Raw genomic sequence first — 242,534 nt, 5'->3', positions numbered from 1 at the left:
CCTTGTGAAAATAAAAATTTGGGGGCAAAAAGATCATTTTTGTAAAAAAAATGCGATTTTTTATTTTCCCGGCTCTACGTTATAAACTTCTGTGAAGCACTTGGGGGTTCAAAGTGCTCACCGCACATCTAGATAAGTTCTTTAAGGGGTCTAGTTTCCAAAATGGTGTCACTTGTGGGGAGTTTCCACTGTTTAGGCACATCAGGGGCTCTCTAAACGTGACATGGCGTCCGATGTAAATTCCAGCCAATTCTGCATTGAAAAAGTAAAACGGCGCTCCTTCACTTCCAAGTTCTGCGGTGCGCCCAAAAAGTGGTTTACCCCCACATATGGGGTATTGGCGTATTCAGGAGAAATTGCATAACAAAATTTATGGTTACATTTCTGTTTTTACACTTGTGAAAATAAAAAAAATGGTTCTGAATTAAAATGTTTGCAAAAAAAGTTAAATGTTCATTTTTTCCTTCCACATTGTTTCAGTTCCTGTGAAGCACGTAAAGGGTTAATAAACTTCTTGAATGTGGTTTTGAGAACCTTGAGGGGTGTAGTTTTTAGAATGGTGTCACACTTCGTTATTTTCTATCATATAGACCCCTCAAAATGACTTTAATTGTGATGTGATCCCTGAAAAAAAAGGTGTTGTAAAAATGAGAAATTGCTGGTCAACTTTTAACCCTTATAACTTCCTAACAAAAAAAATGTTGTTTCCAAAATTGTGCTGATGTAAAGTAGACATGTGAGAAATGTTATTTATTAACTATTTTTCGTGACATATCTCTCTGATTTAAGAGCATAAAAATACAAAGTTTGAAAATTGCAAAATTTTAAAAATTTGCCATATTTCTGTTTTTTTCATAAATAATCGCAAGTAATATCGAAGAAATGTTACCATTAACATGAAGTACAATATGTTACGAAAAAACAATCTCAGAATCAGCGGGAGCCGTTGTAGCGTTCCAGAGTTATAACCTCATAAAGTGACAGTGGTCAGAATTATAAAAATTGGCTCGGTCATTAAGTACCAAACTGGTTCTGTCACTAAGGGGTTAAAGGGGATGTCCAGGTTTGTAATGAGTCTGCAGTCATTCATTTGTGACTGCAGACTTCTGACTTCTCACAATGCGCACTGCACGCTGTCAGGAATCTGTCATGCTGGCGATTTACATACATGCGGTCACGTGCTGACTAGACATGTGTGGCCTCACTCAATGAAAATGAACTGAGTGAGGCCGGGCACGTCTAGTCGGAATGTGGTCAAAAGTATACAAATCGCATGCTTGCGCTGACATGACTGTACACCAGCAAGGGAGAATCCTAAAAGTGTGCAGTGCATTAGTTGTGAGAATTCAGAAGCTGCGATGTCAGAATTCAGCTCTGCAGGTTCCAGTAGTCGTCACATGGACACTTCACTCATATGCGACTTTCATACTTATGGTCCTGTGACAATGAGCTTCTCTTCTGCTTCTCTCAGTTTTTCACTGAATATTGAGAGCATTAGGGAGAGCGGCTCGTGGGTACATGACTAAGTGTGCAAATCGCATATGTCCTGGGGGGGGGGGGGGGCGCCAAAATGAATTCTTGCCCCGGGTGCCAGAAACCGTAGATACGCCTCTGTTACACCACATGAAGAAAAAAGAAGCAACATAGTGTCCCTCTGCACAGTAACAGGACCGCCCCCACATTTAAAACAGTGTCCGCAAAAAATAAAATAAATACATTACTGCAGTAATAATATCCTTTAATTAACCCCTATGGTAATAATATTCCCCATCTTGGCCCCTGTGTGTCTCGTTCCTGGCTCCAGCCATATTTTCTCCCATCCTGCCCCATATGATCTCCCCATCCTGCCCCATCTGTCTCCATCGTATCCATCCTGCCCCATGATCCTGCACCATCTGCCTCCAATACTGCCCCATATCTTTCATTCTGCCCCGTGTCTCCAATCATGCCCTGTATCTACATTCTGCCTATGTCTCCAGTCCTGCCCCCAGTGTGTGCAGCATCTCTGCCCCCAGTGTGTCCAGCAAATCTGCCCCCAGTGTGTCCAGCATATTGCCCCCAGTGTGTCTAGCATATTGCCCCAGTGTGTCCAGCAATCTGCCCCCAGTGTGTCCAGCAATCTGCCCCAGTGTCTCCAGCAATCTGCCCCAGTGTGTCCAGCATATTGCCCCCAGTATGTCCAGCATTCTGCCCCCAGTGTGTCCAGCATTCTGCCCCCAGTGTGTCCAACATATTGCCCCCAGTGTCTCCAGCATATTGCCCCCAGTGTCTCCTGTATATTGCCCCCAGTGTCTCCAGAATATTGCCCCCAGTTTGTTCAGCATATTGCCCCAGTGTGTCCAGCATATTGCCCCCAGTGTGTCCAGCATATTGCCCCCAGTGTGTCCAGCATATTGCCCCAGTGTCTCCAGCATCCTGCCCCCAGTGTCTCCAGCATATTGCCCCCAGTGTCTCCAGAATATTGCCCCCAGTTTGTTCAGCATATTGCCCCAGTGTGTCCAGCATATTGCCCACAGTGTCTCCAGCATATTGTCCTCAGTGTCTCCAGCAATCTTCCCCAGTGTCTCCAGCATATTGCCCCAGTGTGTCCAGCAATCTGCCCCCAGTGTGTCCAGCATCCTGCCCACAGTGTCTCCAGCATTCTGCCCCAGTGTGTCCAGCATATTGCCCACAGTGTGTTCAGCAATCTGCCCCTGTGTGTCCAGCATTTCTGCCTCAGTGTGTCCAGCATATTGCCCCCAGTGCGTCCAGCATTTCTGCCCACCGTGTGTCCAGCAATCTGCCCCAGTCCAGCATATTGCCCACAGTGTGTCCAGCAATCTGCCCCAGTGTGTCCAGCATATTGCCCACAGTGTGTCCAGCAATCTGCCCGTGTGTCCAGCATTTCTGCCCCAGTGTGTCCAGCATATTGCCCCCCAGTGTGTCCAGCATATTGCCCCCAGTGTCTCCAGCATATTGCCCCCAGCTTGTCCAGCATTTCTGCCCCCAGCGTGTCCAGCATTTTGCCCCAGTGTGTCCAGCATATTGCCCCCAGTGTGTCCAGCATATTGCCCCCAGTGTGTCCAGCATATTGCCCCAGTGTCTCCAGCATCCTGCCCCCAGTGTCTCCAGCATATTGCCCCCAGTGTCTCCAGAATATTGCCCCCAGTTTGTTCAGCATATTGCCCCAGTGTGTCCAGCATATTGCCCACAGTGTCTCCAGCATATTGTCCTCAGTGTCTCCAGCAATCTTCCCCAGTGTCTCCAGCATATTGCCCCAGTGTGTCCAGCAATCTGCCCCCAGTGTGTCCAGCATCCTGCCCACAGTGTCTCCAGCATTCTGCCCCAGTGTGTCCAGCATATTGCCCACAGTGTGTTCAGCAATCTGCCCCTGTGTGTCCAGCATTTCTGCCTCAGTGTGTCCAGCATATTGCCCCCAGTGCGTCCAGCATTTCTGCCCACCGTGTGTCCAGCAATCTGCCCCAGTCCAGCATATTGCCCACAGTGTGTCCAGCAATCTGCCCCAGTGTGTCCAGCATATTGCCCACAGTGTGTCCAGCAATCTGCCCCTGTGTGTCCAGCATTTCTGCCCCAGTGTGTCCAGCATATTGCCCCCCAGTGTGTCCAGCATATTGCCCCCAGTGTCTCCAGCATATTGCCCCAGCGTGTCCAGCATATTGCCCCCAGCGTGTCCAGCATTTTGCCCCAGTGTGTCCAGCATATTGCCCCCAGTGTGTCCAGCATATTGCCCCCAGTGTGTCCAGCATATTGCCCCAGTGTCTCCAGCATCCTGCCCACAGTGTCTCCAGCATCCTGCCCCAGTGTGTCCAGCATTTCTGCCCCCAGTGTCTCCAGCATTTTGAGCCGGGATCGCCGCTCTCAAAAACAAACAAAAAAACCCACGAGTTCTTCACTCAGGCGAAGCGCACACTCGCCGGCGGCTGACAATGACGTCAGATGCCGGTGACATGCGCGCTGCGGCAAACATCAGCTGCTAGCCTCCGATTGGCTGGCGGCTGTTAACTAATGACGTGCGGGCCCGCACCCGCATGTCAATAGCCTTACTGCCGCAGCACCTGTAGGGGGGCCCGGTGAGCAGAAGAGACGGGCCCGATGCGGGACCCCTCAGCCCACCGGGCCCATACGCCAGTCAGGGCAGTAATGCCCTGACGGCGTCCGAGGTCAATCTGAGCAGTAGCCCAGGGCCCCCTCACACCACTGGGCCCTGGGTTACCGCCCAGATTGACCTCATTATAATCCGTCACTGATATTACATCTTGCCACATGTATGCAATCCTTGATCAGCCGGTCGAGGGTGCATACTGCTATGCAAGATGTGACAAAACTACAAAAGAATAGGTGCAAAAGATGTCCAAATTTAACAAAATCTTTACTAAATATATACATAACAAAACAGGGAATACAGAAACAGTGGGTTAAAAATAGCAGATGTCATGTACAAAAATGGATGGAGCATGACCACAAACCCACACGAATCAGCAGACTGGCAAAAGTTCAGTAAAAGTACCGGATACTCCCTAGTTTTTACATGCTCCATATAAGACATCGCGGAGCTCCCTAATAATTACATGCTCCATGTTAAAGATCTCGGAGCATGCTACATATATCACATAACTCACACAGGAGCCCGTACCAGCAGATGGCAACAAAAAGGGGTATGCCAATAAACAGAATTAAGCCAAATACAAAGGGTATCTTACCAGCTGCTGATGGGGGAGAGTGTCTGCTCCAAACCCACCCCTATGCAAGATGTGAGCACATTGTGCATTTGGAAACCCAGATTCTGAATCTAAATGGGCAGCTAGCAACACTGAGATCCATTGACAATATGGAAAGGAGTCTTCTGCTAACTGAGCAGATGCTCAATGGGATAGATGAGGGGGGATGGTAGGATGGAGCTGCAGGACAGTGAGGCAGTTAGCTGGGTGACAGTTAGGAAGCGGGGTAGAGGGAAGAGTGCCAGGGAGGATAGTCCTGATCTAGCACACCCTAATAAGTTTGCTAAGTTGGCAGATGAGGGGGGTGCCAGTACAGGGGTAGCACTGCTGCAGCCAGGCATGTCGTCTGAAAGTCGGAGGAGTGACTGCTACAGTAAGCAGGGAAATAGGAGGGCAGGGCAGGCCAGACAAGTGCTGGCAGTGGGGGACTCAATAATTAGGGGAACAGATAGGGTAATCTGTCACAAAGACAGGGATCGTCGAACAGTGTGCTGCCTACCTGACGCTCGAGTCCGACACATCGCTGATTGGGTGGACAGATTACTGGAAGGGGCTGGTGAGGACCCAGCGGTCATGGTGCACATTGGCACAAATGACAAAGTTAGAGGTAAGTGGAAGGTCCTTAAAAACGATTTCAGGGAATTAGGCTGCAAGCTGAAAACAAGGACCTGCAACGTGGTATTTTCCGAAATACTGCCTGTACCACATGCCACGCCAGAGAGGCAACGGGAGATTAGGGAAGTTAATAAGTGGCTCAAGAATTGGTGTAGGAAGGAGGGGTTTGGGTTCCTGCAGAACTGGGCCGACTTCTAAATTGGCTACAGGTTCTACACTAGGGACGGGCTGCACCTCAATGGGGAGGGTGCAGCTGTGCTGGGGGAGAAAATGGCTAGAAGGTTGGAGGAGTGTTTAAACTAGGGAATGCGGGGAGGGTATTCATTTTATAGGAGGGGAAGATAGTGCAGAAAGAGACCTGGGCACAAATAAGGAAGTTGGGGGTGGCGGAGGCATGGGGGCTGGGGTTAGAACAATTAATAATTTAAGAAAGAATAGAGGTGCAGAGAGATACATAAAGTGTATGTATACTAATGCCAGAAGCCTCGCCAACAAAATGGACGAATTAGAATTAATGTTGTTGGAGCATAATTATGACTTGGTGGGGATATCTGAGACATGGCTGGATGAGAGCCATGACTGAGCTGTTAACTTGCAGGGCTATGTTCAGAAATGACCGAACAGATAAGGGAGGGGGAGGGGTGCGTCTATATGTGAAATCATCCTTAAAACCCATCCTGAGTGATAATATAGGTGAATCTAATGAAAATGTAGAGTCCCTGTGGGTGGAGATAAGGGGAGGGGGAAAAAGTAATAAATTGCTGATAGGGGTTTTTTATAAGTCTCCAAAAATAATGGAAGCAATGGAGAATATCCTCGTAAAGCAAATAGATGAAGCTGCGACTCAAGGAGAAGTCATTATTATGGGGAACTTCAACTACCCTGAAATAGATTGGAGAACAGAAACCTGAAGTTCCAGCAAAGGTAATTGGTTTTTGACAACTATGAGAGATAACTACCTTTCACAACTGGTTCAGGACCCAACAAGAAGGGGGGCACTGCTAGACCTAATATTAATCAACAGGCCAGACCACATATCAAATATAAGGGTTGGGGGTCACTTAGGGAATAGTGATCACAAAATAATAAGTTTTCATGTATCCTTTAATAAGATGTGTAGTAGAGGGGTTACAAGGACACTAAACTTCAGGAAGGCAAATTTCCAACGGATGAGAGACGATCTTGGTGCAATTAACTGGGACGATATCCTGAGACATAAAAATACACAAAGAAAATGGGAGACGTATATTAGCATCCTGGATAGGACCTGTGTACAGTATATACCGTATAGGAATAAACATACTAGAAATAGGAGGAAACCAATATGGCTAAATAGAGCTGTAAGGGGCGCAATATGTGACAAAAAGAAAGCATTTAGAGAATTAAAGGAAGTCGGTAGTAATGAGGCATTAAATAAATACAGAAAATTAAATAAATTCTGTAAAAAGCAAATCAAGGCAGCTAAGATTGAGACAGAGAGACTCATTGCCAGAGAGAGTAAAAATAATCCCAAAATATTCTTTAACTACATAAATAGTAAGAAACTAAAAAATTATAGTGTTGGCCCCTTTAAAAAAAAGTCTGGGTGAAATGGTGGATGAGGATGAGGAAAAAGCCAATATGCTAAATGACTTTTTTTTTCATCAGTATTTACACAAGAAAATCCCATGGCAGACAATATGATCAGTGATAACAAAAATTCCCCATTAAATGTCACCTGCTTAACCCAGCAGGAAGTGCGGCGGCGTCTAAAAATAACTAAAATTGACAAATCTCTGGGCCTGGATGGGATACACCCCCGAGTACTGCAGGAATTAAGTACAGTCATTGACAGACCATTATTTTTACTCTTTAAAGACTCCATAATAACAGGGCCTGTACCACAGGACTGGCGTATAGCAAATGTGATGCCAATATTCAAAAAAGGGACAAAAACTGAACTCGGAAATTATAGGCCAGTAAGCTCAACCTCTACTGTGGGTAAAATCCTGGAGGGCATTCTAAGGGATGGTATGCTGGAGTATCTGAAGAGGAATAACCTCATGACCCAATACCAACATGGGTTTACTAGGGACCTTTCCTGTCAGACTAATCTGAACAATTTCTATGAAGGGGTAAGTTCCGGACTGGACCAAGGGAACCCAGTGGACGTAGTGTATATGGACTTTTTAAAAGCTTTTGATACGATGCCACACAAAAGGTTGATACTAGTGTTGAGCGATACCGTCCGATACTTGAAATTATCGGTATCGGATAGTATCGGCCGATACCCGAAAAATATCGCCGATACCGATATCCGATACCAATACAAGTCAATGGGACATCAAGTATCGGAAGGTATTCTCATGGTTCCCAGGGTCTGAAGGAGAGGAAACTCTCCTTCAGGCCCTGGGATCCATAGGGATGTGTAAAATAAAGAATTAAAATAAAAAATATTGATATGCTCACCTCTCCGGCGGCCCCTGGACATCACGCTGCTAACCGGGAGGCTTCTTTGTTTAAAATGCGCGCCTTTAGGACCTGCGAATGACGTCCCGGCTTCTGATTGGTCGCGTGCCGCCCATGTGACCGGCACGCGACCAATCAGAAGCCGTGACGTCATTCGCAGGTCCTCAATTCCTAGAATTAGGAGTTTTTGTGAATGAGAATGACGTCGCGGCTTCTGATTGGTCGCGTGCCGGTCACATGGGCGGCACGCGACCAATCAGAAGCCGGGACGTCATTCGCAGGTCCTAAAGGCGCGCATTTTAAACAAAGAAGCCTCCCGGTTAGCAGCGTGATGTCCAGGGGCCGCCGGAGAGGTGAGCATATCAATATTTTTTATTTTAATTCTTTATTTTACACATCCCTATTGATCTGATACCGATACCCGATATCACAAAAGTATCGGATCTCGGTATCGGAATTCCGATACCGCAAGTATCGGCCGATACCCGATACTTGCGGTATCGGAATGCTCAACACTAGTTGATACATAAAATGAGAATAATGGGGATAGGGGAAAATATGTGTAAGTGGGTTAAGAGCTGGCTCAGGGATAGGAAACAAAGGGTGGTTATTAATGGAGCACACTCGGACTGGGTTGCGGTTAGCAGTGGGGTACCACAGGGGTCATTATTGGGCCCTCTTCTTTTCAACATATTTATTAGTGATCTTGTAGGGGGCATAAAGAGTAGAATTTCAATATTTGCAGAGACACTAAACTCTGCAGGGTAATCAATACAGAGGAGGACAATTTTATATTACAGGATGATTTATGTAAACTAGAAGCTTGGGCTGATAAATGGCAAATGAGCTTTAATGGGGATAAATGTAAGGTCATGCACTTGGGTAGAAGTAATAAGACGTATTACTATGTGCTTAATTCTAACACTCTGGGCAAAACCGTCAAAGAAAAAGACCTGGGAGTATGGGTGGATGACACACTCACATTTAGTGGCCAGTGTCAGGCAGCTGCTACAAAGGCAAACAAAATAATGGGATTAAAAGAGGTATAGATGCTCATGAGGAGAACATAATTTTACCTCTATACAAGTCACTAGTTCGACCACACTTTGTTGAATATGCTTATTTTGCACATTTATTTAATCAAGACTTTAACAGGTACGTTACTCTTTTTTTTTTTTATCAGATAGATTTTTATTATCCGCAAAGAATAAACAATCAGAATATTTCTCATGACAATGTTTCATTAAACATTTACAGATAACTTTTTCCCCCCGACCCAGAGCCCACCCACCCCGCCCCACCCCAGAGACCTCAGCCAGGGCCACTTCCCATCATCATACAAACATTTGAATAAACATCCGTTATATTTCCATTGAATACTAGGTTCCCTATATTCTCATTTATCATCCTAATTCAAGTCCATCCACGGTTGCCACAGCTTGTGGAAGATGTCCAGCTTATTCCTTTTGGTGTAGATACTTTTCTCCAAAGTATATGCTCCGCTTGCTTAAGAAAGTCTCTTCTTGTTGGAGGTTCCTCTCTAATCCAAAATTTGGCGATCAATTTCCTAGCAATGAATAACAATCGTGCAATAGCTATTTTAAACATGTTGTCCGTAACAATTTCCTCCACATATCCCAATATGCAAGTCAGTGGAACCCTAGGGACAGAACATCCATACACCAGTTCAATACGATTTAAAACAACTATCCAGAAGGAGGACAGTCGAGGGCACTGCCACATCATATGCAATATCCCCGCCTGGGATTGTGAGCACCGAGGGCATTCCGAGTTCTGCCTAAGCCCAGCCTTGAACAACCTGTCAGGAGTTCTATAGGCCCTATGGATTACGAATAACTGTGATAGCCTGCCAGGTTCACTCATTGATATCTTGGGCACATATTCTAGGACTGACTCCCATCTATCATTGTCAATTATTCCCAATTCAGCTTCCCATTTCCCTTTGGCTCGGATGGGATATTTTTCCAGGAAAGAAAAAAGTAGAAACCCATATATTTCTGAAATCGCCCCCTTCGTGCAGCTATTCTTAAGGATATAGTCGATCATGAGATCAATCTGTACCACTATGGCTCCCCTTTTATTCTGTGCCTGATAAGCATGAGAGATACGATTATACTGGAACAATTCAGACTGTGGCAACTGAAATTCTTCCTGCAACTCCTCAAATGTTTTAAGTCTGCTCTGACTTATCAGCTGCCCCAGCCGTTTAATACCTGCTGCAGACCAAAAGTGAAAACCCTCCCTCTGCCTAAATTCCGGTAGATAAACGTTGTCCCAAATAGGCGAGAATCTGGTGAACCCACTCACTTCCCTAATGAGTTTGACTTTTTCCCATACTCTGTGAATTAATTTGATAGTGCACCCCTGTGAACCCATTTTTTTGAATTGTCCTCCCTCCAAACTGTCACTCAAAACGTCTGCCTGTAGTAAGAACCTCAAGCTATTAGGTATTTGCACACTCCCTGCCTCCTCCCCCCATCCTTTGAGATGTTGACACTGTGCTGCTAAGAAGTATAGCCATGGATTAGGAAGTGCAAGACCCCCCTCTGTTTTGGCCCTCTGAAGTATCTCCTGTTTAAACCTAGGACTCTTTCCTCCCCATATTAATTCCCCAAACAAAGACCTAATCTTACGGAATCTGCATTGTGTAATCCAAATGGGAGAGTTATGTAGCACGTACAACAACTGTGGCATTACAATCATCTTTAAGAGGTTCACCCTACCAACCACCGATAAATGTAATTCGTTCCATGCCGCAATCTTAGTACGAATTTTCTGCATTAATGGACTTAAATTCAGTTCCTCAAAGGTAGTTAGAGGAAGAGCAATCTGAATACCCAAATATTTGAATTTTTGAACAATCTTTAATTTTGTGGTTATCGTCCTCTCTCCACTGCCAATACTGTCCCCCTCAATCAACAACATACAAGAGTTATCCCAGTTTATTGTGAGACCCGAAAACCGACCAAACTCCTCAATCAAAGCAACCGCATTGCACAGAGACCTTTCAGAATCCTCCAGGAACAACAAAATATCGTCAGCATATAATGCAATTTTGTCTTCCCTCCTACCATAGATGAAACCTCTAACCTCCTGAGCACCTCTTATTTTAGCCGCTAACGGCTCCACGGCCAGAGCGAAGAGCAACGGGGACAGCGGACATCCCTGTCTGGTACCCCTAAACAGCGGGAAACTCTCTGACAAATTATTATTAACTCTAATTTTTGCCGTTGGAGGTACGTTACTCTTAAAGAAAAAATTTCATGATATTTTCATAAAAAATGTAGTGGTTTATTAAATTGTCCACAGAAAAACCACATTGCAGCAAAACATAAAAATAGATGAAATAGTTACAAACAGATTGTCCATTTGTAAATATCAGCGCTTGCTAATCATCTTTCCCAAAGTTCTGAATAGTAAAAGCCTTCTGTCTGTATGAAGTCATCATGGCTACCAGCTGTTCCTTCCTTGTGTGACTTGTCTGACGTCCATGGAGAATGATGGTGAAGGCAGGAGGTGACAGCTCCCATGTGACAAGCCCCCGTCTACCTCCTAAGAGACGTTATTTATATGTCCCACAGATCACGTGTTCCCTTTATATGGTGTTGACTTATACTCTGAGCTACATACACAGAAATAGCTTTTTGTAATGTCAGCAAGAAGCAATGTGCTCAGTACAGAATTGAGAATAAGAATAATTCAATTAATAATTAATATTTAACACACTTAGAATACTGTGTACAGTTCTGGTCTCCGGTGTATAAGAAAGACATAGCTGAACTAGAGTGGGTACAGAGAAGAGCGACCAAGGTTAATAGAGGACTGGGGGGGGTCTGCAATACCAAGATAGATTATTACACTTGGGGCTATTTAGTTTGGAAAAGCGAAGGCTAGGGTGATCTTATTTTAATGTATAAATATATGAGGGGACAGTACAAAGACCTTTCTGATGATCTTTTTAATCATAGACCTGAGACAGAGACAAGGGGGCATCCTCTACGTCTGGAGGAAAGAAGGTTTAAGCATAATAACAAACGCGGATTCTTTACTGTAAGAGCAGTGAGACTATGGAACTCTCTGCCATATGATGTTGTAATGAGTGATTCATTACTTACATTTAAGAGGGGACTGGATGTTATACATACTAGATTCCTTGATAGGGTGTTGATCCAGGGAACTAGTCTGATTGCCGCATGTGGAGTCGGGAAGGAATTTTTTCCCCCAATGTTGAGCTTACTCTTTGCCACATGGTTTTTTTTGCCTTCCTCTGGATCAACATGTTAGGGCATGTTAGGTTAGTCTATGGGTTGAACTAGATGGACTTAAAGTCTTCCTTCAACCTTAATAACTATGTTACTATGTTGCTATATGCTGCTCCATAAAGGTTGGAGGCCCTATAAGATTCTCCATAGCATAATATGCCCCATATGCTGCTCCATAAAGGTTGATGGCCCCATAAGATGCTCCCTAGCATAATATGCCTCATATGCTGCTCCATAAAGGTTGATGGTCCCATAAGATGCTCCATAGCATAATATGGCCCACATCCTGCTCCATAAAGGTTGATGGTCCCCATAAGATGCTCCAGAGAATAATATGCCCCGTATGCTGCTGCTACAATTAAAAAAAAAATGACATACTCACCTCTCATCGCTGGGCGCTGAGTACCAGGGTCCTGAGCAGGCGGGGACACCATCGTGCTATCGGGGCCAGGTGCGGGAGTTGCTGCTGGCTCAGGCTCCCGGCACTTGCGATATTCACCTGTTCCCGTTCCACTGCCATGCGCCACGGTCTTCCAGCTCTCTGCAGTGACTGTTCACGCAGAGGGCGTGCACTAACCACGTCATCGCACCCTCTGACCTGAACGTCACAGCCAGAGGACACGGAAGACAGCCCGGCGGTGGAACAGGGACAGGTGAATATCGTATGGCTCACCCTCCCCGTCATACTCACCCCTTCCTGGCATGATCTCTCTGCAAGTCCCTACTTCTCAGATGGTCTCTGGCACGAGACGGCAGCTTGTTCATGATGCTCCACACCTATGGGAGTGGAGTCGCATCCATATTCATTACTTTAATGAGCGGTACCACGTGACCAATGAACACAGGAAGAGCTGCCAGCGCCAGAGACAATCTGAGAAGCAGGGACTTGCAGAGACCACGCCGGGAGGATGAGTATGATGTGACAGCTGCCGCTCCTCCGCCGAGCCACTTGGACAATGACTTGAGTATAAGCCAAGAGGGGCACTTTCAACCTAAAAAAATGGGCTGAAAGTCTCGGCTTATACTCGAGTATATACGGTATAAATTGGCAATTATAAAGTTAAAAAGGTTATAGATATTCTGAGATAGTTTAATGTTTTATTACATTTTTTGTCAATAAATTTATGTACGATTCAGGTATGATCCATATAAATAGTGGAATAGTGGTTATGTGCTCTTGTTTAGGCAAACATTACCCCTATAATTCAAAGAATCAGCTGAGTATATTTGGCTTTTTGTATTCTGGTCTGTAATGAGTTAAACTGTATTCATACATGATTGGAGGATGTTAAATGTTCCCATGAATCTTTGTCTTTAGACTATGCCTAAGGGCACTTTATATGCAGCTCTGACAAAAATCAAGAGACCACCGCAAAATTTTCAGTTTGTCTCATTTTTTCTCTTTATAGGTATATTTTTGAGTAAAATGTAAATTGTTCTTTTATTCTATAAACTATTAACAACATGTCTCCGAAGTTTCAAGCAATACATTTTGTAGTTATTTTCTGAAAATGAGAAATGGTCAAAATAACAAATAAAATGCATTGCTCGCAGACCTCAAATAATGCAAAACAAGTTCATAATCATTTAGAAACAACAATACTAATGTTTTAACTCAGGAAGAATTCAAAAATCATTATTTTGTGGAATAACTATGATTTTTAGTCACAGCTTTCATGCGTCTTCGCATGCTTTCCACCAGCCTTTCACACTGCATTTGGGTGACCTTATGCCATTCCTGGTACAAAAATTTAAGCAGTTCTTCTTTGATGGCTTGTGACTATCCATCGTCCTCTTGACTACATTCCAAAGGTTTTCAATTGGCTTCAGGTGGAGATTGCGCTGGCCATAACAGTGATTTGATGTGGTGGTCCTTCATCCACATCTTGACTGACCTAGCTGTGTGGCATGGCGCATTGTCCTGCAGGATAAACAGTCCTCAGAGTTGGGGAACATTGCTTGAGCAGAAGGAATTAACTGTTTATCTAGGATAACCTTGTATGAGGCTTGATTCATATGTCTTTCGCAAAGAACAACCTGTCCAATTCCAGCCTTGCTGAAGCATCCCCAGATCATCACCGATCCTCCCCCAAATTTCACAGTGGGTGCAAGACACTGTGGCTTGTATGCCTCTCCAGGTCTCCATCTAACCATTAGATGACAAGATGTTGGGCAAAGCTGAAAATTAGACCCATCAGAGAAGATTACCTTACTCCAGTCCTCTATGCTCCAATTCCTATGGTCTTAGGCAAACTTCAGCCTGGCTCTCCTTTGCTCCTCATTAATGAAAGGCTTTCTCTAGCTTCAGATGACTTGAGTCCTGCCTCTAGGAGCCTGTTATGAGCTGTTTTTGCCATGCACTTCACGCCAGCTGCCATTTGCCATTCCTGTTGTAGGTCGCTTGATGTCATCCTACAGTTGCTGAGCGACATTCAATTAAGATGACAGTCATCACGGTGGAAAGTTGTTTTCCCCATTGTCTGCTGCTTGACCTTGTTGTAATGGACTGCCATCTTAGAAATTTTAAGGATGGAGGCAACATGGTGCTCACTGTGTCCCTCTGCTTGTAAAGCCAGAATTGAGCACTTCTTTTCCTCACTCAAGACCTTTCTTTTCGACTCCATTGGCATGGTTAAAAGTTATTTTTTCATTCCTATTACTTTTGGGTCATTACTAGCACTTGTTTGGCCACCCAGTTTGTCCTATTGCAAGAGGATTGTGAACAGCACAGCAGTGTTTTCTTTCTACTTTCCTTCATTAAATAAGATTTGGTTCAGGTGATCACCTAATCAGATGCTGATTAAGTAGAGTGAGGTGTACTCTGATTGGAATTCAACTGACACTGGAATGGCTGTCAGACATGTAGAGAAGCTGATTTTTATAAAACTGTGCAGTGGTCTTTTACTTTTTGCCAAAGCTGTATGTTATGTATATAATAATAAAATACTTAACAAACCGGCTGGGTATTGGTTGGCAACTGTCCTGATAATGAAAACACAAAAAAGCACAGTAAAACCAAAAACACACTGTTGCAAAAAAATCACAGTGGACAGCAAGTGCTAGTAAAAAGATGGAAAAAACAGGGTATTTGGTTGATACGTTTTTTGCAAAAAATGTACATTAAGCCGCTCTCCCAAACGTCAAGGTATACCCATATCAGAGCAGTCCTAACTAATGTATGTAATCCCTATCTGATGTATTTAAAACCTGGTCATATGTACAATACCTGTATGAGCAGGATTCAGAAAAGGAATGTCCATGTGGACACGCTGGACAGAACGGCTCCTGTGCGCACAGCTCAAAAAAAGAGGGGTGGAGGCCTCCCCAGTCTTGTGGACACAAGAAAACAATTATATGAAACCAGAACAAATGAGCTGCGCGCACAGTGAACAAGCCCGTAGAGACATGTTCACACCACCAAGAGACTTGAAAACATAAAAAAGCACAGTAAAACCAAAAACACACTGTTGCAAAAAAATCACAGTGGACAGCAAGTGCTAGTAAAAAGATGGAAAAAACAGGGTATTTGGTTGATACGTTTTTTGCAAAAAATGTACATTAAGCCGCTCCTGATAATGAATAGCAGCAACTCTCCATTGATGATGTCACATCAAACAGGAGAGAGCGGCATCGTTTATGTAAATATTAAATATTATATATATACAGTACAGACCAAAAGTTTGGACACACCTTCTCATTTAAAGATTTTTCTGTATTTTCATGACTATGAAAATTGTAAATTCACTCTGAAGGCATCAAAACTATGAACTAACACATGTGGAATTATATACTTAACAAAAAAGTGTGAAACAACTGAAAATATGTCTTATATTCTAGGTTCTTCAAAGTAGCCACCTTTTGCTTTGATGTCTGCTTTGCACACTCTTGGCATTCTCTTGATGAGCTTCAAGAGGTAGTCACCGGAAATGGTCTTCCAACAATCTTGAAGGATTTCTCAGAGATGCTTAGCACTTGTTGACCCTTTTGCCTTAACTCTGCGGTCCAGTTTTGATGCCTTCAGTGTGAATTTCCAATTTTCATAGTCATGAAAATACAGAAAAATCTTTAAATGAGAAGGTATGTCCAAACTTTTGGTCTGTACTGTATATATAGTTTATACATAGATGTATTTTATGGATACTAATTGCTTTTCTGTAACAATTAATCATTGGTAATTGTATACATTTTCTAATCTAATGCTCCAAATAGTTTTCCCTGTTTTTTGTAAGTGTGACTTTACTATAACTTGCTTTCTTCTCTTACACCTTTAAAAAAAATCATAAATGGAAAAGTTGCTACTTCCCTGTGTGTGTTTTTTGATGTCTAACACGATTTGCTTTCAATGTAAAACATTTTCCACATTCTGAACATGAAAATGGCTTCGCCCCTGTGTGCATTTTCTGATGTACAACAAGTTCTGATTTTGTTTTAAAACATTTACTACATTCAGAACATAAATAAGGCTTTTCCCCTGTGTGAATTCTCTGATGTACAACAAGATATGATCTTGTTTTAAAACATTTCCCACATTCCGAACATGAATATGGCTTTTCCCCTGTGTGAACTCTCTGATGTGTTACAAGATGTGATTTCTCTACGAAACATTTTCCACATTCTGAACATAAAAATGGCTTCTCCCCTGTATGTATTCTCTGATGTGCAATGAGATGTGATAGCTCATTAAAACATTTCCCACATTCTGAACATGAATATGGCTTCTCCTCTGTGTGAGTTCTCTGATGTACAATAAGCTGTGATTTCTGTGTAAAACACTTGTCACATTCTAAACATGAAAAGAACTTCTCCCCGGTGTGAATTTTCCGATGCCTAACAAGATCTGATTTCCCATTGAAACATTTCCCACATTCTGAGCAAGAAAACGGTTTCCCCTCTTTAAGAGCTAGTTCACGTTCATTAGTCCTTCTATGACTTTTGTTTTGCACATTGGTCACTGACGAAGCAGAAGAAACAACAGGTTGAAAATGATCAGATGAAAGATTTTTTCGGAGAAGGGCTTGAGGTGTATCTGAGATAATGGCATGTTGTTCATATGTATCTGGTGTAATACCATAATCACCTGCTGCAAAATCTGAAAATATCAGATTTCCCTCTGAACTTCTGGTACAGTTATCTGCAAAGAATAAAAGTAATTAATATGTTTCAATAACACTGCCCTGAAATCATATCAATATCATAAAATGTATACATTTTCATGCAAATTGTAATACAAATCATTTACACAGATATGCAAAATTCGGGTTGCTAAAATCCTTTTCAAATCCAATGGCCAATTCACATGTTTTCTAATGTCCAGATTTAAAATAAACAGTTCCATTTTACCATCATGTATGGATTATGCACAAATTGCAAGAGAAATTATGTACAAGCAAGATAAACAAGAAAAATCTTTTTTTGTAGCCAAAAATGTACACAATATTATATATAAAAATATATTGGAACAATCACTCTGTAACTTTATTGGAAATTAATTCTTGCACCTTTTCTTTTGCCTTCAAAGCTTCTTCTGATAACTTCTCTTATAGAAGGCCTGCTCAGGAGTACTTGTTAATCTTCTGCACTTTAGCCCACTTGCGGTCTTGCACTGTCAGCACTTTATCTTCACACAGACTTAATATACAAACAGCCATGTGCTGTTACTTTTACATCATACTAGAGCATTGCCTTATACTGTTTGCATGGGAGTAACTTTAGCCCACTTGCGGTCTTGCACAGTCAGCATTTTATCTTCACACAGGCATATACAATTAGTCATGTGCTGCTACTTTTGCCTCATAGGGGAGCATTGCCTTATACTTTGTGAATTGGAGTAATCCATTTGGCTTTAAATAGCCTTTCTTCTGGTTGTACATATTTAAAACCCTGCTGTTGTCTTCGGTCAAAAACCAAACCGACCTTGAACTTCAATATTCTTTAAAATATTCAAGATGCGGCTCTCAAACCCGTGGCCGACCGACCCATCCTCATTTAAGTCAATCAACCACAATTTTCAGAACCGCATCTTGAACACCCCAAAAAATACCAAAGTTCAAAATAGGTCTCCCCAGACCAAAGACAACAGCAGGGTTAATTAATTTGACTTATTGAATTCGTAATTATTGCATACATATAAATGAGGTAGTTGTACCATACCTCCCAACTTTTGAAGATGTGAGAGATCGATAAAGCCTGCGGCGCGCAACGCTGCAAATTTTAAGCCACGCCCCTGACCACACCCATTCATAATTAGTGACACCCATATCCACGTCCCAACCACACCCATTTAGCACTGCTGATCAGTTTCATATACAATAATTATAAACAAAAAAATATGGCCACACAGTGCTCCATACTGTATAATGGCCACACATGATACTCCATACTGTATGATGACCACACATGATTCTCCATACTGTATAATGACCGCACATGATGCTCCATACTGTATAATAACCGCACATGATGCTCAATACTGTATAATGACCACATGATGCTCCATACTGTATAATGACCCCACATGATGCTCCATACTGTATAACGACCCCACATGATGCTCAATACTGTATAATGACCCCACATGATGCTCAATACTGTATAATGACCGCACATGATGCTCCATACTGTATGACGACAACACATGATGCTCCATACTGTATAATGGTCGCACATGATGCTCCATACTGTTATGACCGCATATGATTCCATACTGTATAATGACCCCAGATGATGCTCAATACTGTATAATGACCGCACATGATGCTCCATACTGTGTAATGACCGCACATGATGCTCCATACTGTATATTGGCCGCACATGATGCTCCATACTGTATATTGGCCGCACATGATGCTCCATACTGTATGACGACAACACATGATGCTCCATACTGTATAATGGCCGCACATGATGCTCCATACTGTATAATGACCGCACATGATGCTCCATACTGTATAATGACGCCACATGATGCTCCATACTGTATAATGACCCCACATGATGCTCAATACTGTCTAATGACCGCACATGATGCTCCATACTGTATAATGGCCCCACATGATTCTCCATACTGTATAATGACCACACATGATGCTCCATACTGTATAATGACCCCACATGATGCTCCATACTGTAATGACCACATATGATTCCATACTGTATAATGGCCCCACATGATGCTCAATACTGTATAATGACCGCACATGATGCTCCATACTGTATAATGACCGCAAATGATGCTCCATACTGTATAATGACCGCACATGATGCTCCATACTGTATATTAGCCGCACATGATGCTCAATACTGTATAATGGCTCCACATGATGCTCCATTCTGTATAATGGCCCCACATGATACTCCATTCTGTATAATGGCCGCACATGATGCTCCATACTGTATATTGTCCGCACATGATGCTCAATACGGTATAATGGCTCCACATGATGCTCCATACTGTATAATGACCGCACATGATGCTCCATACTGTATAATGACCGCACATGATGCTCCATACTGTATAATGACCGCGCACATGATGCTCCATACTGTATATTAGCCGCACATGATGCTCCATACTGTATAATATTCGCACATGATGCTCCATACTGTATAATGGCCCCACATGATTCTCCATACTGTATAATGACCACACATGATTCTCCATACTGTATAATGAACACACATGATGCTCCATATAATGGCGACACATAGTACCTCGCACACACATGGCTCCGCTCCGTACACCTCGCACACACACGGCTCCGCTCCGTACACCTCGCACACACACGGCTCCGCTCCGTACACCTCGCACACACACGGCTCCGTTCCGTACACCTCGCACACACACGGCTCCGCTCCGTACACCTCGCACACACACGGCTCCGCTCCGTACACCTCGCACACACACGGCTCCGCTCCATACACCTCGCACACACACGGCTCCGCTCCGTACACCTCACACACACACGGCTCCGCTCCGTACACCTCACACACACACGGCTCCGCTCCGTACACCTCACACACACACGGCTCCGCTCCGTACACCTCACACACACACGGCTCCGCTCCGTACACCTCACACACACACGGCTCCGCTCCGTACACCTCGCACACACACGGCTCCGCTCCGTACACCTCGCACACACATGGCTCCGCTCCATACACCTCGCACACGCACGGCTCTGCTACATCCACACTGTACACCTCCTGACCCCACACAAGGCAGCATACTTACCTCATCCTGCGGCTGCAGCACCATGTGGCAGCAAGCTGGCAACCAGCACAGGCAGCCGAGTCCTGCAATCCACAGAGGTCCCGTACATGTGACCGCTGACTCCTCCCCTCCTGTGACCTCATCACAGGTCCTGTGCATGGAAAGCAGGCAGCCATACGGAAGGGTAAGGGCCCGGGGCATGGCTTAACACAAGGGGGCGTGTCGGTCCTGCTGTCTGCGCTCTGCCGGATCAGAGCATCCCGTGCTGGACAGCAAGGCAAAGTGTTGTGAATTCTGTTGTCGGGCTCCCTCCTGTGGTCATGAATGGTACTTCGGCTGGTTCTGTCCATGGACTTCCTCTGGTGGGTGTTTCTGAGTTTCCTTCCACAGGTGACGAGGTTAATTCGTTAGCTGGCTGCTCTATTTAGCTCCACTTGGATCTTTGCTCCATGCCACCTGTCAATGTTCCAGTATTGGTCTAGTTCACTCCTGGATCGTTCTTGTGACCTGTCTTCCCAGCAGAAGTTAAGTTCCTGCTTGTTTTTCTTTGATTTGCTATTTTTCTGTCCAGCTTGCTATTTTTATTGTTGTCTTGCTTGCTGGAAGCTCTGGGACGCAGAGGGAGCGCCTCCGAACCGTGAGTCGGTGCAGAGGGTATTTTTGCGCCCTCTGCGTGGTCTTTTTGTAGGTTTTTGTGCTGACCGCAAAGCAACCTTTCCTATTCTCAGTCTGTTCAGTAAGTCGGGCCTCACTTTGCTAAATCTATTTCATCTCTGTGTTTGTATTTTCATCTTACTCACAGTCATTATATGTGGGGGGCTGCCTTTTCCTTTGGGGAATTTCTCTGAGGCAAGGTAGGCTTTATTTTTCTATCTTCAGGGCTAGCTAGTTCCTTAGGCTGTGAAGAGTTGCATAGGGAGCGTTAGGAGCAATCCACGGCTATTTCTAGTGTGTGTGATAGGATTAGGGATTGAGGTCAGCAGAGTTCCCACGTCCCAGAGCTCGTCCTTATTATCAGTAACTATCAGGTCATTCCGTGTGCTCTTAACCACCAGGTCCATTATTGTCCTGACCACCAGGTCATAACAGTACAGGTGGCCCAAAGTACTAATGCATCTCAATAGAGGGATAAGAGAAGTTCTGAGACCATTTTTTTTTCTTTGCAGTGTGTTTTGTCTCTCTTTTCCCCTTTACTTCTGGGTGGTTCAAGACACAGGTGTAAACATGGACATTCAAGGTTTGTCCTCTTGGATGGATAATCTCACTACAAGGGTACAAAACATTCAAGATTTTGTGGTTCAGAATCCGATGTCAGAGCCTAGGATTCCAATTCCTGATTTGTTTTTTGGTGATAGATCTAAGTTCTTGAATTTCAAAAATAATTGTAAATTGTTTCTTGCCTTGAAACCTCGCTCCCCAGGTGACCCTGTTCAACAAGTAAAGATCATTATTTCTCTGTTACGTGGTGACCCTCAAGACTGGGCATTTTCCCTTGCGCCAGGAGATCCGGTATTGCGTGATGTTGATGCGTTTTTCCTGGCGCTTGGATTGCCTTATGACGAACCTAATTCAGTGGATCAGGCAGAGAAAATCTTGCTGGCTCTGTGTCAGGGTCAGGATGAAGCGGAGATATATTGTCAGAAGTTTAGAAAGTGGTCTGTGCTCACTCAGTGGAATGAATGTGCCCTGGCAGCAATCTTCAGAAAGGGTCTCTCTGAAGCCCTTAAGGATGTCATGGTGGGATTTCCCATACCTGCTGGTCTGAATGAGTCTATGTCTTTGGCCATTCAGATCGATCGACGCTTGCGTGAGCGTAAAGCTGTGCACCATTTGGCGGTACTATCTGAGCATGGGCCTGAGCCTATGCAATGTGATAGCACTTTGACCAGAGCTGAACGGCAAGAACACAGACGTCGGAATGGGCTATGTTTTTACTGTGGTGATTCCACTCATGCTATCTCCGATTGTCCTAAGCGCACTAAGCGGTTCGCTAGGTCTGCCACCATTGGTATGGTACAGTCTAAATTTCTATTGTCCGTTACTCTGATTTGCTCTTTGTCATCCTATTCTGTTATGGCATTTGTGGATTCAGGCGCTGCCCTGAATTTGATGGACTTGGAGTATGCTAGGCGCTGTGGTTTTTTCTTGGAGCCCTTGCAGTATCCTATTCCATTGAGAGGAATTGATGCTACGCCTTTGGCCAAGAATAAGCCTCAATTGACCCAATTGACCATGTGCATGGCTCCTGCACATCAGGAGGATATCCGCTTTCTGGTGTTGCATAATCTGCATGATGTGGTCGTTTTGGCGTTGCCATGGCTACAGGTTCATAATCCAGTATTGGACTGGAAATCTTTGTCTGTGTCCAGCTGGGGTTGCCAGGGGGTACATGGTGATGTTCCATTTTTGTCTATTTCATCTTCCACTCCTTCTGAAGTTCCAGAGTTTTTGTCGGATTACCGGGATGTATTTGATGAGCCCAAAGCCAGTGCCCTACCTCCTCATAGGGATTGCGATTGTGCAATTAATTTGATTCCTGGTAGTAAGTTTCCTAAGGGCCGATTGTTCAATTTATCTGTGCCAGAACACGCCGCTATGCGGAGTTATATAAAGGAATCCTTGGAGAAAGGCCATATTCGCCCGTCGTCATCACCGTTAGGAGCAGGGTTTTTTTTTGTGGCCAAGAAGGATGGTTCTTTGAGACCTTGTATTGATTACCGCCTTCTTAATAAAATTACAGTCAAATTTCAGTATCCTTTGCCGTTGCTGTCTGATTTGTTTGCTCGTATTAAAGTTGGTTCACCAAGATAGATCTTCGAGGGGCGTATAATCTTGTGCGTATTAAACAAGGCGATGAATGGAAAACAGCATTTAATAGGCCCGAGGGTCATTTTGAGTACCTGGTTATGCCATTCGGGCTTTCCAATGCTCCATCAGTATTTCAGTCCTTTATGCATGACATCTTCCGAGAGTACCTGGATAAATTCCTGATTGTGTATTTGGATGATATTTTGGTCTTTTCGGATGATTGGGAGTCTCATGTGAAGCAGGTCAGAATGGTGTTCCAGGTCCTTCGTGCGAATTCCTTGTTTGTGAAGGGGTCAAAGTGTCTCTTTGGAGTTCAGAAGGTTTCCTTTTTGGGGTTCATTTTTTCCCCTTCTACTATCGAGATGGACCCTGTTAAAGTCCAGGCCATTTACGATTGGACTCAGCCGACATCTGTAAAGAGCCTGCAAAAGTTCCTGGGCTTTGCTTATTTTTATCGGCGCTTCATCGCTAATTTTTCTAGTGTTGCTAAACCGTTGACTGATTTGACCAAGAAGGGTGCTGATGTGGTCAATTGGTCTTCTGCAGCTGTAGAGGCTTTTCAGGAGTTGAAGTGTCGTTTTTCTTCTGCCCCTGTGTTGTGCCAGCCAGATGTTTCGCTCCCGTTTCAGGTTGAGGTTGATGCTTCTGAGATTGGAGCAGGGGCTGTTTTGTCGCAAAGAAGTTCTGATGGCTCGGTGATGAAGCCACGTGCTTTCTTTTCTAGAAAGTTTTTGCCTGCTGAGCGTAATTATGATGTTGGTAATCGAGAGTTGTTGACCATGAAGTGGGCATTCGAGGAGTGGCGTCATTGGCTTGAAGGAGCCAAGCATCGCGTGGTGGTCTGGACAGATCACAAGAATTTGACTTATCTTGAGTCTGCCAAACGGTTGAATCCGAGACAGGCTCGATGGTCGTTATTTTTCTCCCGTTTTGATTTTGTGGTTTCGTACCTTTCGGGCTCTAAGAATGTGAAGGCTGATGCCCTGTCAAGGAGTTTTGTGCCTGACTCTCCGGGTGTTCCTGAGCCGGCGGGTATTCTCAAAGAGGGGGTAATTTTGTCTGCCATCTCCCCTGATTTGCGGCGGGTGCTGCAAAAATTTCAGGCTGATAGACCTGACCGTTGCCCAGCGGAGAAACTGTTTGTCCCTGATAGATGGACTAGTAGAGTTATCTCTGAGATTCATTGTTCAGTGTTGGCTGGGCATCCTGGAATCTTTGGTACCAGAGATTTGGTGGCTAGATCCTTTTGGTGGCCGTCTTTGTCACGGGATGTGCGTTCTTTTGTGCAGTCCTGTGGGACTTGTGCTCGGGCTAAGCCCTCCTGTTCTCGTGCCAGTGGGTTGCTTTTGCCCTTGCCGGTCCCGAAGAGGCCCTGGACGCAGGTCCTGACCACCAGGTCATAACAGCAAAGGCTCAAAACCGTGACAATCCCGCTCAATGAGGGACGGTTGGGAGCTATGGTTGTACTATAACCTTTTCTGTTTACTACTGGTTGTTAAAAAGTTTACCTTGGATCCCCTTATTCCTGCTTTGGCAGTATTATTCTGTTTATTATTTATTGTATTTTGCTGAAGTAAAAATGATTTACTTGGTTTAATACTCTGTCCCCCTTTTTTATTGCTTAATTAGCTTGTAGGGGTTGTTGTTTGTCATATTAGTGCCGGCAGTAACAAATCACGGAGGATAATATGCGGCACTAAAAAAAAAATTATTATTATAATATTAGTGAACTGATGCATACACGATTACTGCAGGCACGAACTTAGTTTATCGAGAAATTAATCTTTCATATGAGATAGTTGTAGCTCCTTTTTGTTTAGTTTGGAATTCATATTTATTGTGGGTGTGTCTCTAGTATTAGATCTATTACTATTTGGCGCTGGTAATTTGTTGGTTTTAATACATCACATAGTATACACTGAGACTGCAGCATATACATCACACAGGAAACACCGGGGCTGAAGTATATGCAATAGGAGACACTGAGTGTGCGTTCAAGAAGGAATGGATTTGGAGCCTGTGTGGGGTTTTGTATTTTTTATGAAAATAAGCAGTAAATTCAAGAATGGAGAACAGGTCCATTATATTCTTTTATAAAGAGATTTATGAAAAAAAAGAAGCCATCATACAGTTATGAGGATGGGGAAAAAAAAAACCTATGGATCTTGAAACGGGACAAGTAAATGAAAAAGAACAAATTGTCCTAAAAACCCAAAATGCGCACCTCCCTGAGGGGTTGATGGACACGTCAGGGTAATGTGTTTTCCTGTATGAAGATATAACCCCCATACAGAGTGTGAATATAGACTTTGGCCTAAATCAGACTACATTTGCTTCAGTTTATAAATTTAAAAAAATTAGATTTCAATATGTTGCATCCATTTTTTGTCCCTTTGTCCATTTTTGCAATCTGTGTGGCATTTGACAAAGCCTCTAATATCAACTGCTCAGTGAAGAATGAACAACACTCAGATGATAAACATGGATGACAGCTGAGTGTTACCAGTTTTCTCACAGACACAATCTTTTGAACGGGAAATTTTTCTCTACAAATCAAATGAGAAACAGACTTCTCCATTCTTTGGATGACAGCCTCAGGCCGTGTTCACACTTTTGTTTGGGAGTTTTCTTTTTTCTGTTCCATTTTATTATTATTATTATTTATTTCTATAGCACCATTGATTCCATGGTGCTGTACATGAGAAGGGGTTGCATACAAATTACAGATATCACTTACAGTAAGCAAACTAACAATTACAGACTGATACAGAGGGGCGAGGACCTTGCCCTTGTGAGCTTACATTCTACAGGATTGTGGGGAAGGAGACAGTAGGTCGAGGGTTGCAGTGGGGAAGGAGACAGTAGGTTGAGGTGTTGGTGAGGCGGTAGCTTCGGTAGTGGTGAGGAGGCAGCAGGGTCAGTGCAGGCTGTAGGCTTTCCTGAAGAGGTGGGTTTTCAGGTTCTGTCTGAAGGATTCAAATGTGGTTGATAGTCGGATGTGTTGGGGTAAAGAATTCAAGAGGATGGGGGATATTCTGGAGAAGTCTTGGAGGAGGTTGGGTGAGGAGCGGATAAGTGTGGAGGAGAGAAGGAGGTCTTGGGAGGACCGGAGATTACGTGAAGGAAGATATCGGGAGATTAGTTCAGAGATATATGGAGGAGACAGGTTGTGGATGGCTTTGTAGGTCAGTATTAGTAGTTTGAACTGGATACGCTGAGGGAATGGGAGCCAGTGAAGAGATTTGCAGAGGGGGGGGAAGTGGAAGAGTAGCGAGGAGAGAGATGAATTAGTCGGGCAGCAGAGTTAAGGATGGACTGGAGAGGTGCAAGGGTGTTAGCAGGGAGGCCGCAGAGGAGGGTGTTGCAGTAGTCAAGGCGGAAGATGATGAAGACGCGCACAAGCATTTAGTAGACAGGAGGTGGAAAGAGCTTGGATGTGCGGTTTGAAGGACAGGGCAGAGTCAAGGGTTACTTCGAGGCAGCGGACTTCCGGTGCTGGGAAAGCTTGATGTCATTAATTGCGATAGATATGTCAGGTATGGAAGATCTATGAGATGGGGGAAAGATGATGAGTTCAGATTTGTCCACATTGAGTTTGAGGAAGCGAGAGGAGAAGAAGGAGGATATGGCTGATAGACACTAGATTCTGGACAACAGAGAGGTGACGTCTGGGCCGGAAAGGTAGATCTGAGTGTCATCAGCATAAAGGTGGTACTGGAATCCATGGGACCTTATGAGTTGTGCCAGGCCAAGTGTATAGATTGAGAAGAGTAGGGGTCCTAGAGCAGAGCCTTGGGGGACTCCAACAGAGAGACAGTGGGATGAGGAGGTAGTATGGGAGTGGGAGACGCTGAATATGCGGTTGGAAAGGTATGAGGAAATCCAGGATAGGGTTCTTTGATGCCAAAGGAGGAGAGGATCTGTAGTAGGAGGCAGTGGTCAACTGTGTCAAAAGCAGAGGACAGGTCTAGAAGGAGGAGTACAGAGTATTGTCCAGTAGCTTTGGCTGTAAGTAGGTCATTAATGATTTTGGTCAGGGCTGTCTCAGTTGAGTGATCGGGGCGGAAACCAGATTGTAGATTGTCAAAGAGCAAATTAGCTGACAGGTGGGAGGAAGGTTCAGAGTGGACGTGCTGCTCCAGGAGTTTGGAAGCGAATGGGAGCAGCGATATTGGGCGATAGCTGGACATAGCAGTTGGATCGAGGGTTGGCTTTTTAAGGATAGGCGTGATTGTGGCATGTTTGAAAGCAGAAGGGAAGGTGCCAGAAGTTAGTGATAGGTTGAAGAGGCGGGTTAGGGATGGGATAAGAGTGGTAGTGAGGTTGGGGAGGAGGTGGGATGGAATCGAGTGCACAGGCGGTGAGGTGCGATTTAGAGAGGAGACAATTAAGCCCCCCTTCAGTGATGTTGGATAGGGAGGTTATTGGGTTTGGGCATTGGTCTGGTATACAAAGGGGTTGTGGTGGTTGAATAATGAAGACTTGCCTTGTTTGGTCAATCTTAGTTTTAAAGTGTGTGGCAAAATCCTCAGCAGAGATGAGGGAGGTTGGAGGGGGCGGTGGGAGGCTCAGGAGGGAGTTAAATAACTGTTTGGGGTTCGAAGATAGGGAGGATACGAGGGTTGTGAAGTAGGCCTGTTTAGCAGAGGTGAGAGCCGAATTAAAAGCTAGTGTTGCCTGTTTGAATGCAGTGAAGTCATCTTGCAAATGTGTTTTCTTTCAATGCTGCTCTGCAACCCTGGACACTTGCCGGAGCTTTTTAGTGGTGTTATTGTGCCAGGGTTGTCTACTGATACGTCGCACTCTGCCATGAACGAGAGGGGCAACCGTGTCAATAGCTGATGCGAGAGTGGCATTGTAGAAAGCAGTGGCACTGTCTGTGTCATGGAGTGAGGATATTTTAGGAATATAATAGGATTCATGTCCAAAATGGATATGATGTTCAACCAATGCAAACAGAAGCAGAGTGGTCCCATGTATTATGATTTCTTATATGTGTCCTTTTTAAGAATTCTAAAAACAATTGCACCATTTACATATTGGAATATTATGCTTGTAAAGAAGGATGCTACTAAAGTTTTCAGGGTGACAAATGTATTTTGTACATAACAGTGCAGCCTGTGGCTCACTAGTAAAGTTTCTGCCCTCCATATCAGGGGTTCTGAGTTGAGTTGAGCGAATTTGGTCAGCTGTGTGACAGTCACTACACATTCATGGAGAGCCTGTTTGTTGGGCTCACCATGCATGTGCTGTGACTGTGACAAATCCACGGCACATGCAGCTGCAGCACCAATCAGCTAATCAGCTGGAGTGATCCAGGAAGCCGGGTTCCCTCTGCAGCTTTTTCGGTAAGCGCTATAGCTTTCTGAACACGAGGGAACCAGAGCAAATTCGCTCAACTCTAGTCCTGAGTTCAAATCCCCAACAAGTTTAAAAAGTAAGACAGGATTGTGAATACAGAATAGTGTGAAAAGGTGTGTGTGTTTTTTTTTTGTTTAAGCGATTAAATCTATAGGTGTAAAATCTAAAGAAACAATCTGTGTGAACAAACCCTAAACATTTCAACACATAATTATATCATCCAGTGACTGAGTAGAACCTGTGACTTCTCTGCATTTAGTGGTCACTACTCACCTGGGTAGTCATCTGTAGGAATCTCCTCTTTACACCACTCATCATCCCTCACATATGTCTCTCTAGTATTAATATGGGGCAGATCTGTATCCTGAAACAAATACTACAAGTCAGACGGATGGAGAACTCGTATGAAATTATTTAACAAAACAAACAACAGTAAATCAACATGGCAACTTTGAGAGAGCATGGACTAAACAAAAGAAGGGGGCACAGTAGTCAGGATTACAATATTTTCTTAAATAATCGAAAAAAAATTATTCATAAAACAGATAAATTAAAGGGCTTAAAATGCATAAAAAGCTCTGACAAGTGTAGGTACTCTCTAACGTGCATATACACTAGATGATAGTCGACAAATAAATATTGTTCTATTCAGACAGGCAGTCAATCACCAGATGCACAAGCAAAACTTTCAGGCACCGTCAACTGACCAGCACGGCTAGAGATGTGGGGACCAATTTCAGTATTCCCCGCTGTCTGATCACTGTGAACGCGCAGTCAATCTCACTAACAGATCACAGCATATGATTGACGGAAGAAGCCGAAACAGCACTTCCCACGCACAATCATCACTGGCAGCTCGGCTAAGTTGACAGACAAGCTACTTCGGAACAGCCAAGGCAGGTGCCTACACCAACACTGGTTGATTGATGCCACAAATCGATAGCAATCATGGCATTAAAAAGGTTGTGAAGTGCCATGGTATTAAATTTTATGAAACACCCATTATGCCAATATGATCACTGCACCCCTAGATGAATTCATCGTAAAATGGGGTCACTTATGAAGGGGGATTGTCCTGCTGTCCTGACTCCTCAGGGACTCTGTAACTGAAATGTGGCATCCACAAACCATTCCAAGCAAGTCGAAAGCAAGACAAGAGCTAAATTTTTGTAGACAAAAATTGAAATCAAATGTTTAGTTTTCACATCCCAATGATACACAATTCTGTGAAATACCTATGGGTTTAAAATGTTCACAAAAGTCGAATGGTGCTCCTTCCCTTCTCAACACTATTAGTTTGTCACCACATATGGGGTATCGGTGTACTTAAAAAGAAATTGCACAGCAAATTGTACAGTCTGTTTTCTCCTATTACCCTTGTGAAAATGAAAAGTTTGGGGCTAACAACAAATAAAAAATTTTCGTTATTTTTTCCCACATAGTTTTAATTTCTCTGATAGACCAGAAGGGTTAACAAACTAATTGAATGTGGTTTTGAGCACCTTGAGGGGTTGAGTTTTTAAAATTAAGTCACTTTTGGGTATTTTTTGTCATATAGGGACCTCAAAGTCACTTCAAATGTGAGGTGGCCCCTGAAAAAAAAAAACAAGTTTTGTAAATTTTCTTGGAAAAATGAAAAATTGCTGATCAACTTTTCCCCCTTCTAACTTTGTGACAAAGAAAAATTATGTTTAAAAATCATGGTGATGTACAGTAGGCATGTGGTAAATGTTATTTATTAACTACTGTATATACTCGAGTATAAGCCGGGAATTTCAGCCCATTTTTTTAGGCTGAAATTACCCCTCTCGGCTTATACTCGAGTCATTCCCAGGGGCCGGCAGCTGTCTAATCATACTTACCTGCTCCTGGCGCGGCCCCTGCACGACCCTGGTTCTCCGGGAGCCGGCAGCTTCTTCCTGTATTGAGCGGTCACATGGTACCGCTCATTACAGTAATGAATATGGACCCGACTTTACTCCCATAAGGGTGGAGCCGCATATTCATTACTGTAATGAGCGGTACCATGTGACCGCTCAACACTGGAAGAAGCTGCCGGCGCCCGGAGAACCAGGGACCGCGCCAGGAGCAGGTGAGTATAACAAGGGCATTGCGCTACATTCACCTGTCCGCGTTCCACCGCCGGCACCGCTGTGTGTCCTCTGCAGTGACGCTCAGGTCAGAGGGTGCGATGACATGATTAGTGTGACCGCCGCCCTCTGCCTGAACTTCACTGTAGAGGACGCGGAAGACACAGTGGTGCTGGCGGTGGAACGCGGAAAGGTGACTATTGCAACTGCCGGGGGCCTGAGCGACGAGAGGCGAATATGTGATTTTTTTTTTTTATCGCAGCTACAGCATATGGGGCATAATAGTCTATGAAGCATCTTATGGGGCCATGTTCAGCATTTGTGCAGCATTATATGGGGCAAATGTGTCTATGGAGCATCTTATGCGGTCATAATCAACATTTGTGCAGCGTTATATGGGGCATATTTTAATATGGAGCATCTTATGGGGCCATAATCCGCCTTTGTGCAGCATTATATGGGGCATATTTTAATATGGAGCATCTTATGGGGCCCATCATAAACTGTATGGAGCATTATATGGGGCTCCTGATTCAATATGGATATTCAAAAACACTTAACCTACTGATGTCTCAATTAATTTTACTTTTATTGGTATCTATTTTTATTTTTGACACTTACCGGTAGCTGCTGCATTTTCCACCCTAGGCTTATACTCGAGTCATTAAGTTTTCCCAGTTTTTGTGGCAAAATTAGGGGTCTTGGCTTATACTCGGGTCGGCTTATACGGTATTTTGTGTAATATAACTTTGTGATTTAAGGACATAAAAATTCAAAGTATGAAAATTGCGTAATTTAAATTTTCTACTAAAATTTTCAAAATTTTCATAAATGCAAATCATATTGATCAACATTTACCACTAATATGAAGTACCATGTATCCCAAAAAATTCTCAGAATCACTGGGATATGTTGAAGCATCCTAGAGTTATTACCACATAAAGTGACACAAGTCAGATTTTAAAAATGAAGCTTGTTTATTAACGCACAAAGTGACTCGATACTTAAGGGGTTAAGCTTGCTTAAATATCATTGTTTTGAAGAAACGTGCTATTCTATGCACATAGAACGCTCATGTTAACAGTTGTTCACACACACAGGTTATTACTAGACGACTGCTGATCGTCTTCATATAGCAGGTCAGTGGCTTTAATGGCTGTGATTCTCCATTGTAAACACACCCTATCACCCAGGCACCTTATAGGTGACATCTACTCTGATTGGAGTGGTTCTCATTTCTTTCTTAGTCACCTGGTCCTGATGCCATTATGACTTTTCACATCCACAGTTCGTCTCTACACACTTTCCTTTTCCCTGCTCCAGCCAGGAAAAGACAAGAGTCTCTAACAAATTGTCCATTCAGTATAAATTTCAGTATTCTTCATTTGTGTTTATTTACCAAAACCAGGAAAGGAACTTACAGAGAAAAACTATAATTGAAAGATTGATAACTGTTCTGTATTTTGGAGAAACCCCTGGTTTTGGCATACAAATACTGATGAAATACTGAACAAAAATATTGATGTGTGAATAAAGCAAGACTGAGCACAAGACCTTCACAGCCGTCTACACATCATAGAGGAGATATCATGACACCTTCTCTCCATCTACCTGATGATCCTGAGGAACGTCGGGATCTTCTTGTTTACAGTCCTGTGGAAGAAGAGGACGGGGACATCTCTCTGGTGTTGTCCTCTTACTGGATAGAACTGGAGGAAACACATACAGGAACTGAATTCATTCTTTACATACAGATAATTATAGGCCGTGTGTATTTAGTCCTATTACCTGGTGATGTGAGGGGCTGGGGAACCTCCATCATGACGTCCTTGTACAGATCTTTGTGTTCTTCTAAATACTCCCACTCCTCCATGGAGAAATAGATGGTGACATCCTGACACCTTATAGGAACCTGACACATACAATGATACCGTCATCCCCCGATCCCTCCATAGCGTTACTGTATAATGTCCCAGCATTCCCAGCAGTGTCACCTCTCCAGTCAGCAGCTCAATCATCTTGTAGGTGAGTTCTAGAATCTTCTGGTCATTGATGTCCTCATGTATCAGGGGGTGAGGTGGAGACCCTGTGATTGGGCTCAGGGGTCTTCCCCATCCCTCAGACACAGGGTCCTGACAGCGCTCACTAGAGGTCTTCTTCACTACTGTGTAATCCTGGTTATGGAGAGACACATTAATAAACCTCACTACAGACATTTCCAGAGTCTTCACCTCTCCAGTTCTGTCCATCTGTTATTCCCATAGATAAGAATGATGTAATGTGACCTCATCAGAATCTCTCACCTCTCCAGTAAGCCGGAAGATGATCTCTAGGGTGAGGTGTAATATCCTCTCCGCCATCTTGTCCCTGTCCCTATCCATCCTTGTAGGGTCACTCAGGAGAATTCTCTTATATAGAAGATCTCCACTGAGAGGATCCGATATTGTAGGGACCTGAATGGGGAGAAGATGATGATGTAACATCATAAAGATCCCATGTAAGAAATCTCCGGAGCTGTTACCGGCGTCACATGATCACTACATCCAGTCCTGGCCCCGTACTGCCCCCGGTATAACACACAGTCCCATTATAGTCACATACAGAGATTTATCACAGGCTCAGCACTGAGGGGGTTAATGTCCCCTGCCCCCAGTAATGGGGAATCTCCAGCACCTACCTCCACCTGCAGAGCCGCACACCACATATATGGCTGTTCTGTGGGCACAGGACCTGTGATGAGGTCACAGGAGGGGAGGAGTCAGGGGTCACATGATCAGGGGCCTCAGTGTCTGCAGGACTCTGCTGTGCTGGTTGTCATGGTGCTGGATGAGGGGAAGTTTCTGTGTAGGGTCAGGAGGGGTTTACAGGGAGAATGTAGCAGAGCCGTGTGTGTACGAGGTGTACGGAGCCGTGTGTGTACGAGGTGTACAGAGCGGAGCCGTGTGTGTACGAGGTGTATGGAGCGGAGCCGTGTGTGTGTAAGGAGGTGGTGGAGACCCTCATGTACCTTCTGTCTCCTTAACGCTGTTCACCTGTATCATATGCAGCACCCTGGTGTTTCATTATTGTGTGCACTGTAATGTAAATGTATTTGTCCTGTGTTTGGCATTGGCTTAAGGATAGATTAGGAAGTAGTGCAGGACCATAGGGGGGTTAGAATAGAGGGGGCACATTAGAGATAGAGAATAGGATAGATAAGAGTGTTAGGTTAGGCACAGGCAGAAAGGGGTTATTCAGTGGGGAGGAATTAGAACAGAGCAGCACATAGCAAGAAGGGGGGTATAGTACAGATACTTCCTGGTTCTGTCATACACCTGGGCAGCCTGCCCAAGGGCAGGAGATGTGAGTAGAGAGAACAAAGGGCTAAAGCTGTGGGGTTAAGCTGCCGTCACACTATCAGTATTTGGTCAGTATTTTACATTAGTATTTGTAAGCCAAAACCAGGAGTGGGTGATAAATCCAGAAGTGGTGCATATGTTTCTGTTATACTTTTCCTCTAATTGTTCCAATCCTGGTTTTGGCTTACATATACTGATGTAAAATACTGACCAAATACTGCTAGTGTGACGGCAGCCATACTCTGCAGATTTCAGTAAAGGGTCCCAAGCTGGAGAACGGAGAAAGGTGTAAATGGGCATCAGCACAACAGGATCATCCCCAGGAAGGATTCGGGTTCTAAGACTGGGGCGGGAGCAGCTGAGATGGCGTTACCAGAAACTTTCCCTAATGGAAGCGGACAAGGGGCTGACAGGGAGCTGGTGACATGGAAAGTACAGATGAGACATGGATTGTCCAAAGAGGCTGCCCGGATGGCAGATAAAAGTAAGGCACAGATGGGACACGGTTTGTCCAATGATACAGCCGGGATTGCCAGGCAGTGGGAGCTGCTGGAAGGAACAGGATCTGTCTGGATGACAGGGAAAGTGCGCAATGTGAGACTCTGTGAGATTTGTGCTGCCAGAGTGCTGTGTGCTTATGTTATTAGTAAAGTTGAACTGTTGGAAAAGCACTGTGACTCTGTGGTATTTCCTGGTACCTGGAAGTCAGAAGTTGGAGTGACAGATAACCAAAAGGTATAGCAGTACCAGGACTTTATCTTTTCATGTACAAGGTGCCCAGGTGATCACTGACTGTTGCTTAGTGAACTCACCCATGACTACCACCCCTTGCCACCTTGTTACACTTGGCGTAGTCGGCAGGATCGAATTCAGAAGCCCTGCAGCTACAGGGCTAGTGGGGAAGACCCCTGGGACTTGTGGACTGGTGACTGAGTTGCGGTCCAAGATGGCGCCGAACCCTGACAAGAAGATGGCGGTCAGTGACGTGAAAACAGAGAGGTGCCGCCCATCATGGGCATCCTGAGTAGCGGAGCCATGTGTGTACGGGTGTACATAGTGGAGCCGTGTGTGTTTGAGGTGTATGGAGAGGAGCCGTGGGTGTTCAAGGTGTATGGAGCGGAGCCATGGGTGTACGAAGTGTACGGAGAGGAGACGTGTGTGTATGAGGTGTACGTAGCAGAGCCGTGTGTGTACGGGGTGTACGTAGTGGAGCCCTGTGTGTACGACGTGTACGTAGCAGAGCCATGTATGTACGAGGTGTACGGAGCAGAGCCGTGTGTGTCCAAGGTGTATGGAGCGGAGCCGTGTGTGTACAATGGGTACAGAGTGGAGCCGTGTGTGTACGAGGTGTACGGAGTGGAGCCGTGTGTGTACAAGGGGTACGGAGTGGAGCCGTGTGTGTGTGAGGTGTATGGAGCGGAGCCGTGTATGTGCGAGGTGTATGGAACGGAGCTGTGTTTGTGCGAGGTGTATGGAGCGGAGCCATGTGTGTACAAGGGGTAAGGAGTGGAGTCATGTGTGTGCGAGGTGTATGGAGCGGAGCCGTGTTTGTACAAGGTGTACAGAGTGGAGCCATGTGTGTATGAGGTGAATGGAGCGGAGCTGTGTGTGTGTATGAGGTGTACAGAATGGAGCCATGTGTGTGTGAGGTGTATGGAGCAGAGCCGTGTGTGTACAACGCGTACAGAGCAGAGCTGTGTGTGTACGAGGTGTATGGAGCGGAGCCATGTGTGTACGAGGTGTATGGAGCGGAGCCGTGTGTGTGTAAGGAGGTGGTGGAGACCCTCATGTACCTTCTGTCTCCTTAACTCTGTTCACCTGTATCATATGCAGCACCCTGGTGTTTCATTATTGTGTGCACTGTAATGTAAATGTATTTGTCCTGTGTTTGGCATTGGCTTAAGGATAGATTAGGAAGTAGTGCAGGACCATAGGGGGATTAGAATAGAGGGGGCACATTAGAGATAGAGAATAGGATAGATAAGAGTGTTAGATTAGGCACAGGCAGAAAGGGGTTATTCAGTGGGGAGGAATTAGAACAGAGCAGCACATAGCAAAAAGGGGGGTATAGTACAGATACTTCCTGGTTCTGTCATACACCTGGGCAGCCTGCCCAAGGGCAGGAGATGTGAGTAGAGAGAACAAAGGGCTAAAGCTGTGGGGATAAGTCTGCAGATTTCAGTTATGGGTCCCAAGCTGGAGAACGGAGAAAGATGTAAATGGGCATCAGCACAACAGGATCATCCCCAGGAAGGATTCGGGTTCTAAGACTGGGGCGGGAGCAGCTGAGATGGCGTTACCAGAAACTTTCCCTAATGGAAGCGGACAAGGGGCTGACAGGGAGCTGGTGACATGGAAAGTACAGATGAGACATGGATTGTCCAAAGAGGCTGCCCGGATGGCAGATAAAAGTAAGGCACAGATGGGACACGGTTTGTCCAATGATACGGCCGGGATTGCCAGGCAGTGGGAGCTGCTAGAAGGAACAGGATCTGTCTGGATGACAGGGAAAGGGCGGGATGTGAGACTCTGTGAGATTTGTGCTGCCAGAGTGCTGTGTGCTTATGTTATTAGTAAAGTTGAACTGTTGGAAAAGCACTGTGACTCTGTGGTATTTCCTGTTACCTGGAAGTCAGATGTTGGAGTGACAGAGATAACCAAAAGGTATAGCAGTACCAGGACTTTATCTTTTCATGTACAAGGTGCCCAGGTGATCACTGACTGTTGCTTAGTGAACTCACCCATGACTACCACCCCTTGCCACCTTGTTACACTTGGCGTAGTCGGCAGGATCGAATTCAGAAGCCCTGCAGCTACAGGGCTAGTGGGGAAGACCCCTGGGACTTGTGGACTGGTGACTGAGTTGCGGTCCAAGATGGCGCCGAACCCTGACAAGAAGATGGCGGTCAGTGACGTGAAAACAGAGAGGTGCCGCCCATCGTGGGCATCCTGAGTAGCAGAGCCATGTGTGTACGGGTGTACATAGTGGAGCCGTGTGTGTTTGAGGTGTATGGAGAGGAGCCGTGGGTGTTCAAGGTGTATGGAGCAGAGCCATGGGTGTACGAAGTGTACGGAGAGGAGACGTGTGTGTATGAGGTGTACATAGCAGAGCCGTGTGTGTACGGGGTGTACGTAGTGGAGCCCTGTGTGTACGACGTGTACGTAGCAGAGCCATGTATGTACGAGGTGTACGGAGCAGAGCCGTGTGTGTCCAAGGTGTATGGAGCGGAGCCGTGTGTGTACAAGGGGTACGGAGTGAAGCCGTGTGTGTACGAGGGGTATGGAGCGGAGCCGTGTGTGTGTGAGGTGTATGGAGCGGAGCCGTGTGTGTACAAGGGGTAAGGAGTGGAGCCGTGTGTGTGCGAGGTGTATGGAGCGGAGCCGTGTTTGTACAAGGTGTACAGAGTGGAGCCATGTGTGTATGAGGTGAATGGAGCGGAGCTGTGTGTATGTATGAGGTGTACAGAATGGAGCCATGTGTGTGTGAGGTGTATGGAGCAGAGCCGTGTGTGTACAACGTGTACAGAGCAGAGCTGTGTGTGTACGAGGTGTATGGAGCGGAGCAATGTGTGTACGAGGTGTATGGATCGGAGCCGTGTGTGTGTACAACGTGTACAGAGCAGAGCTGTGTGTGTACGAGGTGAACATTTTAGGGACATATCAAGGAATAAATGATGTACCCTGCGCAGCCTACCGTAGCAATTTTGACAACCCCCATTTGCCATTTCTTTCTGCCCCAACAGGAGAGGGCTTTGACTAGCCAGGGCTGGAGTGACGTCATCTGTATGTAATCAAAATAATGCTCAGAGAAGGGTTATACAACCAAACCAAAATTAGAAAAAGGGTACACCAGATATATTAGAAAATAGCAAAAAATTGGGAACTTAAAACATAACATTTAATAGGACTATTAAAATGACATGACACACAATATAAAAACAAACATGTATATTAACCAACAGTTGGTCAGACAGTAAGCCGATTATAAGCCTAGAGACCAAAAGGTAATAGCAGATTGGTTCACTGCACTCCTGAAACGGTCATTAAACTGGTAAATCAGGCACAGCAGAGAAGACTAAATACATAAATCCACAAAAATGATAGTGCCGCTGTCAATGCAATATGTCAACATTGCCAATTTTAAGCACGTAAGGAATATCAGTACCACTGACGATTACGCAAAATATACTGACAAAAAACAGGCAAGGGTGTATAAATAAATAGAACCATCTTACCAAACAATGAGGATGCCTCATGGAAGATGAACCCTCCTATTAAGTTAAACAGGAATCCAAAGGATCAGTGCAGGATTATACAAGCCATTCCTATGTAGGACCACCTCCCTGATGATTCCCCTCTGGGATGAAATGCGTAGGGAGGTGGTCCTACACAGGAATGATCTGTATAATGATGCCCCCTGAGGAAAGAATCTTTCTGAAAACGCGCGTCGGGGTGGGCTGAGGACGGCGCGAGGCTTGGAATTTGTGCTTATGGTATGTTCACTACAAGTTTTCCCTACTACTGACTATTCTATAGTGCTGAGTTGGCGCATGTTGCATATGGTAGCCCCCTTTTGATAGCTGTTATATGTTCTGACTCAGCTTGGCCTACATATGTGACTATTGGTGGGGTTGTTTAGATTATCATTCCCAACATTCATTCCTCGTGCTGTTAATTGGCCCTGGTCTATGTGCTGCTTTGTTGTGTGACTGATTCTCGCTGTTCCATTTTATCTGTTTGATATTCAATAAAGATACATTTTTAATTCATTCACTTGGACTATAAAAACAGTTTTTTTCTTGCTGAATTATGCAGTTAGTCCTGCACAGGTCCATGTATGCGCTGGGGATATTATTTATGTATACAATTTGTCTATTTTTCTCTGTGATTTGTTATTTTCCCAGCCTGCATATTATGTTCTTCCTTCATTGTGTTCAGCTTCTATGTGGAGCCTGAAAAAAGCAAAAGGGAAAAAGGAAACACTTGCATTTTTAAAGTGCAGAATCAAAGCTTTTCTGTAGCATTAAAAAATAATACAAAATGTGGCTTCACATCTGCACAAAAAGGCATCAAATATGGGGCAAAACGTATAAAGAAACACAGCAAACACACAATAATCAGAAAAGATTGTTATTGCGTCCTGTGATGCAGACACCTGCAGAAAAGCATTTACGCTACATGTGAACAAAGCCGCAGCGTTACATCTTTACTATTTTTTATAGATTTAATGGAGAAAAAATATCAATGCCGCCCTTTTTTACACCATTTACTAATGCTCCATCAATAATGTAATCGCTGTGCTGTGCATTTCATTACGATTATAGGGACTCCAAATTTGTCCATGTTATTTATGATATTTATTATTTTTTTAAAAAAGCACATTAAAAATGACATTACTGTAATAGGTATTCATTAGAAATATACTGCTATCAGGGCTGCCACTAGGAATTTGGAGGCCCCATACTGGCAAAATTTTCGGGCCCCCTTGTGACTCCATCTAGGCTCCACCCCTCGAACTGTCCACAGTAAAAAGATTTTTTAAGCCGCCACCACGACAAGGTAGACTTTTTTGGCCGGGCCCTACTCTACTCTATCCTATTAATCATTTGTTAAAATATCCGATACAATTTAGGTATATTTGTATTTTTTAATTTTTAAAATTACCAATAATATCACATATAGGGGACCAAACACCATATTACCACCACATAGTGACCTATAATACCACAAGGAACAAATACCGCCACATCATGTTCAGACCACATATTACCACCACAGTGGCCGAATAATATCACATACAAGGGACAAATACCACCGCACCATGTCCAGACCACATATTACCTCCACATGGTGACCAACAATACCACATACAAGGAGCAAATACCACCACACCATGACCAGATCACATATTACCACCACATAGTGACCAAATAATAGCACATACAAGGAACAAATACCGCCACACCATGGCTGGACAACATATTACCACCACATAGTGACTGAATACTAAAATACTGATCAGTAATAGAAAAAAAAACACAATGCTAATATCAACGTAAGTGCCATTATACACATGAGATCTGTACTTAGTATGCAGTGTCTGTGTACAGGTAATACAGTGATCACTGGTGACATGTACACAGGACCACTGTATATAGTATACAGTGTATAGTGTCAGTGTACAGGTAGCATACTGACTCACCAGTGATGTCTCTAGATGAAGTCCTTTAACTTTGCTTTTCATCTTCATCCAGCACAGACCGCCGTCACTTCTTCCAGCTATGGCTAGACTCTGCAGGAAATAACAGTTATCTAGAGCTCTGCTTGCAAAACACATTACTTCTTTTTTTCCCAAATTTTAAACTACATCAGATGAAGAAAAAAAGGCGACAGTGTTGCTCTGCACAGAATCAGGACCGCCTCCCCCATTTAAAACAGTATTCTCAAAAAATAAAGTAAATACCTCACTGCAGTAATAATATCCCCCATCCTGGCCCCCATGTGTCTCATTCCTGGCTCAGCCATATGTTCTCCCATCCTGCCTCCATGTTGTGTCCCATCCTGCCCCATTTGTCCCATGATCCTGCCCCATCTGCCCCATGATCCTGTCTCCATCGTATCCATCCTGCCCATGATTCTTCACCATGTGTCTCCATCCTGCCCCATAAACCTGCCTCATCTGTCTTCATCCTGCCCCATGATCCTGCCCCATCTGTCTCCATCCTGCCCCATGATCCTGCCCCAGCTGTCTCCATCCTGCCCCATGATCCTGCACCATCTATCTCCATCCTGCCCCATATTCCTGAACCATGTGTCTCCTTCCTGCCCCATGATCCTGCCCCATCTGTCTCCATCCTGCCCCATATTCCAGCCCCATCTGTCTTCATCCTGCACCATGTCTCCATCCTGCCCCCTGTGTCTCCAATCCTGCCCCGTTTCCATTCTGCCCCTTGTCTCCCATTCTGCCCCGTCTCCAATCCTGCCTCTTGTCTCTATTCTTCCTCGTTTCTCCCATCCTGCTCCAGTGTCCCAAATCCTGCCCCGTGTCTCCAATCCTGCCCCATGTCTCTATTCTGCCCCCGTGTCTCCCATCCTGCCCCATTGTCTCCATTCTGCCCTTCCTGCCGTTTTCAATAAAAAAACTTTCTTCTTACCTTGCCGCTCTCCTGCGGCGATAATGATCCGGGATCCAGACTTCTCAAGCGCACACTCTTCAGCGAATGACAACGACGTCATACGCCGGTGACATGCGCGCAGGCGTCAGCTGCCAGCCTCCGATTGGCTGGCGGCTTTAACTATTGCCGCTACGGGCCCGGTTCACTTACTGCACGGTGCAGAAGCCTGCCTCTGGGGCCTGATTAGCAGAGGGGGCCCGCATTGGTACACCAGTCAGGGCAGTAATGCCCTGATGGCAGCCCTGACTGCTATGTACATATGTATCTCTGTGTACCTGTATAATCTGCTTCTGGTTTCACTGCCTGCAGTACAGCTCAATATTACCAAATTATCCTATGTTTATCATTGTGGGCTGTGGCTCATAGCTATACATGCTACCTGTGAACACGAGATTGTTTATTTAAGTTATGTCAGAGTAGAGATATGCGGACCCACCTTCGAGGAGGAGGATCCATGTGGTATATCTCGATTTTTCCAAAGCGTTTGATACCGTGCCGCACAAGAGGTTGGTACACAAAATGAGAATGCTTGGTCTGGGGGGAAATGTGTGTAAATGGGTTAGTAACTGGCTTAGTGATAGAAAGCAGAGGGTGGTTATAAATGGTATAGTCTCTAACTGGGTCGCTGTGACCAGTGGGGTACCGCAGGGGTCAGTATTGGGACCTGTTCTCTTCAACATATTCATTAATGATCTGGTAGAAGGTTTATACAGTAAAATATCGATATTTGCAGATGATACAAAACTATGTAAAGCAGTTAATTCAAGAGAAGATAGTATTCTGCTACAGATGGATCTGGATAAGTTGGAAACTTGGGCTGAAAGGTGGCAGATGAAGTTTAACAATGATAAATGTAAGGTTATACACATGGGAAGAAGGAATCAATATCACCATTACACACTGAACGGGAAACCACTGGGTAAATCTGACAGGGAGAAGGACTTGGGGATCCTAGTTAATGATAAACTTACCTGGAGCAGCCAGTGCCAGGCAGCAGCTGCCAAGGCCATGGGGTGCATTAAATGAGGTCTGGATACACATGATGAGAGCATTATACTGCCCCTGTACAAATCCCTAGTTAGACCGCACATGGAGTACTGTGACCAGTTTTGGGCACCGGTGCTCAGGAAGGATATAATGGAACTAGAGAGAGTACAAAGGAGGGCAACAAAATTAATAAAGGGGATGGGAGAACTACAATACCTAGATAGATTAGCGAAATTAGGATTATTTAGTCTAGAAAAAAGACGACTGAGGGGCGATCTAATAACCATGTATAAGTATATAAGGGGACAATACAAATATCTCGCTGAGGATCTGTTTATACCAAGGAAGGTGACGGGCACAAGGGGGCATTCTTTGCGTCTGGAGGAGAGAAGGTTTTTCCACCAACATAGAAGAGGATTCTTTACTGTTAGGGCAGTGAGAATCTGGAATTGCTTGCCTGAGGAGGTGGTGATGGCGAACTTAGTCGAGGGGTTCAAGAGAGGCCTGGATGTCTTCCTGGAGCAGAACAATATTGTATCATACAATTATTAGGTTCTGTAGAAGGACGTAGATCTGGGGATTTATTATGATGGAATATAGGCTGAACTGGATGGACAAATGTCTTTTTTCGGCCTTACTAACTATTTTACTATGTTAATATGTAACTCAACCTAGATATCACTGAATGGAATATTTCAGTTGCAAATCTTTATTCATTACATAGTGGAAAGTATTGAGAATAATAAAACATAAAAATGATCAATGTAAATGAAGATTAATATCCCATCAAGGACTAGATTTGGAATGATGCTCAAAATAAAAGTGGAAAATCAAATTACAGTCTGATCCAACTTCAGTGAAAATGCCTGTAGACAAGTAAATGATGCCCAGTGATGTATGTGGCCTTCTCGTGCCTATATGACCTCCCTACAACGCATGGGGATAGGGCGCATGGGCGGATGTTCTCCTGAGGGATCTCCACCCAGACCGGGATTAAAGCATCAGTCAACTCCTGGACAGTCTGTGGTGCAACGTGGGATTGGTGAATGGAATAAGACATGATGTCCCAGACATGCTCCATTGGATTCAGGTCTGGGAATGGGCAGGCCAGTACACAGCATCAATGCTTTCATCATGCAGGAACTGCTGACACCCTTCAGCCACATGAGGCCTAGCATTGTCATGCATCAGAAGGAACCCAGGGCCCAGTTCACCCCCATATGGTCTCACAATGGGTCCGAAGATCTCATCCTGATGCCTAATGGCAGTCAGGGTACCTCTGGCTAGCACATGGAGGGCTGTGCTGCCCTCCAAAGATATGTCTCCTAACACCATTACTGACCCACTGGTAAACCGGTAATGCTGGAAGATGTTGCAGGCAGCTGAACGTTCGACACGGCGTCTCCAGACTGTTACATCTGTCACATGTCCTCAGTGTGAACCTCCTCTTATAAGTGAAGAGCACACGGTGGCAATGTCAAATCTGCCAGTTTTGGTGTTCTCTGGCAAATGCAAATCACACTGCACGGTGTTGGGCTGTAAGCATAAAATCCACTTATGGACGTCGGTCCCTCATACCACCCCCTCATGCATTCTGTTTCTGACAGTTTGAGCAGACCCATGAATGTTAGTGGCCTGCTGGATGTCATTTTGTAGGACTCTGGAATTGCTCCTCCTGTTCCTCCTTGAACAAAGTAGAACATAGCAGTCCTGCTACTGGGTTGTTGAGCTCCTATGGCCCCCTCCACGTCTCCTGGTGTACTGGCCTGCCTTCTGGTATTTGTTTCATGCTCTGGTCACAATGCTGGCAGACACAGCTACCCTTCTTGCCATAGCTCTCATTGATGTGGTAACCTGGATGAGCTGCACTACCTGAGCAACTTCTGTGGGTTGTACTGTAGACACCGCCTCATGGTACTGTACCTCTAGGGGTGAGAGCAATGACAAAATGCAAAAGTGACCAAAACAACAGCCAAACGGGTTTGTCTTGATAATTGCCTATCATTTCTACCTACTGACTGTTCCATATGCACAACAGCAGGAGAAATTGATTTGATTCACAATCAGTGTTACTTCATAACTGGACAGGATGATTTCACAAAAATGTGACTGACTTGGAGTTACATTGTGTTGTTTAAGGGTAAGATCACTGTTGTGAATTCTGTTGTCAGGCTCCCTCCTGTGGTCATGAATGGTACTTCGGCTGGTTCTGTCCATGGACTTTCTCTGGTGCCTGTGGGTGTTTCTGAGTTTCCTTCCACAGGTGACGAGGCTAATTCGTTAGTGGGCTGCTCTATTTAACTCCACTTAGATCTTTGCCCCATGCCAGCTGTCAATGTTGTACTATGGCTCTAGTTCGCTCCTGGATCATTCTGAGTTCCTGTTGCTCCAGCAGAAGCTAAGTTCCTCTGTGCTATTTTGCTTGTTTGCTATTTTTTCTGACCAGCTTGCTTTTGTCAATATTGCCTTGCTTGCTGGAAGCTCTGGGACGCAGAGGGGCGCCTCCCGCACCGTGAGTCGGTGCGGAAGGTATTTTTCCCTGCACTCTCTGCGTGGTCTTTTGTAGGTTTTTGTGCTGACCGCAAAGTAACCTTTTCTATCCTCGGTCTGTTCAGTAAGTCGGGCCTCACTTTGCTAAATCTATTTCATCTCTGTGTTGTATTTTCGTCTTTACTCACAGTCATTATATGTGGGGGGCTGCCTTTTCCTTTGGGGAATTTCTCTGAGGCAAGGTAGGCTTTATTTTTCTATCTTCAGGGCTAGCTAGTTTCTTAGGCTGTGCCGAGTTGCATAGGGAGCGTTAGGCGCAAACCACGGCTATTTCTAGTTTGTTTTGATAGGTTTAGGGATTGCGGTCAGCAGAGTTCCCACGTCCCAGAGCTCGTCCTTATTATCAGTAACTATCAGGTCCATTATTTGTCCAAACCACCAGGTCATAACAGTACAGCTGGCCAAAAGTATTGATGCATCTCAATAGAGGGATAAGTGAAGCTCTGAGATCATTTTTCTTTGCAGCGTGTTCTGTCTCACTTTTCCCCTTTACCTCTGGGTGGTTCAGAACACAGGTGTAGACATGGACATTCAAGGTCTGTCCTCTTGGATGGATAATCTCACTATAAGGGTACAAAATATTCAAGATTTTGTGGTTCAGAATCCGATGTCAGAGCCTAGGATTCCAATTCCTGATTTATTTTTTGGTGATAGATCTAAGTTCTTGAATTTCAAAAATAATTGTAAATTGTTTCTAGCTTTGAAACCTCGCTCCTCAGGTGATCCTGTTCAACAGGTAAGGATCATTATTTCCTTATTACGTGGCGACCCTCAAGACTGGGCATTTTCCCTTGCGCCAGGAGACCCGGCATTGCGTGATGTAGATGCGTTTTTCCTGGCGCTCGGATTGCTTTATGACGAACCTAATTCAGTGGATCAGGCAGAGAAAATCTTGCTGGCTCTATGTCAGGGTCAGGATGAAGCAGAGATATATTGTCAGAAGTTTAGAAAGTGGTCTGTGCTCACTCAGTGGAATGAATGTGCCCTGGCAGCAATCTTCAGAAAGGGTCTCTCTGAAGCCCTTAAAGATGTCATGGTGGGATTTCTCATGCCTGCTGGTCTGAATGAGTCTATGTCTTTGGCTATTCAGATCGGTCGGCGCTTGCGTGAGCGTAAAACTGTGCACCATTTGGCGGTACTATCTGAGCATGGGCCTGAGCCTATGCAGTGTGATAGGACTTTGACCAGAGCTGAACGGCAGAAACACAGACGTCAGAATGGGCTGTGTTTTTACTGTGGTGACTCCACTCATGCTATCTCCGATTGTCCTAAGCGCACTAAGCGGTTCGCTAAGTCTGCCACCATTGGTACGGTACAGTCTAAATTTCTTTTGTCCATTACTCTAATTTGCTCTTTGTCGTCCTATTCTGTTATGGCATTTGTGGATTCAGGCGCTGCCCTGAATTTGATGGACTTGGTGTATGCTAGGCTCTGTGGTTTTTTCTTGGAGCCCTTGCAGCATCCTATTCCATTGAGAGGAATTGATGCTACGCCTTTGGCCAAGAATAAGCCTCAGTACTGGACCCAATTGACCATGTGCATGGCTCCTGCACATCAGGAGGATATCCGTTTTTTGGTGTTGCATAATCTGCATGATGTGGTCGTTTTGGGGTTACCATGGCTACAGGTCCATAATCCAGTATTGGACTGGAAATCTATGTCTGTGTCCAGCTGGGGTTGCCAGGGGGTACATGGTGATGTTCCATTTTTGTCAATTTCGTCTTCTACTCCTTATGAAGTTCCGGAGTTTTTGTCGGATTATCAGGATGTATTTGATGAGCCCAAAGCCAGTGCCCTACCTCCTCATAGGGATTGCGATTGTGCAATTAATTTGATTCCTGGTAGTAAGTTTCCTAAGGGCCGATTGTTCAATTTATCTGTGCCAGAGCACGCCGCTATGCGGAGTTATATAAAGGAATCCTTGGAGAAAGGCCATATTCGCTCATCGTCATCACCGTTGGCAGCAGGGTTCTTTTTTGTGGCCAAGAAGGATGGTTCTTTGAGACCTTGTATTGATTACCGCCTTCTTAATAAAATTACAGTCAAATTTCAGTATCCTTTGCCGTTGCTGTCCGACTTGTTTGCTCGTATTAAAGGGGCTTGTTGGTTTACCAAGATAGACCTTCGAGGGGCGTATAATCTTGTGCGTATTAAACGGGGCGATGAATGGAAAACCGCATTTAATACGTCCGAGGGTCATTTTGAGTACCTGGTGATGCCATTCGGGCTTTCCAATGCTCCATCAGTATTTCAGTCTTTTATGCATGACATCTTCCGAGAGTACCTGGATAAATTTCTGATTGTGTATTTGGATGATATTTTGGTCTTTTCGGATGATTGGGAGTCTCATGTGAAGCAGGTCAGAATGGTGTTCCAGGTCCTTCGTGCTAATTCCTTGTTTGTGAAGGGGTCAAAGTGTCTCTTTGGAGTTCAAAAGGTTTCATTTTTGGGGTTCATTTTTTCCCCTTCTACTGTCGAGATGGACCCTGTTAAAGTCCAGGCCATTCATGATTGGACTCAGCCGACATCTGTGAAGAGCCTGCAAAAGTTCCTGGGCTTTGCTAATTTTTATTGTCGCTTCATCGCTAATTTTTCTAGTGTTGCTAAACCGTTGACTGATTTGACCAAGAAGGGTGCTGATGTGGTCAATTGGTCTTCTGCGGCCGTGGATGCTTTTCAGGAATTGAAGCGTCGTTTTTCTTCTGCCCCTGTGTTGTGCCAGCCAGATGTTTCGCTCCCGTTTCAGGTTGAGGTTGATGCCTCTGAGATTGGGGCAGGGGCTGTTTTGTCGCAAAAAAGTTCTGATGGCTCGGGAATGAAGCCATGTGCTTTCTTTTCTAGAAAGTTTTCGCCTGCTGAGCGCAATTATGATGTTGGTAATCGAGAATTGTTGGCCATGAAGTGGGCATTCGAGGAGTGGCGTCATTGGTAGGGTTGAGCGAAACGGGTCGTTCATTTTCAAAAGTCACCGACTTTTGGCAAAGTCGGGTTTCATGAAACCCGATCCGACCCCTGTGCGGGGTCGGCCATGCGGTACGCGACTTTCGCGCCAAAGTCGCGTTTCAATGACGCGAAAAGCGCCATTTCTCAGCCAATGAAGGTAAACGCAGAGTGTGGGCAGCGTGATGACATAGGTCCTGGTCCCCACCATCTTAGAGAAGGGCATTGCAGTGATTGGCTTGCTGTCTGCGGCGTCACAGGGGCTATAAAGGGGCGTTCCCGCCGACCGCCATGTTACTGCTGCTGATCTGAGCTTAGGGAGAGGTTGCTGCCGCTTCGTCAGAAGCAGGGATAGCGTTAGGCAGGGTCCATTAACCACCAAACCGCTTGTGCTGTAGCGATTTCCACTGCCCAACACCACCTTCGGTGTGCAGGGACAGTGGAAGCTACATTTTTATTTTTTTTTTCCCCTCAGCGCTGTAGCTCATTGGGCTGCCCTAGAAGGCTCCCTGATAGCTGCATTGCTGTGTGTACGCCGCTGTGCAAACCAACTGCTTTTTTCAAAGCACAAATCCTCTTGTTCCTTCCTTTCTGCACAGCTATCTTTTTTGTTTGTCCACACTTTTTATTTAATTTGTGCATCAGTCCACTCCTTATTGCTGCCTGCCATACCTGGCTGAGATTACTGCAGGGAGATAGTAATTGTTGGACACTCGCTGTTTTTTTTTTTTTTTTTTTTGTGGGAGATTAAGATTGACATTTCTGCTAGAGTGCCATCCCTGTGTGTGCCATCTCTCACTCAGTGGGCCATAGAAAGCCTATTTATTTTTTTGCTTGATTTGGGTTATAAAATCTACCTGAAAAAATCACTACATCAATCAGTGGGAGAAAAATATTGGCCTCAGGGCTTGTGTGCCACTCTTGACTCCTGTGTGTGCCATCTCTCAGTCAGTGGGCCATAGAAAGCCTATTTATTTTTTTGCTTGATTTGGGTTCTAAAATCTACCTGAAAAAATCACTACATCAATCAGTGGGAGAAAAATATTGGCCTCAGGGCTTGTGTGCCACTCCTGACTCCTGTGTGCATCATCACTCACTCAGTGGGCCATAGAAAGCCCATTTTATTTTATTTTTTGCTTTATTTGGGTTCTAAATTCTACCTGAAAAAATCAATAAATCAATCAGTGGGAGATTAATATTGGCCTTTGGGCTTGTGTGCCAGTCCTAAGCGTGCCATCTCTCTCTCTCAGATAGTGGGCCATAGAAAGCCTATTTATTATTTTTTTTATTGGGTTTATAAATTTTCCCTGGAACAAAAAAAAAAAAAAGTGGGAGATTAATATTGGCCTCTGGGCTTGTGTGCCAGTCCTGAGCGTGCCATCTCTCTCACAAATAGTGGGCCATAGAAAGCCTATTTTTTTTTTTTTTTTTGTTTTATAAATTCTCCCTGAAAAAAAAAGGGAGATTAATATTGGCCTTTGGGCTTGTGTGCCAGTCCTAAGTGTGCCATCTCTCTCTCTCAGATAGTGGGCCATAGAAAGCCTATTTATTATTTTTTTTTATTGGGTTTATAAATTTTCCCTGGAACAAAAAAAAAAAGTGGGAGATTAATATTGGCCTCTGGGCTTGTGTGCCAGTCCTGAGCGTGCCATCTCTCTCACAAATAGTGGGCCATAGAAAGCCTATTTATTTTTATTTTTTTGGTTTTATAAATTCTCCCTGAAAAAAAAAAGGGAGATTAATATTGGCCTTTGGGCTTGTGTGCCAGTCCTAAGCGTGCCATCTCTCTCTCAGATAGTGGGCCATAGAAAGCCTATTTATTTATTTTTTATTGGGTTTATAAATTTTCCCTGAAAAAAAAAAAAAAGTGGGAGATTAATATTGGCCTCTGGGCTTGTGTGCCAGTCCTGAGCGTGCCATCTCTCTCACAAATAGTGGGCCATAGAAGGCCTATTTATGTTTTTGGTTGATTTGGGTTCTAAATTCTACCTGAAAAAATCAATAAATCAATCAGTGGGAGATAAATATTGGCCTCTGGGCTTGTGTGCCACTCCTGACTCCTGTGTGCATCATCTCTCACTCAGTGGGCCATAGAAAGCCTTTTTTTGTTTTATTTGTTTTCTAAATTCTCCCTGAAAAAATCATTTTATTTTATTTGGTTTCTAAATTCTTCCTGAAAAAATCATTTTATTCTATTATTTTTTTTTCCTAAAGTCTCCCTGAAAAAAAAAAAAAAAAATCAGTGGGAGATTAATATTTACATTTGTGCTTCAGTGACAGTCCAGCGTGTGTGGCATCTCTCTCATTTGTTGCCACCAACAACAGAGTGTGTAACATTGTGCCTGATTTTCGTTGTGGTCTCACTCACCTGTAAAGGGGTAGCTAAATCATACTGAAGTTATAGCTCACCGTGTAAGTTGTGTGACAGCAACAAATACCGTTAGTTTGTTTACGTTTTTAAAACAATGAGGAAGTCTGGTGGAAGAGGTCGTGGCCGGGGGCATTCATTGTCAGCTGGTAATGAGGGTAGTGGTAGTGGTGGAGCATCAGCTGGTCGTGGGAAAAAAAATATTGCACCTAAGTCTGGAGCTGTGGAGCCAGGTTCGTCGTCTGGCTACACAAGGCCTCGAACGCTCCCTTTTCTGGGAGTAGGAAAACCGCTTTTAAAGCCGGAGCAGCAAGAGCAAGTTTTGGCTTATCTTGCTGACTCAGCCTCTAGCTCTTTTGCCTCCTCTCGTGAAACTGGTAAATGTCAAAGCAGCGCGTCGTTAGTGGATGTTCACGGTCAGGGACAAGTCGCTTCCTTGTCCTCTTCAGCAAAAACAACAACAGAGAAGAATGCAGCAGGCGACACAACGGGTTACTCCATGGAGCTCTTTACACATACCGTCCCTGGCTTAGAAAGTGAAGCAGTTAACAGTCCATGCCCATTACAAGTTGAATCTGACATGGAGTGCACTGATGCACAGCCACAGCCAGACTACTATGCTGGTCCTTTGACTCAGACCACAACATTGCCCTCGCAGGGTAATGATCAAGAATCAGACCCTGATGAGACTATGTTGCCCCATCACGAACGCTATACCACCGACCGACACGGTGACACAGACGAAGTTGCACACGAGCTACAAGAAGAGGTAATAGATGACCCAGTTCTTGACCCCGATTGGCAGCCATTGGGGGAACAGGGTGCAGGCGGCAGCAGTTCTGAAGCGGAGGAGGAGGGGCCGCAGCAGGCATCAACATCGCAACAGGTTCCATCTGCCGGGCCCGTATCTTGCCCAAAACGCGTGGCAAAGCCAAAACCTGTTGGAGGACAGCGTGGCCATCCGGTTAAAGCTCAGTCTGCAATGCCTGAAAAGGTATCCGATGCTAGAAAGAGTGCAGTCTGGCATTTTTTTAAACAACATCCAATTGATCAGCGCAAAGTCATCTGTCAAAAATGTTCAACTACCTTAAGCAGAGGACAGAATCTGAAAAGTCTCAATACAAGTTGCATGCATAGACATTTAACCACCATGCATTTGCAAGCCCGGACTAACTACCAAACGTCCCTTAAGGTTGTAGCACCCTCGGCCAATGAAGCTAGTCAGCAACGCAACATCCCTTCCGGCAGTGTAGGGCCACCATTTTCCGCACCACCTGCAGTATCTGTGCAGGTTTCTTTGCCAGGCCAAAGCAGTCAGGGTCAGGGAATCACCAGTTTCGTAGTAGGAAACACTGCATCTAGGGCACCGGCGGCAACAATACCATCTCCCACCGTCTCTCAGTCTGCCATGTCCACCGGCACCCCCGCTAGTTCCACAATCTCCAGCTCTCCAGTCCAGCTCACCCTACATGAGACTATGGTTAGAAAAAGGAAGTACTTAGCCTCGCATCCGCATACACAGGGTTTGAACGCCCACATAGCTAGACTAATCTCGTTAGAGATGATGCCCTACCGGTTAGTTGAAAGTGAAGCTTTCAAAGCCCTGATGGACTACGCTGTACCACGCTACGAGCTACCCAGTCGACACTTTTTTTCCAGAAAAGCCATCCCAGCCCTCCACCAGCATGTTAAAGAGCGCATCGTCCATGCACTCAGGCAATCTGTGAGCACAAAGGTGCACCTCACAACAGATGCATGGACCAGTAGGCATGGCCAGGGACGTTACGTGTCCATCACGGCACACTGGGTGAATGTTGTGGATGCAGGGTCCACAGGGGACAGCAAGTTTGGGACAGTTCTGCCTAGCCCACGGTCTAGGAAACAGTTGGCTGTAGCCGTTCGCACCCCCTCCTCCTCCTCTTCGTCCTCCTGCAGAAGCGAGAGCTCGTCCACAGACCGCAGTCGCACAACCACTCCATCCGCAGCAGCCACTGTTGCACACCAGGTCTCCCATTATGGGGAAGCTACTGGCAAACGTCAGCAGGCTGTATTGGCTATGAAGTGTTTGGGCGACAACAGACACACCGCGGAAGTTCTGTCCGAGTTCTTGCAGAAAGAAACGCAGTCGTGGCTGGGCACTGTAGATCTTGAGGCAGGCAAGGTAGTGAGTGATAACGGAAGGAATTTCATGGCTGCCATCTCCCTTTCCCAACTGAAACACATTCCTTGCCTGGCTCACACCTTAAACCTGGTGGTGCAGTGCTTCCTGAAAAGTTATCCGGGGTTATCCGACCTGCTCCTCAAAGTGCGTGGACTTTGCTCACATATCCGCCGTTCGCCCGTACACTCCAGCCGTATGCAGACCTATCAGCGTTCTTTGAACCTTCCCCAGCATCGCCTAATCATAGACGTTGCAACAAGGTGGAACTCAACACTGCACATGCTTCAGAGACTGTGCGAACAGAGGCGGGCTGTTATGTTTTTGTGGGAGGATACACATACACGGGCAGGCAGTAGGATGGCAGACATGGAGTTGTCAGGTGTGCAGTGGTCGAAGATTCAAGACATGTGTCAAGTCCTTCAGTGTTTTGAGGAATGCACACGGCTGGTTAGTGCAGACAACGCCATAATAAGCATGAGCATCCCCCTAATGCGTCTGCTGATGCAAAGTTTGACGCACATAAAGGATCAGGCGTCTGCAGCTGAGGAAGAGGAAAGCCTTGATGACAGTCAGCCATTGTCTGGCCAGGGCAGTGTACAGGACGAGTTAGCGGGCGAAGAGGAGGAGGAGGACGAGGAGGATGATGGGGATGATTATATTTTTAATGAGGAAGCTTTTCCGGGGCCACTGGAAATTGGTGGCGCGGCAAGGCCGGGTTCTGGTTTTTGGAGGGACACAAGTGACGTGGATTTGCCTGAAACTGCCCCTCAACCAAGCACAACCGCAGATTTGAGAACTGGAACTTTGGCCCACATGGCGGATTATGCCTTACGTATCCTCAAAAGGGACACACGCATAACTAAAATGATGAACGATGACGATTACTGGTTGGCATGCCTCCTTGATCCTCGCTATAAAGGCAAATTGCAAAATATAATGCCACATGAGAACTTGGAACTAATATTAGCAACCAAACAATCAACTCTTGTTGACCGTTTGCTTCTGGCATTCCCTGCACACAGCGCCCGTGATCGTTCTCACACGAGCTGCAGGGGCCATCAGACCAGAGGAGTTAGAGGGGCAGAAATCAAAAGTGGCGTTAGCCAGAGGGGTTTTCTGACCAGGTTGTGGAGTGATTTTGCTATGACCGCAGACAGGACAGGTACTGCAGCATCAATTCAAAGTGACAGGAGACAACATTTGTCCAGTATGGTTACAAACTATTTTTCATCCCTTATCGATGTTCTCCCTCAACCGTCATTCCCATTTGATTACTGGGCATCCAAATTAGACACCTGGCCAGAATTGGCAGAATATGCATTGCAGGAGCTTGCTTGCCCGGCAGCTAGTGTCCTATCAGAAAGAGTATTCAGTGCTGCAGGTTCAATACTAACAGAAAAAAGGACTCGTCTGGCTACCCAAAATGTAGATGATCTAACCTTCATTAAAATGAACCACAACTGGATTTCGAAATCTTTTGCCCCACCTTGCCCGGCTGACACCTAGCTTTCCTATGAAAAGGTCTTGCCTGTGGACTATTCTGAATGCCTTTTCCAATCTCGTAATTTTCTGCACCTGATTGTCCAGCATACGACATGTTTACACCTCACTAAATGGCCAAACTCCCCACACGGGGCCGTGGTATCGACACTTGGCGACAGCACCCGTGAGAGTGCTGTTTGTCTGAAGAGGTGGGTGTGCCCGCTTTTGGTTGACGGCACTGCCACTGGGTCCCTCCTAGTACAATAAAGTGTCTCTGGCGGTGGTGGTGCGCACCCAACGTCAGACACACCGTTGTAATATGAGGGGCCCTGGGCCTGTACCGCCGGCCACAAGACAGTTCCCCCCCCCCCCAGCTCAAACAGTGCTCTACCACTTGCAAAATTATCTCACAGCTCCACCAATGTTTAGTCTATGCGCTGACATCCTTCAATGCCTGCCACTGACAATACCATTGTATTGACATTTTTGCTATGTTAGGCCTTCGAAGCCTGTCTGCGGTCACTCCTTCCACTATGCCTCCACTGACCACACCACTGCTGCCCGTATACCCCTGGAACCAATTTAACCCCTTAATGACCGCCAATACGCCTTTTAACTGACCTGACATATAAGAGAATGGCCTCCCCATACAGGTGACAATCCAGCATCTGTTGGTTGTACACTATAGCTGACAACTTGCTGTATCAGCCACGATCCGTGTTTGCACCATCCAACTCTGTTTAACCCCTTAGATGCTGCTGTTAATAGTGACTACATCATTATAAATGGTTAACAGAGTGTGGGGGCTTCTTCTTTATCCCAATTGGTGCCCTCAGATCATGATTTTGTTGTCCTGATGTTTGCGATGGCAATTCATGACCAAAGAGCGGCCTTAGAGTCTGACGGCTGTAGTAATCTGTTTAGAAGTTAGCAACATTTAGGTGGTAAAAATACACATTTTCATTTCTGTCATGTCACTTTGCATTAATTCCTGTAAAGCACCTGAAGGGTTAATTAACTACCTGACAGCAGTTTTCAATATGTCAGGGGGTGCTGTTTTTAAAATGGTATCACGTTTGGGGGTTTCCCAATATATGGGACCCCTAAAGTCACTTCAAACATGGATAAGTCCCTAAAAAAATAAATGTGGTAAATTTCATTGAAAAAATGAAATATTGCTGCTACATTTTTAAACCTCCTAAAATGCTAACAAAATAAAATAACATTTTACAAATGGTGCTGATGTAAAGCCGACATGTGGGAAATGTTATTTATTAATGGTTTGCTGTTGTATGACTATCTGGATTAAAGGGATAATCATTCAAATTTAGAAAATTGCTAATTTTTTAACATTTTTCTCAAATTTTTTATATTTTTTATAAATAAACACAAAAAATGTTGAACTAAATTTACCATTATCATAAAGTATAATGTGTCACGAAAAAACAATCTCAAAATCACTGGGATTTGTTGAAGCGTTGCAGAGTTATTACCACATAAAGTGACACTGGTCAGATTTCAAAAATTTGGCTCGGTCACTAAGGGGTTAAAATTGCCTACAGCCAGCCCAATTTTTTTATTTTAGGCCTTCGATGCCTGTCTGCGGTCCGTTCTTTCTACTACTACTACACTGACCAGGCCACTGCTGCCCGTGTTCCCCTGGAACCAATTTAAAATTGCCAACAGCAATGTGTTATTATTGTTAGGCCTTCGATGCCTGTCTGCGGTCACCCCTTCCACTAGGCCTCCACTGACCACACCACTGCTGCCCGTATACCCCTGGAACCAATTTAAAATTGCCTACAGCCAGCCCAATTTTTTTATTTTAGGCCTTCGATGCCTGTCTGCGGTCCGTTCTTTCTACTACTACTACACTGACCAGGCCACTGCTGCCCGTGTTCCCCTGGAACCAATTTAAAATTGCCAACAGCAATGTGTTATTATGTTAGGCCTTCGATGCCTGTTTGCGGTCACTCCTTCCAATAGTTCTCCACTGACCAGACCAATGCTGGCCGTGTACCCCTGGAACCCAGCTGAAAGTGCATGTAGCCTCCTTTTTTTCTTTGTTTTATATTTAGAAAGCCCAGATTAACTACGCTGTGCAACGGTTCAAGATACCCAGTCTACATTTCTTTTGCGAGAAAAGCCATCCCAGCCCTCCACCGGCATGACAAAAGTCTGCATTGTCATAGCACTCAGGCAATCAAACAGTAGAAAGGTGCACCTGACAAGAGACGCATGGACCAGTAGGCATGTCCACAAAAAGTTACGTGTCCATTACGGCGCACTGGGTTAATGTGTTGGATGCATGGTCCACAGGGGACAGCCTACAAAGTCTGTCTGCAGTCCCTAATTCCAATTTTCCTCCGCTGACCACACCACTGCTGCCCGTGTACCCCTGGAACCAATTTTACAGTGTCTACAGCCTAATTTTGTTATGTTAGGCCTACTACGCCTGTCTGCGGTCCCTCCTTCCAATACTCGTCCACTGACCACACCACTGCAGCCCGTGGACCCCTGGAACCTATTTTTAATTGCATAGAGCATCCTTTTTTTAATAGTAGGCGTACAAAGTCTGTCTGCGGTCCACTATTGAAATTGTCCTCCACTGCCCAGAGCACTGCTGCTTGTGTACCCCTGTAACTTTTTTAAGCTGCAGTGAGCCACATTTTTGGGTTAAGTCCTACTACCTGTGTCTGTCTGCGCCACTCAATTCAGCTGTGTTCCTTTGAAAAAAGCTGAGCGTCAATAGTCTTGTTTTCAGCCTCTAGGAATTTTAAAACTGCATTGGGGGTACAACTTTGGTAGGGCCTACTAACGGTGTCTGCCTCCCCAAGGTGTGCCCCAGGTTTCCTCGCCATTGCTTCGATCTTAATGCTCTCGTTTAGTAGTTGTTGGAAACTACACTGCATTAGGCCTCCAAATTGGGTATGGGGTGTAGAGAGATGGTGTGTTCCACTCCAAGGTGTTCTCCAGGTTGCCTTTCCTGAGCTTCGATCTTCCGGCTCTCGTTTAGTAGTTGTTGGAAACTACGCTGCATTAGGCCTACAAATTGGGTATGGGGTGTAGAGAGATGGTGTGTTCCACTCCAAGGTGTTCTCCAGGTTGCCTTTCCTGAGCTTCGATCTTCCGGCTCTCGTTTAGTAGTTGTTGGAAACTACACTGCATTAGGCCTACAAATTGGGTATGGGGTGTAGAGAGATGGTGTGTTCCACTACAAGGTGTTCTCCAGGTTGCCTTTCCTGAGCTTCGATCTTCCGGCTCTCGTTTAGTAGTTCTTGGAAACTACACTGCATTAGGCCTACAAATTGGGTATGTGGTGTAGAGAGATGGTGTGTTCCACTCCAAGGTGTTCTCCAGGTTGCCTTTCCTGAGCTTCGATCTTCCGGCTCTCGTTTAGTAGTTGTTGGAAACTACACTGCATTAGGCCTACAAATTGGGTATGGGGTGTAGAGAGATGGTGTGTTCCACTCCAAGGTGTTCTCCAGGTTGCCTTTCCTGAGCTTCGATCTTCCGGCTCTCGTTTAGTAGTTGTTGGAAACTACACTGTATTAGGCCTACAAATTGGGTATGGGGTGTAGAGAGATGGTGTGTTCCACTCCAAGGTGTTCTCCAGGTTGCCTTTCCTGAGCTTCGATCTTCCGGCTCTCGTTTAGTAGTTGTTGGAAACTACGCTGCATTAGGCCTACAAATTGGGTATGGGGTGTAGAGAGATGGTGTGTTCCACTCCAAGGTGTTCCCCAGGTTTCCTCGCCAATGCTTCGATCTTCATGCTCTCGTTTAGTAGTTGTTGGAAACTACACTGCATTAGGCCTACAAATTGGGTATGGGGTGTAGAGAGATGGTGTGTTCCACTCCAATGTGTTCTCCAGGTTGCCTTTCCTGAGCTTCGATCTTCCGGCTCTCGTTTAGTAGTTGTTGGAAACTACGCTGCATTAGGCCTACAAATTGGGTATGGGGTGTAGAGAGATGGTGTGTTCCACTACAAGGTGTTCTCCAGGTTGACTTTCCTGAGCTTCGATCTTCCGGCTCTCGTTTAGTAGTTGTTGGAAACTACACTGCATTAGGCCTACAAATTGGGTATGGGGTGTAGAGAGATGGTGTGTTCCACTCCAATGTGTTCTCCAGGTTGCCTTTCCTGAGCTTCGATCTTCCGGCTCTCGTTTAGTAGTTGTTGGAAACTACGCTGCATTAGGCCTACAAATTGGGTATGGGGTGTAGAGAGATGGTGTGTTCCACTCCAAGGTGTTCCCCAGGTTTCCTCGCCAATGCTTCGATCTTCATGCTCTCGTTTAGTAGTTGTTGGAAACTACACTGCATTAGGCCTACAAATTGGGTATGGGGTGTAGAGAGATGGTGTGTTCCACTCCAAGGTGTTCTCCAGGTTGCCTTTCCTGAGCTTCGATCTTCCGGCTCTCGTTTAGTAGTTGTTGGAAACTACACTGCATTAGGCCTACAAATTGGGTATGGGGTGTAGAGAGATGGTGTGTTCCACTCCAATGTGTTCTCCAGGTTGCCTTTCCTGAGCTTCGATCTTCCGGCTCTCGTTTAGTAGTTGTTGGAAACTACGCTGCATTAGGCCTACAAATTGGGTATGGGGTGTAGAGAGATGGTGTGTTCCACTACAAGGTGTTCTCCAGGTTGCCTTTCCTGAGCTTCGATCTTCCGGCTCTCGTTTAGTAGTTGTTGGAAACTACGCTGCATTAGGCCTACAAATTGGGTATGGGGTGTAGAGAGATGGTGTGTTCCACTCCAAGGTGTTCCCCAGGTTTCCTCGCCAATGCTTCGATCTTCATGCTCTCGTTTAGTAGTTGTTGGAAACTACACTGCATTAGGCCTACAAATTGGGTATGGGGTGTAGAGAGATGGTGTGTTCCACTCCAAGGTGTTCTCCAGGTTGCCTTTCCTGAGCTTCGATCTTCCGGCTCTCGTTTAGTAGTTGTTGGAAACTACACTGCATTAGGCCTACAAATTGGGTATGGGGTGTAGAGAGATGGTGTGTTCCACTCCAAGGTGTTCTCCAGGTTGCCTTTCCTGAGCTTCAATCTTCCGGCTCTCGTTTAGTAGTTGTTGGAAACTGCGCTGCATTACGCCTGCAAATTGGGTATGGGGTGTAGAGAGATGGTGTGTTCCACTCCAAGGTGTTCCCCAGGTTTCCTCGCCAATGCTTCGATCTTCATGCTCTCGTTTAGTAGTTGTTGGAAACTACACTGCATTAGGCCTACAAATTGGGTATGGGGTGTAGAGAGATGGTGTGTTCCACTCCAAGGTGTTCTCCAGGTTGCCTTTCCTGAGCTTCGATCTTCCGGCTCTCGTTTAGTAGTTGTTGGAAACTACACTGCATTAGGCCTACAAATTGGGTATGGGGTGTAGAGAGATGGTGTGTTCCACTCCAAGGTGTTCTCCAGGTTGCCTTTCCTGAGCTTCGATCTTCCGGCTCTCGTTTAGTAGTTGTTGGAAACTACACTGCATTAGGCCTACAAATTGGGTATGGGGTGTAGAGAGATGGTGTGTTCCACTCCAAGGTGTTCTCCAGGTTGCCTTTCCTGAGCTTCGATCTTCCGGCTCTCGTTTAGTAGTTCTTGGAAACTACACTGCATTAGGCCTACAAATTGGGTATGGGGTGTAGAGAGATGGTGTGTTCCACTCCAAGGTGTTCTCCAGGTTGCCTTTCCTGAGCTTCGATCTTCCGGGTCTCGTTTAGTAGTTGTTGGAAACTACGCTGCATTAGGCCTACAAATTGGGTATGGGGTGTAGAGAGATGGTGTGTTCCACTCCAAGGTGTTCCCCAGGTTTCCTCGCCAATGCTTCGATCTTCATGCTCTCGTTTAGTAGTTCTTGGAAACTACACTGCATTAGGCCTACAAATTGGGTATGGGGTGTAGAGAGATGGTGTGTTCCACTCCAAGGTGTTCTCCAGGTTGCCTTTCCTGAGCTTCGATCTTCCGGCTCTCGTTTAGTAGTTGTTGGAAACTACACTGCATTAGGCCTACAAATTGGGTATGGGGTGTAGAGAGATGGTGTGTTCCACTCCAAGGTGTTCTCCAGGTTGCCTTTCCTGAGCTTCGATCTTCCGGCTCTCGTTTAGTAGTTCTTGGAAACTACACTGCATTAGGCCTACAAATTGGGTATGGGGTGTAGAGAGATGGTGTGTTCCACTCCAAGGTGTTCTCCAGGTTGCCTTTCCTGAGCTTCGATCTTCCGGCTCTCGTTTAGTAGTTGTTGGAAACTACACTGCATTAGGCCTTCAAATTGGGTATGGGGTGTAGAGAGATGGTGTGTTCCACTCCAAGGTGTTCTCCAGGTTGCCTTTCCTGAGCTTCGATCTTCCGGCTCTTGTTTAGTAGTTGTTGGAAACTACGCTGCATTAGGCCTACAAATTGGGTATGGGGTGTAGAGAGATGGTGTGTTCCACTCCAAGGTGTTCCCCAGGTTTCCTTGCCAATGCTTCGATCTTCATGCTCTCGTTTAGTAGTTCTTGGAAACTACACTGCATTAGGCCTACAAATTGGGTATGGGGTGTAGAGAGATGGTGTGTTCCACTCCAAGGTGTTCTCCAGGTTGCCTTTCCTGAGCTTCGATCTTCCGGCTCTCGTTTAGTAGTTGTTGGAAACTACACTGCATTAGGCCTTCAAATTGGGTATGGGGTGTAGAGAGATGGTGTGTTCCACTCCAAGGTGTTCTCCAGGTTGCCTTTCCTGAGCTTCGATCTTCATGCTCTCGTTTAGTAGTTGTTGGAAACTACACTGCATTAGGCCTACAAATTGGGTATGGGGTGTAGAGAGATGGTGTGTTCCACTCCAAGGTGTTCTCCAGGTTGCCTTTCCTGAGCTTCGATCTTCCGGCTCTCGTTTAGTAGTTGTTGGAAACTACGCTGCATTAGGCCTACAAATTGGGTATGGGGTGTAGAGAGATGGTGTGTTCCACTCCAAGGTGTTCTCCAGGTTGCCTTTCCAGAACTTCTATCTTCAGGCTCTCATTAAATTGTGGTTAAACGGAACAACTGCATTTGGCGTACTAGTTGGTTTGGGGCCTACTATCGGTGTCTGCCACTCCTTGCTGTTCTCCTCCACTGAACAAAGCTGTGCCGCCTGTTTACTACGGTTGCCAATTTTGAACTGCATTTCGACTACTTACTGATTTGGGCCTACTCTCTGTGTCAGCCTCTCATTCCAGTTGTCCTCCACTGCAATGCCCCCTGGTTAGTCCTGTGTTACCAATTTTGAACTGCATTTAGCCAACTTTATTCTTTGGGCCTATATCTGTGTTTCCTCCTCATCCTGCCCATTGCCCAGCCAGTGATAGATGAGTCTGCTGGTACATTGACCCATAACGCAAAATTCCCCGTGCACGCTACACAGCAAGATTGTGACCCTGCTGAAAGTCAGGTTCCTCTTCCCGCATACCATACCACCTTACACGGGGACAAAGAGGAAGGTGCAGATGAAAGTGCAGGTTCCTTCATCAGGTGGGGGGAGGAATACTAGTTGGCGACGTCACTGGCACAGGGCCTCTCATAGTACGCAAAAGTGTTGCTGCCGGTGGGAGGCGCCCCCGCCATGCAAACACACCGCTGTACTTTGAGGGGCCCTGTGCCAGTGCCAATGCCAACGAGTGGGCCCCCCCTGCTTGCTCAGGATCACAGCACTTGCAAAGTTGAAATACTTACCTCTCCCTGCTCCACTGCCGTGACGTGGTCCAGATTTACTGGGCCCACTAATTACTTGAACCAGCCATACCCCCCACAACTTTAGCCAAATGACCCCCAATTTCAAATGCCTTCCAATTATTATAAGGTAAATTACGATTGACAAGCTTCTTTAACAAGAATGGATGTTTTTGCCATTAAAATGGGCAGTGTAGGTGTTTTCCTGGCCTCCACTCACTGCCGACTATGCTCCCCCATTGACTTGCATTGGGTTTCGTGTTTCGGGCGATACCCGACTTTTCGCGATAATCGTCCGATTCCACTCGACTCGACTTCTAAGATAGTCGGGTTTCGCGAAACACGGCTCGACTCTAAAAAGGTCAAGGTCGCTCAACCCTAGTCATTGGCTTGAAGGAGCCAAGCATCGCGTGGTGGTCTTGACAGATCACAAAAATTTGACTTATCTTGAGTCTGCCAAACGGTTGAATCCGAGACAGGCTCGATGGGCGTTGTTTTTCTCCCGTTTTGATTTTGTGGTTTCGTACCTTCCGGGCTCTAAGAATGTGAAGGCTGATGCCCTGTCAAGGAGTTTTGGGCCTGACTCTCCGGGTGTTTCTGAGCCGGCAGGTATTCTCAAAAAGGGGATAATTTTGTCTGCCATCTCCCCTGATTTGCGGCGGGTGCTGCAAAAATTTCAGGCTGATAGACCTGACCGTTGCCCAGCAGAGAAACTGTTTGTCCCTGATAAATGGACTAGTAGAGTTATCTCTGAGCTTCATTGTTCGGTGTTGGCTGGGCATCCTGGAATCTTTGGTACCAGAGATTTGGTGGCTGGATCCTTTTGGTGGCCGTCTTTGTCACGGGATGTGCGTTCTTTTGTGCAGTCCTGTGGGACTTGTGCTCGGGCTAAGCCCTGCTGTTCTCGTGCTAGTGGGTTGCTTTTGCCCTTGCCGGTCCCGAAGAGGCCCTGGACGCATATTTCTATGGATTTTATTTCGGATCTCCCCGTCTCTCAAAAGATGTCAGTCATTTGGGTGGTTTGTGATCGCTTTTCTAAGATGGTCCATTTGGTACCCTTGTTTAAATTGCCTTCCTCCTCTGATTTGGTGCCATTGTTTTTCCAGCATGTGGTTCGTTTAAATGGCATCCCGGAGAACATCGTTTCGGACAGAGGTTCCCAGTTTGTTTCGAGGTTTTGGCGATCCTTTTGTGCTAGGATGGGCATTGATTTGTCTTTTTCCTCGGCTTTCCATCCTCAGACAAATGGCCAAACCGAACGAACTAATCAGACGTTGGAAACATATCTGAGATGCTTTGTTTCTGCTGATCAGGATGATTGGGTGTCCTTTTTGCCGTTGGCTGAGTTTGCCCTTAATAATCGGGCCAGCTCGGTTACTTTGGTTTCGCCGTTTTTCTGCAATTCTGGTTTCCATCCTCGTTTCTCTTCAGGGCAGGTTGAGTCTTCAGACTGTCCTGGTGTAGAAACCGCGGTGGATAGGTTGCAGCAGATTTGGACTCATGTGGTGGACAATTTAACATTGTCCCAGGAGAAGGCTCAACGTTTCGCTAACCACCGGCGCTGTGTGGGTCCCCGACTTCGTGTTGGGGATTTAGTTTGGTTGTCGTCTCGTTATGTTCCTATGAAGGTTTCCTCTCCTAAGTTTAAACCTTGTTTCATTGGTCCGTATAAAATTTCTGAGGTTATCAATCCTGTGTCATTTCGTTTGGCCCTTCCAGATTCTTTTGCCATCCATAATGTGTTCCATAGGTCGTTATTGCGGAGATACGTGGCGCCTGTGGTTCCATCCGTTGACCCTCCTGCTCCGGTGTTGGTTGAGGGGGAGTTGGAGTATGTCGTGGAGAAGATTTTGGATTCTCGTATTTCGAGACGGAAACTCCAGTACTTGGTCAAGTGGAAGGGTTATGGTCACGAGGATAATTCCTGGGTTTTTGCCTCTGATGTTCATGCGGCCGATCTGGTTCGTGCCTTTCATTTGGCTCATCCTGGTCGGCCTGGGGGCTCTCGTGAGGGTTCGGTGACCCCTCCTCAAGGGGGGGTACTGTTGTGAATTCTGTTGTCAGGCTCCCTCCTGTGGTCATGACTGGTACTTCGGCTGGTTCTGTCCATGGACTTTCTCTGGTGCCTGTGGGTGTTTCTGAGTTTCCTTCCACAGGTGACGAGGCTAATTCGTTAGTGGGCTGCTCTATTTAACTCCACTTAGATCTTTGCCCCATGCCAGCTGTCAATGTTGTACTATGGCTCTAGTTCGCTCCTGGATCATTCTGAGTTCCTGCTGCTCCAGCAGAAGCTAAGTTCCTCTGTGCTATTTTGCTTGTTTGCTATTTTTTCTGACCAGCTTGCTTTTGTCAATATTGCCTTGCTTGCTGGAAGCTCTGGGACGCAGAGGGGCGCCTCCCGCACCGTGAGTCGGTGCGGAAGGTATTTTTCCCTGCACTCTCTGCGTGGTCTTTTGTAGGTTTTTGTGCTGACCGCAAAGTAACCTTTTCTATCCTCGGTCTGTTCAGTAAGTCGGGCCTCACTTTGCTAAATCTATTTCATCTCTGTGTTTGTATTTTCGTCTTTACTCACAGTCATTATATGTGGGGGGCTGCCTTTTCCTTTGGGGAATTTCTCTGAGGCAAGGTAGGCTTTATTTTTCTATCTTCAGGGCTAGCTAGTTTCTTAGGCTGTGCCGAGTTGCATAGGGAGCGTTAGGCGCAAACCACGGCTATTTCTAGTTTGTTTTGATAGGTTTAGGGATTGCGATCAGCAGAGTTCCCACGTCCCAGAGCTCGTCCTTATTATCAGTAACTATCAGGTCCATTATTTGTCCAAACCACCAGGTCATAACAGATCACACTGGGCTTTTTTGCTGCGTTTTTTTCCTGCAGCAAATTCTGATTTCTTGGCAAGGAAAGAAGCTGCGTGTTTTATTTTGCGGTTTCGGTGCACTTTTTCATGTGTTTTTCGAAGTAAGTTGTGTCTCTTTGTGCATGCTAATAAAGTTGAGTGCCCCAAGAAAAAAAAACTTCCTGTAGAACCTTACATCTAGATCCTTTGAAAAGCCGGCAATTCAGCAGCCGCGTACAGTAAAATCACAGCATATACACATAGAATAAATAGATGCATAGATGTCAGTGACACACGCACACACACACACACACACACACATATATATATATATATATATATCTATATATATACACACCTTTCAAAAAAATTAAAAAGAACACTAAAATCCCACATCCTAGATATCACTGAATGAAATATTCCAGTTGTAAATTTTTATTCATCACATAGTGGAAAGTGTTGAGAACAATAAAACTTAAAAATGATCAACGTAAATCACAACTAATATCCCACGGAGGTCTGGAGTTGGAATGATGCTCAAAATCAACGTGGAAAATGAAGTTACAGGCTGATCCAAATTCAGTGGAAGTGCCTCAAGACAAGGAAATGATGCTCAGTAGTGTGTGTGGTCTCCACGTGCCTGTATGATCTCCCTACAACGCCTGGGCTTGCTTCTGATGAGGCAGTGGATGGTCTCCTGAGGGATCTCCTCCCTGACCTGGACTAAAGCATCCTCCAACTCCTGGACAGTCTGTGGTGCAATGTGACGTTGATGGATGGTGCGAGACATGATGTCCCAGATGTGTTCAATCGGATTCAGGTCTGGGGAACAGGCGGTCCAGTCCATAGCTTGAATGCCTTCATCTTGCAGGAACTGCTGACACACTCCAGCCACATGAGGTCTGGCATTGTCCTGCATTAGGAGGAAACCAGGACCAACCGCACCAGCATATGGTCTCACAAGCCTCACAAGCCTGGGTCTGAGGATCTCATCTCGGTACCTATTGGCAGTCAGGCTACCTCTGGCAAGCACATGGAAGGCTTTGCCTCCCCACACCATTACTGATCCACTGCCAAACTGGTCATTCTGAAGGATGTTGCAGGTGGCAGATCGCTCTCTACGGCATCTCCAGACTCTGTCCCGTCTGTCACATGTGCTCAGTGTGAACCTGCTTTCATCTGTGAAGAGCACAGGGTGCCAGTGGCGAATTTGCCAATCCTGATGTTCTGTGGCAAATGCCAAGCGTCCTGCAGTGTTGGGCTGTGAGCACAACCCCCATCTGTGAACGTTGGGCACTCAGACCATCCTCATGGAGTCGGGTTCTATCCGTTTGTGCAGATACATTCACATTTGTGGCCTGCTGGAGGTCATTTTGCAGGGCTCTGGTAGTGCTCTTCCTGTTCCTCCTTGCACAAAGGCTGAGGTAGCAGTCCTGCTACTGGGTTGTTGCGCTCCTACGGCCCCCTCCATGTCTCCTGGTGTACTGGCCTGTCTCCTGGTAGCGGCTCCAGCCTCTGGACACTATACTGACAGACACAGCAAACCTTCTTGCCACAGCTCGCATTGATATGCAATCCTGGGTGAGCTGCACTACCTGAGCCACTTGTGTGGGTTGAAGAGTCCGTCTCATGCTACCATGAGTGTGAAAGCACATCCAGTATTCAAAAGTGACTAAAACATCAGCTAGAAAGCATTAGTACTGAGATGTGTCTGTGTCTGTGGGCTCCACCTGCAGAACCACTCCTTTATTGAGTATGTCTTGATAATTGCCAATAATTTCCATCTGTTGTCTATTCCATTTGCACAACAGCATGTGAAATTGATTGTCAAACAGTGTTGCTTCCTAAGTGGAGAGTATGATTTCACAGAAGTTTGATTTACTTGGAGTTATATTATGTTGTTTAAGTGTTCCCTTTATTTTTTTGAGCAGTGTGTGTGGCATGGGCTCCTGCGTAATTTTCGTAAGAAGCAGAGGGAAAGCTGGGGCAGATGTTTATAGCCTGGGAAAGGGGTAATACCCATGGAGCTTCCCACGCTATTAATATCAGCTCACAGCTGTATACTCAACCATTACTGGTTATTAAAAGGAATAGCCATGGATACTGATCCCCCCCCCCCCAGCTATCAGCCACCCCAGGTAAGGCGCATCTCTAAGAACTTTATACCTCCGATCACAGCTGCTGGCTCATACTGTGTTTTGACAGTGTGGGAACCGCGGCTGTCTGACCGGCGGGGACGATTTTACCACCGATCAGAAGCGGTGTTTGCCATACTGTCATGCACATGACAGCATGGCAAACACTGTATGTTCAGAGCCCCCCATACAAGTGAATGCGGTTCAGGTCCGCTGCTCAGTGTCTCTGCTGGATGACAAGCTGTATGGTATGGTCGCATCATGCAACCATGCAGCCTGCCAACTAGATGAAGCAGAGCAGAGTATGAGGTCACATCCTGCTGTCCTTGACTTTTCTGCAGCAAATACGCTGCAAAAAAATCAACCTGCATTTTGCAGCGTGTTTTCACCATCCATTCAAGTCAAAGGATGAAAAACACTGAAAAAAACGCTAAAAGAACTGACATGCTCGATGTAAAAAATAGTAGTAAAGCACAAAATCCTGATGACAAAAAAAAACAATGTGGATGCATGAGATTTCTGAAGTCTTATAGGCTTTGCTGGTACTGTAAAAAGCAGCTGAAAATTAGCTTAAAGAAACGCAGCAAAATCGCCCAGTGTGAACATAGTCTAAGTGTTCTCTTTATTTTTTTGAGCAGTGTGTTTACTGTATATACATATGTATATATTGGTTAGTTTTGATTCGGGTATCATCCATCTAAATAGTGGAATATTGGTAATTTTCTGTTGTTTAGTCAAAAGCTACCCTAGTCAGTTATTAGTCAGCTGAGTGTATTTGTGTTTTGTAAGGCATTAACCCCTTAGTGGCTGAGCCAATTTTTACAATTCTGACCACTGTCAGTTTATGAGGTTATACAGTAGGGAAAAAAAGTGTTTAGTCAGCCCCCAATTGTACAAGTTCTCCCACTTAAAAAGTGTCATGGTCTAAGTTTCTTGGATTAGGTGGTTTTAGGGTTAATATAGATGGCCTCACTCTGGGAGGCTTCTTATAGCCTCATTGTGGGGCCATTCCCTGTCATTTATACTCTGACCCTTGGCTGAATGTGTCTGACCCTGTTGCGCCTGTGCCAGTGCTACGTTTCCCCTGTCTGGTTCTGATTTGGCTGTGTCCCTGTTACCAGTTTTGCCTGCCCCTTTTTGTACTGCGCTGCCCTCTCTGTGTGTGATCCCTTGGCTATGTTCTGACTATCCGTCCTGTCTTTGCCCCTTTATAACTTTGTCCCGTAGTTATCCTTCTAGGAGATTTCCTTCACCTCCTAGCTCTCATGCATTAGGCCACGCCCCCAGAAGTCACGTGCTTCAGGTCCTGTTTGTCTGAAGCACGCATCTTCATCGCTACTGCCCTGCTCCACAGGTATCTTTGGGCACAGTTTGGTTACTCAGAACACGCGCACTGGCTCAGTTAGCACGGTCTCTTTCCAATTTGAAGGATTCTGTGGTGGTGTTACTTACTTAACCCCTTAGTGACAGAGCCAATTTGGTACTTAATGACCGAGCCAATTTTTACAATTCTGACCACTGTCACTTTATGAGGTTATAACTCTGGAACACTTTAACGGATCCCGCTGATTCTGAGATTGTTTTTTCGTGACATATTGTACTTCATGGTAGTGGTAACATTTCTTCGATATTACTTGCGATTATTTATGAAAAAACGGAAATATGGCGAAAATTTTTAAAATTTTGCAATTTTCAAACTTTGTATTTTTATGCCCTTAAATCAGAGAGATATGTCACGAAAAATAGTTAATAAGTAACATTTCCACATGTCTACTTTACATCAGCACAATTTTGGAAACAAATTTTTTTTTTCTTAGGGAGTTGTAAGGGTTAAAAGTTGACCAGCAATTTCTCATTTTCACAACACCATTTTTTTTTAGGGACCACATCACATTTGAAGTCATTTTGAGGGGTCTATATGATAGAAAATAACCCTAATCCCAATACCATTCTAAAAACAGCACCCCTCAAGGTTCTCAAAACCACATTCAAGAAGTTTATTAACCCTTTACGTGCTTCACAGGAACTGAAACAATGTGGAAGGAAAAAATGAACATTTAACTTTTTTTTTAAAACATTTTATTTCAGAACCATTTTTTTTTATTTTCACAAGTGTAAAAACAGAAATGTAACCATAAATTTTGTTGTGCAATTTCTCCTGAATACGCCGATACCACATATGTGGGAGTAAACCACTGTTTCGGCGCACCGCAGAGCTTGGAAGTGAAGGAGCGCCGTTTGACTTTTTCAATGCAGAATTGGCTGGAATTGAGATCGGATGCCATGTCACGTTTAGAGAGCCCCAGATGTGCCTAAACAGAGGAAACCCCCCACAAGTGACACCATTTTTGAAACTAGACCCCTTAAGGAACTTATCTAGATGTGTGGTGAGCACTTTAAACCCCCAGGTGCTTCACAGAAGTTTATAACGTAGAGCCATGAAAATAAAAAAAATCGCATTTTTTTCTACAAAAATGATCTTTTTGCCCCCAAATTTTTATTTTCACAAGGGTAACAGGAGAAATTAGACAACAATAGTTGTTTTGCAATTTCTCCTGAGTACGTCAATACCCCATATGTGGGGGTAAACCACTGTTTGGGTGCACCGCAGAGCTTGGAAGAGGAGTGCCGTTTTACTTTTTCAATGTAGAATTGGCTGGAATTGAGATCGGACGCCATGTCGCGTTTGGAGAGCCCCTGATGTACCTAAACGCTGATGCCCCATATGTGGGAGTAAACCACTGTTTGGGCACACGGCAGAGCTCGGAAGGGAAGGAGCGCCGTTTTGGAATGCAGACTTTGATAGAATGGTCTGTGGGCGTTATGTTGCGTTTGCAGAGCCCCTGATGTACCTAAACAATAGAAACCCCCCACAAGTGACCCCATTTTGGAAACTAGACCCCCCAAGGAACTTATTTAGATGTGTGGTGAGAACTTTGAATGCCCAAGTGCTTCACAGAAGTTTATAATGCAGAGTCGTGAAAATAAAAAATATTTTTTTTTCCACAAAAAAGATATTGTAGCCCCCAAGTTTTTATTTTCACAAGGGTAACAGGAGAAATTGGACCACAAAAGTTGTTGTCCAATTTATCCTGAGTACGCTGATGCCCCATATGTGGGGTAAACCACTGTTTGGGCGCACGGCAGAGCTCGGAAGGGAAGGAGCGCCGTTTTGGAATGCAGACTTTGATAGAATGGTCTGTGGGCGTTATGTTGCGATTGCAGAGCCCCTGATGTACCTAAACAGTAGTAACCCCCCACAAGTGACCCCATTTTGGAAACTAAACCCCCCAAGGAACTTATCTAGATATGTGGTGAGAACTTTGAATGCCCAAGTGCTTCACAGAAGTTTAGAATGCAGAGTCATGAAAATAAAAAATATTTTTTTTTCCACAAAAAAGATTTTGTAGCCCCCAAGTTTTTATTTTCACAAGGGTAACAGGAGAAATTAGACCCCAATAGTTGTTGTCCAATTTATCCCGAGTACGCTAATGCCCCATATGTGGGGGTAACCCACTGTTTGGGCGCACGGCAGAGCTCAGAAGGGAGGGAGCACCATTTGACTTTTTGAGCGCAAAATTGGCTGTCGTGTTTGGAGACCCCCTGATGTACCTAAAGAGTGGAAACCCCCCAATTCTAACTCCAACCCTAACCCCAACACACCCCTAACCCTAATCCCAACCCGATCCATAATCCTAATCACAACCCTAATGATAATCACAACCCTAACCCCAAAACAACCCTAATGTCAACCCTAACCATAACCCTAATCAAAACCCTAAATCCAACACACCCCTAATCCTAATCTCAACCCTAACCTCAAACCTAACCCTAATCCCAATACACCCCTAATCCCAACCCTAACCCTAATCCCAAACCTAACCCTAATCCCAAGCGTAACCCTAATGCCAACCCTAACCCTAATACCAACCCTAATCCAAACCCTAATCACAACTCTAACCCTAACTTTAGCCGCAACCCTAGCCCTAACTTTAGCCGCAACACTAGCCCTAACCCTAACCCTAAATTTAGCCTCAACCCTAACCCTAACTTTAGCTCCAACCCTAACCCTAGCCCTAACTTTAACCCTAACCCTAGCCCTAAGGCTACTTTCACACTTGCGTCCTTTGGCATCCGTCGCAATCCATCGTTTTGGACAAAAAACGGATCCTGCAAATGTGCCCGCAGGATGCGTTTTTTTGCCCATAGACTTGTATTGCCGACGGATCGTGACGGATGGCCACACGTCGCGTCCGTCATGCACTGGATCAGTTGTGTTTTGGCGGACCGTCGGCACAACAAAACGTTCAATGTAACGGTTTTTTGTACGTCGCGTCCGCCATTTCCGACCGCGCATGCGTGGCCATAACTCCGCCCCCTCCTCCCCAGGACATAGACTGGGCAGCGGATGCGTTGAAAAACTGCATCCGCTGCCCACGTTGTGCACAATTTTCACAACGTGCGTCGGTATGTCGGGCCGACGCATTGCGACGGCCCCGTACCGACGCAAGTGTGAAAGCCTAACCCTAAATTTAGCCCCAACCCTATATTTAGCCCCAACCCTAACCCTAAATTTAGCCCCAACCCTAACCCTAAATTTAGCCCCAACCCTAACCCTAAATTTAGCCCCAACCCTAACCCTAATTTTAGCCCCAACTGCTTTCTCCTGCCGGCCGGCAGATGGCGGGCGCACTGCGCCCGCCATTTTGTTTCCCAAAGGAGACGCCGGCGGGCAGGAGAGGACGCAGGAGGACCCAGGGACACCGGTAAGTATAATAGGGTCCCCGAATCCCCCTATTTCTCTGTCCTCTGATGTGCGATCACATCAGAGGACAGAGAATTACACATCACTTTTTTTTTTTGCGACCGCCGGTAAACAGTTAATTACCGGCGATCGCAAAACAGGGGTCGGTAAAACCGACCCCGATCATGTTCTTTGGGGTCTCGGCTACCCCCGGCAGCCGAGACCCCAAAGATCCTTCCGGTGCCGGGCAGCCGGCGGGCGCACTGCGCATGCGCCTGCCATTTTTTTGCCGGAAAAAGATGGCGGCGCCCATCGGGAGCCACGAGGAGCACCGTGGGAGACAGGTAAGTATCGGGGGGGCGATCTGGGACCCCATTTCTCTGTCCTCCGATGTGCAATCACATCGGAGGACAAAGAAATTAAAAGGGAAATCGCGTTTTTTGTTTTTTTTTGCGATCGCCGGTAAATGGTTAATTACCGGCGATCGCAACTCGGGGGTCGGTAAAAACCCCCCCGAATCATGTTCTCTGGGGTCTCGGCTACCCCCGGCAACCGAGACCCCAGAGAAAATCCGACTCTGGGTGGCGCTATTCACTTTTTCCACAGCGCCGTTAATTAACGGCGCTGTGGTTTAAGTACCCTTAACTGCCACCGTTAAAAGGCGTATCGGCGATCATTAAGGGGTTAAATATATAGAGAGAGAGATATAGAGGCATGGTGTTTTTCCTTTATACCAGCTAGTAGTGACCGGATGATATTTTACTATGTGGCAAATGGCCAATTATGGCATATGAGCTGCAGCTGGTAGCAGTCTATTAAAGGGACTATCCCACGTCTATATCACGTAGTTAAGCTGTTGTTCCAGGCGATGGCGTCGCTTACTATGTATTACACTAAGTGAATGTGTCGCTCTATTTCACCTTCTTCCCCAATTTGGTGCTATGTAATTTTAATATTTTGTTAATCAAATTTATATGGATCTTTTTGAAATCGGACCTTTGATCATCTTTTTTTCGTTTTGGTTTTGTATCACATGTGATGATAGGTCTGGTAATCCGGCGGACACATGAAATGGGTTAATATGTGGCGAATAATTACGATCATGTGTCATTTTTGCTTTATATGGCTCAGTTAGCAAGTATAGTGTGGTGTTCCTGACAAAAAATGCCTGTAATTGACATCATAGGTAGACCCCAACTATGAGAGTCAAAATGAGAAAACAAATCCAGAAAATCACCTTGTCTGATTTGGCAAGATTTATTTTTCAAATTATGGTGGAAAATAAGCATTTGGTCACCTAAAAACATACAAGATTTCTGGCTCTCACAGGCCTGTAACTTCTTCTTTAAGAGACTCCTCTGTCCTCCACTCATTACCTGTAGTAATGGCACCTGTTTGAACTAGTTATCAGTATAAAAGACACCTGTCCACAACCACAAACAGTCACACTCCAAACTCCACTATGGTGAAGACCAAAGAGCTGTCGAAGGACACCAGAAACAAAATTGTAGCCCCGAACCAGTCTGGGAAGACTGAATATACAATATGCAAGCAGCTTGGTGTGAAATCAACTGTGGGAGCAATAATAAGAAAATGGAAGACATATAAGACCACTGATAATCTCCCTCAATCTGGGAGCAAAAATCCCAGAACCAAACGGGGGGAGACCTATTGAATGACCTGCATAGAGCTGGGACCACCGTAACAAAGGCTACTATCAGTAACACACTACACTGCCAGGGACTCAGATTCTGCAGTACCAGACGAGCCCCTCTGCTTAAGCCAGTACATGTCCAGGCCTGTCTGAAGTTTGCTAGAGAGTATTTGGATTATCCAGAAGAGTATTGAGAAAATGTCATGTGGTCTGATGAAACCAAAGTAGAACTGTTTGGTAGAAACAAAACTTGTCGCGTTTGGAGTTCAGAATGCTGAGTTGCATCCAAAGAACACCATACCTACTCTGACGCATGGGGGTGGCAACATCATGCTTTGAGACTGTTTCTCTGCAAAGGTACAAGGACGACTGATCCGTATTGTTATGAAAGGTAATTCAGTACCACAATGGACATAGAGGTCAGCGCACATACAGTGACCTGGCAATAACCCAAAAAACAAGAACGAGCTCTGAGACGTGGGAACTCTGTTGACCGCAATCCCTAATCCTCTCCAACCACACTAAAGGCAGCCGTGGATTGCGCCTAACGCTGCCTATGCAACTCGGCACGGCCTGAGAAACTAGCTAGCCTGAAGATAGAAAATAAGCCTACCTTGCCTCAGAGAAATACCCCAAAGGAAAAGGCAGCCCCCACATATAATGACTGTGGGTTAAGATGAAAAGACAAACGTAGAGATGAAATAGATTTAGCAAAGTGAGGCCCAACTTTCTGAACAGAGCGAGGATAGGAAAGGTAACTTTGCGGTCAACACAAAACCCTACAAAAACCACGCAAAGGGGGCAAAAAGACCCTCTGTACCGAACTAACGGCACGGAGGTACACCCTCTGCGTCCCAGAGCTTCCAGCAAGCAGAAAAAAACAAATTGACAAGCTGGACAGAAAAAAACAGCAAACAAATAGCAAAGAGGAACTTAGCTATGCAGAGCAGCAGGCCACAGGAACGATCCAGGAGGAAACAGGTCCAATACTAGAACATTGACTGGAAGCCAGGATCAAAGCACTAGGCGGAGTTTAATAGAGAAGCACCTAACGACTTCACCACATCACCTGAGGAAGAAAACTCAGAAGCCGCAGTACCACTTTCCTCCACCAACGGAAGCTCACAGAGAGAACCAGCCGAAGTACCACTTGTGACCACAGGAGGGAGCTCTGCCACAGAATTCACAACACCGTATACATGAATGAATGGGGCCATGTATTGTGAGATTTTAAGTGCAAACCTTCTTCCATCAGCAAGGGCATTGAAGATGAAACGTGGATGGGTCTTTCAGCATAATGATCCCAAGCACACAGCCCAGTTAACGAAGGAGTGGCTTCGTAAGAAGCATATGAAGGTCCTAGAATGGCCTAGCCAGTCTCCAGATCTCATCCCCATAGAAAACCTTTGGATGGAGTTGCGACAGGCCCAAAACATCACTGCTCTAGAGGAGATCTGCATAAAGGAACAACATACCACCAACAGTGTGTGCCAACTTGTGAAGACTTACAGAAAACGTTTGACCTCTGTCTTTGCCAGCAAAGAATATATAACAAAATATTGAGATGAACTTTTGTTAATGACTAAATACTTATTTTCCACCATAATTTGCAAAATAAATCTTGTTAAATCAGACAAACTGATTTTCTGGATTTGGTTTCTCATTTTGACTCTCATAGTTGTGGTCTACCTGTGATGTCAATTACAGGCCTCTCTCATAATTTTAAGTAGGAGAACTTGCACAATTGGTGCATGACTACATACTTTTTTTCCCCACTGTAGCTCTGGAACGCTTCAATGGATCCCACTGATTCTGAGAGTTTTTTTTTTTCGTGACATATTGTACTTCATGTTAGTGGTAAAATTTATTCAATGTGACTTGCGTTTATTTACTTTGAGTTTTTAATTCTTGTGCCCTTAAATCAGAGAGTCATATCACACAAAATAGTTAATAAATAACATTTCTCACATGTCTACTTTACATCAGCACAATTTTGGAAACATCATTTTTTTTTCTAGGAAGTTATAAGGGTTAAAAGTTGCAATTTCTAATTTTTCCAGCAAAATCTACAAAACTACGTTTTTAGGGACCACCTCACATTTGAAGTGAGCTTGGGGGGGTCAATGTGACAGAAAATACCCCCAAGTGACACCATTATAAAAACTGCACCCCTCAAGGTGCTCAAAACCACATTCAAGAAGTTTATTAACCCTTCAGGTGCTTCACGAGAACTAAAGCAATGTGGAAGGAAAAAAATGAACATTTTCATTTTTTCACAAAAAATTTGCTTTGGAACCAAACTTTTTTATTTTCACAAAGGACAAAGGTATCAGGAGAAAACGGACCACAAAATTTGTTGTGCAATTTCTCCTGAGAATGCCAATAACCCTTATGTGGAGGAAAGCCACTGTTTGGGCGCATGGGAGCGCTCAGGACGGAGGGAGCACCGTTGACTTTTTGAATGCAAAATTGGTTGGAATCAAAGGCAGGTGCCATGTCGCATTTGGAGACCCCTGATGTACCTAAACAATGGAAACCCCCCAATTCTAACTCCAACCCTAACATAGCCCTACCCCTGACCCTAATCCCAACCCTAACAACAACTCCAACACCACCCTAACCTCAACACCCCAACACAACCGTATCCCCAACACAACCCTAACCCCAACACAAACCTAACTCCAACCCTAACCCCAACACCACAACCATAACCCCAACACAACCCTAATCCTAGCTCTAACGCTAGTCACAACCCTAACCCTAGCCCAACCATAACCGTAGCTCTAACCCCAATCTTAACCCTAATGGAAAAATGGCAAAAAAAATTTACTTTTATTATTTTTACCTAACTAAGGGGATGATAAGGGGGAGTGTGATTTACTATTTATTTTATTTTGATTACTGTGATGCTAGATCATATCAGAGGAGAGAGAAATAAATGGAAAATCATTCTGTTTTTTGGTGGTTGCCATTATTCGATGAATAACGGCAACACAACCCTGGGGACGGTAAAAACTGACCCAAATCATGTTCTACGGGGGCGCTAAATCCTTATTTCTCAGTGCCGATAAAAAGGGGCGCTGACCTGAGGAATAAGTACCCTTAACTGCCGCTGTTAAAAGGCGTATCAGTGGTCGTTAAGGGGTTAAATTGTAATCACATCTGACTGGACAATGTTGTTCTTAAATATGTTCCCATAATTCAGTGTGTTTAGACTATGACTAAGGACACTTTGTCTGCCAGAAAAACACCAGTCTGTTACTCATGGTGAATATCTGTTACATCTTTTTAATAGAATTCTAATAAAGAAAATTTGATATTTTAAACAATGTGGATGTGCCGTTCTCCCTAACTAAATCTACATTGAGTGTTGATGATCTACGACTGGACTGGCACCTACAGATCTTGCACTGCATCTCAATGATTTTAACAGACATGGTAAGCCCTATTACAGACTTTGTTATTATATACACAATATTTATATTTAAAAGACCAGCTAGTTGTTGAATGACAGCTGTTCTTATTATGTATAGCAACATCGCTCCATTGCCGATATCACATCAAGAGAGAGGCATCAGACAACCTGTGTATGTAAATGTTAAATATTTTATGTGTATGGTTCATTACACAGGTGTATTATATGGATACTAATTTGCTTCTCAATAACAAATAATCATTGGTAATTGTATACATTTTCTAATAATCATCTAATGCTCTAAATGATTTCCCCTTTTTCGTTTAGATGTGTGACTTTACTATAACTTGTATTTTTTTCTTACACTTTTTCAATAAAATGCTAATAAAAAAGAAAATCACTACTTCCCTTTGTGTATCCTTTGATGTCTAACAAGATTTGTTTTCTCTGTAAAAGATTTCCCACATTCTGAACATGAATATGGCTTCTCCCCCGTATGAATTCTCTTATGTTTCACAAGATGTGATTTCTGAAAAAAACATTTCCCACAATCTGTACATGGATATGGTTTCTCCTGTGTGTGAATTCTCTGATGTACAACTAGATTTGATTTCTTTCTAAAACATTTACCGCATTCTGAACATAAAAATGGCTTCTCACCTGTGTGAATTTTCTGATGTCTATCAAAATCTGACTTCCCATTAAAACATTTCCCACATTCTGAACATAAAAATGGCTTCTCCCCCGTGTGAATTTTCTGATGTCTAACAAAATCTGATTTTCCATTAAAACATTTCAAACATTCCGAACATGAATATGGTTTCTCCTGTGTGTGAGTTTTCTGATGTACAACAAGCTGTGACTTCTGTATAAAACATTTACCACATTCAGAACATAAAAATGGCTTTTCTCCTGTGTGAATTCTCTGATGTATAACAAGTTTAGATTTCTCATTATAGCTTTTTCCACATTCTGAACATGAATATGGCTTCTCCCCTGTGTGAATTCTCTGATGTGTATCGAGATGTGATTTCTTATTAAAACATTTCCCACATTCTGAACATGAATATGGCTTCTCCTGTGTGTGATTTATCTGATGTACAACAAGCTGTGATTGCTGTATAAAACATTTCCCACATTCTGAGCATAAAAATGGTTTCTCCTCTATAAGATCTATTTCATGTTCAACAGTCCATTTATGACTTTTGTTTTGCATATCGGTCATTGAAGCAGAAGAAAGGACCAGTTGAAACTGATCAGATGAAAGATTTGTTCTGAGAAGGGCTTGAGGTATATCTGAGATAATGGCATCTTCTTCATATGTATCTGTTGTAATACCATGATCATCTGCTGCAAGATCTGAAAATATCAGATGTCCCTCTGAGCTCCTGGTACAGTCACCTGCCAAGAATAAAAGTGATTTTATTATTTTCCAATAACTATGCAATCAAATCATAGTAATATCATATATTTTCATACAAATTGTAATACAAATCAATTGACAAAGAAAGTAGAGCAAAAAGTAGGGACTATAAGATGATGATGTTGGGCCACCTGGTTGTGCCGTTTCAATTTTTCACTTCTCTGTTGGATTCAAATTTTCTATAGGTTCATGTTTCACTCTGCCTGTCACCAATCGTTACCAGTTATATCAGGGGTGGGAACCTTTTTTCTGCCAAGACCCATGTGGATATTTATGCCATCATTCGGGGGCCATACAAAACTATCAACTTTAAATTTATCTTGCTATATTTGGTCAAACATTTAATTAACTCACCCCTAATGTAATATCTAGAACTGCTTCTATTTGGTGAAGCTTGTGATATTAGATTGTATTGATGATGTTGCTACTCACAACTGCTTTTCCAGGTTTGAGTCAGTCTGAAGCAAAATCAACTCTTTCTGGTGATAAGTTTTATAAAGAACTCACAGCAGAAAGTTGTACTGAACACAGATGTATATTACACTTCATGTCTCCCAGCAGTGGGAAATTCATCACTGTGCATGTTACATTTATAGAATTCAAGCAGTGGGTTGTCTGCTGTATACATCACATAGGAGATACTGAGATTGCCATATACATCACATGGGAGATGCCAAAACAGATGTATGCATCACAGAGGAGACACTGAGGCTGCTGTATATACATCATGCAAAATACCCCAAGACTGCTGAGTATACATCACATAGAAGATACTGGGGCTGCAGCAAATACATCACATTGGAGACACTGGGGCTCGAGCATTTACATTGCATAGTAAACAGTAGGGCTGCAGCATATACATCACACAGGAGACCCTAAGTAGTGAATACAGGAAAGGAGAACAAGTCCTTTATATGCTTTTATACATGATGGCAGCCAATGGAAACATTGGCTTCCATCATGAATATGTAAATGTGGGAGCACTGGGGGATATGAAAATAAATTTGCAGCAGTGTCCTCTGTAAGCCATTGTTGCCAGTCCCTGGTTCTTTCATTGTTCACCCATCTTAAAGGCTATGAGCACCTTTGAGGGCAAAAACAATCAGTAACTACACGTTATTAAGTTTCTGTAGTTAATCAAGTTGCTCTTATCGGTTTTTAGCATTGAACTTTCCTTTTATCAGAAACACTCATAACTATTTTTTTCTTTGATGTTTCTCTTTGATGTTTCTACATTTTCCCTCTGGGGTCGTTTCCCCAGCGCTGGTTACATGGTATGTTTTGATTTCACATGAACTAGCACAGCACAAGCTAAGCTCCTCCTTCTCAACTTTCTAAGGTTGTTTACCATAACCTCACCCACACACTGTCTGTCATCCTCTCCCTTCTCTCACAACCTGTTGTCAGCTGTTCATATATATTAACACGATGGAGTTCTGTGCCATTGAAAAAAAATGGTGCTTGATGGCTCACGAGGAATAACTTGCATAGAATAGAAGGCAAACAGAATTTATTTCCAAAACCAATCTGTTGCACAAGCAATGCAATTAACTTGTGCTTTAAAATGATACTGTATTAATGCTCCATGGTGAATGTCATAAGAATAAGAAATACAGAAAACAACAGAATTGCAAGATTTTGCTAATATAGTCTTAAAAAAAAATAAATCAAAAGTTACCAAAAAGTTGTCTGTACCCAGTAATGATGAGCGAGTATACTCGTTGCTCGGGTTTTCCCGAGCACGCTCGGGTGGTTTCCGAGTATTTGTTAGGATTTAGTTTTCATCTCGGCAGCTGAACGATCTACAGCTACTAGCCAGCCTGAGTACATGTGGGGGTTGCCTGGTTGCTAGGGAATCCCCACATGTAATCAAGCTGGCTAATAGCTGTAAATCATTCAGCTGCCGCGATGAAAGCTAAATCTCCGAACACTAACAAATACTTGGAGACCACCCGAGCGTGCTCAGGAAAACCCGAGCAACGAGTATACTCGCTCATCACTAGTACCCAGAAATGGCACCAGTGAAAACTACAGCTTGTCCTGCTAAAGTAACAATTTCAGAATTGCTGTTTCTTTTGAACAATCCATTTCCCCCCAAAATGTCATATAACATGATGAAAATGTGATATATACCAGAAAATTACACCAGTGAAACTTCAGCTTCTCACACAAAGCTGTCATTCATTTATGTTGATGGAAAATTATAAACTGTCTAGCTTTCAGATTATGACGACACAAAAATAAATAATTATTTTTTGCACATTATTTATTGTACAAAATTAGTATAACACAAATAAAACTATATAAATTTGCTATTGCCATAATTTCGCGGACCTACAGAATAAAGGTAATGCCAGAGATGTATCTAGCCTTTCCTGCACCCAGGGCAAAGGATCAGTTTGGCGCCCCCCTCCCAAACCTCCCCCATTTGAATCTTAACTCTATTGAAACTATATGACCAAGCCAAGGTACATTCCTGAATCCCCATAATGTTAAAATAGATACCAATAAAAGTAAAATTAATTGAGACATCAGTAGGTTAAGCATTTTTGAATATCCATATTGAGTCAGGAGCCCCATATAATCCTGCATAAAGGTTAATAATGGCCCCATAAGATGCTCCATAGACACATTTGCCCAATATAGTGCTGCAGAAACGTTGATTATGGCCTCATAAGATGCTCCATAAAGATATTTGCGCCATACAGTGCTGCAGAAACGTTGATTATGGCCCCATAAGATGCTCCATACAGACACTTCCCCCATATAGTGCTGCACAAACATTGATTATGGCTCCATACAGACACTTGCCCCATACAGTGCTGCACAAACATTATGGCCCCATAAGATGCTCCATACAGACACTTGCCCCATATACTGCTGCACAAACATTGATTATGGCTCCATACAGACACTTGCCCCATACAGTGCTGCACAAACGTTATGGCCCCATAAGATGCTCCATACAGACACTTGCCCCATTTGCTGCTGCGATAAAAAAAAATTACATACTCACCTCTCCGTCGCTCAGGCCTCCAGCACTTTCAATATTCACCGCTCCTCATTCCAGCCGCCGCTCCATCTTCAGCGTCTTCTGCACTGATGTTCAGACAGACACTAACCACGTCACTGAGCCCTCTGACCTCAGCGTCACTGCAGAAGATGCTGAAGACGGAGCGGCACCGGAACGAGGAGCAGGTGAATATCGCGCTGTGCTCCCCCTCCCCGTTATAAACACCTGCTCCTAGCGCGGTCCCTGCTTCCCCAGCGCCTTCCTGTATTGAGCCATCACAGTTACCGCTCACTACAGTAATGAATATACGGCTCCACCCCTATGGGAGGTGGAGCCGCATATTCATTACTGTAATGAGCGGTACCATGTGCCGCTCACTACAGAAAGAAGCTGCCGGCTCTGGGGAAGCAGGGACCTGCAGGGACCGCGCCAGGAGTAGGTGAGTATAATTAGACAGCCCCCGCTCCCCCTCCCCTGCCGACCCCCGGTTATGACTCGACAAGGAGCCTCCTTGGACCACCGCATCATCAGGTGGCCCACTGGCGCCCCCCTGTCAGCTGTGCCCGGCTGCCCCCCCTTCCTGGATACGCCACTGGGTAATGCCTTAAATGTGCAGCATGTGAATAGTGAAATACTGAAAACAAAAAAAACAACAGAATTGCTGTTGTTTTCCTATTTCTTCATATAAAGAGTTAATAATTTAGTTAAGTTACATGTACCCCAAATCCTGCCACTGAAAAATACAACTCATCCTGAAAAAAAAGAAGCCCTCATGCAGCTATGATGACATTAAAATAAAAATACCACTGCTCTTGAAACAGTACAAATAAATAAATAACTAAAAAAAAAAAAATTGACACACAGACCCAACATAGGCACCCCCTTAACACTAGAAGTCCCAGAAATTTCGAGCTCCAAAGGTTCCAAAGGTTAAATGACCCCTCTCTGGGACTTCTAGTGTTAAAGGCAAAGTCATTTTCCGAATTCACAGAAAAAGACCCCAACGAAATCACTATATTAAAAGATAATTTTAGATTGAATAATAAAAGTTAACAACCAGTGCAAATCAAACCAATACCATCACCAAATAACAAATACTAAAAAGGCACTAGATAGGAACGGCCGAAGGGGGTGCCTGACCCTAATCTATAACTGAAATCGCCCTACCGATCAGCGGAGGATGGCACCCTATTCCTGTGCAGATGGCGCCCCCACTCACCGTTGACTATCCCTTCTACCCCTTGAAGGCCCAATACAGATGGGGTGAAAAACTGTTAGTAAGAATAAAGTGTCTCCAACAATGTAGCTACACTAAAAAATTGATACCCATTGTAACCTATGGTGCTATGCACATGTCTGTGCTTTTTCATGAGCAGCGTGTCTGTGCTACACACACGGACACAGGTCTGTTTTTTCCAGCACCACGAATGACAAGGGCCAATGCAATTTCTATGAAAAATACATACAGCACACAGATGTCATCCGCATTTAGCATAAGTATAGGAGAAGCTTTTGTAATTTATTTCTTTATATGTATTGGAAAAACACCGATAACACTCTGATGGTAAGAACAGACACGCGGATGACACACTGATGGAAAACAATGATGACCCCGATGCCGTTTTTTCATGTACGTGTTTTATATAGTAAAAAAAGGAAGGAGGCCACAGGCCGTGTTCACACTTTTGGTTGGGAGTTTTCTTTTTTCTGATCTATTTTAGGATTAAGAAAACAGGATTCATGTTCAAAACAGAAGCAGAGCGGTCCCATTTATTATGGGGTCTCGCTGTGTTTTGATAGTTCTGCATGATGAGCTTTTTACCATTTTAAATACAATTTTGCCATTTATATACTGGAATATTATGCTTGTAAAGAAGAAAGTTACTGAGGCGTGTACATGACAGTGCATCGAGTGGCTCACTGGTAATGTTTCTGCCTTCACACTGACAAGTTTCAAAAGTGAATTTAGAGACATCCACTGAGCACAGTGTCCGGTGTTACACAAGACTCTGAACACAGAAGAGAGAACCATACAAAATAGTGTGAAACAGTGTTTTTTTTTTAAGCGATTAAATCTTTTCGTGTAAAATTCAGATAAACACACTCTGTGCAACAGACTCTAAAAAAATTCTACACATAATTATATCATCCAAAGACTAAAAAGAATATGTGCCTTCTCAGCATTTAGTGGTCACTACTCACCTGGGTAGTCAAATGTGGAAATCTCCTCTTTACACCGCTCATCACCCCTCACATATGTCTCTATAGTATTAATATGGGGCAGATCTTCACCCTGAAACAAAGATTATAAAAGTCACAGACAGATGGAGAAGTTGTATGAAATTATTTAAATACACAAACAATAGTAAATGAACCTGGCGATTGTGAGAAAACATTCCATATCATCTTAGTATATCAATCTTTTCTCATAAATCTTGGTTCAAACAAAACAACACTGCTGGGAGGATCAATTTCACATTTCTATTCACCCCTGGGCTTGAACTGGCCCACAGAACTGGAAAATCCTCCAGTGGGCCCCTGTGCTAGAGTGGGCCACCACCCTCTTAGTTGAGCAGTACTTGGTACTGTATACTTCAATCACTATGTACAGACAAAGCCCTAACCTTAAGCCCTATAGAATTCCTGAAGGACGCCGTGAGGTAATATCAAATGAGGTGAAGAGAATGCCAGACCTCGGCAGATGAGTCACAAAGTGGATGGTCAAGTCCCATCGTCCTCGTGTTGAAGCCCGATGGTGAGTGGCGGTTTTGTGACGACTAATGCAGGCTGAATAAGGTGTCCCGTTTTTACATGTATCCGATGTTCTGTGTTGACAAACTCATTGAGAGACTCGGACCTGCTAGGTACATTACAACACTTGACCTTACAAAGAGCTACTGGAGGATCCCCATGTCCCAGCGATCCAAGGAAAAGATGGCTTTCTCTACACCTTATGGTTATTTTCAATACAGCAGAATGCCTTTTAGACTGCAGGGGGCCCCAGCTACCTCCCAGAGGTCTATGGATCGGATCCTAGCTCCGCATAAAAAGTATGCAGTAGCCTACCTTGATGATATTGTGGTATTCAGCGAGGGTTACCATACGAAAAAAATGTGCCATAGGAAAGGAAGTGGCCAAGAACTTAGGCTATGTTGTCAGGAGAGGCAAAATCGAGCCACAGATAAACAAGGTCGAGGCAATTTAGAAGTGTCCGAAACCGCTTTCCAAGAAGCAGGTGAGGGCGTTTCTTGGAATTGTGGGATATTACCCACAGTTTATCTCAAATTTCTCCATAATTGCGGCACCACTGCCGGATCTCCTTAAAGGCACCAAATCAATGATGGCCAAATGGACTGCTGAGACGCGGGTTCTGTGTAAACAATCAGTCCTGGTCGCACCGGACTTTAACATAGAATTCGTGGTCCAGATGGATGCTTCAGAAGTCAGGTTGGGAGCAATACTTTCTCAAGAAACAAATGGGGAAGAACATTCCATCCTGTATCTGAGCTGGAAGCTCTCTTCCTGTGAGAAAAACTAGGCCATTGTCAAGAAAGAGTGTTTAGCTATAAAATGGGCAGTGGATATGCTGAAGTATTACCTACTAGGTCATAGGTTTAAACTAGTGTCAGATCATGTGCCTCTGAGATGGTTATGGGAAATGATGGGTAAGGGTTTTTAGGCCTCCAGGGCTTTAGTTTCCACGTAGAGTATAGACCTGGGAAGTTACACGGTAATACGGATGCTCTCTCCCGATTTCCCCGTTTGATGTTTAAAGTTGCCAAAACTCCCGACTTTGGCCAGTGGGGGGTGATATGTGACTGGGTCACTGGCGTTGTATGTGAGGGGAGATATGTGTCATGAAGGTTGCTACTGTATGTTCCATGACGTAAAATACAGAAGTTTCTCTCCAACATTTTATGTACTGAGGTGTTAATCAACCATGACAGGGTTGTTGTTTTTTTTGTGAGTGGTTGTAAGAGATGGGTGGGATAGCCACTCACCATATCTCCTCCCCAGTGGTGTGGTTGGTGAAGTTAAATGTCTAGCTACTTTGTTTTTTTCTGTTATGTGTTTGGAGACAGGAATGCCTCCAGTCGGTAGCTCCAGTGGGAGCTGAAGTTTACAGAAACCTGAGTGGGTGAATCCTGTAGGCATATAGACTGTGCTATAAGTTCTCTTTTGTTTTGCTGTTATGCTAGAAAGGCAGTGTTTATTTTGTTAAATCCTGCAATGGTTTATGCCGTATTTAATGCTGTGTCTACCTCTGAGAGCTGAGCAAGTCATCCTATCACTATATATATACAGTGGGGCAAAAAAGTATTTAGTCAGTCAGCAATAGTGCAAGTTCCACCACTTAAAAAGATGAGAGGCGTCTGTAATTAACATCATAGGTAGACCTCAACTATGGGAGACAAACTGAGAAAAAAAAATCCAGAAAATCACATTGTCTGTTTTTTTAACATTTTATTTGCATATTATGGTGGAAAATAAGTATTTGGTCAGAAACAAAATTTCATCTCAATACTTTGTAATATATCCTTTGTTGGCAATGACAGAGGTCAAACGTTTTCTGTAAGTCTTCACAAGGTTGCCACACACTGTTGTTGGTATGTTGGCCCATTCCTCCATGCAGATCTCCTCTAGAGCAGTGATGTTTTTGGCTTTTCGCTTGGCAACACGGCTTTCAACTCCCTCCAAAGGTTTTCTATAGGGTTGAGATCTGGAGACTGGCTAGGCCACTCCAGGACCTTGAAATGCTTCTTACGAAGCCACTCCTTCGTTGCCCTGGCGGTGTGCTTTGGATCATTGTCATGTTGAAAGACCCAGCCACGTTTCATCTTCAATGCCCCTGCTGATGGAAGGAGGTTTGCACTCAAAATCTCACGATACATGGCCCCATTCATTCTTTCATGTACCCGGATCAGTCGTCCTGGCCCCTTTGCAGAGAAACAGGCCCAAAGCATGATGTTTCCACCACCATGCTTTACAGTAGGTATGGTGTTTGATGGATGCAACTCAGTATTCTTTTTCCTCCAAACACGACAAGTTGTGTTTCTACCAAACAGTTCCAGTTTGGTTTCATCAGACCATAGGACATTCTCCCAAAACTTCTCTGGATCATCCAAATGCTCTCTAGCAAACTTCAGACGGGCACGGACATGTACTAGCTTAAGCAGTGGGACACGTTTGGCACTGCAGGATCTGAGTCCATGGTGGCGTAGTGTGTTACTTATGGTAGGCTTTGTTACATTGGTCCCAGCTCTCTGCAGTTCATTCACTAGGTCCCCCCGCGTGGTTCTGGGATTTTTGCTCACCGTTCTTGTGATCATTCTGACCCCACGGGGTGGGATTTTGCGTGGAGCCCCAGATCGAGGGAGATTATCAGTGGTCTTGTATGTCTTCCATTTTCTAATTATTGCTCCCACTGTTGATTTCTTCACTCCAAGCTGGATGGCTATTGCAGATTCAGTCTTCCCAGCCTGGTGCAGGGCTACAATTTTGTTTCTGGTGTCCTTTGACAGCTCTTTGGTCTTCACCATAGTGGAGTTTGTAATCAGACTGTTTGAGGGTGTGCACAGGTGTCTTTTTATACTGATAACAAGTTTAAACAGGTGCCATTACTACAGGTAATGAGTGGAGGAAAGAGGAGACTCTTAAAGAAGAAGTTACAGGTCTGTGAGAGCCAGAAATCTTGATTGCTTGTTTCTGACCAAATACTTATTTTCCACCATAATATGCAAATAAAATGTTAAAAAAACAGACAATGTGATTTTCTGGATTTTTTTTTCTCAGTTTGTCTCCCATAGTTGAGGTCTACCTATGATTTAAATTACAGACGCCTCTCATCTTTTTAAGTGGTGGAACTTGCACTATTGCTGACTGACTAAATACTTTTTTGCCCCACTGTATATATATATATATATATATATATATATATATATATATATATATATATGTATACACACATACAGCTCTGCCAAAAATTAAAGGGAACCTGTCACCCCCCTCGGGCATTTGTAACTAACAGAGCCACCTTGTGCAGCACTAATGCTGCATTCTGACAAGGTAGCTCTTTTAGTTATGATGCCTGCACACGCTGAAATAAATGTTTATAAAATGTGCCCCCTCATACCCTGAAGCCGTCCCGGGGGCGGGACTTTCCTTCCTAATCATACGCAGCACAGCCATCACTCCGGGCCTGTGCGCGCTGGGCACCGCCTCCTCTTGCAGCATTATCGTCCCCGGGGCCTGCGCATTAAGTTTTTTGGGGGGGCATGCGCAGTTGCGCTGCCCTTTGTACTTACAGCGCATGCACTGGGGACGATAATGCAATGAGAGGAGGTGGCGCCCGGCGCGCACAGGCCCGGAGTGACGGCTGTGCTGCGTCTGATTAGGAAGGAAAGTCCCGCCCCCGGGACGGTTTCAGGGTATGAGGGGGGCACATTTTATAAACGTTTATTTCAGCGTGTGCAGGCATCATAAATAAAAGAGCCACCTTGTCAGAATGCAGCATTAGTGCTGCACAAGGTGGCTCTTTTAGTTACAAACGCCTGAGGGGGGTGACAGGTTCCCTTTAAGAAAAAAAAACAGTCCTCAGAGTTGGGGAACATTGCCTGAGCAGAAGGAATCAACTGTTTTTCCAGGATAACCTTGTATGCCGCTTGATTCATACGTCCTTCGCAAAGAACAACCTGCCCAATTCCACCCTTGCTGAAGCATCTCCATATCATCACCGATCCTACGCCAAATTTCACAGTGGGTGCAAGACACTGTGGCTTGTATGCCTCTCCAGGTCTCCGTCTAACCATTGGATGACCAGGTGTTGATCTGGGGATACTTTAGCAAGGCTGGAATTGGGCAGGTTAATCTTTGTAAAGGACGTATGAATCAAGCCACATACAAGGTTATCCTGGAAAAAGAGTTGATTCCTTCTGCTCAGGCAATGTTCCCCAACTCTGAGGACTGGTTTTTCCAGCAGGACAATGCGCAATGCTACACAGCTAGGTCAATCAAGGTGTGGTTGTAGGACCACCACATCAAATTCCTGTCATGACCAGCCCAGTCTCCAGACCTGAACCCCATTAAAACCTCTGGAATGTAATCAAGAGGAAGATGGATAGTCACAAGCCATCAAACAAAGAAGAACTGTTTACATTTTTGTATCAGGAGTGGCAGAAGGTCACCCAAAAGCAGTGTGAAAGACTGGTGGAAAGCATGCCAAGACGCATGAAAGCTGTGATTAAAAATCATGGTTATTCCACAAAATATTGATTTCTGAACTCTTCCTGAGTTAAAACATTAATATTGTTGTTTCTAAATGATTATGAACTTGTTTATTTTTTGCATTATTTGTGGTCTGCAAGCAATGCATTTTTTTGTTATTTTGACCATTTCTCACTTTCAGAAAATAAATACAAAAGTTTATTGCTTGGAACTTCGGAGACATGTTGTCAGTAGTTTACAGAATAAAAGAACAATTTACATTTTACTCAAAAATATACCTATAAAGAGAAAAATCAGACAAACTGAAAATTTTGCAGTGGTCTCTTAACCCCTTAACGACCGCCAATACGCCTTTTAACAGCGGTAGTTAAGGGCACTTAAATTAACGGCGCTGTGGAAAAAGTGTATAGCGCCCCCAGAGTCGGATTTTCTCTGGGGTCTCGGCTGCCGGCGGCAGCCGCAAAAAGTCTGATGTGCAATTTAATTTCTCTCTCCTGTGATGTGATCGCACATCAGAGGAGAGAGAGAAATAGGGTTCCCGATCCCCCCGGTACCTCCTGGTGCTCCTCGGCCCTCCTGCTTCCTCCAGTGGGCTCCGCCATCTTTATCCGGGGAAAAAATAGCGGGCACATGCGCAGTGCACCTGCTGAGATCTCCTGGCCGGCACCCGGCAACAATAGGAAGATTTTTCCTGTTCATTTTGGTCACTGTGATAGGGTTTATCACAGTGATCAAAATAAAAAAAAAATGTAAATAACCCCCCCTTTATCACCCCCTTAGTTAAGGAAGAATAATAAAATAAAGAAAATGTATTTATTTCCATTTTCCCATTAGGGTTAGGGTTAGGGTTGGGGCTAAAATTAGGGTTAGGATTAGAAGTCATGGCCCCCATTGTAATTCAATGGGGCCACAAAAACAACGGAAGGTTGTTTTTGCGGTGCACTGTGACTTCCGGTTTTGCAGACCGCCGTTTTTTCCCCCAATACTTTTCCATAGTATTGCAAACCTCAAAAACGGCGATCCGCAAGTTTTTTCGGTCCGTTATTGCGGCAGACCGTGGAAATTGCGGCAATACAGCCTGCAAAAAAGGCCCTAAATAACGGACCGCAAAAACCCCGGTAAGTGTAAAAGAAGCTTTAGGTTTGGGATTAGGGTTAGGCTTGGGATTAGGGTTAGGTTTGGGATTAGATTTATGGGTGTGTTGGGATTATGGTTAGGTTTGTGGTTAGGGTTATGCTTAGGGTTAGGGGTGTGTTGGGGTTAGGATTGTGATAAGGATTATGGTTAGGGTTGGGATTAGGGATATGTTGGGGTTAGGGTTGGCGTTAGTATTGGGGGTTTCTACTGTTTAGATACATCAAGGGGTTTCCAAACGCGACATGGCTCCACCATTGATTCCAGCCAATTTTGCATTGAAAAAGTCAAATGGTGCTCCTTCACTTCCGAGGTCTGCCGTGCACCCAAACAGTGGTTTACCCCCATATATGGGGCTTCAGCGTACTCAGGATAAATTGGACAACTTTTAGAGTCCGGTTTCTCCTGCTACTCTTGGGAAAAAATAAAAAAAATTGGGGGCTAAAACGTAATTATTGTGAAAAAAAAATACTTTATTTTCACGGCTCTGCGTTATAAACTTCTGTGAAGCACTTGAGTGTTCCAAGTGCTCACCACACATCTAGATAAGCTTCTTGGGGGATCTAGTTTCCAAAATGGGGTCACTTTTGGGAAATTTCTTCTGTTTAGGCACATCAAGGGCTTTGCAAACACCACATGACACTCGCAGACCATTCCATCAAAGTCTGCATTCCAAAACATCACTACTTCGCTTCCGAGCTCTGCCATGCGCCCAAACAGTGGTCCCCCCGCATATGGGGTATCAACATACTCTGGACAAATTGCACATCAACTTTCATGGTCCAATTTCTCCTGTTACCCTTGTGAAAGTAAAACTTTGGGGGTGAAAATATAATTGTTGTGGAAAAAATATGATTTTTTAATTTCTCGGCTCTACGTTATAAACTTCTGTGAAGCACTTGGGGGTTCATAGTGCTCACCACAAATCTAGATAAGTTCCTTGGGGGCCTAGTTTCCAAAATGGGGTCACTTGTGGGGGTTTCTACTGTTTAAGCACATCAGGGGCTCTGCAAATGCAACATGACGCCTGCAGACCATTCTATCAAAGTCAGCATTCCAAAATGGCACTCCTTCCCTTCCGAGCTCTGCCATGCGCCCAAACAGTGGTCCCCATGAACATATGAGGGATCAACTTACTCAGAACAAATTGCACAACGACTTTCATGGTCCAATTTCTCCTGTTACCCTTGTTAAAGTAAAAAATTGCGGGCTAAAAAAATCATGTTTGAGGAAAAAAAAGATTTTTTATTTTTATGGCTCTACGTTATAAACTTCTGTGAAGCACTTGGGGGTTCAAAGTGCACACCACACATCTAGATAAGTTCCTTAAGGGGTCTAGTTTCCAAAATGGTGTCACTTGTGGGGGGTTTCCACTGGTTAGGCACATCAGGGGCTCTCTAAACACAACATGGCATCTGATTTCAATTCCAGCCAATTCTGCATTGAAAAAGTCGAACGGCACGCCTTCTCTTCCAAGCTCTGCCCTGCGCCCAAACAGTGGTTTACCCCCACATATGGAGTATCGGCAAATTCAGAATAAATTGCACAACAAATTTTGTGGTTCATTTTCTCTTTCTACACTTGTGAAAATAAAAACATTTGGTTCTGAAGTAAAATGTTTGTAAAAAAAAGTTAAATGTTAAATTTTTTCCGTCCACATTGCTTCACTTCCTGTGAAGCACGTAAAGGGTTAATAAAATTCTTGAATGTGGTTTTGAGCACCTTGATGGGTGTAGTTTTTAGAATGGTGTCACTTTTGTGTATTTTTTGTCATGAACACCCCTCGAAGTGACTTTAAATGTGAGATGGTGCTAGGGCTAGCGGAACGCACCAAATAATTAGAAAGATAGTGTAAGGTGCGTTCGCAGCCCGGGGTCCACCGTACAGAGATGGAACCTGCTGCTCAGTAATGACGGACTATATGGCGGTATAATATGGATTCACACACGGGTTAACTTCAACCAGTATGAAGAAATCAAACCTTGTTGCGTCACAGGGCCGCGGTACTGCACAAAGAGCATAAGCAAGGAGTCACAGAACTCTACCCCAAGACTCGGGATAGAGTACAACTAGACCTCTTGCGCTTGACACCTCAACTTGGGTGTCAGAGTAACAGAAATAATAATTAAGATGCACGAGAGTGCATGCGGTGCCGCACTGGAGGACGCCACTAACCACCCAGACTTGGGTTAAAAAAGCACTGTGATAGTGCACGGCGCCGCACTGGCGGTCACAGCACATAGACGCTGTTTCGTGTATTCTAGTGCTGATAGAAAGTCGGCCGCTAGATAGCAGTCATCCACCTTTCGCGAGCAGTCAAACACAAGGGAAGGGATAATTAAAAAGCGACTTTCTCTCAACAACACACACACGTTCACAAGTGTACACTAGCGCATGGCCAAGCGGCCATGCGAACCTTTTATAGCGGCAGTGCTACAAGACCTTCCAAATAGACCAACAGGAGCCGCAACAGGACCTGAGCATGTGACCCCCGATCTCCAATGGGAGGTCGTCCCATGGGCATGTCAGTATGTGAAAAACAGGACTTAGTCCCAGAAAGACCTGCTCGCTGCTGAACATTGCTGGTTACAAGGACAGAGCCTGTAAGGGTAGTAGTAACCAGTTGTCCAGTATCAGCCTGAGCTAGACGCTGGGACTGACGTCTCTGCTGAGCAGACTCCACTGTGGCTGGAGAAGAATGGGAGACAGCAGCGGAGATGGCTCGAGATTCCCCTTGTGCAGAGGCGGGAATACGACTCCTAACAGATGGTCCCTAAAAAAAATGGTTTTGTAAATTTTGTTGCAAAAATTAGAAATTGCTGGTCAACTTTTAACCCTTATAACTTCTTAACAAAAAAAAAATTGTTCCCAAAATTTTTATTTTTTAACTATTTTGTGTGACATGTCTCTCTGATTTAAGGGCATAAAAATTCAAAGTTTAAAAATTGCAAAATTTAAATTTTTTTTGCCATATTTCCATTTTTTCATAAATAAAAGCAAACAATATCGAAGAAATTTTACCACTAACATAAAGAACAATATGTCACAAAAAAACTATCTCAGAATAAGCAGGATCCATTCCAGAGTTATAGCCTCATAAAGTGATAGTGGTCAGAATTGTAAAAATTGGCTTGGTCATTAAGTACCAAATTGGCTCTTTCACTAAGGGGTTAATTTTTGACAGAGCTGTATATATTAGTTACGTCACTGCTTATACTGGTGTATAAAACAAGACTGAACACAAGACCTTCACAGCCATCTACACATAATACAGGAAATTTCATGACACCTTCTCTCCATCTACCTGATGGTTCTGAGGGAAATTGGGATCTTCTTTCTTACAGTCCTGTGGAAGAAGAGGACGGGGACATCTCTCTGGTGTTGTCCTCTCACTGGATAGAACTGGAGGAAACACATAAAGGACTGAATTCATTTGTTACATACAGATAATTATAGTCCGTGTGTATTTAGTCCTGTCTATTACCTGGTGATGTGAGGGGCTGGGGAACCTCCATCATGACGTCCTTGTACAGATCTTTGTGTCCTTCTAAATACTCCCACTCCTCCATGGAGAAATAGACGGTGACATCCTGACACCTTATAGGAACCTGACACATACAATGATACCGTCATCCCCCCGATCCCTCCATAGCGTTACTGTATAATGTCCCAGCATTCCCAGCAGTGTCACCTCTCCAGTCAGCAGCTCAATCATCTTGTAGGTGAGTTCTAGGATCTTCTGGTCATTGATGTCCTCATGTATCAGGGGGTGAGGTGGAGGCTCTATGATTGGGCTCAGGGGTCTTCCCCGTCCCTCAGACACAGGGGCCTGACAGCGCTCACTAGAGGTCTTCTTCACTACTGTGTAATCCTGGTTATGGAGAGACACATTAATAAACCTCACTACAGACATTTCCAGAGTCCTCACCTCTCCAGTTCTGTCCATCTGTTATTCCCATAGATAAGAATGATGTAATGTGACGTCATCAGAATCTCTCACCTCTCCAGTAAGCCGGAAGAGGATCTCTAGGGTGAGGTGTAATATCCTCTCCGCCATCTTGTCCCTGTCCCTATCCATCCTTGTAGGGTCACTCAGGAGAATTCTCTTATATAGAAGATCTCCACTGAGAGGATCCGATATTGTAGGGACCTGAATGGGGAGAAGATGACGATGTAACATCATAAAGATCCCATGTAAGAAATCTCCGGAGCTGTTACCGGCGTCACATGATCACTACATCCAGTCATGGCCCCGTCCTGCCCCCGGTATAACACACAGTCCGATTATAGGACATGCAGAAATTTATCACAGGCTCAGCACTGAGGGGGTTAATGTCCCCTGCACCCAGTAATGGGGAATCTCCAGCACCTACCTCCACCTGCAGAGCTGCACACTAGATATATGGATGTTCTGTGCGCACAGGACCTGTGATGAGGTCACAGTCATGTGATAAGTCACATGGAGGGGAGGAGTCAGTAGTCACATGATCATGTCCCTCAGTGTATTTGTATCCTCACAGGTCCTGTGGTGATTTTTTTTTTAGGGTTTCTTCGTACAGAGTGTCACATCTCCACCAGGACCTGCTCCTGTGTCTTCTGCTTCTGTCTCCAGGTGCCACTGTATTCACTCTGCAGGTGGCACTGGTTAGAGACGAGATGTCAGAATCAAAAGCTCTGGACGGTGGGCTCTATTCAGCCGCTAAGGTTACAGTGGCTGGAACCTGTAGTGCCATCAGTCCGGCAGCGTGGGTATGTGTGCTGCCCAGCTCATATTACCAATAGTTTTTTTATATATGGCTTTTACTGACAGAAAGATTTAGCACTTAAGCAAAAAAGTAACTTATTAGTGCATTTTAACTACTTGATTTATACACTTCATAATTTGCTTAAGCCTCTAATATGTTCTTGGCCTCTCTTTTCTTTAAAGTCCTTGTAGTGCAAGCGATACTGACAAAAATTGTGTTTTTTTTAAATTAATTTACATCTCCGAGTGCCACAGGGGTGTGAGCCACTAAATCTTTACCAGGGCGCTTTGTTTTCCTGGAATTGCTCAGACTTGGAAGATGGAGATACCTAGCCTGGCACGTTTCGCTCATTCTTCATCAGGAGACATCATAGGAATAACATATTTCTATGATTAAGGGCATAGTTTTATCCTCATGATAAGTCCTCCTGTTTTTAAATGAATTTCTAATGAAAAGATTCATTATATGTATAGATGCGCCAGAAAATCCTTTTTTCTTCTTCGGTTCTATAATAGCTGGGCATCACCAGGAGGAATTGTCACACATTCATCAGCTTTCCTGTGTATCCCAATCAATATTGGTGTGGTGAGCTTCTTTTTTTTTGTTTTTTACAAAACCAGAGGAATGGAGGCTCTTCATTGATTCGTCCAAAACAAGCCTAAAAGCCATCTTGCAGCTTAATGGCAATGCATTACCTTTAATTCCAGTTGGTTATGCAGTCCACATGAAAGAAACCTATGACAACATGAAACAGCTGTTGAGGTGCCTGAACTGTGACAAACATTGGTGGGCCCACCTCTTGACTTGAAGGTGGTTTCCCTCTTACTTAGTCTCCAGGGTGGACATGCAAAGTACAGCTGCTTTCTGTATGAGTGAGATAGTCACGCGACAGTAATCACTGCAATAAAAGAGACTGGCCTCTCCGACATTCAATTCATCCAGGGAGATAAAATATCCTGCATCCAGCACTTGTTGACCCACATAAGATTTTGCTACCACCATTGCATATCAAGTTGGGCCTAATAAAGAACTTTGTAAAGGCAATGGATAAAAATGCAAAAGCATTCAAGAATCTTATTGATAAATTTCCAAAGTTGAATGAAGCAAAGTCAAAGGAAGGAGTGTTTACTGGGCCTCAGATTAATAAGCTTCTTCAAGATGAGGAATTTCTCCATTTGTTGCAGGGCAAGGAATAGTCTGTATCTATAGCATTTGCATTAGAGGTAACTATTTAAAAAAAATAAAGAGCAGATAACTATGAAGTTGGTGGAAAATGTCCTCAAAACATATAGGGATCTTGGCTGCAACATATCCTAAAACGATTCATTTCTTACATTCGCATCTGAACTTTTTTTCCACCAAACTGCAGAGAAATCAGCGACGAGCATGGTGAGAGACTTCAGTAAGATATTGCAGCTATGGAGAAAATATGTATATATACAGTACAGACCAAAAGTTTGGACACACCTTCTCATTTAAAGATTTTTCATGACTATGAAAATTGTAAATTCACACTGAAGGCATCAAAACTATGAATTAACACATGTTGAATTATATACTTAACAAAAAAGTGTGAAACAACTGAAAATATGTCTTATATTCTATGTTCTTCAGAGTAACCATATTTTGCTTTGATGACTGCTTTGCACTCTTGGCATTATCTTGATGAGCTTCAAGAGGTAGTCACCAGAAATGGTCTTCCAACAATCTTGAAGAAGTTCCCAGAGATGGTGGTCCAACTAAAAGCAAACCGGATGGAATAGCATGCCGCTGCAAGATGCTGTGGTAGCCACGCTGGTTCAGTATGCCTTCAATTTTGAATAAATCCCCAACAGTGTCACCAGCAAAGCACCCCCACACCATCACACCTCCTCCTCCATGCTTCACGGTGGGAACCAGGCATGTAGAGTCCATCTGTTCACCTTTTCTGCGTCGCACAAAGACACGGTGGTTGGAACAAAAGATCTCAAATTTGGACTCATCAGACCAAAGCACATATTTCCACTGGTCTAATGTCCATTCCTTGTGTTCTTTAGCCCAAACAAGTCTCTTCTGCTTGTTGCTTGTCCTTAGCAGTGGTTTCCTAGCAGCTATATTACCATGAAGGCCTGCTGCACAAAGTCTCCTCTTAATAGTTGTTGTAGAGGTGTGTCTGCTGCTAGAACTCTGTGTGGCATTGACCTGGTCTCTAATCTGAGCTGCTGTTAACCTGCGATTTCTGAGGCTGGTGACTCAGATAAACTTATCCTCAGAAGCAGAGGTGACTCTTGGTCTTCCTTTCCTGGAGCGGTCCTCATGTGAGCCACTTTCTTTGTAGTGCTTGATGGTTTTTGCAACTGCACTTGGGGACACTTTCAAAGTTTTCCCAATTTTTCAGACTGACTGACCTTCATTTCTTAAAGTAATGATGGCCACTCGTTTTTCTTTACTTAGAATTTGTATTATGGCAAGAAAAAAGCAGCTAACAGTCTATTCAGTAGGACTATTAGCTGTGTATTCACCAGACTTCTGCTCCACACAACTGATGGTCCCAACCCCTTTTATAAGGCAAGAAATCCCACTTATTAAACCTGACAGGGCACACCTGTGAAGTGAAAACCATTTCCGGTGACTACCTCTTGAAGCTCATCAAGAGAATGCCAAGAGTGTGCAAAGCAGTAATCAAAGCAAAAGGTGGCTACTTTGAAGAACCTAGAATATAAGACATATTTTCAGTTGTTTTACACTTTTTTATTAAGTATATAATTCCACATGTGCTTATTCATAGTTTTGATGCCTTCAGTGTGAATTTACAATTTTCATAGTCATGAAAATACAAAAAAATCTTTAAATGAGGTGTGTCCAAACTTTTGGTCTGTACTGTATATGGAAATGGAAACCATCAATGCTTGCATATTACTGTTGAACAATTGTAAGAGATGATCAGATGCAGGAGTAGAAGAGACAAGCAAAAAATTGTTGTCAGTGAATGAGGAACAAATTGTTGGCAGATATGCAACAGATACAGACTTATTTGTGTGCAGGGGGAGTTTACACTTTTCTGACAGTAGATGGTGATGTTATTACTGTTATATGCTTAGTTGAATGTAATCAGGGGCGGATTATCAGCGGGTCAATATGGGCGGTAGCCCAGGGCCCAGTGGTGTGGGGGGGCCCTGGGCTACCGCTCAGATTGACCCTCTGATAATCCGCCCCTGAGTGTGACTGTGAATGCCTGCCGGCATTTATGTGCCCCCGGACCCGGGGGCCCGTCTCATCTGCTCACCGGGCCCCTTCCGGCGTTGCGGCGGTTTCTGTTATGTTTGCTAATGACAGGTGTTATGAAGGCAATCCAGAAACACAGTGTGCGTAGCGATCAGAGCGCACACAGTGATCTGACAAATACCCAAAAATACAAGAACGAGCTCTGAGACGTGGAAACTCTGTAGACTGCACACCTGATCCTATCCTAAACACAACTAAAAGCGGCTGTGGATTGCGCCTAACAACTACCTAGGCAACTCGGCACAGCCTAAGAAACTAGCTAGCCTGAAGATAGAAAAATAGGCCTGACTTGCCCCAGAGAAATTCCCCAAAGGAAAAGGCAGCCCCCCACATATAATGACTGTGAGTAAGATGAAAAGACAAAACGTAGGGATGAAATAGATTCAGCAAAGTGGGGCCCGATATTCTAGGACAGAGCGAGGACAGTAAAGCGAACTTTGCAGTCTACAAAAAACCCTAAAGCAAAACCACGCAAAGGGGGCAAAAAAAAACCACCGTGCCGAACTAACGGCACGGCGGTACGCCCTTTGCGTCTCAGAGCTTCCAGCAAAACAAAAGACAAGCTGGACAGAAAAAAAGCAACAAAAAAGCAAAAAGCACTTAGCTATACAGAGCAGCAGGTCACAGGAACAATCAGGAGAAGCTCAGATCCAACACTGAAACATTGACAAGGAGCAAGGATAGCAGCATCAGGCGGAGTTAAGTAATGAAGCAGTTAACGAGCTCACCAGAACACCTGAGGGAGGAAGCTCAGAAGCTGCAGTACCACTTGTGACCACAGGAGTGAATTCAGCCACAGAATTCACAACAGTACCCCCCCCTTGAGGAGGGGTCACCGAACCCTCACCAGAGCCCCCAGGCCGACCAGGATGAGCCGCATGAAAGGCACGAACAAGATCGGAAGCATGAACATCAGAGGCAAAAACCCAGGAATTATCTTCCTGAGCATAACCCTTCCATTTAACCAGATACTGGAGTTTCCGTCTAGAAACACGAGAATCCAAAATCTTCTCCACAATATACTCCAATTCCCCCTCCACCAAAACCGGGGCAGGAGGCTTAACAGATGGAACCATAGGTGCCACGTATCTCCGCAACAACGACCTATAGAATACATTATGTATGGAAAAGGAGTCTGGGAGGGTCAAACGAAAAGACACAGGATTGAGAACCTCAGAAATCCTATACGGACCAATAAAACGAGGTTTAAATTTAGGAGAGGAAACCTTCATAGGAATATGACGAGAAGATAACCAAACCAGATCCCCAACACGAAGTCGGGGACCCACACGGCGTCTGCGATTAGCGAAAAGTTGAGCTTTCTCCTGGGACAAGATCAAATTGTCCACTACCTGAGTCCAGATCTGCTGCAACCTATCCACCACAGAATCCACACCAGGACAGTCCGAAGACTCAACCTGTCCTGAAGAGAAACGAGGATGGAACCCAGAATTGCAAAAAAATGGAGAAACCAAGGTAGCCGAGCTGGCCCGATTATTAAGGGCGAACTCAGCCAACGGCAAAAAGGACACCCAATCATCCTGGTCTGCAGAAACAAAACATCTCAGATATGTTTCCAAGGTCTGATTGGTTCGTTCGGTCTGGCCATTAGTCTGAGGATGGAAAGCCGAGGAAAAGGATAGGTCAATGCCCATCCTACCACAAAAGGCTCGCCAAAACCTTGAAACAAACTGGGAACCTCTGTCAGAAACAATATTCTCAGGAATGCCATGCAACCGAACCACATGCTGAAAGAACAAAGGTACCAAATCAGAGGAGGAAGGCAATTTAGCCAAGGGCACCAGATGGACCATTTTAGAAAAGCGATCACAGACCACCCAAATGACTGACATCTTTTGAGAAACGGGAAGGTCAGAAATGAAATCCATCGAAATATGTGTCCAAGGCCTCTTTGGGACCGGCAAGGGCAAAAGCAACCCACTGGCACGAGAACAGCAGGGCTTAGCCCTAGCACTAATCCCACAGGACTGCACAAAAGTACGTACATCCCGTGACAGAGATGGCCACCAGAAGGATCTAGCCACTAACTCTCTGGTACCAAAGATTCCAGGATGACCAGCCAACACCGAACAATGAAGTTCAGAGATAAGTTTATTAGTCCACCTATCAGGGACGAACAGTTTCTCTGCTGGACAACGATCAGGTTTATTCGCCTGAAATTTTTGCAGCACCCGCCGCAAATCAGGGGAGATGGCAGACACAATGACTCCTTCCTTGAGGATACCCGCTGGCTCAGATAAACCCGGAGAGTCGGGCACAAAACTCCTAGACAGAGCATCCGCCTTCACATTTTTAGAGCCCGGAAGGTACGAAATCACAAAGTCGAAGCGGGCAAAAAATAACGACCAACGGGCCTGTCTAGGATTCAAGCGCTTGGCAGACTCGAGATAAGTCAAGTTCTTATGATTAGTCAATACCACCACGCGATGCTTAGCTCCTTCAAGCCAATGACGCCACTCCTCGAATGCCCACTTCATGGCCAGCAACTCTCGATTGCCCACATCATAATTATGCTCAGCGGGCGAAAACTTCCTGGAAAAGAAAGCACATGGTTTCATCACTGAGCAATCAGAACCTCTCTGTGACAAAACCGCCCCTGCTCCAATCTCAGAAGCATCAACCTCGACCTGGAACGGAAGAGAAACATCTGGCTGACACAACACAGGGGCAGAACAAAAACGACGCTTCAACTCCTGAAAAGCTTCCACAGCAGCAGAAGACCAATTAACCAAATCAGCACCCTTCTTGGTCAAATCGGTCAATGGTTTGGCAATGTTAGAAAAATTACAGATGAAGCGACGATAAAAATTAGCAAAGCCCAGGAACTTTTGCAGACTTTTCAGAGATGTCGGCTGAATCCAATCCTGGATGGCTTGGACCTTAACTGGATCCATCTCGATAGTAGAAGGGGTAAAGATGAACCCCAAAAATGAAACTTTCTGCACACCGAAGAGACACTTTGATCCCTTCACAAACAAAGAGTTAGCACGCAGGACCTGAAAAACCATTCTGACCTGCTTCACATGAGACTCCCAATCATCTGAGAAGATCAAAATGTCATCCAAGTAAACAATCAGGAATTTATCCAGATACTCACGGAAGATGTCATGCATAAAAGACTGAAACACAGATGGAGCATTGGCAAGTCCGAACGGCATCACTAGATACTCAAAATGACCCTCGGGCGTATTGAATGCAGTTTTCCATTCATCTCCTTGCCTGATTCTCACCAGATTATACGCACCACGAAGATCTATCTTAGTGAACCAACTAGCCCCCTTAATCCGAGCAAACAAGTCAGATAACAATGGCAAGGGATACTGAAATTTAACAGTGATCTTATTAAGAAGGCGGTAATCAATACACGGTCTCAGCGAACCATCCTTCTTGGCTACAAAGAAGAACCCTGCTCCCAGTGGTGATGACGATGGGCGAATATGTCCCTTCTCCAGGGATTCCTTCACATAACTGCGCATAGCGGCGTGTTCGGGCACGGATAAATTAAATAATCGACCTTTAGGGAATTTACTACCAGGAATCAAATTGATAGCACAATCACAATCCCTATGCGGAGGTAGAGCATCGGACTTGGGCTCTTCAAATACATCCTGATAATCAGACAAGAACTCTGGGACCTCAGAAGGGGTGGATGACGAAATCGACAAAAATGGAACATCACCATGTACCCCCTGACAACCCCAGCTGGATACCGACATGGAATTCCAATCCAATACTGGATTATGGGTTTGTAGCCATGGCAACCCCAACACGACCACATCATGCAGATTATGCAACACCAGAAAGCGAATAACTTCCTGATGTGCAGGAGCCATGCACATGGTCAGCTGGGCCCAGTATTGAGGTTTATTCTTGGCCAAAGGTGTAGCATCAATTCCTCTCAATGGAATAGGACACCGCAAAGGCTCCAAGAAAAACCCACAACGTTTAGCATAATCCAAATCCATCAGATTCAGGGCAGCGCCCGAATCCACAAACGCCATGACAGAAAACGACGACAAAGAGCATATCAAGGTAATGGACAGAAGGAATTTGGACTGTACAGTACCAATGACGGCAGACCTAGCGGACCGCTTAGTGCGCTTAGGACAATCAGAAATAGCATGAGTGGAATCACCACAGTAGAAACACAGACCATTCAGACGTCTGTATTCCTGCCGTTCAACTCTAGTCATAGTCCTATCACACTGCATAGGCTCAGGTTTAACCTCAGGCAGTACCGCCAAATGGTGCACAGATTTACGCTCGCGCAAGCGTCGACCGATCTGAATGGCCAAAGACAAAGATTCATTCAAACCAGCAGGCATAGGAAATCCCACCATGACATCCTTAAGAGCCTCAGAGAGACCCTTTCTGAACAAAGCTGCCAGCGCAGATTCATTCCACTGAGTGAGTACTGACCATTTCCTAAATTTCTGACAATATACTTCTATATCATCCTGACCCTGGCACAAAGCCAGCAAATTTTTCTCAGCCTGATCCACTGAATTAGGCTCATCGTACAGCAATCCGAGCGCCAGGAAAAACGCATCGACACTACTCAATGCAGGGTCTCCTGGCGCAAGAGAAAATGCCCAGTCTTGAGGGTCGCCGCGCAAAAAAGAAATAATAATCAAAACCTGTTGAATAGGATTACCAGAAGAATGAGGTTTCAAGGCCAGAAATAGCTTACAATTATTTTTGAAACTTAGAAACTTAGTTCTATCTCCAAAAAACAAATCAGGAATAGGAATTCTTGGTTCTAACATAGATTTCTGATCAATAGTATCTTGAATTTTTTGTACATTTATAACGAGATTATCCATTGAAGAGCACAGACCCTGAATATCCATGTCCACACCTGTGTCCAGAATCACCCAAATGTCTAGGGGAAAAAAAAGTGAACACAGAGCAGAAAAAAAAAAAAAATGATGTCAGAACTTTTTCTTTCCCTCTATTGAGAATCATTAGTTTGGGCTCCTTGTACTGTTATGTTTGCTAATGACAGGTGTTATGAAGGCAATCCAGAAACACAGTGTGCTTAGCGATCAGAGCGCACACAGTGATCTGACAAATACCCAAAAATACAAGAACGAGCTCTGAGACGTGGAAACTCTGTAGACTGCACACCTGATCCTATCCTAAACACAACTAAAAGCGGCTGTGGATTGCGCCTAACAACTACCTAGGCAACTCGGCACAGCCTAAGAAACTAGCTAGCCTGAAGATAGAAAAATAGGCCTGACTTGCCCCAGAGAAATTCCCCAAAGGAAAAGGCAGCCCCCCACATATAATGACTGTGAGTAAGATGAAAAGACAAAACGTAGGGATGAAATAGATTCAGCAAAGTGGGGCCCGATATTCTAGGACAGAGCGAGGACAGTAAAGCGAACTTTGCAGTCTACAAAAAACCCTAAAGCAAAACCACGCAAAGGGGGCAAAAAAAAACCACCGTGCCGAACTAACGGCACGGCGGTACGCCCTTTGCGTCTCAGAGCTTCCAGCAAAACAAAAGACAAGCTGGACAGAAAAAAAGCAACAAAAAAGCAAAAAGCACTTAGCTATACAGAGCAGCAGGTCACAGGAACAATCAGGAGAAGCTCAGATCCAACACTGAAACATTGACAAGGAGCAAGGATAGCAGCATCAGGCGGAGTTAAGTAATGAAGCAGTTAACGAGCTCACCAGAACACCTGAGGGAGGAAGCTCAGAAGCTGCAGTACCACTTGTGACCACAGGAGTGAATTCAGCCACAGAATTCACAACAGGTTTCCTATTGACGTGCGGACGCGCGCCCGCACGTCAATAGTTAACAACAGCCGCCAGCCAATTGGAGGCTGGCAGCTGAAGTCGGCCGCAGCGCACACGTCGCCGGCGTCTGACGTCATTGTCAGTCGCCGGCGAGTGTGCGCTGCTGGAGGGAGCTCGCCGCCTGGAGCGCTGGTCAGGTGAGGAGAACTCGGTTTGTTTTTTTTTGTTTCGTTTTTTGATAACCACTGAGGCAATGCTGGAGACATTGGGGCAGATTGCTGGACACACTGGGGCAGTGCTGGAGGACACACTGGGGCAGATTTCTGGACACACTGGGGCAGATGATTGCTGGAGACACTGGGGCAATGCTGGAGACACTGGGGCAATGCTGGACACACTGGGGCAGATTGCTGGACACACTGTGGGCAATGCTGGACAATTGGACATACTGGGGCAGATTGCTGGACACACTGGGGGCAATGCTGGACATACTGGGGCAGATTGCTGGACACACTGGTGGTAATATGCTGGACACACTGGGGCAGATTGCTGGACACACTGTCTGGGGGCAATGCTGGACACACTGGGGCAATATGCTGGACATACTGGGGCAGATTGCTGGACACACTGGGGGTAATATGCTGGACACACTGGGGCAGATTGCTGGACACACGGGCAGATTGCTGGACACACTGGGGGCTGTCTGGGGGAAATGCTGGACACACTGGGGCAGATTGCTGGACACACTGGGGGCAATATGCTGGAGTCAGACACTGGGGCAGATTGCTGGAGACACTGTCCGGGGGCAATGCTGGACACACTGGGGCAGATTGCTGGACACTGGGGCAATATGCTGGACATACTGGGGCAGATTGCTGGACACACTGGGGGTAATATGCTGGACACACTGGGACAGATTGCTGTACACACTGGGGGCAGGACTGGAGGCAGGGGCAGAATGTAGACACGGGGCATGATTGGAGACACGGGGCAGAATGAAAGACATGGGGAAGATTGGATCATGGGGCAGGATGGATACGATGGAGACAGATGGGGCAGGATGGGGAGATCATATGGGGTAGAATGGATACTCATGAGTGCAGGATGCGAGAACATATGGCTTGAGCCAGGAATGAGATAAACGGGGCCAGGGTGGGGAATATTATTACCATAGGGGCTAATTAAGGGATATTATTACTGCAGTGATGTATTTATTTTATTTTTTGAGTATACTGTTTTAAATGTGGGGGGCGGTACTGTTACTGTGCAGAGTGACACTATATCGCCTTTTTTTCTTCATGTGGTATAATGTAGAAGTTGTGAAAAATTAAGCATTGTGTTCTGCAAGCGGAGCTCGAGATAACTGTGTTATTTCCTGCTGAAACGAGTTCTGGCTGGAAGAAATGATGGCGGCCTGTGCTGGATGAAAGATGAAGGACTTCACCTAGAGACGTCACTGGTGAGTCAGTGTTACCTATACACTGACACTATACACTGTATACTATATACAGAGGTCATGTGTACAATGTCACCAGTGATCTCTGTATTACCTATACATTATATACAGAGCTCCTGTGTATAATACCACCAGTGATCTCTGTATTACCTCTACACAGACACTGCATACTAAGTACAGATCTCCTGTGAATACTGGCACTTATGGTGATAGTATTGTGTTTTTGTTTTGTTTTTTATTACTGATCAGTATTGTTGTATTCTGTCACTATGTGGTGGTAATATGTGGTCTGGAAATGGTGTTGTGGTATTTGTCCCTTGTATGTGCTATTTGGTCACCAAGTGGTAATATGTGGTCTTGACATGGTGCAGTGGTATTTGTTCCTTGTATGTGATATTATTCGATCACTGTGGTTGTAATTTGTGGTCTGCTCATGGAGCGGTGATATTTGTTCCTTGTATGTGATATTATTGGTCAAAATATACCTAAATTGTATTTCAGATTTTAATAAATATTTAATAGGTTACAGTAGAGTAGGGCCCGGCCATTTTTCTGGAATAATCTGGTTCCGGTATATCATGACCCCCATCACATGATCCCCGTCACATGACCCCCATCACATGACCCCGCGTCACATGACCCCCGTCACATGACCCCCGTCACATGACCCCCGTCACATGACCGAGGGGGCCCACAGTGTCTGAACAGCCCGGGGCCCTGGCTACCCTTAATCCACCCCTGAATGTAATGCATATACTTGTACTTTGGTTTCACTTTCTCTCTGGTAAATGGTCCTTTAGACTTCCTAATAATAGAACTATTAGCTATGGAAGTTCAAAGTGGAGATGTTATTGTCTAAAGATGATTTATGGGAGGTAATCACTACAGACAAACCCAATAATAATAATCAGACATGGGATAAGAAAAACAGACAAGCAAGAGCTACTATCAGCTTATTAGTGGAGGATGATCAGTTAATTCACATAAGGAATGAGAATACATCAAAGGGAATGTGGGAAGCATTGAGAAAGCTACATGAAAGATCCAGATTAAATCACAATCTATTCCTGCTAAGAAAACTTTACAAGATGACGTTAAGTGCAAGGAAAGACATGCAGGATCACATAAACTCCATGATGGAGGTGGTAACACAGCTGAGAACAGTTGATGAAGACATTAAAGAAAGCCATATAGCAGCAATATTATTGTGCAGTTTACCAGATTCATACACTGCTCTGATAAATACACTAGAGACCTGAAGCAGACATTACACTAGAGTTTGTAAAGACCAGACTTATAGATGAATAGCACAGAAGGAAAGAGCAAACAAACGATTCCACTGAAAGGGATAGTAAAAATGCTCTTAAAGCGACAGACAAGAAGCCCCATAATACAGAGACAAGAGAATGTTTCAGATGTAAGAAAAATGGACATTTAAAGAAAGACTGTACTATATGGAAAGCAGAACAACAGAAATTACACCAAAAGGAGAATAAACAGAAAGTAAAAAGCACAATTTCTAACCCACGTGCAGATCACTGGAATGGTACATTTAAAGTAGCTGATAAAGAGTCATCATCAGGCTGGTTTATTGACTCAGGAGCAACAAGTCACATGACTGGTGATGAAAGCTTCTATACTGAACTTGATGAAAATAAGAAGGAAGCAATTTATCTTGCAGATGAGAGTAAAGTAACTGCAGAAGGTATTGGACAAGGAATGTTAATCTGTCCTGATAGATTTGGGCATAATTCAAAATTACTAGTAAAGGATGTGTTATGTGTTCCAGGACTAGAAGGAGGATTGTTATCCGTAAAGCGTCTGACAACCAAAGGACTTACAGTAAAATTCTGAGATGATAATTGTACAATCCTAGTGGGAGATAAGGTAATAATTAATGTCAAAGCAGGTGAACAATTATATCATCTAGACACATTAAATGAACAGATGAAGTTATGTACACATGATCACAAGAATTGTATTCACTTGTGGCATAGACGTCTAGGACACAGACATCCTGAGAGTATAATGGCATTACAGTAGAAGAATTTTACAAAAGACCTATTGATATCTGATTGCTCAATTACCGTAAAATGTGAACGTTGTATGAAATATAAAGCTACAAGAGTATCTATACCTAAACAGAGTGAGGGTATGTGCACACGTCAGGATTTCTTGCAGAAATTTCCTGAAGAAAACTGGAAATTTTCTGCAAGAAATCCGCATTTTTTTTTTGCGTTTTTTTCGCGTTTTTTTTAGCATTTTGCAAGCGGAATTAGCTTGCAGAATGCTAAAGCTTTCCAAGCGATCTGTATCATCGCTTGGAAAACTGACTGCCAGGTTGGTCACACTTGTCAAACATAGTGTTTGACAAGTGTGACCAACTTTTTACTATAGATGCAGCCTATGCCGCATCTATAGTAAAAGATAGAATGTTTAAAAATAATTAAAAAAAAATTAAAAAAATGGTTATACTCACCCTGCAGACAGCCGATCTCCTCAGCGGCGTCCATTCCTATAGATGGTGTGTGTGTGCAGGGCCTTCGATGACGTCGCGGTCACGTGAGCGGTCATGTGACCAATCACAGGACCGTGACGTCATCGCAGGTCCTTCACACAGACCATCTATAGGAACAGAAGCGGCAGCATGCACCGCTGACAGGCGGGAAGACATCGGGGCCATCAGAGGGTAAGTATATGACTATTTTTTATTTTAATTCTTTTTTTTTTTACTAATTATATGGTGCCCAGTCCGTGGAGGAGAGTCTCCTCTCCTCCACCCTGGGTACCAACCGCACATAATCTGCTTACTTCCCGCATGGTGTGCACAGCCCCATGCGGAAAGTAAGCAGATCAATGCACTCCTAGGTGTGCGGAATCCCCGCAATTCCGCATTTTTAATGAACATGTTGCTTTTTTTCCCGCAATGCGATTTTTTCGCGGAAAAAAAAGCAACATTTGCACTAGAAATGCGGAATAAACTGTAATTAATAGGAGGCATATGTAAGCGTTTTTTTCGCTTTTTCATCACGTTTTTATAGCGAAAAAACGCAAAAAAACCGCAAAAAATACTGAACGTGTGCACATGGCCTGAGACAAAAAACACAAGACCACTTGACTTGGTACACACTGATGTATGTGGACCCATGAAAGTGACCACATCAGGAGGTAACAGACATATGGTGACCTTCTTAGATGACTACTCAAGATACACAGTCACGTACTTGATAAAGAACAAAAGTGAAGTTTTTGAAAAATTCGAAGACTGTGACAAAGTCAAATAAGTTTCAGAGGAAGCCAATCATCATCAGAAGTGATAATGGAGGTGAATTTACAGGACACCAAATAGAAAGCTACTTAAGACAGAATGGAATAGAGCATCAAAAGACTGTTCCATACACACCTGAACAGAACTGGGTAGCAGAAAGGAAAAACAGAACTCTGACCAGAGAAATACTGGGGTGATTGAGCAATGACAGCTACTTATCTGCAAAAAAATACTTTTTTTTCAAGAAAACTGAAAATAAAAAACCATAAGAACTGTGGAAAGGTAAGAAACCAAGTGTGAATCATTTAAGAGTTTTGGGTTGCAAAGTTTTTGTGTTTATTCCAGAAGAAAAATGCTCCAAACTTCAAAACAGAGCCATTAAAGGAATATTTGTCGGACACAGTGACAATTGCAAAAGATACAGAATCCTAGACTGCAAGACAGACAGAATCACAGTGAATAACATTCATTAAAGATCTAAATGATGACATTATGACATCACTGGAAACGAAAAATGAGAGAAATGACAGTGATATAACTGCAGAAACATCTGATGAGAAAGAAGTGAAAATCAATGAAAATAAAAAAACAAAGTCAAGAGATACATCTCCATACAGACACAGAACCAAGACGCTCAATAAGAGAAAACAAGGGAAGACCACCTCAACGTCTTTCATGCAAGGCAAGTACAAATTAAATTTATGAACCTACATCTTGGGAAGACATATTTCAACTTTCAGAAGAAGAGGCCAACAAATTAATAAAGGCTGCAGAAACAGAAATAAAATCCATGCATGATTCAAATACATGGACACTGACAGAACTACCACAAAAAAAAGGCTATAGGATGTAAATGGGTTTTTAAAGTAAAATACCAAGTAGACGGCACAGCTGATCGATACTGAGCAAGAATGGTAGCTAAAGGCTATTCTCAGAAATATGGAGAAGAGTATGATGAGACATTTTCTCCAGTTGTCAAACACACCACAATCAGAACTTTGTTTGCAGTTGCAGCAATGAAACAAATGCAGTTGAAATATCTGGATGCAAAGGCACCATTTCTGAATGGAGACGTAATAGAAGACATTTACATTGAACAACCCCCAGGATTCAAGGATAAAAGGAAACTAAACATGGTTTTATAAACTACAGAAAAGTATATATGGTTTAAAACAAGCCACTAAAGCATGGAATGATAAAATCACAGAAGTACTCATAAATTAACATTTTCAAAGAAGCAAAGTGGATCCATATCTATATACAAAGAGACAGACAGATGGATCTATGTGCTGATATATGTGGACGATATTTTAGTTTGTTTTGAAAAAGAAAGGGATGAAGCAGAGATAGTGAAAACTTCGGATCAACACTTCGAGATCAAAGATCTGGTAAATGTGAAACAGTACCTAGGAATACAGATAGAAAGAGAAGACTGTAGTTTCCTTCTTAATCAAAATCACATGATTCAAGACATAATCGAAGCATTTAGATTGAAAGATGCAAAACCAGTAAAGTCTCCAATGGAACTATCTGAAGGAAATAAATAGTGACCAGAATCTGTTACCGAATAATGAACAATACAGAAAGGCAATGGGAAAATTATATCATGCGACTGTTACAAGGCCAGACATTGCAGCAGCAGTAGGAATTTTGAGCAGGAAGGTGTCAAAGTCAAACCAAATGGATTGGAATGCAGTGAAGAGAGTAATCCTTTATTTGAAAGGGACTAGCAGTGTTAAACTGAAACTACCTGCAAGTGAGAAATGCATTTTAACGGGATACATTGATGCAGACTAGGCTGGAGATCCAATTGACTGGAAATCTACCAGTGGCTATCTTTTCTTGCTCTCAGGTAGACCAATTAGTTGGACTAGTAAGAAACAATCTACAGTAACACTGTCGTTGACAGAAGCAGAATATGTTGCCGCAGCACATGCCAGTCAAGAAGTTCTATGGTTAAGACAACTGCCAACAGGCTTAGGACAACAACAATTGGGACCAACAAAGATGTATGAGGACAATCAAGGGTGTCTAGTTCTTGCTCAGATGGAAATAGTTAATTCAATAACTAAACACATTGATGTAAAGTTTCACTTTTTGAGAGATCACCAGGAACAAGGAATCTTAAATTTAGAGTACTGCCCAACTGAAGATACGACAGCAGATATTTTCATAATGGCATTGAATGCTGAAAAACATCAGAGACTGATGAAGAAATTAGGCTTAACTGAATAAGTCCTTACTGTTGAGAAAGGGTGTTGGCAGATATACAACAGATACAGACTTATTTACGTGCAGGAGGAGTTTACACTTTTATGACAGTAGATGGCGATGTAGTTACTGTTACATGCTTAGTTGAATGTAATGCATATACTTGTTGTACTTTGGTTTCACTTTCTCTCTGGTAAAAGGTCCTTTAGACTTCCTGTTATGCTGTATTAAGAAGCTGATGCATGTACCTGTTTCCTCGTGCAGTATAAATTATTAGTAGTGATGAGCGAGTGTACTCATTGCTCGGGTTTTCCCAAGCACACTCAGGTGACCTCCGAGTATTTATGACTGCTCGGAGATTTAGTTTTCATCTCGGCATCTGAATGATTTACGGCTACTAGCCAGCCTGAGTACATGTAGGGGTTGCCTGGTTGCTAGGGAATCCCACATGTAATCAAGCATAGTAACATAGTTATTAAGGTTGAAGGAAGACTTTAAGTCCATCTAGTTCAACCCATAGCAGGCTAGTAGCTGTAAATCATTCAGCTGCCGCGATGAAAACTAAATCTCCAAGCAGTCATACTCGGAGGTCACCCGAGCATGCTCTGGAACACCCGAGCAACGAATATACTTGCTCATCACTAATTATTAGGCAACTTTACTTCATCAGATTTAATTTGGGTTTTTATGTTTGGCTGCTGTCACACACAGATACTTTTTACTGCAAAAACTAGTTTTTTGCATCACCATATTTTAAGAGCTATAACTTTTCCATATTTTGGCCCACAGAGTCATGTGAGGGCTTGTTTTTGCGAGACGAGTTGATGGTTTTTATACCTTTTTCAGACACATGGAATTTTTTGATTGCTTTCTATTCTGATTCTTGGGAGGCAATTCAGGATTTTTTGGGGGGTGGGGTTTTTATATCATTCCACGTGTGGTAAATTGATAAGGCAGTTTTATTCTTCGGGTCAGTACTATTACAGCAATACCTCATTTATCTTTTTTTATGTTTTGGCACTTTTACACAATAAAGACTATCTTATAGAGAAAAACATTTTTTTTACATCGCTTTATTCTGAGAGCTATCTGTTTTGCGGGACAAGATGACGATTTCAGTGGTACCATGTTTATGTATATCCTTTTTTTATCACATTTTATTCCACTTTATTCCAAAAGAATTGTTTTTTATCTTGTTTTTTTCTGGTGTTCACTAAAGGGATTAACTACTGGGACAGTTTTACAGGTCAGGGCGCTCTGGATGAGGCGATAACAAATATGTGTACTTTTTTTACTCATACAAATATTTATTTATGGGTACAATATCTTTTGATTTTTATATTATTATCTTTTATTTATTTTTTTAAATATATGTTTTCAATTTTTTTAAAAATATATATATATTTTTTTTATTTTGCTCCACTATGGAACTATCATTTTTTGCTGGCTGATCGTTTGTATAGCATGGGGATGCAGCAGCATCCTTATGCTAGGCAAACTGTCAGCTCTTCACTGACAGATAAAGTTACTGGTCATGTTCTGAGCATGATCTAGCAACGTTACTAGCTCTGGTGACCCGGATGTCATCATGATGACATTGGGCCACCATGGCAATGATCGGGACCCAGCGTCATGCCATGGGGTCTATGATCCAAGGACAGAGGGATTGTCATCCCACTGCCTGCTCCAGGAATGCTGCAATCGATCGATCGATCGCAGCATTTAGGGGGTTAAAGTGCTGGGAGCTGTGCGGGACCACTTCTGGCACTGAGTGCTGGGTGTCAGTTGTCAGAATCAGCTGTCACCTAGTGGCAATCGCATGCGCACAGCCTGTGTGTGTGCACAATTGCGATGCTGTAATAACACTTCCCTGGCCATTAAGGCCCAGGGCGCATTGACGTATTATTACTGCAAGTGTCGGGCAGGGGTTAAGTGGGCCAGTTTTATGACATAGCAGCTAAAATATCACCTTATTCAGCGTCTGCACTGCATTCCCTAAATCCTTACATAACCCCCGACTCCCCCCTTTATACCCCCGAAATACCTTTCTAATGTCTCCCGCGCTGTATGGTAAAGTTCTCGGTCCGGTCTGATGGGTCTCCATCCCTACCACTGACTACTGTTTGCCATCCTCCTTTTTTAATTAATGTGGAAGAAGCCTCGAGTCATCCACACTGCCGGGAAAAATTGCAAAGAAATCGCGGTTCTGCCTGCACAGTATGCTTCTCCCTACTGTGGGCGCTGTACACTTATGTTGAGTGCGGTATTTCTGCAGAGACTCAAGATTTTGCACAATGATGACCAGGGCATCCTCCACATCAATTAAAGAAGGAGGACGTCGAGCAGAAACAGGGGAGGGATGGAGAGGTCGGAAGAAACGCTCATTGGACCGGACTGAGAACATTACCATACAGCGCGGGAGACATTAAAATGTTTTTTGAGGATATACAGGAGTGTCAGGGGGTTATATAAGGATTTAAGGAATGCAGTGCAGACACTGAATAAGGTGATATTTTAAGTTGCTATGACACAAACCTTTTGACAGGTTCCCTTTAATTCAGACAATTGTCTGAGGAAGAGTGACAAACAATTATCCTTTCACCCTTTGGAGAAACTGGCTATTTCTTGGAAGTCAGTATGCAGCAAGTTTGGCTATTTTATGCTTAGAAAACTTTTTTGCTTATAAAACTAAAACATACTTACTTTTAAGTGTCAATATACACTTCTGAAAAACTGTATCGTGAAGATAAGACTGATAGATCCCTGTTTTTTAAAGAGTAACTAAACTTTTAAGACATTTTTCATATTTGACAGGCACTTTAGCTATTGAAAAGTGAGGAGAAAGCTCAGGAGAAACAAGTGCATAAATCCTCTCTAAGGATCCTCACATTAGCGTTTCTGTGCACAGCGTAGGCCTGTGTACTTCTTTCCTTAAGATCCGCATGCATCTTGCGTACCTATATTGAACATTGTGTACGCAGGGACATGCGTTGTATGCGGATGTGTCCCTGTGCATCGCTTTGACGTGTGTTGGCCGGGCATGTCAAAACGACGCACGGGGACGCATACGCATACAACGCATGTCCCTCCGTACACAATCTTAAATATAGTACGCAAGATGCTTGCAGATCTATGCACAGGCCTACTCTGCACACAGAAATAATAATGTGAGGCCGACTTAAGCGCACAAAGAGCAGAGTACAGATTCATTAGAAACATAGGCTTTCTATTGAATCCGTACTGTGCTCTGTGTATGCTTTGAGACAGGAGCTGTGTGCTCCTCTCTTCTAGACTCCAAAAGGAGTCTATTTAACAATCAACAGTGGTCTCAGGACCCAAACCCACCAATGTGCATGCTATTAAAGTGTAGGCCAATTCAGAAAAGTTGGATGTGTTTGATTAATTTGTTTTATTTGGTTCTCTTTATCTACTTTTAGGACTTGTGTGAAAATCTGATTTTTGTTTAACATCACATTAATGCAGAAATATGGAAAAAAATGTATATTTCTGTATACTTGTATTTGAATTTTATTTGATTTTCAATAACAAATGTTTATTGGTAATTGCACACACTTCCAAATAATCATTTAGTGCACTAAATCCTTTCTACTTTCTCATGCAGACGTGAGACTTTACTTCATAACTGATCAATTTATCCATAAATAAGTTTCAAAAAATGGTTACTTCCCTGAGTGATTTCTTTAAAGTCTAAGAGGTGACTTTCATTCTGAACATGATTATTTCTTCTTAGTCCTGTGTCCTGTTGTGTATAAATATATGACTCTTCAGATTTTCTATTATTCAATGCCTGATGAAGAGACCTGAGTAGTCTTGAAAGCTTGCAATTTATTACCATCTTTTCAGTTAGCCATTAAAAGATATCAACCAATGAGGACTCTCAAATCTTAATATTTTTCTGGACTCTCAAATCTTAATATTTTTCTATCTACTGTCTAACACAGTAGAAAGATATACATTCTTCCAAGTGGTAATTCTTTGATGTACAATAAAAGTTAATTTCTAGTTTTTAAAAATAAATCCCACATTAGGGGCATGAAATTGTCTTCTCCCCTGTGTGACCTCTCTGATGTTTAATAAGTTGTGATTTCTGTGTAAAACATTTCCCACATTCTGAACATGAAAATGGTTTCACTCCTGTGTGAGTTCTCTGATGTGTAACAAGTTGTGATTTCTGATTAAAACATTTCCCACATTCTGAACATGAGAATGGCTTCTCTCCTGTGTGAATTTTCCGATGTCCATAAAGAGTTGATTTATCTGTAAAACATTTTCCACATTCTGAACATGAAAATAATTTTTCCCCTGTGTGAATTCTTAAATGTTTAAAAAGATGTGATGTTTGATTAAAACGTTTCCCACATTCTGAACATGAGAAAGGCTTTTCCCCAGTATGAATTCTCTGATGTGTAACAAGATATGATTTCGTACAATAACATTTCCCACACTCTGAACATGAAAATAGCTTTGGCCCTGCGTGACTTCTCTGATGTCTACCAAGATATGATTTACTGAAAAAACATTTCCCACATTCTGAACATGAAAATAGCTTCTCCCCTGTGTGTATTTTCTGATGTCTATAAAGGTATGATTTCTGAGTAAAACATTTCCCACATTCTGAACATGAGTATGGCTTCTTTCTTTTGTGACCTCTTTTATGTTGAACATCGCTACTGCTACTTTTCTTTGACTTAACAGTCTGCAAAGAACAGAGAGATTCATTTTCATCCGGTGGGACACCCTGATCATCTACGAAGAAAAACTGAAATCATTATTTTTTTCAATAACAATTCTATGAAACAATAATAAATTATTCATACTATCTTAATATATTTTATAATATTTCTATGCAAATTGTAGTAAACTCAAATATCAAATAAGTGGAAGAAACAATACACCTTAAAGCAAAGACCAGTAGAGTATGACGTACAGCCGTCAGGTTGCGCTATCAGTTTTTCATTTCTCTATTGAAGAACACCTAGATGAAAAACTTTACAAAAGAGGGCCGAGGTATAAATGATTAAAAAGTATAAAGTTTATTCAGATACTTTTAAAAAAACAATATATAAAACAATAATAAAAAACAGTTAAGGTTAGGACACCGCAGGTATACAGGTAAAAGGTGGGTACACCCAGGTAATAAATGGAAAGTACTCAGCTAAATATTATGTTAGTATGGGACCCCCCTGCATGTGAGTTTCAAAAAGAATGGTAAAAGCCACATGGTACAAACAGTTTATCGTAATAATTATATAGTGTATACAGAACTAGCGACTGCACATCGAAATTTTAGTGCAATAAAAAAAAGGAAAGTTGCCATGTAAAAATCCTGTAAGCCCAAAGCAGAGTTGCCAGTTATATGAAATAAAGGGGGAAAATATACAAACGGGAACAGGCAATTTTTTAGATAATAGTAGAGTAGATAATATCTGGTATTTTACCTTGAATAATGACAGCTGGGGACTCACCACGCCCGACGCGCGTTTCACAATGAAATACTTCGTCCAGGGGTGTCCTACCTTAACTGTTTTTTATTATTGTTTTATATATTGTTTTTTAAATGTATCTGAATGAACTTTATACTTTTTAATCATTCATGCCTCGGCCCTCTTTTGTAAAGTTTTTCATCTAGGTGTTCTCATGATTTGTGCTTTACGGCCACAATATTGGATAAATAAATGGTTTATTTCTCTATTGGAGCTAACGACTTCATAGGTTCACTTTTTTGTGCCCATGAACAATCCTTTATTGTAAATCTTTCAGTGGACACTAATAAAAGGGGACTAAAGGTACCGTCACACTTAGCGACGCTGCAGCGATACCGACAACGATCCGGATCGCTGCAGCGTCGCTGTTTGGTCGCTGGAGAGCTGTCACACAGACCGCTCTCCAGCGACCAACGATGCCGGTAACCAGGGTAAACATCGGGTAACTAAGCGCAGGGCCGCGCTTAGTAACCCGATGTTTACCCTGGTTACCATCCTAAAAGTAAAAAAACAAACGCTACATACTTACCTACAGCTGTCTGTCCTCCAGCGCTGTGCTCTGCACTCCTCCTGTACTGTCTGTGTGAGCACAGCGGCCGGAAAGCAGAGCGGTGACGTCACCGCTCTGCTTTCCGGCTGACCGACGCTCACAGCCAGTACAGGAGGAGAGCAGAGCACAGCGCTGGAGGACAGACAGCGTTAGGTAAGTATGTACTGTTTGTTTTTTTTACTTTTAGGATGGTAACCAGGGTAAACATCGGGTTACTAAGCGCGGCCCTGCGCTTAGTTACCCGATGTTTACCCTGGTTACCAGTGAAGACATCGCTGAATCGGTGTCACACACGCCGATTCAGCGATGTCTGCGGGGAGTCCAGCAACCAAATAAAGTTCTGGACTTTCTTCCCCGACCAGCGACAGCACAGCAGGGGCCTGATCGCTGCTGCGTGTCACACTGGACGATATCGCTAGCGAGGACGCTGCAACGTCACGGATCGCTAGCGATATCGTCTAGTGTGACGGTACCTTAAGTCAGTGCTATTAGGTGTCTGACTCACCCACTCCTTGACCACTACATGCACCCCACCACAGAGCATGGCACATGGAAAGAGAAGAGCAGTGGGGTCACGTACAAGTAAGTCATGAGTTTGGGGCAAGTGTAGAATTTAGGTTGCAAATACATTTTTTCCTTATTTAAGCAGAAGTTGAATGTGTGAAGATAATTTTTTTATTTGAAAAAACCTGATGGAAACATTGACTTCCATCGCAACTATAGGAACACTGTGGGATTGAAAAAACTTTAATGAAGCAACCAATGCAAGCCATATCCATCATCTGACAAAGATCATAAAGACCATAAGAAGTAGCACTCAATCACAATGCCTAAATCTCTGGAACTGTGTTGGCAGATTTAAAGAAACAACCAAACACCAGTGAATAAGAACAATCAGTGCCTGCTCAGCATTTAGTGGTCACAACTCACCTGAATCACTCTCTGTAGGAATCTCCACTTTAATCCACTCCTCCTCCATCTCATATGTCCCAGTAGTATTAATAAAGGTCAGATCTTCAGTCTTAAACAAATATTATAAGAGTCACAGACAAATGGAGAAGTCATATGAAAAGACGTAGAAAAAAAGATCAGAAATTAACATGACGACCAAAAATGACAGCCGTAGTTATCACATTGATGTAGGTCTCCTATATAAATCCAACATGTCGGCTCCTAATTCTAACCATCAGTCTCCATAACCAAAAAACTGTGTGAAGATCCAGACAACATCTAATGTCTATGATCAGCTTTATCCTGTTGTCTTCACCAAGTATAAAACATATACTGAATGGCCACATTACTAGAGACACTCATCTTGTACCATGTTGGGTCTCCTTTGACCTTTAGCATCTCAGAAAATCATCATATCATAGATTCCACTAGGTGCTGAATTTGTTCTGCAGTTTTGAGGAGTTCAGATAACTATTTTGCAAATTTATACAGCCCTCAGCTTGATACCTTTAATGATAGTGTTTTATCTTTCTTAATCAAGTTAATCCCATAAAATGAACAGAAGATTAGAGGGAACAATTCTTACTAAACCAATATTTTTGTTAAAAAGGTTATTAATTCCATAAGATCTTTGAAATTACCGTACATAAATCTCCTGGCCCCACTGTTTTTTTTCAGGTGAATTCTACAACCAACACCTCCTTACGCTTTTTAAAGGGGTATTCTCAAGTTGTCTCTTGAGCAGCTGAGAGCAGTGCGGTTTCCTCACTTCCAGGTTTGTGGTAGGGTAGGCTCTCTTCTTTGAGTTATAGTTCTGATAATAGTAAAGCTGTAGTATTAGTGTAACTATAGAGCTCAGCACAACTTCTGCTGTTAAGGTACTGTCACACTAAGCGACGCTGCAGCGATTCCGACAACGATCCGGATCGCTGCAGCGTCGCTGTTTGGTCGCTGGAGAGCTGTCACACAGACCGCTCTCCAGCGACCAACGATGCCGGTAACCAGGGTAAACATCGGGTTACTAAGCGCAGGGCCGCGCTTAGTAACCCGATGTTTACCCTGGTTACCATCCTAAAAGTAAAAAAAACAAACGCTTCATACTTACCTTCCGCTGTCTGTCCTCGGTGCTCTGCTTCTCTTTACTGGCTGTGAGCACAGCGGCCGGAAAGCAGAGCGGTGACGTCACCGCTCTGCTTTCCGGCCGCTGTGCTCACAGTGAGTGCAGAAAAGCACAGCGCCGGAGGACAGACAGCGGAAGGTAAGTATGAAGCGTTTGTTTTTTTTACTTTTAGGATGGTAACCAGGGTAAACATTGGGTTACTAAGCGCGGCCCTGCGCTTAGTAACCCGATGTTTACCCTGGGTACCAGCGAAGACATCGCTGAATCGGCGTCACACACGCCGATTCAGCGATGTCAGCAGGAAGTCCAGCGACGAAATAAAGTGCTGGACTTTCTGCAGCGACCAACGAAATCACAGCAGGATTCTGATCGCTGCTGTGTGTCAAACTGAACGATATCGCTAGCCAGGACGCTGCAGCGTCACGGATCGCTAGCGATATTGTTTAGTGTGACGGTACCTTAACACATTCAGTTATCAGAGGTTTGTTCTTAATCTAAACGGCTGTCATTAAGTTTACACATAAAGATAACAAGGCAGTTGAAAAAGCAATGGACAGCAAGAGCAGAGCCATGATTAGACCTGCTCTGAAAGCTGCTGACTGGTGATGTTGCAAGAGAGCAGACATTGCTGTAAAGAAATCAATGGTCTCTGGGGAGAGGTGGCTGGTATGTTAAGAGTTTACTTCTCTCCTGGAATGTAGCTCCTGCACACTCTCAGCCAGGTTTTAGAGGCGGAGCTCCATGCAAAAGAGTTCTGCGCTATAAAAGATAAAATCTATCATTACAGGAGAATCACAGTAGGTAGATAAAGCAAGTCAATTGCAAACTTGCTTATTTTCATGCTGTATAATGAATTAAAGCAATTTATGAACTTCAGAACATGGAACCATGTTAGATTTCTACGACAAATCTCCCTATCTATATTTCATTATATTCATTATTTCCTTTACTCCTTGGGTCATAAAAACCACTCCCTCTTCTTAATATTGATTTTAAGAATTTCAAAATTATAGGACTTCAACCTATTGTTCCCAGAATTTCCACATTCTCATAGATAGGTTTTGTTCTTGGTCATTCGATTGCACATAAGTTAGGTCAACAATTGGTGGTATCATACAAATCTTTAAGAAAAATTAATGGATCACATTGTTATTAGTCTTGACGCACATAAGACATTTGATAGAATTTCCTGGCCACATCTAATCTGAGCATTGAAATATTGTCTTTTTGGCATTGCTTTCTTAACATTTTTTCGTACCATCTATTCTAGCTCTGTCTATTCTAGTGGATTAATGGTAAACAATCAGATCCATTTAGTTTTTATCAAAGAACAAGACACCGATTACTGCTCTCTCCCCTTTAATTCAATCTAGCTTTAGACCTTTTCTTTTAAAGGCATATCAATAGAAAGAACCTTTTTGCAGACTTTAGCTTTTGCAGATGATATCCACCTTTTCGTAGCCAATCCTAGAGATGCAATGCCAGACATTGTGTCAGTATTTGATAAATTTGGCCCCATATGGGGCTTCAAACTTCATTATTCAAAATCTCAAGCCTTCGTAATTATTAGGCAAATCGCAACAGATTAGGGAGGGTTTGGGGAAGATATCCTTTTAACTGGAAATAGAGGCAATTACATACTAGGGAGTCAGTAGAGAAATGTAGGAGACAAAAAAGGGCAAACAGGGTCTTATCCCCAGGATTGTTTCCAATCAATTGTAAGAGAACTGCTCACCTGGTGGTGCAGAGTAAAAGCGTGTATATGTCAGCTGCTGCAGATGCACAGGTCGACGCTGCGACCTCTCAGAACCGTTATAATAGGAAATTACCACAGAAAGATAGCCCCATTTTCCCCCAAAACTAACCTATATAAATTAATAAATTGGACAAGCTGAGACTCTATAAATCTTTCATAACACTCATTTGGAAGAGCAACAAAAGTAGCTGTATTTATTTAAAACTATAGCTGTCCAAAATTTTAGCTGGCCTTAATATTGCAGCTACTATTATTAGAGATGCTAGAGATTGGATAGGCAACAGGTCTTTAACTACTAAGAAACAAGTAGATATTGGGTTTTGTGATCACATTTATCTTCAAGCATTATTAAATATTAAAATGTCTAGTATCCTCGCAGGCATCAAAGATAACCCCTTTATCTGGAGCACCATACTAGCTTCTAGAAAACTTTGTAAACTATGAAACTATCCTGACCCCATTCAAAGGAAACACAGATGTTTGGAAGACCCCCCCCCCCCCACCTAGAGTTTTACATGATGTGACCATGAGTGGGTGTGAAGGTGAGTTTGATATGTTAACCAATTGTTACACCACCTAATCATTTTGTGAAGTAGTTGTTAAATTCCCTATTTTAGAGGGAAGTTAATTTGTGTACCTTCAAATTAGTAATTTTACAGAAGCGTTAATGGCCTCTGAAACTGATAAGGTGAGAGGCCACTCATTATACAATATCTCGGTAAAAAACTAACAACATGTCACGGTTGTACTATCCATGAAAGTCCGACAGCTGTTAATGCAGCTTCAATAGTGTTATGTACGTGGTTGTGGAACCATTGTGCCACGGTCCAGGGAGAGCCTGGAGGGACGTAACTAGGCGAACATCTGACTTTTCTCTGGGTCCCTTGCTGACAGGGTTAGACTTGGCTACAGTAGCATGCCAGGTAGTACTCTAGAACGGACCCACGTAGCCATGGCAGCTGACCCCCAAGGGGGACAGGGAAGCAGGACTGGCAAGGAACTGGTTAGCAGAATTGTACAGCTGCAAGAACGGTGTTGGATCAGGCACAAGCAGGACTGGTGAGGAACACGGGATTGCCACAGGCACGGGATCACAGATGCAGGTTCAGAGTGGGCAGGTGAAGTTAGCTATCCACCCTGTCTGCACTTGTTCCTGACAGTCCAACTGCACCCATACCCGAATCTGCACTGCCTGTGTCTAGTCCAGATCCTGATCCTTCTGACCCTTCAGCAAAGAAACTATGAAAACTACAATGTGGATTCACAAACTGATAGACAGAAAATTAATCACTTAATGTTATGCTGAACTGCGGGGTCAGTCGTCTAATTTTCATACAGATGTCTATAATAAATTGGCCATTCAGTGTATAATACTAGTGGATAAAACAAGACTAAATACGAGACCTTAACAGCCTTCTACACATCATAGGAGAGTTTTCATGACAACTACCTGATGATCCTGAGGAATATTGGGGTCTTCTTCTGGGCAGTTCTGTGGAAGAAGAGGATGGGGACATCTCTCTGGTGTTGACGCCTTGCTGGATAGACCTGGAGGAAACACATACAGGGACTGAATTCATTCCTTACATACAGATAATTATAGGCCGTGTGTATTTAGTCCTGTCTATTACCTGGAGATGTGAGGGGCTGGGGATCCTCCATCATGACGTCCTTGTACAGATCTTTGTGTCCTTCTAAATACTCCCACTCCTCCATGGAGAAATAGACGGCGACATCCTGACACCTTATAGGAACCTGACACATACAATGATACCGTCATCCCCCCGATCCCTCCATAGCGTTACTGTATAATGTCCCAGCATTCCCAGCAGTGTCACCTCTCCAGTCAGCAGCTCAATCATCTTGTAGGTGAGTTCTAGGATCTTCCGGTCATTGATGTCCTCATGTATCAGGAGGCGAGGCGGAGATCCCGTGATTGGGCTCAGGGGTCTTCCCCATCCCTCAGATACAGGGGCCTGACAGCGCTCACTAGAGGTCTTCTTCACTACTGTGTAATCCTGGTTATGGAGAGACACATTAATAAACCTCACTACAGACATTTCCAGAGTCCTCACCTCTCCAGTTCTGTCCATCTGTTATTCCCATAGATAAGAATGATGTAATGTGACGTCATCAGAATCTCTCACCTCTCCAGTAAGCCGGAAGAGGATCTCTAGGGTGAGGTGTAATATCCTCTCCGCCATCTTGTCCCTGTCCCTCTCCATCCTTGTAGGGTCACTCAGGAAAATTCTCTTATATAGGAGATCTCCACTGAGAGGATCCGATATTGTAGGGACCTGAATGGGGAGATGTAACATCATAAAGATCCCATGCAAGAAATCTCCGGAGCTGTTACCGATGTCACATGATCACTACATCCAGTCATGCCCCCGTCCTGCCCCCGGGATAACACACAGTCCATTATAGTCACAGAGATTTATCACAGGCTCAGCACTGAGGGGGTTAATGTCCCCTGCGCCCAGTAATGGGGAATCTCCAGCACCTACCTCCACCTGCAGAGCCGCACACCACATATATGGCTGTTCTGTGCGCACAGGACCTGTGATGAGGTCACAGGAGGGGAGGAGTCAGGTGTCACATGATCAGGGGCCTCAGTGTATGCAGGACTCTGCTGTGCTGGTCTGGTTGTCATGGTGCTGGATGAGGAGAAGTTTATGTCTGGGGTCAGAACAGGGGCAGACACAGACAGCTTGGGGCCCCTGTGCAGGAAATGTGTCTGTTCCCACCTCCTTTTAAGGCGACAAAGCTACACATATATATACATATACAGATGGTCCAAAAGTAGGTGGACAGTTTGTGTAATAGGGTTATAATGAATGCATTGGCCGAAGAGGCCCACTTGATTGGCTGGCGCGTTCACCAGACTTGACCGCAATGGATTTTTTCTTTTGGGGAGTACTCAGGGACAAGTTTATAGTCGAAAATCAAAAAGTGTCAGTGATTTGAAAAATTACATAAGAGATGCATTTCAAGAAATTAATACCCAAAGAGACTTGCGCAAAAATGTTTGTCGAAGCGTAAGAGGCAGAGAGGCAGACTTCAAAGCTGTACAACGTGGGATGGAAAACAGTTTGAGCATCTGCGTTGATAACATTTAAGGGCTTTTGTATTACTGTTCAGAATAAAAAGTAATTGTCAGTGTTATGCTTGTGTTAGTAAATATCATTTTATATATAAATCAAAATAAATTTTATTATTTTCTGTCCACCTACTTTTGGACCACCCTGTATATATTATGACTTGAGGTTAACAGAACCTCCCACTCCCGTCTCCAAGACTTTTCACGTGCTGCGCCAATTGTTTGGAATGCACTACCCAGGTTAATACGATTAATCCCCAATTCCCACCATTTTAAGCGTGCCCTAAAAACGCATTTGTTCAGACTGGCCTACCGCCTCAATGCATTAACTTAACTATCCCTGGGTGGCCCATTCAAAAAACTTTAACCATGATCAGGTTCTTCGCATCATGTTCTCACACGCTTTATGCATTTAATAGCCCTCTGTGTCTGTACTGCTACATACTTAGCCTGTTAACCGGTTAATACAGCTTTCCTCATACATGCCTCCATTCTCCTGTACTGTTTCCTCATATATGCCCATTATTTTCCTCTACCCCACCCCATCATTGCTCTCTTCACCACCTCCATCTTTGCCTTCTTCACCACCACTATCATTGCTTTCTCCCCCACCACCCCATAATTTCCCATTCCACAACCTCCATCATTTCTTCCTTCCCCAGCACTACCATCATTGCCCATTCCTCCACCTCTTAATATCCTTTGTATCATCCAGTAGGAGAGCTGGTGTTTTGTTGTCCTAAAACCCACCCTAAAGAAATCTGAGACTCAAAATATTTGAGTATAAAGCAAATCCCGCGATCATAGGCCACATATGACCAACGAATACATTACTATGCTACACAGATCTTGGATTGGACATAGCTTGAATTCTGTATACTCGAGCTATTCAAGAAAGGTTAGTCTTTTAGTACATAAAAATATTCCCTTTAAATACATTGACTCCTTTAAAGACGATGAGGGAAAGTTTGTTTGAGTGTGTTGTATGGTATCTCACTTTGAATGTATTATTTTAGTAATTTATATTCCTCTGCTGTATTCTTACATTACTTTCAAAAGAATTCTGGGTAAAGTTGCTAAATGGCCAGACATATGTTTATTAGTAATGGACAACATTATTAATACTTATAAACCTGGTAAGGATAGGTTCCTTGGGGGCGCTGACACTTTGTTTCCCTTTAGCCGGGCTTATTAGTGAATTGCGCACGATAAATATATGGAGGGAAAAGTTCCCATTGTCAAAGATCTACTCGCATTCTTTGTAACAAGATGATAATAAGCGTATGTTTCTGATGCAACAGAATTATGAGGAAGAATACACTACAATTCCCCCAAATATTGTAGATTCTGCACATATTATTTTCTAGGCTATACTTCTCCAGAGTTCATTATACTCAGGAAGATCTCTTTGAATATTTGGTAGGGATTGGCCTCTAGGCTAAAGATAGGGATTATCTAGATTTGCTGATTTTACTGGAAGAAATTCAACAAGCATTGGGGTCAATCCCTAATGATAAGACCCCTGGATCAGATGGCTTTCCAATAGAAAACTACTAACTGCTTGAGGGGGAACTACTACAGCAATATTTGGAAATTATTAATAATGCATTTCAGTCTGGGGGGTCGCCCAAGATCTTTATATGATGTGTTGATTGTGGTTCTACTTTAAGAGGGTAAAGAATTACTGAATTCATATAAAAATTGAATTCATATAGGCATATCTCATTGCTGACATCAGATGTCAAGATCTTGGCAAAAAATACTTGCAACAAGACTAAATGTCATAACCTCTGTAATACATTCTGATCGGGCTGGCTTTATGCCCTCTAAGTTTAACCAATTAACCTCTGCAGGTTATTCCTAAAAACACAAGTATCTCAGGAGGACCAAAGATATAAAGATCCTTTTCTTAGATGCCACTAATGCCTTTGATATTGTGGAGTGGGAATATCTATGGATTGTGTTCAGGCCAAAGCTCATCTCTTCAATCTTCATTTAATGGGTTAAGTTACTTTATAGTGCTCCTTCGGATGGAATAAGGTAAACCCGTGACAAGAACGTTCTGCTGCCTGCAACATTCTCCAACATGACCGGTTTGACAATGGGTCAGTAATGCTCAGGAGTACATCTGCCGCCTCATCAGGATCATGCCCAGGCGTCGTAGGGAGGTCATACAGGCAAGTGGAGGCCACACACACTACTGAGCATAATTTATTTGTCTTGAGGTATTTCCACTGAAGTTAGTTATATCTGTAATTTGATTTTGCACTTTCATTTTGAGTATCATTCCAAATCCACACCTCCATGGGATATTAACCCCTTTACCCCCAAGGGTGGTTTGCACGTTAATGACCGGGCCAATTTTTACAATTCTGACCACTGTCCCTTTATGAGGTTATAACTCTGGAACGCTTCAATGGATCCTGGTGATTCTGACATTGTTTTCTCGTGACATATTGTACTTCATGACAATGGTAAAAATTATTTGATAGTACCTGCGTTTATTTGTGAAAAAAACGGAAATTTGGCGAAAATTATGAAAATTTCGCAATTTTCCAACTTTGAATTTTTATGCAATTAAATCACAGAGATATGTCACACAAAATACTTAATAAGTAACATTTCCCACATGTCTACTTTACATCAGCACAATTTTGGAACCAAAATTTTTTTTTGTTAGGGAGTTATAAGGGTTAAAAGTTGACCAGCAATTTCTCATTTCTACAACACCATTTTATTTTAGGGACCACATCTCATTTGAAGTCATTTTGAGGGGTCTATATGATAGAAAATACCCAAGTGTGACACCATTCTAAAAACTACACCCCTCAAGGTGCTCAAAACCATATTCAAGAAGTTTATTAACCCTTCTGGTGCTTCACAGGAATTTTTTGAATGTTTAAATAAAAATGAACATTTAACTTTTTTTCACAAAAAATGTAGTTCAGCTCCAATTTGTTTTATTTTACCAAGGGTAACAGGAGAAAATGGACCCCAAACATTGTTGTACAATTTGTCCTGAGTATGCCAATACCCCACATGTGGGGGTAAACCACTGTTTGGGCGCATGGCAGAGCTCGGAAGCGAAGGAGTGCCATTTGACTTTTCAATGCAAAATTGACTGGAATTGAGATGGGACGCCATGTTTCGTTTGGAGAGCCCCTGATGTGGCTAAACATTGAAACCCCCCACAAGTGACACCATTTTGGAAAGTAGACCCCCTAAGGAACTTATCTAGAGGTGTGGTGAGCACTTTGACCCAACAAGTGCTTCACAGAAGTTTATAATGTAGAACCGTAAAAATAAAAAAACATATTTTTTCACAAAAATTATCTTTTCGCCCCCAATTTTTTATTTTCCCAAGGGTAAGAGAAGAAATTGGACCCCAAAAGTTGTTGTACAATTTGTCCTGAGTACGCTGATAGCCCATATGTGGGGGTAAACCACTGTTTGGGCGGATGGGAGAGCTCGGAAGGGAAGGAGCGCCGTTTGACTTTTCAATGCAAAATTGACAGGAATTGAGATGGGACGTCATGTTGCGTTTGAAGAGCCACTGATGTGCCTAAACATTGAAACCCCCCACAAGTGACACCATTTTGGAAAGTAGACCCCCTAAGGAACTTATCTAGAGGTGTGGTGAGCACTTTGACCCACCAAGTGCTTCACAGAAGTTTATAATGTAGAACCGTAAAAATAAAAAATCATATTTTTTCACAAAAATTATCTTTTTGCCCCCAATTTTTTATTTTCCCAAGGGTAAGAGAAGAAATTGGACCCCAAAAGTTGTTGTACAATTTGTCCTGAGTACGCGGATACCCCATATGTGGGGGTAAACCACTGTTTGGGTGGATGGGAGAGCTCGGAAGGGAAGGAGCGCCGTTTGACTTTTCAAAGCAAAATTGACAGGAATTGAGATGGGACGCCATGTTGCGTTTGAAGAGCCACTGATGTGCCTAAACATTGAAACCCCCCACAAATGACACCATTTTGGAAAGTAGACCCCCTAAGGAACTTATCTAGAGGTGTGGTGAGCACTTTGACCCACCAAGTGCTTCACAGAAGTTTATAATGCAGAGCCGTAAAAATAAAACAAAATTTTTTTCCCACAAAAATTATTTTTTTAGCCCCCAGTTTTGTATTTTCCTGAGGGTAACAGGAGAAATTGGACCCCAAAATTTGTTGCCCAATTTGTCCTGAGTGCGATGATACACCATATGTGGGGGGAACCACTGTTTGGGCACATGGGAGGGCTCAGAAGGGAAGGAGTGCCATTTGAATGCAGACTTAGATGGAATGGTCTGCAGGTGTCACATTGCGTTTGCAGAGCCCCTAATGTACCTAAACAGTAGAAACCCCCCACAAGTGACACCATTTTGGAAAGTAGACCCCCTTAGGAACTTATCTAGATGTGTGCTGAGCGCTTTGACCCACCAAGGGCTTCACAGAAGTTTATAATGGAGAGCCGTAAAAATAAAACAAAAATTTTTTCCCACAAAAATTATTTTTTAGCCCCCAGTTTTGTATTTTTCCGAGGGTAAAAGGAGAAATTCGACCCCACAATTTGTTGTCCAATTTGTCCTGAGTGCGCTGATACCCCATATGTGGGGGGGAACCACTGTTTGGGCGCATGGGAGGGCTCGGAAGGGAAGGAGCTCCATTTGGAATGAGGACTTAGATGGAATGGTCTGCAGGTGTCACATTGCATTTGCAGAGCCCCTAATGTACCTAAACAGTAGAAACCTCCCACAAGTGACACCATTTTGGAAACTAGACCTCCTAAGGAACTCATCTAGATGTGTTGTGATAGCTTTGAACCCCCAAGTGTTTCACTACAGTTTGTAACGCAGAGCCGTGAAAATTAAAAAAAAAAATCTTTCCCCCCAAAATTATTTTTTAGCCCCCAGTTTTGTATTTTCCCGAGGGTAAGAGGAGAAATTCGACCCCAAAAGTTGTTGTCCAATTTGTCCTGAGTACGCTGATACCCCGTATGTTGGGGGAAACCAACGTTTGAGCGCATGGCAGAGCTCGGAAGGGAAGGAGCGCCATTTGGAATGCAGACTTAGATGGAATGGTCTGCAGACGTCACATTGCGTTTGCAGAACCCCTAATGTACCTAAACAGTAGAAACCCCCCACAAGTGACCCCATATTGGAAACTAGACCCCCCAGGGAACTAATCTAGATGTGTTGTGAGAACTTTGAACCCCCAAGTGTTTCACTACAGTTTATAACGCAGAGCCGTGAAAATAAAAAATCTTTTTTTTTCCCACAAAAAATATGTTTTAGCCCCGAGTTTTGTATTTTCCCAAGGGTAGCAGGAGAAATTGGACCCCAAAAGTTGTTATCCTATTTGTCCTGAGTACGCTGATACCCCATATGTTGGGGTAAACCCCTGCTTGGGCACACGGGAGAGCTCGGAAGGGAAGAAGCACTGTTTTACTTTTTCAACGCAGAATTGGCTGGAATTGAGATCGGACGCCATGTCGCGTTTGGAGAGCCCCTGATGTGCCTAAACAGTGGAAACCCCCCAATTATAACTGAAACCCTAATCCAAACACATCCCTAACCCTAATCCCAACAGTAACCCTAACCACACCTCTAACCCTGACACACCCCTAACCCTAATCCCAACCCTATTCCCAACCGTAAATGTAATCTAAACCCTAACTGTAACTTTAGCCCCAACCCAAACTGTAGCCCTAGCCCTAACCCTAGCCCTAACCCTAGCCCTAACCCTAGCCCTAACCCTAGCCCTAACCCTAACCCTAGCCCTAACCCTAGCCCTAACCCTAACCCTAGCCCTAACCCTAGCCCTAACCTTAGCCCTAACCCTAGCCCTAACCCTAGCCCTAACCCTAACCCTAGCCCTAACCCTAGCCCTAACCCTAGCCCTAACCCTAGCCCTAGCCCTAACCCTAGCCCTAACCCTAGCCCTAACCCTAGCCCTAACCCTAGCCCTAACTCTAACCCTAGCCCTAATGGGAAAATGGAAATAAATACATTTTTTTAATTTTTCCCTAACTAAGGGGGTGATGAAGGGGGGTTTGATTTACTTTTATAGCGGGTTTTTTAGCGGATTTTTATGATTGGCAGCCGTCACACACTGAAAGACGCTTTTTATTGCAAAAAATATTTTTTGCGTTACCACATTTTGAGAGCTATAATTTTTCTATATTCTGGTCCACAGAGTCATGTGAGGTCTTGGTTTTTGCGGGACGAGTTGATGTTTTTATTGGTAACATTTTCGGGCACGTGACATTTTTTGATCGCTTTTTATTCCGATTTTTGTGAGGCAGAATGACCAAAAACCAGCTATTCATGAATTTCTTTTGGGGGAGGCGTTTATACCGTTCCGCGTTTGGTAAAATTGATGAAGCAGTTTTATTCTTCGGGTCAGTACGATTACAGCGACACCTCATTTATATCATTTTTTTATGTTTTGGCGCTTTTATACGATAAAAACTATTTTATAGAAAAAATAATTATTTTTGCATCGCTTTATTCTCAGGACTATAACTTTTTTATTTTTTTGCTGATGATGCTGTATGGCTGCTCGTTTTTTGCGGGACAAGATGACGTTTTCAGCGGTACCATGGTTAGTTATATCTGTCTTTTTGATCGCGTGTTATTCCACTTTTTGTTCGGCGGTATGATTATCAAGCGTTGTTTTTTGCCTCGTTTTTTTTTTTTTTTTCTTACGGTGTTTACTGAAGGGGTTAACTAGTGGGCCAGTTTTATAGGTCGGGCCGTTACGGACGCGGCGATACTAAATATGTGTACTTTTATTGTTTTGTTTTTTTTATTTAGATAAAGAAATGTATTTATGGGAATAATATTTTTATTTTTTTTTTCATTATTTTGGAATATTTTTTTTTATTTTTTTTTACACATTTGAAATTTTTTTTTTTACTTTTTTACTTTGTCCCAGGGGGGGACATCACAGATCAGTGATCTGACAGTTTGCACAGCACTCTGTCAGATCACTGATCTGATAGGAGTGCAGGCTGCTTCACAGTGCCTGCTCTGAGCAGGCTCTGTGAAGCCACCTCCCTCCCTGCAGGACCCGGATCCGCGGCCATCTTGGATCCGGGGCTGGAGGGAGCAGGGAGGGAGGTGAGACCCTCGCAGCAACGCGATCACATCGCGTTGCTGCGGGGGTCTCAGGGAAGCCCGCAGGGAGCCCCCTCCCTGCGCGGTGCTTCCCTGTACCGCCGGCACATCGCGATCATCTTTGATCGCGGTGTGCCGGGGGTTAATGTGCCGGGGGCGGTCCGTGACCGCTCCTGGCACATAGTGCCGGATGTCAGCTGCGATAAACAGCTGACACCCGGCGGCGCTCCCCCCGTGAGCGCTGCCGATCGCATATGACGTACTATTGCGTCCTTGGGAAGTAAAGCCCACCCCACATGGACGCAATAGTACGTCTAATGGCAGAAAGGGGTTAATTATGATTTACATTGATCATTGTTATGTATTATTGTTCTCAATACTTTCCACTATGTAATGAATCTAGGATGTGGTATTTTAGTGTTCCCTTTATTTTGTTGAGCAGTGTATAAGGACTCCACAGCCAGAACATAAAGCTAAGAATTATTCTAATATGAAGATGGGGCAGGAGACAAGCAAGAAGGGATCGCCAAAACCAGGGAGTGAGAGGATCTTGGAAGATAAAGATGCTATTAAGACACCCAAAATAGATTCTCATTTTCCTTTTCGTTTGTACAGGATAATGAATATTAGGCCCTTGTTTACCAGAACTGCTTGTAGGGATTCAATCTCTCAGGTAGCCATTAGGTCGCATTCACATGGTCTAAACAGGTGCAGTTTTATTGCTTTCATAAAATTCCAAAGGGTTCAAAACATAACAAAAAAACAACCTCTTCAGGGCACAAAGGTAGCACAGCAAATAAACAGTTAATTTAGCAAGGAACATATATCTCAGTGCGGGCTCTCCCAGCCAGATTACAGTCCTTTCTCCCAGAGCAAACTTCATACATAGAAGAGGCACAATCCCAATAGGTCTCTGTATCACCTTCAGCCTGAGCTTCCAGTGCAAAACAGAAGTGTTCAACTCTGTACATAGTCCACATTGACCAGACTGCAGCTTCCACACATTTCTCTGCAGCTCGCACAGACGGTTCAGCTTTCCCAACTGACCCGTGCAGTCTCCATTCAGAGAGATAGCCGGCACATCTCTCTAAACTACAGCATCTCTTTCTATATGCCAAATATCAAATGATATCAATAAAAACATGAGCACTGCCATAAAAATAAAGAGTTACAGTGTCAGGAAATAGAAAAACAAGCTAAATTTTATTTAAAAAATGTAACATTTGATTTTCACCACGTTGATAAAAAAAAATGAACTATGCATATTTAGCATCAATGTAATCATACTGATCTAGAAAGTCATGAACACAGTAAAAACAAAATAAAAAAAGAACAATGGCCGAAATGCATTCGTTTTGTTTTTTTCACTATTTTAGTGCACCTAAGAATTTTTTTTTTTCAGTTTTCCAGTACATGTAGTAAAAAGAATGTCAATCAAAACTAATACGCATTATGCAAAAGCATGCCCCTATAAGACTGCGTCAACAGAAAAAATTGTGGAAGAAGGGGAGGAGAGAACGAAAGTACAAAAATGAAAACTAACCATAGCGAAATCAGTTAAAAGACTGTATGCAGCTTTGGTAAGGTTACAGATCGGATCAGCTGTGTGCTGACACACATAGCAAGTAAATGTTAGCAAAGATATGCTAATTCAACTGCACTACCTACACTGCTAAAAATCTCTTTTAACATTAAAGAGAATCTGTCAGAAGGCTCAACCCTCCTAAGTCGTCTATATGGGAATGTAGGTCAAAGGAAGCTGAATAAAATGATACCTTGATATATGTGATTGAAGGTCTTATTCCAGATAAATCCATGTTTTTCTTAATATGTAAATGAGCGGTTAAAATCTATGGGCTGGACATAGATCTCCCTGAGAATCTGCCTCCAGTGTTTATTTTATATAAAAGGGGGCATTACTACTGTGAGGCAAGTAGATCAGGAAAGTAGACATATTACATATGCTTTTCCACCTTATAACTTTGTGAGATGGCCTTTTTATGTTTCGGCAGGACTGTCCCACAGTGCCTACAGCATGGACGATAAAGTCATGGTTGACCGAGTCTGGTGTGGAATAATTTAGTTGGTCTTCCTTGACCTCAACCATATTGAACATCTTTAGGATTAACTTGAAAGAAGATTGCTAGGAGGTGTCCTAATATTTCTTCTTATTTAATGTATATGCTATTGCCTCTACAGTACAGAATTTAGATCTGAAGTACTTTAACCATTTGTAAACTACAAAAATTGAGAGTTCTGGTTTTCGTTTATTGGTTGCACAAGATCATATTATTGACTAATTACAAATGTTCCTAGAGTCACCCATATCTTCCTCTAGTATACTAGTATTAAACCTAAAATAATTACCTTTTTTTATGAAAAGATGATTAGTTAAGATAGAAGATCACCCTGCAGCACAATGTGCCAAATATTAGAGATTATGCTGGAAATTTCACAGCTGATAAATGGAGTACCAGCATAAACATTACAAAGGAGAATGAAAATATTTTTTAAATCCATTATAAACCCTTAATTGGATGATCAACAAGAACTCAGTTATGCTTTAAACATTTCCCACATCCTAAACTAAAAAATTGCTATTCTACTGTGTGAATTTTCTCATGTCTTAAAAGATTAGGTTTCTTTGTAAAACCTTTCCCACATTCTAAACATGAAAATCGCTTTTCCCCTGTGTGACTTATCTGATGTTCAGCAAGATCAGATTTGTTAGAAAAACATTTCCCACATTCTGAACATGAAAATGACTTATTCCCTGTGTGAGTTTTCTGATGTCGAACAAGATTTGCTTTCTCATTGAAACATTTCTCACACTCTGAACATGAAAATGGCTTCATTCCTGTGTGAATTCTCAGATGTGTAACAAGATTTGATTTCTGATTAAAGCATTTCACACATTCTGAACATGAAAATGGCTTCTCTCCTGTGTGAGTTCTCTGATGTCTAACAAGATCTGTCATTCGAATAAAACATTTCCCACATTCAAAACATGAAAACAGCTTCTTCCCTGAATGTGTTCTTTGATGTCTAGCAAGATCAGATTTTTGAGAACAGCATTTCCCACATTCTGAACATGAAAATGGCTTCTCCCCTGTATGAGTTCTCTGATGTATAACAAGATACGATTTGTGATTAAAACATTTCCCACATTCTAAACAGGAATATGGCTTCTCCCCTGTGTGAATTCTCTGATGAGTAACAAGATTTGATCTCTGATTAAAACATTTACCACATTCTAAACACGAATATGGCTTCTTTCTTGTGTGATCTCCTTGATATTCACCATTCCTTCTGTGATTTTTATTTTGCGTAATAATCTGTGATGAATCATTAGATAGAACCTGATGAAAAGGATCAGATGATAGATCTTTTCTATGATTAGCTGGAGGTGTATCTGGAATAGTGGCATTCTTTCCATGTGTATCTGGTGTGATAACATAATCGTCTGAAAATCTCATATGTCCCTCTGAGCTCCTGGTACAGCTATCTGCCAAAAATGAAACCATTATTATTATACAACAGTGCCATGGAAGTATATTCATTCTAATATGTTGTTATATATCTCATAACACTTCTGAATTAAAATAGCTATACAATTTGAAGTAAAACTACATTTTCAATAGATTATGACAATGGCAGCAACAGAAGACCTTGTAATACAGCTTGATTCTGACCTTCATCGTACCTCATCCCCTGCTTAGTTGTCCATCTGCCTGACTTCAGCGTTTGACCCAACTCAATCTTTTGATCATGTTGTTCTAATGATCTGTAAATTTAGCCTTCAAATGCCAACAACTTTATTAGTATTGGCCTTGGAGAAAATCCGATTTAAGAGGGCATAAAAGGTACACAAATTTCTTTTTCAATCCTAAATGCTGGGGAGAACTTATTCTCAGCCAGGTTTTGTTTGAGCCACTTATTACTGAAGCCCTTCTATTTTCTTTGGGAAACCCAGAACTCTCAATTTTTACTCTGAGTGCAATCCTCCATTTTCTTGTGATGCTGCTTTGTCTCTTCACTTGAGTATTCTTCTTCCTCAATTCCATTTTTGGTGGTATTATAATTGCCTTGAAACATAGATATTTTTAATGCCATCTCAGTTATTATATCTCATCTCTTGCCAAAATCATGCTGATGATCACTTTTTCTTCTAGCCTCCCAATTGCCCTGAAATTTCCTTTAATGTTGAATTACATTGCTCAAAAAAATAAAGGGAGCACTGAAAGCCCAAATCCAAGATATCACTGAATGAAATATTAGTTGTAAATCTTTATTCATTACATAGTGGAATGTGTTGAGAACAATAAAACATAACAATGATCAATGTAAATCACAACTAATATCCCACGGAGGTCTGGAGTTGGAATGATGCTCAAAATCAAAGTGGAAAATAAAGTTACAGGCTCATCCAACTTCAGTGAAAATGCCTCAAGACAAGGAAATGATGCTCAGTAGTGTGTGTGGCCTCCACGTGCCTGTATGATCTCCCTACAATGCCTGGGCATGCTCCTGATGAGGCGGCGGATAGTCTCCTGAGGGATCTCCTCCCAGACCTGGACTAAAGCGTCCGCCAACTCCTGGACAGTCTGTGGTCCGATGTGACGGTGGATGGTGCGAGACATGTTGTCCCAGATGTGTTCAATCGGATTCAGGTCTGGGGAATGGGTAGGTCAGTCCATAGCTTCAATGCCTTCATCTTGCAGGAACTGCTGACACACTCCAGCCACATGAGGTCTGGCACTGTCCTGCATTAGGAGGAACCAAGGGCTAACCGCACCAGCATATGGTCTCACAAGGGGTCTGAGGATCTCATCTCGCTACCTAATGGCAGTCAGGCTACCTCTGGAGAGCACATGGAGGCCTGTGCGGTCCTCCAAAGAAATGCCACCCCATACCACTACTGTCCCACTGCTAAACTGGTCATGCTGAAGGATGTTGCAGGCAGCAGATCACTCTCCACAGCGTCTCCAGACTCTGTCACGTCTGTCTTTTGTGCTCAGTGTGAACCTGCTTTCATCTGTGAAGCGCACAGGGCGCCAGTGGTGAATTTGCCAATCCTGGTGTTCTGTGGCAAATGCCAGGCTTTCTGCACTGTGTTGGGCTGTGAGCACAACCCCCATCTGTGGATGTCGGGCACTCGGACCATCCTCATGGAGTCGGTTTCTAACCGTTTGTGTGGACACATGCACATTTGTGGCCTGCTGGAGGTCATTTTGTAGGGCTCTGGCAGTGCTCCTAATGATGCTCCTTGCACAAAGGCTGAAGTAGCGATCATGCTGCTGGGTTGTTGCCCTCCTACGGCCCCCTCCACGTCTCCTGGTGTACTGGCCTGTCTCCTGGTAGTGCCTCCAGCCTCTGGACACTACGCTGACAGACAAAGTAAACCTTCTTGTCACTGCTCGCATTGATGTGCCATCCTGGATGAGCTGCACTACCTGTGCCACTTTTGTGTTGGTTGTAGAGTCCGTCTCATGCTACCACGAGTGTGAAAGCACATCCAGCGTTCAAAAGTAACCAAAACTGTTGTGAATTCTGCTTTTGGGCTCCCTCCGGTGGTTGTAGGTGGTAATGCAGTTGTCTCTGGGCTGCAGTCCTGGACAGGTGTATCTGCTGATTGCAGTTCTGACTGGAGTATTTAGGTTTGCAGGACTCATTAGTCCTTGCCAGTTGTCAATGTTTCTTGGGAAGTATTGGTTCTCTGTCTGGCTTCTCCTGCTTAGCTGCCAATTCAGCAAAGATAAGTGTCTGTTTCTTTTTCTATGGCACACAAGCTGTGTGCTTGTTTTTGATTGTATTCCTGCTCTGAGTTTAGTAGTCTCTGGAGTTGCAGATATACGTTCCACGTCTTTAGTTAGATGGAGGAATTTTTGTATAATCTACTATGGATATTTTTTGAAGGGTTTTAATACTGACCGCACAGAACTCTGTCCTATCCTATCCTATTTTAGCTAGAGCGGCCTCTTGTGCTAAATCCTGTTTTCTGACTGTGTGTGTCTTTCCTCTCCTACTCACAGCCAATATTTGTGGGGGGTTGCCTATCCTTTGGGGTTCAAGTTTGAGGCAAGATAGTATTCCTATTTCCATCTTTAGGGGTATTTAGTCCTCCGGCTCTGACGAGGTGTCTAGGGCTTGTTAGGTACACCCCACGGCTACTTCTAGTTGCGGTGTTAAGATCAGGATTTGCGGTCAGTATAGTTACCACCTACTCCAGTGAAAGTTTTCATGCCGCTCCAAGGTCACCGGATCATAACTGTACAACTGGTCAATAATAGTAACATAGTAACATAGTAACATAGTTAGTAAGGCCGAAAAAAGACATTTGTCCATCCAGTTTAGCCTATATTCCATCATAATAAATCCCCAGATCTACGTCCTTCTACAGAACCTAATAATTGTATGATACAATATTGTTCTGCTCCAGGAAGACATCCAGGCCTCTCTTGAACCCCTCGACTGAGTTCGCCATCACCACCTCCTCAGGCAAGCAATTCCAGATTCTCACTGCCCTAACAGTAAAGAATCCTCTTCTATGTTGGTGGAAAAACCTTCTCTCCTCCAGACGCAAAGAATGCCCCCTTGTGCCCGTCACCTTCCTTGGTATAAACAGATCCTCAGCGAGATATTTGTATTGTCCCCTTATATACTTATACATGGTTATTAGATCGCCCCTCAGTCGTCTTTTTTCTAGACTAAATAATCCTAATTTCGCTAATCTATCTGGGTATTGTAGTTCTCCCATCCCCTTTATTAATTTTGTTGCCCTCCTTTGGAGCACCGATGCCCAAAACTGGACACAGTACTCCATGTGCGGTCTAACTAGGGATTTGTACAGAGGCAGTATAATGCTCTCATCATGTGTATCCAGACCTCTTTTAATGCACCCCATGATCCTGTTTGCCTTGGCAGCTGCTGCCTGGCACTGGCTGCTCCAGGTAAGTTTATCATTAACTAGGATCCCCAAGTCCTTCTCCCTGTCAGATTTACCCAGTGGTTTCCCATTCAGTGTGTAATGGTGATATTGATTCCTTCTTCCCATGTGTATAACCTTACATTTATCATTGTTAAACCTCATCTGCCACCTTTCAGCCCAAGTTTCCAACTTATCCAGATCCATCTGTAGCAGAATACTATCTTCTCTTGTATTAACTGCTTTACATAGTTTTGTATCATCTGCAAATATCGATATTTTACTGTGTATACCTTCTACCAGATCATTAATGAATATGTTGAAGAGAATAGTTCCCAATACTGACCCCTGCGGTACCCCACTGGTCACAGTGACCCAGTTAGAGACTATACCATTTATAACCACCCTCTGCTTTCTATCACTAAGCCAGTTACTAACCCATTTACACACATTTTCCCCCAGACCAAGCATTCTCATTTTGTGTACCAACCTCTTGTGCGGCACGGTATCAAACGCTTTGGAAAAATCGAGATATACCACGTCCAATGACTCACCGTGGTCCAGCCTATAGCTTACCTCTTCATAAAAACTGATTAGATTGGTTTGACAGGAGCGATTTCTCATAAACCCATGCTGATATGGAGTTAAACAGTTATTTACTCAATAATGAGTTAAATGCATCTCAGAAGAAGGGAAGAAAGGTGTTGAGCCAATTTTTTTTCTTCAGTCTGCTTTATCTTCTCTTCCCTCTTTATCTCTGGGTGGCTGAGGAGCCTTGTGCAAGCATGGATGTTCAGGAATTAGTTTCTCGTGTAGACCAGCTTGCTGCTAGGGTACAGGGTATTTCTGATTATATTGTTCAAACTCCTGTTTTAGAGCCGAAGATTCCTACTCCTGATTTGTTTTTTGGAGACAGGCCCAAATTTTTGAATTTTAAAAACAACTGTAAACTATTTTTTGCTCTGAGACCTCAATCCTCTGGTGATTCCATTCAGCAGGTTAAAATCGTCATCTCCCTGCTGCGTGGCGACCCGCAGGATTGGGCGTTTTCCCTGGAATCTGGGAATCCGGCTTTGCTTAATGTAGACTCCTTTTTTCAGGCTTTAGGATTATTATATGATGAACCTAATTCTGTGGATCAAGCTGAGAAGACCTTGTTGGCCCTGTCTCAGGGTCAAGAGGCGGCAGAATTGTATTGTCAGAAATTCAGAAAATGGTCTGTGTTGACTAAATGGAATAATGATGCTTTGGCGGCAATTTTCAGAGAGGGTCTTTCTGAATCCGTTAAAGATGTTATGGTGGGGTTTCCCACGCCTTCCGGTCTGAGTGATTCTATGTCTCTTGCCATTCAGATTGACTGGCGCTTACGGGAGCGCAGAACTGTGCGCGCTGTGGCGTTGTTCTCAGAGCAGACTCCTGAGCCAATGCAGTGTGATAAGATTCTGTCTAAAACGGAATGACAAGGATTCAGATGTCAGAATAGGTTGTGTTATTATTGTGGCGACGCTTCTCATGTCATTTCAGTCTGCCCTAAGCGGACAAAGAGGATCGCTAGTTCATTTACCATCAGTACTGTACAATCTAAAGTTCTGTTATCTGTGTCCTTGATCTGCTCATTGTCATCATTTTCTGTCATGGCGTTTGTGGATTCAGGCGCCGCCTTGAACTTAATGGACTTTGAGTTTGCCAGGCGTTGTGGTTTTCCCTTGCAGCCTTTACAGAACCTTATTCCTTTAAGGGGCATTGATGCTACACCCTTGGCTAAAAATAAGCCCCAAAAATAAGCCCCAGTTTTGGACACAGGTGACCATGCGCATGGCGCCAGCCCATCAGGAAGATTGTCGATTTCTGGTGTTGCATAATTTGCATGATGCTATCGTGCTGGGTTTTCCGTGACTGCAGGTACATAATCCTGTGTTGGATTGGAAGTCCATGTCTGTGACTAGTTGGGGTTGTCAGGGGGTTCATAATGATGTTCCTTTGATGTCAATCTCCTCTTCTTCCTCTTCTGAAATTCCAGAGTTTTTGTCTGATTTTCAGGATGTATTCGATGAGCCCAAGTCCAGTTTCCTTCCACCGCACAGGGACTGCGATTGTGCTATTGACTTGATTCCAGGCTGTAAGTTTCCTAAGGGTCGACTTTTCAACCTGTCTGTGCCTGAACATACCGCCATGCGGAGCTATATTAAGGAGTCTTTGGAGAAAGGGCATATTCGGCCATCTTCTTCACCGTTGGGAGCGGGGTTCTTTTTTGTTGCTAAAAAAGATGGTTCCTTGAGACCCTGTATTGATTATTGCCTCTTGAATAAAATCACGGTCAAGTTTCAATACCCTTTACCTTTGCTTACCGATTTGTTTGCTAGGATTAAGGGAGCTAGGTGGTTTACGAAGATTGACCTTCGGGGGGCATATATTCTTGTTCGTATTAAGCAGGGTGATGAATGGAAAACTGCGTTTAACACGCCCGAAGGCCATTTTGAATACCTTGTGATGCCATTCGGGCTCACTAATGCTCCATCTGTTTTTCAGTCCTTCATGCATGATATTTTCCGAACTTATATTGATAAGTTCTTGATTGTATATTTGGACGATATTTTGATTTTTTCCGATGATTGGGAGTCTCATGTGGAACAGGTCAGGATGGTATTTCAGATCCTTCGTGACAATGCCCTGTTTGTGAAAGGGTCTAAGTGTCTCTTTGGGGTGCAGAAGGTCTCTTTTTTGGGCTTTATTTTTTCTCCCTCGTCTATAGAGATGGATCCGGTTAAGGTTCAGGCCATTCATGATTGGATTCAGCCCACATCCATGAAGAGCCTTCAGAAATTTTTGGGTTTTGCTAATTTTTATCGTCGTTTCATTGCTAATTTTTCCAGCGTGGTTAAACCCTTGACCGATTTGACGAAGAAAGGCACTGATGTGGCGAATTGGTCCTCTGCGGCTGTCTCTGCCTTTCAGGAGCTTAAACGTCGATTTACTTCTGCTCCGGTGTTGCGCCAACCGGATGTTTCTCTTCCGTTTCAGGTTGAGGTTGACGCTTCTGAGATTGGGGCAGGGGCTGTTTTGTCTCAGAGGGATCCTGTTGGTTCCTTAATGAAACCGTGTGCCTTCTTTTCCCGTAAGTTTTCGCCTGCTGAACGCAATTATGATGTCGGCAATCGGGAGTTGTTGGCTATGAAGTGGGCGTTTGAGGAGTGGCAACATTGGCTTGAGGGAGCTAAGCACCGCATTGTGGTCTTGACCGATGATAAGAATTTGATTTACCTCGAGTCTGCCAAACGGCTGAATCCTAGACAGGCTCGATGGTCCTTGTTTTTTTCCCGTTTTGATTTTGTGGTCTCGTACCTTCCGGGTTCTAAGAACATTAAGGCTGATGCCCTCTCTAGGAGTTTTTCGTCTGATTCTCCTGAGGTCTTAGAACCAGTTGGTATTCTGAAAGAAGGGGTGGTCCTTTCTGCCATTTCCCCTGATTTACGACGGGTTCTTCAGGAATTTCAGGCTGACAAACCTGACCGCTGTCCTGTGGGGAAACTGTTTGTTCCTGACAGATGGACTATTAGAGTGATTTCTGAGGTTCACTGTTCCATGTTGGCTGGTCATCCTGGCATTTTTGGTACCAGAGACTTGGTTGATAGGTCCTTTTGGTGGCCTTCTTTGTCGCGTGATGTGCGTTCTTTTGTGCAGTCCTGTGGGACTTGTGCGCGGGCCAAGCCTTGTTGTTCCCGTGCTAGTGGGTTGCTTTTGCCATTGCCGGTCCCTGAGAGGCCCTGGATGCATATTTCTATGGATTTTATTTCCGATCTTCCGGTTTCCCAGAGGATGTCGGTTATCTGGGTTGTTTGTGACCGGTTCTCTAAGATGGTTCATTTGGTGCCTTTGCCTAAATTGCCTTCCTCTTCGGATTTGGTTCCGTTGTTTTTTTCAGCATGTGGTCCGTTTGCATGGTATTCCGGAGAATATTGTGTCCGACAGAGGTTCCCAGTTTGTTTCTAGATTTTGGCGGGCCTTTTGTGCTAGGCTGAGCATTGATTTGTCTTTTTCTTCTGCGTTTCATCCTCAAATGGTCAGACCGAGCGAACTAATCAGACTTTGGAGACTTATTTGAGATGCTTTGTGTCTGCTGATCAGGATGATTGGGTGGCTTTCTTGCCATTGGCCGAGTTTGCCCTTAATAATCGGGCTAGTTCGGCTACTTTGGTTTCGCCTTTCTTTTGTAATTTTGGTTTTCATCCTTGTTTTTCTTCTGGGCAGGTTGTGCCTTCTGACTATCCTGGTGTGGATTCTGTGGTTGACAGGTTGCAGCATATTTGGGCTCATGTGGTGGACAATTTGGTGTTGTCTCAGGAGGAGGCTCAACGTTTTGCTAACCGTCGTCGGTGTGTTGGTTCCCGGCTTCGGGTTGGGGATCTGGTCTGGTTGTCTTCCCGTCATGTTCCTATGAAGGTTTCTTCCCCTAAGTTTAAGCCTCGGTTTATTGGTCTTTATAGGATTTCTGAGATTATTAATCCGGTGTCTTTTCGACTGGCGCTTCCGGCCTCTTTTGCTATCCATAATGTCTTCCATAGATCTTTATTGCGGAAATATGTGGAGCCCGTTGTTCCCTCTGTTGATCCTCCAGCCCCTGTGTTGGTTGATGGGGAGTTGGAATATGGTGTTGAGAAGATTTTGGATTCCCGTTTTTCGAGGCGGAAGCTTCAGTACCTTGTCAAATGGAAGGGCTATGGCCAGGAGGATAATCCTTGGGTTTTTGCCTCTGATGTCCATGCCGCTAATTTGGTTTGTGCCTTTCATCTGGCTCATCCTGATCGGCCTGGGGGCTCTGGTGAGGGTTCGGTGACCCCTCCTCAAGGGGGGGGGTACTGTTGTGAATTCTGCTTTTGGGCTCCCTCCGGTGGTTGTAGGTGGTAATGCAGTTGTCTCTGGGCTGCAGTCATGGACAGGTGTATCTGCTGATTGCAGTTCTGACTGGAGTATTTAGGTTTGCAGGACTCATTAGTCCTTGCCAGTTGTCAATGTTTCTTGGGAAGTATTGGTTCTCTGTCTGGCTTCTCCTGCTTAGCTGCAAATTCAGCAAAGATAAGTGTCTGTATCTTTTTCTATGGCACACAAGCTGTGTGCTTGTTTTTGATTGTATTCCTGCTCTGAGTTTAGTAGTCTCTGGAGTTGCAGATATACGTTCCACGTCTTTAGTTAGATGGAGGAATTTTTGTATAATCTGCTGTGGATATTTTTGGAAGGGTTTTAATACTGACCGCACAGAACTCTGTCCTATCCTTTCCTATTTTAGCTAGAGCAGCCTCTTGTGCTAAATCCTGTTTTCTGACTGTGTGTGTCTTTCCTCTCCTACTCACAGCCACTATTTGTGGGGGGCTGCCTATCCTTTGGGGTTCTGCTCTGAGGCAAGATAGTATTCCTATTTCCATCTTTAGGGGTATTTAGTCCTCCGGCTGTGACGAGGTGTCTAGGGCTTGTTAGGTACACCCCACGGCTACTTCTAGTTGCGGTGTTAAGATAAGGATTTGCGGTCAGTATAGTTACCACCTACTCCAGTGAAAGTTTTCATGCTGCTCCAAGGTCACCGGATCATAACACAAAACATCAGCCAGAAAGCATTGGTACTGAAATCTGGTCTGTGGTCCCCACCTGCAGAACCACTCCTTTACTGAGTGTGTCTTGATAATTGCCAATAATTTCCATCTGTTGTCTAATTCATTTCCACAACAGCATGTGAAATTGATAGTTAAACAGTGTTGCTTCCTAAGTGGACAGTTTGATTTCACTGAAGTTTGTTTTACTTGGAGTTATATTCTGTTGTTTAAGTGTTCCCTTTATTTTTTTCAGCAGTGAATATTTGTTGATAGCTCTTAAAATGTTTTGGCCTACATCTTTGCAAATTCTTCCGTTTTTCCACAACTGGTTAATTTTTCTTGGTATTGTACCCTTCAGCTTTGTTTGTTTATAGACTTAAAGAGTAACTAAACTATTTTTTTAATTTTTTTTTTTAATTGAAAGTGTGACTGTCACAAACTCCCTTTTCACAAGTCAAATTTCACATCAGTAAAGGCCACATAAAAACAAAAAACCTGCTGCAGGTGCTGGGTTTTTGGATGTGTGTGTTGTAATAATTCTCTGAGCTTGTTCATCACAATACCTCTAATTTGGCCTTGCACATCAAGTCTGGTGGGCCTGTTGTGCCCACAGTAAATTTGGTGCCCGAAAAGGGACAGGACAACAACTGTTATGTAGGCAATCCAGTGACACAGTGTGCCAGCAATCAGAGCACATACAGTGATCTGACAATAACCCAAAAACAATAGAACGAGCTCTGAGACGTGGAATCTCTGTAGACCGCAATACCTGAACCTAACCTAAACACAACTAAAGGCAGCTGTGGATTGCGCCTGACACTACCTATGCAACTCGGCACAGCCTGAGGAGCTGACTAGCCTGAAGATAGAAAAACAAGCCTGACTTGCCTCAGAGAAATACCCCAAAGGAAAAGGCAGCCCCCCACATATAATGACTGTTAGCAAGATGAAAAGACAAACGTAGGGATGAAATAGATTCAGCAAAGTGAGGCCCGATATTCTAGATAGAGCGAGGATAGCAAAGAGAACTTTGCAGTCTACAAAAAACCCTAAAGCAAAAAACCACGCAAAGGGGGCAAAAAGACCCACCGTGCCGAACTAACGGCACGGCGGTACACCCTTTGCGTCTCAGAGCTTCCAGCAAAACGAAACGACAAGCTGGACAGAAAAAGTAGCAACAAAAGCAAAGAAGCACTTATCTAAGCAGAGCAGCAGGCCACAGGAAAGATCCAGAAGCTCAGATCCAACACTGGAACATTGACAAGGAGCAAGGAAGACAGAATCAGGTGGAGTTAAATAACAAAGCAGCCAACAAGCTCACCAGAACACCTGTGGGAGGAAGCTCAGAAGCTGCAGTACCACTTGTGACCACAGGAGTGAATTCAGCCACAGAATTCACAACAGTACCCCCCCCTTGAGGAGGGGTCACCGAACCCTCACCAGAGCCCCCAGGCCGACCAGGATGAGCCACATGAAAGGCACGAACAAGATCTGGAGCATGGACATCAGAGGCAAAAACCCAGGAATTATCTTCCTGAGCATAACCCTTCCATTTAACCAGATACTGGAGTTTCCGTCTAGAAACACGAGAATCCAAAATTTTCTCCACAATATACTCCAATTCCCCCTCCACCAAAACCGGGGCAGGAGGCTCAACAGATGGAACCATAGGTGCCACGTATCTCCGCAACAACGACCTATGGAATACATTATGTATGGAAAAGGAGTCTGGGAGGGTCAGACGAAAAGACACAGGATTGAGAATCTCAGAAATCCTATACGGACCAATAAAACGAGGTTTAAATTTAGGAGAGGAAACCTTCATAGGAATATGACGAGAAGATAACCAAACCAGATCCCCAACACGAAGTCGGGGACCCACACGGCGTCTGCGATTAGCAAAAAGTTGAGCCTTCTCCTGGGACAAGGTCAAATTGTCCACTACCTGAGTCCAGATCTGCTGCAACCTGTCCACCACAGAATCCACACCAGGACAGTCCGAAGACTCAACCTGTCCTGAAGAGAAACGAGGATGGAACCCAGAATTGCAGAAAAATGGAGAGACCAAGGTAGCCGAGCTGGCCCGATTATTAAGGGCGAACTCAGCCAACGGCAAAAAGGACACCCAATCATCCTGGTCTGCAGAAACAAAACATCTCAGATATGCTTCCAAGGTCTGATTGGTTCGTTCGGTCTGGCCATTAGTCTGAGGATGGAAAGCCGAGGAAAAAGATAGGTCAATGCCCATCCTACCACAAAAGGCTCGCCAAAACCTTGAAACAAACTGGGAACCTCTGTCAGAAACAATATTCTCAGGAATGCCATGCAAACTAACCACATGCTGGAAGAACAAAGGCACCAAATCAGAGGAGGAAGGCAATTTAACCAAGGGCACCAGATGGACCATTTTAGAAAAGCGATCACAGACCACCCAAATGACTGACATCTTTTGAGAAACGGGAAGGTCAGAAATGAAATCCATCGAAATATGTGTCCAAGGCCTCTTTGGGACCGGCAAGGGCAAAAGCAACCCACTGGCACGTGAACAGCAGGGCTTAGCCCTAGCACAAATCCCACAGGACTGCACAAAAGTACGTACATCCCGTGACAGAGATGGCCACCAGAAGGATCTAGCCACTAACTCTCTGGTACCAAAGATTCCAGGATGACCAGCCAACACCGAACAATGAAGTTCAGAGATAACTTTACTAGTCCACCTATCAGGGACGAACAGTTTCTCCGCCGGACAACGATCAGGTTTATTCGCCTGAAATTTTTGCAACACTCGCCGCAAATCAGGGGAGATGGCAGACACAATGACTCCTTCCTTGAGGATACTCGCCGGCTCAGATGAACCCGGAGAGTCGGGCACAAAACTCCTAGACAGAGCATCCGCCTTCACATTTTTAGAGCCCGGAAGGTACGAAATCACAAAATCGAAGCGGGCAAAAAATAACGACCAACGGGCCTGTCTAGGATTCAAGCGCTTGGCAGACTCGAGATAAGTAAGGTTCTTATGATCAGTCAATACCACCACGCGATGCTTAGCTCCTTCAAGCCAATGACGCCATTCCTCGAATGCCCACTTCATGGCCAGCAACTCTCGGTTGCCCACATCATAATTACGCTCAGCAGCCGAAAACTTCCTGGAATAGAAAGCACATGGTTTCAACACTGAGCAACCAGAACCTCTCTGTGACAAAACCGCCCCTGCTCCAATCTCAGAAGCATCAACCTCGACCTGGAACGGAAGAGAAACATCTGGTTGACACAACACAGGGGCAGAACAAAAACGATGCTTCAACTCCTGAAAAGCTTCCACAGCAGCAGAAGACCAATTAACCAAATCAGCACCCTTCTTGGTCAAATCGGTCAATGGTTTGGCAATGCTAGAAAAATTACAGATGAAGCGACGATAAAAATTAGCAAAGCCCAGGAATTTTTGCAGACTTTTCAGAGATGTCGGCTGAGTCCAATCCTGGATGGCTTGGACCTTAACCGGATCCATCTCGATAGTAGAAGGAGAAAAGATGAACCCCAAAAATGAAACTTTCTGCACACCGAAGAGACACTTTGATCCCTTCACAAACAAAGAATTAGCACGCAGGACCTGGAAAACCATTCTGACCTGCTTCACATGAGAGTCCCAATCATTTGAGAAGATCAAAATGTCATCCAAGTAAACAATCAGGAATTTATCCAGATACTCACGGAAGATGTCATGCATAAAAGACTGAAACACAGATGGAGCATTGGCAAGTCCGAACGGCATCACTAGATACTCAAAATGACCCTCGGGCGTATTAAATGCAGTTTTCCATTCATCTCCTTGCCTGATTCTCACCAGATTATACGCACCACGAAGATCTATCTTAGTGAACCAACTAGCCCCCTTAATCCGAGCAAACAAGTCAGATAACAATGGCAAGGGATACTGAAATTTAACAGTGATCTTATTAAGAAGGCGGTAATCAATACACGGTCTCAGCGAACCATCCTTCTTGGCTACAAAAAAGAACCCTGCTCCCAGTGGTGATGACGATGGGCGAATATGTCCCTTCTCCAGGGATTCCTTCACATAACTGCGCATAGCGGCGTGTTCAGGCACGGATAAATTAAATAATCGACCTTTAGGGAATTTACTACCAGGAATCAAATTGATAGCACAATCACAATCCCTATGCGGAGTTAGAGCATCGGACTTGGGCTCTTCAAATACATCCTGATAATCAGACAAGAACTCTGGGACCTCAGAAGGAGTGGATGACGAAATAGACAAAAATGGAACATCACCATGTACCCCCTGACAACCCCAGCTGGATACCGACATAGAGTTCCAATCCAATACTGGATTATGGGTTTGCAGCCATGGCAACCCCAACACGACCACATCATGCAGATTATGTAGCACCAGAAAGCGAATAACTTCCTGATGTGCAGGAGCCATGCACATGGTCAGCTGGGTCCAGTACTGAGGTTTATTCTTGGCCAAAGGTGTAGCATCAATTCCTCTCAACGGAATAGGACACCGCAAAGGCTCCAAGAAAAACCCACAACGTTTAGCATAATCCAAATCCATCAGATTCAGGGCAGCGCCTGAATCCACAAACGCCATGACAGAATACGATGACAAAGAGCATATCAAGGTAATGGACAGAAGGAATTTGGATTGTACAGTACCAATGACGGCAGACCTATCGAACCGCTTAGTGCGCTTAGGACAATCAGAAATAGCATGAGTGGAATCACCACAGTAGAAACACAGACCATTCAGACGTCTGTGTTCTTGCCGTTCAACTCTGGTCATAGTCCTATCGCACTGCATAGGCTCAGGTTTAATCTTAGACAATACCGCCAAATGGTGCACAGATTTACGCTCGCGCAAGCGTCGACCGATCTGAATGGCCAAAGACATAGACTCATTCAAACCAGCAGGCATAGGAAAACCCACCATGACATCCTTAAGAGCCTCAGAGAGACCCTTTCTGAACAAAGCTGCCAGCGCAGATTCATTCCACAGAGTGAGTACTGACCACTTCCTAAATTTCTGACAATATACTTCTATATCATCCTGACCCTGGCACAAAGCCAGCAAATTTTTCTCAGCCTGATCCACTGAATTAGGCTCATCGTAAAGTAATCCGAGCGCCAGGAAAAACGTATTGACATTACTCAATGCAGGGTCTCCTGGCGCAAGAGAAAATGCCCAGTCCTGAGGGTCGCCGCGCAAAAAAGAAATAATAATCAAAACCTGTTGAATAGGATTACCAGAAGAATGAGGTTTCAAGGCCAGAAATAGCTTACAATTATTTTTGAAATTAAGAAACTTAGTTCTATCACCAAAAAACAAATCAGGAATAGGAATTCTTGGTTCTAACATAGATTTCTGATCAATAGTATCTTGAATCCTTTGTACATTTGTAACGAGATTATCCATTGAAGAGCACAGACCCTGAATATCCATGTCCACACCTGTGTCCTGAAACACCCAAATGTCTAGGGGAAAAAAAAGACTGAACACAGAGCTGAGAAAAAAAAAATGATGTGAGAACTTCTTGTTTCCCTCTATTGAGAATCATTAGGTTGGCTCCTTGTACTGTTATGTAGGCAATCCAGTGACACAGTGTGCCAGCAATCAGAGCACATACAGTGATCTGACAATAACCCAAAAACAATAGAACGAGCTCTGAGACGTGGAATCTCTGTAGACCGCAATACCTGAACCTAACCTAAACACAACTAAAGGCAGCTGTGGATTGCGCCTGACACTACCTATGCAACTCGGCACAGCCTGAGGAGCTGACTAGCCTGAAGATAGAAAAACAAGCCTGACTTGCCTCAGAGAAATACCCCAAAGGAAAAGGCAGCCCCCCACATATAATGACTGTTAGCAAGATGAAAAGACAAACGTAGGGATGAAATAGATTCAGCAAAGTGAGGCCCGATATTCTAGATAGAGCGAGGATAGCAAAGAGAACTTTGCAGTCTACAAAAAACCCTAAAGCAAAAAACCACGCAAAGGGGGCAAAAAGACCCACCGTGCCGAACTAACGGCACGGCGGTACACCCTTTGCGTCTCAGAGCTTCCAGCAAAACGAAACGACAAGCTGGACAGAAAAAGTAGCAACAAAAGCAAAGAAGCACTTATCTAAGCAGAGCAGCAGGCCACAGGAAAGATCCAGAAGCTCAGATCCAACACTGGAACATTGACAAGGAGCAAGGAAGACAGAATCAGGTGGAGTTAAATAACAAAGCAGCCAACGAGCTCACCAGAACACCTGAGGGAGGAAGCTCAGAAGCTGCAGTACCACTTGTGACCACAGGAGTGAATTCAGCCACAGAATTCACAACAAACAACTATTCCCATACGTACTACGATGATTCTCCAGGTCAGTGAATGGAAGGAGACTGATGAGGTAGGGGTTTATAACAATTTTTATATTTAAAAATGTTTTATCTTTTTACCTTATTTTTTAGTCCGCTTAACCTTTGAACCTGCAATAGTTTTTATCGCTTTATACATTGCAGTTATCAAGCAAATCTACAGATAATCAACTTTTAAAACAAGAAAGCTGTCAATATAAACAACACACTGATTGATAAATATAGTCATCAAAAATGTGAAGAATAAAATTAACATATAACTTTTACTGTTGTAAATCCAAAATAGACCATGACTACAAACGACAAGGAATACCACATATATACAGTATGTCGCATCAAGTTGGCAACAGATTATTAATGGAAATCTATAAGTAGGCTCAACCCTACTAAGTCATCTGCATGGGCATGCAGGTCATAGGAAGATGAATAAAATTATATGATACCTTGATATCTGCGATCTAATATCTTATTCCAGTGAAATACACATTTTTCTTAATATGTAAAGAGCTATTATGATCTGTGGGCCTAAGATACTCTAGATCTCGCCGAGAATCTGTCTCCAGAGCTAATTTTAAATTATTTTAAACCTAATTTCCTTAGGTTTCCCACTGTTATCTCAGAGTATTCCTGTGGTCTGAATTCAGGGTTCTATAGATTTTGGATTTTAGAAGTACCATAGTAAACTATTTTATCTCAAGAATTAGAAAAAATATGGTCCAGTATACAATAATGTAATAAAGCATACTCACCTTATTGACTTCCTTTGTGCTTCCACGTTTGGCCAAAAATATGACCATTTCAGCCAATCACTAAATGTGGCAGTGACCAATACATCAGAATGTACGGAGATTGGCCCCATGTTTTCATTCTGAGAAACGTCAATTTTGCCCATTGAAACTTTCCAATAACAATGTGTTAAGAAATAAAAACATAAACAGACTGTAACAAACCCTAAAAAGTTCAAACCATAATTCTAGAATCCAGTGACTGATTAGAACTTGTGACTTCTCTGCATTTAGTGGTCACTACTCACCTGTACGGTTATCTGTAGTAATCTCCTCTTTACACCGCTCATCACCTCTCACATATGTCCCTGAAGTATTAATATGGATCAGATCTTTACACTGAAACAAATATAAAAAAGTCACAGACAGATGAAGTTGTAAGAAATGATTTCTGAGAACATAAAACATCATAAATTAACTAAACTTACACTATCAATTTTTGGTTGTCACAAAGCAGCAGGTTGTAAAGCATCTCAAACATTTTTGCTCAACTATAGTTATATACCACCTGTGCTGAGGGATAATAAGTGCATTTGAGCACATTAGATGGACTCCAGCGATGTAGTCAGCCGCAATTTGCATGACTGAGCACCTCCTGTTCCTCAGAACAGTTCTTACCATCCATCTCAACTAGTTGTTTAAATGAAAAGATCTGTGCTCTTTTGGATGCTTTCCATGAACAGAACATTCTCAGTACACCCTTGACACTAATGCATGTAACAAAAAAACAAACAAAAAAGCCAACATTTTCTAAAATATTGGGCCTGGTTAATTTACGACCAATTACCATGCCCTGTTCTAAACCAGTCAAATCAATTAATTTATTATTCCCATCGTCATAATTATAAAAGCTAACAACACTTCAACAATGTATAATTGGTAATAATTCTTAAGCAGGTATTTCACTGCAGTAATACTTTGGACATCCTGATTGTATTTTTCTGGTACTTGTGAGGAGGGAAGCATCTATAACATCATTGATAAGCACGTAGCTTTCTTTTTATACTCTATGGGTGTAACAACCCTGCTGGCATCACTGCATGGCCTCCCATCTCCCACCTGCATTTCACTCAAACTCACTTACTTCTCTGGGCCTTGTTGTGACTTCTCTCTGCTGCCGGCAACTCTTGTTTCTTATAGAGACTGTGTGCACCTTGCTAAAGTGTCCCTGGCCAATTGCCATGAGGCTTCCTGTATTTAAGACTTCCCCACCCATTGGTGGGGGCCTGTGCAACTTACTCCCTCAGTCAGTTCTTAGCTGCTGAGGTGCCAGGCCCTGTCTCTGTTACTCTTGTGTCCGCCACCCAGCGAGGCGTTGTACCCTGGTCTCTGTCCTGTGTTTGCCACCCAGTGGGGCTTAGTACCTTGGCTTGTGTCCTTGTGTAGCCACCCAGTGGGGCTTTGTACCCTGGCATATGTCTGTCACCCAGTGGGGCGCGTACCCTGGCTTGTGTCCGTGTTTCTGTGCTTTGTCCCGTTCCTGACTCTGTCTTAGTCTAGTCCTGTTCCTGTGTTCGTTTATATCCCTGGCTTGGTTTGCTTTCTCTGCTGTGCATACTCTGTGTCTTGGTTTGTTCTGCTCTGCACTCTGTATCTAGCTTTGCTCTGCTCTGCACTGTGTCTTGCTTTGCTCTGCTTTCGGCTCTGCTCTCTGCGACCTTGCTTTGCTCCTTGCTTTGCATTCTGTGACCTTGCTCTGCACTCTGTGGTTTTGCACTCAGCTCTGCACTCTGACTTTGCTCTGCTCTCAGCTCTGCACTCTGTGGCTTTGCTCTCGGCTCTGCTCTCTGTAGCTTTGCTCTGCACTCTTACTTTGCTCTGCTCTCAGCTCTGCACTCTGTGGCTTTGCTCTCTGCTCTGCCCTCTGTAGCTTTGCTTTGCACTCTGACTTTGCTCTGCTCTCAGCTCTGCACTCTATGGCTTTGCTCTGTGGCTTTGCTCCTTGAGGTTCTACCTTGCTCCGCTTCTTGTGGTTCTTCCCTGCTCCGCCTCCTGCATCTCTGTTCTTGGCTCCGCCTCCTGCTCTTGGCTCCGCCTCATGCATTTCTGCTCTTGGCTCCGCCTCATGCATTTCTGATCTTGGCTCAGCCTCCAGCGTTTCCGCACTTGGCTCCGCCACCTGCTCTCGGCTCCGCTTTCTGCACTTGGCTCCGCCTCCTGCATTTTCGCACTTGGCTCTACCTCCTGCTCTTGACTCCGCCTCCTGCGTTTCCATGCTTGGCTATGCCTCCTGCTCTTGGCTCCGCCTCCTGTGTTTCTGTTCTTTGCTCTGGCTCCTGTGTTTCCGCTTTGCATTCGCTCTTGCGGTCTTTCTCTACCTATTCATAAGTCCTCCTGTCTGAACAGGTTCTTTTCTGTTTTAGATACCTGCCTGCAGACCGGGCCCTACCGGTTCTTCCAGCATACCAGCCTTGTTCGCCAGTCCTGCTAGAGCCAACCGTACCTGCCGGCCAACCAGAGAGCCAGGCGTGCCCGCTTGCCTGCCAGTGTCTCTGTTGTACCAGTCTGCCTGCCTGTGTCCCAGCCGTGCCCACCTGTCTACCAGAGTGCCAGCCGTGCCCTCTTGCCTGTCTATGTTCCGTTCCCCGGTGGGATCAGCAGCCACAGCCAGACACCACTCTGGAGTAGCACCTGATAGCTTCCTGCCGCACAAGTCTGACCTCACCATCAGAGGCTCCAGTGAATACCAAGGAAGCTACTTAGTTACGCCCCTTCCAGGGTAGTCTGGCCCCACTGGGCCACACCCCCGCACGCCGCGCCAACCAGTCTGGACGCGAGCGTGACACTGGGCCTCCGTTCCTTTCTTTTTTTTATGGGCAAGCTTATAATATAGTATTTACAAAACTCAACAAATAATGCAACTATTCAGTGCTTGATGAGTCTCTCCATTTGTGCCCTTCTTTGAACATAAGGATTATACATTGGCTCAGCCCTTCAACAGCTCTGGCAAAAATTAAGAGACCACTGCACAGTTTTATAAAAATCAGCATCTCTACATGTCTGACAGCCATTCCATGCCAATGTCAGTTGAATTCCAACCAGAGTATACCTCATTCTACTTTATGTAGTACTTCTGATTAGCTGATCACCTGAACCAAATCTTATTTAATGAAGGAAAGTATAAAAAACACTGCTTTGGTCTTGATATTCCTCTTGCAATAGGACAAGCTGGATGGCAAAACAAGATTAATATCCCAAAAGTAATAGGAATGAACAAATAACTTTTAATCATGCCAAAGGTGTTGAAAATAAAAGTCTTGAGTGAGGAAAATAAGGGCTCAATTCTGGCTTTACTAGCAGAGGGAAAATGTTGCCTCCATCCTTAAAATGTCTAAGACTGCAGTACATTACAACAAGGTCAAGCAGCAGACATTGGGGACAACAAAACTACAGACCGGCATAGGGTGAAAACGACTCTCCACTGCCTGGGATGATGGTCATCTTATTCGAATGTCACTCAGCAACCGCAGGATGACATCAAGTGAGCTATAAAAAGAATGGCAGCTGGGGCGAAGTGCACGGCAAGAACAGTTCATAATAGGGTTCGAGAGGCCGGACTCAAGTCATGTAAAGCTAGAAAAAAGCCTTTCATCAATGAGAAGCAAATGAGAGCCAGGCTGAAGTTTGCCAAAGACCATAAGGATTGGACCATAGAGGACTGGAGTAAGTTAATCTTCTCTGATGAGTCTAATTTTCAGCTTTTCCCAACACCTGGTCGTCTAATGGTTAGACGGAGACCTGGAGAGGCGTACAAGCCACAGTGTCTTGCACCCACTGCGAAATTTGATGGATGATGCTTCAGCAAGGCTGGAATTGGGCAGGTTAATCTTTGCAAATGATGTATGAATCAAGCCGCATACAAGGTTATCCTGGAAAAACTGTTGATTCCTTCTGCTCAGGCAATATTCCCCAACTATGAGGACTGGTTTTTCCAGCAGGACAATGCGCCATGCCACACAGCTAGGTCAATCAAGGTGTTGATGAAGGACCACCACAACAAATCCCTGTCATGGCCAGCTCAATCTCCAGACCTGAACCCCATTGAAAACCTCTGGAATGTAATCAAGAGGAAGATGGATAGTCACAAGCCATCAAACAAACAAGAACGGCTTAAATTTTTGTACCAGGAGTGGCATAAGGTCAGCCAAAAGCAGTGTGAAAGACTGGGGGAAATAATGCCAAGACACATGAAAGCTGTGATTAAAAATCATGGTTATTCCACAAAATATTGATTTCTCAACTCTTCTTGAGTTAAAACATTAGTATTGTTGTTTCTTAATGATTATAAAGTAGTTATTTTTTTGCATTATTTGAGGTCTGCAAGCAATATATTTTTAGTTACTTGGACCATTTCTCATTTTCAGAAAACAAATACAAAATGTATTGCTTGGAACTTCGGAGACATGTTGTCAGTAGTTTATAGAATAAAAGAGCAATTTACATTTTACTCAAAAATATAGCTATAAAGACAAAAATCAGACAAACTGAAAATTTTGCAGTGGTCTCTTAATTTTTGCCAGAGCTGTATGTATGGTGCTCTCTTTATCCTTTAACCCTTACTGTGCACTTTACCAATACTTGCTGCTGTTTTCGTTTCCACCCCACTTGGGGGACTATTTTTCTGTCATCTTTTTAAACTTGTTTTTATAATATTTTTCATTAATAAAGATTGAATTTTTTACTGTCACATTGCCTCTTATCACTTCTTATATATATGGCACCACGCCATAATAGATTATGGTAATTATTAAATCACTTAATTTGCCCATTCTCGTGTGGATTTACACCAAACCTGCTTGTTAGAAGCCAAATAACTTCATTTTATCTTGCACTTCAGGATCAGGGACCTAATTTCCATACAGCTCAAGTTGGGAAAGAGCAGGTGTCTCTAATAAATTGTCCACTCAGTGTATAATACTGGTGGATAAAACAAGACTGAACACAAGACCTTCACAGCAGCCTTCTACACATCATAGGGAAGATCTCATGACACCTTCTCTCCATCATCCTGATGATCCTGAGGAATGTTGCATTCTTCGGCTGAACAGTCCTGTGGGAGAAGAAGTCTTGGACATCTCTCTGGTGTTGTCATCTTACTAGACAGAACTGTAGGAAACACATACAGGGACTGAATTATTTATTTACTGATAATTATAGGCCGTGTGTATTTAGTCCTGTCTATTACCTGGTGATGTGAGGGGCTGGGGAACCTCCATCATGACGTCCTTATACAGATCTTTGTGCCATTCTAAATATTCCCACTCCTCCATGGAGAAATAGACGGTGACATCCTGACACCTTATAGGAACCTGACACATACAATGATACCGTCATCCCCCGATCCCTTCATAGCGTTACTGTATAATGTCCCAGCATTCCCAGCAGTGTCACCTCTCCAGTCAGCAGCTCAATCATCTTGTAGGTGAGTTCTAGGATCTTCTGGTCATTGATGTCCTCATATATCAGGGGGTGAGGTGGAGGCCCCATGATTGGGCTCAGGGGTCTTCCCCATCCCTCAGACACAGGGTCCTGACAGCGCTCACTAGGGGTCTTCTTCACTACTGTGTAATCCTGGTTATGGAGAGACATATTAATAAATCTCACTACAGACATTTCCAGAGTCCTCACCTCTCCAGTTCTGTCCATATGTTATTCACATAGATAAGAATGATGTAATGTGACGTCATCAGAATCTCTCACCTCTCCAGTAAGCCGGAAGAGGATCTCTAGGGTGAGGTGTAATATCATCTCCGCCATCTTGTCCCTGTCCCTATCCATCCTTGTGGGGTCACTCAGGAGAATTCTCTTATATAGAAGATCTCCGCTGAGAGGATCCGATATTGTAGGGACCTGAATGGGGAGAAGATGATGATGTAAATCATAAAGATCCCATGTAAGAAATCTCCGGAGCTGTTACAGGCGTCACATGATCACAACATCCAGTCATGGCCCCGTCGTGCCCCAGGGATAACACACAATCCAATTATAGTCAAACGCAGAGATTTATCACATGATATCTCCAATCCAGCACCAAAAACACAGAACATATCTAATAAAAAAAATCTTAACAAAAATCTTTAATAAATACTTAACAAAAACAAGAAATAAAATTAAAAGAGCAGGAAAATCCACAGAAATAGAGATGGCAGAACCAGGGATGTCAGTATCAGATAATGATAGAACCAATTTTAACCTTCATGATCAGACCAAATTTTTTAAATCTGGCCAGTCTCGTTTCACGTGGTAATTTTTGGCGAGAAAAAAACGTGGATTTCAGGCGGCTGATAGAGGTTCAACATACACAAAAGTATCAATGTGGCTATGTTCTGAGGAAAACGTGTCAACAATAAAACCGAAATTAATACTCCTGTGTATCCTGGACGTTCGTCATTCATCAGTAGCACTGAAATAAACATCTATTTTTCCCTCCAAAAATCCTAAAACTTGTCAGGTGACCTGTGGGTCTGCAGCAGCTGAGTAATTATTCTTTGAAATCAGTTGTGTGTACACACCCTTACCAGGTTAGCATAACATTTCAAATTTTAACTTTGTTATAAGGGTTAAACAGCTTTTCAACACTTTCAATTCTCTACTCCGTCCCCCAGCACCTTCTCCCTCCCCCCCTCATTTCTGCTGAAGACTTCGCCTCTTTCTTTAAACAGAAGATTGATACGATCAGAGAAAGCTTTGGCCCACAGCGCCCACTGCCCCTCTTAGCTGCTCAACCCTGCTCCTCCAAAACCAGCTTCTCCACCATGACAGAAGATCAGCTCTCCACCCTCCTGTCAAGAACACACCTCACCACCTGCACGCTCGACCCGCTCCCGTCCCACCTCATCCCTAACCTTTCCATGGTCTTCATCCCTACCCTAACGCACCTCTTCAACCTCTCACTCACAACAGGTGTCTTCCTCTCATCCTTCAAGCATGCCAAGATCACACCCATCCTCAAAAAGCCCTCCCTTGACCCATCCTCTGTGTCTAGCTATCGCCCGATATCTCTTCTCCCTTATACCTCCAAATTGCTGGAGCAACACGTCCATCTTGAACTGTCCTCCCACCTCTCCTCCTGCTCCCTCTTTGATCGGTTACAATCTGGCTTCCGTTCCCATCACTCAACTGCGAACTGCCCTAACTAATGTCACCAATGACCTACTAACTGCCAGGAGCAAGCGACACTACTCTGTCCTCCTTCTCCTGGACCTGTCTTCTGCCTTCGACACTGTGGACCACTCCCTTCTGCTACAAATCCTCTCATCTCTTGGCATCACAGACTTGGCCCTTTCCTGGATCTCGTCATATCTGACAGACCGAACATTCAGTGTCTCCCTCCCCCACACCATCTCCTCACTTCCCCCCTGGTCAGTCGGTGTACCTCAAGGCTCTGTTCTAGGACCCCTACTCTTCTCCATCTACACTTTCGGCCTGGGACAGCTCATAGAATCCCACGGTATGCAGAACCATCTCTACGCTGATGACACACAGATTTACCTATCCGGACCTGACCTCACCTCCTTACTTACCAAAATCCAGCATTGTCTATCTGCTATTTCAGCCTTATTTTCTGCTCGCGTTCTACAACTGAACATGGACCAAACAGAATTCATCATCTTTCCCCTATCTCACTCTACCCCTCCACCAGACCTATCCATCAATGTCAATGGCTGCTCACTTTCCCCAGTCCCACATGCCCGATGCCTCGGGGTGATCCTCGACTCTGCCCTCTCTTTCAAGCCATATATCCAAGCCCTTGCCTCCTCTTGCCGTCTCAAACTCAAAAATATTTCCCGGATCCATGTATTCCTTGACCGTGACACCGCAAAAACGCTAGTGCATGCCCTTATCATCTCCCGCCTCAACTACTGCAACCTCCTACTCTCTGGACTCCCCTCTAGCACTCTGGCACCACTCCAATCCATCCTACACTCTGCTGCCCGACTAATCTACCTGTCTCCCCGCTATTCCCCAGCCTCTCCCCTATGTCAAGCCCTTCACTGGCTTCCTATCGCCCAGAGACTCCAGTTCAAAACCCTCACAACGACATACAAAGCCATTAACAACCTGTCTCCTCCATACATCTGTGACATGGTCTCCCAATACCTACCTACACGCAACCTCCGATCCTCTCAAGACCTCCTTCTCTACTCCCCTCTCATCTCTTCTTCCCACAGCTGCATCCAAGACTTCTCCCGTGCTTCGCCCATACTCTGGAACTCTCTACCCCAACACATCAGACTCTCGCCTACCATAGAAACCTTCAAAAAGAACCTGAAGACTCACCTCTTCCAACAAGCCTACAGCCTGCAGTGATCCTGAACTTACTGAACCACCGCACAACCTGCCCTACCCTCTCCTAGTGTTTCATCACCCATCCCCTGCAGACTGTGAGCCCTCGCGAGCAGGGTCCTCCCTCCTTATGTACCCGTGTGCCTTGTTTTTTGCTCATGTTTAATGTCTTTGTCTATATTTGCCCCGTATTCACATGTAAAGGGCCATGGAATAAATGGCGCTATAAAAATGTATAATAATAATAGCAAGTTCTAAATTTTTTGGAAGAAATCAGAAAACCTGTTTCTTTAGGGTGAACTATTCAAATTTAAATGGACTTTGAGAAGCCTATATATTGGAAACGCCCCCAAAATGATACCATTTAAAAAAAAAAAAATCACACCCCTCAAATAGTTCAAAACTGTTGTCAGGAAATGTTTTAACTCTTCAGGTGCCACACAAGAGTTAATGAGAAGAGGAATGAAAAAAATAAATACATTTTTGTGCCTAAATCGCAGATTCACCCCATAACTGACATTATTTTGGAAACTATACCCTTTAAGGATTTTATCCATGTGTATAGTAAGCATTTTGATTCCAAGGGTACTGCACAGATATTGATAACATTAGGTTTTCATTGAAAATTTTCATTTTTTTCATAAACAATTTTGCTTTAGCCCCAACACTTTCACTTTCACAAAAGGTAACATGAAAAAGTGGATCCCAAAATTTGTGACCTACTTTCTTCTGAGCGTGTCGATATCCCACATGTAGTTAAAAAGTTCTGTTTGGACACACGGCAGGGCTCGGAAGGGAAGAAGCGAGATTTGGTATTAGGAATGCAAATTTGGCTGGAAAAGATTGCAGACATCATGTCTCATTTGCAGAGCCTATGTGGAAGAAAACCAGCAGAAACTCCTACAAGTGACCCCATTTTGGAATCTAGACCCATTGAGGAATTTATCTAGCGGTGTGTTGAGCTTGTTGAACCCCTAGGTGCTTCACAGAACTTTTAAAAATGTGGATGTGGAGACGAAAATTATGTTTTTTTTTTAATAAAATGTTGTTTTAGCCCCAAATTTGTAATTTTCACAATGGACAATAGAAGGAAACTGACCACAAAATTTATTATACAATTTCTCTGAAACGTGAGGATAACTCATATGTGGCCAAAACCTGCTGTTTGGGCACATGGCAGAGCTCTGAAAGGAAAGCGCACTATTTGTACAATAGTTATTTTTATTTTTGCACGGTTCACCATTTGGTACCAGTGATTAGATGACTTTATTTTTCAGGTCTGTGCGATTACAGCGATGCAACTTTTATATCTTTTTTTTTAGGTCACACAGTAAAAACGCTTTTTAAAAAAAAAATTGTTTTTTTGTCAATTCTGAGAGCTGGTATTTTTCATTGTTTTGTGAAGAGCTGTATGAGGGCATATTTTTTGCACGACGAGTTGAAGATTTTTTTTTGTACCATTTTTGGGGCAAATAACCCTTTTTGGTCGCTTTTTATTCAGATTTTTCAGATGCAGGATGAATTAAAACCAGCAATTCAGTTATTGTTTTCATTTTTTGGGCCATTCATCGTATGGTAAAAGTGATGAGACCGATTTGTTCGTCGGGCCGGTACAATTTCTGCGATACCAGATTTATATTGTTTTTTTATGCTTTGCCTTTTTTTACAGACTAAAAACAATGTTTTCCAAAACTAATTGGTTTTTGAATCGTCCTATTCTCAGAGCTGGAACTTTTAATTTTTGTTGCCGTACAAGCCATATTAGGGCTTGGTTTTTGAAGGACGGTTTGGCGTTTTCATTTATACCATTTTTTTAAATATTACTTTTTATTCACTTCTTTATGTGTCAGTATGATGAAAAAGCGACATTGTCATGTTTATTTTTTTTTTTACGACATTTGCTGTAGGAAATAAATAACGTGACAGTTTTATAGTTCGGGTCGTTCCAGACAGAGCGATACCCATTTTTTACTTTGATCATCGATCTCATGTATTGCAGTGCCTGAGACCTGTCATTTCGTCATAGACTTTGACTGACTCTGCTTATGGCTGGATCTACCAGGCCACCAAACCCTGGGCTAATCAGATGACCATTGGCACCCACTATTACAATCTCAGTCCGTCCTCCTGTCAAACGAGGTCTTTTAACCCCCTCTTAACCACTTAGCTGGAGCTGGCGTAATTAACGGTGGTCTTTAAGGGGTTAATTGGCTATAATTTGTTACAAAACCGATCAGAGTCAACGCTGCAGAGTGTCAGGTGTTATGCACAGCTGTCACCCGCAGGATTTGTATCTGCGGTGGGGCGCTATTAACTTATTCCTCAAAGCCTAGAAAAAGCTAAGGAATAAGGCCCAGTCAAAAGGGTATCAGAGGTCATTAACAGGTTAATATCTCCTGATAGTGACAACATGGAGTGAGCGACGGCCATAATGGAGACAGAACAGTAACAGAGCAGCGAGCGCCGTCAAGAGGGAAGTGACCCAATGTAATCCAATTCAGACAGAGATCCTGATATAGCGACACAGACGGGAACACATTCTGTCTACTGGAATGGGACCGCAGCGCTAAGGGGGTTAATGTGTCAATCTCCAGCACCTACCTCCACCTGCAGAGCCTCACACCACATATATGGCTGTTCTGTGCGCACAGGACCTGTGATGAGGTCACAGGAGGGGAGGAGTCAGGGATCACATGATCAGGGGCCTCAGTGTCTGCAGGACTCTGCTGTGCTGGTTGTTATGGTGCTGGATGAGGTGAAGTTTATGTGTGCGTGACGCCCGCCAGGGCCGTGGGGTACTCGGTACCAGGTCTGGTACTTAGAGGGATGTGTCACGGTGGCGGTGACCCGGTCCGTGTCCCTGGGCGCCCATGTTAAGGGAAAATTCTTTAAAGGGGTTTTGTGCGGGTTACAACCAGGGCACGTCCGAGGGTGAGTATATTCCTAATAGGTATATACTCACCCTCGGACGCGCCCTGGTTGTAACCCGTAGCCTTCCTTCCTAAGAATCAGCGCTTGAAGGACCTTTCGATGACGTCGCGGCTTGTGATTGGTGGCGTGACGCCCATGTGACCGCTCACGCGACCAATCACAAGCCGCGACGTCATTGAAAGGTCCTTCAAGCGCTGATGACAAATGGCCAAACCGAGCTAACTAATCAGACTTTGGAAACTTATTTGAGATGCTTTGTGTCTGCTGATCAGGATGATTGGGTGGCTTTCTTGCCATTGGCCGAGTTTGCCCTTAATAATCGGGCTAGTTCTGCTACCTTAGTTTCGCCTTTTTTTTTGTAATTTTGGTTTTCATCCCCGTTTTTCTTCTGGGCAGGTTGAGCCTTCTGATTGTCCTGGTGTGGATTCTGTGGTTGACAGGCTGCAGCAAATTTGGGCTCATGTGGTGGACAATTTGGTGTTGTCTCAGGAGGAGGCTCAGCGTTTTGCTAAGCGTCGTCGGTGTGTTGGTTCCCGACTTCGGGTTGGGGATTTGGTCTGGTTGTCTTCCCGTCATGTTCCTATGAAGGTTTCTTCCCCTAAGTTCAAGCCTCGGTTTATTGGTCCTTATAGGATTTCTGAGATTATCAATCCAGTGTCTTTTCGTTTGGCCCTTCCAGCCTCTTTTTCCATCCATAATGTTTTCCATAGATCTTTGTTGCGGAAGTATGTGGTGCCCGTTGTTCCCTCTGTTGATCCTCCGGCCCCGGTGTTGATTGATGGGGAGTTGGAGTATGTGGTTGAGAAGATTTTGGATTCTCGTTTTTCGAGGCGGAAGCTTCAGTATCTTGTCAAATGGAAGGGTTATGGCCAGGAGGATAATTCTTGGGTTGTTGCCTCCGATGTTCATGCTGACGATTTGGTTTGTGCCTTTCATTTGGCTCGTCCTGATCGGCCTGGGGGCTCTGGTGAGGGTTCGGTGACCTCTCCTCAAGGGGGGGGGTACTGTTGTGAATTCTGCTCTTGGGCTCCCTCCGGTGGTTATGAGTGGTAGTTCTGCTGTCTTTGGATCGCAGCATTTATCAGGTGTGTCCACTTATTGCAATTTGGACTGGACTATTTAGCCTTGCTTGATCCTTTAGTCAGTGCCAGTTGTCCATTGTTTTTGGAGGATTCACATCCCTGACTGGTCTTTCCTGTTTTGCTGTTCTTTTCATCAAAGATAAGTTCTGGCTTTGTTTTTGCTGTCCACATGCTGTGGGCCTTATAGTTCTGTGCATTTTCATGTTTTGTCTTGTCCAGCTTTGTCTGTGTAAGGATTCTTTGCAGCCAAGCTGTATCTCTGGAGATGCAGATATACCCTCCATGTTTTTAGTCAGATGTGGAGATTTGTATTTTCTGTGGTGGATATTTTCTAGTGTTTTAATACTGACCGCATAGTACTCTGTCCTATTCTTTCTTTTTAGCTAGAAAGGCCTCCTTTGCTAAATCCTGATTTCAGTCTGCGTATGTCATTTCCCTCTCCTCTCACAGTCAATATTTGTGGGGGGCTGTCTATCCTTTGGGGATTTTCTCTGAGGCAAGATAGTTTTCCCGTTTCTATCTTTAGGGAAAGTTAGTCCTTAGGCTGTGTCGAGGTGTCTAGGGAGTGTTAGGTACATCCCACGGCTACTTCTAGTTGCGGTGCTAAGTTCAGGGTCTGCGGTCAGTACAGGTACCACCTTCTCCAGAGTACGTCACATGCTGCTCCTAGGCCACCAGATCATAACAAAGATCTTCCCTCGCTTCCAAGCATGACATCACTCTCCCCGTGAGGAAAGCAATGCCACTGTGACAACCAGGAACCTGGGGTGTCACATGTGGGGTCAGGAGGGGTTTACAGTGTGGATGTAGCAGAGCCGCGTGTGTACGAGGTATATGGAGTGGAGCCGCGTGTCTACGAGGTGTACGGAGCGGAGCCATGTGTGTACGAGGTGTACAGACCGGAGCCATGTGTGTACGAGGTGTACAGAGCGGAGCCGAGTGTGTGTATGAGGTGTACACAGCGGAGCCATGTATGCACATTAGTATTGAAAGTTCATGATATATTTCTACATGCTTCTTACATCAGCGCTGCACAACCTGTTATAGTCTGAGACATTGTCATCTGTTTCTACTTTACGGGGCAGCGCTAAGTTTAAAAAAGTCAAATTGATACGGCATTGGTACTCATGTGCTGGCTAAATATTGATTCTCATACTTACTTTTAGAATTGCTCATTCTTCCTCTTCTATATAGTGGCACCACACAAACACACACCGACACAGGAACGCTGTCTCTTTAAGGGCAGAGACAGACTGCTGTATTTCTCGTGTGAGAATCGCATCGTAAACCTGGTTCTGGCTGTCAGCTCTCCTGACCTGAGCTTCACAGCTGCATAGAAATACATCATACTGTCTTGCTCAGGTCAGGAGAGCCGACCATTCCGTGAGGTGCGATTATCGCACAAGTTATAGCGTCGTCTTGCTCATCCTTAAATCTCACGCTGGTTTATGAAAGGTACTGCATAAACCAGTGCTGCATTAGCAAAAAAAAAAAAAGAAAAAAGGCCTTTCTGGCCTAAAAGCAAAACAAAAACACACAACACTGAATGAGCTAGAGGGCTGTGTGTTTATTCTCTGGCCTCCACACCACTGACTGTACAGCTGTTCACTCAACCTAGTCCTAAACATGGTCGATTAACCCCTCTCAGCACTTAGTGTGCTGGGGCGTTTTCCTAGGCTCATATCACTGAAGCTAATAACTGAAAAGGGATCTCTTCTGGCCGTGTCAGTCTGCTAGTAAAGCAGTTTCAGTTTATTATTTTAGGATATAAGGGGTGACAAACTTTAAAGTAAATCCTTCCAAAACTTTTAAGAATGATTAAAAGATTAAAAGGATTGGCAATTTTCTGGTTATTGTTGATGATTGTGTTTGAGATGCTAAGGCTCTTACTAATATGGCCTTTATTGAATTTCGACACCAAATATGAAAAATGGGAAATAGAAATATAGGATATGCCGAATTTCTGCATTAAGTGCCTTTTAATCGTCTCACAAACACATTGGTTAACAATAACCAGAGAGTGCTCAATGCCCAAAACAAAAAAGCTTCGTAACACATTCCCACTAAATTTGGTAACTAAATACATTTTTCATAAGTAATTTAGTTACATCCTTTAGTTAGTTACGTAAAGTGTAAAATAATACTGCCAGTAACAAAAAAGAAATCAAACAAAAAAAAATGACAAGAAGTATAAGCAATTAATACAATGAAAATAAGGTCATTTAGTGAGGTCAGAAAAACAATAAAAACAACAGATTATTGCACACGATCTAAGGAACTGAATCATAAAAAATAAGATGTATTCCCATAAAACTAAGGACAGCAAACAATAGTGCAGACTATCCTAACAACTGAGCCATAATATTAAAGGGACATTCCTATAACTATAAGAACAGCCAGGGGCTGGCTGGCACTTTTCAGCCTAGGGGGCAATCACAAGGCAGTGACCCTCGAGTTGCAGTCGCCCACCTTTGCCCTACTTATCGCTGGCTGCTGCATTAAAGCAACAGAGACAACAGGCTTTAAAAACAGACTTGAACATAGATATATAAATAGAATGGAGCTAGCTGCATAGATATGGGAGCAGAACCAAGCTTACTGCCTACATAGATACTGTAACAGAAGCAAGCTGACTACATATACACAAGAAGGATGGATTACCACGTACTGTAGATAAAGGGGCAGAACCTACCTTACTAGAGAGATATAGAAGCAGAACCGAGCTTACTACAGAGATAATGGAGCAGAACGGAGTTTACTACAGAGATAAGGGAGCAGAACTGAGCTTACTACAGAGATATGGGAGCAGAACCGAGCTTACTACAGAGATATGGGAGCAGAACTGAGTTTACTACAGAAATAAGGGAGCAGAACCAAGCTTACTACAGAGATATGGGAGCAGAACCGAGCTTACTACAGAGATAATGGAGCAGTATGAAGTTTACTATAGCGATAAGGGAGCAGAACTGAGCTTACTACAGAGATATGGGAGCAGAACCGAGCTTACTACAGAGATATGGGAGCAGAACCGAGTTTACTACAGAAATAAGGGAGCAGAACCAAGCTTACTACAGAGATATGGGAGCAGAACTGAGCTTACTACAGAAATAAGGGAGCAGAACCAAGCTTACTACAGAGATAATGGAGCAGTATGAAGTTTACTACAGCGATAAGGGAGCAGAACTGAGCTTACTACAGAGATATGGGAGCAGAACTGAGCTTACTACAGAGATATGGGAGCAGAACCGAGCTTACTACAGAGATATGGGAACAGAACGGAGCTTACTACAGAACCAAGCTTACTACAGAGATAATGGAGCAGTATGAAGTTTACTACAGCTATAAGGGAGCAGAACCGAGCTTACTACAGATGTAAGGGAGCAGAACAGAGCTTAGTACAGAGATATGGGAGAAAAGAGCTTACTACAGAGATAATGGAGCAGAACGGAGCTTACTACAGAGATAAGGGAGCAGAACCGAGCTTACTACAGAGATAAGGGAGCAGAACAGAGCTTACTACAGAGATAATGGAGAAGAATTGAATTGAGTTTACTACAGCGATAAGGGAGCAGAACAGAGCTTATTGCAGATGTAAGGGAGCAGGACTAAGGTTACTACAGAGATATGGGAGCAGAACCAAGCTTACTACAGAAACATGGGAGCAGAACGGAGCTTACTACATAGCTGTGGGAGAAAAACCGAGTTTGTTACAGAGATATGGGAGCAAAACCAAGCTTACTCCAGAGATAAGGAAGCAGAACCAAGCTTACTAAGTCTACTACATAGATAGGGGAACAGAACCAAGCTTACGGCATGCAAATGGTACCAGAATCTAGATTACTACATTGACACAGTACCAGAACCAAGCTTACTGCTTAGCTATGGTACCATAACTGAGGTTACTTACAAACATACATATATCTCTAGAAACACTGACAAGTAAACACACAGTACGGCAGGGACATTGCTAGGGTTCTAAAAGATCAGGGGCCCAAGCCCCAAAGTGCATGTCTCCCCATCTAACCCCACTATAACCATTTAAAAGAGCATATATAATTACAACATACCAGTGTTGCTAACCAAAAACATACAATGCAAAGACCAACATTATCAAAATTACTAATATAAAAGACCAAAACAATAAAACTAATCAATGTCCACCACCATCACCCCTACACAGTGAACACATAATATATAATATGACCATTACCTTTACATAACAAAATACTATACAGAGACCAATGACACCACCGTACACCTTCTTCTTCATAATGACTGAAACAAATTCAGCTGTTACTAAATTAAAAAAATTAAAAAAAAACTACTAAAAAGAGCAATATTCCCACCTTACAGGAACATACATGTGTGTACAGTACAGTTATATATAGTGACTTACAGTTGACCATCTTTCTGATTTGGGTCAGTCACTTTTCCCGTCTTTTCCATCTCGCCCTTACCTCCATTACCACTTCTCCAGCCACAACTCGTCAGATTACAACAAAGACACATTTGACTTCTCACATTTCTAGTGATGTCACCATCTGTACCCAACCTACAAAAACTCCCCACTCTGCCTGCACCTGAGGCATAGAATAATGACCCAATATTTATAAAACTGTGTCATTACTATGATTACTCCCTCCCCAAAAAATTAAAGTGGCCCATAGAAAGTATTAATACCCCCACTGTGCAAAGGCCTGTATGCTCCTTTGAAGGATATAATATCCCATGTGCCCCCTTCCAGCAACAAATACATTTGAGTGTCCAATTCAAGTTAACAATGTCCCCACCCAAAAAAAAAATACAGGAACCTGAGTGCCCCATCAAAACTATTAATGTCCCCATTTAAAAAAAATAATGTCCTGAGTACCCATACAGCTCTGCCTATACAGAATGATGGTCTTACAGCCCCAATACACTGTTTGGTGGTCCCCAAAGCCCTTTATTATACAATGAGGACCTCATAGCTCCCCATATAGTAAAATGGCTACATAGCCCCTATATACAATGTGATGTCCCCACTGCCCTGTATATATAGAAACAGGAACACATGGGCTACTTGCACAGTGAACAAGTCTGTATGATCATGTTCACACACCACCAAGAAACCTGAAGACACAAAAGAGAATAGTAAAACCAAAAACACTCAGTTTGAAAAAATGTTGCAGTAATCCGCAAGTGCTAGTAAAAGATGTAAAAAACAGGGTATTTGGTTGATACGTTTTTTGCAAAAAATGTATACTAAGCTGCTCTACCAATCTTCACGGTATACCCTTATCAGAGCAGTCCTAACTAATGTATGCAATCCCTATCTGATGTATTTAAAAACCTGATCATCTGTATATAACCTGTGTGAACAGGGTTCAGAGAGGAAAAATCCATGTGTGCATACAGGGTAGAACAGCTTTTGTGCAGATAGCCCAAGAGGAGTGGTGGAACTCCCCAGTCTTGTAGACACAAGAGAACAATTATGGAAACAGGAACACATGGGCTACTTGCACAGTGAACAAGTCTGTATGATCATGTTCACACACCACCAAGAAACCTGAAGACACAAAAGAGAATAGTAAAACCAAAAACACTCAGTTTGAAAAAATGTTGCAGTAATCCGCAAGTGCTAGTAAAAGATGTAAAAAACAGGGTATTTGGTTGATACGTTTTTTGCAAAAAATGTATACTAAGCTGCTCTACCAATCTTCACGGTATACCCTTATCAGAGCAGTCCTAACTAATGTATGCAATCCCTATCTGATGTATTTAAAAACCTGATCATCTGTATATAACCTGTGTGAACAGGGTTCAGAGAGGAAAAATCCATGTGTGCATACAGGGTAGAACAGCTTTTGTGCAGATAGCCCAAGAGGAGTGGTGGAACTCCCCAGTCTTGTAGACACAAGAGAACAATTATGGAAACAGGAACACATGGGCTACTTGCACAGTGAACAAGTCTGTATGATCATGTTCACACACCACCAAGAAACCTGAAGACACAAAAGAGAATAGTAAAACCAAAAACACTCAGTTTGAAAAAATGTTGCAGTAATCCGCAAGTGCTAGTAAAAGATGTAAAAAACAGGGTATTTGGTTGATACGTTTTTTGCAAAAAATGTATACTAAGCTGCTCTACCAATCTTCACGGTATACCCTTATCAGAGCAGTCCTAACTAATGTATGCAATCCTTATCTGATGTATTTAAAAACCTGATCATCTGTATATAACCTGTGTGAACAGGGTTCAGAGAGGAAAAATCCATGTGTGCATACAGGGTAGAACAGCTTTTGTGCAGATAGCCCAAGAGGAGTGGTGGAACTCCCCAGTCTTGTAGACACAAGAGAACAATTATGGAAACAGGAACACATGGGCTACTTGCACAGTGAACAAGTCTGTATGATCATGTTCACACACCACCAAGAAACCTGAAGACACAAAAGAGAATAGTAAAACCAAAAACACTCAGTTTGAAAAAATGTTGCAGTAATCCGCAAGTGCTAGTAAAAGATGTAAAAAACAGGGTATTTGGTTGATACGTTTTTTGCAAAAAATGTATACTAAGCTGCTCTACCAATCTTCACGGTATACCCTTATCAGAGCAGTCCTAACTAATGTATGCAATCCCTATCTGATGTATTTAAAAACCTGATCATCTGTATATAACCTGTGTGAACAGGGTTCAGAGAGGAAAAATCCATGTGTGCATACAGGGTAGAACAGCTTTTGTGCAGATAGCCCAAGAGGAGTGGTGGAACTCCCCAGTCTTGTAGACACAAGAGAACAATTATGGAAACAGGAACACATGGGCTACTTGCACAGTGAACAAGTCTGTATGATCATGTTCACACACCACCAAGAAACCTGAAGACACAAAAGAGAATAGTAAAACCAAAAACACTCAGTTTGAAAAAATGTTGCAGTAATCCGCAAGTGCTAGTAAAAGATGTAAAAAACAGGGTATTTGGTTGATACGTTTTTTGCAAAAAATGTATACTAAGCTGCTCTACCAATCTTCACTGTATACCCTTATCAGAGCAGTCCTAACTAATGTATGCAATCCCTATCTGATGTATTTAAAAACCTGATCATCTGTATATAACCTGTGTGAACAGGGTTCAGAGAGGAAAAATCCATGTGTGCATACAGGGTAGAACAGCTTTTGTGCAGATAGCCCAAGAGGAGTGGTGGAACTCCCCAGTCTTGTAGACACAAGAGAACAATTATGGAAACAGGAACACATGGGCTACTTGCACAGTGAACAAGTCTGTATGATCATGTTCACACACCACCAAGAAACCTGAAGACACAAAAGAGAATAGTAAAACCAAAAACACTCAGTTTGAAAAAATGTTGCAGTAATCCGCAAGTGCTAGTAAAAGATGTAAAAAACAGGGTATTTGGTTGATACGTTTTTTGCAAAAAAATGTATACTAAGCTGCTCTACCAATCTTCACGGTATACCCTTATCAGAGCAGTCCTAACTAATGTATGCAATCCCTATCTGATGTATTTAAAAACCTGATCATCTGTATATAACCTGTGTGAACAGGGTTCAGAGAGGAAAAATCCATGTGTGCATACAGGGTAGAACAGCTTTTGTGCAGATAGCCCAAGAGGAGTGGTGGAACTCCCCAGTCTTGTAGACACAAGAGAACAATTATGGAAACAGGAACACATGGGCTACTTGCACAGTGAACAAGTCTGTATGATCATGTTCACACACCACCAAGAAACCTGAAGACACAAAAGAGAATAGTAAAACCAAAAACACTCAGTTTGAAAAAATGTTGCAGTAATCCGCAAGTGCTAGTAAAAGATGTAAAAAACAGGGTATTTGGTTGATACGTTTTTTGCAAAAAATGTATACTAAGCTGCTCTACCAATCTTCACGGTATACCCTTATCAGAGCAGTCCTAACTAATGTATGCAATCCCTATCTGATGTATTTAAAAACCTGATCATCTGTATATAACCTGTGTGAACAGGGTTCAGAGAGGAAAAATCCATGTGTGCTTACAGGGTAGAACAGCTTTTGTGCAGATAGCCCAAGAGGAGTGGTGGAACTCCCCAGTCTTGTAGACACAAGAGAACAATTATGGAAACAGGAACACATGGGCTACTTGCACAGTGAACAAGTCTGTATGATCATGTTCACACACCACCAAGAAACCTGAAGACACAAAAGAGAATAGTAAAACCAAAAACACTCAGTTTGAAAAAATGTTGCAGTAATCCGCAAGTGCTAGTAAAAGATGTAAAAAACAGGGTATTTGGTTGATACGTTTTTTGCAAAAAATGTATACTAAGCTGCTCTACCAATCTTCACGGTATACCCTTATCAGAGCAGTCCTAACTAATGTATGCAATCCCTATCTGATGTATTTAAAAACCTGATCATCTGTATATAACCTGTGTGAACAGGGTTCAGAGAGGAAAAATCCATGTGTGCATACAGGGTAGAACAGCTTTTGTGCAGATAGCCCAAGAGGAGTGGTGGAACTCCCCAGTCTTGTAGACACAAGAGAACAATTATGGAAACAGGAACACATGGGCTACTTGCACAGTGAACAAGTCTGTATGATCATGTTCACACACCACCAAGAAACCTGAAGACACAAAAGAGAATAGTAAAAAAAAAAACACTCAGTTTGAAAAAATGTTGCAGTAATCCGCAAGTGCTAGTAAAAGATGTAAAAAACAGGGTATTTGGTTGATACGTTTTTTGCAAAAAATGTATACTAAGCTGCTCTACCAATCTTCACGGTATACCCTTATCAGAGCAGTCCTAACTAATGTATGCAATCCCTATGTGATGTATTTAAAAACCTGATCATCTGTATATAACCTGTGTGAACAGGGTTCAGAGAGGAAAAATCCATGTGTGCATACAGGGTAGAACAGCTTTTGTGCAGATAGACCAAGAGGAGTGGTGGAACTCCCCAGTCTTGTAGACACAAGAGAACAATTATGGAAACAGGAACACATGGGCTACTTGCACAGTGAACAAGTCTGTATGATCATGTTCACACACCACCAAGAAACCTGAAGACACAAAAGAGAATAGTAAAACCAAAAACACTCAGTTTGAAAAAATGTTGCAGTAATCCGCAAGTGCTAGTAAAAGATGTAAAAAACAGGGTATTTGGTTGATACGTTTTTTGCAAAAAATGTATACTAAGCTGCTCTACCAATCTTCACGGTATACCCTTATCAGAGCAGTCCTAACTAATGTATGCAATCCCTATCTGATGTATTTAAAAACCTGATCATCTGTATATAACCTGTGTGAACAGGGTTCAGAGAGGAAAAATCCATGTGTGCTTACAGGGTAGAACAGCTTTTGTGCAGATAGCCCAAGAGGAGTGGTGGAACTCCCCAGTCTTGTAGACACAAGAGAACAATTATGGAAACAGGAACACATGGGCTACTTGCACAGTGAACAAGTCTGTATGATCATGTTCACACACCACCAAGAAACCTGAAGACACAAAAGAGAATAGTAAAACCAAAAACACTCAGTTTGAAAAAATGTTGCAGTAATCCGCAAGTGCTAGTAAAAGATGTAAAAAACAGGGTATTTGGTTGATACGTTTTTTGCAAAAAATGTATACTAAGCTGCTCTACCAATCTTCACGGTATACCCTTATCAGAGCAGTCCTAACTAATGTATGCAATCCCTATCTGATGTATTTAAAAACCTGATCATCTGTATATAACCTGTGTGAACAGGGTTCAGAGAGGAAAAATCCATGTGTGCATACAGGGTAGAACAGCTTTTGTGCAGATAGCCCAAGAGGAGTGGTGGAACTCCCCAGTCTTGTAGACACAAGAGAACAATTATGGAAACAGGAACACATGGGCTACTTGCACAGTGAACAAGTCTGTATGATCATGTTCACACACCACCAAGAAACCTGAAGACACAAAAGAGAATAGTAAAAAAAAAAACACTCAGTTTGAAAAAATGTTGCAGTAATCCGCAAGTGCTAGTAAAAGATGTAAAAAACAGGGTATTTGGTTGATACGTTTTTTGCAAAAAATGTATACTAAGCTGCTCTACCAATCTTCACGGTATACCCTTATCAGAGCAGTCCTAACTAATGTATGCAATCCCTATGTGATGTATTTAAAAACCTGATCATCTGTATATAACCTGTGTGAACAGGGTTCAGAGAGGAAAAATCCATGTGTGCATACAGGGTAGAACAGCTTTTGTGCAGATAGACCAAGAGGAGTGGTGGAACTCCCCAGTCTTGTAGACACAAGAGAACAATTATGGAAACAGGAACACATGGGCTACTTGCACAGTGAACAAGTCTGTATGATCATGTTCACACACCACCAAGAAACCTGAAGACACAAAAGAGAATAGTAAAACCAAAAACACTCAGTTTGAAAAAATGTTGCAGTAATCCGCAAGTGCTAGTAAAAGATGTAAAAAACAGGGTATTTGGTTGATACGTTTTTTTGCAAAAAATGTATACTAAGCTGCTCTACCAATCTTCACGGTATACCCTTATCAGAGCAGTCCTAACTAATGTATGCAATCCCTATCTGATGTATTTAAAAACCTGATCATCTGTATATAACCTGTGTGAACAGGGTTCAGAGAGGAAAAATCCATGTGTGCATACAGGGTAGAACAGCTTTTGTGCAGATAGCCCAAGAGGAGTGGTGGAACTCCCCAGTCTTGTAGACACAAGAGAACAATTATGGAAACAGGAACACATGGGCTACTTGCACAGTGAACAAGTCTGTATGATCATGTTCACACACCACCAAGAAACCTGAAGACACAAAAGAGAATAGTAAAACCAAAAACACTCAGTTTGAAAAAATGTTGCAGTAATCCGCAAGTGCTAGTAAAAGATGTAAAAAACAGGGTATTTGGTTGATACGTTTTTTGCAAAAAATGTATACTAAGCTGCTCTACCAATCTTCACGGTATACCCTTATCAGAGCAGTCCTAACTAATGTATGCAATCCCTATCTGATGTATTTAAAAACCTGATCATCTGTATATAACCTGTGTGAACAGGGTTCAGAGAGGAAAAATCCATGTGTGCATACAGGGTAGAACAGCTTTTGTGCAGATAGCCCAAGAGGAGTGGTGGAACTCCCCAGTCTTGTAGACACAAGAGAACAATTATGGAAACAGGAACACATGGGCTACTTGCACAGTGAACAAGTCTGTATGATCATGTTCACACACCACCAAGAAACCTGAAGACACAAAAGATACATCAGATAGGGATTGCATACATTAGTTAGGACTGCTCTGATAAGGGTATACCGTGAAGATTGGTAGAGCAGCTTAGTATACATTTTTTGCAAAAAACGTATCAACCAAATACCCTGTTTTTTACATCTTTTACTAGCACTTGCGGATTACTGCAACATTTTTTCAAACTGAGTGTTTTTGGTTTTACTATTCTCTTTTGTGTCTTCAGGTTTCTTGGTGGTGTGTGAACATGATCATACAGACTTGTTCACTGTGCAAGTAGCCCATGTGTTCCTGTTTCCATAATTGTTCTCTTGTGTCTACAAGACTGGGGAGTTCCACCACTCCTCTTGGGCTATCTGCACAAAATCTGTTCTACCCTGTATGCACACATAGATTTTTCCTCTCTGAACCCTGTTCACACAGGTTATATACAGATGATCAGGTTTTTAAATACATCAGATAGGGATTGCATACATTAGTTAGGACTGCTCTGATAAGGGTATACCGTGAAGATTGGTAGAGCAGCTTAGTATACATTTTTTGCAAAAAACGTATCAACCAAATACCCTGTTTTTTACATCTTTTACTAGCACTTGCGGATTACTGCAACATTTTTTCAAACTGAGTGTTTTTGGTTTTACTATTCTCTTTTGTGTCTTCAGGTTTCTTGGTGGTGTGTGAACATGATCATACAGACTTGTTCACTGTGCAAGTAGCCCATGTGTTCCTGTTTCCATAATTGTTCTCTTGTGTCTACAAGACTGGGGAGTTCCACCACTCCTCTTGGGCTATCTGCACAAAAGCTGTTCTACCCTGTATGCACACATGGATTTTTCCTCTCTGAACCCTGTTCACACAGGTTATATACAGATGATCAGGTTTTTAAATACATCAGATAGGGATTGCATACATTAGTTAGGACTGCTCTGATAAGGGTATACCGTGAAGATTGGTAGAGCAGCTTAGTATACATTTTTTGCAAAAAACGTATCAACCAAATACCCTGTTTTTTACATCTTTTACTAGCACTTGCGGATTACTGCAACATTTTTTCAAACTGAGTGTTTTTGGTTTTACTATTCTCTTTTGTGTCTTCAGGTTTCTTGGTGGTGTGTGAACATGATCATACAGACTTGTTCACTGTGCAAGTAGCCCATGTGTTCCTGTTTCCATAATTGTTCTCTTGTGTCTACAAGACTGGGGAGTTCCACCACTCCTCTTGGGCTATCTGCACAAAAGCTGTTCTACCCTGTATGCACACATGGATTTTTCCTCTCTGAACCCTGTTCACACAGGTTATATACAGATGATCAGGTTTTTAAATACATCAGATAGGGATTGCATACATTAGTTAGGACTGCTCTGATAAGGGTATACCGTGAAGATTGGTAGAGCAGCTTAGTATACATTTTTTGCAAAAAACGTATCAACCAAATACCCTGTTTTTTACATCTTTTACTAGCACTTGCGGATTACTGCAACATTTTTTCAAACTGAGTGTTTTTGGTTTTACTATTCTCTTTTGTGTCTTCAGGTTTCTTGGTGGTGTGTGAACATGATCATACAGACTTGTTCACTGTGCAAGTAGCCCATGTGTTCCTGTTTCCATAATTGTTCTCTTGTGTCTACAAGACTGGGGAGTTCCACCACTCCTCTTGGGCTATCTGCACAAAAGCTGTTCTACCCTGTATGCACACATGGATTTTTCCTCTCTGAACCCTGTTCACACAGGCTATATACAGATGATCAGGTTTTTAAATACATCAGATAGGGATTGCATACATTAGTTAGGACTGCTCTGATAAGGGTATACCGTGAAGATTGGTAGAGCAGCTTAGTATACATTTTTTGCAAAAAACGTATCAACCAAATACCCTGTTTTTTACATCTTTTACTAGCACTTGCGGATTACTGCAACATTTTTTCAAACTGAGTGTTTTTGGTTTTACTATTCTCTTTTGTGTCTTCAGGTTTCTTGGTGGTGTGTGAACATGATCATACAGACTTGTTCACTGTGCAAGTAGCCCATGTGTTCCTGTTTCCATAATTGTTCTCTTGTGTCTACAAGACTGGGGAGTTCCACCACTCCTCTTGGGCTATCTGCACAAAAGCTGTTCTACCCTGTATGCACACATGGATTTTTCCTCTCTGAACCCTGTTCACACAGGTTATATGCAGATGATCAGGTTTTTAAATACATCAGATAGGGATTGCATACATTAGTTAGGACTGCTCTGATAAGGGTATACCGTGAAGATTGGTAGAGCAGCTTAGTATACATTTTTTGCAAAAAACGTATCAACCAAATACCCTGTTTTTTACATCTTTTACTAGCACTTGCGGATTACTGCAACATTTTTTCAAACTGAGTGTTTTTGGTTTTACTATTCTCTTTTGTGTCTTCAGGTTTCTTGGTGGTGTGTGAACATGATCATACAGACTTGTTCACTGTGCAAGTAGCCCATGTGTTCCTGTTTCCATAATTGTTCTCTTGTGTCTACAAGACTGGGGAGTTCCACCACTCCTCTTGGGCTATCTGCACAAAAGCTGTTCTACCCTGTATGCACACATGGATTTTTCCTCTCTGAACCCTGTTCACACAGGTTATATACAGATGATCAGGTTTTTAAATACATCAGATAGGGATTGCATACATTAGTTAGGACTGCTCTGATAAGGGTATACCGTGAAGATTGGTAGAGCAGCTTAGTATACATTTTTTGCAAAAAACGTATCAACCAAATACCCTGTTTTTTACATCTTTTACTAGCACTTGCGGATTACTGCAACATTTTTTCAAACTGAGTGTTTTTGGTTTTACTATTCTCTTTTGTGTCTTCAGGTTTCTTGGTGGTGTGTGAACATGATCATACAGACTTGTTCACTGTGCAAGTAGCCCATGTGTTCCTGTTTCCATAATTGTTCTCTTGTGTCTACAAGACTGGGGAGTTCCACCACTCCTCTTGGGCTATCTGCACAAAAGCTGTTCTACCCTGTATGCAAACATGGATTTTTCCTCTCTGAACCCTGTTCACACAGGTTATATACAGATGATCAGGTTTTTAAATACATCAGATAGGGATTGCATACATTAGTTAGGACTGCTCTGATAAGGGTATACCGTGAAGATTGGTAGAGCAGCTTAGTATACATTTTTTGCAAAAAACGTATCAACCAAATACCCTGTTTTTTACATCTTTTACTAGCACTTGCGGATTACTGCAACATTTTTTCAAACTGAGTGTTTTTGGTTTTACTATTCTCTTTTGTGTCTTCAGGTTTCTTGGTGGTGTGTGAACATGATCATACAGACTTGTTCACTGTGCAAGTAGCCCATGTGTTCCTGTTTCCATAATTGTTCTCTTGTGTCTACAAGACTGGGGAGTTCCACCACTCCTCTTGGGCTATCTGCACAAAAGCTGTTCTACCCTGTATGCACACATGGATTTTTCCTCTCTTAACCCTGTTCACACAGGTTATATACAGATGATCAGGTTTTTAAATACATCAGATAGGGATTGCATACATTAGTTAGGACTGCTCTGATAAGGGTATACCGTGAAGATTGGTAGAGCAGCTTAGTATACATTTTTTGCAAAAAACGTATCAACCAAATACCCTGTTTTTTACATCTTTTACTAGCACTTGCGGATTACTGCAACATTTTTTCAAACTGAGTGTTTTTGGTTTTACTATTCTCTTTTGTGTCTTCAGGTTTCTTGGTGGTGTGTGAACATGATCATACAGACTTGTTCACTGTGCAAGTAGCCCATGTGTTCCTGTTTCCATAATTGTTCTCTTGTGTCTACAAGACTGGGGAGTTCCACCACTCCTCTTGGGCTATCTGCACAAAAGCTGTTCTACCCTGTATGCACACATGGATTTTTCCTCTCTGAACCCTGTTCACACAGGTTATATACAGATGATCAGGTTTTTAAATACATCAGATAGGGATTGCATACATTAGTTAGGACTGCTCTGATAAGGGTATACCGTGAAGATTGGTAGAGCAGCTTAGTATACATTTTTTGCAAAAAACGTATCAACCAAATACCCTGTTTTTTACATCTTTTACTAGCACTTGCGGATTACTGCAACATTTTTTCAAACTGAGTGTTTTTGGTTTTACTATTCTCTTTTGTGTCTTCAGGTTTCTTGGTGGTGTGTGAACATGATCATACAGACTTGTTCACTGTGCAAGTAGCCCATGTGTTCCTGTTTCCATAATTGTTCTCTTGTGTCTACAAGACTGGGGAGTTCCACCACTCCTCTTGGGCTATCTGCACAAAAGCTGTTCTACCCTGTATGCACACATGGATTTTTCCTCTCTGAACCCTGTTCACACAGGTTATATACAGATGATCAGGTTTTTAAATACATCAGATAGGGATTGCATACATTAGTTAGGACTGCTCTGATAAGGGTATACCGTGAAGATTGGTAGAGCAGCTTAGTATACATTTTTTGCAAAAAACGTATCAACCAAATACCCTGTTTTTTACTAGCACTTGCGGATTACTGCAACATTTTTTCAAACTGAGTGTTTTTGGTTTTACTATTCTCTTTTGTGTCTTCAGGTTTCTTGGTGGTGTGTGAACATGATCATACAGACTTGTTCACTGTGCAAGTAGCCCATGTGTTCCTGTTTCCATAATTGTTCTCTTGTGTCTACAAGACTGGGGAGTTCCACCACTCCTCTTGGGCTATCTGCACAAAAGCTGTTCTACCCTGTATGCACACATGGATTTTTCCTCTCTGAACCCTGTTCACACAGGTTATATACAAATGATCAGGTTTTTAAATACATCAGATAGGGATTGCATACATTAGTTAGGACTGCTCTGATAAGGGTATACCGTGAAGATTGGTAGAGCAGCTTAGTATACATTTTTTGCAAAAAACGTATCAACCAAATACCCTGTTTTTTACATCTTTTACTAGCACTTGCGGATTACTGCAACATTTTTTCAAACTGAGTGTTTTTGGTTTTACTATTCTCTTTTGTGTCTTCACTGCCCTGTATATATAGTATGATGGGCCCCACTGCCCCCTGTATATAGTATCATTGTCCCCACTGCCCCTATATATGTCCTCAGTTTTTAACACATACAGTTAGGGCCAGAAATATTTGGACAGTGACACAAGTTTTGTTATTTTTAGCTGTTTACAAAAACATGTTCAGAAATACAATTATATATATAATATGGGCTGAAAGTGCACACTCCCAGCTGCAATATGATAGTTTCCATATCCAAATCGGAGAAAGGGTTTAGGAATCATAGCTCTGTAATGCATAGCGTCCTCTTTTTCAAGGGACCAAAAGTAATTGGACAATGGACTCTAAGGGCTGCAATTAACTCTGAAGGCGTCTCCCTCATTAACCTGTAATCAATGAAGTAGTTAAAAGGTCAGGGGTGGATTCCAGGTGTGTGGTTTTGCATTTGGAAGCTGTTGCTGTGAGCAGACAACATGCGGTCAAAGGAACTCTCAATTGAGGTGAAGCAGAACATCCTGAGGCTGAAAAAAAAGAAAAAAATCAATCAGAGAGTTAGCAGACATGCTTGGAGTAGCAAAATCAACAGTTGGGTACATTCTGAGAAAAAAGGAATTGACTGGTGAGCTTGGGAACTCAAAAAGGCCTGGGCGTCCACGGATGACAACAGTGGTGGATGATCGCCGCATACTTAATTTGGTGAAGAAGAACCCGTTCACAACATCAACTGAAGTCCAGAACACTCTCAGTGAAGTAGGTGTATCTGTCTCTAAGTCAACAGTAAAGAGAAGACTCCATGACAGTAAATACAAAGGGTTCACATCTAGATGCAAACCATTCATCAATACCAAAGATAGACAGGCCAGAGTTAAATTTGCAGAAAAACACCTCAAGAAGCCAGCTCAGTTCTGGAAAAGTATTCTATGGACAGATGAGACAAAGATCAACCTGTACCAGAATGATGGGAAGAAAAAAGTTTGGAGAAGAAAGGGAACGGCACATGATCCAAGGCACACCACATCCTCTGTAAAACATGGTGGAGGCAACGTGATGGCATGGGCATGCATGGCTTTCAATGGCACTGGGTCACTTGTGTTTATTGATGACATAAGAGCAGACAAGAGTAGCCAGATGAATTCTGAAGTGTACCGGGATATACTTTCAGCCCAGATTCAGCCAAATGCTGCAAAGTTGATTGGACAGCGCTTCATAGTACAAATGGACAATGACCCCAAGCATACAGCCAAAGCTACCCAGGAGTTCATGAGTGCCAAAAAGTGGAACATTCTGCAATGGCCAAGTCAATCTCCAGATCTAAACCCAATTGAGCATGCATTTCACTTGCTCAAATCCAGACTTAAGACGGAAAGACCCACAAACAAGCAAGACCTGAAGGCTGCGGCTGTAAAGGCCTGGCAAAGCATTAAGAAGGAGGAAACCCAGCGTTTGGTGATGTCCATGGGTTCCAGACTTAAGGCAGTGATTGCCTCCAAAGGATTTGCAACAAAATATTGAAAATAAAAATATTTTGTTTGGGTTATGTTTATTTGTCCAATTACTTTTGACCTCCTAAAATGTGGAGTGTTTGTAAAGAAATGTGTACAATTCCTACATTTTCTATCAGATATTTTTGTTCAACCCTTCAAATTAAACGTTACAATCTGCACTTGAATTCTGTTGTAGAGGTTTCATTTCAAATCCAATGTGGTGGCATGCAGAGCCCAACTCGCGAAAATTGTGTCACTGTCCAAATATTTCTGGCCCTAACTGTATATAGTATGATGGCCCTAGTTCTCCCATATATACAGTAGGATGACCCCAGTTCCCCCATAAATATAGTAGGATGGCCCCAGTTCCCCCATATATATAGTAGGATGGCCCCAGTTCTCCCCATATAGGTAACAGAAAACTGACTGAAGCAACGAGAACTAGTCTGAATAGGTGCATACCAGAAAACGACTGGTATATCAAAATATGAAAAATGGTTGCACTCAATCGTGTTAAAGCATGTCAATGTGAAATACATGAAATGTGAATAGCAAAGTGGCATTTGAAATTTAGGAAAAGTACACATGAGACGCATAGCACAAAATAATATAATATATAATGTTCGTCCTTCGTTTTCGAAGATGACCATAACTTCAGGGTTAGAAGAGAATTAGTAGTTATGGGTCTGGAGGTGGCTGATGAGTCCAATCCAGGCCCTGAAGGTTCGCCCACATACTTGACATAAGGAAGCAGATGTGGTCAGTAGACCAGATTCTACATTTGCCTTGCGTACAGCACGCTTTCTTTTTGTGTCACAGATTTTCCTATCTTCAGCTGCACGTGCTCCTGAGATGATCCTGCCCCACCAACCTGGACGATCCAGGGCAAGCTCTTCCCATTCATTGGTGTTGACTTCCAGGTTTTTGAGAGACACCTTAAGGCAGTCTTTATAGCGCTTCTTCTGCCCCCCAACTGCTCACTTTCCTTGGCACAGTTCTCCGTACAGCAGTTGTTTCGGTAGTCGGCTGTCAGGCATTCTGACCACATGTCCAGCCCACCTGGCTTGGACTTTCAGCAAGAGAGTGTAAACGCTGCAGAGCCCAGTTTGTTCCAGAATTGCCGTGTCCGGGACATTGTCTTGCCACCTGACGTGGAGGAGTCTGCGGAGTCAACTCATGTGGAAATGATTAAGCTGTTTAGCATGCCGGCTATACACTGTCCAGGTCTCGCTAGCATAGAGAAGTGTGGTGAGGACCACCGCGCAGTAGACCTTCAGCTTGGTGGTAAGGCTGAGTCCCCTTCGTTCCCAGACGTTCTTACGCAGTCTCCCGAAGGCGGCACTGGCTTTGGCAATTCTGTTATTAACCTCGGCGTCTATGGTTACTTCACCGGAAAGTGTGCTGCCTAAGTAGTTGAAGTTATCGACTGCTTTGAGGTTTTGCTCCTTCACCGTGATACATGGCTCCTTGTACAGTTTTCCTGGAACCGGTTGATTCATGACTTCGGTTTTTCTAATGTTGATCTTGAGACCAAAACTGTCGCAGGCTTGCGAAAAACAGTCCATTTCATGCTGCAGCTGCTGTTCCGTGCTAGCTTTAAGTGCATAGTCATCAGCAAATAGTAATTCACGGATAACAGTCTCATGCACTTTCGTAGCCGCCTTCAGGCGTTTTGGGTTGAATAGCTTGCCATCAGTCCTGTACCTAACCAGGATTCCATCTTCACATTTGTTAAAGGCATCACTTAACACTGCAGAGATCAGCATACTGAACAGGGTTGGAGCAAGCACACAGCCTTGTTTTACGCCGTTTGTTACTGGGAAAGCCTCAGATACATCTCCATCATTCAGAACCTTCACCATCATGCCATCATGGAACTGCCGGATGACTGAGATGAACTTGCTCAGGCAGACGAATTTTGCCATGATCTTCCACAGGCCGTCTCTACTGACTGTGTCAAAAGCCTTAGTCAAATCAACAAAAGTTACATAAAGGTCACGGTGTTGCTCCTGGCACTTTTCCTGAAGTTGACGTGCTGAAAAGACCATATCTACTGTTCCACATTTAGCACGGAAACCACACTGGCTTTCGGGTAATAGTGCTTGCTCAAGGTGATGTAAAAGGCGGTTGAGCAAGAGACGAGCCAATATCTTGCCTGCAGTGGACAGAAGGGAGATGCCTCGATGGTTGTCACAAGATTGGCGATTACCGTTCCTCTTGTATATGTGAATTATGCTGGCATCTTTCATCTGTTGTGGAACCTGTTCCTTTGTCCGCATATATTGGAATAGTTTGGTTACCGTTTGCATCAGAGTAGGGCTGCCAGCTTTATATACCTCAGCAGGTATAGCATCATTTCCGGGTGCTTTTCCACAAGAAAGTTGTTTTACTGCTTTCCTGACTTCATCTCTACTTGGAAGAACATCAAGCTCCTTGTTGATTTCTACCTGGGGCAGGCGAGCAATAGCCTCATCATTGATATTGGCAGGGCGATTAAGAATATTATTAAAGTGCTCAGCCCACCGTTCCAGAATTTGTTTCCCTTCTGTTAGCAGCTTTGTTCCATCTGCGTTAAGCAGAGATGAAGAGCTTGATGACTGGGGTCCATATACAGCTTTGAGCGCATCGTAGAAGCGTTTCTGGTCATGGGTATCTGCATAAGGCCGGCTTCACACTTGCGAGTTTTACGGACGTAAGAGCGCAGAAACTACGTCCGTAAAACTTGCAAAAAATACGGCACAATTATTCTCTATGCCCCTGCTCCTATCTGCCGTATTTTACTGATCAGTATTATACGGCTTTCTACGGCCGTACAAAATCGCAGCATGCTGCGTTTGTCACCGTACTGCGCAAGAAATACGCCAATGAAAGTCTATGGAAGCGTGAAAAATACGGATTTCACACGGACAAGCAGTGTGACTTGTGAGAAATACGCAGCGCTGTTAGAGAGAAAAGCCGGTAATTCAGTGCGGTGTACAGTAAAATCACACTGACAGCTTACAGTAGAATAGGTAGAATAAATGTGTACACATAGAATAGGTATATATATATATATATGTCAGTGAGACACATATATGTATATATATTAATATTTATTCCAGCGCTATACAGCTTGAAAGCCGGTAATTCAATTACCGGCTTTTTCTTTCTCCTTCCTAAAACCCGACATGATTTGAGACATGGTTTACATACAGTAAACCATGTCTTCTCTCCATTTTTTTTGCAGATTCCACACTACTAATGTCAGTAGTGTGTATCTGCAAAATTTGGCCGTTCTAGCTCTTAAACTAAAGGGTTAAATGGCGGAAAAAATTGGCGTGGGCTCCCGCGCAATTTTCTCCGCCAGAGTAGTAAAGCCAGTGACTGAGGGCAGATATTAATAGCCTGGAGAGGGTCCACGGTTATTGGCCCCCCCCTGGCTAAAAATATCTGCCCCCAGCCACCCCAGAACAGGCACATCTGGAAGATGCGCCTATTCTGGCACTTGGCCACTCTCTTCCCATTCCCGTGTAGCGGTGGGATATGGGGTAATGAAGGGTTAATGCCACCTTGCTATTGTAAGGTGACATTAAGCCTAATTAATAATGGAGAGGCGTCAATTATGACACCTATCCATTATTAATCCAATTGAATGAAAGGGTTAAATAAAACACAAACACATTATTTAAAATTATTTTAATGAAATAAAAACAATGGTTGTTGGAGTATTTTATTCTACGCCCAATCCAGTCACTGAAGACCCTCGTTCTGTGAAAGAAAAAACATAATAAACCAACAATATACTTACCCTCCGCAGATCTGTAACGTCCAACGATGTAAATCCTTCTGAAGGGGTTAAAACATTTTGCTTAGCCTGGGAGCTTTCTAGGAAATTTCCCACGATCTATGAACATCCAGCAGAGGGCGCCTCACCGCAAATGAAGCTAAATATAGCTCATTGATCTATATTTAGACTCATTCCCCGGGGTTTTGCAGCGAGGAGCAGCCTGCATTAGCAAAGCTCCTTGCTGCAAAATGTTTTAACCCCTTCAGAAGGATTTACATCGTTGGACGTTACAGATCTGCGGAGGGTAAGTATATTGTTGGTTTATTATGTTTTTTCTTTCACAGAACGAGGGTCTTCAGTGACTGGATTGGGCGTAGAATAAAATACTCCAACAACCATTGTTTTTATTTCATTAAAATAATTTTAAATAATGTGTTTGTGTTTTATTTAACCCTTTCATTCAATTGGATTAATAATGGATAGGTGTCATAATTGACGCCTCTCCATTATTAATTAGGCTTAATGTCACCTTACAATAGCAAGGTGGCATTAACCCTTCATTACCCCATATCCCACCGCTACACGGGAATGGGAAGAGAGTGGCCAAGTGCCAGAATAGGCGCATCTTCCAGATGTGCCTGTTCTGGGGTGGCTGGGGGCAGATATTTTTAGCCAGGGGGGGGCCAATAACCGTGGACCCTCTCCAGGCTATTAATATCTGCCCTCAGTCACTGGCTTTACTACTCTGGCGGAGAAAATTGCGCGGGAGCCCACGCCAATTTTTTCCGCCATTTAACCCTTTATTTTAAGAGCTAGAACGGCCAAATTTTGCAGATACACACTACTGACATTAGTAGTGTGGAATCTGCAAAAAAAATGGAGAGAAGACATGGTTTACTGTATGTAAACCATGTCTCAAATCATGTCGGGTTTTAGGAAGGAGAAAGAAAAAGCCGGTAATTGAATTACCGGCTTTCAAGCTGTATAGCGCTGGAAAAAATATTAATATATATACATATATGTGTCTAATGACATATATATATATATATATATATATATATATAGACAGTATATATATATATTTTTTTCTTTTTGGGACACATGGATCATTTCTATAGCGGTATGTTGGTTTTGCAAGCCTGCGAGAAAACCACGCAGTACGGATGCCATACGGATTACATACGGAGGATGCCATGCGCAAAAAACGCTGACACACCCTGCCTACGGAGGAGCTACGGACCACTATTTTCGGGACATTTCAGCGTATTACGGCCGTAATATACGGACCGTATTTTCATACGCTGAGTGTGAAGCCGGCCTAACCCTGAATTTCGTCGGCCTTCTTGCTAAACCAGATATCTTGCATCTCGCGTAGCTTGATTTGTACCTTTCTTTTTATGTTGGTAAAGGCACCTTTCTTAGCTAACGGCGTGGGGTCATTTTGATACACCTTATACCGCTGATGTTTCTCTTCTAGGAATGTCTTTATTTTCCCGTCGTTTTCATCGAACCAGTCTTGATTATTTCTGGCTGCTGATCCGAGATGCTCCAGAGCAGTATTATAAACAGCATCTCTCAGAATTGTCCACTGTTCCTCAATGTCAATCTCCTCTGCCTGTAGTATATTTAACAGTCTGTCATCAAGGTCATTGGCAAATTCCCCTGAAATTCTTTTGTTTTGCAGCTTATAGACATTCAGCCTCTTTGTCGTTTTCTGCCCTTGGGGTCTCCTCGCAGGCAGGATGCGGAGCCTGCACTTAGACATAATGAGGCGATGGTCAGTCCAGCAGTCTGCACCGCACATGGCTTTCGTCACTACAAAGTCCATCTCATCCCTTTTCCTGGCAATGACGTCATCAATGAGATGCCAATGCCTCGAGCGTGGGTGCATCCATGATCTCTTCTTGCGTGTGGGTAAGCGGAAAAAAGTGTTGGTGATGACAAGGTCATGTGTGGCACACATCTTGAGGAGCAGCAGGCCATTACTGTTACACTTGCCAGCGCCGTGTCTCCCAATGACCCCTTCCCAGTTTTTATGGTCTGTTCCCACTCTGGCATTAAAGTCTCCAAGTATAATGAGCTTGTCTGCCTGTGGGATTGCTGAAATAAGTGTGTCAAGTTCATCATAGAACTTATCTTTAATGTCATCCGGATTAGTCATCGTGGGAACATAGGCACTGATCAGAGTTGTGTGTTTCTGTTTGTAAGTGGGAGCTGAAATGTCATCAGACGGTCGTTGATGCCCTCCGGAAGCCTGGTAAGTTTACGAGCAAGATGAGTTTTGATAGCAAATCCCATGCCTGCTTCTCGTTTTTCAGTGCTGCCTCGACCACTCCAGAAGAATGTATATCCACCACTATGCTCTGTCAATTGACCCTTGTCTGCCAGGCGTGTTTCGCTGAGAGCTGCTATATCAACCTTCTAACGAGCTAGCTCCTGAGCAACCAATGCCGTTCTCCTCTCTGGTCTGTCTGCCTTGGTATTATCCAGCAGAGTTCTCACATTCCATGTGCCAAGGTTGAGTACCATCATTTTCTTTTTCTTTATTGTGTGTCGACCGCTGTATGGGAAACCCGCCAGCTGCGGTAGGCTGGCCAGGTGAAATGAAGCAGACTATGTTTGAGGCACCTTTTCTAGCCCCGTCCTCGATTGAGGTGAGCAAAGTGATCCTGAACAGGACTGCTCAGACACCCAGGAGGCTGCCGAACTCCACTGCTGCATCGGTCCAGTGGAGAGCAACCAAATGGCCTGGGCCGCCTGCGTGCAGGTTCGTGACTACAGCTTTCAGTGACTCCACACCTGCTGCTTTGCCACTCTCCCATCGCCACAGGACTTTTGATACGCAGTGGTTGAAGTCATGACTTGCGCTTGACTTGGATTAAAGTGAGGAGGAGTTGCGCAGTCGTCAACCTCACTCTCTCGCCTGTACCTATCGAGCCCCAGTGGCAAAAACTAGGCGAGACAACTGGAGATAGGTCAGGGTGCAGTGGATGGCCAGCAGTGTCCTATATGTGCCTCACTGCGCCCCCTCAGCGCTCCACAACGCTGTGCTGGAAATCGCTTGTCTGTCCGTTGAATCCTGGTTTCTTCAGCACAGTCTGCCATATCCAGTCTTCACATGCAAGGGTAGGCAAACCCTTGAAAATCACTGTAGGTCTCAAAGAAACCCAACAGCTATCCTCACCTGGTTTGGCCCGCCTGCCGAGGCGGTGTTCCGGGGTGTACCCGCTGCCGCATGCTAGCAGCTACTTGGAGGTACAGGTGAGAGCTGAGCATCAGATGAGAACCAAAGATGGAAGAGCTGTCCAAAAAGGACACGGCAAGCACTCCACCAGAGGTGCTACCTCTATCTAGATACCCAATATACTCCTAGCACAAAATAATGTGAGCCCATCCACCATCGTCTAGGTAATCTCATGAATCGGATGGGTCCCTGACCTAACTGCCCAGTGTGAACACTTACCTATGACTAATAGGTATAGTATGATGGCCCCAGCCCCCATATATATAGTATGATGGCCCCAGTTCCCCCATATATATAGTATGATGGTCCCTGTTCCCCCATATATATATTATGATGGCCCCAGCCCCCATATATAGAGTATAATGGCTCCAGTTCCCATATATATAGTATGATGGCACCAGTTCTCTCTCTCTCTCTCTTGCTCTCTCTCTATATATATAGTATGATGGCCCCAGTTCCCCCATTTATATATTATGATGGCTCTAGCTCCCCCATGTAAAGTATGATGGCCCTAGCCTTCATATATATAGCATGATTGCCCCAGTTCCTTCATATATAAAGTATGATGGCCCCAGCCCCCATATATACAGTATGATGGCCTCAGCCCCCATATATACAATATGATGGCCCAGCTCCCATATATATAATATGATGGCTCCAGTTCTCCCATGTTTAGTATGATAGCCCCAGTTTCCCCATGTATATAGTCTGATGGCCCCAGTTTCTCCATATATATAGTATGATGGCCCCAGTTCCCCCCATATATACAGTATCACAGTATGATGGCCCCAGTTCCCCCCATACATAAAGTATGATTGCCCCAGCCCCCATATACAGTATGATGGCCCCAGTTCCTCCATATATAAAGTATGGTGGCCCTAGTTCCCCCCATACATAAAGAATGATGGCCCCAGCCACCATATATGTGGTAGGATGGCCCACAGCCCATTCATATAACAAATAATAAGGTTTATGCTACCCTCATCTGATTCCTGGCACTGCAGCCTCCGTCTTCTCTACTGGCCTGTAGAGCGGCGCAAGACAATGACGTCATCGCACCCCCTGCATGAAAACGCTGAGGTCTCACAAGCCGCGGTCTGCAGCTTATGAGACAGACTGATGCATGTGGCCGTGTCTGCAGAGGCGTAGCTAGAGCTTTTGCCGCTCAGGGCTGTTCCCGAGTTTGGCGCCAATTGTAATGCAAATTTTCACTCAGTGCTTTCCTGACCGCGCTCCTGCTCTCTCCACGCAGCTGAAGTGTGCACTCGCCGGCGACTGACAATAATGTCAGACACCGGCGACATGCACGCTGGGACTGACGTCAGCTGCCAGCCTCAGATTGGCTGGCGGCTGTTAACTATTGACGTGCGGGTGCGGGCCCGCACGTCAATAGCGTTAAAGGGAACCTGTCACCCCATTTTTTCCAGATGAGATAAAAATAGCGTTAAATAGTGGCAGAGCTGTGCTTTACATTAGTGTATTTTTTGTGCCTTTATTCCCCACCTATGCTGCCGAAATACCTTTGTAAAGTCGCCATTTTGGGTTGTCACTCACGCTGGACTGGTCATATCGGCGTGGTGACATCGCTGTTTCTCCCCCAGATCTTGCTCATCTTTCCGTTGGTGGCATAGTGGTTTGCGCATGTCCAACACTCAAATCCACTGCACAGCGGAAGAAAAAGAGCGCGATCTGCACTATACAACGGATTATCGCTGGCGGCGGCCATATTCCGGAGGCCGCGTGTGCGCAGATGGTAGTGCTCGGCTTCCCGTGGCTTCAGGAAAATGGCCGCGGGATGCCGCGCGTGCGCAGATGGAGATGCGAACTCGGCTTCAGGAAAATTGCCGCCGCGATCTCCATCTGCACACGCGCGGCATCCCGCGGCCATTTTCCTGAAGCCACGGGAAGCCGAGCACTACCATCTGCGCACGCGCGGCCTCCGGAAGATGGCCGCCGCCAGCGATAATCCATTGTATAGCGCAGATCGCGCTCTTTTTCTTCAGCTGCGCAGTGGATTCGGCTGTTGGGCATGCGCAAACCACTACACCACCAACGGAAAGATGAGCAAGATCTGGGGGAGAAATAGCGATGTCACCACGCCCAGATGACCAGACCAGCGTGAGTGACAGCCCAAAACATCTTTAAATCTTTAAACAGCTGCAGCGCCGGCCGCGGCCCGGTGTCCCACCCCCCGCATTGTGCCACCCGGGGCAGCCCACCCCCCCGCACTCCCTTCCTATGCCACTGCGTGTCTGCTGCCAGGCCTGCACAGCTTCTGGGGTAGTGGCCCGGGGCGCATTTGCCTCCCTGCCACCTGGCCCAGCCAGCCCCTGAGAACAGCAAACAATAGTGCACTGTCCTAAAAACTAAACCCTAATATTAAAGGGATATTCCCGTCTAGGATACTGATAGTATATTGCTGGGTAAGTCAGGTGCAGGTCCCACGCCTGAAACATTACTAACTGAACTGTTGCATCTCACTTAGGCTGCTTTCACACATCAGTTTTTTGCCATCAGTCGCAATCCATCGTATTTTGGAAAAAACGGATCCGTTGCAGATTGGGAAAAACTGATGTGACAGATCCATTTTTTCGACGGATATGACTGGGGGGGCTGGCCAAAGGATCCTAAAAAAATCAGAGCATGCTCGGTTGAAAAAAAACAGAATCCGTCGCCGGATTCCATAATTTGACGGATCCGGCGCCCATAGGCTTCCATTCTAACAAACGATGGATCCGTCCATTTTTTCAACGGAGACAAAAAACGTTACTTTGTCCGTTGTCTCTGGCCGCTGGACAGATAATTTTCGATGGATCCGACGAACGACGGTTGAAACGTGAGGCCATCTGTCGCTAATACAAGTCTATGAGAAAAAAACGAATCCGGCGGCATAAGACGCCGAATCCGTTTTTTTTTTCAAAATTCAACTGATTCTGACTGATGGCAAAAAACTGATGTGTGAAAGGAGCCTTATGCTTTGACGTTAGGTCAGTAAACCCGCAGTCAGACTAGGATACTCATCCATGTCAGGCTAGGACACTCAATGGTGACAAGAATTATATTTCAATCTTTTTTTACATCCTCGTACAGATGTAAAAAAGAGCTATTGTGAAATCAGCCTTAGGCTGCCGTCACACTATCAGTATTTGGTCAGTATTTTACATCAGTATTTGTAAGCCAAAACCAGGAGTGGGTGATAAATACAGAAGTGGTGCCAAGGGCGTAACTACCATGGTCGCAGCGGTCGCCGCTGCGACCGGGCCCGGCAGGTCAGAGGCACCTGACTCCCGCCGCCGCTTCCTTATTAAACTATATCGGCGTCTATGACCTACATGCCATATATAGGCTTAGGAGGAACCATCCTCCTGTCAGGGTCCTGTGACTGCTGTAAGGCACTGCTCCTGAAAGAGTTAACCTTCCTCACTGTCAATGTGGCCGCATTACAGGCGGCAGCGGTCCTATATGCTCTCCATGCACCCCATAGCCCTTACCGCCGCCGTCACAGCAGCCTTCACTGGTCTAACCCCACACAGAACGGAGCCTGTGCCGACAGGTTACCATAGTGACGAGCGCAGCGCCAACTGGTGACAGGCATGTCAGGGAGCACAGGGCCGTAGGCGGCGGGGATGCGGTCACCTGCAGCTCACTGAATATGGAGGAAACCCGAGCAGAGGAAACCGGACAAGACGAGGCCGAGGGTCAGGATGGAGAGAGGAGGAGGCTGCGGGGAAGATGAAAGTCACAGGGAGGAGGCGGGCCAGCGCCTCTCAGACCTTCCATGCTGGACATTCAGGTGTGTGTGCTCCCGGTGGCATCCTCTCCTCCCAGGGGGGATTCTGCCAGTGCAGCCTTGTCCGGTGCTGCTGTGCGGGGAAGATATTTTCTGTGCATGATGCATAAGGGGACATGTAACTACCGTGTACCCACCCTGTAACTACCCTATACATGGCCAATATATACCATACCTACCCTATACTATACACGGGCGTAGCCGCGTAATTACCACAGGCCTGACAGGTCAGGAGCCTGGCAGGTCAGAGGCACCCGACTCCTTCCTCGCCGCTGCATCGAACTATACCAGTTCAAAGCAATGATGGAGGAGAGAGCGTCAGCTCACGCTCCCTCTCCCATCATTGCCCTCTGCCCCTGACACTGTGGGTACATGATGATGTCACTTAATTGCGCATCCGCTGTGTGCGGGGCCCAGGCAGTGCAGCTTCTGCACAGGTGATGGCGGCCACCATATTGGCGGAGCCTGTGGCAGCTGCTGTGACCTGGAGCAGGCGGCTCCAGAGCTGGCGGGGGAGCGTGTATCGAGCTGCCCAGGAGGGGGATGCCGCAGCAGCTCAGTCATGTGGAGGATCGGAATGTGGAGGTGTACGGGACCAGTAGCAGTGAGGTGTGTCTGCTAATAAATAAATAATAATCTTTATTTTTATATAGCACTAACATATTCCGCAGTGCTTTACAGTTTGCACACATTATCATCACTGTCCCCGATGGGGCTCACAATCTAAATTCCCTATCAGTATGTCTTTTTGAATGCGGGAGGAAACTGGAGTACCCGGAGGAAACCCACGCAAACATACAAACTCTTTGCAGATGTTGTCCTTGGTGGGGTCTGCTGCCCATGTGTTACCGTCTGCAGCCCCCTGTGACACCAGCTCTGTTTCCTCCCTGCTCTCCCGTGCCCCATGTCCTCATAGGTCCCCAGGTTCAGGTCATTGTGCTCCTCCAGGTCCCCGTACGTACCTTGTCCCTCCTCACCTGGTCCCCCAATGCTCCCCATTTCCCATGCCCTGAGTCCTCCTGCACCCCCTTGCCCCATGTCCACGTATGACCCGTCTGCCCTGCTCTCAAGTCTCCCCTGTCCCCTTTCTCACCGTGTGTTCTCCATCTACCCTGTCCTCGTAATCCCTGTGCCCCCTTCTTCTTTGCTCCCAAGTCTCAGCCCACCCCCCATCTTCCCCTGTCCCCTTGCAGCCCCATCTCCAAATGCGTCAATATCTACTCTGCCCTCGGAGTCTCCTTGTGTCCTCTTGTGCCTGTCTCCCTTGTCCACTTGTGCCCTTCTCCCCTTCCCCCTAGTCCCCAGGAGCCCCCTTGTGCCTGTTGTCCTTGTCCCCTTGTGCTTGTGTCTCTTGTCCCCGTGTCTCCCCTTATGTCAGTCTCCCTTGCCCACTAGTCCCCTTGTGTCAGTCTCCTTTGCCCACTAGTCCTGTGTGTTCCCTTGTCAGTCTCCCTGGCCCACTAGTCCCTGTGTGTCCCCTTGTGTCAGTTTCCATTATCCCCTTGTGCCAGTCCCCCTTGCCCACTAGTCCCCTTGTGCCCCTTTCCCCTGCCTAACCCCCGTGTGTCCCCTTGTGCCTGTCTTCCTTGCTTCCTAGCCCCCCTGTGTCACTCTTATGCCTGTCTCCCCTAGCCCCCTTGTGTCCTTCTCCAGTCCCCTAGTCATCGTTTACCCATGTCTTTCTCACTGCCCCTGTATAGAGGGGCTGCATTATATTGTATGGCAGGGCTGCATTATACTTTTCTGGAGTGGCTGCATTATACTATATGTAGGCTGCATTATACTGTACCGAGGACTATAGGGAATACATTATACTATATTGAAGGACTATGGGGTGCATTATAATATGGGAAGTGAATTGTACGACATGGATGACAGTGGCTGTGCATTATACTACATGGAGCACTATGAGGAGTGTATTATACTATATTGAGGACTGAGCAGTGTATTATACTATATGGAGGACTGAGCAGTGTATTATACTAGATGGAGCACTACGAGGAGCGTATTATGCTATATGGAGCACTATGAGGAGTGTATTTTAATATATGGAGGACTATGAGGAGTGTATTATATTAGATGGAGGACTGAGGAGTGTATAATACTATATGAAGGGCTATGGGGAGTGTATAATACTACTGTATATGGAGGACTATGGGGAGTGTATAATACTATATGAAGGACTATGGGGAGTGTATTATACTATATGGAGAACTATTGGCAGTGTATTATACTATATGGATGACTATGAACTGTGCAGTATATTATATAGAGGACTATGGGGGTGCATTATACTTCTCATATGGATCCCCATGACTTCTATGTAAGCCCCTGATGAGTATGATTTATTTTCTTGTATACATTACATAACAATTGGCAGTACGAGGGACAAATATATACCAGGATGGCGCACCGGATAGTTATGCCACTGAGGTCAGACTATACAACATTGCAATAAAGCTATAGTGTGTGAAATGAATAGGGAAAATGTGAATTTGGGTGGAAAATATTTTGGCATGGTGGGGGGGCCCCATTTGAAAGTTCACATCGGGGCCCATAACTTTGTAGTTACGCCACTGAGTGGTGCATATGTTTCTATTATACTTTTGCTCTGATTGTTCCTCACCTGCTTTTGGCTTCCAAATACTGATGTAAAATACTGACCAAATACTGCTAGTGTGACTGCAGCCTTACCTGTATGTTTTATATTGTTCCTGCGGTCCGATTTACTCCCAGTAGGATTATTCTGGTTTTGTGCTGTTTTATGTACGAGGTAACACTTATTTACAGATTACCATGCAAGCACAAATTATGTACGTAGACCCAGAAAGATGTACCATCTGTAGGGATCTGTATGCAGCTGCAGTTGAGGCAGGCACAGGAAGCGGGATCACTGGAATTATTATTATTATTATTTATATAGCACCATTAATTCCATGGTGCTGTACATGAGAAGGGGTTACATCAAAATACAAATATCACTTACAGTAAACAAAACTAACAATGACAGACTGACACAGAGGGGCGAGGACCCTGTCCTTGCGGGCTTTAATTCTACAGGATTATGGGGAAGGAAACAGTAGGTCGAGGGTTGCAGTAGCTCCAATGGTATTGAGGTGGCCGTGTGGTCTTTACAGGCTGTAAGCTTCCTTGAAGAGGTGGGTTTTCAGGTTTCTTTTGAAGGACCCAAAAGTAGTGGGTAACCGGATGTGTTGGGGCACCGAATTCCAGAGGATGGGCGATATTCGGGAGAAGTCTTGGAGGCGATTGAGTGAGGAGTGAATAAGTGTGGAGGAAAGGAGGTGGTCTTGGGAGGACCAGAGATTACGTGAGGGAAGATATTGAGAGATTAGTGTGGAAATGTATGGAGGATGAAAGGTTATGGATGGCTTTGTAGGTCAGTGTTAGTAATTTGAACTGGATACGCTGGGAAATTGGGAGCCAGTGAAGGGATTTGCAAAGAGGTGAAGCAGGAGTGTAGCGAGGAGATAGATGAATTAGTCGGGCAGCAGAGTTAAGGATGGACTGAAGGGGTGCAAGAGTGTTAGAAGGTAGGCCACAGTTGGAGAACTTGGCATTGAAGTGGGATGCCATTAGGTCCACATCCGGGGTCCTCCAGCGATGGCAGATCTGGCGAAAAATTTCAGGATGGAGAGACCACTCTCCCGAGTCTATTCCTTGTCGGCTGAGGAAGTCTGCTTCCCAGTTGTCCACACCTGGAATGTGGACCGCCGAGAGAACCGACCATGTGCCCTCCCCACAGTGGAGGATATGTGACACTTCTCGCATCACCTGGGTACTGCGGGTCCCTCCTTGGTGATTCACATATGCCACAGCTGTGGCATTGTCCGACTGTATTCTGATGTGAGAGGCTGCCAGTAAGTGATGGAAGGCCCTCAATGCCAGGAGGATGGCACGAATTTCCAGGATGTTGATGGGCATGGTCGCTTTCACTGGGGACCACTTGCCCTGTGGTGTATGTGCACTGTACCCCAATCCGTCAGGCGCGCATCGTGGTGAGAACCTTCCATTGACCTGTGAGAAAGGATTTTCCCTTTGCTAGCGAGGTTGGCTTGAGCCACCAGTGCAGGGAACTCTTGGTTGACATTAGCCGGAACTCCCTGTCGTGAGAGAAAGGGTTCTTGTCCCAGGACTTGAGGATGGCTATTTGGAGAGGCCCGAGGCGAAACTGGCCAAATGGAACGGCTTCTATCACTGCCCCCATCCTGCCGAGGACTCTGATGGTAAACCGGAGAGATCGAGGGGGTTTGCGGAGGAGGGTGCGAACTCCTAGGTGGAGAGCCAGTGCCTTGTCCTTGGGAAAAGGGCACTAGACCCCTGGAGGTGTTGAATAGCATTCCCAGGAAGGTCAGAGACTGACTCGGGGTTGGTGATGACTTTTGTAGGTTGACTTACCAGCCCATGCGACTCAGAGTGTCGATTGTGATTGAGAAGCTGAGCTCGCAGTCCTTAAAGGTGGGAGCCTTGATGAGTAGATCGTCCAAGTATGGAACGTCTACTATGCCTCTGGAGTGCAGGACGTCCATGATGGCTGCCATGACTTTGGTAAACACTCTGGGAGCCGTGGCGAGTCCGAACGGGAGAGCCACAAACTGGTAGTGGTCCTGGTCGATTGCGAACCTGAGAAATCTCTGATGGGCAGGTGCAATCGGTATATGCTGGTATGCATCTTGTATGTCTATGGAGGCGAGATATTCTTCCTTCTCCATGGACGGAATGATGGACCGAAGGGACTCCATGCGGAAGTGACGGACCCATACATATTTGTTGAGCTGTTTTAGGTCCAGTATGGGCCGCACACTGCCTCCTTTCTTGGGGACTACGAATAGATTGGAGTAGAACCCTTGGAAGCGCTCGGCCGTGGGGACCGGTACTATGACTCCTGCTTGAAAAAGCGAGGAGACCACTTGTCGGAAGGCACGAGCCTTGGCTGCTGGTTTTGGGGGGACAGAGAGGAAGAATCGGTCTGGTGGGTTGGAGGCGAGCTCTATCTTGTATCCGGAAGACACTAGTTCCCTGACCCACCTGTCTTCTGTAATAGGTAGCCAGACTTGATGAAAGAGCAAAAGTCGGCCGCCTACGGGTGTGGTGTCTTCCAGAGTCATGATGAGGAGAAAGTCTGAGATTTTCCTCCTTTGGGCTTACACTGGCCTGCTTTTGACTGCCAGGTCTTGTCCGACCTTTGCATCGATCGTGAGTTGTCCCTGCGTGGGGAACGCTTACGATTTTGTGCTGGACGCGAGACGGACCAGCCCGAAGAATTCTGAAAGGATCGGAATTGAGTTTGGTTACGCTTCCTGTAAGTGCGTTTAGGTTTCAGTTGGGGAAGAGAGGTACTCTTACCCCCGGTGGCGTTGGATATCATCGTGTCCAACTGTTCACCGAAAAGTCACCCACTGAGGTAGGGGAGGTACATGAGGGACTTTTTTGAGATTGCATCTGCCTTCCATTCCTGCAGCCAGAGGATACGCCGAATTGTGATGGCGTTTGATGCTATCCCCGCTATGCCCCTTGCTGAATCCAGAGCTACATGAAACATGAAATCTGCTACGACTGCTATTTGAACCTCTTGGTCCGACAGCTCAGGAGCGGATGCTTGGAGGCCAGCTTGTAAATTTTTGGCCCAGGCCAGAATGGCCTTGGCAGCCCAAACTGAAGCGAAAGTGGGAGCCAGGGATGCCCCTGCGGCCTCAAAAATTGAACGAGCCATGCATTCTACCTGCCGGTCTGCTGCATCCCTGAGGGTTGAGCTATCTGGCAGTGAAATGAGGGTCTGTGCTGCTAGTCTAGAGACTGGGAGATCCACTTCGGGTGGGTATGTCCATTCCTTGGTATCCTTCTGCGGGAAGGGGTACCTCGCCTCCAGATATTTGCGATTAGCAAATTTTTTCTCAGGCTGTGAGAGCTGCTTTTTAAGGATCGCATTAAACTCTGGGTGGTTATAGAAACCTTAGGCGGCTTCAGAGGTCCTTCAGAGGAAATCCTGTGTTCTGGGGCCTCTGGTGGCGGATCAGAAATGTCCAGCACCCGATGGATGTCCTCAACTAGCGCTGTATTGCTAGGGAGGATTGGGATCAGGGACCCCTTCGTTTCATTGTCTGAGTCGGTGTCACAGATGCCTTCCGAATCCTGTGTATCACTGAGGCGTCCCCTGCTGGTGAGCTGGGGCGGAGGCCTTCTCGGGTCGGGGATTGCGGCGATCTGCATTGTCTGCCCCTGGAAGGGGACGGTCTAGATGACCTGGAACTACAGTGTCTCTCCCTAGAAGGGGATGACCGTGTGTTATGGGATGACGCAGATGGACTTGACCTATGGGTCCGCTTGCATCCTGACCTAGACGTGGATGTGCCAGGGTCGTCCTGTCCCTGAGTAAAGCTCTCCCTTTGCTGGGTAACGGTCATAGTTGAGGCATGACACTGCAGAGCCTGAAGCAAAGTGGAGGTTAGACTGCGTCATAGATTGCGACATCTGAGTGACCCATTCCGACGTGGCATTAGACACCGAAGGATTGGCAGGGGCTTCTTGGGGCTCTGACACAGTAGTCTGAGGGCAGTCCTGGCAGTGCGGTACGTGCTGCCACTGGGGAGAGCGGTCCCGCAGGCTGTGCAGAATGCATAATAGCAGTCCTGCCTGGATCTCTTGGACCTTGAGCCCAGCATAGTGCACAGAGTGCAGAAGAGCTGGCTATGCAGAGGACCTTACAGGGGTAGCTATGCAGGGGAACCTATAGGGGAACCTTATAGGGAATATAGATTCACAGTCGTGTAAAACAACCCAGCTGTGATCTTACTCCACCAGTTTGCCCCTAGGTCCAGCACCGAAGAACCACAGTCCTGTGCCCCCCGGAGACTGGCTGGCCTGGTCCTGGTCTTGCTGACCGGGAGATGCAGGGTTAATCCTTGCTGCAGTAGAAATGGCCACCGAGGAGAAGAGGCAGGGGGAGAAGGGGGCGGAGAGCTGAGGAAAAAGGCGGCAAAGCAGTGTAAAAATGCGCCCTTTCTGTCTTGATCCGCCCTCTCTATGACACTGTAGAGTGTCATATTTGCCGGAGAGGAGGCAGCAGCTTCAGCTAGGCCGAAGCTGTGGCCTAAATTAGATGCCTGATGCCCAGAAAGGCTCCAGGCCGGCACGGAGGTCCGGGAGGGGGTCGGATCTGAACCGGACCCCCCCGGATTTAAAGGCAGGATAGCGATGGGGCTATAAGCGGAAGGGGGGCCCTGTGAGGGGTCCCCCTGAGGTAGTTTAGAGCTGGTGCTGCCGCAGAGACATGGGTGCAGGGAGCCCTGTGTCTCTATTGTGCCATGCCTGCCTGCACTCCCCCTGACCCCGACAGGAGCCTGCAGCTGGTCTGGGGTCCCTGGATGCAGGCGCAGTGTGCTGGCCCACTGCTGGGAGCTGCAGAGTGCTGCCTGTACAGGCCCATTGCTGGGAGCTGAGGGTGCTGCTATGACCTTCAGGGGGCTTTATCCTCGCCTCAACCTCAACCCAGAAACCAAAAGGAATTGGGGAAGGAGTGGGGTCTCAACTTCGAACCAGCACCCGAGGGACTGGGGAAGGAGCGACATAGGGAAAAAGCCATCTCGACTTCAACCGGGCTCCCCATAATAGGGGGCCGAAGAAGGAGCCATGTCGGGAGTCTCACAGGAGACCCACTTTTTTTCATCTTTAATCCATCGGAAAAAAACGGAGTAAAAAATCTTAGGTGTGCCTCCTATGCGACACTAAGCAAAAACTGGAGAAGGCTGACGCCGTCCAGGGGTGTATACTGCAGAGGAGGAGCCACGGTTAATCTTTTTCAGATTATGCATAGTGTCGCTTCCTAGTGGACAGCAGCATAACACCCATGGTCCTGTGTCCCCCAAAGAGGCGACAGAGTAATATGATTTTATATTTTTACGGCTCTACATTATACACGTTTGTGAAGCACTTGGGGGTTCAAAGTGCTCACCACACATCTAGATAAGTTCCTTAGGTGGTCTAGTTTCCAAAATAGGGTCACTTGTGGGGGGTTTCCACTGTTTAGGCACATCAGAGGCTCTCCAAACAAGACATGGCGTCTAATCTCAATTCCAGCCAATTCTGCACTGAAAAAGTCAAACGGTGCTCCTTTCCTGCCGAGCTCTGCCATGCGCCTAAACAGTGGTTTACCCCTACATATGGGGTATCGGCGTACTCAGGAAAAATTGTACAACAACTTTTGGGGTCCAATTTCTCCTATTACCCTTGGTAAAATAAAACAAATTGGATCTGAAGTAATTTTTTTCTGAAAAAAAGTTAAATGTTAATAGTTTTTAAACATTCCAAAAATTCCTGTGAAGCACCAGAAGGGTTAATAAACTTCTTAAATGTGGTTTTGAGCACCTTGAGGGGTGCAGTTTTTAGAATGGTGTCACTTTTTGGTATTTTCTATCATATAGATGCCTCAAAGTGACTTCAAATGTGATGTGGTCCCTAAAAAAATGATGTTGTAACAATGAGAAATCGCTGGTTAACTTTTAACCCTTATAACTCTCTAACAAACAAAAAAAATTTGGTTACAAAATTGTGCTGATGTAAAGTAGACATGTGGGAAATGTTACTTATTAAGTATTTTGTGTAACATGTCTCTGTGATTTAAGGGCATAAAAATTCAAAGTTGGAAAATTGTGAAATTTTCGCCAAATTTCCATTTTTTTTTCTCAAATAAACGCAAGTAATATCAAAGAAATTTTATCACCATCATGAAGTACAATATGTCAGGAGAAAACAACGTCAGAATCACTTTGATCCATTGAAGTGTTCCAGAGTTATAACCTCATAAAAGGACAGTGGTCAGAATTGTAAAAATTTGCCCGGTCATTAACGTGCAAACCACCCTAAAGGGGTTAAGAGCTGACTTGCTTAAATTACTGAGGTAACAAAAGGTGGCCTTGAGTAAATAATATTGATAAGTAAAACTGTTGGAATATTGAGGGAGGGTGCGAGAGCCTATGGGGGAGAGAACATGTGACTCTATTTTTATGGCTATATATAACCTTTAGGTTACTCAATTATAACAAGACAATGCTTTACAGTTATAGTGTCTTATCTACTTGCACCAAGCAACAAATCAACTTTAATCCAGTGATTCTGCACCTCGAGTAAAATTTTTCTGACAGTGACAATTTATTACTAACATTTTCCACATTATGCACATGACAATTGTTTATCTCCTTTGTGAATTGTTTGATGTTTAACAAGAAATGACTTCGTAGAATAGCATTTCCCACACTGGGAACATGAAAATGGCTTCTCCCCTGTGTGAATTTGCTGATGTCTAACAACAGCAGATTTCTTAGCAAAACGTTTCCCACATTCTGAACATGAGAATGGCTTCTCTCCTGTGTGAATTTTCCGATGTCCAAAAAGAGTTGAGTTATCAGTAAAGCATTTTCCACATTCCAAACATGTAAATAACTTCTCCCCTGTGTGAATTCTCTGATGTGCAATAAGTGTCGATCGATCTGTAAAAGATTTCCCACATTCTGAACATGAAAATGGTTTCTCCCCTGTGTGAATTCTCAAATGTATAGCAAGCTTTGTTTTATGACTAAAACATTTCCCACATTCCAAACATGAAAATGGCTTTTCCCCTGTGTGAATTCGTTGATGTCCAACAAGATTTGATTTATCTTTAAAACATTTTCCACATTCTGAGCATGAAAATGGCCTTTCGTCTTTGTGAATTCTCTGATGTCTAAGCAAACATGATTTCTCTTTAAAACATTTCCCACACTGGGAACATGAAAATGGCTTCTCACCTGTATGAATTCTCAAATGTGTTTGAAGATTTGATTTGTTTGAAAAACATTTTCTACATTGGGAACATGAAAATGGCTTCTCCCCTGTGTGAATTCTCTCATGTTTAGCAAGACTTGGTTTAACTCTAAAATTTTTCCCACATGTTAAACATGAAAATGGCTTCTCCCCTGTGTGAACTCGCTCATGTTTAGCAAGACTTGATTTAACTTTAAATTTTTTCCCACATGCTAAACATGAAAATAGCTTTTTTCTTGTGTGAGTTCTTTCAAATTCATGACAAATTCTGTTATTTTCAGTTTTCGATGAATCAGTAGACAGAAAGTCCGGAGGTATATCTGGGACAGTGGCATGCTCTTCATAAGCATCATGTGTAATATTATGATTATCTGCTTTAAAATCTGAAAACATCCCATTTTTCTCTGAGTTCCTGGTACAGTCATCTGCCAAAAATGAAATCAATTTTACTTTTTTTTTAATAACATTTCTATAAAGTATATTATTTAATTTATAATACATAGCATTTCAGTATAAATATCAATACAATTTTTTGTGACATTTCATTTTCAACTGACTAGGACAGTGGCATAAAAATAATTACAGAAATTGACATAGGCTTGCTCATCTCCTGCTTACAAATCTACTCCACAATGGCTTCTGGAGGGGGAAAACGGACAATGGGCAACTGAACAAATGCCGACTGGATTTAAATCCCTCTGTTACAGCAGCAATAGGAGCTGTCACACCATTAAGAATATGATGATGCGTTATCCAACTGAATACTGTCTGGAGACTGCAATGACGCTATTCCCAGACTGAATTGTATGTTTTATAAACTTCACTTTAAAATGTCCTGGCTTTTTCTTATGAATGGAGGAAAAAGTCTGTGCCACGAGCTAATGAACCATTGCAGATTGGAGTTACATAATTTGTTACATCGGAAGGAGTGTGTATCAGACTGCAGAATGAGCTACCACACAACTCAATAAGTGATCATGTCTGGTGGCTCAGGTCTAAAGCTCTTATGCGTCTTCACCTGAACAATCTTCTAAGCTGATTTATGATGATATCAAAGCTGAACCTCTCTCCTCTTGAAATTGCTATTCATGATGCTGCCGATAATGATCTATGATTGTGTGAATACTATTTGGTAAAGTACAGCAAAATTGATAAGTCTGGTATTACACAAATCAAAGCAGCAGTAGGCGATCCATGGGTCTCTCCTTAAAATTATTTAATAACCACTCAATGCTCAAACTCTATCGCTTCTCTGTACATCCAGCTAAGACTTCCCCAATTATTGTTAATCATCATTTAGAACTTGAGATTCAAAAAAAACTTTGATTCCAGAAAAGTAATATGTTCTCTCTATAGTATTTAGCTCACTGGAAAAGTTGTGGAGCAAAGGAAAGCAGGAAAGATCATGGATTCTGTCAATGCTGACCATTTAAACACAAGGTCCTAAATATAAATCGCTTCTACATGTTCTCCAAAACCTGATCCTGAGGTCCTGCTGGGAGTACTAATGATTACTTCACTGGGACAGAATATATTGAAATCTTTGTAGTCAGGCATCTGGGAAGCAGTTTGTGTTTAATATTTGATCAGAATGGATTTTTCCAACTGTGCACATTTGGAGCATTTGAGAGAACTGAAGGCCATCAATACAAACAGTAAAAGGCCGGTGTAACAGGCCAGATTATACCCCCAGGCCAGACTATACCCGGGGTTAAAGTGGCCTAGGCTAGATTATACCCCGGGTATACTTTGGCCTAGGCCAAACTATACCCCGGGGTATAAAATAGCCTAGGCCAAAGTATACCCCTCCAGGCCAGATTATACCCCCCAGGGTAAGCTGAGGGAAAGCTGCTCATTATTCTAGGTAACAGCTCCCCCTCCCATCGGGCACTGCTCCTTTTCAAGCTCCTCCACCTCTGGTGACGCCAGGGATCTCCCTTTCTAAGCCCCACCCCCTCCCTATAGTCACATGTGACATGAAATCTTCAGCCCTGCTCGGGCCAGCTCGTTGTCTTGGCGCCTTGGATATGCTTGGAAAAGGGCTTTGTATACCTAGGGGGCACTGACGAGCACTGAGGGGTGGGTGGGGAACCCCTTTACTGGTTGCTATGGGATATAGCATGATCACTCTATCCTAGCAACACCTTGGATACGCTTGGAAAAGGGGTTTATCTATCTTGGGGGCACCATTGCAGCACTGCGGGTGGGTGGGGAAACCTTTTACTGGTTGCTATGGGATTTTACATGACCAATTTATCCTAGCAACGCCTTGTATACGCTTGGAAAAGGGGTTAATCTACCTTGGGGGCACTCTCGCAGCACTTAAGGATAGGTGGTTAACCCCTTAGGTGGTTGCTATGGGATTTTACATGACCACTTTATCCTAGCAACGGCTTGTATACGCTTGGAAAAGGGGTTTATCTACCTTGGGGGCACCCTTGCAGCACTGCGGGTGGGTGGGGAAACCTTTTACTGGTTGCTATGGGATTTTACATGATCACTCTATCCTAGCAACGCCTTGAATACGCTTGAAAAAGGGGTTAATCTACCTTGGGGGCACTCTCGCAGCACTTAAGGATAGGTGGTTAACCCCTTAGGTGGTTGCTATGGGATTTTACATGACCACTTTATCCTAGCAACGGCTTGTATACGCTTGGAAAAGGGGTTTATCTACCTTGGGGGCACCCTTGCAGCACTGCGGGTGGGTGGGGAAACCTTTTACTGGTTGCTATGGGATTTTACATGATCACTCTATCCTAGCAACGCCTTGAATACGCTTGAAAAAGGGGTTTATCTACCTTGGGGGCACTCTCGCAGCACTTAAGGATAGGTGGTTAACCCCTTAGGTGGTTGCTATGGGATTTTACATGACCACTTTATCCTAGCAACGGCTTGTATACGCTTGGAAAAGGGGTTTATCTACCTTGGGGGCACCCTTGCAGCACTGCGGGTGGGTGGGGAAACCTTTTACTGGTTGCTATGGGATTTTACATGATCACTCTATCCTAGCAACGCCTTGAATACGCTTGAAAAAGGGGTTTATCTACCTTGGGGGCACTCTCGCAGCACTTAAGGATAGGTGGTTAACCCCTTAGGTGGTTGCTATGGGATTTTACATGACCACTTTATCCTAGCAACGGCTTGTATACGCTTGGAAAAGGGGTTTATCTACCTTGGGGGCACCCTTGCAGCACTGTGGGGAAGCCGGGGAACCCTTTTACTGAGGAAGGAAACAGCACAAAAATTCAAAAGCTGACTTAGGCCATAGTATACCCCCGGGGGATAAACTTTATACCAGGGGGTATAAAATAGTTTTTATAGTATTTCTCTAGGCCATAATGTTATCACTTCACTGTTTTTCTCACCCTATTGCTTATTTGTTGAAAAGTGTGCAGATCTGAACTGACAGTAGATGGCGCTGTCCTGTCAGTGCATAGTTAATGATAACTTGTTTTGTATGTTCTCTATGACACCTCTCTGCTCTCTATGACACCAAATCTTTTCCAATTTTGACAACCATGGAAGATCAATTGTATGACCAGCTTTTGAGATTCTACACTGCAACAGAACAAAGGTACCCTCAGTATACCTACGATCTACCTCCTGAGAAACGTGCAAATGCCAAGTCCCAGTTTAGACAAACAGCAAAGCCATATCGAACCCAAGGAGGAATTGTTTATCATAGGGAAAAGGAGGTTCTTACTAAAAGTCGACTGCCAAATATCCTGAAGGCCTGTCATGACAACCCAATATCTGGGGGCCATTTTGGCAGAGATAAAACTTTAGCCAAAATCTCTGACCGGTTTTACTGGAAGGGAATGAAAAATGACGTTCACCAGTATGTGAAAGCCTGTCAAAAATGTTTTGTTATAAATCCCAAAATCACAAAGGAAGCTCCACCACTCAACAGTATATCAGTGCCTGGAAAAGTATGGAGCTTAGTTGGGATTGATATGATTGGCCCTCTTCAGGAAACATCAAATGGCAACAAATATATAGTTGCTGCCACTGATCATTTCTCCAAATGGACTGAAGCAACAGCTGTCCCAGATAAGAGTGCCAAGTCAGTGGCAAATTTTTTGTACTCCGTTATCTGTCGCCTTGGCTGTATGGAGACTCTGATTAGCGACCAGGGACGAGAGTTTGTAAACTCGATCATTGACAACCTGATGGAACATTTTCAAACAGATCACCGTATTTCATCTGCATACCACCCACAAACAAATGGCCAGCGGGAACGTGATAATCGGACACTTAAAGAAGCTCTTAGTAAGCTTGTCAATGACCAAGGAAACAACTGGGATCAATTCATCCCTGGTGTTCTGTTTGCCTATCACACATCTGTGCATGCTTCAACCAAGGTTACTCCATTTGAGGTCATGTATGGACGGAAGGCCAAGCTTCCCATGGACCTTAATCCCTCAAAAGATGATACGGTGGATCCCATGCCCATTTCAGATCATGCCACCCCTGATGTGCTAAATACACTGTCAAGCATTCTTAAAAAGCTGCACTCAGACGTCAGTACCAACATCCACTCTGCTCAAGAACACCAGAAGTGTGCCTTTGATCGCCGACACAAAAGTAACAAAGAAATCACTGCTGGTACCATAGTTTATATCAAGAATCAGCGCCGTATTCAACGCATAGGTTCAAAGATGGAACCACGCTGGATTGGACCTTATTTAGTTGTGGAATCCTTGACCAAGGGACGAGTAAAACTTAAGAACAACAAAACTGGCAAGATATTAAGCAACACATACCACACCAGCAACCTAAAGATTTACCAGGATAAAGAGGCTTCTCCACCATCCGATGATGATTATTCCAGTGACTCTGCCACACAGAAAAATAAGCAAACTAAGGCTTTCAACCTACTACCAAGTTCAAGAAGGAAGTATCTTAGCACCACTCTTGGCCTTACGTTTAGTAAGGTTGTATACTGTGGATGCAGACGAGACCTTGAACAACCACGGCGTACATATAAAACCAAAGGTGATGGAAACTGCTTCTTCCGGGCCATCAGCTACATCTTGACAGGAACAGAGGACAACCATTCCCTTCTCAGAGATAAAGTCATCCACCATATGAAAACTGACTTGACAAAAAAACTACAGGACTACTTGAACCAAAATGTGAATGAATATGTGAACATCTCTGGAATCTCTCGTGATGGAGTCTGGGCAACTGATGCAGAGATCATGACCACGGCGAATCTGTTGAGTTGCGACATAATAATCTACACAAACGTCGGTGACTCCATGGATTGGTTGACATATCCTGCAAGCTTCAATCTGCAGTCAACAACTGAACATGCACTGTATCTTGAAAATAAGCACGATCATTTCAATGTTGTTATCAGTGTTTAGCTTTAAACATTAATTTGGTAGCAAGGACATGCTAGACTAAATGTCATAATACACAGAATGACTGTTGGGCGATTTGTTGCCCCAGATAATTGCATTGCATGATAAGTGACTTATAGCTAATGAGAAATTATTGCCCCCCCTCCCAAAAGTTTTGTATAGTGGGAGGTACTCTTTAAGAATTGTCAGTTTGGTTTCTCAATAAAATGTTGAAGCATTAAGTAATTCTTGTGTATATCACTCAATGCAAATGATTTCATTGGGGTATAATATGAGCTGAGAGGTATAAATTGGGCTAGGCAACTTTAACCCCAGATTAGTTACATAATCTGGCCTGGAGGGGTATAGTTTTTTTTCCAAGCGTATACAAGGCGTTGCTAGGATAAATTGGTCATGTAAAATCCCATAGCAACCAGTAAAAGGGTTCCCCGGCTTCCCCACAGTGCTGCAAGGGTGCCCCCAAGGTAGATAAACCCCTTTTCCAAGCGTATACAAGCCGTTGCTAGGATAAAGTGGTCATGTAAAATCCCATAGCAACCACCTAAGGGGTTAACCACCTATCCTTAAGTGCTGCGAGAGTGCCCCCAAGGTAGATAAACCCCTTTTTCAAGCGTATTCAAGGCGTTGCTAGGATAGAGTGATCATGTAAAATCCCATAGCAACCAGTAAAAGGTTTCCCCACCCACCCGCAGTGCTGCAAGGGTGCCCCCAAGGTAGATAAACCCCTTTTCCAAGCGTATACAAGCCGTTGCTAGGATAAAGTGGTCATGTAAAATCCCATAGCAACCACCTAAGGGGTTAACCACCTATCCTTAAGTGCTGCGAGAGTGCCCCCAAGGTAGATTAACCCCTTTTTCAAGCGTATTCAAGGCGTTGCTAGGATAGAGTGATCATGTAAAATCCCATAGCAACCAGTAAAAGGTTTCCCCACCCACCCGCAGTGCTGCAAGGGTGCCCCCAAGGTAGATAAACCCCTTTTCCAAGCGTATACAAGCCGTTGCTAGGATAAAGTGGTCATGTAAAATCCCATAGCAACCACCTAAGGGGTTAACCACCTATCCTTAAGTGCTGCGAGAGTGCCCCCAAGGTAGATTAACCCCTTTTCCAAGCGTATACAAGGCGTTGCTAGGATAAATTGGTCATGTAAAATCCCATAGCAACCAGTAAAAGGTTTCCCCACCCACCCGCAGTGCTGCAATGGGGCCCCCAAGATAGATAAACCCCTTTTCCAAGCGTATCCAAGGTGTTGCTAGGATAGAGTGATCATGCTATATCCCATAGCAACCAGTAAAGGGGTTCCCCACCCACCCCTCAGTGCTCGTCAGTGCCCCCTAGGTATACAAAGCCCTTTTCCAAGCATATCCAAGGCGCCAAGACAACGAGCTGGCCCGAGCAGGGCTGAAGATTTCATGTCACATGTGACTATAGGGAGGGGGTGGGGCTTAGAAAGGGAGATCCCTGGCGTCACCAGAGGTGGAGGAGCTTGAAAAGGAGCAGTGCCCGATGGGAGGGGGAGCTGTGACCTAGAAGAATGAGCAGCTTTCCCTCAGCTTACCCTGGGGGGTATAATCTGGCCTGGAGGGGTATACTTTGGCCTAGGCTATTTTACACCCCGGGGTATAGTTTGGCCTAGGCCATTTTATGCCCGGGTATAGTTTGGCCTAGGCCAGTTTATACCCCGGGGTATACTCTGGCCTAGGCCAAATTATACCCGGGGTTAATCTGGGACGGGGTTACTTTGGCCTGTTACACCGGGATTGCACTCACTTTTTGTGATGCTACTGATTGATTTTAACTATTTAGCTACAGCTGCAATCCAATGCAATATCTTGAGTGGCATGTAATTGGGTGAACTGCAGCTGGCACTTATTCTCTTCACATATGTATATAAAATGTCTAGATGGAAACCATGATGGACATGAGTATATTTTCATGTCCCTTGGGTTTGGTAATTCTTTATCTGTCTTTGTAAGTGACATAGTTTGAAAACCTCTTATATTTCAATATTGCTCCAGAATGACCCTACAGTCTTTTCGAATCATTTGGACTCCCATTCGAAGCATGCTTCCGCCATCTTTTAGTGGCTTTCTTAGAACTTTTGCAGATCCTCTGACAGAACTGTATAGTTTACATCAAGGTTTTGCTTTGTGCTCTGTGAATAATTACAGGTTAAGTTAGCTTGAATTTTAGATCCTCACCCTAAGTCTAAAGGTACCTTCACACTAAACGATATCGCTAGCGATCCGTGACGTTGCAGCGTCCTCGCTAGAGATATCGTTCAGTTTGACACGCAGCAGCGATCAGAATCCTGCTGTGATGTCGTTGGTCAGGGCTAGAGGGCCAGCACTTTCTTTGGTCGCTGGCTCTCCCGCTGACATCGCTGAATCGGCGTGTTTGACACCGATTCAGCGATGTCTTCGCTGGTAACCAGGGTAAACATCGGGTTACTAAGCGCAGGGCCGCCCTTAGTCACCCGATGTTTACCCTGGTTACCATCCTAAAAGTAAAAAAACAAACGCTTCATACTTACCTTCCGCTGTCTGTCCCCGGTGCTGTGCTTTCCTGCACTCACTGTGAGCACAGCGGCCGGAAAGCAGAGCGGTGACGTCACCGCTTTGCTTTCCGGCTGCCCGGCGCTCACAGCCAGAGCAGAGAAGCAGAGCGCCGGGGACAGACAGCGGTAGGTAAGTATGAAGCGTTTGTTTTTTTTACTTTTAGGATGGTATCCAGGGTAAACATTGGGTTACTAAGCGCGGCCCTGCGCTTAGTAACCCGATGTTTACCCTGGTTACCGGCATAGTTGGTCGCTGGAGAGCTGTCTGTGTGACAGCTCTCCAGCGACCAAACAGCGACGCTGCAGCGATCCGGATCGTTGTCGGTATCGCTGCAGCGTCGCTTAGTGTGAAGGTACCTTAAAGGCCAAATGGAATAAGTCAATTATCCCTGGCCTGAAGACAGTGGCTGACTCTTCTAGCCATATCAAGCAGGTCAACGCGGTGTGCTTCACAACCTGCACAAACCAACATGTTTTGTGTTCTCATCTTAGCCCACTAATTCTAAATCAGTTCCCTCAGCATCCCCGTTATCTCAGAATCTTCTCCTAAAATTGGTGCCAGAAATATTTTTAATAAGAGGCACTCCTGGGTAACACTGTTTTATCTTCTCAGAGTAAAAAGAAAATATGTTCCAGCATGTATTAAAATAATAAAGCATATGCCACCTCATCCAACCCGATGCTCCTCTTCCAAGGTATCTCGCTAATCTCTGTGCTTCCCATTGTAGCCACACACTGACATAACTGCACCAGCCACTGACTGCATTTAGTGGCTACATCTCACCTGAATCACTGTCTGTACATATCTCCACCTTTAACCACTCATCGTCCATCAAATATGTCTCTGTAGTAATAATATTGGTCAGATCTTCATCCTAAAGATTGTAAAAGTTACAGAGAGATGGAGAGGTCACATGAAATTTAAAAAGACATAAGAGATCATAAATAAACATGACGGACAAAAATTACGACACTAGTAATTAATCACATAGCTGCTGGTCTCCTGTATAAATCCAAGCTGTCAGCTCCTAATTCTAACCAGCAATCTCCATAACCAGAAAATTGTGAGAAGATCCAGACAACATCTAATGTCTATGATCGGCTTTATCCTGTCATCTCCACCAAGTATAATAAATATACTGAATGGCCACTTTATAACAGATACCCATCGGGTAGCATATTGGCCTTTAAAACCCCAGCAATTTATGTCACACATTCCAGATGAAGGTCTTGACTTGTTCTTAACGACACATTCTACCTCTACCTAGAGATAATAATCAAATAAGGAATTTGTAACACTGCAGCCAAGCGAAGAAAAAAAATCTCACTCTCCCTAAATAAATCACCAAGAAAAAGTACGACTATTGGAATACTCCCAGAAATATTACCAACAAAAAAAAAAAGGAATAAAAAACATCCACCAAAATAGATGAAAATCAATAAAAATGGTTCATTAATCAAATATCACAGGAAACATGCTGGTACAGCAAGGGGAGAATGGGTGACATATAACCAAGAGTGAGCAGGATCACACATATAGTCAATACAAACACTAACAATAGCGTGCGTGGTAAAAGATCAAAAAGCTGTCAATAACGAGAACACCAGGCACCCCTACACCAATGCTTACCCATTGTAGATGGTGGCACCCACACCTCTCCCTGCTAACCACTTTGACGCGCGTCTCACATGGCAGCTTTTTGTAAGCCACCATCTACAATGGGTAAGCAGGGTTAACCATTTGGGGTAGGGGTGCCTGGTGTTTTTGTTATTGGCATATTTTTGATCTTTCACCAGCCTGATCCTGCTCACTCTTGGATATGTCACTCATTCTCCCCTTGCTGTACCAGCATGTTTCCTCAGTATTTCCCTCTTTGTGCTGTATTGTTCGATAAACAGTGAATTTATATGAGATATTTGATTAATAAACCGTTTGTATTTATTTTAAAATATTTTGGTGGATGTTTTTTATTCCTTTTTCTGTTGGTAACCCCACCTAGAGATGCTCTATAGCACGTACTTTTCTTCGGCCCCCGTACAGATTCTCGGGACTGCACTGCTCGGCACTTCGCCAGCTACTGGCCATTTAATTGCTACTGACGTTCGGTACTGAATGCTGCAGCGCATGCATTGAAGGCTTATGTCTTGATGCCGGCCAATTCCAGCAGAGGCAGCCTCAGCCCATTCCGTGATGCAAACGCCCCCGGCATCTCCTGTGATGCAAACGCCCCCGGCATCTCCTGTCATGCAAACGCCCCCGGCATCTCCTGTGATGCACACGCCCCCGGCATCTCCTGTCATGCAAACGCCCCCGGCATCTCCTGTGATGCACACGCCCCCGGCATCTCCTGTGATGCACACGCCCCCGGCATCTCCTGTGATGCACACGCCCCCGGCATCTCCTGTGATGCACACGCCCCCGGCATCTCCTGTGATGCACACGCCCCCGGCATCTCCTGTGATGCACACGCCCCCGGCATCTCCTGTGATGCACACGCCCCCGGCATCTCCTGTGATGCACACGCCCCCGGCATCTCCTGTGATGCACACGCCCCCGGCATCTCCTGTGATGCACACGCCCCCGGCATCTCCTGTGATGCACACGCCCCCGGCATCTCCTGTGATGCACACACCCCCGGCATCTCCTGTGATGCACACGCCCCCGGCATCTCCTGTGATGCACACGCCCCCGGCATCTCCTGTGATGCACACGCCCCCGGCATCTCCTGTGATGCGCATGCCCCGGCATCTCCTGTGATGCCCATGCCCCCGGCATCTCCTGTGATGCACATGTCCCCGGCATCTCCTGTGATGCACATGCTCTCAGCATCTACTGTGATGTACATGCTCCAATGTCTCCTGTGATTTATATGCGCCATCTTCTGTGATGCATATGCCAGAGCATATTCTTTATGATGTACAGTTATATGAAAAAGTTTGGGCACCCCTATTAATCTTAAGTTTAATGTTTTATAAAAAATTGTTTTTTTTTGCAACAGCTATTTCAGTTTCATATATCTAATAACTGTTGGACACAGTAATGTTTCTGCCTTGAAATGAGGTTTATTGTACTAACAGAAAATGTGCAATCTGCATTCAAACAAAATTTGACAGGTGCATAAGTATGGGCACCCTGATCATTTTCTTGTTTTAAATACTCCTACCTACTTTTTACTGACTTACTAAAGCACTTTTTTTTGTTTTCTAACTTCATTGAGCTTTGAACTTCATAGCCAGGTGTATGCAATCATGAGAAAAGCTACTTAAAGTGGCCACTTGCAAGTTGTTCACCTGTTTGAATCTCCTCTGAAGAGTGGCATCGTGGGCTCCTCAAAACAACAGTCTAATGATCTGAAAACAAAGATTATTCAACATAGTTGTTCAGGGGAAGGATACAAAAAGCTCTCTCAGAGATTTAACCTGTCAATTTCCACTGTGAGGAACATAGTAAGGAAATGGAAGAACACAGGTACAATTCTTGTTAAGGCCAGAAGTGGCAGGCCAAGAAAAACATCAGAAAGGCAGAGAAGAAGAATGGTGAGATCAGTCAAGGACAATCCTCAGACCACCTCCAGAGAGCTGCAGCATCAACTTGCTGCAGATGGTGTCACTGTGCATCGGTCAACTATACAACGCACTTTGCACAAGGAGAAGCTGTATGGGAGAGTGATGCGAAACAAGCCGTTTCTGCAAGCACGCCACAAACAGAGTCGGCTGAGGTATGCAAAAAAGCACATTTGGAGAAGCCAATTTCTTTTTGGAAGAAGGTCCTGTGGGCTGATGAAACCAAGATTGAGTTGTTTGGTCATACAAAAAGGCGTTATGCATGGCGGCCAAATAACACAGCATTCCAAGAAAAACACTTGCTACCCACAATAAAAATTTGGTGGAGGTTCCATCATGCTTTGGGGCTGTGTGGCCAATGCCGGCACCGAGAATCTTGTTAAAGTTGAGGGACGCATGGCTTCCTCAGTATCAGCAGATTCTTGACAATAATGAATCAGTGACAAAGTTGAAGTTACGCAGGGGATGGATCTTTCAGCAAGACAATGATCCAAAACACCGCTCCAAATCTACTCATGCATTCATGCAGAGGAACAATTACACTGTTCTGGAATGGCCATCCCAGTCCCCAGACCTGAATGTCATTGAACATCTGTGGGATCATTTGAAGAGGGCTGTCCATGCTCGGCGACCATCAAACTTAACTGAACTGGAATTGTTTTCTAAAGAGGAATGGTCAAAAATACCTTCATCCAGGATCCAGGAACTCATTAACAGCTACAGGAAGCGACTAGAGGCTGTTATTTTTGCAAAAGGAGGATCTACTAAATATTAATGTCACTATTCTGGTGGGGTGCCCATACTTATGCACCTGTCAAATTTTGTTTGAATGCAGATTGCACATTTTCTGTTAGTACAATAAACCTCATTTCAAGGCAGAAACATTACCGTGTCCAACAGTTATTACATGTAGAAAAGCTGCGGAGACACCATCATGTGTTTCTCAATGCAAATAGCCAGGTTATTTCACCGGGAAGGAACAACCACGGGAAGGGCAGCATCCAAAAGGAAAACCACCTATGCCAAAACATGGTATCCATCCACAGACAGCTGTTGCAGGGTATTTGCCCATCAGTGTGGAGTAGGAAACTGTCTATTAGGAGCAGTGCCTGGTAGAAGGACTATAAACATAAGGATGAAGGACCTCGGGGAGATCAAAACATCCAACACCGCGGAGACACCATCACGTGTTTCTCAACGCAGTGATCCAGAACACTACCCCCATCCCTTATGGGAAATATGCAAATGCATGTAGAAAAGCTGCGGAGACACCATCACGTGTTTCTCAACGCAAGCAATGTTTTGGCATAGGTGGTTTTCCTTTTGGATGCTGCCCTTCCCGTGGTTGTTCCTTCCCGGTTTAAGACCTGGCTATTTATTGCTTGCGTTGAGAAACACGTGATGGTGTCTGTACTGTTACGTACTTAGGCTGTTAACTGGTTCATGCAGCTTTACATGAACACCCGATCCTTACACTATGGCTGGTCCAAACACAAACGAAAGCAATTGTTACCATCCGCCTCTTGTATCTCCCCTTTTTCCTTGTAGATTGGAAGCTTGCGAGCAGGGCCATTCTTCCTCTTGGAATCTATTTTGAACTGTGATTTTGTTACGCTGTAATGTATATTGTCTGTAAAAATCCCCTCTATAATTTGTAAAGCGCTGCAGAATATGTTGGGGCTATATAAATAAAATTATAATTATTATGCTACAGCCCCTGCATATCCTATGTGATGTATATGCTTCAGCCCCAGTATCTCCTGTGTCATGTATATGTTGCAATGAAACAGATAAGGCAGCACTCTGTAGCTCTATACCATGCAAACATAAAATATGAAATACACTAGGGATAGTGTATTACAGGCATTTAGTCAGGGCTGATTGTTTTACAGTCCTTGGTGCTGCCACGTACAAGCAAAACTCCTTTTCAGGGACAATTTAAATAGATTCTATTTTCTAAGAATACCGCTGTTAGCTGCATAATTGAAAATTTGCAATGCGAGCAGTAAGGAACAGGGAAGTGGACGTGCTGCTGATGGTGCATGCAAAGGCCGTTGTCCAGGTGAAACTGTACCTGCTGCAGAAGCATAAGCACACTCATCCACAAGACCTAGCTTCTTGTCCCACTTTTCAGGGGGGCACGGGACACCATTGTTGAAGTCCGAACACTGCCAGCAGGTTTTGGGTTGATGGCAGATAATGCTACCAGTCAGTTTCCTAGCACTACCCTCTCTTCCACAAGGTCCAGTCTGACTAGCCAAGCGTCTGGACCACACATTCCTCACTCTGCTCCTCCTTCCTTCCACCATGGTGAGTCCCACGAGACAAGTAACCCCATACTTGAACACTTCGAGGAGCTCTTTACCTTTCCATTTATGGCTTCTTCTGGCTACTCATCATGCATGTTTCAAGAGGGACCTGAGGAGATTGTGTGCTGTGATGCCCAAATATTTGAGCAGTAACAATCAGAAGAAACTGATGGTGGTAAACGACAATTACTGTCTCAAGAGGTGGATGACGATGAGACAGTTGCCAACAAGTTATGTTAAGACAAGTCAGGAGGAAGACCACATTGAGCAAGTGAAAAATGAGGTGGTGCATAATGAAGTCCCTGATGCAACCTGGCATGCAAAGCGAGCACAGCAGCAGGGGGAGGGGAGGGATCCGCAGCACCGCAACAGGCACAAAGAGGCAATGGGGTTGACAGAGGTAGAAGGCAGTCATCTGTTCCCCAGAGCACCCACAAGTGGCCAGATCTGAGGCCAATGGTTAGGTGCTCCAAAGCCTCACGCTTTTTCACAGAAAGTATGGAAGGCAAGAAAACGGTCAATGGCAATCTGTGCTGTACCAAGCTCAGCAGAGATCAGTCCACTGCCAGCCTGACCACCACTAGCATGCTCAGGCACACGTCATCTGCACAACTGCCTAGCTGGGCCGAACACCTGGGTCCAAAGTGTTTTGCGTGACACCACTGCCTCTTCCTCTGTGCTTGCCAATCGCCTGTCCAGGATGTAGGCACGAATGCCTTCCGTCCTGTATCTGTCATTGCACATACGCAACCACCATCAGCAACCACATCCACTTCATTGTCCAAGCACAGCGTTCAACTGTCCCTACCAAAGGCCTTGGAATGCAAGTGGAAATATGCAGCCAACCACCCACAGGCCCAAACCTTAAACAGCCACATTTCCAGACTGCTTGTTCTGGAAATGTTGCCATTTAGGCTTGTGGACACTGAGGCTTTCCGCAACCTCATGGCGGCGGGCATCCTTTGGTATTCGGTCTCCAGCCACCACTATTTCTCCTGGTAGCCGTCCCCATCTTACATCAGTCTGTGTCCCATAACATAACCCAATCCTTGGCCAATGCAGTTAATGGGAAGGTCCATGTGGACAAGTGTTTTTGGCCAGGGAGGCTATATTTCCCTGATGGCACACTACATCAACCTGCTGGAGGCCGGGACAGAGTTGGGCCCTGGGACGGCACACGTGCTATCGACGCAAAGAACTGGGGGCCAAAGTTCCATCATGGTTTATGCCTCCTCCTACACCAGTTCTTGTACTCCCTCCATCTCAGAATTATCATCCATATCAGTCACATGCTGGAAGCACTGCCTCGGTGAGGCGGCAACAGGCTCTGCTTAAACTCATAACTTTAGGTGATAAACAGCACAGTGCAGCAGAGTTGTTGAAATATGTTGCTCTTGCCGCTGAATCTACAAGGCATGGTCGTGTGTGATAATGGATGTAAACTGGTGATGGCTCTGAAGCTTGGCAAGTCTGCATATGTACTATGCCTGGCCCATGTGCTCAACATAGTGGTTCAGCGCTTTTTGGAAACCTACCCTGATTTGCCTGAGCTACTTGTGAAGGTACGTCGCATGCGCGCCCATTTCAGTAAGTCACCTACAGCTGACGCCACCTCACCAACTGGTTTGCGACCTGCCCACAGCAGGGGACAGTAGTTGAATAGCTGAGTCTCGGATTGCGACTGGCATCGCCTGGGCTCTGAGTCTTGACCGGCGCAGGCCTGGTGTTTGGACCTTGAACGGTGGCATCTGGATTATGGAACTTGTCTGGCGCTACCTGGGTCCTGCATACAAGCGCACCCCATCCCGCCCTTGTTCTCGCTTACTGTCGCAGCCAGGCACACCAGCCTCCGCGTCTTCCTCAACACAAATCTTGACCATCCCTTTTCTTGGTGCCAAATCTCCTCCCACTTTGGCGCACCAAACTTTTATACCAGGTATTTCATCAAAACTTGTCCCTCCTGAAACTCTTTTCCTTTCTGTCAGCTCTGCAGCGTCCAGTTTGGACAGTAGAGGACAGTTCTCATGCACAAATGCCGCATTATCTATGTTTGTGCTACATCAACTTACAAAAGTGGCAAATCAAACCTTCGGCCATCTGTGCCCAACAAGGAGTGCCAGATTCCAGGCCATTCAAGGTAGAACTGGCACAACAAGGAGCTTTAGCCATCTGACACAAGAGATGCATTTGTTCCTTTCATCCATTTGATAAGTGCAGTTTTATTTTGATGGTCCATGGACTTGAGTCAAATTTGAGGCTCGCAGGTTGCATCCACTGCTCCCTCCTTAAGTTGATTCTGTGGGCAACCTGGGCTCAGATGAGGCAAGAAGTCCGACCCACATATACCCTCTGATTATTTCTGACCACAAAACAGTTGTCATCTTTAATGTAGCCCATGCTTTCTTCCGATGGCAAAGCTTGATCCTGTCAACTTCGCCACAGTGATCATGAGGTCCTCACTTAATTTTTTCAGGTTGTGTGTGATGTCCTCCTTCATAATTTTTACAGGATGTTTATGAGGTGTACCTCATAAAATGTATATGTATAGCTCCAGGGATAATTGTTTTTCAGTACTTGCACTTAGTGCATAGGCTTTATGAGTCTAGAAGTCCCACTACCTAACAATTTCAACATGTGTATGAGGCCCTTCTATATGCCTAATACAGGGTGCATCAGAGTCCCTCTTCCTTCTAATTTTTGGTAGTTCTTGTATTGAATGCATATACTTTGTCTAACCATGTTACACACAACACATGCCCAGATAAGTTAGTAAAATATTAAACTTAGATTTACCGGTGGATGGTCTTTTCACCATTGAAAGCAATGAGGAAGTTCAAAAACGCAGCAAGAACGCTATGTGTGAACATAACCTAAGGGCTGGAGGAGGCAGCTTTTTTCCCTGTTTAATTTTGCCATGTATACAAGTGTTTATGTAGGAAAGCATGTTTCCTAACATTTTTTCCTGTAAAATCAGTTTTAGCTTCAGTTTGGTATGTTCTATTGTCAGTCTGTAAAAGTTGTGTAATACTCTGACAACATTGTTTCCAGCAATGACATGGAAGTCAGAAATGCATCCAGGCATCTTTCCTATCCTGTTCCCATTCCAATTGTGCACGTTCTCCATCCATTTCAGCTATTTTAACCCCTTTCTGCCAGCTGACAATAGTACGTCAGCTGGCAGTATCACCCGCTTTGAGGTGGGCTCCGGTGGTGAGCCCGCATCAAAGCCAGGACATGTCAGCTGTTTTGAAAAGCTGACATGTGCTCGCAATAGGCACCGCTGGAATGGCGATCCGTTATTAACTAACTTTAAAAAAATGTCTTTTACCCCTTGCTGACGGGATAGTATGTCCGAGGTCAGATCCCCTGCTCCGGCGCTGAGCCCACATCAAAGCCGCGACATGTCAGCTGTTTTGTACAGCTGACATGTGTGCACAATAGCGGCGAGTGGAATCACCATCAACCCGCTGCTATTAACTAGTTAAATGCCGCTGTCAAACGCTGGTAGAACGCATCGCCGACCACTGTCACATGATCAGGGGTCAGCGATGCATCGGCATAATAACCAGAGGTCACCTTGAAACCACTATGATGCCGGCTTGCTGTGTGCGCCACCCTGTGGTCGGCGTTCATAGCAAGCCTGTAATTCAGCTACATAGGAGCGATCTGATGATCGCTGCTATGTAGCAGAGCCGATCAGGCTATGCCAGCTTCTAGTCTCCCATTAAGGATTTAGCATTTTAAAAAAATTTGAAATAAATAAAAAAAATATATTAAATCACCCCCTTTTCGCCCCATTCAAAATAAAACAATAAAAATAACATCAAACCTACACATATTTGGTATCGCGCTCAATCAATAAAAAAAGGATTACCCTCATCGCTAAACTGCGTAGCGAGAAAAAAATTCAAAACACCAAAATTACGTTTTTTTGGTCGCCACGACATTGCATTAAAATCTGCCCCCAAATGGTATCACTAAAAACGTCAACTCGGCGCGCAAAAAATAAGCCCTCACCCGACCCCAGATCAGGAAAAATAGAGATGCTACGAGTATTGGAAAATGGCGCAATTTTTTTTTTTTTTTTTTTTTAGCAAAGTTTGGCATTTTTTTTCACCACTTAGAAAAAAAAATAACGTAGAAATGTTTGATGTCTATGAACCCGTAATGACCAGGAGAATCATAATATCAGGTCAGTTTTAGCATTTAGTGAACGTAGCAAAAAAGCCAAACAAAAAACATGCATGAGATTGCACTTTTTTTGCAATTTCACCGCACTTGGATTTTTTTTCCCATTTTCTAATACACGACATGGTAAAACCAATGAGGTCGTTCAAAAGTACAACTCGTCCCGCAAAAAATATGCCCTCACATGGCCATATTGACGGAAAAATAAAAAAAGTTATGGCTCTGGGAAGGAGGGGAGGGAAAAACAAACACGGAAAATCCCAAGGTCATGAAAGGGTTAAAAAAATATATAAAAGTTTAAATTACCCCCCCTTTCATCCCAATCAAAATAAAACAATAATTAAAAAAAAAAAATCAAACCTACACATATTTGGTATCACCGCGTTCAGAATCGCCCGATCTATCAATAAAAAAAAGGGATTAACCTGATCGCTAAACGGCGTAGCAAGAAAAAAAAATCAAAATGCCAGAATTAAAATGCAGTTAAAATGCAATAACGGGTGATGAAAAGAACGTATCTGCACAAAAGTGGTATCATTAAAAACATCAGCTCGGCACACAAAGAATAAGCCCTCACCCGACCCGAGATCATGAAAAATGGAGACCCTATGGGTATCGGAAAATTGCACAATTTTTTTTTTTAAGCAAACTTTGGAACTTTTTTTCACCACTTTGATAAGAAAGAACCCAGACATGTTTGGTGTCTATGAACTCGTAATGACCTGGAGAGTCATAATAGAAGATCAGTTTTAGCATTTAGTGAACCTATCAAAAAAAGCCAATCAAAAAAACAGTGTAGCACTGCACTTTTTTTGCAATTTCACCGCACTTGAAATTTTTTACCGTTTTCAAGTTCATGACATGGTAAAACCAAGCTCTCACATGGCCATATTGACAGAAAAATAAAAAAGTTATGGCTCTGGAAAGAAGAGAAGCGAAAAGCGAAAACAAAAAAAGCTCCGGGGTTAAGGGGTTAATTCCCCCCAGACTTCCTGGAAGGTCATGCCACAAAAATGCTAAAGTTCCACATTGACTTACATTATACGCATTACTTGAGTAAGGAACCTGAGCAATCTAAAGTAGTAGATTCGAGTAAAGAGCACCAGAGCATAGTGCTCGCTCATCACTAGTTACAAGGAGCGACATCATCAATACCACCTAATATCAGAGCCTTACCAAAGACAAGTTCCAGCCATCACATTAGGGGGGAGTTAATTAAATGTATGACCAAATATAGCAGGATAAATTTCAAGTTGATAATTTTGTACGGCCCCCCTGAGTGGTGCCATAAATATCCAAATGGCCCCTGGCAGTAAAAAGTTCCCCACCCCTGCTCTATAGGATTATGATCTGAGCACTGTAAAGACCTTGGAAGAAAAATATTGCTGGCATTTTCCTGGAAACAATTCCTGACTATACGACCACTATGGCATAGAGCATTGTCCTTCTAACGTGTGAAAACCCCATGAGGCTTGTAGTCGTGAAATACTAGTCCTAGCTAACCTAGCATAGATGGCATTGCCTTGTTCAAATTTGTTATGATCACTCAACTTTCTCGTTCTACTTAGGATTCACATTGAAATTTGATTACTTCATTTTATGCTGCACTCAGGGTCACAGGTCTAATTTCCATACACAGTAGCTCCAATCAGGAGAGGGCCCAGTGGCGTAGGAAGGGGGGTGCGGGGGAGGCGGGCCGCTCCGGGCGGCACAATGCGGGGGGCGGGCATCAAGCTCTGCTGGCACGAGCATCTTTTCAGTCTGTGCAGGGCCAGGCAGTGCAGGCACATAGGGGTTAAGAACGCAGCCAGCGTGACATTGTTTGTGGGCGGAGAGAGCACGTTCTCCTGCTCTGCTCTCCCGCCCGCCCCTCGCTGGCTGCTGAACTTATCAGGACAGGCAGATTCCGGAGGAGCTCCTTGGCAAGCCTTGCCGCCCTGAGTGAGTGCGATGTATCGCTGTATTCTGACAGTCTGGGTGACCTGGGGCGGCCACAGCTGATATATATATATACTTCAGCAGCCGCCCAGGCCCCCAGCACCTGTCCTGTATATGTATATACTGTATCTGTACAGCCTGTATGACAGTATATATAATATATACAGGACAGGTGCTGGGGGCCTGGGCGGCTGCTGAAATATATACACTGCACAGTACCATCACTCCCCTGTATATATACACTGCACAGTACCACTGCCCTGTATATATACACTGCACAGTACCACTCCTCCTGTCCTGTATATATACACTGCACAGTACCACTCCTCCTGTCCTGTATATACACTGCACAGTACCACTCCTCCTGTCCTGTATATATACACTGCACAGTACCTCTCCTCCTGTCCTGTATATACACACTGCACAGTACCACTGCCCTGTATATATACACTGCACAGTACCATCACTCCCCTGTATATATACACTGCACAGTACCACTGCCCTGTATATATACACTGCACAGCACCACTGCCCTGTATATATACACTGCACAGCACCACTGCCCTGTATATATACACTGCACAGTACCACTGCCCTGTATATATACACTGCACAGTACCACTCCTCCTGTCCTGTATATATACACTGCACAGTACCACTTCTCCTGTGCTGTATATATACACTGCACAGTACCACTCCTCCTGTCCTGTATATATACACTGCACAGTACCACTCCTCCTGTTCTGCATATATACACTGCACAGTACCACTCCTCCTGTCCTGTATATATACACTGCACAGTACCACTCCTCCTGTCCTGTATATATACACTGCACAGTACCACTTCTCCTGTGCTGTATATATACACTGCACAGTACCACTCCTCCTGTCCTGTATATATACATTGCACAGTACCACTCCTCCTGTATATATACACTGCACAGTACCACTCCTCCTGTCCTGTATATATACACTGCACAGTACCATCACTCCCATGTATATATACAATGCACAGCACCACTCCTCCTGTCCTGTATATATACACTGCACAGCACCACTCCTCCTGTCCTGTATATATACACTGCACAGTACCACTCCTCCTGTCCTGTATATATACACTGCACAATACCACTCCTCCTGTCCTGTATATATACACTGCACAGTAACACTCCTCCTGTCCTGTATATATACACTGCACAGAACCTCTCCTCCTGTCCTGTATATATACACTGCACAGTACCACTCCTCCTGTCCTGTATATATACACTGCACAGTACCACTCCTCCTGTCCTGTATATATACACTGCACAGTACCACTCCTCCTGTCCTGTATATACACTGCACAGTACCACTCCTCCTGTCCTGTATATATACACTGCACAGTACCACTCCTCCTGTCCTGTATATATACACTGCACAGTACCACTCCTCCTGTCCTGTATATATACACTGCACAGTACCACTCCTCCTGTCCTGTATATATACACTGCACAGTACCACTCCTCCTGTCCTGTATATATACTGCACAGTACCACTCCTCCTGTCCTGTATATATACACTGCACAGTACCACTCCTCCTGTCCTGTATATATACACTGCACAGTACCACTCCTCCTGTATATATACACTGCACAGTACCACTTCTCCTGTCCTGTATATATACACTGCACAGTACCACTCCTCCTGTCCTGTATATATACACTGCACAGTACCACTCCTCCTGTCCTGTATATATGCACTGCACAGTACCACTCCTCCTGTCCTGTATATATACACTGCACAGTACCACTCCTCCTGTATATATACACTGCACAGTACCACTTCTCCTGTCCTGTATATATACACTGCACAGTACCACTCCTCCTGTCCTGTATATATACACTGCACAGTACCACTCCTCCTGTCCTGTATATATACACTGCACAGTACCACTCCTCCTGTCCTGTATATATACATTGCACAGTACCACTCCTCCTGTATATATACACTGCACAGTACCACTCCTCCTGTCCTGTATATATACACTGCACAGTACCACTCCTCCTGTCCTGTTTATATACACTGCACAGTACCACTCCTCCTGTCCTGTATATATACACTGCACAGTACCACTCCTCCTGTCCTGTATATATGCACTGCACAGTACCACTCCTCCTGTCCTGTATATATACACTGCACAGTACCACTCCTCCTGTCCTGTATATATACACTGCACAGTACCACTCCTCCTGTCCTGTATATATACACTGCACAGTACCACTCCTCCTGTCCTGTATATATACACTGCACAGTACCACTCCTCCTGTATATATACATTGCACAGTACCACTCCTCCTGTATATATACACTGCACAGTACCACTCCTCCTGTCCTGTATATATACACTGCTCAGTACCACTCCTCCTGTCCTGTATATATACAATGCACAGTACCACTCCTCCTGTCCTGTATATATACACTGCACAGTACCACTCCTCCTGTATATATACACTGCACGGTACTGCTCCTCCTGTCCTGTATATATACACTGCACGGTACTGCTCCTCCTGTCCTGTATATATACACTGCACGGTACCGCTCCTCCTGTCCTGTATATATACACACTGCACAGCACCACTGCCCTGTATATACTGTATACACTGCACAGTACCACTGCCCTGTATATATACACTGCACAGTACCACTGCCCTGTATATATACACTGCACTGTACCACTGCCCTGTATACAGTGGGGCAAAAAAGTATTTAGTCAGTCAGCAATAGTGCAAGTTCCACCACTTAAAAAGATGAGAGGCGTCTGTAATTTACATCATAGGTAGACCTCAACTATGAGAGACAAACTGAGAAAAAAAAATCCAGAAAATCACATTGTCTGTTTTTTTTAACATTTTATTTGCATATTATGGTGGAAAATAAGTATTTGGTCAGAAACAAAATTTCATCTCGATACTTTGTAATATAACCTTTGTTGGCAATGACAGAGGTCAAACGTTTTCTGTAGTCTTCACAAGGTTGCCACACACTGTTGTTGGTATGTTGGCCCATTCCTCCATGCAGATCTCCTCTAGAGTAGTGATGTTTTTGGCTTTTCGCTTGGCAACACGGACTTTCAACTCCCTCCAAAGGTTTTCTATAGGGTTGAGATCTGGAGACTGGCTAGACCACTCCAGGACCTTGAAATGCTTCTTACGAAGCCACTCCTTCATTGCCCTGGCGGTGTGCTTTGGATCATTGTCATGTTGAAAGACCCAGCCACGTTTCATCTTCAATGCCCTTGCTGATAGAAGGAGGTTTGCACTCAAAATCTCACGATACATGGCCCCATTCATTCTTTCATGTACCCGGATCAGTCGTCCTGGCCCCTTTGCAGAGAAACAGCCCCAAAGCATGATGTTTCCACCACCATGCTTTACAGTAGATATGGTGTTTGATGGATGCAACTCTGTATTCTTTTTCCTCCAAACACGACAAGTTGTGTTTCTACCAAACAGTTCCAGTTTGGTTTCATCAGACCATAGGACATTCTCCCAAAACTCCTCTGGATCATCCAAATGCTCTCTAGCAAACTTCAGACGGGCCCGGACATGTACTGGCTTAAGCAGTGGGACACGTCTGGCACTGCAGGATCTGAGTCCATGGTGGCGTAGTGTGTTACTTATGGTAGGCCTTGTTACATTGGTCCCAACTCTCTGCAGTTTATTCACTAGGTCCCCCCGCATGGTTCTGGGATTTTTGCTCACCGTTCTTGTGATCATTCTGACCCCACGGGGTGGGATTTTGCGTGGAGCCCCAGATCGAGGGAGATTATCAGTGGTCTTGTATGTCTTCCATTTTCTAATTATTGCTCCCACTGTTGATTTCTTCACTCCAAGCTGGTTGGCTATTGCAGATTCAGTCTTCCCAGCCTGGTGCAGGGCTACAATTTTGTTTCTGGTGTCCTTTGACAGCTCTTTGGTCTTCACCATAGTGGAGTTTGGAGTCAGACTGTTTGAGGGTGTGCACAGGTGTCTTTTTATACCGATAACAAGTTTAAACAGGCGCCATTACTACAGGTAATGAGTGGAGGAAAGAGGAGACTCTTAAAGAAGAAGTTACAGGTCTGTGAGAGCCAGAAATCTTGATTGTTTGTTTCTGACCAAATACTTATTTTCCACCATAATATGCAAATAAAATGTTAAAAAAACAGACAATGTGATTTTCTGGATTTTTTTTTCTCAGTTTGTCTCCCATAGTTGAGGTCTACCTATCATGTAAATTACAGACGCCTCTCATCTTTTTAAGTGGTGGAACTTGCACTGTTGCTGACTGACTAAATACTTTTTTGCCCCACTGTATATACACTGCACTGTACCACTGCCCTGTATATATACACTGCACAGTACCACTGACCTGTATATATACACTGCACAGTACCACTGCCCTGTATATATACACTGCACAGTACCACTCCTCCTGTCCTGTATATATACACTGCACAGTACCACTCCTCCTGTCCTGTATATATACACTGCACAGTACCACTCCTCCTGTCCTGTATATATACACTGCACAGTACCACTCCTCCTGTATATATACACTGCACAGCACCACTTCTCCTGTCCTGTATATATACACTGCTCAGTACCACTCCTCCTGTCCTGTATATATACACTGCACAGTACCACTCCTCCTGTATATATACACTGCACGGTACTGCTCCTCCTGTCCTGTATATATACACTGCACGGTACTGCTCCTCCTGTCCTGTATATATACACTGCACAGCACCACTGCCCTGTATATATACACTGCACAGTACCACTGCCCTGTATATATACACTGCACAGTACCACTGCCCTGTATATATACACTGCACAGTACCACTGCCCTGTATATATACACTGCACAGTACCACTGCCCTGTATATATACACTGCAGAGTACCACTGCCCTGTATATATACATTGCACAGTACCACTCCTCCTGTATATATACACTGCACAGTACCACTCCTCCTGTCCTGTATATATACACTGCACAGTACCACTCCTCCTGTCCTGTATATATACACTGCACAGTACCACTCCTCCTGTCCTGTATATATACACTGCACAGTACCACTTCTCCTGTCCTGTATATATACACTGCACAGTACCACTCCTCCTGTCCTGTATATATACACTGCACAGTACCACTCCTCCTGTCCTGTATATATACACTGCACAGTACCACTGCCCTGTATATATACACTGCAGAGTACCACTGCCCTGTATATATACATTGCACAGTACCACTCCTCCTGTATATATACACTGCACAGTACCACTCCTCCTGTCCTGTATATATACACTGCACAGTACCACTCCTCCTGTCCTGTATATATACATTGCACAGTACCACTCCTCCTGTATATATACACTGCACAGTACCACTCCTCCTGTCCTGTATATATACACTGCTCAGTACCACTCCTCCTGTCCTGTATATATACACTGCACAGTACCACTCCTCCTATCCTGTATATATACACTGCACAGTACCTCTCCTCCTATCCTGTATATATACACTGCAGAATTTACAATAGCTATCACTCATGTAAGAAGTGAAATCTGGCATTGTACTATACCTAGATTTCTCTGCCGTATCTGGGCATCATGAATCGTGGTATGTGTTAAAGGGAGGGGGGGCCCACTGAGACTCTTTTGCCCGGGGCCCTCAAAAACCTGGAGCCAGCCCTGGGGGTGGGTCACCGGGCCGCGGCCGGCGCTGCAGCTGTTTAACGCTATTGACGTGCGGGCCCGCGCCCACACGTCAATAGTTAACAGCCGCCAGCCAATCTGAGGCTGGCAGTTGACATCAGTCCCAGTGTGCATGTCGCCGGCGTCTGACATCATTGTCAGTCGCCGGCGAGTGCACGTTTCAGCTGCGTGGAGAGAGCAGGAGCGCGGCAGGTAAGCAGAACTTGTTTTTTTTTTTTTTGCAGTCCCGATCATGTGATGGTAACATTCACCGGCGAAACAACTTCTCCATGTGAGGTCTTATTCCTGCTGGGGGGGGGGAAGGGAGGGAGGGGGCGCCAAGCTCGGGAACAGCCCCGGGCGGCAAAAGCTCTAGCTACGCCTCTGAGAGGGCCGGTGTCTCTAATACATTATTCATTCAGTGTATAATACTGGTAGATAAAACAAGACTGAGCACAAGACCTTCACAGCTTTCTACACATCATAGGGGAGATCTCATGACACCTTCTCTCCATCTACCTGATGATCCTGAGGAACATTGGGATCTTCTTGTTTACAGTCCTGTGGAAGAAGAGGATGGGGACATCTCTCTGGTGTTGTCCTCTCACTGGATAGAACTGGAGGAAACACATACAGGGACTGAATTCATTCTTTACATACAGATAATTATAGGCCGTGTGTATTTAGTCCTGTCTATTACCTGGTGATGTGAGGGGCTGGGGAACCTCCATCACAAGGTCCTTGTACAGATCTTTGTGTCCTTCTAAATACTCCCACTCCTCCATGGAGAAATAGACGGCGACATCCTGACACCTTATAGGAACCTGACACACACAATGATACCGTCATCCCCCGATCCCTCCATAGCGTTACTGTATAATGTCCCAGCATTCCCAGCAGTGTCACCTCTCCAGTCAGCAGCTCAATCATCTTGTAGGTGAGTTCTAGGATCTTCTGGTCATTGATGTCCTCATGTATCAGGGGGTGAGGTGGAGGCCCCGTGATCGGGCTGAGGGGTCTTCCCCATCCCTCAGACACAGGGGCCTGACAGTGCTCCCTAGAGGTCTTCTTCACTACTGTGTAATCCTGGTTATGGAGAGACACATTAATAAATCTCACTACAGACATTTCCAGAGTCCTCACCTCTCCAGTTCTGTCCATCTGTTATTCCCATAGATAAGAATGATGTAATGTGACGTCATCAGAATCTCTCACCTCTCCAGTAAGCCGGAAGAGGATCTCCAGGGTGAGGTCTAATATCCTCTCCGCCATCTTGTCCCTGTCCCTATCCATCCTTGTAGGGTCACTCTTGAGAATTCTCTTATATAGAAGATCTCCACTGAGAGGATCCGATATTGTAGGGACCTGAATGGGGAGAAGATGAAGATGTAACATCATAAAGATCCCATGTAAGAAATCTCCGGAGCTGTTACCGGCGTCACATGATCACTACATCCAGTCATGGCCCCGTCCTGCCTCTGGTATAACACACAGTCCCATTATAGTCACATACAGAGATTTATCACAGGCTCAGCACTGAGGGGGTTAATGTCCCCTGCGCCCAGTAATGGGGAATCTCCAGCACCTACCTCCACCTGCAGAGCCGCACACCACATATATGGCTGTTCTGTGCACAGGACCTGTGATGAGGTCACAGGAGGGGAGGAGTCAGGTGTCACATGATCAGGGACCTCTCAGTGTATGCAGGACTCTCTGGTGGTTGTCATGGTGCTGGATGAGGGGAAGTTTTGGGAAGTTAATATGTGGGGTCAGAAGTGAGGTACAGGGTGGATGTAGCAGCATGGTTGGGACAAGGTGTCGGCATGTTAGGCACCCACTGCTACCTCTTGCTTTTCCAAGGGGGGTGCACTTTGAAAAAAAAATGACATTGCTTAATTACTTTTCCCCTCAAGCTTTAAACATGCCTCCATCACACCTATCCTCAAAAAACCCTATCTTGACCCATCCTCTGTATCTAGCTATCGCCCTATATCACTTCTCCCCTATGCCTCCAAGCTACTGGAACAACACGTCTACCTTGAACTGTCCTCCCATCTATCTTCCTGCTCCCTCTTTGACCACTTACAATCTGGCTTCCGGTCACACCATTCCACTGAAACTGCCCTTACTAAGGTCACCAATGACCTCTTAACCGCCAAGAGCAAGCGACACTACTCTGTCCTCCTCCTCCTCGGCTGCCTTTAACACAGTGGACCATTCCCTATTATTAGAGACCCTCTCATTCCTTGGCATCACAGACTTGGCCCTATCCTGGATCTCATCATACCTAACAGACCGGACATTCAGCGTCTCCCACTCACACACCACCTCCTCACCTCGCCCCCTATCTGTCGTAGTCCCACAAGGTTCAGTCCTAGGGCCCCTACTCTTCTCCATTTACACCTTTGGCCTGGCACAGCTCATAGAATCTCATGGCTTTCAGTATCACCTCTATGCTGACGACACACAGATCTACATCTCTGGACCAGATATCACCTCCCTACTAACCAGAATCCCTCAATGTCTGTCCACTATTTCATCCTTCTCTGCTAGATTTCTGAAACTTAACATGGACAAAACAGAATTCATCATCTTTCCCCCATCTCACGTGACCCCCCCAACGAATCTTTCCATTACAGTAAATGGCGGCCCATTCTCCCCAGTCCCACAAGCTTGCTGCCTCGAGGTAATCCTTGACGCTGATCTCTCCTTCAAACCACATATCCAAGCGCTTTCCACTTCCTGCCGACTTCAACTCAAAAATATTCCACGAATCCGTTCATTCCTCAACCAAGAATCTGCAAAAACCCTAGTCCATGCCCTCATCATCTCCCGCCTTGACTACTGCAACCTCCTGCTCTGTGGCCTCCCCTCTAACACTCTTGCACCCCTCCAATCTATTCTAAACTCAGCTGCCCGACTAATCCACCTGTCCCCCCACTATTCCCCGGCTTCTCCCCTCTGTCAATCCCTTCACTGACTCCCCATTGCCCAGAGACTCCAGTACAAAACCCTAACCATGACGTACAAAGCCATCCACAACCTATCTCCTCCATACATCTGTGACTTCATCTCCCGGTACTTACCTACACGCAACCTCTGATCCTCACAAGATCTCCTTCTCTACTCCCCTCTTATCTCCTCTTCCTACAATCGCATACAAGATTTCTCTTGCGCATCACCTCTGGAACTCTCTACCACAACATATCAGACTCTCACCTGCTATCGAAACCTTCCAAAAGAGCCTGAAGACCCACCTCTTCCGACAAGCCTACAAGCCTTTTTTCAGTTTTGTATATTTAAAACTGTAGTACTTAATTTTTTTATTATTTTATTTGTTCTATGGGTTCGACAACGTGAGGAAGGTCAACATGCCATTGACAATGACCTACTCATTCCACTGGTTCAAGAGCGAGCAGCATTGTGGGACCCCCGTGATCGTAATCATTCCGACTCAGTATTGATTCAACGACTCTGGGAAGAAGTGGCCAGAACGCTGTTGGATGATTGGGACTGCTGTCTAGAAAGTTTAGTCATTTTTTTTTGTCTACGTTATTACAGACATTGTATTTTAGTGTGTATTAATCCTTCCTATATTTCATATTGTGTGGTAACAGCACCACCTGCCGTTTAATGCATAGATTCTAGTTTAATTTGCAATGTCTTGCATTATGGTCTTATTATGACACTGTGAAGGGAACAGCAGCCATTATTCCTCCATGTGTCTTAGAAGAAACTACACCATTCGTGTTCTTCATGCTCCTTACAGCCTGCTCTAAGCATAGTTGGTAAGCACTATCTATGTGCTATAATCCTGTGTTTATCAATACGTTTGTTGTACTAAGTAGGTAATCATCAGTTTATATATTACCTCATGTTACTGTGTATTGCAGACTATTTGTGTTTCATGCTCTGTGCAGTTATATATACTGAAATGCTCCTGTTATTACATCCTATAGTTTCACCCTTTCCTGTCACATCTGCAATCAATAAAGAAGGTTACAATTTTACAGCCTCTTTTCTTAAAGAAGACGGGGTTTAGCTACATGTCTCATTGCACACCCTGCTAACGTGTATGAGGACAGCATAGGGACCATGCAAGGCCAAAGGTCAGAAAGGATTTTCATATGTATTGCAATGTGGTCTCTGCTCGCTGTAAATGCTGTTGTCGTTTTTTTACAATTTTTTTTTCTTCCCCCTTCACAGTGAAAAGAGTAAAAGTTCGTTGGCGATCGATGAAGGATCAGTTCAATAAGGATATCAGACAGGAGATGCGGGTTTAAAGTGGTGCTGCTCCAAAGTTTTCAAAGTACAAATACAATCGTATGCTGTCTTTTCTGAGGTGAGGCCTGCGCTTGCTCAGCAAACGTGAGTATCATTTCTGTTCTCTGACTATTATGTAAACTTTAAAAAAAATTTTTTTTTAGTAATGTTTTACTTTTATTTTACACACAGAACCTGGAGCAGCACTATAGAACCTGGATCGTCCTCAGTTGGAGCGGCCCCTCATCAACCAGCCAATGAATAGTCCAAATCAGCCACCAGCGATATAGCAACTAGGCAGGCTTCACGGGATGGTAACAGGCAGCCGGTCCATCAGGTTTCCCCTCTCCCAGCCCTCTGCCACTTCTTTTGTTGCGACTTCTCGTCAGCGGCAGAGGGCCTTGGAAAGGTCAGTTATGCCCGAGTTTATTCACTTAAGCTCAGTCTTCCAGGATGGGATGAAGGTGATTGGAGATAGACTGGTCCGTGGGTTCACTCAGGTGAACACACCTTTCCAGGATGTCCACAGACACCTTGACCACCTTCAGAGACTGGCGAGACATTTTTTTTTTTCAGTAATAGCTGGGCATGTCAGAAAACATTATGCCTGAACTCCAGGGGGAACTTCATGTAGGCCTGCCAGGCTGCTTACAGCCCGAAGCTATCAGCCCCAGACCGGATTCTACCAGCATCAACAAGCACAGCATCACTGGCCTGTTCCCCCAGTTCACAGCTACACTATGCTCCAGAGTGCAGCATCCTTGCAGCAAGCAGCATCCACCACGCTCCCGAGTGCAGCACTCCTGCAGCAAGCAGCATCCACCACGCTGCACAGTCCAGCACTATGCGCTGCTACAGAGGCCAAAACTATCATTCATACAACAAAGAAACTCAGAAAGACTCCCACTAGTGACTTGGCGCTGCACCGGAAAATGAAGACCAGGAGCAATAAATGTCGGCCAAAAATGGTCCTACCACCTCCAGCCTCACCTCCCAAAGTGTCACTACGTTCACTTGGTTGTCCCCCTTCCAATTTGTCTATCCCTTCCCACAGTTCAACCCCTAATGTGTTCTCTACTCCCAATGTGTTCAGTCCCATCCAGGAGCCAATCCTTCAATTAATTGCCCCTTCCCCTGTAACCCCTTCATCAAATGTTATGCAATCATCACAGCTCAATACCCCCAAGGTCCACAATATATCACCGTCATACAGACCCCAAACATAAAACCAATTGTTTGTTGTTAAATAAAATTTTTATTTTCTTTGCACAATCCCTGTTTTCTTTGTCTCTTTATGTGAAAACACACACGCGTGTATTGTATTGTTGAGTCACTTTGTAACAGGTGTTTATCTGGAGGTGTTTTATTAGTAGTAAAGTCAGCAAACATATAATATTTACTTAAAGTGTATTAAACCATATCGTCTTGCCATGCAAGACGTCCAATATCCGAAACAAAGTAAGCAGCACTTATCCCTCATGTGGGCAACTTCCACTGTAGTCCTCGGAGAGTGATTACGGTAATCCTGCAAAGTGGTATCAACAGGTTTGTCAAGTTCTAATTGCAGTCGCTTTTTTGCCAGGATGTAATTGTGCATAACAACACACGCTTTGACCACATCATCAATTGTCATTGTTTTTAGATTGATTGGTGTTCCCAAAATGCATCATTTTGATGTCAGCAAACAAAAGGCACACTCCACAGTTGAAAACCCTTTTGGTGTGATTGAAGTCCTGACTGGAGTACGGTTTTATGAGGTTGGCATACATTTGAAACACCTCATCCCCAACTGCAACAAACGGCATTGGTGGTCCATCAGTATTCGGAAGAGGTTGTGGAGGTGAAAAACTAAAATTATTACCATAAAAACTTTGGCCCATGTCAGAGTTTTTGAAAGTCTGTAAGTCATTTCCTCATCCAAATGAGCCAACATTAATGGCGACAAATCGACACTCTGCATCTGCAATTGCCATAGGGGTGGAGCCGCATATTCATCACTGTAATGGGCGGCACCACGTGACCGCTCATACAGGAGAAGCTGCGGCGAGAAGAAGCAGCGAGGGAGCCGGGTAAGTATTTTATTAACAGCGGGGGGGGGGGGGGGCGCACAGGGCGTGGGAGGGGGTTGGGGACAGGGATCTTTTTTTTAAACACCAAAAAAAAAAAAAAAGATTTTTCATATCTTCTCTCCAGCGAACGCTGCTGGAGAGAAGAAATTAATGGCTGCTTCAGCACCAGATGCAGGGGACAGCGCTTAACTGTAGCGCTGTCTCCTGCACGGTGCGTGTGGTACCCAGTCGGCACACGGATGCCGTACGTGTGCCACACTGATGTGCTATGTGAGCACACGGACACGGATAATTCCGGTACCGATTTTTCCGGTACCGGAATTATCTGGACGTATGAGACTGGCCTTACAGAGAAAAAACTTATAGACAAAATAATTATTTTTGCATCGTTTTATTCTGAGAGCTATAACTTTTTTATTTATTCACTGATGGCAGCTTGTTTTTTTTGCGGGACAACATGACATGTTACCATGTTTATTTATATCCGTCTTTTTGATTGCTTTTTATTCCACTTTTTGGTCAGCGGTATGATAATAAAGCAATGTTTTTTGCCTTGTTTTTTATGGCATTCACTAAAGGGGTTAACAAGTGGGACAGGTTTATAGGTAAGGTCCTTGTGGATGTGACAATACCAGATATGTGTGTTTTTATAGTTTATATTTTTTTCATTCAAATATTAATTTAACGATACAATATCTTTTGATTTTTTATTGTTATTTTTTAAATATTTTTACACTTATTTAAAAAAATGTTTTAACTTTTTTTTTACTTTGTCACACTATAGGACTATAATTTTTGCAGGCTGATCGCTTCTACAGCATGGGGATGCAGCAGCATCCCCATGCTGTAGAAACTGTGAGCTCTGCAATGACAGAGAAACTTGCTGATCATGCACTGCTCATGATCAGCATGTTTCCTAGCTCTTGTGACCTGGATGTCGTCATGACGACATTGGGTCACCATCACAACGATCGGGACCCCACGTCACGCTGCTGGGTATCCAATCTAAAGGCAGAGGGGCTGTCAGTCCCTCTGCCGGCTCCAGGAATGCTGCAATCTCAATTGCTCGCAGCATTTTGAGGGTTGGTGACCACTCCTGGCACTTAGTGCTGCGTGTCAGCTGTCAGAATCAGCTGACACTCGGCAGCGATCGCCCACACACCACCTGTGCGCGGTCGACTGCGCATACGTAATAATCCGTCCCTGGCCAGATAGACCCTGGTCACATGGACGGATTGTTACGTCTAATGTCAGAAATGGGTTAATATAAAATAAATATTATTTATAGTTCATGCCTTTGGGATGTTGTGTCTAATTGAATGATCTAAAATGCTTCTCTGGGGGCCAGTTGCTTTTACCAATTGCCTCCATGGATAAAACGATTAACCTTTTCTATGCCAAATAATAAAAATGCGATAAATCCCCCTTGTGTGCAATGATAAAATGTTTTGTTGCCCCATAATATATTATTATTGTTTACGTTGGATGTGTTCTGCAATTCTCTTTTTTTTTAGCTTTCTTATTGCGCAGCCAATGGACTGCATATTGCAGGTACGACATTCAGTGCAGTAAACAATATGATTGGAGTCGCAGTTAAAGGAATTGATGGTGTGTATTGTGCCTTGCGGGAGGAGAAAAGTTTTTTCTTATTAATAGTTAACTCACGGACATTGCATCTGCTGTTAGCGTATTTGTGGAAGTTTTTACCGTGGAGCCATGATTGTGGGGGTTGTGGCAAATTTATTATGCAGGGAACAGTATATTGCCCAGTGACCTGCCGCTGGATACACATCTGTAGCCATTATCCAGAATCTGACTTAATGTGTTATCCTGAGTAACAATGGGTAGATATTTTAGAATGATATTTTTTTTTAATTTCACAAAATTGTTTACTGGACGGCGTTGAAAAGGTAACAGGAGCAGTGGAATCAAGTTTGGTAGAATTCCATTTTTGTTTGTCTAATATATTACATCGGGTTTTTTTCTTTTTGTCTCTGAAGGCTTTATTGATATTGGATCTGCTGTATTCTCTATCTGCAAGTCTATTGCCTATAATGGCTCCTTCAGTGGAAAAGGCATGGTCACTGGAGCAAATTCTTCTGGCCCGTGTGAATTCTCCATATCGAACTGCTCGGATTGTGTGACGGGGATGGGAACAGGTGGATAGTAAACTGATGTTACCTGTATTATCCTTTCTGAACAATTAAGTGTCCAACTTGTGGGAAACAGAATGAATTCCAAATTTGAAATCACACATCTTTCATCTATGCAGTGTAATCACTCTTAGCTTATTAGTGACTGTATATAATCATGTCCAAAATTAAAGTGTGGACCTGGTCAAGCTATTTGACCAAGACAATGTTTAGGAAAACCCATTAAGGGCTTTAATTTTTGGATCGAACTACAGTATGGTAGTGGGGCAGTTCGCTTCCTCCAGACCGGGTCTTACAAGTGGCCCATGGCCAAAGATTCCATTTACACAATGCAGCAAAGGGTTGGGTGTCAGTCTTGGTCTGCAAACTGCAGAGCAGGCGGCTCTGCAAGATTCAGCCTGTGTGAAGTAACACTGAGCCAAGCAAAGCCAAAAAGCCTGCCACCCCTCAGCATGACACGGCGGTGCAGTTGCCCACGGAAACTTGTCTCAGATACGGACTGTTTTGATGTCCCGGCTGCGATCTGGAGGACACAGTTTGTTTCCAGTTGTGAGTTTCTTTGGATATTAAAAGACATTTGCTTTGAGCTTTTCTGTGGTTCCAACCCAGCTGCACTACAGGGCGCTCTACGTGCCAGAAACGCGTCAGGTGTTGCTTTTAACTGTTTTTAATGGTTTCCTAATAAAATAAGTTCTTTTATTACTTGGATGGTCGTGCTGGAATGGAATCCCCCAGGCCTCACTCCCAATACATTGTATGATGTCCCCACGTAACTCGCCTTTTATGCACCTCCCAAATCCCAAATGTAAAAAACAGGATGTGAGGGTGCGATTCATTTCAACCTATAACCATGAGTGGCAAAATATGAGAACAATTTTGAAAAGACACTGGCCCATTCTTAAGACAGAGTCATCATTACAGTCCTGCTTACCTGCCAATCCTCTTATGACATCCAGACATTCTAGACACTGAAAAGTCACTATACATCCCCTGGGGCAAGTCTATTTCGGAGTAGGGGTCCGAACATGGGCTTTTTCCTTGTGGCTTCTGTCTTGCCTGCTGCAACTTCCTTCCCAGCTCCACTTTCGATTTTGCTGATGGAATTCACCTAACACCTTATCTGCGCACGTTCGCTCATCACTAAATATTTGTCCAGTGTTTAACAGAAAACTGAAGTCTGTGAAGAAATTTCAGTTTATACTGCAAATATTGGAGTTTGCAAAAAAAAATGTAGACACTTATTTTTTTTGAGCAGCATATTAATCCTTTTTCAGTTTCAAAATTGATATTTTGTTCATGTTTTCATTTGGAGTTGAATGTGTAGCTCCTAGCGCCTTTGTGTATATGGAAATAAATGTTATGAGGATTTAGCTTTTTCTCAGTTGTTGTAGACACACTGCTATTATTTTGCACATAACTATATGTCTCATTGATTTTGAATTGTCCCCATAGATGTAAAACGCCAGATTTGTGTAGAAATTTTTTTTTAAATTTCAGGGGGTTTTTGCACATAAACGCAAGGTTTCGCAAGAAAAGCGACTTTTGCTTGTTCACACTATTCTTGCCCTAGCTTCAACAAAGTGGGCAGAGCTGGAGACTCAGGCACTGGCTCACCTAACCCATGGTATTATCCTTGTATTTTTCTGTATTGCCTGTATTTTTTCGTAGGCTTATAGCTGCTCTGGTGTATTCTTTTTATAAAAACCTGAAAACACCTAAGTACAATAATGCGGAATCCCAGAAAAAAGTATATAAACCACAACAAGAAAACAGAGATCCCTAAAAAATAACTTTTAATAATAAATTTAAAAAGACTATATTTACCCACAAAATAAATAAAACAGTATTAAATGTACCTAGTGGACCCTAAATTGAACTACAATGAGTCCTACCTGGCAGTGGAGGTTGGCACCCTACTTTACTGCGGTTGGCGCCCCCACTCCTCGACGGCTCGCCCTTACAAGCCCTAAAAGGACCTATACTAAGGAAAGGCTGAGTAAACACTACTCTCAATACCTAAAATAATAACCTGCCTATCAGTGGAGGTTGGCACCCTAATTTACTGCGGTAGGCGCCCCCACTCAACGACGGCTTACCCTAGGGTCCCTAATAATCCCTATAATACGGGATAGACAAAGAGAATTTTGTCCCACAAACACCACCGATACCCGTAGAAGAGAAAAAAAACAAAACAAAATAGAAAAATAAACCTAAACAAAATAATATAAGTAACGAAAAAAAGTTTCACTATACTCGATTGATGTACTATATTGAGCAAGCAAATAATGCTATAATAGATAGAATACTATAACCCAAATACGGGTACACTGGGTGCAATAATATTTATGTCCACAAAATAGAGACCCAGCACTCAGATAAAGTCCACTCTTGTGACACTATATGATATACATATGCTTAATAACAAATAGTATATGTCCATAAATATGGCACAGCAACCATGGCAAGAAGTGGACAAAAGAAAAAATCTTCAAGGCAGCCAATATAACCACAGCCACCACTAGATGAACAATAATAACAACTCCTCTAAATATCTAGTATGAGGATTAGAGGACACGATCGTCCTAGTGGTGCAAGATAGACTGTCAGGATTATATATCACCAGTGTACTCATCCATTTACTGCGATTTTTTGGCGTGGATCCAGCTGCCAAGAATACAGAGCGGTTTCATGTGAATAAACACAACTAGCCCCACAAGGCAGCCCATGTGACCACAACCACTACTAGATGAAAAAAATGATAACAACTCCTCAGAAAATTTAACATGAGGATTAAAAGGACACAATCGTCCCAATGGTGCAGAATAGACAGTAAGGATTACATATCACCAGTGTACTCATCTATTTGCTGCGGTTTTCATGGCGTGGGTCCAGCTGCTGCCAAGAGTACAGAGCGGTTTCATATGGGTGAACATAACCGGCATCTGTCAAATAGTCCCCAAGCAATGCCCGACGTGTTTCCCCCCCATAGGGAATGGTGGGGGTTCATCAGGGGTATGCAGACACGCATAGGATGTAGGTGCTGTAGCGGCAAGCGCCACTTACCAAGTCCGCCTTTTTATACATCAGCAGGGAGCACACTGGAAGCGTCAGCAAGTACGCCGGAAATGACGCCGCCAGGACGCCCATACTGCACAGCGCCACATGATGCGAGCCGGGCCACAAGAAAATGGAGGAGCGGCCAAAAGCCGCCCATACACAAATGGCCGATCTGAACTGCGCATGCGCATATAAGCGCTCTGCAGAAACAAAGGCAGCATACATACGGCTCCATAGAAATGGCCGACACAGCAGCGCAAACGCCCTAGAAGGTCAAAGCTAATGCTGGGCAGTGAGAATACACCGCTAGAGACTGACCAACTACAAGGATAGATATCCCCACACATATATTGTAATCGGGCGAACACTTTGGCCAATAATAAAACATATACAGCTGATAGGTGGTAAGTGGCCATATGGACAAGAACCAAATGAATAAATAAAGTCAAAATAACAGAACATGATGAAAAAAGGTCAAACTATACGACCTAACTTATAAAACAAAGTATAAATATACATGGCCATAAATACACATATACCCACCATATATGACTAGACAAAACTAGCAAAGGACAACTGCTCATTCAGACCCAGAGGGCTCACAGATCTAAGTAGATACGTCCACCTGGACTCCCGTTGTAGTATCTTTCTGTCAAAATCACCGAGTCTGACCGTGGGAGTAATAACTTCAATGACCTTAAACAATAAGCGTACAGCACCTACATCCTATGCGTGTCTGCATACCCCTGATGAACCCCCACCATTCCCTATGGGGGGGAAACGCGTCGGGCATTGCTTGGGGACTATTTGACAGATGCCGGTTATGTTCACCCATATGAAACCGCTCTGTACTCTTGGCAGCAGCTGGACCCACGCCATGAAAACCGCAGCAAATAGATGAGTACACTGGTGATATGTAATCCTTACTGTCTATTCTGCACCATTGGGACGATTGTGTCCTTTTAATCCTCATGTTAAATTTTCTGAGGAGTTGTTATCATTTTTTTCATCTAGTAGTGGTTGTGGTCACATGGGCTGCCTTGTGGGGCTAGTTGTGTTTATTCACATGAAACCGCTCTGTATTCTTGGCAGCTGGATCCACGCCAAAAAATCGCAGTAAATGGATGAGTACACTGGTGATATATAATCCTGACAGTCTATCTTGCACCACTAGGACGATCGTGTCCTCTAATCCTCATACTAGATATTTAGAGGAGTTGTTATTATTGTTCATCTAGTGGTGGCTGTGGTTATATTGGCTGCCTTGAAGATTTTTTCTTTTGTCCACTTCTTGCCATGGTTGCTGTGCCATATTTATGGACATATACTATTTGTTATTAAGCATATGTATATCATATAGTGTCACAAGAGTGGACTTTATCTGAGTGCTGGGTCTCTATTTTGTGGACATAAATATTATTGCACCCAGTGTACCCGTATTTGGGTTATAGTATTCTATCTATTATAGCATTATTTGCTTGCTCAATATAGTACATCAATCGAGTATAGTGAAACTTTTTTTCGTTACTTATATTATTTTGTTTAGGTTTATTTTTCTATTTTGTTTTGTTTTTTTTCTCTTCTACGGGTATCGGTGGTGTTTGTGGGACAAAATTCTCTTTGTCTATCCCGTATTATAGGGATTATTAGGGACCCTAGGGTAAGCCGTCGTTGAGTGGGGGCGCCTACCGCAGTAAATTAGGGTGCCAACCTCCACTGATAGGCAGGTTATTATTTTAGGTATTGAGGGTAGTGTTTACTCAGCCTTTCCTTAGTATAGGTCCTTTTAGGGCTTGTAAGGGCGAGCCGTCGAGGAGTGGGGGCGCCAACCGCAGTAAAGTAGGGTGCCAACCTCCACTGCCAGGTAGGACTCATTGTAGTTCAATTTAGGGTCCACTAGGTACATTTAATACTGTTTTATTTATTTTGTGGGTAAATATAGTCTTTTTAAATGTATTATTAAAAGTTATTTTTTAGGGATCTCTGTTTTCTTGTTGTGGTTTATATACTGTATTCTTTTTATAAGATGTGTACGGAGTGGAACCACACACATAAGTTGATAACGGAGTACAGTCACGCACAAATTATGTGTACTGAGCATAGCCGTATGTATATATGCGTATGATGTGTACAGAGCAAAGCCGTGCATGTAGGATGTGTACTCAGCAGAGCTGTGCATGTAGGATGTGTGCGGAGCAGAGCCGTGCATGTAGGATGTGTGCGGAGCAGAGCCGTGCATGTAGGATGTGTGCGGAGCAGAGCCGTGCATGTAAGATGTGTACGGAGCAGAGCCGTGCATGTAGGATGTGTGCGGAGCAGAGCCGTGCATGTAGGATGTGTGCGGAGCAGAGCCGTGCATGTAAGATGTGTACGGAGCAGAGCCGTGCATGTAGGATGTGTGCGGAGCAGAGCCGTGCATGTAAGATGTGTACGGAGCAGAGCCGTGCATGTAGGATGTGTACGGAGCAGAGCCGTGCATGTAGGATGTGTACGGAGCAGAGCCGTGCATGTAGGATGTGTACGGAGCAGAGCCGTGCATGTAGGATGTGTACGGAGCAAAGCCGTGCATGTAGGATGTGTACGGAGCAGAGCCGTGCATGTAAGATGTGTACAGAGTGGACCAGTGCATGTAGGATGTGTGCGAAGCAGAGTCGTGCATAAAAGATGTGTACAGAGTGGAGCCGTGCATTTAGGATGTGTAGGGAGCGGAGCTGTGCATGAAGGGTATGTAGAGAGCAGAGTCGTGCATAAAAGATGTGTACAAAGTGGAACCGTGCATTTAGGATGTGTAGGGAGCGGAGCAGAGCCGTGCATGCAGGAGGTGTATAGAGTGGAACGGTACATGCAGGAGGTGTACAGAGTGGAACCGTACATGCAGGAGGTGTACAGAGTGGAACGGTGCATGCAGGAGGTGTAGAGTGGAACGGTACATGTAGGAGGTGTACAGAGTGGAACGGTGCATGCAGGAGGTGTACAGAGTGGAACGGTACATGTAGGAGGTGTATAGATTGGAACGGTGCATGCAGGAGGTGTACAGAGTGGAACGGTACATGTAGGAGGTGTACAGAGTGGAAAGGTGCATGCAGGAGGTGTACAGAGTGGAACCGTACATGCAGGAGGTGTACAGAGTGGAACGGTGCATGCAGGAGGTGTACAGAGTGGAACGGTACATGTAGGAGGTGTAAAGAGTGGAACGGTGCATGCAGGAGGTGTACAGAGTGAAACGGTGCATGCAGGAGGTGTACAGAGTGGAACGGTACATGTAGGAGGTGTATAGAGTGGAACGGTGCATGCAGGAGGTGTACAGAGTGGAACGGTACATGTAGGAGGTGTACACTCCCGTCTCCAAGACTTTACACGTGCTGCACCGATTCTTTGGAATGCACTACCTAGGTTAATACGATTAATCCCCAATCCCCACAGTTTTAAGCGTGCCCTAAAAACTCATTTGTTCAGACTGGCCTACCGCCTCAATGCATTAACCTAACGATCCCTGTGTGCCTATTTATAATAAAAAAAAAAAAAAAAAAAAAAAAGGTTCCTCGCATCATGTTCTCATACACTTTATGCAGTATTAGCCCTCTGTGTCTGTACTGCTACATACTTAGGCAGGTAACTGGTTCATGCAGCTTTACATGAACACCCGAGCCTTACACTATAGCTGGTCCGAATAACTAAAGCAATTGTTACCATCCACCTCTCGTGTCTCCCCTTTTCCCCATAGCTTGTAAGCTTGCGAGCAGGGCCCTCACTCCTCCTGGTATCTGTTTTGAACTGTATTTCTGTTATGCTGTAATGTCTATTGTCTGTACAAGTCCCCTCTATAATTTGTAAAGCGCTGCGGAATATGTTGGCGCTATATAAATAAAATTATTATTATTATTATTATTACAGAGTGGAAAGGTGCATGCAGGAGGTGTACAGAGTGGAACCGTACATGCAGGAGGTGTACAGAGTGGAACGGTGCATGCAGGAGGTGTACAGAGTGGAACGGTACATGTAGGAGGTGTACAGAGTGGAACGGTGCATGCAGGAGGTGTACAGAGTGAAACGGTGCATGCAGGAGGTGTACAGAGTGGAACGGTACATGCAGGAGGTGCACAGAGTGGAACGGTACATGTAGGAGGTGTACAGAGTGGATCGGTGCATGCAGGAGGTGTACAGAGTGGAACGGTGCATGCAGGAGGTGTACAAAGTGGAACGGTGCATGCAGGAGGTGTACAGAGTGGAACGCTACATGTAGGATGTGTACAGAGTAGAACGGTACATGTAGGTGTACAGAGTGGAACGGTACATGTAGGAGGTGTACAGAGTGGAACGGTGCATGCAGGAGGTGTACAGAGTGGAACGGTGCATGCAGGAGGTATACAGAGTGGAACGCTACATGTAGGAGGTGTACAGAGTAGAATGGTACATGTAGGTGTACAGAGTGGAACGGTACATGTAGGAGGTGTGCAGAGTGGAATGGTACATGTAGGAGGTGTACAGAGTGGAACGGTGCATGCAGGAGGTGTACAGAGTGGAACCGTACATGCAGGAGGTGTGCAGAGTGGAACGGTGCATGCAGGAGGTGTGCAGAGTGGAACGTTGCATGCAGGTGTACAGAGTGGAACGGTACATGTAGGTGTACAGAGTGGAACGGTACATGTAGGAGGTGTACAGAGTGGAATGGTACATGTAGGAGGTGTACAGACTGGAACGGTACATGTAGGAGGTGTACAGAGTGGAATGGTACATGTAGGTGTACAGAGTGGAACAGTGCATGTAGGAGGTGTACAGAGTGGAAGAGTACATGTAGGAGGTGTACAGAGTGGAATGGTACATGTAGGTGTACAGAGTGGAACAGTGCATGTAGGAGGTGTACAGAGTGGAAGAGTACATGTAGGAGGTGTACAGAGTGGAATGGTACATGTAGGTGTACAGAGTGGAACAGTGCATGTAGGAGGTGTACAGAGTGGAAGAGTACATGTAGGAGGTGTACAGAGTGGAATGGTACATGTAAGTGTACAGAGTGGAACAGTGCATGTAGGAGGTGTACAGAGTGGAACGGTGCATGCAGGTGTACAGAGTGGAACCGTACATGCAGGAGGTGTGCAGAGTGGAACGGTGCATGCAGGAGGTGTATAGAGTGGAACGGTACATGTAGGAGGTGTACAGAGTAGAATGGTACATGTAGGTGTACAGAGTGGAACGGTACATGTAGGAGGTGTACAGAGTGGAATGGTACATGTAGGTGTACAGAGTGGAACAGTGCATGTAGGAGGTGTACAGATCTACATATAAATACCAGTAATATAGTAGCATAAACTCATATTAGTGGTGACTCGCCAAACAATGCAAAAACAAGAAGAAAACCGAGTAAAAAAAAAAAAGCCAATAAAAAAAATCACCAAAGTTTATTACTTCAATTAAATGAACAACAATTCATACACATAAAAAATGATAATAAATAAATGCAAAAATCTGTAATACATGGGTTAAGTAAAAAAA

At 44.1% G+C, this 242,534-nt stretch overlaps 2 protein-coding genes across 2 annotated transcripts; both read right to left on the bottom strand.

Annotated features, from left to right (window-relative positions):
• Nucleotides 1-15,821: 15,821 nt before the first annotated feature.
• LOC138667048 (oocyte zinc finger protein XlCOF22-like) lies at nt 15,822-32,239 on the bottom strand (the record flags this gene model as incomplete). Its single annotated transcript, XM_069755303.1, has 3 exons — nt 15,822-17,195; nt 28,716-28,806; nt 32,144-32,239. Coding segments are annotated over 3 exons (1,023 nt in total), but the record flags the coding sequence as incomplete, so codon positions are not given.
• Nucleotides 32,240-76,153: 43,914 nt separating this feature from the next.
• Nucleotides 76,154-227,150, bottom strand: LOC138666656 (zinc finger protein 850-like). The gene is made up of 25 exons (XM_069754846.1): nt 227,092-227,150; nt 226,718-226,867; nt 226,409-226,588; nt 226,203-226,326; nt 226,022-226,119; nt 208,572-208,662; nt 199,246-200,292; nt 160,144-160,196; nt 154,957-155,106; nt 154,648-154,827; nt 154,442-154,565; nt 154,250-154,362; nt 149,505-149,595; nt 132,176-133,082; nt 123,514-123,544; nt 121,516-121,656; nt 121,207-121,386; nt 121,000-121,123; nt 120,819-120,916; nt 116,472-116,562; nt 113,536-114,254; nt 92,259-92,376; nt 92,079-92,176; nt 82,619-82,709; nt 76,154-77,381 (listed from the first exon to the last, which is right to left on the bottom strand). Exons 1-25 carry the CDS (start codon nt 227,116-227,118, stop codon nt 76,381-76,383), a joined length of 6,027 nt encoding a protein of 2,008 aa, XP_069610947.1. The 5' UTR covers nt 227,119-227,150; the 3' UTR covers nt 76,154-76,380.
• Nucleotides 227,151-242,534: the final 15,384 nt, after the last annotated feature.

This window comes from Ranitomeya imitator, chromosome 2, assembly GCF_032444005.1.
Source record: "Ranitomeya imitator isolate aRanImi1 chromosome 2, aRanImi1.pri, whole genome shotgun sequence".
In the NCBI taxonomy this organism is placed as follows: domain Eukaryota; kingdom Metazoa; phylum Chordata; class Amphibia; order Anura; family Dendrobatidae; genus Ranitomeya; species Ranitomeya imitator.
Note: the sequence above shows the minus strand (reverse complement) of the source record. Positions and strands in the feature narration are given on the sequence as shown.

What these genes read in the sequence shown, in the direction of transcription:
- LOC138666656 (XM_069754846.1), bottom strand. Translation starts at nt 227,118, where the DNA reads ATGTGGTGTGCGGCTCTGCAGGTGGAG. An exon ending in ATGTACAGACAGTGATTCAG is followed by an intron (nt 200,293 to 208,571) that starts GTGAGATGTAGC and finishes CATTTTTGGCAG; the next exon opens with ATGACTGTACCAGGAACTCA. An exon ending in CCAGCCCCTCACATCACCAG is followed by an intron (nt 92,177 to 92,258) that starts GTAATAGACAGG and finishes TGTTTCCTCCAG; the next exon opens with TTCTATCCAGTGAGAGGACA.